This window comes from Ochotona curzoniae, unplaced genomic scaffold, assembly GCF_017591425.1.
Source record: "Ochotona curzoniae isolate NIBS_2020 unplaced genomic scaffold, NIBS_Ocur_1.0 contig_78, whole genome shotgun sequence".
Classification (NCBI taxonomy): Eukaryota; Metazoa; Chordata; class Mammalia; order Lagomorpha; family Ochotonidae; genus Ochotona; species Ochotona curzoniae.
Genome location: NW_024466559.1, coordinates 794,632 through 1,047,564, shown reverse-complemented (window position 1 = coordinate 1,047,564; position 252,933 = coordinate 794,632). Strand labels below are relative to the sequence as shown.

The 252,933-nt window shown below is 48.4% G+C and overlaps 1 protein-coding gene and 1 non-coding gene across 2 annotated transcripts; one reads left to right on the top strand and one right to left on the bottom strand.

The window, feature by feature from the left end:
- Positions 1–51,442: 51,442 nt before the first annotated feature.
- Positions 51,443–234,987, top strand: MPP7 (membrane palmitoylated protein 7). Its single transcript, XM_040992549.1, has 17 exons — positions 51,443–51,504; positions 102,952–103,091; positions 125,330–125,448; positions 165,309–165,386; positions 167,727–167,807; positions 176,682–176,813; positions 182,265–182,346; positions 182,776–182,861; positions 185,796–185,870; positions 186,051–186,247; positions 186,661–186,725; positions 210,460–210,630; positions 226,064–226,144; positions 230,003–230,096; positions 231,132–231,240; positions 232,792–232,935; positions 234,348–234,987. Exons 2-17 carry the CDS (start codon positions 103,055–103,057, stop codon positions 234,525–234,527), a joined length of 1,731 nt encoding a protein of 576 aa, XP_040848483.1. The 5' UTR covers positions 51,443–51,504; positions 102,952–103,054; the 3' UTR covers positions 234,528–234,987.
- A 3,467-nt stretch (positions 234,988–238,454) lies between these two features.
- Positions 238,455–238,575, bottom strand: LOC121164486. Its single transcript, XR_005885105.1, has one exon.
- Positions 238,576–252,933: the final 14,358 nt, after the last annotated feature.

The window sequence follows — 252,933 nt, the reverse complement described above, 5'->3', positions numbered from 1 at the left end:
CGGTTCTAATCCTGACAGCTCCACTTCCCATCCAGCTCCCTGCCTGTGGCCTGAGAAAGCAGTCGAGGATGGCCCAAAGCTTTGGGACCCTGCACCCGTGTGGGAGACCTAGAAGAAGTTCCTGGCTCCTGGCTTCGGATCGGCAGAGCATCGGCCATTGTGCTCACTTGGGGAGTGAATCACCAGACGGAAGATCTTCCTCTCTGTTTCTCCTCCTCTCTGTATATCTGACTTTGTAATAAAAAACAAAATAAACCTTTAAAAAAATGCACAAGTCCTTGAAGCACCAAATCCATGGGCTTCCACTTGGACTATCTCTGTTTCTCCCTCTCTCTGTAACTCTTTCAAATAAAAATGAATCTTAAAAAAACAAACAAACAAACAAAAAATACCTGTCTGGTCCAGAGCAGTAGCCTAGTAGTTAAATTTCTTGCCTTGCACACACCAGGATCCCATATGAGCACCAGTTCATGTCCCAGCAGCCCTGCTTCCCATCTAGCTCCCTCCCATTGGCATACGAAAGCAGCTGGGGACGGCCCAAAACCCTGGGACCCTGCACCCATGTGGGAGACCTGGAAGAAACTCCTGGCTCCTGGGTTCAGATCAGCTCAGTTCTGGCCATTGTGGCCCTTTAGGGAATAAGCTGGTAGATGGAAGATCTTTCTGTCTTTCCTTCTCTCTGTCAATCTACCTTTCCAATAAAAATAAATAATAATAATAAAATGATTTTTTTTAAAGCACAGTGATGCTGACTATGCACACAGCAATGGCTTCTCTCGCCTCCTGCTCCCTCTCTAACCCAAGCGGGACACAAGTAGAATCCCCCTAGCAAATCTACTCATTTTAAGTGGGTAAAGGCCCTGGAACACAATGGCAGACACAATACTAACCCACTGCAACAATGATTGCAAAAAGAATCCTCCAGACAGCCGTGCGAGCCTGGAAGAGAATTGTCTAATCAGCTCGCTTAGGGTCCATGGTTCCAGAGAGGAAGCCCTCACTTCAGACGTGGCCGGTTCCGGTCAGGTGCCTCATATTCAAAAGATCAAACTCGCAGATCGAGGCGGCAAACGGAAGGTGGGATGGTAGACAGCACAGCTGGGTTTGGGGGGGCTGTTGACTGTCTCAAGGGACTTTGCAAGTGCTTTATTTGGGGAACATGCTTTACACCAGTGTGCGTTGAAGGGAGAATTCTACCCATATACCCCTGATTCTGGAGGCATCCCAGTGTTGCCTGGTATAAATCTTGTGAATTTCCTAACCAACTTCCTAGTGGTTGCCTCCTCTCTCCCTGCCGATTTACTTCTGTTCTTCCAGCGTTCAGAGAACATTTTCCCAAGGACACAATGGATTCGCACTCACAGTTGTGTAAGGATTTAGCCACAATTTGAGATTGCTAGAGGCAGATGCAACTGCATTAGATTCTTGGTTTCTTGGTATTCATAATGTATAACTGGCCACCGTGACACAAGTCCCACAGCTGGATCGTTCCAGGGAGGACTAAGCTTTCTTCTTGATCAAATCAATCAATGGCCTTGAGCGTGAGCACGTGCGGGTCATGCCGCACTCACAGCACACAGCTGCGATCACTGCCCCACCCCCCAAATCAAATGCTCTCCGCTTCCCACAGCCCCTCACCGTTGACAAGTGACTTTTGGTGCTGGGGTTGGCAACTAGCCTGAGCGGGCATGTTACAAATACGGGGCAAGCCAAGGTCACCTGCTGACATGTTTTTAAATAAGTATATTTTTTCAAAGTTTTTAATTTCTGTTTTGAAAATCAGGCTTACAGAAAGAGAAGACAAAAATATCTTCCCTTTGCTGGACCACTCCAAAGCCAGGAGCCAGGACTTTCTTCTGAGAGCAGGGGCCCAAGGACTTGAACCATTCTCTGATGCTTAAAAAAATTTTTTTATTTATTATTTTTATTGGAAAGGCAGATTTACAGAGAGAAGGAAAGACAGAAAACTCTTTCATCGGCTGATTCACTATTCAAATGGCCACACCAGCCGGAGCTGAGCTGATCCAAAGTCAGAAGCCATGAGTTTCTTCCAGGTCTCCCATGCGGGTGCAGGGTCCCAGGGCTTTGGGCCATTCTCTACTGCTTTCCCAGGCCACAAGAGGGAGATAGAAGGGAAGTAGAGCAGCCAAGATACGCGACCCGGCACACTTATGAAATTCCAGCATGTGTAAGGCAAGGACTTTAGCCACTAGGCTACCATCCGGGCCCTCTCCACAGCTTTTCCAAGTGCATTTGCAGAGAGCTGGAATGGAAGTGGAGCAGCTGGAACTCAAACTGATGCCCATATGGGATGCAGGCACCACAGGTGCCTCAGCCTACCATCCCATGGCACTGAGTTCAATGTTTGTCCTTTAAAAGATTTATGTATTTATTTGAAAGGCAGAGTTAGAGAGAAAGAAGAGAGATCTCCTATGTGTTGATTCACTCCCCAAATAACTGCAGCATCTGGCACTGGGCTGAGCTGAAGCCAGGAGACTGGAACTCCATCTTGTGCTTCTTTCCCAGGCGCACTTACAGGAAGCTGGATTGGAAGCGGAGCAGCCAGAACTCAAACCGGTGTTCAGATGGGATGATTACCCACTATTAACCCACTGACTGAAGCTCCACTCTGACCCCTCCTGCTGACAGCCTGAACTGGGCAAAGATAGAGGAGATTGTGTGTGTGTGTGTGTGTGCGTGTATGTGTGTGTGTGTGTGTGTACACATCTACATATCTATATAGCTATAGCTAGAAGGGAGGGAAGGGGGAGAAAGAAGCCACAGACCCAGGAGGAAGATAAAGGAGGAGCTGGTTTATTATGTACATGACACCCAGGTCTACCCTACATAAAAGCAAGAGCCAACAGGCCATGTCACATGCCACATGTCACATGCTCCAACGGCTGCAGCCACCCCGTGCATTTTAGAGCCTAAGGAGTTCAGGCTGTAATTAATACTCTGATGGAACCAGAGAGAGAAAGAGAGAACTTGCCTGTTAGGGGAGTGAGCAGAAAGGATGGTTCCTGTCCATTGGTTTCAATACTGCAAAAAGAATGCATCTACAGAGGAGCTGAAAGTACACCAAGACCGGTGTAATGTAGACCCCAACCTCCATCAGAACAATTACCGACAATTACTGATGAAGGGTAAGAAAACTGTCGATAGAAGTGCTTAGAGCAAGCCGCACTGGGACTACCACATCCGGTTTCTGCAAAATGAACTGCTTATTCCACAGATGAGAAGTTAACAGGTTAAAAATCAGAAGGGCTAGGTGGACTGGCATAGGGGATGCGTTGTCGGGGAGGGACGAAATAGAACCTATGCCATGGACTACTCCTCAATACTTCCTGTTTGTCCAATCATCCTGTTTGTCACTAGCACCAAGATCATATTACACATGTTAAGAGATGTTAAGCCATCTCTTCTGCAGGTTAACAATATGATGTGCTAGGGTTTAGCACTAAGCCTCTGCCTGCAGGACCTGCATCCCCTATGGACACTGGTTCAAGTCCTGGCTGCTCCTTTTCCACATCCAGCTCCCTGCTAATGAACCTGGAAAAGCAGTGGAGGGTGGCCCGAGAACTTGGGTCCCTGCATCCATGTGGAAAACCTGGATCGGGTTCCTGGACTCCAGCAATTGCGCCATCTAGGGAGTGAACCATAGGATGGAAGACCCCAACCTCTTCCTCTTTATTTCAAATAAATCCTTTTCTTCTTATTATTAAAACAAACAAGAAATGAGTCATTCAATTCAGCAGGCTGTGATGTCACAATTGCTTCCCTGCTCGTGGGCCCCCGGCCTGGCTCAGCCCTGGGTGAATGCTGTGCTGTCCCCAGCCGTCCCTGCGCACACTCACCCTGCTTGCCGTTTGGGCCTGGGGCGCCCAGCCACCACGGGCTGCCTTGTGTCTCTCGTGGGGCAAGCTCTGTGGTGGGTGAGAAACACAGGCTGCCTCAGGCTGGGAGGCAGACCACCAGTGTCTCTGGGGACCCCCTCCAGCCCCACCCCAGTACCCTGACGTGCTCACAGCCCCAGCCCTAATCCCAGAGGTCCAGCTTCTGGATTGGAGGGGAGGGGTAGGGGGCACAGGACTAGGTCCCCAACCTAGCCTCGTGGGACAGCTGCCTGACCTTGATCCTGACTCATGAACCAAGAACAGCATACATCGTGTCATTGTTGCACCACGGGTTTGGCCACCACCTGTGATACTAGCATCCAGCATACAGGCATGGACCAGGATCCTGGCTGCTTGGCTTTTGGCAGACGAGGGCCCCGCCCCGGCCATGGGAGACCTAGTCCGGAGTCAGGAGCTCTAGTCTTTCTCTCTCTCTGTGACTCTGCTGCCATGCCGGCAGGTACCGGAGATACACAGCAGTCAAGCTTCTATCCCTGACCTGCAATCCCACAACTGGGGCTCACAGAAGTGATGGAACCTGCAGGGGGCTACACAGCCCTGGATGTGGCTGACTTTAAATGCCAAGCTTTGTCTGCCAATACACTGTCGTCCAGGACCGCTGCGCTCAGCTGCTAGCTTATGTGGGTGGTTTTGTTGTTGTTGATTTGTTTTCACTGAGTAAACTACAAGGCCAGAATTTCATTTGAAAATGTTTTAGAGCAGGCTTTAGGCAAAGAGGTGAAGCCTCAGCTTGGGATGCCTGCCTGCCATAGCCCTCTGATCCCAGCTTCCTGCTTACCAGGTGCCTGGGACAGTGGGGGTGATATCGCATCCCACCACCCTGTGAGAGCGAGAGCTCCAGATGGCGCTCCTTTTTCTCAGGGAGAAGCTGGTCAGGTGTGCTGCTCCCCACTGCCTTGTACCCAGAGGGCTCAACCAGGCCATGACCAAGTCCCTAGGGTCAGCTGCCCAGGATCATCTGGGGCTGGAGACCTAAAGGGGCTGTGGAGGGGGTGGTGTCAGACAGGTCTGGAGCTCCTGCCTCCCCGGCTGCTGCAGGAGCAGCTCTGACCTCGGCTCCCCACCCATGTCTCCTGATGTTGACTTTCATATCTCCCTCTTACACTCCAAAGGTCCCCTGCCTTCACGGGGAGCCCACCCTGAGAAGGCACGGTCCACTATGCAGCTCAAGTCCCTCAGCACCTTTAGGACTGGGGTCTCCGTGCAGACCACGGTTGTGCAAGCTACAAGCCTGGGTGAGCCAGGGCAAGTGAAATCTCTCTGACTTCTGATTAAAAATAATTCACAAAAAAAAAAAAGAAGAAGAAGAAGAAGAAGAAAAAAAAAACAGAAAGAAAGAAAAAAAACTTTCCTCGATTTCGCCTATGACATGCTTGTTGCAAAAAGATGTACCCATTTGAATGCCAAATCCCCATCCCAGCCTCCTACTCCTGCACAAGGGAGTTTTGGGGGCCTCATTTTCAACGCACTCACAAACAAATGTGTCAAAGAATGGTTCTGGAAAGAAAGGGTGGGACCATAGGGCTGGGGGTGGGGGGGCGTCGCTTGCAGTGGGGCTCCAGGCAAGCCTCTCACCAACCTTGGAAGGGCGCACCGAGGGTCGCCAAGCCGGTGGCCTAAGCTCTGGCGTCGGGGTCCTTGTGTTGTGACTACGACACCCCAGGGCGCACAGGCAAGTCAGCCCCAGGCGGGCTGTTGCGGCTGCCTTGGCGAGGGGGCTCTGCGAGCGGCCGACCCCTGCTCTTCCCGGATCTCACACCAGCAGCGACCCCAAGCCGACCCCCCGGAGCTCCCCCCGCAATGCCGGCCTCGCCCGGGCCCGGGAAGGGAAGGGGATCCTTGGTAACTTCCTCTGGGGTGCCCTTGGCCGAGCAGCCCCGCGGGAGCGTCCACGGGGAGCTGAGTAAGAAACGGCAGAAGCGGGATGAAATGAACGTCTTATCATCCAGCAAAGACTATGGTTTAGTGAAAATAGACGAAGCAAGCACCGCTTAGTGCAGTGTGATAGGTGATGATGGGGACTTACACAGCGACACAGAAACCATTGGAGCCGTAACTCCAGACACCTGAGCTAAGAAAGTGGCTGCTGCTGCTGAAGGCTCAGGGCTGAAATACCAGGTTTGGGACCAGGGAAGCACTGGAGAGAAAGACAATGACCTCTTCCCGGTGAACAACAACAACAAAAAAACGGCAATTTGAAGTGGAAAGGAGACTTCACTACAATGAAGCACTCAGTACTAAACTACTGCACAATTGATTTCAAAAAACCCTACATGTTCTTTCTCTGCAGCCCACTCCTTCACTTCTGTCCTTTCTGATGCACAGGGAAGGGAATCCGGTGTCCGTGGTTCCTGGAAATAAAGACCAGCTAAATTCTTTACATATATTCGGCTGAGTTATTGTTTCCCTGGTGGCCGGTGAATCTAACATTCTGGCCAGCCACGAATCTAACAGGTTCACTCCACAAGTGATCACAACAGCTGGAGCTGCGCCAATCCGAAACCAGGAGCCAGAATCTCTGCCACCAGGAACCAGGAGCTCTGCCGGGTCTCCCACACGGGTGCAGGGTCCCAAGGCTTTGGGCCATCCTCCATTGTTTTTCCAGGCCACAAGCCAGAGAGCTTGATGGGGAAGCGGGGCTGCCAGGATCAGACACAGCGCCCATATGGGATCCTGGCTCTGGCTTCGGGGGTTGTTAATTTTAAAAGGAACAGGCTAGAAAACCCAGCAGTTACAAAATCCTTCTCAAATAAGCAGACAAATCAAGTCACCTTCCAGACGAATAGAATCTGAAAGGAATCCTTTGTCTCATATGGCATGTAATGCTGCTTGGCCTGAGCCAGTGCCCTGGTGCTATGAGTGCGTCTGTGGGCAAGCCAGGACCCTGGCCCACGCCTTGGCCTTCTACCTGGGACTACTACGAACCCTCTCAGGCCCGTGTGCTACTTCTGCATCCATAGCGAGTTTAGCCTGCTATTCTGTGACTTTGATAACATCACCTGTTTGGGAGCAGTTATAGGTCCTGGAAGGTCAGTGTAGTGGCTATGTTCAAACTGGTTGAAGAGAGTCCGGTGTAAAGACTCACCTGGTTAATCCTCCCCTTGCAATCTCTGGCATCCTGTGTGGACACCAGTTCATGTCCCAGATGCTCCACTTCCCATCCAGCTCCCTGCTTGTGACCTGGGAAAACGGCTGAAGATGGCCCAAGGCCTTTGGAACCCTGTACCCACATGGGAGACCTGGGAGAAGCTACTGGCTCCTGGCTTTGGATCTGCACGGCTTCAGCTGTTGAGTCCATTTAAAGAGTAAACCAGTGGATGGAAGATCTTTCTGTCTCTCCTTCTCTCTGTAAATCTGCCTTTCCAATGAAAATAAATAAATCTTACAATAAATAAATAAAGACCGGTCAAAGAAACCTTGAGCCCAGATTTTCATTCCTGCCAAAGCCCGCGACCTCTGGGTGCTATCCCAGATGTAAAGGAAACTGCTGTCCTACTGTCCTTCCCGTGGTCCTCTTCCCCAGCCACCACCTCGGCCCCTCTCTAACAGACACCAGGGAAGTCTGCCTGTGAGGCTGCGACACTGTGCACAGTGCCAGCACAGGCAGGTGCTTCCGGCACTGCTCTGCCACGTGAAAGATCTCTGGGCAGAGATCTCAGGGCAGTAGGTATTGCTCCTGAGCCTATGCATGACTGGGATAACACATGAACATCTGATCAAAAAATGGGCTAGATCCTCATGATACTGACACTGCTGCAGACAAGTCCTGCGTTGCACGGACACGTGACTCTTGACACATGAGGTTGATAGCTCATCGCCGCAGGAAACTGTTTGTGCCCGGGCCTCCTGCAGACGATGGAGACTTCCTGCAGACGGCGGGCACTGAACTTGAATAGGTAATGCCCTGAGGCACACACCGTGTACCCCAAGCTCAAGGAATGACCCAACAGTGAACGCTGGAAGCTGGATGAGGACGATTCCCAGGCTCCCTACGACCCCAACGGCAAGCCAGAGAGCTTCTACTATAACGTGGAGTCCTGTGGCTCTCTGCGGCCTGAAACCATCTTGCTGTCAGCGCTCTCTGGGCTGAAGAAGAAGCTAAGTGATCTGCAGACTCAGCTGAGCCACGAGATCCAGCGCGACACGCTGACCATCAACTAGCTGTAGCTCGCCTCCTTCGATACCCAGGGTCCCCACCCACAGCTGCAATTCAGGCTCTTCTCCTTCTGAGATCTGGACTGCCATGGCTGGAACTTCTGGGTGGTGAGGTGGTGGCGGGGTGTCAGTACAACTGGGAGTGGTCGCACAGGACCAGAGGTCACTGGGCTTGGCCAGGGCATGGGTTTCCTTTATGTTCACGCCACCCAGGACCCAAACTGTCTGCTCCATCCTGCATCCATACTCGCCTGTCCGTGTGAAGAGCTGGCCCTCTCCCAGCTCTGTGAACTCCCATGTGCACAAGGAGGCACGCTCATGGATGCACCTTGGGCTGTTGGTGTTAGAATTAGGTGCTGGACCAGCCATTGTGCTCACTTGGGGAGTGAACCATCGGATGGAAGATCTTCCTCTCTGTCTCTCCTCCTCTCTGTATATCCACCTTTCCAATAAAAATAAATCAAAATCTTAAAAAAGAAAAAGATTTAGGTGCCGGAATATTTATTCAGGGTGCCTGTCACCCTGGCCTTTTCCCACAGCCAGCCTACTGACCCTGCAAATTCCAGGTGCCCCTAATCGGGGAAGTCACCATTTGGGCATAGCATTAGACCCAGCAAAGAAACAGGCTGTTTCATTGCTTAAAAAAAGAGGTCCATGTTTGTCACATAGTAAGTATTCTCACAAAAACTAGGGAATCCTCACCAACAGGTACAGTCAAATGCCTACACAGGCCCCACGTGCCTACAGAGGGTCAGGTGCACTCTTGTCACCCGATCTATTTCCACCCCCATCCCAGAAGAAAGCTCCAGCACCAGAGTCCCAACACATAAGGACATCTTGGCCACTGCTCCCCCATCGCGCACGTGGGAAGACATGATGAATCAGGACAGTCTCTATTTCCCATGTACCCCTGATTTCAGGGGACAAGGTAAAATTCTAAAGTCTCTCGCTAACTCTTGTACTATATAATACCAGTAGCCACCACCGCTGGGGAGCTGTGTAATGTTCCAGACAGGCTGCAGGTGACAACTGCCTCAGTTTCCCATTTTCTCACGTCCACATAGAAGGCTTGAGAAAGTCCTGATGCACCAAAGTCTGAGCATCCATGTCTGTGTTTGACCAACTCAGTCCAAGGGCCACAGTCCACCATCGCATCATCACACGCCAGAGGGTGCATTTAGCTTTGCCTGAAATTTTTTAAAAATTTATTTACTTATTAACAAGTATACTTAGATCTTTCATCCAACAGTACACTGCCTACATGGCTACAATGCCTGGGGACTGTGTCAGGCACAAGCCAGGAGCCACGAGCGCCATTCCTGTCTCCCACGTGAGAGACCTAGTCCATCTTCGGCTGCTTGCCTGGGCGCATCAGCAGGGAGCTGGATTGGAAGTGGAGCAGCCAGAACATGAACCAGAGCTCATACAGGACTCCGGCAGCATAGACAGCCTGACCCATTTTTGTACCACAACGCCAGCTCCTTACCTGAAATTTTCTAAGCAGAAAACACAGACTTAGGTTTGAAGAGTTCCCAGTTCCCTTTGCCCATTTTCCATACCATGTGCAAACAGACTAAACTGGCCCACCTTCCACTCTCAGCGTAAATGACTGTCGTCAGGAGGCCTTCCCCAGCTGCCCAGCCAGGACAACTTCCCTGTGTTCCCCTGAAGGACTCTGCATGGCGGGTCTGCCTTGTACCTCACTCCAAGATCAGCTCCATGGCGACAGACACCATTCTGTGTCCCTCATGTCTGCACCCCTGGCAATGACAGAACAAAATGGACAAATTGCCCAGCAAAAGATACTCCCTGCCCCTCCTTGGAGTACATCCAGCTGGAGAAAGCAGAATGGCTGTGTTCCTTTAACATGGAGAATGCGCCCAGAAGTTTGACGGCAGCCTGTCCTAGCACTGCTTGTCCCTAGAGCCTGGGCACATGGCCCAGTTCTGTCCAGTGGAACTTCAGAGAAAATTTGTAGGAGCTCCTGCCAAACACTTTGCAGGTTTTCAGCCCAGCTCCATAACTTAGTGTCAGCTAAACATGCAGCCTGTGAAACCGTGCTTCGTGGCTTAGGCAGACCAGCTGGTACAAAGCAGGGCGCAGGTACCAGACAGCAATTCACAAGGGCTGCCGTAACAAGGGACCACAGGCAGGTACTTAAACAATGCAAGTGGATTGCACCACAGTCTTGGAGCCTGAAGTTCAAAATTAGAGGGTTGGGTCTCTCCCCCTTTGAGGGAGGAATCTCTTCCAGCTTTTCTCCTTGGTTTCCAGTGTCTGTTTTCACAGCCACACGATATCCTCCGTGTGCACCAGGGTCCCTGTTTCACTTTCTTGATGGAGTGCTGACCCAAGTGAACCTTAAACTCAAGTACTTTGTGGTCATCCTGTCTCCAGGAAGGTCACATGCCAAGGCATTGGGGCTTAGTACTTAAAGTTAGGAATGCTGACTGGAACACAGTCCGACACAGAGCCTTCTCTACACACCTGAGTCTGTAGCTTCAAGGGCTCACGCCTCTCAAGGGCCAGCCAGCGAGGCAGCCAATGGAAACTTCCACAGGACATAGCCAGCAGAAGAGAATGACGGGCAAGGCTGGTTCAGGTGCCCGAGAGCTCCAGCAGGAAGAGACCAAGGTGAACTTCACGGGGCTTCCAGGGAAGCACAGTCGCTTAGACTAACAACAGAGAGGGCCGGTCTCATTGCAGGGCAGTGTCACCTCTCAGTGGAAGTTCTCAGAGGATTTCAGCCAAAGTTTTGGTGAGAGAGAGGTTCATGAAGTCTCAGGGCATCCTAGAGACCAACTCACCAGATCCCAGCTTCCCTCACACTCTAGACAGCAAGTCAGCAAGTGCAACCTCAGCTGCCTCCCTGTGTCTGAAGCAACTTCTCAATGACACACTGTGGCCCAAGGCCAAGGTCTGCAAACCCACTGACTGCTTCTCCTTGGCCTCTCCCTATGAGACCTTGATTTTACTCAGCAAATGCCTTTTGGGGGTTGGGTTGTGGAATAGCCAGTTAAGCTGCCTGTGACGCCTGCATCCCTGTGAGGAGCAGTTCAAGTCATCCGCTTTGTACGCAGCTCTGCTCATGTCCTTGGGAAAGCAGTAGAAGGTGACACAAGTTCTTGGACCCCTCTGTCCACATGGGAGAACCGGATAGAGTTCAGCCTCTCCCAGCCCTGCCAGTCGCAGCCATCTGGGCAGTGAACATGCTGATGGAAGATTCTCTCTCGCCCTTCCTGTGCCTTTCAGTAATCTTTTACCTAAAGCTTTTTGGCTATAGTACGTATCAGACACTCTGTTAGCAGAAATGTGCTATTCAATTTGAGTCCTGAGCCCCTCCATCCAGTAAATTCTACTTGGAATTCCTGAAACATAAAGAAGGGACATGGACGGGCTGGCACAATGGCTCCACAGGCTAATTCACCACCTGCAACACTGGCATCCTATATAGGTGCTGGTTCATGCCCTGGCTGCCCCACTTCTGATCTAGTTCCCTGCTTAAGGCTTTGGAAAGCAGTGGAGAATGGCTCAAGCCCTTGGGCCCTGCATCCACATGGGAGATACAGAAGCTCCTGGCTTCCAGTCAGCTCAGCTCCAGCCCTTGCAGCCACTTGGCGAGTGAACCAGCTTATGAAGGAGCTCCCCTCAGCCCCTGTATGTGTGCATGTAAATCTGCCTTTCAAATAAAAATAAATAAATCTTAACAGAAGAGAAAGAACATGGAGTACACAAAGCAAGAGAGTGGAGAAAAGCACGTGTGGATGGGTAGTACTGTGTGATAAAGGGCACCTAAGCCACAGTAACGATGGAAATTTTATCTCAAGAGTAAGACTTCAGGTTGCGATCTGTGTTGTAAGAAAGTCTGTACTGTAGAAGCAAACCCAGAGGTGCCAGAACAGACAGAGCAGGAACGGGCACCTTGAGTCAGGTTCCCCAGGGAAGAGACTCCGGGAGCAGACGGGTATAACCCAGGGGCCCAGGAGATTGACTTGGACGCTCTTAGAATCTCTGTGCTTTGCAATAGCTGGGATGTGTGAATCACAGCCTGGCCGGGGTGAGGCGGCTCAGGGCTCAGAGCTTGACGAGGAGCGGTGTGGGTCTTCCCACTGGCAGGCATCCAGGGCCAGCTAAGGATTCGTCAAGAGTCTGGGGACACTCAGAATATGTCAGCAGCCATGCTTTCTAGTCTCTCTTTGCTCTTCCCCTCCTGTGCTTTCCATTGAAGCTTCAGGTGGAAGGAGAAGAGAGAGGAGGCTGGGGAACTTTTGTATTCTGAGCAAGCAAATGGGTCAAGAGGCTGGGCAGTGATAGAGAATTCATTCATCCTCAGTTTCTGCTCTCTCCATTCTTCTGCACTATATATATATTTTATATATATATATATGCAACCATTCAGATTATATATATATATTATATATATATTATATTGAATGTTAGTGTAACATTTTGTTTATTTGTCATCTACTTTCCTACAAGAGTATAAGCTCAGTGAGGTCAAGATGGAGCTCTGCAATGTTTACTGTTGAGTTGCTGCTCCCCAGGCCCTGATATTAGCCTGATTGGGATGGATATGTGAGTGAGTAGTAAGCGGATGGATGGACAGATGTGTGACTGGATGGAAAGTAGGTGGATATGCAAATGGATGAGAAGTAGATGTATAGGTGGATGTGTAGATGCATGGATGGATGGATGGATGTGTGAATGGATGGATGGATGGATGTGTGAATGGATGGATGGATGGATGTGTGAATGGATGGATGGATGGATGGATGTGTGAATGGATGGATGGATGGATAGATGTGTGAATGGATGGATGGATGGATGGATGGATGGATGGATGGATGGATGGATGGATGGATGTGTGGATGGATGGATGGATGGATGGATGGATGGATGGATGGATGGATGGATGGATGTGTGGATGGATGGATGGATGGATGGATGTGTGAATGGATGGATGGATGGATGTGTGAATGGATGGATGGATGGATGTGTGAATGGATGGATGGATGGATGGATGGATGGATGGATGTGTGAATGGATGGATGGATGGATGTGTGAATGGATAGTAAGTATACATGGGTGTGTAGATGGGTTGGTGAGTGGGTGAATGAAAGATAGATTGATAATGACTAGATGGATAAGTACATGAGAGGGAAATGGATAGCTAAATGGATTCATAGCTGTGTTTTCTAAAACCTTGCCTTTGCTTTCTCTGCTGGCACTAGCAAGCTGTTATTTAGCATATGATTTCTTTGGATTCTGCTGTGCTAGACGCTGTTCAATGTTTCATGGCACTTCACACCTAGAGAGCACCAAAACAGCTGAAGACAAAGCAGGAGATGATTCGACTCAGTGGTGACATCATGGTATTCATCCCTGAATAACTACTGCAAAAGCAACAGTTGTTCTGCGGGTTGTTTGGGAATTTGGGACTTTCTCCACAAAGCTCAAAAAGGCCAGAAGCCCGGTTTATTTAAAAAAGAAATTATAAATGACTTTCTATACACACGCACATGTGTTTGTGCACGTGTGGCCTCTGTACACAATCTAACAGAAGGATTCAAGTGTCGCAAAAGGCTCAGCGTGTGCTTTTGTGTAGACAGAATGTTCTTTCTTTTGCAGAAAGCTAAACAATTATTCCAGGCAGATCTGGAAAAATCTGGTTTTCGTCTAAAATCTCTTCGAGCACTTTCTCAAGGATTTATGATGTCTGAGAAACATTACACTTTGAGACACTGAAAGCCAAGAAGGACAAAAATTGTAAGTCGTTGGAAAGAATTCCACTTCTCGATGCCATTCCTCTTCCAAATGTGTCATTTAATACGGGACTAGGAAAGTATGTGGGGCGGGGACACCTCCTCCTACCCAACCATGGCAGTTGTGGCAAGGTGCCCTAAGCAAAGGAAGAGGCCCTGGCCAGAGCGCTAGCAGCGTTTGGGGAAAGACAGCGAGGATGGGACCACTGCAGAGACAAGGATAGGTGAGTCCGGCTGCAAGACTGCCTGTGGTGGGGAAGGGTACCCAGCAGCAAGCACTGGGTTCAAGTCCAGGCACGCTCACTCCCCACCATCAGGCCTTGTTCCCTGCCCGGGACAATGGAAAAGATCACCGTGAACATCTTAAATATTGCTCATGCGGAGAGTAAATGAAAAGCTACTGTGCATAAAGCCCTTAGCGCAGCAAGTCCTCCAGGCAAGTGTTAGTATCCACGAAGTAGACAATAAGAAAGTCACCTCAGCTATGTGCCCAACTGAGCGCCAGACAACAGAGAAATCATATGAGTCATGCATGTAATTTTTTTTTTCCAGGAGCCACTTTAAAAAAATGTAAACAGTTCAAGTCAACTTAAATGAGGTTTTCGGGGCTGGCATTGTGATAAGCTAACATTTGGGACACCATTATTCCTTGTTAGAGTGCCTGTTTGAGTCCCTGGCTACTCTGCTTCTAATCCAGCTTCTTGCCTGCAAAGGTGGCAGCTGGTAGCCCAGGTACTGGGACCCCTGCCACTCCTGTAGGAGCCCAGGATGGGCTCAGCCTAGCCTGTTGCAGGCATCTGGGGAGTGAAGCAAATACTAATCTCTCTCTCTCTCTTTCTATCTCTCTCTTTCTCAACTCCAGATAAATCAATCTTTAAAAACAAATGTTTTCCAGATAAGTTCAACGGTTTCTTGGGGAGGCCATCTCTGGTCTGAAGGTAGAGTCAACAGAGTATCATCCCAATCAATTAAAAGCCCCATCAATTAAAAGCCTCAGTAACAATTTATAACGTAATGGAATTAGTTGACATGGTATTGTGTAACTAGCATGTTAAAAGAGAGAGAGAGAGAGAAAGAGTGCAAGTTCTGAACCACATCCTGGACTCTCTATGCTTTGTAGATGCTTGCAAGGAAAGAATTTCAACTGAATTTGAACTGTGGTATTGCAACAAGGTGGAAGAATCCACGGGGGGGGGGGCGGTTTTGGGGAGGGGAGGGGGGAATCCCAGTGCCTATAAAACTGTGTCACATAATGCAATGTAATCAATAAAAAAAAAAATTACCAACGGAAAAAAATAAATAAATGTTTTCTTTCACTCAAAGGTTCTGCATATTATCACTTGAATAATAATCACTGCAAAACATTTGCCAAGGTATTTTGTATTCTTTTCTTTCATACCAAGCATCTGGGTATTATTTTTACTCTCTGACCAGCCACTTTTGCCTGCAGCCAGGGTGGTTGTTGGTGGGGGGGGGGGGTGCACAGGTGCATAACACCACCCCATAGAAAGACTTCCTCTTCGCCAGGCACGCAGCTCCTCCCTGGAGGCCACAGACCTCCTGCCGCCGGGAGATGTCTCCCTGTCCTACAGTGAATCCGCTCCACCGAAGCGTGGCAGGTGAAACCGAGGGTGCAGCCACTTCCGCTGTTGGACTCATCCTCCCTCCCAGTATCAGGGACCTAGAACCGGACTGGTCCGGTTTCCTAGACAGGTCGAGTCTCACAGGAGGATTTCTCCCAGCTGCCACCGGATCCGAGTGCATTGTCGCTCTGCCCAGAGATCTTTCTAGGATTTAGACGCGAATTACACCTTTCTCCCACCTGGCAAGTTAACACCCGACCCAGAAACAGAGCGCCAGGTCGCCGTCCTGTTTTCCAACCTGCGAACGCGGGTGCGGAGCCAGCAGAGGGCAGCCTGAGACTTGGTCCTTCGCGTTTCGGCTGGGATGTGCTGAGAAAGGCAAGGTTGGGATTCCGTGAGCAGAATCCCAGGGCTGATGCGGCGATTCCTGGGCTTTGCACCTGCTGGTAATTTCTCTTTCAGGAAACAACCTCTTTCCCTCGTCTACTAGACACCCTAAGCTCTCCTATAAACTTTTTTCCAGGATGTTAAATGTGAAAGGCAGAACAAGATAAAGGATACACACCAATAGAGCTCTTTCGTTCATTTGTTCACTTCTCAAATGACCATAATGACAGCCAGGTCTGGGCCAGGCTGAGGCCAGGAGCTAGGAGCTTCATCCAGGTCTCCCGCATGAGTTCAGGGGCCCGAGCACTCGGCCGTCCTCTGCTGCACTCCTAGGACGTCAGCGGAGAGCTGGATTGGAAGAGGAGCAGTCTGGACTTGAATCACTGCTCTGGGGCATCGCAATGGGTGCTTAACCGGCTTCTCCACAAAGCTGCCACTTCTCCAACAAACCTTCAACAAAATGTTTGTTATGTAGTCAGGTGTTACTAAGGAACACTTACTCTTGCAAAACCTCAAACTTTCTTGAATAATATTTACTTTAGGCTGGGTTTGGAATTCCATGTGGCTGATGATTCTCAAAATTAAGAAAGGAAGGAAGGAAGAAAGGAAGAAGGGAGGGAGGAAGAAAAGAAAGAAAGAAAAGAAAGGAAGGAAGGAAGGAAGGAAGAAAGAAAGAAAGAAAGAAAGAAAGAAAGAAAGAAAGAAAGAAAGAAAGAAAGAAAGAAAGAAAGAAAGAAAGAAAGAAAGAGAGAAAGAAAGAAAGAAAAGAAAGGAAGGAAGAAAGGAAGAAAGAAAGAAAGAAAGAAAGAAAGAAAGAAAGAAAGAAAGAAAGAAAGAAAGAAAGAAAGAAAGAAAGAAAGAAAGGAAGGAAGGAAGGAAGGAAGAAAGAAAGAAAGAAAGAAAGAAAGAAAGAAAGAAAGAAAGAAAGAAAGAAAGAAAGAAAGAAGGAACCTGTTATATAAAGTGTAGATTTTTAGTCAGAGGACTAAAATCTGAATCACATTTCTGATGACAATTCAGTGATAGAAATAAATACTCAGATCCATTTAAGAGAGAGAGAGAGAGATCTTGGCTTACTTCAATCTAACAGAAAAGTTAGATAGCATTTAGACTATTGGCTTGTTATAGAGAATTCTGACTTTTTGCTAAACTGATGTAATATTACATACATTTCCTTAAGGAGTTTTTTAAAATGTTAAAATTGTGGAAATTTAAGTGAAAACTCGTTTCTAATCAAAAGGTTGGAAAAGTTTCTGACTTGCGTTTGTTACTGTGCTCACCGGTTGGCTTCTCACGCATGTCTCCCTTGCTAACTATTTGCTGGGACAATGCTTGTCTTGCATGATGGTTGAGTTAGGGGTCAGTGACAGTGTCCCATATCAGAGGCCTTCCTCAAGTGCTAATCCAGCTCCCTGCTAATGCACACCCTGAGGGGCAGTTGCTGGGCCCCTGCTACCCATGTGGGAGACCCAGATGGAGCTCTGGGCTCCTGGCTTTGGCTTAGCCTCAGTCCTGGCTGCTGTAGCCATCTGGAGAGGGTATGGGAAGTTCGTTTCTCTGTATCTCCCTTGCTGCTTTTCAATCTAACCAACTAAATCCTTTTTTAAAAAAATAAGTTTTAAAAAGAAAATATTCTGAGAAAGAATAAAAAGAAAAATATTCTGTCTTTCTGTAACCATAATCTGGCAAAAAGCCGGAAATGAGGAACCAGGATCAGAAGTGGAGCAGTGCCAGCATGATGGCTCACCTCCAAGCACCAGGATCCCATATGGGCACTGGTTCTCATCCCAGCTACTCCACTTCCCATCCAGCTGCCTGCTTGTGGCCTGGGTAGCGGGCAGTGGAGGACGGCCCAAGTCTTTAGGACCCTGCACCCACATGGAAGACCTGGAAGAAGCTTTAGATTGGCGCAGCTCCAGCTGTTGCTGCCACCTGGGTAGTGAACCACTGGATGGAGGATTCTTCTGTCTCTCCTTGTCTGCATAAATCTGATCTGCCTTTCCAATAAAAGTAAATAAATCTTAAAATAAATAAATAAATAAAGTGAGGGCCCAGCACAATAGCGTAATGGTTAAGGTCCTCGCCTTGACCGCACCGGGATCCCATATGGGCGCTGGTTCTAATCCCGGCATCTCCACTTCCCATCCAGCTCCCTGCTTGTGGCCTGGGAAAGCAGTCAAGGATGGCCCAAAGCCTTAGTTCCTGGATCCTGGCTTTGGATCGGCACAGCACCAGCCGTGTGCAGCCACTTGGGGAGTGAATCATCGGACGGGAGATATTTCTCTGTCTCTCCTCCTCTCTGTGCGTCTGCCTTTCCAAATCTTTAAAATAAATAAATAAATCTTAAAAGAAAAAAATAAAGTGGAGCAGCTGGGACACAAGCCGATGCTCACATGGAGTACTAGTGTCACAGGTGACGGCTTTATGTGCTTTGCCCCAATAATGACCCCTCTACCCTATATTTTTATTTTCCAAATTTTCTATGGTGAGTATAATACATAAAATGAAAGATGAATGCGTTTGCATTTCATTGATAAATGACTGCCAGAAATTGAAACACTGCAAAATACACTTGTAGCATACTTCCCTCTTTCCAATAAAAGATAGTTTATACATTTAAAATCCTCCGTCCATTTCTCCAATCTAATTCTGGCTGTTACTATCACTGATATAATTACTAGTTCCTTTTTTAAAATATGGTTTAGTAAATTTTTTGATGCAAATCGAAATTACAAATGGAGAGGAACAAAGAGAGAGAGAGAGAATCTTCCATTTGATTCCATCAGTTGGGGGGCTGGGACTGGGCCGAGCCAAAGCCAGGAGCCAGGAGCTGCCTCCAGGTCTCCCACATGGGAACAGGAGCCCAAGCACTTGGGCCATCTTCCACTGCTTTCCCAGGAGCATTGGCGGGTAGCTGAATCATAAGGGGAACAGCTTGGGACTGAAGCCAGCAGCGCTGTTACGGGATGTTGATGCTGCGGGCAATAGCTTAACCTGCTGTACCACAATGGTTGTCCCTGATTACTGATTCCTAGAAGAGGAGACTTCCGGAAGTTTGTGGGAAATGGAATTTTGAAAAGTAGTTTTCTTGGGCTCCAGAAAAATTGAAATCCACCAAAAGAGGAATTTCCAAGAGGGTTAAGAAAATGGGTGGGCATGTGGCACTGCATGTTAAGGCACCAGGCGGGATGCATTCATGCTGTATTGGAACACCTCATAGAGAATCCTCCTCTGCCTGTGATTCATCTCCCTAATAATGAACACCCTGGGAGGTAGCAGGTGGTGGGTGGCTCAGGTGCTGGAATCTTTTACCACCCATGAGGAAGACAAAATGGAATTCCAGCCTCCTGGCTTGGCCCCGGCCTTACCCTGGCAGTTGCAAGCATTTGAGGAGTGAATCAGTGGGGTCAATCTCTCACTTTCTCCCTCCAGCTCTCTCTGTCTGCCTTTCCAACAAATACTAAACATGTTTTGAAAGTTTCAGGAAAATGCTTATTTGAAAGAACAACGCATGAATTTTAAAGCATTTTTGCACCAAAGTAAAAATCTTCTACTTTCCATGAAATTTTACAAGTATCCTCATAGAACCATAACTACATGCCAGATTAATTTTTAAAGGCAATTTTTTAAAAAAATATATATATATATAACTTTACTAGAAAGGCAGAGAGAAAGAATTCCCATGCAGTGGCTCACTGCCCAGATCTGGCCAAGCCAAAGCCAGAAGCCGGGGACTCAGTCTCCCACTTGAGTGACAGGGACCCGACTGAGCATCCCCAGCTGCCTTGTTGAGAAGCAGCCTCCTTGACCCTTGCTAGCTCTGGCGGGGGCTCCTCAGGTACCAAGCTGATTCTACCATCAATAAATCAGCTCCTGTACCAGGTGGGGCTTTCCCCGTCACTGGGCACCGAAAGCCAGGGTGGCCAGGAAGGAGGCTCCCAAAGCATGGCCACGTCTCTTGGAGCAGATACAGCCTAACCTGTGGGCAGCTCTGCTCTCCTTCCCTCTGCTCTTCCTGTGCCCTCCTACAGAAGCTATGTCCTGGCTCCCTGCCCAGTTATGGGCTGGGTCGACTCTGGGTGCCCTTGCGGTCCTTGGCCTTCTGCCTTGGGCTCACAGCCCATGTTCCCCAGCAGAGCTCTCTGCTCTGTGAATGGCATCTCTGTGTCCCAGCCTGGGTCAGAAACCAGCAGGGCTGGGCTCGCTGCCCACATGCTCTCCTGCCCACTGCTCACACCTGACCTTCCAGATATGCATCATAGCCCCAGCAGCCTCGCGGGACCACAACTGCACATCAGATACCTGGGCATCTGTGTCTGCTCTTTGGTTTGTCCTGTCCCTGTAGCTTTTTTCTCAGGATCTGCCAGTGGACACCTAGGAATGTTCCTGTCTCCAAATACACACAGTGGCTAGGGCTGAGCCAGGTCAAAGTCAGGAGCTGGAAATCCCATATGAGAGAGCTGGAATTGGATGCAGGGTTGGGTATTACACCCTCCCAAGCGGCATCTTCATCACCTCAACCCATGAGTATCCAATGCTCACTTTAACAGCGTAAGTGTTTCACTGGAAGCATGGAGGATCCCCCGAGGTGCCAGAACAGAGCCTGGTCATGAGAATGGCCGTGTTTGAGCAGATAGGGACTGAGTACACACAGAGATGCCAGAAAGTGGGGAGGAGGGTACTGGGGTGGCTCCTGTGAGGTGACTGAGGGCGGAAGTGTGGGCAGACTCCACACACAATACACACACTCATTCATGTAACACACATACACACTTATTCCCATAAACACGCATACACATGCATAACTCACTGACATACATGTGTATGCTCACACACACACACTCACACTCACATGCATTCACTAACACACATCCCATCACACTCATACACAGTCATACACTCAGTCACACACACACATTCACGTGTGCACACACTCACACGGCCACATACCCACTCACACATGTACACACCTTCACATGTTCACAGACATGCATACTGACATACACACACAGCCACACACTTACACGCACACTCAGACACACTTACACATGCACAGTCAACACACACACACTCATACACAACACACTCACATTCATTCACATAAACACATATACACAGCCACACACACACAACTCACTCACACACACGCCATCACACATATACACACTCACACCCAGACACACACATGTGCACACACTCACACAAGTACACTCTTACACGCATGTAGACACACGCTCAGACATGCACACACACATACGCTCGGTCTGAATGCCAGAGCAGCCACCTCCTGGCTGTGAGGCCTTGGATCCCTCCAGTTGTCAGTCTCTGCACCTGTTTCAGACATGTCACCATCACAGGAATGATATTCCACACGACTGTCTTGTTGGAAGAATCAAATGATATTCCTCTGCCTTGTGTGTCCACTATCTTTAGTCTGCATCTCTAGACCCAGGGGGACTGACAGTCTCAAAACAACCAGTGAGAGACAGCAGAGAACCTGCCCAGTGGTTGTGACTGCGGCTGAGGCAGCCAGACACGCAGCTCCAGGGAGACTTGGGCCTACTTCAATATTTGATCAGCTTACCGCCCTCTGTTGATTAGGTGTTAGCACATCATGTGCATTATATATTTATATCTTACGCATACGTAATACTTACCGGCTCTCCTCCTCCAAAAATGTGAGTCATCTGATCCCAGGCATCTGCTTCGTTCATGGTTAGCACAGCAGTGCCCAGAGTCAGTCACTGACTACAAGTGTGTTCTTTGTAGGGAAGTTTGTTCTGGACCAGAGACCGATTCTGCAAGACACAGCATAGCCAGGGAAGGGCAAGTGCAACCAGGGTCTTTCACCAGGAAGGGCCGTGGTTGGTGGGCGTGGGTGGGGGGAAACCAAGAGATGAAAGAACAAAGGAAGCCAAGGGTGAAAGTTCAAGTGGCAGTGACATGATGAGCCACACTCTGTCTCTGGAATGTTCCCCCCAGAGCATCGCACAGGGGCCTGACCAGGGAAATACAGCCATGGGGCTGCTATATTCCCATTGTGAATTTCTTTTCTCTTTCTCTCTCTCTCTTTTCCTTTCTGTGTAACTCTTTCAAATAAATAACGAAATCTTTAAGTCAAAAAATAAGGAAGCAATCTGTGAAAGACAATTGAAGGCCAGTAACACTGACCAGGGGGCCTTCTTAGTGCACTTTTTATCTCTACCAGTGATGGACAGAACAATCAACGGCAGGGACCCAGGTACTTGAGCTTTCACCTGCTGCCCACCTTGGACATGCATTAGCAGGGAGCTAACTCAGAAGTGAAGATGGAGGCCTGGCACGGTGGCCTAGCGGCTAAAGTCCTCGCCTTGAACACGCCAGGGATCCCATGTGGGCACCGGTTTTAATCCTGGCTGCTCCACTTCCCATCCAGCTTCCTGCTTGTGGCCTGGGAAAGCAGTCGAGGATGGCCCAAAGCCTTGGGACCCTGCACCCTTGTGGGAGACCCGGAAGGAAGTTCCACCCTTACATTATATCTGACTTCTACCACGTTACTCTGGGGTGTTCATGTTGTGTGTGTGGGACGGGCATTGGGTAGCGGCGCACAGGTCAGCGTTCCTTTGTATGAACATCATAGAGGAAACGGGGGAGGCGGGAGTAACGAGTGCTCTGCTTCTTTCTTGCAGTGTCATTGTTTACTAGGATGTGGCACAATGTCAATCACAAAATGAAACATTATTCTTAAAATCAAAATATTTAACAGAACCAATCTCCTCCCTCCCTACCCATCTTCATCTGAAAATCTGGCAATCTGTTCTCTTACACACTTTTGCTGATCCATGAAAGGGGTCCTGTACTACCAGACCCCACATGAGTACTAGAGAAAATCCATGACTCCCCTCTGTTCTCAGCTTCTCCCTGATTTCACTTGGCTGGTCTTAGCTTTCCCCGCAGCTGGAGGCAACAAAGTCTCTCCTCTCGGCCCAGCTGTGGGTGTTCAACTACCTCTCAGAGGTGGGCATCTATTCAGGTACCTCCCTATGTGGACACTTGTTCCCGTATTGCCTTTCTGTAGGCACCTGTTCAGGTATCTTCCAGAGGTGGGCACCTGTTGGATATCTCATAGGTGTGGGTACTTGTTGTATACCTCCCAGATGTGGGCACCTGTTGGATACCTTCCAGGTGTGGGCACGTATTCAGGTATCTCTCAGAGGTGGACATCTATTGGATACCTCCCAGATGTGGGCACCTGTTGGATACCTCCCAGGTGTGGGCACGTATTCAGGTATCTCTCAGAGGTGGACATCTATTGGATACCTCCTAGATGTGGGCACTTGCTAGATACCTCCCAGGTGTGGGCACCTGTTCAGATAATTCCCATTTCCTGCTTTTTGTTCTAATCCCTTTGGTCTCATCATTTTTACTTAAGTGTGCCACAAAGCAACAAAATCAGCCATGCCAATCTTTCCTCTTAGGATTTTTCTTTTTCTCTTTGCACCCAGGACTAACTTCTGCCTCTGCTTCTGCACTCCTGGACTGATGGTCCTCAGAGGATGGGCAATCTAGAGAGGATTTTCTGCCATCTGTGTCTCTTGGCCAGTAGCACATCTTCCATGATAATCACTTGCCCAGGACCATGAGTCAGGGTGTAGCCCCTGATGGTGAGATCATGGCACTGAGTGGCTTTTCCTGTGAGATGAGCATCTGTACAACATAAAACAACGGTGTCACAAGGATGACACAACTTTGATCCACAGTCCCCACCCTCAGAGGCCATGTGGCGACTCTGCAAACCACAGGCTCACCTTGGCAATGTCCTGAGAGAATACTGCAAGATTTTCCATCAGTGGAGAGAAGCTTCAGTTCCAATGTCTCCCGGTAAAACAGCAACTCCTCTTTCTTTCAGTCATCCTGAAATATTGTTCCCCACAGGGCTGCCTTGCAGGTCTCTGAAACGCACAAGTTCACCATCTGAACACCACCTCTTGGCTTCATTGTGGGAAGTTCATTAACTTCAAATGGAAAAACACAATCAGTTCAGAAAAGGATGGGTGGGCTTTTTGTCTTCCTCCTTTTCCTGTAAATTAGAGGAACATGGTTTGGGTTGAAAGATGGCTTGGCAGCAACCCTGAAGCCCCACCCTAAGGTGGAACCCCGCTCACAGAAGATGCCCTCAGTGGGAGCCCAGAGCAGGGCACCTGGGGCAGCTGATTGGCAAGGGCTGCCAACTTCACCAGTTGGCATCCACCGGGCAAAGGATCTCTGCCGGGTGTTCTCTGAGATGCAGCAGCCTTGCGACCAGGCACACTTTTCCAGAGGCAGATTGCCCAACTCAAGTTCAGAGTCATGAGTGGGTGAGCAAGGGCTGGGCAGGGAGCATAGGACACTGACAGGAAGGTTTAGCTTTTCCCACAGACAGAAGCACAGCAAAACAGGAAACCCCCTGGAGTGCCGGCCTGGTCTGCACCCAGCCAGCAGACAGAAGCATATACTGTTTAACCAGTACCTGTAGAAGCTGCTCTCTGTATGTGCCTGGCCCTCCCCTTCCTTCTTCCCTCTCTCTTTCCTCGCCATCAGAATTTTGTAAACCACAAATCTATCATATCATTTTTTTTAAAAAAAAAAGGAAAAAAACACAAGATTTATTTGAAAGGCAAAGGGAGATGAACCATCTTCTGGTTAACTCCCCTAAATGGCTGTACCAGCCAGGGATGGGCCAGGCTGAAGCCAGGAGACAGGAGCTCCATCTGGGTCTCCCACCAGTGGCTGGCTCACTGACACATTAGGAGGAAGCTGTATTTTAAGTGGAGCAGTCAGAACCTGAACTGGTGATCTGATAGGGAATGCCAATGTTGCAAGCGACAACTTGTCCTGCTGTACTACGACTCAAGTCCCTCGCATCACTTCCTGGTAAATCCTAAAGAGAGCCCCTTTTCACCTCAGAGAAAACCCCGTCTCGCTTGAATGGTTAAGAAGCCTTGCAACCTCAGATTCATGTACACAGCTCTCATTTTAAATCCACGAGAGCTTGAGGATTCTTGACGTGATAATTCATGCTTCTCACACGCACAAATTAGGAGTTGAGCTTGGCTGCTTGTTACATAAACCTAATGACATAGGCTTAACCTTTTTTTTTTTTTCCTCTCTCTCTCTCTCACTTTATAAGGTGTCTGGGAGTTCGGCAGTCCTGGACTTGTTGAGTTGTTAAGAAAGTTTTAATGGAGCTAGGTTTCTCCCACTCACTATTAAAACTGTAATCACTTACATCATCGTGCATATTAGAGCTGAGAGCTCAGACCACCTGTGTCAACTGCCAGGTTATGGAGAGAATTTGAGGTCCCAGAGTAAATATAGAAATAGCCAATTCAGCATGACTTAACTGGTGATTCCAGGAAGACTTCTGGCCTGGGAAACGATTAACTACCAAGCAGTTTCACCATGGCTTTGAGAAATTTCCCACACAAGTCTATTAAGGCAACAGCCACTTTCAACAACAGTTAGTAAGCCTCACTTCCAAATCGCTACCTGGCCAGGTGCACCTGTCCTGAATTAGTGATTCATAGACTCGGTCCCATCCCTGTCACATTAAATCAATTGTGTCTAAACTCAACATTAAATCATTTGAATCTGAACTCAAATCTAAACTGAATTAAATCATTTAGGTCTAAACCCAAAACGCTATAAGCATTTTTCCTTGCCATTCCTACTTTGGGATATTCCTAAAACTAGGAGCAATGTGGCTGCTACTGTGAGATACATAGAAATTCCAAAGTCAGGGCCCAGTGTAATAGTTCAGTTGGCTAATCCTCTGCTTGCAAGTGCCATCTCCTATATGGACAACGGTTCATGTCCTGGCTGCTCTATTTCCCATCAGCTCCCTGCCTATGGCCTAGGAAAGCAGCAGCAGAAGGCCCAAAGCCTTGGGACCCTACTCCACATGGGAGATTCAGAAGAAGCTCTCAGTTTTCAGCTTTGGGCCATCACCCATAGCTTTCCCAGGCCATCAGAGAGCTGGATGGGAAGTGAAGCAGTCAGGACACGAACCAGCACCCATATGAGATTCTGGTGCTTGCAAGAGGAAGATTAGACAATTGAGTCATCGTGCCAGACTCAGGATGTGGGCATCTTCACCACTAAGTCAAATAATGCTTCTAGGGCTGGCACTGTGGTACAATGGTCTAAATCAAAGCTTGGGATACCTACGTCCCATATCAGGGTACCAGTTCATAATCTCAGCTTCTCTTCTCCAGTCCAGCTCACGGAAAAGCAGTGGGTGATTGCCCAAGTGCTTGGGCCCTCACCACCTACTTGGGCATCCTGGATGCCCTCTGGCTTTGGCCTGGCCCTGCCTCAGCCGTTGTGGTCATTATGGCAAACTGGGGAGCGGGCTAGACTACATGAACTAGCACATGTCCATGCTCTCTCTAGCTCTCTTTCTATTTTTCAAATAAACACATTTTTTAAGAAAGTACAGCTGCTTTAAATCATCATAATGTGGCTACTGAATAATTTAGAATTGTATATTCCGCTTAAACAATGTTTCTATCGGACAGAGGTGGCTTAAATTACATTTTTAAAAATGATTTTTTAAAAGAAGAGAGAGACGTAGAGAGAGAGAGATTGGTTGATCTTCTATCACTAGTTCATACCCCACATGGCCACAGTAGTTGGACCTGGGAAAAAGCCAGGGGCCCAAGAACTTCATCCAGGTCTCCCACTTAGAGGACAGGGTTCCTTGAGCCATCTTCCACCGCCTTATGCACGTTAGCAGGAAACTGGATTGGAAGCAGAGCAGCTAGAACTTGAACTGGCACTCTGAAATAGGGTGCTGTTGTCCCCACATCGCTGATCTCCCTGGTTTAAATTTTAATTGAGTTTATTATCTTTTTGGTACTAACTTACAATATCCCTTGATATCTAGTTAATATGTATCTTTCACAGGAATACATAAGCATATATTTCTTCCCAGTTCTATAGCTGTTCCCTGGAGTCACAGGTCCTCCTGATAGACAAAAGTTGTTGTTTTTAGTTATCTGTTTTGAGAGCCTGGCGGCATGGCCTAGAGGCTAAAGTCCTTGCCTTGAATGCACCGGGATCCCATATGGGCGCCGGTTCTAATCCAGGCTGCTCCACTTCCCATCAAGCTCTCTGCTTGTGGCCTGGGAAAGCAGTCGAGGACGGCCCAAAGCTTTGGGACCCTGCACCCGTGTGGGAGACCTAGAGGAAGTTCCTGGCTCCTGGCTGTGGATCGCTGCAGCACCGGCCGTTGCTCTCACTTGGGAGTGAATCATCGGACAGAAGATCTTTCTCTCTGATCTCCTCCTCTCTATTTATCTGACTTTGTAATAAAAATAAATAAATCTTAAAAAAAAATCTGTTTTGGGTTTTGTATCCCACCAAGGAAATATTTCACCACAACCATGTTACAAAAGCAACTTCCCTTGCTTACTTCAAGTTCTTTTTTTCTTTTACGTAAACCTGTTCAAGGCATCTGAAATTAAGAAGTTTGTTGTAAGACAGAAGTTTTTGTGTGTAAATTTTTGGTTAAGTGATAAGATTTATAAATACAGAAAAGAATCCAGATCAGATGTGACTAGCTGGGCATAGTTTCAATGAATGATGTCTGGGGTTTTTTTGTTTGTTTGTTTGTTTGTTTTTTCCAAAAGAAAACCTACTTTCTCCACATCCTTTTGGGAATCTTCTCTACTGTTCTGAGTTTCCTCCTGATTCTCCTACTATTCTGTCTGTGACAGGTGAAATCCTGTGAGCTCTATTCTATTGCATCCAGCTCCTTGATCCCTCATGGACCAAGATCTCGTGAATTCAAACAGCTGACAGTGTTTTCACATGTCCAAGAACAAGCCTTTCCAAAGCTGTGCACCTCACGTGTCTTCTGTCATGATCCTCAAAGACAACCTCCTGATGCAGCAAACCCTGTCGGGATTTTGATCAAAGTTTGCAAAGACCACCTAAGCTACTTGGGAATAAAACATAGTTTTTCTTGTAGGAGGGGGATATTATTATTAGTAAACTACGCAGGGATACAACATATTACTTCATTTATTCTTTTTTTAAAGATTTATTTATTTTTATTGCAATGTCAGATATACAGAGAAGAGGAGAGATAGAGAGGAAGGTCTTCTGTCCACTGCCTCATAGCTCAAGTGGCTGCAACAGCCGGAGCTGTTGCAACAATCTGAAGCCAGGAGCCAGGAGCTTATTCTGGGTCTCCCATGCAGGTGCAGGGTCCCAAGGCTTTGGGCCATCCTCAAATGCTTTCCCAGGCCACCAGCAGGGAGCTAGATGGGAAGCAGGGCCACCAGGATTAGAACTGGTGCCCATATGAGATTCGGACACACGCAAGGTGAGAACTTTAACCGTTATGCTACTGAGCTGGGCCTTCATTTATTCTTATCTTTTAAAAATATACTCATTCCCTTTTTAAAAAAAGGTAGATTTTGGTGCCATTTTTTCCTATGAACTTTTGCTTTGTATTAGATTTATTCATTTATTTGAAAGAGACATTGCTAGAGAGAGGGGAGAAAGATTGAGAGAAAGGCAGCGAGAATAGATGCTCATAAAGCGAAGATGTTAAATACAGAATCCATCTAAACATCGATGTCTCAACACTAGGTGTGTCTACTAGGGCACAGCATCATGTGAATCCATACAAAGCTGAACGCAATCACTGGGGGAGATGCAACAGGACACGGAGCTGAACATGGTAGTTGACATCAGAAGGAAAAAAAGAGACAAAACAGGTGCTTCAGGCTGGGTCTGGCACTGCCTTCTCCCCCAGGACTGAGTTTCGGTGTGCAGCTGACTGTGAGGGGTCAACTGTGGCTGTTTGCTTTTCCTAAGTCTGGGTTATGTTTTACCTATGGTCAATATTTTTTTTTTTTTGCTGGAATGTCACTGTAATTCTTCTTCTTCAATTACTATATAATTACCTATCCTAAGAATTTTCTTCCTCTTTCATTTCTTTTTTTTACCTCCACCTCACTGATCCCCCTTACTCCAAGCCTCTCCCGGTTCTTACCACCCCACTCCCCACCAAACACAGAATTTCCCTCAGCCCAAATATGAGGTGAGTGTTGTCATGCTTGGGAGAAACCTCTGCATCTCTTTTGTTTCCAGATTCGCTGATGAACCCCAGCCACTTTTTCACCCGTTCTCCCACACAAATCTCTGGTAGAACTCAGTTTCTGCAAAGATGTTCAGGACAAATTACATCCTAAGAGATGAGATGAAAATGGTTCCCACTGCCAGGCTTGAATAGACTTTGGTTGCATTGTTTCCTGTGTTACCGCAGTTTCACAAGTCTACGATGTTGCATCATGGAACATCAGACAACTGCCTGCAAACCTTTTCCTGTTATTTCTTGAGTGTTTCATTTCAGCTGTAATTTATGGTCAGGAATTCCAACAGGGCCTTTCGGGACATTAGAATTTCCGCCCATTTTGTTCAGTCAGGGAGGATTCTCACAGCATTTTAATCAAACACTTGGTACTCTACCACAAACATCTTCAGCCTGGTGTGTCAGCTGTTGGACAGTGACCCTAAGTGCCCAACTGCTCTGCTTCGGTCTCCTCCCCAGGAGAGTAGATGGAATATTGACTTTGCCAATTTCTTTGAAAGTGAAATGTAGCGACAGCTGCAAAAGTGTCCCACATTTTAAAAAAATAAAATGTTGATTTTTGCACACACTCATGCATTCACAACATGACAAAAACCTTTTATCCATAAAAACTTCTAAAAATGTATGTTGGACGGGGGCATGGTGGTTTGCCTCCATTCCCACCCCATTGGCTCCCCGTGGCCCAGGTGGTGGAAAGTCCGTGGGGGCCAGTGGATGCAGGCTGGGGAGGAGGAAGGGCTAAGGGTATTGTGTCTGTGGGGATGCGGGGATCTGGGAGCTCGCCTCTAGGCAGGTGGCACAAACCTGGAGATTTCCCCATATGCTTGGTCCTAGGCCGGGGGAGGGGGGAAGGAAAGAGCCCCAGGTCAGCATGCTACCCTGGTGTGCAGGTGAATCAGGCCTGAAGAACCTCAATGGGACTGGATTTTGAGTGTGTGGAGGGGTGGGGCACCAGGCTAGTACATGTGCCAAGAGCTTGGGACTCTGGTGGGCAGGCAGAGCACCAGATTAGCACACCACCCACTGGGCTTCCGAAGGCTGGGCTGGAGAAGCCATGCATTCCTGGGCATACAGATGTGGACTGATTAGGGAAAGGAGCAAGGGGATATGGAGTAGGGAAGACTGCCATGGGAGTATCTTGAAGGTGAAGAAGGACTCTTGAGGGACTCCCAATGACAAGGTCATTGTACTTGCAGGCAAGTGAGGGGACTGAGATCTAGTGTTTTGCAGGGCAGAGACCAGAAAACCTTTATAGGTCAGACTGATGGACCAACACACATGGGAGACCTGAGCTGGGCTTGTTAGCATGGATCATTGCTGACCACCACATGCCAGCCCACACAAAAGGCTGAGACGGAGGGGGCAGGCTGTGCTGGATAAGGACCTAACACCTGCTGGTATGCATGAGATCTGGGCCTGGGAGTGGGCCTAATAGGGGAACTTGGTAAACTCCCTTAGTGGGTCATAGCTCCCACTGGTGAGCATGTGTTCCAGGCCTGGGTGTTGGGCAGGCTGGCAAGGTGGCTCCAACCACTGGCAAGTGTGTGGGTTGGTTCAGGAAGGAGGCAGACCAAGTGGGACCAAGCAAACCTTAGCCCACTGACAGGTGCAGAAAACAGGCTTGTGTGTAGGTCATGCCACGCTAGGTTATCACACCTACTGCTTTACATGAGCCAGGGACAGGAGCAGACTGAGGTTGCAGGACCAGTTGGGATTGGGGGCAGGCCGGGGCAGGCCACGCTGTAGCATCCGATGGCAAAGGCCAAGACAGGCGAGGAGCTGTGCCAAGCTGGGTCAGAGCAACCGCTGGAATGTGTGAGATCTGTGGCTGGGAATAGGCCTGGTTGGGGAGCGAAGGGGATGCCCTGGCTGGATTGTGGTTCCCACTGGTGAGAATAGGAACCAGACTGGGGGCTGTGGACTGGTCTGGACATGGCTGCAGTCTCCCTTGGTATGGGTGTGGACTGGGTCTGAGATTTGCCAGACTGGACTAGACTCCAGCACCCACTGGTGCTTGTGAGAACCAGGGTAGGTATAGGACAGGCTGGGCTAGGTCTCTGCCCCTGCTGAGCCACCTGTGATTCGTGTCTGGCTGTGGACCATGCTTGGCTGGGCTGTAGCACCTAACAAAAACTGAAACGGGTAGAACCGGTCAGGAAAGGTCACTGTTCCTGCCAGGACAGGAGGTGGACTAAGTAGGGCTGGCCCAGGGACCCATCAGCATGCGCAACATCTGACATTGGGAGAGGTTCTAATGGAGGAGTCCGTGCAGTTGAGCACAAGAACCAAGACAAGGAGCAGCCCAAACCAGGCCAGGATACAGTACCTACTGGCATACACTTGGCACGTGTCGGGGGTTAACCAGGTTGGGCCAGTTATATCACTCACTGATGAATCCAAGCACCAGAATGGAGTGTGGGGCAGGCCTGGTTGGGCCACAATACCAGCCAGTCCACATTAAGGCCGGGACTGGGGGCTGGTAGGGCTGAGCTAGGCTATAGCTTCTACCAGTGTGAACTGAAATTCGGGGTGTACTGGATCTGACCAAGCTACAGCATCCACTGGCAAATGCCAAGGTGAGGCAGGCCATGCCAGGCTGGGCCGCAGCACCCAACAAGCACGCATGAGACTCAGGAGAGAAAATCCAATAGGGCAGCAATGGGGGCCTCCCTGCTGGGCCACTACTCCCACTGGTGAGCATGAAAGTTGAGATCAGGGGCAGGCCAGGCTGGACAGTGATATAACACCTGGTGGCCTACATGTGAGCTGGATTAGGGGAAAGCCAGGCTGGGCTGACTGTACCTTCTGGTGTATGCCTAAACCAGAGTGGGTATGGTTTGGTTGGGCTTTGCTGCAGCATCAGCTGGCAGATGCTGGCGCAGGGTGAGGGTAAAATTTTGTCAGGCCAAACAGCAGAACCACCTGGAGTATACAACATCCAGGAATGGGAGTGGGCCCAGTAGGGAAACAGTGGGTACCTCCCTCTTGGGTTTCCACTCCTGCTTGTGAGCATAAGAACCAGGACTAAGGGCATGCACGGCTAGACAGAGAATGGCACCCGCCGGCACCAATGTGTTGGTTGGAATTAACTAGGCTTCTGTGCCTATTCACATGTGTAAGAGCTGAATGGGATGGGGGACAGACTGGATCAGTCTGCTGTACATACTGGCAAGCATGAGAATCAGGGCAGGGGGTGGGCTGGGTGGGGATTATTGTGGGTCGCTCAGACTAGGCTACAGCTCGCACTGGTTTGTGTGAATGCTGAGTGTGTGGTGGGCAGGACTGGACTGGACTCCAACACCCATTGGTTTGTGTAGAAGACAGAGCTGGAGACAGAACTGACCCAGCAATTACAACCACCAGTGTGTGCACCGGCTGATTTGGGTGACAGGCTGTGCCGGACCCTCTATTTGGCAACCACACACAAGAATCAGGTCTGGGATCACCTCAGATGAGGTTTCTTTGGTAATTCCCCCCCACAACCGAATCACTGGACTCAGAACTCCAACCATGAAGAGAGTTGCAGGTCCCATGGACTGACCATGAGTGCATGTGTCAGAGCTGGGCCTCCTCAGTGGCTCAGACGGAGCAGTGGACAGCATATCCAGGTGCACATGGAGGATATGGCAGTCCATTGGAGCCTTCAGAAGACACCTGGTACCATTACAGAGGACAGAGCAAATCAATCAACCACCCCAGCCTAGCATTGGCAGTGAATATCTGGGCAGAGACCCTAAGGTGGACTATGTCAGCCAGTAGAATCTGGAGCGATTTCATCATGCCTGGAGCGATGGGATAGACAGCCATTCAGAACCATTAAACTGTCAAAACCACTTGAGCAGGACCCTTGGAGCATGCCCCACATCGGGGACCCTGGGATGGTTGGGAGACTGGGTATGGCTTCTCCCTTTATCTCCTCCCTTCCCTCAGAAAAGAGGCAGGAAAAAAGACTGTGGAACTCATGATCTCACCCACTTTCCTCTAGCCTTTAACCCTTCACACCCTAGTAACTATGTAAAAATCATCAAAAAATAAAATTTAAAACAAACAAGCAAAAATGTACCTATCAGGTCCAGTGCAATTGCCTAGTGGCTAAATACTTGCCTTGTATCTGCTGTGATCCCATATGGGTGCTGGTTCATGTCCTGGCTGCTCCATTTTCCGTTCAGCTCCCTGTTGAATGTAGGGGACGGCCCAAAGCCTTGGGACCGTGCACGCATGTGGGAGACCTGGAAGAAGTTTCTGCCTTGGGATCGGCTCAGCTGCAGCCATTGTGGTCACTTGGGGGCGTGGACCAGCAAATAGAAGATCCTTTTGTGTCCTTCTCCCTGTAAAATCTGTCTTTCAAATAAAAAAGTAAATAAGATCTTTTTTTTAAAAAGTATCTTTGTTTAGTTGAAAATCAGAGATAGAGGGAGAGAGATTTCTCATCCACTGATTTTCTCTCTCAAATGCCAGCAGCTGCCAAGACTGAGCCAGCCCAAAGCTAGGAGCTGAAAACTCGATCTGTGTCACCTGTGTGGGTGGCAGACCCCCGCCCCCCCCAATCCCTTGAGCCATCGCCTGCTGCCTCCCAGAGCGTGCAAAGAGCTGCAGCTGGGAGCTGAGCATGAGTCAAACCTGGGCACCTAAGCAGGAGATGTGGGTGTCCCAAATGACAGCTTCATCGCTGCACCAAACAAATACCTCTCTGGCTGATACATTCAAGGTACAAAATGCAATTTCTTATACTAATTGCTAACTATACAATAGCAACTTTACAACTCCCAGGCTCTAGACAGCTGCACATCCCACTTCTGCTTTAATCTGTGTCACTTCTTAGGGAAGTAGAGAGCAGTGAGCACGAAGAGAAACAGGTGGGAAGCAGAAACTCTGCATCCCAGATAAGCCTTTTGGCAATTTCTTCATCATGCACATTCCTGGTGACTGACAGGGCACTTGTCTCAGAGATGACCTAAGTCGCTTAGAACGTGATGCTAGCAAAGTGAAGATTTGCAGTCACTTCGTTTTTGCAAGGATAAAAACTCCCCAGTGCCTTCCCGTGGTTGGAAAGGGGAGTCAGGGAGAGAGGAGGCAGAATAACCCACACGCCCACCACACCTGAATGAACGAAGCCAGAGCCTGGCTCACCAAGCTGTGACTCAGTGTTACGGAACTGCCGGGAACAACACAGGTGGGACTTCGCGCTTCTTTTTTTTTTTTTCTTCTTCTTTTTTAAAGATTTATTTTATTTTTATTGGAAAGGCGGATATACAGAGAGGAGAGACAGAGAGGAAGATTTCCGTCCAATGATTCACTCCCCAGGCGGCCACAACGGCTGGAGCTGAGCCAATCCGAAGCCAGGAGCCTCTTCCGGGTCTCCCACATGGGTGCAGGGTCCCAAAGTTTTGGGCCGTCCTCAACTGCTTTCCCAGGCCACAGGCAGGGAGCTGGATGGGAAGCAGGGCTGCCGGGACTAGAACCGGCGCCCACGTGGGATCCCGGGCGTGCAAGGCGAGGACCTTAACCACTGCGCCACCGCGCCGGGCCCAGAACTATCCTCTTCTGAGTGTCTGAAATTAGAATGTGTGCCTGGGACCTCAACTATACCAAAAGAGGAAGGGTGGGAATATAAATGGGTTCCTAGGTAAAGAGGATATTTTTAGAAAACCCAACAGAGGCAAGTGTTTAGCCTGATGGTTGGGAGAGTACCTAGATTTGAGTCCTGGCTCCACTCTGATGTCAGCTTCCTGTGAAAGCGCATCCGGGGAGGCAGCACGTGATGGGTTGAGTCTAAGTCCCCACCATCCTTATGGGACAGCTAGACTGTGTTCTTGGTTCCTAGCGAGAGACCCAGCAGAAGAAAAGATGTCACTCTCTCTCTCTCTTCACTTTCCAAAAAAGAAAATAAGCTGAAAAGCCTACAAGTTAAAATTATCTAGAGGGCCCGGCAGCATGGCCTAGCGGCTAAAGTCCTTGCCTTGAACGCCCCGGGATCCCATATGGGCGCCGGTTCTAATCCCAGCAGCTCCACTTCCCATCCAGCTCCCTGCCTGTTGCCTGAGAAAGCGGTCGAGCATGGCCCAAAGCCTTGGGACCCTGCACCCGCATGGGAGACCCGGAAGAAGTTCCTGGATCCTGGCTTCGGATCGGCATAGCACTGGCCTTTGCGCTCACTTGGGGAGTGAATCATTGGACAGAAGATCTTCCTCTCTGTCTCTTCTCCTCTCTGTATATCTGACATTCCAATAAATAAAATAAATCTTTAAAAATAAAACAAAATTATCTAGATGTCATTTTTAGTTTGTATTATAATTTCCATTGCAGGCTGACTGCAAAAAAATATGAGTAAATGTGACTGATTTAGGGGATTAAACATTGAACAGTGAGATCAAGTATGCAGTTCGTGCCTCACAATTCATGCTACGATGTTTACTTAAAGTTCCTTAAAATAGTTTCTAAAGTCTTTCCAGCACAGTTTGCACAGTGACCTGATCTTACATCTGTGTGAGGGTACTGCACACAGTTCATGGGAAAGCAGGACTGGGCACTGGTTTGTGGCATAGTGACTTAAGCCATTGCTTGTGGCATCCCTTACCACAAGTTCAAGTCCTGGTTGATCCACTTCTGAAGCAGCTCCCTGCTAATGCACCTAAAGCAATGTAAAATATGCTAAGTCCTTGGACCCTCACAATCCACATAAGAGGCCCAGAGGAAGCTCTAGGCTCCTGGCTTTGAGCTGGCCCAGTCTCAGCCATTTTATCTATTTGGGGAGCGAGCCAGCAAATGGAAGATCTCTCTCTCTCTCCCTCTCCCTCCTTCTCCTCCTTTTCCTTCTTCTTTCTTCCTCTCTCTCTCTCCCTTTCAAATAGATAAACACATCTTTTATTTATTTTTTTTAAAGATTTATTTTTATTATTTTTTTCATTGGAAAGGCGGATATACAGAGAGGAGAGACAGAGAGGAAGATCTTCCGTCCGATGATTCACTCCCCAAGTGAGCGCAACGGGCCGATACTATACCGATCTGAAGCCAGGAGCCTCTTCCGGGTCTCCCACGCGGGTGCAGGTTCCCAAAGCTTTGGGCCGTCCTCGACTGCTTTCCCAGGCCACAGGCAGGGAGCTGGAAGGGAAGCGGGGCTGCCGGGATTAGAACCGGCGCCCATATGGGATCCCGGGCGTGCAAGGCGGGGACCTTTAACCACTTGCGCCACCGCGCCGGGCCCGATAAACACATCTTTTAAAACAAAGCAATCTATGCATGGATTTCAAAACTTTTTGCACTCATACCATAACATTTTCAAATTACTCCCCTTTTAGTAGTATCTAAAACAATATCAGTATATTTTACTTAAAAAAAAAGTACCAGTATTTCCAATTTGATACAATTTCCTAGAAGGTGACCAAAAGAATTTCTTAAAAAATACGCATATTCAGGGCCTGGCACGATAGCTTAACGGCTAAAGTCCTCGCTTTGCACATGCTGGCATCCCGCATGGGCACCTGTTCTAACCCTGGCGGTCCTGCTTCCCATCCAGCTCCCTGCTTGTCACCTGGGATAGCAATCAAGAACGGCCCAAAGCCTTGGGACCCTGCACCTATGTGGAAGACTCGGAAGAGGTTCCTGGCTCCTGGCTTCAGATTGGCACAGCTCTGGCCATTGAGGCCGCTTGGGGAATGAGTTGATGGAAGGAAGATCCTCCTCTCTGCCTCTCCTCCTCTCTGTATATCTGGCTTTCCAAGAAAAATAAAATAATAATCATAAAAATATGCACATTCAACTGGATGACTGTACCTTTAACCTTCTTATGCTGCCCCTGTCTCTTTGTGCACAGATGGCCTGTCTCTTTGTGCACCTGTGCACCTGTGCACCTGGCTGGTTTGCTGGCCTTTATTAGTATCCTTGAACCACCTGGACCTCATCGTTCTCACGAATGGCACAGAGTAGACGTTGTACTTCTGCAGTGCTCTTTGGAGAACATCTACAAGGGATCAGTGGCAAGGTTTTTCATACGGTCTGAAGAGGACACCAAAAACTCTTAAAAATAATAATAAACTGGTTGCTTGTTAGGGAAAAGTCTCCAGGCAGATGCTTTTTTCTTTTGTCTGAACTATGAGCAGAAGGGCTGAGATGTCTACTAAAGTTTATACCTCACGTTTATGAAGTTGGGGCTTATGGTGTTGGCACTGCTAGCCTCCCATATAAGAAGCACCAGTTCAAATCCTGGCTATTCTGGTCCTGGTCCAGCTCCTGCCACTGCAGATGACCCCATTGCTTGGGTACCTGCTGCCCTTGTATGAGACCTGGATGGGCCTGCTGGCTGCCTGTGTCATGCTGGCCCATATCTGACTGTTGGAGAATGAACCAGTGGACAGAAGGTCTCTCTGCGTCTCTATCTATTGCTCTGTCACTCTGCCTTTCAAACAAATAAATCTTAGGAAAGAACTTACAAGCCTAACTAGGGCTTCAAACCTTTAGCTCCAGGAGAGATTTTTCTTATAAGGCTTATATTATTTCATCTATGCTATGTTTAAAACTCACTGCTTCTAAACAGATGGGCTACTAGGATTAATGGTTCAATTTCAAGGGATTCAAAACCCAAAATAGGCCTCCAAGTCAGTTACTCTATAGACGTATATTTGACCCCTGTACCCTTGTGTATAGGTCCAAGTCAGTTCTAAATGGATTCAAAATTCAAAATGACATGGGGACACTGAGATCTCTGTGCCACCAAGTTGCCATGAAACTGACAAAGTACGAGGAACCCAAGTGGCATAAGAGCAGGCTGCATGGTACCCAGGACAGAGCAACTTTGTCCATGAGCACAAAAACCTCTTTGCCGATTGAGTGTGGATTGAAGACGGAATCCATTTCTAAGCATCTTCTTGTTCCTTAGCTCAGGGGATGGAGGAATTCCCCTGCTAAATGCTATTTCTTCCCTTCTCTCTTGTAAGACGTTGTTATCTTGCCTATTTGGGGGAGGGGGGTCCATGAACCCTTCCCGGTCACCCCTGCCCTGTGTAACACCAGCAGTGCACACACACACACACACACACACACACACACACACACACACACACACTAGCACAACATCGGAGCACAAGGGCTGCTAGTATGTCACATCCAAAGAAGTTCACTGGACATCAAAACTTCACTTGAAGATGCATGTTCTAAACACTTCCCTAAATGGTCTGAGCAAAGACATCCAGTGGTGGGGAGGGAAAAAAAAAAAAAGAAGAAAAACAAACGAACAGAACAACTCTGGCTGGAATCAAAGAGAAAGAAGCTAATGAAATCAAGCAAGCAGAGAGCAGGTGTATTTGTGAACATGGGTCCTTAAAAAAATCATCTAGTGAAACCAAAACCAAAACCAAAACAAGTCACAGATTTCCCTTTCTTTCCGTTCAATCCCTTCTTCCGGCCCATGTGTGTAACAAGTCCTATTTATCATGATGCCATGCTGGTCTGCCAGCGTTTCTTGTGGTGGTCTCACAAGAAGGAACCAAAAAGACAAATACTCTTTTCCTCGAGCTACAAAAGATTTTTTTTTTTTTTGGTACCTCTGCGTCAAGTTGAAGTCCAAACAAGAAGCCCAATGACAGTGCCCAGTTTGGACTGTGCTGTTCGAGCAGCTATTTTTACCCCCTTCCCGGCATCCAGCCATCTGGTTTCCCCGCAGGTCCCATTGGTATTTCTCCATGCCTACGGCTGGTCACATGCGTGCCTTGCCCAAGTAAAGGCTGGTGACCCGGGGAGGAATGTGTCCACACTGCCGGCATCTCAAGAGCTCTGCCTTTATGCTGTTGGTGCTGACCGTGTCGGAAAGTGGGCAGCTGGGGTGTTTTCTCCTCCAGGAGAATTAGCCAGAGCCGGAGTCCCAGGGGAGCTGGGAGTCTCAAACCCCAGGCGAACCTGCAGGCACCGATCTGATCCTTGAACACCCCCCTACCCCCTGCATACATTGCTTTTCTGCCTGGCTAGTGGGAACAGTGAGTCAGGGGAAGGTTGTGGAGCAGCAGGCCTGCTCATAGCAATACGGTGCCTCAGAGAGGCAACTTTTTAATCAGTCCTGGGACTGATGTTTTGGCATGGCCAGTTAAACCACTGCCTGCAATGCATGGGACTGGTTCAAGTCCGAATATTCCACTTCTCTGACCCAGCTTTCTGCTAATGTACCTGAAAAAAGAAGTGGAAGATGGCCTGAGTATTTGGGGTCCTGCCACCCACATTTGAGACCCAGATGAAGCTGTTGGCTTGTGCCTGGCCCAGCCCTCTGTTGAGGTCATCTGGGGATGAACCAGCAGATAGAAGATTTCTCTCTCTATCTTGCCTTCTCTGTGTAATTCTGAGTTTTTGAGTGAATGAATAGCCTTTTAAAAAAACCAATTACATAAATAAATCTTTTTAAAAAAAATCCGCTCTGTAATTCTGCCTTTCCAATCAAAATAAATCTTAAACCCTACAATTTCAAGGCTGGGCTTGAAGAAAGAACTCAGCGTTTGACTGCAGCATCACCATGAGGAAGGATGTCTTAAGATTCTGGACTCCTTGGTCTAAGAACTGGACCTGCAGGGCCAGAGCTGTGGTGTCGTAGGCTAAGCTTCTGCCTGTGGCACTGGCATCCCATATGGGCGCCAACTCATATCCTTCGGGTTGCTCCAGTGTCTGGGTTATGGTCTGGGAACGTGGCAGAAGATGGGTCAAGTCCTTGAGTCCCTGCAGCTGCATGGGAGACCCGAAAGAATCTCTTGGCTCCTGTTTTCAGATCAGCTCAGCTCCAGCTGTTGTGGCCATTTAGGGAGTGTACCAGCAAATAAAACATTTCCATCTCTTCTCTCTGAACTCTGCCTTAAAAAAGCTTTTAAAAAAAAAAGGAGCTGCACCGTTGGGTGAAGTGTCAGTTTCTTTGCCTTGTCTGCACCTTTTAATTCCGTGACTATTAATAGAGTGCCTGAAGGAACAGACCTGGCCAAAAGTCAGTGCCCTCTGGCTTGGCAGGTGAACAGATGCGGTCAGGCAGGCAATGGTATTCTCTGTCTTTTTCTTCTGCCACGCTGACATATGTGCTATGGATCTTTGGATGGTAGTACCACTGGAATAAGATTCTGGATAATTAATATGGAGTTAACCAAAGAAAACTGAGCAATATCGTCTAACTTGACAATCTTTCCCTGCTTTCTCACACCTGTGAAGGGGCCTCCGAATTCATCTGTGGGGTCTGTCATCTGTGGGGTCTGTCATCACAGCCCACAGTAACGAGTTTCAGCATGCCTTATGGAGGTAGCAGCGGGTTGAGCCAGGCAGCACCACATGGCACACTTTTCTCTTTGAGGATTCTCTCTCTCTCTCTCTCGTGCATTTATTTATATTTGAAAGGGATAGTGGCAGAAAGGGAGAGAGACAAAGAATGAATCTTCTGCTTGCTATTCCACATACCCAAGTCAAAGCCAGGAACTGGGAGCTCCATGAAGGCTGTAACAGGAAAGGACTCTTTCTGTCTCCCTCAAGGGGGCAGGGCATGAGTGTTTGTCCAAAGATATGTGTTGGTGAATGTCCGGGTCTCAGTTTTGCAAGTGAAGGCATGGGGTAAAATGTGGGCATGTGCTGGGAGTTTTCTAGTCCTGCCGTGCCCCCCACCACGCCACCCAAGTCACCGAACTCAGTCAACGTGGCTCCCTGCCACTTCTTGCTTATTCTTTTTTTGTTGTTTTTAAGATTTATTCATTTACTGGAAAGACAGATACACAGAGAGGAGGAGAGATAGAGAGGAAGATCTTCCTTCCGATGATTCACTCCCCAAGTGAGTGCAGTGGCCAGTACTGCGCCGATCCGAAGCCGGGAACCAGGAACCTCTTCCGGGTCTCCCACATGGGTGCAGGGTCCCAAGGCTTTGGGCTGTCCTCGACTGCTTTCCCAGGCCACAAACAGGGAGCTGGATGGGAAGTGGAGCCACTGGGATTAGAACCGGTGCCCATATGGGATCCTGGCGCGTTCAAGGCGAGGACTTTAACTGCTAGGCCATACCACCAGGCGCCCCCTCCCCTCTTTTTTTAAAGATATGTTTATTTTTATTTATGAAAGTCAGATTTATAGAGGAGAGACACAGAGAAAAATCTGTCTGGTGGTTCACTCCCCAAGTGGCCACAATAGCCGGGGCTGAGCCGATTTGAAACCAGAAGCCCAGAGTCTCTTTCCAGGTCTCTCACGCGGGTGCAGGGTCCCAAGGCTTTGGGCCATCCTTGACTGCTTTCCCAGGCCACAAGCAGGGAGCTGGATGGGAAGTGGAGCTGCCGGGACACGAATGGCTGCAAATATGGGATCCTGATACGTGCAAGGTGAGGACTTTAGCTACTAGGCTACTGTACCAGGCCCCTACGTTTTGCTTTTTGAAGTATGAATCCTTCTATAGAGTGGACCTTGACTTGGGCAGAGGAGGGATGAAGCCTAGTTTGAGCTGGAATTTATTTAAAATTAATATTTATTTTCATTTTATTCAAAAAGTAGAGAGAAAGTGAGAGATAGACATGCAGAGAGATGTTCCACACATTAATTCCGTTTCCATTCTCCAAATCTTCACAGTAGCTACAGCTGGACCAGGCTGAAGCCAGGAGGTGAGAAAACAGCTGCACATCTCTTACATGGGTGGCAGGGGCCCAAGTGCCTGCGGTTTCCCCCCTGCCCTCCCCAGCGTATGCAGAACAGGAAGCTGGCCCGAGACAGCACTGAGATAGGGGACGCAGGCACCCCAGCATTGGCTCGGCAGCTGTGCGCCAGCACCTGTGCCTTGCCCTCCGACTGCTCAGTACAGACCTCACTGTGGCAGGCGGACCTCAAGGACTTGCAGAAGGGAGCCGGAGCCCCCCCCAACCTCAAAGGTATGCTCATCATCCGAGACCAGTAACAGCACATTTACATGTGCGTGTCCAGGTCAGCTAATGGGTACTCTGCCTTCCTTGGCTTTATCCCCAGGCTTTCCTGGTGCAGATTGGGGGTTAGCTAAGCCGGAAAGGTGAAGGAGGAGAGGATGTGCTCCAGAAAGGAGCAGAGTGGAAATAAGAGGAAAGGGTATTGGCAAGGAGAGATGAGACCAATCAGGCTGGGCGTCAGTGAGAGCTGGAGATGATGGTCAGAGGTTGGGCATCAGTGAGAACTGGAGGTGACGGGAATGGGCTGGGCGTCAGGGAGAGATGAAGGTGACGGGCACAGGCTGGGCGTCAGCGAGAGCTGGAGGTGACGGGCACGGGCTGGGCGACAGCGAGAGCTGGAGGTGACGGGCACGGGCTGGGCGTCAGCGAGAGCTGGAGGTGACGGGCACGGGCTGGGCGACAGCGAGAGCTGGAGGTGACGGGCACGGGCTGGGCGACAGCGAGAGCTGGAGGTGACGGGCACGGGCTGGGCGTCAGGGAGAGCTGGAGGTGACGGGAATGGGCTGGGCGACAGTGAGAGCTGGAGGTGACGGGCACGGGCTGGGCGACAGCGAGAGCTGGAGGTGACGGGCTGGGCGACAGCGAGAGCTGGAGGTGACGGGCTGGGCGTCAGCGAGAGCTGGAGGTGACGGGCACGGGCTGGGCGTCAGGGAGAGCTGGAGGTGACGGGCACGGGCTGGGCGTCAGCGAGAGCTGGAGGTGACGGGCACGGGCTGGGCGACAGCGAGAGCTGGAGGTGACGGGCACGGGCTGGGCGTCAGGGAGAGCTGGAGGTGATGGGCACGGGCTGGGCGTCAGGGAGAGCTGGAGGTGACGAGCACGGGCTGGGTGTCAGTGAGAGCTGGAGGTGGTGGGCACGGTCTGCCACATGCACGACAGAGTGGGTGTTACAGTTGGAGTCATGTGCCACATCTGTGACCTAGATTCCTTCAACTTTATCCCATTTTATTTATTTCTTTGAAAAGCAGAGTTACACACACAGAGGAAGAAAGAGAGAGGAGACTCTTCCATCCACTAGTTCACTTCCCATGCTGGGGCCAGGCCAAGCTGCAGCCAGGAGCTCTATTCGGGTCTCTCATTTGGATAGCAAGAATCCAAGGAGTTGAGCCATCCACCACGGCTTCCCCAGGTGCACTGACAGGGAGCTTTATCTGAAAGGGAGCACCGAGGACTCTAACCAGGACTCATAGAGGATGTCAGGATTGCAGACAGTGGCTAAACCCACTGCCCCCCATCACGTTATATTTAGAAATTGGTTTTCTGGGAGCAGGCATTTGATACAGTGGCTAATATGTCCCCGGGAGGCCTGCATGCCATGTCAGAGTGCCCAGGCTTGGGTCCTGGCTCTGCTCAGATCCCAGCTTCCTTAATGCATACCCTACAAGGCAGCAGCAACAGCTCAGGTACTTGGGTTGGGTCCCTGCCACCCATATGGGAGACCCGGATGGATTGCTCAGCCTCCTGGCTTTGCCTTGGCCCAGCCATTGCTACTGAGGGCATCTGGGGAGTAAACCAGCAAATTGAAGATCTATGTCTGTCTCTATGCCTTTTAAAAATATATATATTAGGGGCCCAGTGTGGTAGCCTAGTGGCTGAAGTCCTCACCTTGCATGTCCAGATCCTATATGGGTGCCGGTTCATATCCCAGTTGCTCCACTTCCCTTTCAGCTCCCTGGAAAGACAGTAGACGGCCCAAAGCCTTGGGACCCTGCATCCCATCCCCATGGGTGACCCAGAAAAAGTTTCTGGCTTCCAGCTTTGGATCGGCGCAGCTCTGGTCATTGCGGCCACTTGCGGAGTAAACTAGCAGATGGAAAAGCTTTCTCTCTGTCTCTCCTTCTTTGTGTAAATGTGACTTTTCAATGAAAATAAAAAATAAAAAAATTTAAAAAGCGTATATTAGAGGGCCCAGCATGGTAACCTATCAGCTAAAGTCCTTGCCTTGTACGCCCTGGGATCCCATATGGGCGCTGGTTCTAATCAGGGCAGCCCTACTTCCCATTCAGCTCCCTGCTTGTGGCCTGGGAAAGCAGTCGAGGATGGCCCAAAGCCTTGGGATCCTGCACCCACATGGGAGTCCCAGAAGAGGTTCTAGCCTCATGGCTTTGGATAGGCACAGCGCTGGCCATTGTGGTCACTTGGGGAGTGAATCATTGGACGAAGATTTTCCTCTCTGTCTCTCCTTCTCTCTGTATATCTGACTTTCCAATAAAAATAAAATAAATCTTTAAAAAGCATATATTAGAAATTGACTCTTTAAGAAATACAAGTCATAAATTGCATCTTGCGACATCATAGCATGTCTGTAGGGAAAGGGTTCAGTTGACAGCAAGTGTGCACTGCGTGAATGTGCTATTCTGCAGGGGGTCCTCACTGGGGACGGGGAGCAGGAGCCAGGCCTCAGAGCCTGGTGGGGACAGTGCCGCATACTTTGATGTGTCGCCTCTTTTAGTGACAGCAGGTTTCTACATGCTGTGTGGTGGCCATCACTGTCCCCTTCGTCACACTGGAGGAAGTCACGATGATTAGATCAAATGACCCGTCTCTCTGAGTCCCATGTGAACAAAGCGATGGCTACCCTTGGGAGCTGGAATGCCACACACCTTGCTGGGGCAGTCAAGCACAGTGAGGCAGGCAGGTGAGCCTGAGCCCATGAAAGCTTGAAGTAGACGGCACCTGCTCAGGACAGGAGATGACACCCAGAGGGACAGTGTATGGCTTTGGGTGGGCACATAGCCACAGCGTTGTTAGTTTTTATGATGTCAAATTCCCGGCATAGGACAGCAGAGGAGTGTTTTATTCTAGCAAAGGTAGCGTTACTGTGACAACTGCCAATCAACTTCAAAAAGGTTTTTGTTGTTTCTATAAGGTCACCCAGGACTCTTACCCACTGCAAGGGCTGGCAGGATACTGCATGATTAACCACCTGATAGCTCTTCTCAGTGGTCTGCACCTGACTCATGTCTGGCACTGCATCTGTGTGGTGAAACATACGTGGTTTTCTCAACCTTGAATACATCCAACTTTTCCTTTAGTGCATCTGTATTTTCAATAAAAGGAATTGTGGCTACAAGTCAGAGAGGTGACATTGAGTATTGTGGTGGGGAAGGAGAGCTAAACTAAAGTTCACAATAGGCAAGGTTCATATGTCTCAATTTCATCAAATCTCATGAAATGTGGAGGCTACTCCTTCAGCTCCCTGCTGGTGCACCGGGGAAGGCAGTGGTGGATATACCAGAGTGCTTTGTCCCATGCCACCCACAGGGGGCCCAGATGGAGGCTGGTGTGGTGTAGCCTGTGGAGCCACTGCTTGTGGCATCCTATATTGGAACTCTGGTTTAGCTCCTGCTTCTCAAATCCACACATTCCCCTCATTCGCAAAAGTGGCGCTTGGGCCGCCTTTATTGCATGCTGCAGTGTCTGGGGCTGGGATCCAGATTCCTTTTGCAATCCTAGCCCCCTGTTCATGTGCACACCGCGAGGAAACAGGTGATGGCTCTGGTGGTTACGTCACTGCCATCCATGTGGGAGACCAGGATGGAGTTCCCGTCTTCCGGCTAGCACCTGCCTTGGTCCCAGCAGCTGTGTGTATATTGGAAGCAAATCAGAGGATAGAAGACCTCTCTGTCCCTGTCCATCAAATAAATTTTAAAACTTAAAATAACGATAAGAAAATAGAAGCCCTTTTCCCCCCAAGGAGCTCCAGCTTGTAGCATAGAGTGTTTTCTGGAAGTACAACTGGACACACTTGCAAACCCCTCCTCTGGGATCCCATGGTGTCTGTTACACTGCAGCCTCTCCTTACAGGTGTCCGGGTGCGCTGGGAGGAGCTGGGCACTTCTCAGATTTCAAGTGAGGGACCTAAGAGAACATCCGCTTTTCAGGTCAACACCAATTAATTAACCATGCTGTTAGCAGAGTATCTGGGGTAACCTAAGTAGGGTAAAGGTAACCCTTCTGGCGATGCTCCCTGGGGAGCGCCACAAAATGACCAGGCTTAATTAAATGTGAATTCTCAACTGCTCATCTCAAATTTCCTATCAGTGTGTTCTCTGAATGCAAAATGCTTATCCCAACATACATATTTTAAGATTATATACCTTAAGTCTGTTCCTGCACATAAATATGGCAAAAAGAGATGGTGAAAGTGCTGGTTTTTTCCCCCCAATTATTCATTTAAAAGGCAGAATATGATGGAGTGAGGTCTTCCGTCCACTGGGTTCACGCCCCAAAGAGCCCAGCAGTCAGGGGTTCGGTCAGGCCAAAGTCAGAAACCCAAAACTCCACTCGGATTTCCCACGTAAGTGGCAGGAACCAGGTGTTTGGGGGTCGCCACAGGCTGCCTCCAAGGCTTGTGGGCAGAAAGCTGCATTGGAAACACGGGGTAGATGGGACTTAAACAGCTGTGAGGTATGGGATCCAGATGTCCCAAATGATGACTCCACCTGCTGTGTCACACAGGAGTCCTCAAAAGTTCACCAGAAAAGTGTTACCAGGAGAGAAGCAAGCAAGAGGCGAGGGGACTTGAACATCAGGGCTCCTCACGGCAGGGGCCGCACGGGCTCCCAGGTGGGTCCATTTTCAGGGATGTTCAAACAGCCACGTGCCTGACCATACAAGGTCAGGGACTGAGCTACCATTGTACCACATCCTTGGTGTTCATTGAGAAGAGCAGTTTTCACAGGTTCATAGTGGCACGGCTGGGATGTACGAGTAAAACATTGGCAGAGGCAGCGAGAAGTGACAGAGGTTATAGATTTATTTATTGGAAAAGCAGATATACAGAAAGAGCGAGCTACAAAGAGAAAGATTTTCCGTTGGTTCATTCCCCAAGTGGCTGCAGTGGCTGGAGCTGAGCCAATCTGAAGCCAGGAATCAGGAGCTTCTTTTGGGTCTCCCACGCAGGTTCAGGGTCCCAAGGCTTTGGGCCATAGAGGTGATGTTCTAATGGCAGTTCAAGGGGCAAGTGTGGGGCTACAAGATAGCTAATCTCCAAAGGAAATTCACTTAGTGACTTTAGAAAAAAAAAATCACGTGTATTTATTTCAAAGCAGGGGGACAGAGACTTTCCATCTGCTAGTTCTCTGTCCAAATGTCCTCACTAGCCAGCACTGGCCCCGGCTGAAGCCAGGCGCCAGGACCTCATCTTTGGTCTCCCACATGGACGGCAGGGACCAAAGCAACTGAGTCATCACAGCCTCCTATCAACAGGAAGCAGGAGGCAGGACTCAAACCAGGCCCTCTACTGTGGGATATGGGCATTCCAAGAGGCTTCTTAACGACTGTGCCCCCAAATCCACCCCCTACTCAGTGACTTTTTAAAATCCTTCACTGAGAATGCGATCATAGAAGGGCTGAGGAAGCCAGGTTCAGGAAAGGTTGATCTCAGTCCCAAGCGCCCCTTCAAGGTCATCCCCTTGTGAAGAATATCCCCTGGGTACTGGGAAAGTGCTCTTAACCCAGGGCAGTGCAGGCTGCTCGGCCCCACCCAGAAATGCAAATCAGCCAATGGGACAGCCTATTGGATCATGGGAATAATCATCCTCAGTAAGAAAAGAGGACGTTAGGACTACTATTATCTACATTGTAGTTTTTAGCAATCCTGCCTGTCCACTGCATTGTCATAGTGTGTTCAATAACTTTAACTCTACCCACTCTGACTTGCTCCCATGAATTTTTCCTGCAGCCATGATGCTGGCCTCAGTGGGTCATTTCCATGGGACCAATCTTGTTAATCTCATGAACTCTGGCACTAGGGTGGAGGGTCTGAACTTGAATGGACACAGAGTTGAGAGGCTGCAGACACCGGTTTGGGTAGGGGGTGGCGGGTGGAGAAAGAGGGTATCTTAAGACACTGAGTCAGTTGTACTTCTGCATATGGCGTCAAGTGAGGCCAGATGTTTCTAGAGGACTAGATGAGATACGCTGGTTAGCTGTGCTGGCTGCTGATGTGGAGGTCCTGCTCAGAACACATACACAGTGGAATCTACACAAAGTGATTCACGGGGAAGGACAATGGCCACCACGGGGGAAGTGGTGGCTGGGGTAAAGGACATTGTTCAGATCCTGAGAGGGACAGTCAGGTGTGCTGAGTGCACGTCTTCAGGGACAACAGCAAACACCCAGGGAGTGTGCAGTGCAAGCTTTAGTCACTGGCCAGGCTCAGAGAGCAGACAGTGCTGGCCGCAGCCCCAGGTTGTGCAAACATACTATGCCTGGACTCCTTCCTCTTGCAAATGAACTTGAAAGACATCTTTTGGAGACAGAGAAGAGGAACCCTTTTCCTCTTTATGGTCTGAGAAGAAGAGGAAGGGCCTTTGTTGCTTCAAGTGTCGATCAGACCTTTGAGTTGAAACCAATGAACTTCAAACAGCCAAAGCATCTTGACCGTGTAAGTGCCCCAACAGAGTTAAGTGAGGATCCGAGTTCTCACCCAGGAGCAGGTCAGCCCTCACTGGGTCAATGCCTTGGGCACACTCTCTTTCCTCACCCACTGATCTTGTCTGTCCTATATTCCGATTTCCATTCGAGCCGGGGACGCTTCTCAGTGAGCCCAGTGTCTGCTCTTTGAAAAGTAGAGGTCAAGAGGTACACTTCAGAACTTCAGATAGGGACAGGCAGTCCGTGGAAGATCTGCAGGACAATGCCAATTTGGAAGCCAGGAGAGACAAGGGTGATAGGCATCTGGAGGTCAAGTGAAGTCATGAGGTTGCTGGGAGGAGTCACAATAATCCCTGCGTCTCACTTTACTGTAAGGAGAGAGAGAGAAGGCTTCCACAGAAGCATTTTTTTTTTTTTTTGCTATGTTCTCCACAGCCTTGCAGGCTTTTCTCTGGCAGGTGTTTGAAGCTTTTTACTGTTGTTCTTCACAGATTTACTTACTTATTTTATTGGTAATGCAGATTTGCAGAGAGAAGAAGAGACAGAAAGATCTTCCATTCACTAGTTCACTCTCCAGATGGCCACAACTGCTGGCTCTCAGCTAATCTGAAGTCAGGAGCCAGCAGCTTCTTCCGGGTCTTCTGCGCAGGAGCAGGGTCCCAAGACTTTGGGCCACCCTCCTCTGCTTTCCAGGCTACAAGCAGGGAGCTGGATGGGAAGTTGAGCAGCCGGGGCATGAACCTGCACCCTGGCGCATGCAAGGCAAGGATTTAGCCACTGAGCCATGGTGCCAGGACTTTTTGTTCTTTGGGGCCTCTTTTATAGAATGGACTCTTACTCATTCTTCAGTTTCCCGTTTATTTCCTTGCTCATCTGCTTGGTAACTGTTCGTCTCTACATCTGTCAGGTCTGTGTCTTGTCTGTTCCTACATCTCTTGGTAGTTGCTTCACCGATCTGTGCCTTGTGATGTGGCTCAGTAAATGAATATTCCTTTCTCTGGTGATCCTGAGAAAGGAAACAAAAAAATGAGCTGGCACCAACATCAATAGTTTTATGCTAGTCCCGGAACAGGAGTCGGATGTAGTGGCTCAGATGTTGCCTGGGTGGCCCACATCTACATACTGGAGTACCCGGTCCAAGTCTCAGCTTCCGCTTCCATGTCAGCTTCCTGCTAACATGTAGGTGACTGAGCCCCTGCCACCTATGCGGAAGACCAGGATGGACATCCTGGCTCCTGGATTCAATCTGACCCAGCCCTTTTATAGTGGATGTCTGGGGAGCAATCAGGCAGATGGAAGATTCTCTGGCTTTGCCTAATAAAATATATTAAAATAACTAAGCGTGTGAGTGAGTGAGAGAGATAGACAGAGAGACAGAGAAACTGCGTAAGGAAAATTAGAAAATTTTCTGCAATGCTGATCACTCACACCCACAGATGCCAGCCCTGCTGAGAATCCTGGCAGTGGGCAGGTGTCCTTTTTGTGGTGCCTCCTCCCTACCCTCAGGCATGTCAGCTCTCTATCTCCTCTCAGTTTCCTCCGCCTTGCAGCTTTGTCAAGCTGGGGTTCCCCACAATTTAGGGGCGGCAAGTCACATCAGGAGCTTTCTTCCCCAACCATCCACCCCTGTCTTTCCAATCACCCTTTTCTTTGCTTCTTTGTCCTTAACTGCCCTGGGAGTTTATCTGTTTCCTGGTTCCTCCTGACAAGAACAGCTGCAAGCCTGTCTTATCTGACAGCTAAGGTGCATCACATGTTTGAAGACTAAATGAATAATCTCGGAGTCCAATGATCTAACCCCTAGGAAAGATGTTAGCAGCGGTGGAACTTCAGACACCACTGTTGGATGTAGTTCTTCCCAATTTGCTCTTCCTAAATTCCTCTCCCCTCCCCTTTCATACATTTAGAAATACTTGAACATCTATCCTGATTTATCTGTTCCCAGGACACATCTCCAGATTCTTACTTAATGTTGCATTTATTACGAGGAATTTAAAATTATCAATCTCTTTCTCTTCTCCGCACCATTATCTAATTCACAGATTTGGAGGAGGAAGTGTTTAACCTCACAATGCCTAAGACTTTGCTGGGACCCAGGAGAAGGACACACAGAACAGAATGTGGCTGGGGAGAGGTAAGGGAGTGATCCCTCCCTCACCAGCAGGGCCAGCTGGGCAAGCACAGCTGGAGGGCTCAGACCACATGAACTATTATGGTTCGTTAATTCCTTTGCTTTTCAAAGTCTAAGTCACACCTGTGCTTTTTTTTTTAAATTATCCCTCCTGTTCATAATAGTATTCAGAAAATAAGTGTCTTCTGGTCATTTTATTTATTTGAAAGGCAAAAAGAGAGAGAGAATATCTCCCATCCACCAGTTCACTCCCGGAATGTTCACAACAGCCAGGGCTGCACCGCACTGGTTGGCAGCCAGGAGCCTGGAGCCACATTGGGGTTTCCCGGATGAGTGCAGGGACCACACACCTGGGCGGTCAGCTGCTGCTTTCCAAAGTGTATTCACAGGAAGCTGAAAAGCCACGAGAGGAACTGGAAAATGCGGTCACATTTTATTCTTCCATACAATTTCCTCCAAGGGGGCTCAAATTCCCAATTTACATCATCGGATGTTTTTTTTTTTTCCTGGATATGCTGTTTGCTCTCACCTCCTCATGACTGCCCGCTCATGGTCCTTGGCGTCCTCCACCAAGACCTTTTACTATCCGGATTTACAACCCATCCCCCGGAGACCTTCAGAGGCTTTTTTTTTTTTCTTTTTAAGTCATTTCCCTCCCTAATTCCGAATGAAATGCATGCTCCCTAACGGTACGCAGAAGGTCGAACAGCGGCCCCCGCCAGCTGCCCGGCCCCGCGAGGCAGGCCGCGGGCTCCTCAGGCGGGCTCCCCGGGGAGACGCGGGGCGCACGGCCCGCACCTCGCTCCCTCAGCCGCCGCAGCCGGGCCCGCAGGAGGAGGAGCCGCGCCGCCGCCGCCAGTCAGCGCTCGGCTTTGTTTGCTCCCTCCGGCCAATGAGGGGAGCCCGTGCCGGGGAGGCGGTCCTCGAGGGTGAGAGGCAGCCTATCAGCAGGCGCCGCCGGGGATTTCCCCCCCCCGAGGCCGCTGCGGCCCCGCCCCCGGGAGGGGCGCCGCCGGCGGTTACTCCGGGCTGCGCCGTCGTGCGCCCGCCGCGTCCGCCGGCTCCTCAGTGCCCTTCTCGGCCCGTGGGAGCGGCGCGCCGGGGCCAGCGGGGCCGAGGGCCGGAGCCGGAGCGCCTCCCGCGAGCCGCGGCTGCCGGGCCAGGTACCGGGGCTCGGGGCTGGGGGCCGGCGTCCCTCGGCCGAGCCCGGGGCGGCACCTTGCGCCGAGGTGGGGGCGGGGCGGCGGGCGTGGGCGGCGCGGGCGCGAGCTCGGGGATCCCGCGCGGGGGCGGCGGGCGCGCGCGTGCAGGTGCGGGGCCGGGATCCAGGTGCGGCTTATTTGTTTTGGGGGGTGTTTTCTCTCCGCTTCAGTGGGATCGGGCTCAGCAGACGGTTTTGCTTGATTTTCCCGAAAGGGGCGCGTGGCGCGTGGCGGCACGGTGGGCGCCCTGACAGTTTCTCACTTGTGGCTTGTGGGGTTTCGCCCGCGTGCACCCGACGGGCTGGCTCACCCTTGTCTCCCTGGAGGCGTCGGGGTGGGACTGAACCTGTGTGCGCTCTGGGAAACATCTGTGCCCTGAGGGAGACAGGTGCAGAGTGGAAGGGGATGGTGGGGAAGAGGAGTGTCATTCTGAGTCTTACTCTTAAAAAAAAAAAAACCACAAAAAAACCCCCAGCTCTCACTAATAAGCTCATCAGCGCCCCACGGATAATCCTAGGCTTGATGCACCTGCCACTTGTGCCCTAATACTTTGCATCAGGGCGGAGGGCGTGTCCTGCTGTGGTGCAGGTAGGAAGCAGCAGCCCCGGGGGGCGGTGGCTCAAGTCGTGACGGCCTCTGGTGTGAGCGAGGGTGGCCCTGGGCTGGGGTCTACCCCCGAGGAGCTCCTGGCGCTCCCTTCTCATCTTCCTGTGCACGGTCATTTAACAGGCTCGTAAACTGGTAAACTGACAGCTCCGCAGATGAAAGGAGATCCGCCCCAGTGATTTGCCTCCAACCCTCTTCCTTACCTGAGCCAGTTTCATCCCGGGATCCAGGCGGCCAGTCAGCTTAGCTCCCATGCCACCGTCATGGTGACCGCAGGTCCAGGGGCCAGCATTTCAAGTGAAGACATTTCGGTGCTTAGTTGGGTTAACTCCCAGTTTGCTAAGGTAGCTTGGATTTTACCAGCAAGGTGATCCCCGCCCCCTCACTGGCAGACACAGAACAACAAAACTTAGCAGTGATAATATAGAAATGTGCGTTTTTAATCTTGGGAGGTCTGGTTTAGCTGGTGGACTTCAACACTGTTTTTTTTTTTTTTTTCCCGAACTTGAAGTAGGCAGTCGACATGAGGTCAGGGCTAAATGGAGTATGATGTGTCTCAGTCATGACTTACGGCTTTGTTTTGGGAAATTTGGGTACGTTTTTAAAGCGGTGGAAAAATGATTTCCTACTTGGGGTAACTCGGTGTGGGGCGGGCTTAGGTAGCTGGTAGTCACCCCTGGAGCCTTTTCAAGGGTGAGGAAACCCTCGGGCACCGTGAGGTTCTGTGCACACCAGGAAGGTGAGCCGGGTGAAACTCCAGCCCCTGAGAGGAAGGCAGGCACGGCTTGGGACGCACCCAGTGGCACGGTCCCGCTGGGGAAAGAGCCCCTCGCTGCCAGCTCACCTATTCCACGGTCCACGGCACAGCTGACTCATGCCCACCTGCCAGCCCGGTCCTGCATTCCTTCACCTCTTGGCTTAGCTGATGCATGATTGTCTTTCTTAACCTTCTGTCAAATGAAAATCTCTGGCACCCAAACAAAAATGATTTCCATGAAGGAAAGAGGTTCTTGGGCTTGGCACGGTAGGTAGCCTAGTGGGTAAAGTCCTTGCCTTGAATGCATTGAGATCCCATATAGGTGCCTGTTTGTGTCCCAGCTGTTCCACTTCCCATCCAGCTCCTTGCTTGTATCCTGGGAAAGCAGTTAAGGATGGCCAAAGATCTTGGGACCCTGCACCCACATGGGAGGTCCAGAAGAAGCTCCTGGCTCCTGGCTTCAGATTGACTTAGCTCCAGCCATTGTGACCGCTTGGGGAGTGCATCAGTGAACTGAAGATCTTTCTCTCTGTAAATCTTTCTAATAAAAAGAAATAAATCTTAAAAAAAAAAAAAAGGAAAAGAAAAGAAAAAAGAGGTTCTTCGTTCTGGCAAGTCCAGCCCTCTTACAGTGTGGAAACTTTGTAAGATGCTATATCTGAAAGTTTTGCCCTTACGATCTCATGTTTTGTTTGTCTTTTTTTTCTTTTCCTTTCTCTTTCTCCTTCCTTCCTTTTTCCCTCCCTTCCTTCCTCTCCCTCCCCCCTTCTCTCCTACCCTACACCTCCCTCCCCTCCCCTCCCCTCCGCTCCCCTCCCCTCCGCTCCCCTCCCCTCCCTTCCCTCCCTCCTCTTTCCTCTCCTTCCCTCTCCCTCTCTCCTTCCTTTGACTGGCTTCCACCAGAGGGTGCATTGAGGACTGCTGATTGGCGGTTTCAGGTCTTCCTTTTTCCTCCCCTCCCCACCCCCCCATAGCCCAGGATTTATTTATCTGAAAGTCAGTTGCTTCTGTCTGCTTGCTGCTTCACTCTCCAAAAGGCTTCAGGACTGAATCAGGCCGAAGCGAGGAACTGTGCAGGTGCAAGGACCCCAAGCGCTTGGGCCATCCTACACTGCATTCCCAGGCCACAAGCAGGGCGCTGGGTGGGAAGTACAGCAGCGGGACATGAGCCAGCAGCCATAGGAGATGCTGGCGTCAGAGGTGGCTGTGTCACTCGGTATGCCCCAAGGCTAGACAGCTCCCTCCCCACCCTCTTTATTTTTCTAAAGAAGGTTGTGTACACATGCCCTGGTCAGAGACAAGCATACTGCACCTGCTCCTGCCGCAGCCACTGATAATTGCGGGGAGCACTTCAGAGTGTTTTCTGAAATGAGATGGTTTGTAAGGGAAGACCAGTTTAAACAGAATTGTAAGTATTTTTACTTTTTAAAGTTTTTTTTTAGATTTATCTTATTTTTACTGGAAAGTCAGATATACAGAGGACAGAGAGAGAGGAAGATTTTCTGTCCACTGATTCACTCAACAAGTGGCCGCAACAGCTGGAACTGAGCAGATCCAAAGCCAGGAGCCAGGAGCTTCTTTGGGGTCTCCCACATGGGTGCAGGGTCTCAAGGCTTTGGGCCATCCTCGACTGCTTTCCCAGGCCACAGGCAGGGAGCTGAGTGGGAAGCAGGGCTGCTGGGAAACGAACTGGCGCCCATATGGGATCCTGGCACATTCAAGGCGAGGACTTTAGCTGGTAGGCTACTGCGCTGGGCCTAAATTGTTAGTGATTTTAGGACAAAAAAAAAAAAAAAAGGAAGAAACTTCTGCTGGAATATTGTTTGGTTCTCCCTGTGGTTTAGGAACCCATATCAGATGTTTTTCCTTGTTATGTAGACTTGGATTTTTTTTTAAATGAAAGCAATGACTGGTGTTTCATTTAGGTTTATGTTTTTAAGGATGCATTAATTTGAGGGGCAGAATGATAGAGAAAGAAGGGGCAATAGGATGAGATAGATATTGCATGTGCCGGTTCCTATCTCAGGTGGCAGCAATGGTGGAGACCAGGCCAGAGGGAAGCAAGGAATCTAGCACTGCATCTGGGTCTCCCACATAAATGCAGGGGGCCCAAGCAATTGTGCCATCCCCCTGCCTTCCCAGGTGCGTGAGCAGAGATCTGGAGTAGAAGCAAAGAATCTGTGGACTGATGCTCTAGTGGGATGCTGGCATCGCAGGCGGCGGCCTAACGCGTTCTGCCACAGTGCCGTCTCTATTGTAATCATACTAATAACCGGCTTGCTCTCCTTACTGACAGGGAGGGGAAGCGTGCTCCCTCCCACCCCCCCAGCTGCTGACAGGAGCCGGTCAGGCCGGGATTACGGAGGGCGACGGGGAAACAGCTGTTGCTTTGATAAGAAGCTACCTTCCTTTTCTGTGCTGCGCTGGCAGTGCTGGTGCACAAGGAAGGCAATGCAGTCACCGAGGTGAGCATTTTGGGAAGCCCTGCATGGAACGTGCTGGGTAAGGATGGAAGCGTGGAGCTGTTGCGGTGGCTGCTGAGCATTCATTTCCTTGGCGTGAACTTGGCATGGGCATGAGAGTGTCTCTTGGTTCCCAGGGGCTGGTGTACGCCAGGGGGAATTGTGAGCAGGCTGCATCTGCCAGGAAGGTGGTCGTTGCTTGCCCCGCCAGCCCATGTAGGCATGGAGAGGCTAGCAGCTGGAAGTAGCCAGGCAGGTCTGACACCGCTCTCGCGCCAGCCTCTCTCTGATGACCTTGTTCAGATCTAGAAGCATTTGAAGTCAGGATTCTTTGTTTGTAGATCTGTTTTATGGACTTGGAAGTCAGAGGTAGGGGCCAAGGTGTGGGTATAACAGGCTAATCCCCCACCTGCCAGCACTGGCATCCCATATGGACGCTGGTTTGGGCCTCAGCTGCTCCAATTCCTGATCCAACTTCCTGCTGATATCATGGAAAAGCAGCAGAGGATGACTCAAGTTCTTATCCCCTGTATCCACGTGGGAGACTCAGAAGAAACTCTTGACTCTCAGCTTTGGGCTCGTCCACCTCTGGCTGCTGTAGCCATTTGAAAAGTGAACCACCTGGTAGAGGATCTCTCTCTGTGTCTTTACCCCTCTCTCTCTAACTCTGACTTTCCAAATAAAATAAATGATTTTTTTTTTAGAAACCAAAGAGGTTCAAGATGAGAGAGAGAGCTTCCATCTGCTAGTTGACTCTGCTACAGCCAGGAACTCCCTCTGGATCTCCCACGCTGATGCAGGGCTCATGCACTTGGACCATCTTCTGCTGTTTTCCCGAGGGCAGCAGCAGCGGGCTGGATCAGAAGTGGAGCAGCCATGACGGGCAGGTGCTGAATTAACCCTCCCTGCTGCTCCACGCTGCCAGGCCCCCTAAGTCAGAGCTGGCCAGGGATTGTGTACTCTGCAATCTTGGGTTTATGTTTTCATCTTTGAAAGAAAGTAGAGTTCCCAAACTCTATAAAATCAATGAGTATACAAGTGAATTCTAACTTTGAGGCACCCCTTTGGGCTTCTGGCATGTTTTCAGATTGTGGCTTGTGCTCGAGTACACTTATTTCTCATCATTTTCTACATTCTCTGGAAGAAGCTCCAATTAGAAATGGACCAGCGGGAATCCACAGAGGACTTGGGCTTCCGGGTCTAGAGACTGAAGCCCCAAAGCTCAGAGAGGAGGCTGGAGAACACAGGTGTCCGTGAGGGTGGCGGGATGCTGGCACCCTTCCCTGTAGCTGAGCAGGTCAGCCCTCCACCTCTGTGGCGTCCGCAGCCTCAAATCCAAGCACAGCGTGGGTTGCTTCTGCCCTGAAGGTGTGCACATTTTCCCCTGCAGGCTTTAGTGTAACAGACTGCTGCAGATCGATTCTGTACGAATCCTGCACCATTGTATATGAGAGAAGTGAGTGTCCGCAGATGTTGGTGTGGAAGATTCTAGATCCAGTCTCCCATGGACACCGTGGTGCTGGATAGTGTTACTCATGATTAAACGCTCGCTCCACCTCTGCGTGTGCAGTTCCAATTCTGAGGCTTAAATACTCCCCAGTGCTCCAACTTCTTTTTTGGCTGTGAAAGTTTGTTGAAGTGACGTGAATGGCTGGCGTTGTGCCTGACTGAAAAAAGATGACAGTTACTGCCTGGGATTCATCAAGCTCCTCTTGCGAGATTCAGTATCTATGTATGTGGGGTTTTTTTTTTTTTTTTTTTTTTTTTGGCCCTGGCTGATAGAGCTGCATTTGCACTTCTAGGAGTCGGCTCTCAGCCCGGTGCTCCTTACCACTTTGGAGTTGTAGCTCAGTGCCCAGTTAAGGGCCCGTGAGGGTACACTGTCAGGGTACAGGTCAGGCACTTGGGCAGGGTGGGGCACAAGGTGCTGGGCTGTGGCTGATGCACAAGTGAGTTTGTGAACTTCGGGCTTGGATAACAAACTCCGTGCAAATAGGATGGCAGTTTTTTGAATCTTTGGAATTTTGAAGCCGGAGTCCTCTGGCCTTTACCCTGAGCCTGGCTGAAGAGTGGAGGTCCACGGTTCCAGAACTTGAGGACTGAGGGCTTGCACAAGGTGCACTGCTGGGGACTTCTGACATCACAGGTCTGACAGTTAGCCTGTCACATGACTTCCAAGGTCACAGTGGTGCTTGTAAGAGCAGGGACAATGCTTGGAAAACCCTGAGTATAACGGGGGGCATCTTTAGGAAGTTCATGGAAAAAAAAAAAAACTACGCGTGGTGCTGAGGGTGGGGTGTGGGATGTGGGAGAATGTGACATGGCTCAATAGGTTAATCCTCCACCGTCACTGACCAGTGCCCTGTATGGGTTCCTGTTCATGTCCCGGCTGCTCCACTTCCCATCCAGCTCCCTGCTTGTGACCTGGGAAAGCAGTCGAGGACGACCCAAAGCCTTGGGACCCTGCACCCGCGTGGGAGACCCGGAGGAGGCTCCTGGCTCCTGGCTTTGGATCAGTTCAGCTCTGGCTGTTGCAGCCATTGCGGGAGTTAACAAGCTGATGGAAGATATTTTTCTCTGTTTTCTCCTTTTCTCTGTAAATCTGCCCTTCCAATGAAAATAAATCTTGGATTTCAAAAGACTTTTTGACACCAATATACACGTAGCATCCTTTAATTCAATTTTCAGTGAATGTTGTGAAGTCTCTGAGTCTGAGTGAGTGGTTCACGTAAGATTTGAGCTTGAAAGATCAGGGTTTGCATCTCTGATCTACCACTAACCAGTTGTTTGACTTTAGGTAGGGGTGTGTGTGGGTGTGTGTGTTTAACCTGTGTTTAACCTGTGTTTTCATTTCAAAGGCAAAACTCACCTCATGTTATTTTGTGAATGTTAAATGAGCTCCAAGGGGCATGTCGCTGTGGCACATTGGGTTAAGCCATCACTTGCAATGTCATTGGCATCACATTTTAGCATCTGTTCAAGTCTTGGGAAAGCAGTGGAGGATGGCCCAAATGCTTGGACCCCTGCACCCCCACAGGAGACCCCAAAGCAGTTCTGGACTTCTGGCTTTGGCTTGGCCCAGTCCCAGCCATTGTGGTGTAAAGTATCAGCTGGAAGATTCTGTCTCTGTCTTCGTTCTTTCTAACTCTTCCTTTTTTTTTTCTTTAAAGATTTATTTTATTTTTATTACAAAGTCAGATATACAGAGAGGAGGAGAGACAGAGAGGAAGATCTTCCATCTGATGATTCATTTCCCAAGTGAGCGCAACGGCCGGTACTGTGCTGATCTGAAGCAGTGGACCAGGAACCTCTTCCGGGTCTCCCACATGGGTGCAGGGTCTCAAGGCTTTAGGGCCGTCCTCGACTGCTTTCCCAGGCCACAAGCAGGGAGCTGGATGGGAAGTGGAGCTGTCAGGATTAGAACCGGCGCCCATATGAGATCCCGGTGCGTTCAAGGTGAGGACTTTAGGTGCTAGGCCATGCTGCTGGGCCCTGACTCTTCCTTTCAAATAACTCTTCAAGAAAGTAAATAAACTTGAGGTGAGATCCTTAAAGACAGGGAATTTTATACTCTCAATTTGTAGCATTGTGCTGGGGTCGAAATACAAATACTTAATTACTATTTAATGGGTGAAGGAGAAGTTTGTGAATTGTAGTGATTTTCCATGAAAAGTATTTTAAAGATTTATTTATTTTTATTACAAAGTCATGTACAGAGGTGAAGAGAGACAGTGAGGAAGATCTTCCATCCAATGATTCACTCCCCAAGTGACCGCAATGGCCGGTGCTCCACTGATCTGAAGCCAGGAGCCAGGAACTTCTTCCAGGTCTCCCAGATGGGTGCAGGGTCCCAAGGCTTTGGGCCGTCCTTCACTGCTTTTCTAGGTCACAGGCAGAGAACTGGATGGGAAATTGAGCTGCTGGGATTAGAACCGGGGCCCATATGGGATCCTATCACATTCAAGGCGAGGACTTTAGCTGCTAGGCCACCGCGCTGGGCCCTGTATTTTTGTGTTTCTGTTATGTAAAGAATTTTTACTTTATGAATTTCAAAAAAATTGTTTTAAAGGCAAAGAGGGGGGAGAGAGAACAAGTAAAAAATTGGAGCTAGATGGGGATATTCCTTCTGCTGGTTTATTCTCAAGTGGCTGAAAGAGGCAGCTCTCGACCAGGCTGAAGTCAGGAAGCTGGAACTCCATCTGGGTCTCCCGCATGTGCAGCAGGGTCCCAAGGAGCGCAGCCATCAGCTACTGCCGCCCCAGGCACATTATTGGCAAGCGGGATCCATGAGGAGTAGATGGGACTCGAACCAGGTACCTGGATGATGGTTTGCCAGGCCCTGGTCTGAACCTTTTGCATTACGATCTTAGCACAGTTTCATCTGTCCTGCGGGCTAACCGTGTCCTTCGCTGGAATGACAGCTCTGTGAGGGTGGGGCCTGAGTTAGGCCAGTGGGTGCACAGCAGGAGACACAGCTTAGGGTTAAGCTGGGCTCAGCAGAGAGAGAGGTGAGGTGAGAGAGCACCCAGAGGCTGGTTCAGGAAGCACCACTCTGGTTGTTTTGGTTCCCAGTGTCTATGCCCCACCTCTCTGTCCCCATTCCTGTGCGTGATTGCATTAGTCCTGCCAGGTGGCAACCGGCACGTCTACGCTGGGTCGGACTCCTTCCAGCTGCTGTTGCTGCAGCCTGGCTGGCATTGGCAATAGTTTTTTTTTTTTTTTTCCCTGATCTGATGCAACAGGTGGAGCAGTCGTGGCACTGAGGGAGCCAGCTATTCTGTTCCTGTTTGCAGGTCTGATCCCTGAGGCCAATACCTCTGAGCCCTGTGGCTTCCCTCGTATGGGGACTGAGCACCAATATGCTTTGGGCATCAGAGCTTCCCCCCCCCCCCCACTTTTGCCCTAACTTACAGGAACTTTTTTGGTATCTTCTAGATGTTAGAATGGTACAAGTATCTTTTTTAAGAAGATGTGTTTATTCTGGAAGATTTGTTTGAATAGCAGAGTTAGAGAGAGACAGAAGGAGACACCTGCTGGTTTTCTCTGCCAGTGAATCTGCTGGTTCACTCCCCATTTGGCTATAATGGCCGGAGCTGAACCAATCTGAAGCGGCAACGTTCTCTGGGTCTCCCACATGGGTGCAGGGGCTGGAGAACTTAAGCCATCCTCTGCTGCTTTCCCAGGCCACGGGCAGGGAGCTGGATCTGGAAATGGAGCAGCTGGGACAGGAACCACATGTGGGATGCTGGTGCTTATCCTGCTTAGCCCTCTACCTGCCGATGTTTAAAAATTAAAATCCATTACTGAACAGCATCACAGTCCTTTAATTTTGTTATGATTTTTTTTTTTTTTTTTAGCCTTCAGGGTCTTATTTTAGGAAATGCTTTTCCACCCTTGGTTAATGAAAAGATGTGTTTACATTTTCTTCTGGGTCAAGTTCGTTATTCCCAAATGCATTTACTACATAGCGCATTTACTACATAGTGGTTCAAGCTGCTGCCCCTGTTATATAACAAGGTATGACCCCCCCACCCCCGTCCCTGCTTGATTCTGATCTGTTTATCTGTTCCCGCTCTAAGCCCATAGCACTTTGTTTTTCATTTTTATGGATTGCTTTTTAATTTATATGAATGGCAGAACCATACAGTGGTAGGGCACGGTGGGAGAGACAGAGAGGTCTTCCATCTGCTGGTTCACACCCCAGATGGGTGCAACAGCCGGGGCAAGGCTGGGCTAAAGCCAAAAGCCAGGAATTTTGTCCAAGTCTCCTGTGTTGATGGTGAGAATCCGGGTAAGAGTGGAATGGCCAGGACTGTGCACCCCAAGCCTGGGCCACCCCTCACCTCCCACCTTGCTGTTTTGTAAGCTGGTTTTTACTTTGGGTCACGTGTACAGATGCTTTTGTAACAGCCATTTATCTTTGCCTGCCATTCTTAGGACATTCTGTCTTGCATTTCTTTTTTGCCTTGTTTGAGATGAGCAGAGATGGCGGCCAGTTCAGAGGGAGCTCACCTTTCCGTTTCTCTGCTAATTGGGAGCGCTCATCTGTTGTATTCTGGTTACTTAGATCGGAAGAAGTCAGCACCGCTTTCTTGCCTTGATTTGGCAAGGTCCAAGACTGTCAGCCCTGACATGTTGTAGGCGTGTATATCAAAGTCCTAGAACAAGATGTTTGGCTTTTCAGCAGACTTTTCCTTAGGAATGCCTGGTCCCTGCAAGCCACTCCCCTCCCGCTCAGAGTCCGAGGGCAACTTCTGCTTTGGAAAGCCTAGGGGATTTATGGAGCTGGCTGGGTGAAGCGGCTGGTGGGAACCAGTTTCTCCTTGGCGTGCTTAATCTGACTGTGGAGACAGATTCAGTACAGCCATTTTGGAGATGCAGGCTCTCCAGGGATATCTAACCTGGGAGAAAGCAGTGCCGAAGCACTCCCGCCCCACGTGTCTGCCCTTCCAGCTGTGGCTCAGTGCAAAATACTGTCATCGCCAGGCGCCTTCTCACGGTGGTGCCAGCCTGGGCTCTGGCCATGTCATTGGGCCCAGCTCCTGGTGAGCTGTTTCAAACAGAAGTCACAGGATAAGAGTATCCCAGAGTTCATCTGTATAAGCATGTCCTTGGAGCCACAGCTTTCATTTTTTTCTTTTTTAAATAAAGATTTATCGCTTATTTGAAAGGCAAAGTAACAAAGAGATGGGCGCGCACACACACACACACACATTTATCCACTGGTTCACTCCCCAAATGGCTACAGCAGCGAGGGCTGGGCTGTGCTGAAGCCGGGAGCGCCGTCTGGGTCTCTCACTTGGGTGGTAGGGACTCAATCACTGGGGACATCACCTGCTGCCCCCAACGTGCATTAGCAGGAAGCTGGACTGGAGTGGAGCAGCTGGGACTCAAACTGGCCCACTCATAGGGGATGCAGGTATTGAGAGTGGCGGTTTATCCCACTGACCTACAAGGTTGGCTCCCCTCCCCAGACATTACTCACTTCTGATCCAGCTCCCTGCTGATGTTCCTGGGAAGCCAGTGGAAGATGGCCCGAGGCCTGTGTGTTTGGGCTCCTGCCCCTGATGTGGGAGATCCAGTTCATGGCTTCAATACAAGATATCTCTCTCTCTCTCTCCCTCCCCGAGTGTCTGTCCATCTCTATGTTGCTCTACCTTCCAGATAATTAAATAAGTGTGGTCTCTTAAATATATATATATATATATATATATATATATATATGCAAACATTAGGTCTGTTAATGACATCAGAATTTTTGTGAACTAAAGCTTTTGTGTGTCTTTAGAATAATATATGTATGGTCCTGGTGTGATAGCCTAGTGGCTAAAGTACTGGCCTTGCATATACCAGGATCCCATATGGGCACCGGTTTTTCTCCCAGCTGCTCCACTTCCCATCCAGCTCCCTGCTAGTGGCCTGAGAAAGCAGTAGAGGATGGCCCAAAGCCTTGGGACCCTGCACCCGCGTGGGAGACCCAGAGGAGGCTCCTGGCTCCTGGCTTTGGATTGGCTTAAATCTAGCTGTTGTGGCCACTTGAGTGAATCAATGGACAGAAGATCTTTGTCTCTGTCTCTCCTCTCTGTATATCTAACTTTCCAATAAAAATAAATAATATCTCTTAATATATATGTGTGTGTATGTATATATATACATATGGCATGCATTATCCTTTTGTGGGTCTTGACTTCCAAGAGCAGATGTGAAAAGGCCGTCATTGCCTTCAGGGTGCTTCTGGGAAAAAGAAGTAGGCGAGAAATTGACATTTATTATTTTGTCAATTTGAAACTGACGCGTGGGTAAAAATGACTAGCAAATAAAAGTTGTGTTGGTGGTAATACTTTCTCCTCCTTCCGAGTTCAGTGTGGATACAAGTGTGTTGGAAAATGGAGAGCTTTGGCTCCAGTTCGGGTACGGGTGACGTGGCTCCTTGGTAGAGAAAGTCAGGCGTGACCCAGGAGGTTCTGCTGGCCGTGTGAGAGGAGCTGGCCAGGCCTGGAGCCTTGCCCAGCAGGCCCTCCCATTCTGCACACAGCTCCACGGGCTGCAGGCCAAACCTGCTCGACCTGCTCCTCCCGCCCCAAGTTCCTTTTGCTGGTTTGAGTGATGGCTGCCGCTGGGACCGCGGCAGGTAATGTCAGTGTCAGTGTGCACCTGTGAGTCCCCCCTGGAGACTGCCTAGCTGCTTTCGGCTCAGTGTCCTGCACCCTCATTTATTTTAAAGATTTAGTCGAAAGGGAGAGCAACAGAAAGGGAGAGATACAGAGAGATCTTCCATCCTCTGATTCAGTTCCTGATTGACCCCGATAGCCAGGGCTGGGCCAGGCTGAACCCTGGAGCCAGAAACTCAATCTAGGTCTCCTACAGGCTTGGATGGGGGTCCAGGCACTGGATGCATTGCTGCTGCTGTCCAGCACATCGAGAGGGAGCTGGATTGGAAGTGCAGCAGCCAGGATTCTAACCAGCACGGCCAGTTGGGCTGCTGGTGTCACAAATGCCTGCTTATGCTCTTAGAGCACAGCGTCTGCCCCTGTGTCCTGCACTTTATGAAATACCTGTAGTGATTTTGACTGAGCTATGGGTCTAGATGAGTCTAAAACCGGGGCTTGATGGGGATATTGTAGCCGGAGCTGAAAGTGTCTCCCGTGGCATGAGTCTTGTGGCAAGACTCCCCTTCAAAATGGACTTACTGCCGCCTAGTAATCAGTTTGAACCTAATAAAGGCTTTGGGGTGTTGCAGCAGGAAAGGTTGTGATTGCAGTTTGCAAATAACAGCTGCCCTGCCTCAATCCCTGTATTCCACAACAGGCCCTGGGAGTTCTCCACGGGATGGCACACTGAAGTTAGCAGTGGCCCCTGGGCATTGCCGCTTCCATTCTGCAGATGGAAGAACATTGAGCTGTATAGCCAGGAGGCAGCAAGACCAGGATTCAGACCCAGGCCAGGCCCGTGGGAGCTGAGGAGTTTGCTGTCACTTTGGACTTTTGCTCTCCCTGTGTGTATTTTTTCCTCTCTGTCTTGCCATTTTAATCTGGTCAAGCACAAGCCTCAAATCCATTGATCTGAACCAATGCATGCCCTTTATGTCAAAGGTTTGCAAAGAAGCCAAGAGTCCCTTCCAAACACAGCTCGCCGTAGGCATGGCATTGTTGTAGCATTTTTTTTAAAGATTTATTTTTATTATTTTTTTATTGGAAAGGCGGATATACAGAGAGGAGAGACAGAGGAAGATCTTCCGTCCCATGATTCACTCCCCAAGTGAGCGCAATAGTCGATGCTATGCCGATCCAAAGCCAGGAGCCTCTTCCGGGTCTCCCAAGCGGGTGCAAGGTCCCAAAGCTTTGGGCCGTCCTCGACTGCTTTCTCAGGCCACAGGCAGGGAGCTGGAAGGGAAGCGGGGCTGCCGGAATAGAACCTGCGCCCATATGGGATCCCGGGCGTGCAAGGCGAGGACCTTAACCACTGTGCCACCGCGCTGGGCCCCTAGCATTTTTTTTTTTTTTTTTACATTTGGTGGAATGGCACATGATGGACATATCTGGGAGATGTGTAATTTTTTATTCCTTTCCCTGACTCATAACTACCTTGGGTCAGTTTTTTGTTACTGTGTTGAAATTTCTGAGTCAGTCTGCTTGGGAGGGAAGGAGGTCCCTCGAACTCACAGTTTTGGAGCTTAAACTTTTGGTGGTGTGATGCAGGCTGCAGCAGAAGCTGTGTGGTAGAGATGGGATATGGGGTGGGGAGGGAGGAGAAAGAGAGTGAATAGAAGCCTCTGTCTTCCCCTGAAGTAGCCTGACCCTCATGTCTACCATGAGCTGTAATCCTGCTGTTATGTCCAGTGACACACACAAAGCTCTTGGTGGGGTTCCTGGCATACACCAAGTCAAGAAAAGGAGACCTTTTAGCAGTGTGGCTGTGGAACATGCTGAACAGCCTGTTGCTTCGTCCCCCACCACGTCGTTGACCAGCGGTTGGCACCTCCTTCTGCCTCTCGGGGTGTCCTGCTCTGATTCTGCCTGTGCCGCCTAGCCCTTCTTGAGCCCAGACCCCATGGCGGGGTGGTGGTCACATTTCTGTGCTCCTGGGCCTGGATCCTGTGATGAGGTGGCGGTCACATTCCTGTGTCTGCTCCTGGATCCCGTGATGAGGTGGCGGTCACATTCCTGTGTCTGCTCCTGGGCCTGGATCCTGTGATGAGGTGGCCATCACATTCCTGTCTCCTTCTGGGCCCAAATGGTCACTGTGCCTTATTGGCCTTGGTGATTCCACTGCTTTCTGTCCTGTTCCAGAAGTCATCATCTCTTTTATTTATGTATTAATTAAAGCCTTATTTATTTATTTATTTATTTATTTATTTATTTATTTATTTGAAAGGCAGAGTTTAGAGAGCTGAAGAGTGAGAAATATCCATCTTCCACCCAGCCTGCCAACAGCCTCAGTACCCGGGGGTGGGGGGCTGCCACCCGATGTCATTCCAAGGTTCCCCGGTGTGGAGCATGCTCTGAGGGTTCTGCTCAAGTGGTTTTGATAGCTCTGAAATACAGTTTATCTCGTCACTCCAAGAATGAGGAAATCCTTCCAAGGTCCATTGGCTGACTTAGTCCACCTTAGAGTCTCCATTTACCCAGATATTTTGCTGCCAGCTCTTGGCTGGGGTAGTTGATCTGTTTCTTCTGTCTTCTATCCTCTGTTACGGTACCAGATGTTCTGTACAGACTCCAGTGGACTGCCACATCCTCCATGTGCACCTGGATATGCTGTCCATTGCTCTAAGCCACTGAGGAGGCCCAGTTCTGGACGCATGCACTCCACGGTCAGACCACAGATCCTAGAATTCTCCCCATGGTTGGAGTTCTGAGTCCAGTGGTTCAGTTGGAGGAATCCCCAAAGAATCCTCATCTGAGGTGATCCCAGACCTGATTCTTACGTGTGCTTGCCAATACAGTGTCCAACATAGTCTGTCACCTACAACAGCCTGTGTACACACTGGTGGTTGCAATTGCTGGGTCTGTTCTGTCTCCAGCCTCGTCTCCTACACAAACCAGTGGGTACTGTAGCCTAGTCCAACCCTGCCTGCCTTTAAGTATACCAGTGGGAGCTGCAACCTAGTTGGAGCAACCTCCACTAACTTCTACCAGGTCCACCCCAGCTTTGGTTCCTGTGCTTGTCAGTATGTGCAGTGAACTGGTCCAGACTGTCCCACATCCCATTCAGTTCTTGTACACGTCAGTGGGCGTTGAAGCCTAGCTCTACCTAGCCATCCCCACTGTGCAGTCCACACTTGTGCAGGTGGGTGGTACCACCTGTCCAGCCAGGCCTGCTCTCAGCCCTGGTTCTCATGGTCACCAGTGAGAGTTGTAGCTCATCAAAGAGGCACCTACAGTATCCCTTACTGGGCCCACTCCCACTCTTGGATCTTGGACTCTCCAGGTTGTTCTGCATCTAGCTTGACAGGATTTGTTTCCAATCCCAGCACTTGCTAGCCAATGCTATTGCAAAGCCCATCCGGCCTGCACCCAGTCTAGTTTATGCATGAACCATTGGGTACAGCCAGTTAGCCCAGCCTGGCTCTATCTCTAACCAAGTTCACATGCAGGCCAACAGGTATTGTAGCCTTGCCTGGCCTCGTCTTCTCTCAATACTAGCTCTCATGCTTACCAGTGAGAGCAGTGGCTTAGCAGGGGAGTCCCCTGCAACTCCCCTATTGGGCTTGCAACCGCCCCTGCCCCACCACCACCTCAGTCTCATTTGTGCAGGTGGGTGCTGCGGACCAGTCTAGCATGGCTTGCCTCATGTTGGCATTTGTTGACAGGTGCTGTAGCCTGGTCTGGCCTGGTGTGCTCCCAGTTCCAGTTCATAATGATGGGTGCTACAGCCTAGCCCAGACCAGTCAACCCCTGGTCTTGGCCCTAATGTGAACTGGCTGGTGTTGTGGCTCACCCCAGCCCATTCTGTACATGTTCTGGTTTTCAAATCTGCCAGTGGGTGCAATGGACTGGCCCAGCTTCGTCTGCCCCAGACCTGACTCACATGTATGCTGGTGGGTACTGTACCATAGCCTGGTCTGGGCTGCTTCCAGCCTTGGTTCCTGCACTCACCTGCAGGGACTGGGTCCTGACAGAGGAATCATCCAAGCTCCTCCTCCATCAGGTCTCCCAATAGAGGTCTCCCAGTAGCAGGTCTCATGTACACTGGTGGATTCTTGGCCCATCATGACAGTCTGTTTCCTGTCTTGGCAGAAACAGTAGCCTTGCTCAACTGGCCCACACCCACTCTGGTTCTTACTATTGGATGTTATAGCCCAGCCACACCTGGTCCATAACCAGATACAGCTCTTGTGTGGTTCAATGGGTGCCAAGTCCTAGCCCAGCCCATCCTGTACCCACCCTGGCTCTCATGAGTACCAGTGAGTGCCAAAATCTAGCCCAGTCTGATGCACCCCAGACCCAGTCCACACTCTTGCTGAGGGATACTGCAGTCATGTCTAGCTGAGATTGCTGCCCCCATTCCAGCTTTTGCACTCACCAGTGGGAACCACAAACCAACCAGGCCAGTTCCCAGCCATAGATCTTGCGTGTGTTAGTGGTTGCTGTGACCCAGCATGGCATAGGCCATCACTCGTCTTGGCCTTTGCTGTCAGGTGCTGCAACCTGACCTGTCCCGACCTGCCCCAATCCCAACTCTTGCTGGTGGGTGCTGCAACTTGGTCCTGCTCATTCTGCTCCCATCCCTAGCTAATGCAAAGCAGTAGGTGTTATAATCTAGCCTGGCATGACCTGACTCCAGCCTGGCTTCAGTACCTGCCAGTGGACTAAGGTTGGCCTGGCCCTGCTGAATCCACCCCCCTCCAGAACCAACCCACACCGTTGCCAGTGGGTGGAGCAATCTTGCCTGCCCTGACCAACACCCAGGCCTGAACCACATGTTCTCTAGTGGGGGCTACAGTCTTATCAGGGGAATTTCCCAAGTTCTCCCACCAGGCATGCTTTCACACCCAGATCTTACATGTGCCAGCAGGTGTTAGGCCGTTACCCAGCATGACCTGCACCCTCTGTCTTGGCCTTTGTATGAGCTGGTGGATGTTGTGGCCTGGCCCACCCCACACCCTATTCTTGGGTGTGTTTATGGGTGCTGCAGCCTGGACCTGCACAGCCTGTTCTCAACCCCAGTACCCATAAGTGTTGGAGGCTTCCTTGATCAGGCCTAGCTCAACCCATCACTACCCCTAGCTTTTAAGCTAACTGGCAGAAATTGCAGTACCATAGGGGTGAGTCCACATATACCCCACAGAATCTGACCCTGGACCTGGTTCTCTCGCATGCTGGTTAGTGTCATGATTCAACCTAAAATTACCAATCCTCTGTTCCAACTCACTGGTGGGTGCTGTGATCTAGCGTTGCCAGGTAGGCCCTCAGCCCTAGCTCTAGTGTGCACCAGTGGGTGCTGGTCAGCTGTGAGCCGTGCTAACTAGGCCAGCTGAGATCTCCCACATAGGCTGGTGCATCTGTCTGACCCACAGAAGTTCTGCAACTTCTACCCTCTGAACCACTTGGTCTCAGCCCCCTCTTTACCCGCAAGTACAGTGGCTTTATCAATAGGAGTCCCTCAGAAGTCAGTCCTCACCTGCGACATATTCCCTCCGTGGTCCTCCCTCCCACACATCTCCTTACCCGCTACCTGATCAATCCACAGACCATGCATGTGGGGAGATCCCCAGGCTCGCTCAGTGTACCTGTACCCAGGTCTCCCCAGGCCCCTGCCAGCACCATCTCCCCACCCCTCACAAGCCCACACCCCCAGGCTTCCAGGAGCATGGAGCTGGGCTCTTTGCACCCCATGGGCAGCCATCCTGCATGTTGGCTGTTTGCTGTGGAGTGTGGACACAGGGGTCTCCTTATTCTTACTATCTCTGCTACTGCGTATAAATGACTAGTAAGTAAATGGCATGAATTCCTTCCTCCCTCTCTTCCTCATTCCCTCCCTCCCTTCCATCCTTTCTCTTTCTTTCTCTCGCCCCCTTCCTTCCCTCTCTTTTAAAAATGTATTTGATAGGAGAGACTGAAACTGTGTGTGAGTTCTCCATTTTCTGATTTACTTCCCCAAATGCTTTGAGCCGCTGTGCACTGGAGCTGCAGCTGGGAGATCTCCTATGTGGGTGGTGGAAACCCAGTGATTTGAGCAGGAAGCTGGAGGCATTCCCTGTAGTCAAGACTTGACTGAGGCACTCCTGTACAGGAGGTAGCCTTCTCTGTCACTAGATGCATGGCGGGTGTTTGGGGCTGTGTTCCATCATGGGTTGCCTGAGTTTGAGTTCCAACTCTTCTGATGTTTAGCTTCCTGCTAGTGAACTCTGGGGAGGCAGAGATGATGCCTCAAGTACTTGGGTCACTGCCACTCATGTACCTGGTTGACCTGGATTGAGTTCCTGTCTGCTGGCTTCAGCCCGGCTTGGGCTGGCCCCAGGCTGGCCGTTGCAGGCATTTGGGGAATGAGCCATCAGACAGGAGCTTTGTCTGTCTGTCTCTCCCTCTCTGTCCCTTTCACCTTCTCTGTGTTTTGAATGGAATAGCTCATTTTATACAAAAACTTACAGAAATCAATCCTGTGCATTTCAGTTGTGAGCAGCTGACAAACTCACAAAAGATCAAGTGTGAAGTTCAACTCTGAGCCAGGCCGAGTGAGTCATCGGCAGAGTGTGTAGCTGATGCTGGCTTTGAAGGAAGGCCTTAAAAGAGGGAAGAGGTATGCTTGGGGCAGAGGTGACACTGTTTGTCAGGGGAGTTGTCTGCGTGCTCTCATCATTGCCTCAGGAGACGCTGAAGATTTAGTAGAGAATTTGCTCTACTCAGGCCCAGCTGAGAGGTGGACGTAGAGCCATCACGCCAGACTTCAGATCCACAGGTTATGCCATTCTATTTAGAGACATATTGGAGGAGCCCAAAATAGATGCTAGCAGCTGGCTGGAGTGAACCTGACCCTGGCTGCCCTAGCATTCCTCACAAGAGGTATGCCAGGTGTTTCCTGTGGTGGTGGTAGGATGTCAGGGGCCGAGTCCTATTAAACCAGTGTTTAGAGCGGGGTGCTCTGTATGGCTCAGTGTGTAGGCACTGCTTGGGATTCCCGCACTCCAGGTCAGGGTGCTGGTGTGAGTCTTGAGGACTCTGCACTTCTCATCCAGCTCCCTGCTAATGCGCCCGGGAAGCCCCAGGCGATGGCTCAAGTGTTTGGGCCCCTGACGCCCACATGGAGTTCTTGGCTCTTGGCTGCAGTCTGCTTATTTGGGAAGTAAAACAGTGGATGGAAGATCTCTTTGTCTCTGTGTCACTTACCCTTTACATAGATAAATAAATTTCTTGAAAAAAGTGGGTCAAGTTACAGAAATATTGGTCAGCACAGTAAGTATACATATGACCCAAGAGCAATAATAGCTCTTGATGTTTTTGTTTCAAATTGTTATTTAGTGAAAGCCATGAAACGTTGCAGATAGCGGTGAAATAGACTTTGTTTTCCTTCCCAATTATGTTCCTTTTTTTCCCTCCAGAAGTGATTGCAAACATGAATTTGCATATACCCTTTCATCATTTAAAGATTGAGTTATTTGAAAGCGTGACAGAGACAGACAGAAAGACAGAGAGATCTGGTATCTGTTGGATGCAACAGGCAGGTCTGGGCCAGGCTGAGGCCAGGAGTTCCATCGGGTCTCCCACACGGATGGCCGGGCCTTGGGTTGTCACTGCATTTCCCCTGCACGTTAGCAGGGAGCTGGATTGAAGATGCAGCGGCTGAGACTCAAGCTGCAGCTCTGGCCTGGGATGGCAGCATTGCAAGCGTTAACGCACTGTGCTGCAACTCCTGCTCTCCCTTCTTCTGGATGTGCTTCTACTGTATGCGGGTGTTTGTTTCATTTTTAAGACCACAGAGTGCAGTATTCGGTAACATAAACCATACACTGCATATTTTATTCTGCTTCTTGAATTTTTATTTTGTCTGCTTTGGTAGTGTGTAGCCACATTGAATTCTAGACCAGATGGCATTTTTGATCCCCCTTTTTCCACCCTTGTTTATAGATGTTGTCTTCACGTACCTGGCTGCTCTTATAAACCCATTGTGGATTCCTTGGCACTGGCTAAGAATCCTGATTTGCTTGTGCACCTTAAGCTGATGAGAATGCTCAGCATAGAGTCTGCCACCACTCTACCAGCTTGTGTGGCCCAGCTCGGTACCTGCATTGCATCAGCAGTCCCAGTATCTTGGGCCGCTGCCTTGCTGTCTCAGTGGGCATGGATGAGTTGGCCAGGGACTGGGATAGGTAGCAGGGGGTCTCTGGCTTGAACTAACATATGTGGAAGGGCTGCTGCCGGGGCTGCATAGGGAACTTGTTACTATTTGGGGATGCTATGGTATTGAAAACAATTTTTTTCTTTTTTGATAAGTTTTCTCTATTTGGAGTTAAGTATATAAAAATAGAATGTGTACTCCTTTTCTTAAGAATTTTATTTTTGGGGCCCAGCGCGATGGCGCAGTGGTTAAGGTCCTCGCCTTGAATGCCCGGGATCCCATATGGGCGCCGGTTCCTATCCTGGTGGCCCCGCTTTCCATCCAGCTCCCTGCCTGTGGCCTGGGAAAGCAGTCAAGGACGGCCCAAAGCTTTGGGACCCTGCACCCGTGTGGGAGACCCGGAAGAGGCTCCTGGCTTCGGATCGGCATAGCATCGGCTGTTGCGGCCGCCTGGGGAGTGAATCATCAGATGGAAGATCTTCCTCTCTGTCTCTCCTCTCTGTATATCTGCCTTTCCAATAAAGGCCTTGTAACCAGACTTCCGTCTCCTGCTGTCCAATGGCCGTTGTCACCTGCTTCCTGCACAGCACGCAAAGCACGCGAGGTAGAAAGCAGGCCTGCCTTAGTCGGGCAGTCTGTGTGAGTGGGGCCAGCCCGTTTCCACGTCTGAGGTGAGGAGCTGTGGCTTGTTCTCGCCTAAGGCTGACAGCTCTTTAATGGTTCACTCAGACGTGATTTTCCTGCCCATCCTCCTGCCCCTGCCCTCCTGTATCTCTGGCCTGCCGTCCCCCTGCCTGCTGCTTTGCTGAGCAGGTTGCCCTCTGTCCTGGGTCCCTGTGATGAGGCTTGAGAAGATCCCTCGCGTGACATGTTTCCCCAGAAGACTTCCTCCCCATCGGTGTCTAAGGGCTGTGGTCTGGCTGTAGTCTCAACCCTGGTTCTGTCACCTACCAGCCAGATGGCCTTGGGGCGATGGCCAAGTCTGGCATATGCCATCGAGGTGGGAAGAATCTCATTTGGGTCCGTGGTTGGAGCAGGCAGCCAGTTAGAGAATTCACTGCCAGAGCTGTGGCTGGCACAGTCAGACGGGAAGACTGCTATTTCTAATCATATTATGTGTTAATCCCATTATCCAGCTTTCCTTGATTTTCCCTTTTCGCTAAGTATTCAACTTTTCACCGTTAGAAACATGAACATGTTGTGTCATCAGATCTGTCCCTGGGGTCTTTTATCTCCTCTTCAAATCAGATCTGGGCAGGTAGGTCATGTGTCCCTGTATGGGACGTAGCTATCTGATGGCCTCCTTCCACCATTTTCCATCTGCAGATTCTTCTCTTTTGACTACACTATTCATTCTATAGTAATTGCTCACGTAATCTCTTTTTTGGACACAAACATCATTGTTTTTCTTGTGCTAGCCTGTTTGCTTCCTGCCTAAATGGAAGATCGCTTCTTTATCTCAGGATTTCCATCCGGGGTGTAGGTCCTGTTTCAGCTGAGTTTTTTTTTTTTAAAGATTTATTTTTATTATTTTTTATTGGAAAGGCGGATATACAGAGAGGAGATACAGAGAGGAAGATCTTCCATCCGATGACTCACTCCCCAAGTGAGCCACAACGGCCGATACTATTGATCCGAAGCCAGGAGCCTCTTCCGGGTCTCCCAAGCGGGTGCAGGGTCCCAAAGCTTTGGGCCGTCCTCGACTGCTTTCCCGGGCCACAGGCAGGGAGCTGGAAGGGAAGCGGGGCTGCCAGGATTAGAACCGGCGCCCATATGGGAACCCCGGGCATTCAAGGCGAGGACTTAACCACTTGCGCCACCGCGCCGGGCCCTCAGCTGAGCTTTTTAACCTTCACCCTTGCTGAGTATCTGTTCAGGCCTGGGAACAGCTGCAGGGCTGCTTGGTGGCGTTCATGGCGGGGTGGAAAGCATCAAACAGGAGTATTTTTAACTGAAGATTGATTGTGGAACTTCTAGGCATCAGTGTGTGTGTATTCTGCGGGGAATGAGAGATGACAGGCCAACTTTGTGTATGTACAAAATGTTTCCCAGCTTTGTTTTCTTTTTAAAATTAAAAATGTTACCCTGAGTCTTTGACACATAGAGCTGTACTTACTTAGGGATACAGGGTGGGGTTTTTCCAGATTAGGGTGAAAGTGTAAGCATCACGCCAGGGACGTTGGACCATCTGTCACTCTGACTTGCACCTTCCTTCCAGGCACATGATCTTTCATCCGAAGGTTGCTCCGCAGGCGCAGGATTGCTGCGTAGCTGGTGGGCCGGGATACCTCCTCCCGGGTAGGCACAGCGCTTGGGCAGCTGTCTGACTGCTGCAGCAGGTGCCTCAGACTAGCCTGCTGTTGGCCATGCAGACTGCTGGTGGTGCAAAGGAGAGGCAATAGGCACTCTGTGGTTGGTTGACTGTCAGAGAGGAGGGTGAAGTGGGACTCTGCAGGGGTCCCGGAGACCTAAGGCCCATATCCTGCCATTGAGAGCACATTTGGGGAGGCGGTAAAAAGAATCTGGTAGTTTAAGTGAAGCTGACACTTGGTTATACTTCAAAAAGGCCATAGAAGAATGGAGTGGAAAGTTAAGTTTATTTTGATACAAGGTATTTTTAAGTTTCTGATGCCTACAAGTTAGGCAAAGACTTCATGGAAACTGTGTATCGTGAAAAAAAATTTTTGCCTGGGCGGGGCTCCATAGCCTAGTAGCTAAAGGCCTTGCCTTGCATGCTCTGGGATCCCATATGGGTGCTGATTCAAATTCCGGCCGCTCCATTTCCCTTCCAGCTCTCTGCTTGTGGCCTGGGAACGCAGTGGAGGACAGTCCAAAGCCTTGGGACCCGGCACCTGCATGGGAGACCAGTAAGATGCTCCTGGCTTCTGGCTTCAGACTGGCTCATCTGCAGTCATTGCAGCCACTTGGGGAGTGAACCAGCAGATGAAAGGTCTTTTCCTCTGTTTCCTTCTCTCTGTATATCAGCCTTTCCTATAAAAATAAATACATCTTTTTTTAAAAAAAAAAGGAAAATAAGACTGGATTTTTGAAATGTAAATGTTTCATTCCAATTTTTTCTATGACTTTGTTGGTTAAGTTGCCGTTTGAAAGACAGAGCACTCCCAGCCCCTGCTTTGTTCCCGCGACCTGGGAACTCGAGTCTCCCGTGTGTGTCAGAAACCCAGCCACTTGAAGCATGGCTGTGCCCTTCCGCGGTCTGCATCGGCAGTCCGTCGGAGTTAGGATGCAGAGCTGTATCCAGCCCAGGGCACACAGGCATCTTCACTGGAATCTAAATGTCTGAGCTGAATACGATCCCTTAGTCTTTTTTTTTTTTCTTTAATTAAGATTTGGTTACTGTTTGAAAAGCAGTGAGGGAGATGGGAACTGAGATAGGAGAGGGAGGGAGAGAGAATGTTTCATCTGCTGTCCGATTCCCCAGATGCCCTCCACAGCAGGAGTTCGGCCAGGCTGAAGCCCGGAGCCATGAATGGCAGAAAGGCAAGACCTTGGGCCGTGACCCCTGGCACCCCAGGCCCGTGTGCAAGGACCTGGATTGGAAGTGCAGGATAGCCAGACTGCCAGACCTCAAAGTCCAATAAGAGTGGTCAGTACCCCAAGCAGCAGTCGTGGCTTAACCCACTGCGCCCCAACACCTGACCCCCAGGCCGTACCACCCCCACGCCAGCCCAGGCATTGCTGTTCTATTTCTCAGAGTACTTCTCTCTGAGGCATTCAGGTGTGTGCAGCTGAGTGGGCTGGAGTGTGAGGGTGAGGAGAGGCCACACAGCTGAGTCACTGCTAAGGCAGCCCTCCCGTTACCTGGCAACCACACCATTGAGGAGGTCACCTAGGCGTCGCAGCTTATTACCAGTGCATTCAGTGCTGGAGGCTTGCGTTCTCATCTTTTTTCTACATGGAATTCTGCTACTACACTGTATGACACCCAAGGGGCTTATGTTGCGTGCACCCGGTAAAGCTATTGCTTGTGAAACCTGCATCCCGTACCTGGGTGCCTGCTTGAATCCTGGCTGGTCTGCTTTTTTTGTTTGTTTAAAGATTATCTATTGTCATTAGAAAGATAGGTTTACAGAGAAGGAGATAGAGAAAGAGCTTCGTCTGCTGGTTCACTTCTCAAGTGGCTGCCACAGCCAGTGTTGAGCTGATCCAAAGCCAGGAGTCAGGAGCTGCTTCTGGGTCTCTCACTCTGGTGCTGGCCCCAAAGCTTTAGACCATCCTCCACTGCCTCCCCAGGCCACAAGCAGGTGGCCAGATGGAAGTGGAGCTTCCGGAACATGAACTGACGTCCTTATGGGATCTTGGCATGTGCAAGGTGTGGATTTAGTGACTGAGCCATTGCTCCAGGCCCGTTGCTCTGCTTCTGATCCAGCTTCCTCCCAGCTCCTGTGCCTGGGAAGACAGTGGAAGATGGCCCCAGTAAGCCCAAGTGTGTCTACTCTCCTGTGGAAGGCACAGGTGAGTTCCTGTCTGTTGCAGCCATCTTGGGTCCATCTGTCTCTCCCTCTCTGTCTCTGTTACTCTTTCAAAGAAACACTTCTTTATTTAAAATGTCACAGAAAAATAGTTCCTGGTGATTTGGGGGCACCTGGACTTACACGGTGTTCTTTGGGGTACCCGCTGCTTTTGGCATTGTTGGACGGTGTTTAGCTTTGTTCGTGCCATTAAGTGATATTTTGGGCTGTCTCACTAGACCTGTAATAAAGATTGTTAGGTTTTCTTAGGAAGTGGCAACAGATGAGTAAGATTTAATAATTAGATGCATCAGATTGCAAAGAAGAAACTAGGTCAACTTCCCTACGCACCAGGTTGACCCCGTATATCCTTTTCCTTTTCTGCCCTGTCCCTCTTTCTAAAATGATTTTTTATAAGTTGTTTTATTTGACACATGTGTTACAGAGAAAGAGGTCTTTCATCTGTTGATTTACTCTCCATATATGTGTAAGGGCCAACGCTGAGCTGCTCCAAAGCTGGAAGCCAGGAGCTTCTTCTGGGTCTCTCACTTGGGTGCAGGGGCCCAAGGGTGAGCCGTCCTCTGCTGCTTTCCCAGGCCGTAAGCAGGAAGCTGGATGGGAAGTGGAGCACCCGGGACAAGAACCCATGCCCACATGGGATGCCATGGCTACCAGGTGAAGGATTAGCTTGATGTGCCACCATGCTGGCACCTCCGCCCCTCTTTGTGAAAGTGTGTTTACGTGTGGTTGAAAGATTGTCTGTGGAATTATAATCCAAGCACATCTTAGGACAGCACGGTGAAGGAAGAGGTGACCCTGCTACTAGAATGATGAAATAATCTTGTAAAAGAAATTGCATGCCTTTAGATGTTGTAACAAATTATCCCATGAAAAAAAAAGTGTATAAGTCTTTTCGCTATTAGAGGGTCTTTGAATGACTTTGTTCATAGTTCATAGACAGCACATGTTTATTCACACATGTACTTACTATATGTACAGAGGCAAATAAAACTTTAAAAATTATTCAATTTTGCAAATTTTAAAAAGTTTTTCACGTTGCATTTATTTGAAATGCATAATGACATAGAGTGAGCCACATGGAAAAAGGGAGAGAAAGAGCAAGCGAACCAGCTATTCCACAGTGGCCAGGGCTGGGCCCGGAGCCAGAAACCCCATGTGGATTTCCATGGAGGAGTTAGGGACTCAGGCGACTTGGGCTATCATTTGTTGTCTCCCAAGCACATGAGCAGGGAACTGGAGCCAAAGTACAGGCAGGACTCAATCCCGGCACTCCAGCATAGGATGTAGGCATACCACAATACACATCTTGTAAACAACTTTTAAAAGCTTTGGGCCCGGTGCTGTAGCCTAGCAGCCAAAATCCGCATCTTGCACTGGGATCCCATGTGGGTGCCCATTCTGATCCCAGTGACCCCGCTTTGCAACCAGCTCCCGGGGAAAGCAGTCAGGGATGGCCCAAAGCCTTGGGACCCTGTGCCTGTGTGGGAGACCTGGAAGAGGCTCCGGGTTCCTGGCTTTGGTTTGGCGCAGCTCCGGCCATTGTGGCTGCTTAGGGAGTGAATCATGGGATGGAAGATCTTCCTCTCTGTCTCTCCTCCTGTCTGTATGTCTGACTTTTCAATGACAATGAATAAATCTTAAAAAAAAAAAACAACCTTTGAAAAACCTTTGAAAAATAGAATGCGTACAGAACAGTGCTTTAAGTGTACAGAGTAGTGGATTTTCACAGATTGGCCATACGTTTGTACATGGCGTCAGACACATCCATCCGAGTCATGTGTTTATAGAGAACATCTTGTACTTCTGCTGCTTCATAGGGTTAGGTGCTCAGATTCAAGTTACTTGGACTATAACCAGCCACACACACACTCACATATATGCACACAGTCAGTCACAGGCACGCACGCACACACACACACACACACACACACACACACACACACACACACACACACACACACAGAGCTTTCACCCACGAGTTTATTGCCCAAATGGCTGCAGTGGCTGCATTTGGGCCATTCTGCATCCAGAAACCAGGAGCTCAATCCGGGCCTCCTGGGGGACTGGGTCACTGCTAAGGCAGGCCTCCTGACACCCTGAGGTCACCTACGAGGTCTCGGCCTCATACCGGTGTCTTCAGTTCTGGGGGCTTTCTCGTCTTTCTGGGGTGGTCATCTTTTCCTATGTGGAATTCTGCTGCTACGCTGTAAGACCCCGAGAGACTAGGCCTTAGCAGCCATCACCTGCCACCTCCTGGCATGCATTAGAGCAGGCAGCGTGAGTTGAGAGCGGAGCTGGGAGTGAAAGCCAGGCACGCTGGCATGAGAGGCCGGTGTCTTCGCGGGCAGCTCGACTGTGTGTCAGGTAGCACCCGCTGGGCACTTTGGGCCCTGGGTCAGTGTACCTGATTTTCCGAGACCTGACCTTGCTCCCTTCAGCTGCCAGGTGGGCTGCCTTCCAGTGAGCAGCTTGCACAGAAGGATCCATGGCCAGCCTGAGGGCTCTCGGGGAGGCTGGGGCCGTGGAGGCTGGGGCTGTGGAGGCTGGGGCCGGGGAGGCCCACAGCGGTGCTCCCCAGATGCATCCTGGGGCCAGCAGACACCACTGAGTGGTTCTTTCTCGTGGCCTTGAGAACAGCAGTGTTTAGCAGAGAGTGCTGGGCGGGGGAGTGTGTGCATCATTCCAGTACGCTCCTGGATCCAGCTGGCTCAGTGAGAGAGTGGTACCCTGGCATCCCAGGAGGATGGTCCTCTCCCCGCCTCTGTAGCCCAGGCAGCCAGAACAGTGTGTGTGGGAGTGAATGTAGCGGACCCAGCTGTGATCCAGTGCACCTGCCTTCTGAGGCACAGGTGTGGGCCTTGGCTTCAGGCTCCTGAGCTCTGAGCTTGTTCCTGAAGCAGCTTGTCTTGGGGCGTGGTTTGATGTGATACCCGTTAGAATTGTGTGGATGGACCTAACATCGAAGGTTGTATTTTAAAAAATTATGCATATATAAATACAGATGTATTTTTAGATGACTTATATGAATGTATTTTAATAATTTATATACTTATATAAACAAAAATTATTTTTATTTTATTTGAAAGGTTAGAAAAACCCCTAATGCCCCTGATAGCCAGGCTGGGCCTGGCTCAGACTGGGGCTCCCACATGGGCCTCAGGGACGCGTCTGTTGAAGCATCACATGCGGCTCTCAGGAAGCTGGGTTGGAGGCAGAGGAGCCGGGACCAAGCATCCAAGCAGCAACTTCCACATGGAGCACTGTGAATTCCTGAGTCAGCCAGTGTTGCCACACAGAGCCGCAGGTTCAGGTGGTGGTCGGCCTGCTGTCCCAGAGCGGTGCAGGAGGCGGTGTAGCCGTCTGGGCTTTTAAGGAAGTGATTGGGAAAGCAGCGCAGAAGGCCAGCACTTGCTGAGTCTGTCTCTAAGTAGTATGTTATCCACGTTCTGCTGTCTTCCATCTCTCACATTTTAAAAAGAGAGGTTTATTTGAAAGACAGACACACACACACACACACACACACACACACACACGTCCACACACACACATACGTTGGGCGGAGGGAGAGAGTGCAAGCAATCACTTTCATTGGCTGGTTCAGTGCCCAGATGGCGGCAGCATGTGAGGTTTGGCCAGTCCGAAGCTTCGTTCTGGGCTACCATGTGGATAATTGTCTCCTGCTGCTTTCCCAGGCCACACGAGCAGGGAGCAGGGAACTGGATCAGAAGTAGAGCAGCCACAGGCCATCAGGGCCACCAGCAGTGGCTCCCAGCACCAAGGTTGACATCTCATGTCCGCTCAGCACTGAGCCTCGGGCCTCTGAGCCTGCAAGCAGTGGCTGTACTCGTATGAGTGGCAGCAAGCTTCAGAGCCAGTGATTCTGATTTTCTCTTGCTGGCTGATTTTCTCTGGCAGTTAACACCCCCCCCCTTTTTTTTTTAATTGAAAAAAAAAATACAGATTGTGTCAAAATGCACAGCGGGGGATGTTTGGCCTACGTGACAGCATCTGAACCGGTCCCCAGGTCCAACTCCTGGCTCTGGTGGCCTGTCGTTCAGCTGCTGCCTAGGATATGTGCACCCCATATTCCTGCTGTGTACCCCATATTCTCAGACCCTGGGAGGCAGCAGGTAAAGACACCTGCGCAAGAGACCTGATGGAGGTCTCTGGGCTCTTGGCTTTGGTTTCTCAGGGAGCGAGCCCGGCGATTTTGCACTTACAAACCATCCCTTAGGGAAAGACATTCAAAGAGGAACTGTAGCTTTTGTAGACATGCAGGCACGGAAGGAGAGCTTGTCATCCCCCCAGCATCCTCTCCCACAGCATCATTTGCCATGTTTTAACGCCTCCTATCGTGGCAGCGAAGCCGAGCCTGTGCTGGGAGCCCTTGTCTGCCATCCCCTGAGTGGGTTGTGTGTGCCCACCGCCTCTGTCCCCAGTATACGGGCACCCTAGTCATTTTCTGTCCTAGTCTGTCCTCACCTTTCCTGTCACCCCTACCCCCCGCGCATGCTGGGTTCTGCCCTTGACCCTTGCTGTCTACTCTGATTGAAACCTGCCCAGAGGGCGCCTGCTTCCGAAGCTCCCTCTCCCTTGGCAGATCCACCTTCGAGACCTTCCCTGGCAGCTGCTCCACGCCGTATTCACTGTTCAGTCTGGCATTCGAGATGGTTCTTTTCTGATCATTCCTCCCGCTGGCACTCCAAACGTTGGCCATGCGTTTCTCCCACCTGTCATAAACGGTTTCCTCAGCATCTTGTGTGCGTCCCACTCCCATATGCCACCCAAGCTGTTGGGGAACAACGGAGATGAATGCATAAATGCTTGGCCTTGCTGCATTTCTTGGGAATTTGGAGTGCCTTTTTTTTTTTTAAAGGCAGAGTTGTAGAGATGGAGATCCCCCCACAGAGAAGACCTTTCGTCCACTGGTTCATTCCCCAAATGGCTGCAGCAGCCAGGACCGGGCCAGGCTGAAGTCAGGAGCCCGGAACGCCATCAGTGTCGTCCATGTGGGTGTCAGGCCAAGGAGCCAAGTGCTTGCTGCCTTCCAAGCTGAATGAGCGGCAAGCTTGAGGCGGATGTGGAGCAGCTGGGACTCCAGCTGGTGCCTGAGTGACATGCCAGTATCTCCAGAAGTGTACTGAGGCAGGTGCACCTAGAAGACAGAATTGAGAATGCTGTGGCAAGTGTGTGTGTGTGTGTGTGTGTGTGTGTGTGTGTGTGTGTGTGTGTGTCTGTGGTCACCACAGTCCCATTCCTGGGGTCTGGAGGTTCGGGGTTGAGCCGGTGTCTTCCTTCTCGTGGCTGGGTTTTTCCCACTGTGTGCCCCTCATCCCAGCTGCGAGGCTTGCCTGCTCTGTGCCCTCCGGATACTAACAGGAGTCAGGCCTAATGAGTCACGAGGGCAGTGGAAAGAGGTGTGATGGTCCTGGACAGGCAAGTTGCTGTTCTCTGAGCTGCTGTAGGTGCCAGCCAGAAAGAAAAGATGCCTCCTGGGATGCCTCACATCTCCTAGCAACAAGACCAGCAGGGTAGTGGGCAAAGGGTCCACTGTCCAAGGTCACGGACACCGGGGAGCGCAGCATGACTTGTTCCCACCGCAGGCAGCAGCCTTGTCCATCCGTGGGCGGGAGGGAGCTGCAGGAAGCCAGGAGAGCTCTTTGGAGTGGCCAGAAGTTTCTGGAGCAGTTGGCGCTGCTGAGGCACACAAGAGGTCTCGCCGGGGTTTGAGGTAAGGCTTTGCTAAATGCCCCCTAGGGAGGTGAGCCAAGCCGGCTGAACTCCAACACTGGTGTGCCGCAGAAGGCCGTGGAATATGACCGGCTGCAGGAACCCCTACCACCCACGTGGGAGGCGTGGGAGAGCTGTAAGTTGGGCCCTTCTGGGGAGCTGGGTTGTGCCTTCTTCTCTCGGCCAACCTTGAACTCAGGACTTTCTGCTGACAGTCTGTGGTTCCCATCCGGTGCGCGCTGCCTGGTGACAGGCGATGTTGAGGATGATGTCGTTGGGGCAATAAGGCTTCTGAAGCCAGGGCTGACCCTCTCTCTCTCTCTCTTTTTTTTTTTAATTGGAAAGTCAGACAGAGAGGAGGAGAGACAGAGAGGAAGATCTTCCGTCCGAAGATTCATTCCCCAAGTGAGCACAATGGCCGATGCTATGCCGATCCGAAGCCAGGATTCAGGAACTTCTCCCACGCGGGTGCAGGGTCCCAAAGCTTTGGGCCGTCCTCGACTGCTTTCCTAGGCCACAGCAGGGCGCTGGATGGGAAGTGGAGCTGCCGGGATTAGAACCGGCGCCCATATGGGATCCCGGTGCGTTCAAGGCGAGGACTTTAGCTGCTAGGCCATGGTGCCAGGCCCAACCTTCTTCTGTTCTCCTGTGCCTCTGGGTCACAGGGCTGCAGGACACGTCCTGAAAACCTCCAGGGCATTTGTGTCATTGTCACACTGCAGTCTGCACCTTGGCTCCTGACCTGATACCTTTTGTACTTCCCAGTACCTTTCCTCCTCATTGCAAAGCCAAACCCCAGTCCCCTTGTTAATTTGCATCCTTGTAAGTTCTCTTCGATTTTCTTGACAGGAAGGGATACAGGTTATATGCCTACAAATACTTTTTTTTTTTCTATTTATAAAGTACTTTGTTTCTGTAAAGCTTTAGCAGTTTCAGAGTATACTGTGGGTGACCAAAGCCGAACCCCACAAAGAGGCTGGGTGTGTTGTGACTTGGGGGTGTGTTGGAAAGGTGGTGCACTGTGGGATGATTTTGGCCATTCTCATCTTGCTTTGGGAATGTGGAAGTGAGATTTATTGTGCTTATTGTAAAGTCGCATTTAGCGTTAGAGAGAGAGAATATCTTCCCAACTGCTGGTTCCACTGCCCAAATGGCTGCAATGGCCAAGGCTAGGCCTGGCCCAAATCAGGAGTTTCCTCCAGGGCTCCCGTGTGGATGCTGAGGCCTAAGCACTTGAGCCATCATCTTTGCTTTCCCAGGTATGTTTGAAGGGAGCTTTTCAGGGGTGGGTGGAGCAGCCAGGACTTGAACTGGCAACCATATGGTATACTGACATCAGCAGGTGATGCCACACCACAGCACCCAGCCCCAAGCAGATTTTTAAATAAAATGTATTCAGCTTTTGTAAATTTTTTACTTTCACCACCACAATCATCATTTCCAGTGTTATGATGTAACTAGAGCATATGCCAGCTCTGTGTGTGGCTTTTGAAGGTAGCAGTTACAGTGGCTTTTAAAAATAAATTTTAAATTTATTTCTAGAAATATGAAACTGAACCTGATTAGATCTCATTTAATTAAATTTCTTTAGATTTAAAATTCACTTTAAGTGTAAGACAATTTTCCCAGATCTCCTTGAATGAGATTTCCTAATTTATCACCTTTTTTTGTATCTTCCTGTTTTGCCTACTGATTAATATATTGTAAAAGATTTATGTATTTTTTTATTTGGAAGGCAGATTTTATAGAGAAAGAAGGAAAGAGAGAGAGACAGAGAGAGAGAAGAGAGAAAGATCTTCCATCCACTGGATCACTCCCCAAGTGGCCACATTGGCCAGAGCTGAGCTAATCTGAAGCCAGGAGCCCGGAGCTTCTTCCAGGTCTCCCACATGGGTGCAGGATCCCAAGGTTTTGGCCGTCCTCTACTGCTTTCCCAGGCCACAAGCAGGGAGCTGGATGGGAAGTAAAACAGCTGGATCATGAACTGGTGTCCGTATGGCATGCTAGTGCTAGCAGGCGGAAGATTAGCTTGCTATGCCATTGACCCTTAACATTTTTTCATGGAATGATTTTAAGCTTGTTAAAATGAAAGTGACTTGAAAATAATCTGAAAAAAAAAAACCTCTGCTTTGATGCTCTACATACCTGCAACCTTTAATGCTTCTTATTTTAAGCGATTTCAGTCAAAGGTCCTTATTTTCTTATTGTGACTGGAAGCTTTCAAATCAAAGCTTGCCCATAATAAGTTAATAAGATAAATATCGAAGCTGGCAATCGAGAGTATCTCGAGAGTTAATTACTAAACCTGACCCTTGAACCTGTCCGCCTCATTTTCAGGGAGCATGGTCCCTTGAAGAGGGGTGGCCAAGCACGCTAACCTAAAATGCCCATCTTAGACCTCACACAGTTTTAAAATTTGGAGCTGGTGTTGTTTTACGGTGGACTAAGCCTCCACCTGCAATGCTGGTATTCTGTATGAGTGCCATTGGAGTCCTGGCTGCTCCACCTCTGATCCAGCTTCCTGCTAATGGGCCGGGAAAGCAGCGGAAGATGGCCTGAGCTCTTGGGCCCCTGCACGCGTGTGGGAGGCTCCTGTTCTGGCCTGTGACCATTTGGGGAGTGAGTCAGCAGGTAGAGGATGGAAGATAGTGTCTTCCCCCACCTCCTTCTCTCACTCTTCAAATAAGTAAAATAGAACTTTTGAAATTTAAAAAAAAATTTTTTAAAGACTCACTTCATTGGCCAAGGCTGGGCCAGGCTGAAGGCAGGATCCTGGACCTCCATCTGGGTCTCCCACGTGGACACAGGATCCAAGCACTTGAGCCATCTCCTGTTATTTTCCTAGGTGGATTAGCAGCAAGCTTGATTGGAAGTGCAGCGGCCAGGTCTCTAGCTGCCAGCATCATAGGTGGACGGTAACTTCCTATGCCACAGTGCCAGCCCCAGGTAAAAAGTTAACGATCTACAAGGACAAAAGAAGCAGTGGAATTCCTCGGTGAGTTCAGTTGTCAGTGACGCTGAGTCATCCAGCTGTTTTAGGTCGTACAGCTAGCTGTGAAGTCAGTCACCGAGCCTGCCAGCCGGCCTGGAGACTCTGAACTCCGCGGTAGCCCAGTGGGGAAACGGCAGTTTAGGCCATCCTTCCCTGTCCGTGGCCAGTCAACTGGCGGGACATGACTGAGGTTGACCAGGCCTCATCTCAGAGCAAGTCCACGTACTGGATAATGCTCTTCAGGCCCCTGGAATTTGTGTATTTGTAAATAATCCTGAACTTACAGATTTGCGCAGAGGGTGGTCGAGTTGATGGTTTGCTGAGGGAAGGTGGTATGGTCAGAGAGACACAGTGGAACAGCCTAAGAAGCTTAGCACACCACCAGGACTGCGTACGTGTGTGTTACTTTTTCAATGTGTTATTAATTCATAGCAGAAGTTCAACTTGGAAAAAACCCAGTTAAAAGTGGTTGCAGGGCTGAGTGGGTAAGATTTGTGAAGACCAATGGGAGCTCTGTTAGAAGGAAGACATTGAAGGACCTGACAGGAAAGGAGTCTGGGTTTCAGGCCTGACTGCATGATCACAAACTGTGTGTATTAAGGAAAGGAGAGCCTATTGAATTTTTCGATGATTATAAAAAGTATCTCTGGTTTTATTTTACCCTGTTTCCCCATAGCTCAACCCTATCATTCTGCCTTTGAGAATTAATATATCATTACAAAATTAGTCCCCTAAGGGTTGGTACTGTGGCACCAGGTTGGTGTGAGTCCTGGCCACTCTGCTTCTGACGATCTCCCTGCCAGTGTGACTAAGAAGGCGACAGAAGCGGCGGGCCCATGTGCTTGGCCCCTGCCACCCTCCAAGGGACACCAGCACAAAGCTCCAGGCTCTCGGCTTTGGCCTGGTCCCATCCCAGCTACCACAGCCAGCTGGGGGAGTGAACCAGTGGGTAGATGTCTCTTGCTGGTTGTTTCTCTGTAGCTCTGCCTTTCCAAGTCAGTAACTAAAATCTTGACACGTTTTCTCACCTTGGGTGAACAGCTTTTGCTGTTGATCAGGTCCGTGAGGTGTGAGGCGCTTAGTGACCCGGGACCCAATTATACAAGTCACGTTCAGGCCGCAGACTTCGGTCCTCATGCAGCTCTCCAAGCAGACTGTCACCTGGACGTGTGTTTGTCTGCTCCCCATCACTGCAGCGGGACAGTGGAGCTGTGTCCTTTGTGGGGAGCAAAGAGGCACCCTTAGCTGGCTGTTGCAGGGTTCCTGAGGGCGCAGGGCCAGACCCGCTATCCCTGTGGTGGGGTGATCCCATGGCCAGGAGGGGAAGGCGGAGTGCAGGGGAGAGTGAGCAGAGAGCCCCACTGGGCCCTCCCTGCCTCTTGCCCGATCCCACTGTCTGCTTTCATCCTGTGCTGAAGAACACATGCTGGGGGTGCTCAGAGCCCCTGCAAGCCTGCAGCAGCTTCAACGTCTCAGCTCTCCGCCATGCCCTGTCTCCCCGTGTTGTCACCATGGACAAGGATTTGCTCCCCGTCCCAGAGGAGCAGCACGATATGGCTGATGTGAGCCATGACATGAGACCCTGACCTATATAGGCCCCTTTTGCCGAGCTCTCACCTCCTGTGGCCTTGGTGAGGGACAAGTTTGACCTCAGTGACCTGGAACCTTCTAGGGGCTTGTAGAATGCTCTGAAACTCACAGAGCTCCTGACAAGTCTGTGTTGGTATGAGCTGATTGTGGCCACAGTGGACTAGGAGGAAGGAGGTGACGGTTGGCTCACTATTTTGGGGATTCCCAGTCTACGATGCTGTGATTCTGGGGCAGCGGCAGGGAGGTGCTGGGGGCGGGGCTCACGCACAGAGCAGAGGAACTTGGGTGGTGCTGGGCTCAACAGGGCTTGCAGACCAGGTCCTCTGTGGCGCTTGGGACCATGCGCTCGGCCTGGGTGCTCCTGTCTCAGAGCCTAAGCACAGCTCTGTCCTGCAGGCATAGCTCAGAGGACTGCCTTTTCTGTCTTGTCTTGTGTCTTGTCTTGTCTTGTCTTGTCTTGTCTTGTCTTGTCTTGTCTTGTCTTGTCTTTTCTTTTCTTTTCTTTTCTTTTCTTTTCTTTTCTTTTCTTTTCTTTTCCTTTCTCTTCTTTATTTTTCTTTTCTTTTCCTTTTCTCTTCTCTTCTCTTCTCTTCTCTTCTCTTCTCCTCTCCTCTCCTCTCTTCTCTTCTCTTCTCTTCTCTTCTCTTCTCTTCTCTTCCTCCTCTCCTCTCTCCTCTCCTCTCTTCTCTTCTCTTCTCTTCTCTTCTCTTCTCTTCTCTTCTCCTTTCTGTTCTGTTCTCCCCTCCCCTCCTTTCCCCTCCTCTCCTCTCCTCTCCCCTCTCCCATGCCCGTACAGGGGCCCAAGCACTTGGGCCATCCTCTCCTGCTTTCTCAGGTGCATTAACTGGGTAAGAGGTGGAGCAGCTGGGACTTGAACCAGTGTCCATATGGGATGCTCGCACTGCAGGTGGAGCCTTCGCATGCTGCACTACAATGCCAGCCCCAAAAGTGGATTCCCATAGAGTCATATTTTACTAGTCCTGAAACTAGTAAGGTAGGATTCTGTAGGACACAACCAGTGACTCCCAGAACTATCCACAGGTTGTTCCTTCCTTGAATATGGAAGCCCCCTTAAATTCATGAAAATACTTTATCAGACTCTGTGATGAGTTTTCTAAGTTTGTTGAAATAGATCAGGAAGAATAGTTCAGCAATAAATCTGTAGAATTAAGAAAATAATCCTTTTTTCATAGCTTTTCCCCCCCAAAATTCCTTCGCACATTTAAGAGTGAGCACATGGACCCAGCATGATAGCCTATTGGCTAAATTCTGCTAGCTTGCCTAAGATTCTGGCTGCTCCACTTCCCATCCAACTCCCTGCTTGTGGCCTGGGAAAGCAGTAGAGGACAACCCAAGGCCTTGGGACACTGCATCCACATGGGAGACCCAGGAGAAGCTCCTGGCTCCTGACTTCGGATCGGTGCAGCTCTGGCCATTGTGATCACTTGGGGAATGAATCAGCAGGCAGAAGACCTTCCTGTTTGTCTCTCCTGCTCTCTGTATATCTGACTTTCCAATAAAATAAGTAAAGAAATATTCAGAGGAAAAGAGTGAACACACACATATAGTTTCACACACCTTGGGGGAACTGGGGCGGGCATTGTTGCATAGCAGCTCAAGCTGCTGCTTGGGGCACCCACATCCCATGTTGAGTACAAGGTTTGAGGTCCTGGCTCCTCCAGGTGCTTGGGTCCCAGCTACCCACAGGGGAGACCTGGGTGGAGCAGCCCGGCCCAGCTCAGGGTGTTGTTGGCATTTGGGGATGAATGGTCAGTGAAAGAGCTCTGTCTTTTCTGTCTCTGCCTTTTCCATAGGCCAGTAAATCGATGAACCTTTTAAGAATTCAGGGCCCCCAAAGGGAGAACCCGCTGAACAATGAGTAATTTCTAGTTTCCATTTGACAACAATTATGTTTTTCTTATTTGATGACAACTTCCTATTCAAATGCCCTGTGTCTACCTTCCTGAGACTGTGGTTTGCACAGCCCTGATACAGAACAGTTCCACGGTGGCCTGCGTACCAGCCTCTGCCCTTCAGTTTGTACAGGCGTCCCTGTTGCGTGAGTGTGGGAGTTCTCCACAAGTCATGGGTTTGGTGTGTGTGTGTGTGTGTGTGTGGCGTGTTGGGGCACAGCCTGTCCCCTTTTGAAATGAGTGTATGTGATGTGTGTGTGTGTGTGTGCACGCATGCGCACGCACCATGTTCGGGCTCAGCTTGGCAACCAGCCCATTCTGAGCTTTGGTGAATCAGGTGGCAAGTTTGGCCTTGTCTCTGCCCTCGGCCTTCCTGGTGATTGTAAGACACACCCTCCTGTGTAGCTAGTAAGCCAAACTAAGATTGATTCTGTCCAAGCTTTTCTGTTTTTCAGCTAGATCTGCTGTCTGGTTATCTATGCCATCCATGTTATTTACACTTGGAGTAATTCCAAGTGTAGGTAGGTTTAAGTAATTTGTCTCTTTTCGTTCATTATATACGGAGTAAATTTTGGAATGCTTGAGAAATAAACAAAACAAAAGCAAAGATAAGATCAGGTGTTAGTCCAGGGTGACTCAGTTGCGGTTCATTAGCTGCATTTGCAATGGTGTTGCAAAATTACTCCTTCCGAGCCAGAAGCCCAGGGGTTGTGCACACGCCCTCTCTGCCAAAACCTTTGTTAGTGTGGAGTCCTTCCTGAACTAGCTTTTAGTTTCTGGGTCTCTTTCTTCCCTCTTCACCACAGCAGTTTGCCCCTGTGGGATTAGGGCAGAGCCAACACAGTCCTCCGGCTTTACAGCACCGCCCAGGTAGCCAGCTCTTCCAAACTTAAACCCCTGTAATCTTAGCTGGCTTGTGAAATTAATAGTCTGAGAAATGTCTCCCACCATGGAGACACGGCCACATTTTCTTAAGCAAAAAGATTGTAGGGCAGTTGAAGCGAGGGGCTTCTCTCCGCTGCTCTTCCTGGGTGATGAGCCCTGTCCTGTGTCTGAGGGTCTCCTCCCCTGAGGGGCTTCTCTCTGCTGCTCTTCCTGGGTGATGGGGCCTGTCCTGTGTCTGAGGGTCTCCTCCCCCGAGGGGCTTCTCTCTGCTGCTCTTCCTGGGTGATGGGCCCTGTCCTGTGTCTGAGGGTCTCCTCCCCTGAGGGGCTTCTCTCTGCTGCTCTTCCTGGGTGATGGGGCCCTGTCCTGTGTCTGAGGGTCTCCTCCGCCGAGGGGCTTCTCTCTGCTGCTCTTCCTGGATGATGGGGCCTGTCCTGTGTCTGAGGGTCTCCTCCCCCAAGGGACTTCTCTCTGCTGCTCTTCCTGGGTGATGAGCCCTGTCCCGTGGCTGAGGATCTCCTCCGCCGGGGGGCTTCTCTATGCTGCTCTCTGGCTCTCTCCCTGCTGCCTTTCACCCTGCAGCATCCTGTCCCTTTGAGGAAACAGCTCTTGGTTGGTGCAGTCCCTTCCCCTGGCTGCCTTACCCATCCACCCCTGGTCATCAAAGCAAGGCAGATGAGCAGAACTCCTTTCTAGGGAACAGCACCTGCCAGCGAGTGGGATGCCTTCCCTTCGAAGTGGAGGCTTCAGCTGGTTGATTCAGCCCTAGTAGGTTCCATGTTTGAATAGCCCTATGAGTTCCTGGCGTTTTTATTTAAGCGTTTATTTTCACTTCATTGAGAAAAAAAAAATTCTCCTCTAGTTGCCATCAGTGCCTCTGGATTTACAATGGGCTTGTTTCTCGCCCTCTTCTCCCCGTGCTGTATAGCGGACCGCCTCTGGAGTGACCCAGCTAGCTGGGAAGCCATGAGCCTGGAGCCGCATACCTTTTAGAAAGCTAGTTTGTTGCACTTTCAGAAAGTATCTAACTGTATTTAATTTTTATGTATGTGAAAGGCCTGAAAGGAGAGTTTTTGCTCCTTTCCTGTTCTTCACTCCCCACATGCCCACAGCCAGCCAGCCAGGCCTGGGCCAGGCTGCAGTGTCATCTGGGTGGCCCGGGCCCCAGTATTTTGAGCTGAGCCTGCCGGCACCCAGGTGAGCAGGAAGCAGGAAGCCTGGAGCCAGGTCTCCGTAGGGGTGTGCCCGTCCTGGGCAGTGGCTTCCCTGCTGCCAGCACTTCTCTCCTTCAGTTCCTCTCTCATTGTTCTCACGCCAGGAAGGCACCTGGTAGTGACTACAGCAAGGACAGTGGGATGCCTGATGTTCGAATGCTAAGTCTGGAGCTCACAGAATCCCAGCCTTGCACATGGTCCGTCCACAGGTGGCGAGTTTAGAGGGAGGGTTGGTTTTCGGATAAGGACATCAGGGTATGGTTGCCACTCAGCATTCATGAAATAGCACTGTGGCGATCCTGAGGAGTCTTGGCAGCCAGAAGCAGTGTGCTGGTCACTGATCCCTTGTCGTGTCTGCGGTCGGCGGGATGCTACTGTTAGTTTATAAAGAGACAAAACTAGAAACGGACCATGGACTGACTTAGGCATGTATAGGCTAAAAGTGAAGCCAATCACTGCAGTTTGAGTACAGTGGTGCTGGGGAGGCAGGAGGGGCCTCAGCTGCTTGGTGCCGGGGTGCTGAGACCCCAGGAAGTACATGTGTCCGACGAGGCTCGGTTCCCTGTTGACGCTGTGTTGCTGCAGCGGCTCTGCCACCCACAGTCCATCCTTGACAGTGCAAATTGACGAATACGTCGTTGCTTCTGTGTTTGATCGTTTGTCAGGGTAAATTTCTACCAGTGAAATGGGTGGTTCCCAGAGTCCAGTTACATCTAGGAACTGTGACATAGTAAGTAGCAGATGGTTTCTTTTTGGAATGCAGAAGCCATCTGTTCTGAGGAAGCCCACATTCAACCTTTGTTTTCATTGTCAAATGAAGTATTTATGAACACTGTGTGTGTATGTAGAGAGGGGCAGGGGAGGGGGGAGAGAGAGCTTTTAGATGTTTTTCTGAAACTAGGGATTTCTTTTAAGGTGATCTGACTCTTCCTTTTGATAAATAAAATTAAAATGATGGCGCCCTCTGCTGATCTTGGAGTGAATTGCTGGACGCCAAAGAACTGATCCCACCCAGAGGTCCCTGGGACCGACTGTGTGGCTGGAACCCACGCTGCCCACCCCAGGTGTTCTGAGAGCACATGAAGAAACCCACCCTAGGAAGCAGGTGGAGGAACCAGAGCAGACCAGCCAGGGCAGTGACAGGCACCTGTGCTCAGGCAGGGTATCGGCATGGATCAGGCAAAGGAAGACATGAGACGGGTAAGGGGGTATCCTCACACGCGTCAAAGCAGGCAAGCCACCGCCGGCTGAGGGGGGTGTCATTGCACGGGTCATCGTGGGGGCTGCTGAGTCCCCACCGGCTGAGGGGGGTGTCATTGCACAGGTCATCATGGGGGCTGCTGAGTCCCCACCGGCTGAGGGGGGTGTCATTGCACGGGTCATCGTGGGGGCTGCCCAGCCACTGCCGGCTGTGTTTAGAGGGCTGTATGAATGGCTGGGCACGGGTGTCGCCCGTCTGAGGTCCCTGCCTTGCCCAGTGAGTAAGCCAGCATCCCCAGGAGATTGAGAGATCCCTGCGGCCTGAGAGACTGGGAGGGGCAAGCAGTCTTCTCTTTCAAACTTTTTTTTTTTTTAAATCCTAAAATGTTAAGATACACAGAAAGATAGTGTCATGCATACTAATATCTCCTCCCTCTTTGTGGAAGTTTTGTTTTGAATAGATAAATGCATATTCTTAAATATGTTAGGTAACGTCTCTCTGCGGTCAGGGTATTGGGGCGAGGTGTGTGTTGAGATGAGGGCATGCTTCCAGTTTATGACAAGGGCTGCGCTTAGCGTGACGAATTAGTGGCTGTGTGATATCTTCCCTTCTGATCCTTCGAGACGTTGAGGATACGGAGATAGCATGGATGGTGTTCAGATATGTACACACACACATACACACACATACACACATAGGTGTATCTGTATTTATAAATATTTGTTTATTTTTATTTAAAAGTCACAGTTCCACAGAGAGAGATCTTTGATCGTCTGGTTCACTTACCAAATGGCTGCAGTGGCCAGAGTCGGGCCATCTGAAGCCAGGAGCTTCTTCCAGATCTCCCATGTGGATGCAGGGGCCTAAGCACTTGACCCCACCCTCCTGCTGCTTTCCTGGGTCATAAGCAGGGAACTGGATCCGAAGTGGAGCTGCTGGGGGCTTGGATGGGTGCCCATAGGGGTTTGCCACAGTGCAGGTGGAGGCTTAACTTGCTGTGCCAAGGCGCTGGCTCCAAACTATTCATCTTTGAATCTGAGCTTCTTGGGAGGGCGGGAGCGTTTCTGCCGGCCCGTGTTTGCGGTGTAGCAGGTGAAGACGGGAAGCCTGAGCAGTGGGGAAGGGTGTCCTGGGTCCGTGCCGAGACTGGTCCTCCTGCAGGGGGCTGGCTTGAGGTGGAGCAGAGCTGTGGGATCATGCGCTTTCTTCTCTTGCTCTCCCTAATCACTCCAAGGCACGCATCTGCAGGTGCGCAGCCACTGTGTGCCGCAGTGACTTCAGCGCCCAAACGCTGTCCTTGACGTGAGGCTTCAGTTTGTTAATATGACACCACGCTTTACAAACAGGATGTGACGCTTGGGAAGCCTGTTTCTTTCCTTTCCTCCTTTAAAAAATGTTTCTTTGACAGAGAGGCCGGGAGGAAGGGAGAGAGAAATTCGTTTATCTGCTGTCCCACGCCCGCTCCTGGAAGGAGTCAGGAGCGTTGCCCTGTTCTTCCCTGTGGGGGAGAGGGGCTCACGCAGTCAGGCTGTCTGCCACTGCTTTCCTTGGCACTGGCAAGGAAACTGGATCAGAATTGGAGCAGCTGGGACTCGAACTGGCGCTCCGTGGGCTGCTGACATCACCAGCGGTGGGTGAGCTTGCCGCGCCACAGTGCCAGCCCTGACAGCTGATGCCGTGGCTCCGTTGGAGGGCCTAGGAAGCCGAGAGGAGCGGACGGTCTGCGTGATTCTGTTGCCTTGTCAGTGAAAGTACGAGCCCCTGTTTGTTGGTGCCCAGGTGGCTTGCAGGTGATGCCAGCAAAGGAAGACCAGATGCATTAGAACATACACTACGCACCAGTACCCAGGAAGGAGTGAAAACCCCTGGCGTGGGTTCCCCTGGCGTGGGTTCCCCCGGCGTGGGTTCCCCGTGCGACCCAAGGCTCGTGCACGCCGGCTTTTGTTGGTTTTGTTGTAAATGGGCAGTCGGTGAGTGGTTAAGCATCAGGCCTTCGAACATTTGTTGCTCACGCTGTTATGCCCGTCACGTGCTGCCGGGGCCATCACCTGCGCAGACGTCAGCTGGGACACACGGACAGTTCCTCGCTGGCTTTTGGCTGCCCCTCCTGCACAAGCTCTGAGCGACCCCTGTCATTCCACCAGCCGGAGACCCTCAGGTGGGCGGCAAGAAGCTTTCCTTCCCGAGCTGGAGGGAGAAGTCACAGAAAAATTGCTGAGAGCCAGTGTTTTCCTTTGGAAGTCACAGGTGTGAAAATGGACAGATAGGGCCACCTTTGTTACCGTGGCGGCGTGGCTCTGCAGTGGGCCTGGTGCCTGTGGCTGGAGGAGACCCCGTGAGCTGCCTGCAAGTTCTCTGGCTCTTGTTCCACTTGTTGTTTTTGCTTGTTGACGCGTTCAGTGCATTCTCTGCGTCACTAAGCCAGGGCTTTTGTGGGTAACTCTGTGGCGTTCCGTTCATTTTCTACCTGAGTGCGTTATCTTTTTCTGTGCTCATCAAGCTTTTTTTTTTAAGATTTATTTTTATTATTTTTGTATTGGAAAGGCGGATATACAGAGAGGAGAGACAGAGAGGAAGATCTTCCGTCCCCTGATTCACTCCCCAAGTGAGCGCAACGGCTGATGCTATGCCGATCCGAAGCCAGGAGCCTCTTCCAGGTCTCCCACGCGGGTGCAGGGTCCCAAAGCTTTGGGCCGTCCTCGACTGCTTTCCCAGGCCACAGGCAGGGAGCTGGAAGGGAAGCGGGGCTGCCGGGATAGAACCGGCACCCATATGGGATCCCGGGCGTGCAAGGCGAGGACCTTAACCACTGTGCCATTGCGCTGGGCCCTTTTTTTTTTTTTTTAAAGATTTATTTGTTTGAGAAGTAGAGTTACGGATTGAGAGACACTGTGCTTCATTCCCCACGTGGCCGTAAGAGCCAGGGCTGGCCAGGCTGAAGCGACGAGCCCGGAACTCCCTCCAGGTCTCCTGCGCCGGCGGCAGGACCTAAACACAGGGCTGTCTTCTGCTGTTTTCCCAAGTGCATCGGCAGGGAGCTGGTTGGGAAGTGAAAGAGCTAGGACTTGAACGAATGCCTATAGGGGAGGCTGGCATCACAGCTGGTGCCTTAGGATGCTATGCCACAGAACTGGCCCCATCACTGACCATCTTTCTGGTTTTTTTTGTTTTTTTTTTTTTTTAAGATTCACGCATTTTTATTGGACAGTCAGATATACAGAGAGGAAGATTTTCCATCCCATGACTGACTCCCCAAGTGACCGCAATGGCCAGAGCTGAGCCGATCCGAAGCCAGGATCCAGGAACTTCTTCCAGGTCTCCCACGCGGGTTCAGGGCCCCAAAGCTTTGGGCCGTCCTCCACTGCTTTCCCAGGCCACAAGCAGGGAGCTGGATGGGAAGCGGAGCCACCAGGATTAGAACCTGGCGCGTTCAAGGTTCTAGGCTACCTTGCCAGGCCCCATGTTTCTGCTTTTTAAAAATGTGTTTATTGAAGAGATAGGCAGAGAGAGGCCCTGCCTGCTGGCTCACTCTAAAGATACCCCAACAGCTGAGTGTGCACTGAGCTGAAGCTTGGGGATCAGTCCTGGCCCCCTCCGTCATTTGAGTGGCGGGAATCAGGCCCTCAGGCCGTCCTGCTGCCCCTTGGGGTGGGACCTGGTGTCCTGGCCAGCTGTCCTACTGCCAGCCGCATGCCCTCCCCTGGGCAGTGTGAAGAGGGTGGCATAGGATCAGTTTTCAGATAATGAATAGATTGCTTAAAAAAAAATCATTTTATTTGACATGAGTAAGAAACAGAGCGCATAGATCTGCCATGTAGTGGTTTACCTGCAAATGCCACAACAGCTGGACATGGGCCAGGCTGGGGCCAGGAGCTTGGAACGCCAGCCATGTCTCATGTGAGGGGAGGCATTCGACTACTTGAGCTGTGCTGATCCCTGTCTGCTACAGTGTAGTGAGCAGAGAGCTGGGTCAGGAGTGGGGTGGGGGGACCCGCACAGGCAGGGGGCTGGGTCAGGAGTGGGGTGGGGGGACCCGCACAGGCAGGGAGCTGGGTCAGGAGTGGGGTGGGGTGCCTGCACAGGCAGGGAGCTGGGTCAGGAGTGGGGTGGGGGACCCGCACAGGCAGGGAGCTGGGTCAGGAGTGGGGTGGGGTGCCCGCACAGGCAGGGAGCTGGGTCAGGAGTGGGCTGGGACCCGCACAGGCAGGGAGCTGGGTCAGGAGTGGGCTGGGACCCGCACAGGCAGGGAGCTGGGTCAGGAGTGGGGTGGGGGGACCCGCACAGGCAGGGGGCTGGGTCAGGAGTGGGCTGGGACCCGCACAGGCAGGGAGCTGGGCCAGCAGTAGGGTGGCAGGCTGCAGCAGGCTCTCCAGTGTGGGATGCGACATCTCTGACTGTGTCTCAGCACCTGGCCCAGTGTAGCCCTCCTGTTGTGCAGGATGTCCCCTGGCTGTTCCTTAGGTGTCTGAGTTCTCCTGTTCTGCTGCAGAGCTGAGGTTACTGGGCAGAGGCACATCTTGGGGGTCTCTGTGCACTCTCTTGGGGGATGTGTCTCGGGGCTTGCCTAACTGATCCCAGTCCACGCGGGTCCGTGGGGCCTGCCTCTGTTTTGCTGCCTTCCATCTGCATAGGCGCAGTGTCCCACGTGCTCCCGTCACACCCTCCCATCAAAGCATCTTCCTACCTGGCCCTGCCAGCCAGCTCCTCCCTTGGCATCTGGGCAGGAGCCGGGAGTTGGGGCGCTTCCTTCCCGTGGATCCAGGTTGCCCTGCTGTGGGCGAAGGCTGGGACCCCTGCCCTCCCCTTGCTTTCGCTTGCTGGGTGCCACAGCATCCTGGTTTGTGGGGGAGGGGTGTGGAGTGAGGGCCGGGACTTGCTGAGTCACCGCAGTCAGCTTGGCAGTCTGTAGGGAGGGTGTACCAGGTGCACCCTGTGATGGTCACAGCCGTGGCACAGCCAGGCGCTTTATGGAGGAAGGACCGGTTTTTTGTGTGTGTGTGTGTGTGTGTGTGACTCTGAACATTTAATGAGAAGTGAGGCTGAATAATGTAGTGTATTTCATGTATGCTAAATCAAATGGGAAGCAGTAAATGATTGTAGTAAAATCTTGCTGGCTGATTTTTAAAGTCAGGGTGGGGGAGGGGATTTTCTGTGCACTGGTTCACTCCCCAAATGCCCACGATTAACCAGGGCAGAGCTAGGTCAAAGCCAGGAGCCTGGAACTTCGCCTGGGTCCCCCCCCCCCACGTGGGTGACAGGAAGCCAGGACCTTGTCCCTCATCCACTGCCTCCCCGGCGCCTCAGCAGGAAGGTGGGCTGGAAGCACAGACTAGCCAGCACTCCGGCCAGGCACTCTGAGACGGGGAACCAGCCTCCCAAGCGGCAGCTTAGTGGTTCGGAAATGGCTAAGCTCAAGTTGTGGTTGACGCTGTGGTTCAGTGGAGTCTGCCCGCTCAATAAGGCCTGTGATGTCACCTGGGCTGTGAAATCATGGAGGTGTACTGGCTCAAGTCACCCCCTATCGTGCCGGGTGCTGGTTCGAGTCCCAGCTGCTGCTCTTTCCTCCAGCTCCCTGCTCCTGCACCTGGGAGAGCAGCAGAGGATGCTCAGTTGCCTCTGCACTCAGGTGGGAGACCTGGAAGGAGCTCCTGGCTCCTGGCTTCTGCCTGGCCCAGCCCCCACCGTTGCAGCTGTTTGACAGCGGACCAGTGGATGGGAGATCTTTCTGTTTCTCTGTCTCTTTTATCTGTAACGCTGCCTTCCAAATAAATAGATCTTTTTTAAAAAAGAGTTGAACACTCTGAAGAATGTTGATCCTGTGGGCTATATTGACCAACACTTAATATATCGGAGTGGAAATGGAGAGAGTGAAAACTGTGTTAATTCACCTAAAAATAACTGGTTGAAAACTTGTTATGAACTAACAAATATAATTCTTATGAAAAACACACTCCCCTCATCCCCCCCCCAATCTTGGTGGTTCCTCATTTCTTTGGATGCTGGCTCGGCGGCGCGGCTGCTCCCTCTGCCTGCTGGCCGTCGGGTGCCACGTTTTCATTGGAAGCCTGCAAGCATGAGCTGACCTCCCACACCTCTGTGCTTGGGACAGAGCATCGCAATAGTGTGTGCAGCTCGTGGTAGACTTTGTTTTTTTTTTGTGTGTGTGTGTGTGGGGGGGTTGTGGGTTTTTTTTTTGTTTTTGTTTTTGTTTTTTGCTTGAAAGGCAAAGTAATACTGTAAGGCTACACCTCTGTCTAGGTCAGGTGGCTTCAACAGCCAGGACTGGGGCCAGGTCAGAGGCAGGCGTTCCGTCCTGGCCTCACTCGGGCCAGCCTCTGCTGCTTCCCCAGGTGCGTCAACAGAGCCACAGCACCGGCCAGCCCCACTGTGGATCTTGTGTGCTTGTGTGTGGGGGGGGGGGAGAGGAAGAGAGAGAGAGAGAATTAAGGCAAACATTGACATATGGCAAAGAGGAGTGGCAGCGTGCGATCTGAGAAATGATTCCTTGCACTGGCACTGTGAATGAATGTCTTCTTGCGAATGGAGTGCTTGTCACTCCTGCATCATGCATGGCTGCAATCTGGCCCGCTGAGTCAGCTCCTGCCCCAGCTGCCGTCGCACACCGTGCACGGTGGGGCACTGCCAGGAGCAGCCCCGATTATCAGTCCCTCCGCCACTTTGTCAGGGTACCCCGAGTGTGTGGGAAGCGATGAAGCCGTGGCTGCCTGGGGGCTTGGTCCCGGGGTGCCTGTATCTCTATGCTTGCTGGGCCGAAGTGAGGGCCACCCAGCCACAGCAGGTTTTATTCACCATTCCGAAAGCTCCTGGGCTCGAGTTGGAGACCCCTTCTCTTGATCATCTCCCTTGAAGTCTCAGACTCCATTCGTTTTTCAGGAAAACGTCTTCCCAGTAGTCAAGACTGAATCGCCACTGAGATTTGGTTTTTGGTTTGTTACAAAACCACTTCGGTTAAGATGGCACTCTGAAAAAAAATGCCAAAGCAACCAATCCGTAACTGTAATCACCATAGAAGTGATGAGGTACACAGGTGATGTCTGCCTCCCTGTGAGTCCGTGCCACTCCTCGTTACAGCCCAGCTCCCCACCGCCCTGTCTCGGGAGGCAGCAGGTGGCAGCACGCGAGCGTGGCTCCCCGTCACTCGCAGGGGCACCGGGATGGAGTTGCAGGTGTTGGCTTTGGCCTTTGCTCTTGTGGGCAGCTCGGGGAGTGGATCAGTGGATAGAGCTTGCAGTCACAGGAGCTGCTGTCTTTATTGCACTGTTCGAATCCTCACGTGTAACTGTGGAGTCCTTGTCATTGCCGGGATTAGAAGCCACAGTTGGATTCCTAAGCAAATTACCATCTCCCGATGGCGGGCATAGGCTGTTTATGCACTTAATAGTTTATCTATGACAATTAACAAAGTTTTCATGTTCTGGAACACTCACCAGAGTAAAGAGGCAGAAGTGTGTTTCTGGAGTTACTTGGTTCCTTTTTCGTATGCATTGAGCGCCTCCGCTGGTGTTGAGACATGCTACAGGTAACAGCCTGGCTGGGTAGAGCTTGTATTGGAAAACGCCGCGCTTTGTCGCATAAACGCCTGCAGTCCTGTGGCTGGCCACCAGGTGTCATCAGTGCCCTAGGAGTTCTGCCATCACCCCACTGGGTAGAAACTGGACATGACCGGGCTGCTAGATCCTCTCAGGTCTGCTTGTTTCCACGTGATCAATGCCAGGAGAACCTGATACAGTGTGATATATAGAAGCAAGGTATGACTGGAATAATGAAATTTCAAAAATAAGCCCTCTTAGCGCAGGGCCATAATGGTTCCCCTGGGGCTTGTGACTGCATCAGCTGCACTGGGTACTGCTGTTGGCATTGCTGGCGTCCCAGCTCTTTCCCTCTTTTATGGGAAGACGGATTGAACTTGGACTTGAGAGTACTTGGTAATCCCTCCTAGGACATACTGTAACAGCTGGTGTTTTGTATTGTAGCAAATTAATTCCATACAGCAGTTGGTGGGTCATAATTATGGCTGAGGTTTGACAGGTTCCAAAGCCTTTTCAAGAAATTAAGCCAAAGGACATAGCATCATTGCTTCAAAAAGTTAGCTTGAAAGTTCAAGTCAGCACGCCACCTAGTTTTATAAAATGCTAAGTATTTTGGTTAGGATTCCATTGGATCATTTTTTTTTTTAAAAAATACGTTCTTGTATTTGAATGGGGCAGGTGAGGGTTCCCATGCACATCACAGCACGTGGGCTAGGGTCCCCGCCCGTGCCGTTCCAGCTGCCTGCCTCTGTGCCGCCCACAGGGGGAGACCCAGGCGGGCTCCAGCTCCTGGCTTCATCCTGGCCCGCGGCAGCTGCTGTGGGCACTTCAGGATTTCGGGGTACAACCTGCCCATTACAGTCAGTCTCATTCATTCATTCATATCCTCTCCGGCCCCGCCCCCGTACACCATGAGTAGAGTCTTTATTCCTGGAAGGTGATCTCACCACAGGATGAGGTGTAGCTTTGGAAAAACGTAGCCTTGGGTGTTCCTTGCGAAATGAGGAATGAGATGCTCAGGGCTGTCGGGGATGGCCAGGACAGCGCGGAGGGGCCGTTTTCATCTTCAGTTTGAATGGAATGTGAATATACCAAATTTTAATTGTGTCTGCCGTCAGCATAAATGAGCTTGATATATGGCATACGTGGCATATCAAGGTATGGCAACTAGATTCTTCAAGCATTCTTTCATGGTATGGATTCTTTTTTTTTTTTTAAGATTTATTTTATTTTTATTGGAAAGGCAGATATACAGAGGAGAGACAGAGAGGAAGATCTTCCGTCCGATGATTCACTCCCCAAGTGACCGCAACCGCCGATGCTATGCCGATCCAAAGCCAGGAGCCTCTTCCGGGTCTCCCACATGGGTGCAGGGTCCCAACGCCTTGGACCGTCCTCAACTGCTTTCCCGGGCCACAGGCAGGGAGTTGGAAGGGAAGCGGGGGTGCCGGGATTAGAACCGGCGCCCATATGGGATCCTGGGCATGCAAGGCAAGGACCTTAACCACTGCGCCACCGCGCCAGGCGCATGGTATGGATTCTATAGTACATCGTATAGATTGTAGAGTGTGCGTGTTTCCATACACACAGGGACAATGTGCACCACTCACACAAGGGCTTCTCTGACGACATCCAGAGCTTCAGTTGCACACACACACATACACACACACAGCACACCCCAGCTGTGTATGTGCTTTGCCCTGTATGTATGTACATGTGTACGCGTGAACGCGTGTATGTGCAAGTTCTACAAGTTTGTGGAAGTTTCGCTGTTCTTGCCCGGCGGGCGTGTGTCTTAGAGCTCAGCACAGTTGCATGGCTTTTCCTGTTGGCTCTTCCCATCCGCAGAGCCGGCGGCTAGCTCAGTGGGCTCTTCCAGCCACCCGGCGGTGCCTCTGACTTTGCTGGAGAGTGGATGGCTTTGTCCCCCCTGAGCTTCACCCAAAGGACCCTTGGTTAGAGCTGTTGAAGGCAGCAGCTGCTGGGGAGAGCAGCAGCGCACCCTCGCCTGAGCCCGCACCTCCGCCTCCACCTCCACACTGGTTTCGTGTTTTTACCCCGGGAGTTTGTATTTACACTTGGCTTTGAACGGCCACCCTCTCGCGGGCCTCCTCTGTGCTGCGTCTGCCTGTACGGCGTTGGGCAGACTGGGAAAGCTGGGGCGCCACAGCGCAGTGCCTGGGCCAGGATAGGCCATTCCCGCGGCCCCCTGAGCAGTCAGAAAGCTAACTCAGAGGGCCTCCGTAGGATCTGAGTCTGGCGTGTATTTATTTATTTGTTTGTTTGTTTTTGCCCAAGCCCGAGTTGGCCCGCTCACTTTTCTTTCCTCTGCGTTGGGAAACCGGCGCCTTGCAGGCTGGGGGACTGCAGCAAGCCAGCGTGCCCGTGTGGCTGCGTCTGCTTTCCTGCTAATGTGTGTTTCGGGGCGCCTCCAGACTCCTGCTTCCACTGCGCTCAGAGCTGGGGGCAGACCCGTTAGAAAGTGAACTTAAAGACTTTGTGTGGTTCTTGGGAATTTTTTTTTTTTTTTTTGGAAAAATGGAGTGTATTTTCCGTTATTAGGCAGCAGAAAACCAAATTTAAAACACATGACCGCCTTCGAGGTGTTAGGCCAATGTAAATTTTCATCTTGCTCCTTTCTCTTCTGTTTTTGTTTCATAATCTCATTACCCGTATTTCAAAAATCCCAGGCGTCAAGCGAGGAGTTAGGGGTGCTTCGCAGTTTTGTTCTTTCGCGGGCTGTTGGTCACGAGCGAGCTCCGAATGCAGAGAGCTCGTCTCTCCATATCCCTACGTGCGCGTCTTTGGGTTGTTCAAGCAGACTCCTTTTGTTAAAATCCTGGTCCTGACAGCCAGCGGTTATTGTTCAGTTGCTGAGTGCTGCCCAGTCTGCCGTGTGCCTCACTTGTTGTTATGAAGCAGTGTGAGTTCCTGGGCCCGCTGCTTGGCGGCAAGGACCTCGAGTGTTTAATGGTTGTGTAACACGCCAGCGCTAACAGCATCAGAGCTGGGCCAGGCCCTCACTGCCTGTAGCTGATGGCTTTGGGATAAGCATTCATCAGCATAGTTACTAATTTTTTATGTAGTAAATATATGTAGTATATAGTAGTTACTATATATTTCTATAAAGAAATATGCATATAATTGAAACTCTCCGAGACACAGCAAAGGTTTGTTTTCTTTTCTGGCAAGACTAGACTTTGGAGTATCAGCTTGCATTGTCGGGTGTCATTTGGACGACTAGGACACGTGTGAATCTGGGATTCCGTCCTGCTGCTTCTGCAGGTTCCTCCGTGAGAGACCTCTGCCGGGTCCCAGAAACACGCGCAGTGCGTCCTGCGTGGCTGCTGGCCGACGGCCGTGAGGGGCCTCGCTCTGCAGTGAGGAGTGTGGCTCAGCAACGGGATGCTAATGGCAGGGGAAGGACTCTGAGACAGCACGGACTGTGCAGAAGCTCCTTAGCGTTCCCCGGTGCAGTCAGCAGTCCCCAGCCTTGCAGGAGGCCTGGGTGCCCAGCGCAAGGTGCGGTTAGGGTTTCTTCTAGAAGTGCACATGTCAATAGCGGAAGATCTTCCACTCATTGAACTCTCAGCCTATAGCCTATACAGGAAAGAAAAGAGAAAGAGGAGAGACGGTGAGGGCCCAGGTGGTGTGTTGAAACTGGAATGATGAATTTGTTACACAATGACCTGTTAGCCATAACAGTTTTTAATGCAAATCTTTCTTTGCTTTTCTAGCACCAGCTTCCAAGATCCGTGAGTCTTGGCAGCCGGCGTGGCTGCGGGCCGTGCATCGGACCCCGCGCGGCTCACTGAGGCCGGTGGGTGGAGCGGTGGCATCATGCCAGCCTTGGCCATGGGATCTGGCAGTGACACAGGTATGCAAGCCCCTCGACTGAGATTTCCTTCCCAGTGGAACGAGTGCCGTGTTGAGCACGTGTAGCCAGGGGTCCAGATTGTCTCGGAGTGGCTAATGGGAGGGCTGGGAGCTCAGCTGGACCTGCCCGTGGATACTCCCTGCCCCCGGCACGCCCCCAGTGCTCTGGGGCACCTGCTGTCCCACCAAGCTGGGACGGTGGTGTGTGTTTGAAGGGCAACACTTCAGTGTCTGCTCATGCAGGGCAGTGTGGCAGTTACTGTAGCATGCACAGAGACCCCCTCCCTGCACAGGTGACAGTTACTGTAGCATGCACACGAGCCGCTCCCTGCACAGGTGGCAGTTACTGTAGCATGCACAGAGACCCCTCCCTGCAGAGGTGGCAGTTACTGTAGCATGCACATGACCCCTCCCTGCACAGGTGGCAGTTACTGTGGCATGCACAGGAGAGCCGCTCCCTGCACAGGTGGCAGTTACCTTGGCATGCACACTAGAGAGCCGCTCCCTGCACAGGTGGCAGTTACTGTAGCATGCACAAGGAGACCCCACCCTGCAGAGGTGGCAGTTACTTGTAACACACGAGCTGTCACATGTAGCAACAGATAGGCACTTTTTTGTGTGCTTGTACCACATTTGTGACAGACCTCACATTGAAAGCAGAAGACGTTGCCTCTACCCCTTTCTTCTCTCTCTCTTTCTCTCCCTCCTTCGCTCCCTCCCTCCCTCCCCCTGTATCTCCAGGCCTGAACACTCTGCAGAAACAAATGTGGGCCATGAAGGGGGTCAGTTACAGCTGAGCACCAGACTAGGAGATGCTGACTGAATATTTCCAGAAGGGAGCGTTGTCCCGCACTTGCACACTTGTGTGTGCATGGAGTCTCCTGCTGGGGCGGAGCTGCCTGGCAGGTCCTGCGGTGCGGGTCTCCTGGGAGGACCCAGGACTAGGAGAGCGGGGGCGCCTGTGCAGGTGGCACTGACTGTGCTAAGTCAGGCTTCCTGCTCACTGTGCCCTCACTGGCGGTCACAGCTGCTGACCCCCTTCCTTTCAGAATGGCTGGTTGCCTGTTCGTTTCTGCACGGCCTCCATGTGGGATCCCGGCACATGCAAGGCAAGAACTCTAGCCATTAGGCTACCGTGCCAGGCCCCAAATCCTGTTTTTTGTTTGTCTATTTTGTTTCTCCTTTTTTATAAACAGCTGTGTGTGCATTTAAGGATACTTAAACTCTAGCGATTTCCACACAATATACTGAAGATTCTCTGTCCCACATTTTAAATTTTAACAGTGGTTTATTTTTATTAGAAAGCCATTTCACAGAGAGAAGTAGAGACAAGAGAAAAGATCTTCCATCCGCTGGTTCACGGCCCAAATGGCTTCAATGGCTGGAGCTGAGCTGATCAGAAGCCAGGAACCAGGAGCTCTTTCTGGGTCCCCCACACAGCTGCAGGCTCCCAAGGCTTTGGGCCATCCTCTTCCGTTTTCCCAGGCCACAAGCAGGGAGCTGGATGGGAAGTGGAGCAGCCAGGACATCAAACAGTGGCCATGTGGGACCCCAGCACTTGCAAAGGGAGGGTAAATCGGTTGAACCATTGCACCGTCTATACCCTGACCCCGCCCAGTCCCCCTTGCTGATGCTCAATGTTCTCTGTCTTTGTCGACTGACACTTGGGTGGGAAACACGCGCCCCTGCGTGATGAAATGTGTGTGCTGCTGGCCCGCCGGCCCTCCCTCTTGGGGGTTAGCCGCTTGCAGCTGGTTGTGATGCCATGGGTTTGCCCTTTCCCCGTGTTCAGGTGGGATTTCTGCACTGGGGTTTTGTGTAGTAGTCCTTGGGTCCCATGGTTGGGCGCCCTCCGGCTGGCCCGGCGTGTGCCCCTCAGTGGCCCTCAGCTGCCATTGCTTCTCACAGGGAAGTTGGCTACCTCGCTTAATGACGTGTTCCTACCCGAAGATCGCGAACTTTCTCTTGGAAGGTTTGCAGATAATTCTACAAGTTTGCACACCGTGTATTGTAATCCGGCTGTGGTTTGTAGGTGGAGAAAAGCAGTGGGCTCGGTTTATTTCCCCACGTGGACTGCCAGTCAGTCCTTCCAGCATCACTTAGTAATGCGTTTGTCCCCACACGGACTTGTAACGCCCCCTCTCATCACGTGCTAGCGTCACACATTTAGGGGTCTCTGCCGTGGCTGTGACGGTGTTGGTTGCTTACTTCATAAGAATGTGTAATAGATAATGTGAAAATTAACAGCAAAGTTAAGAAGATAGTACAGAGTTCCAGGACACTTCTTATCTGAATGTCTTGCATTGGCTTGGTTTCCATAGGTGACCCCAGATTGATGCCTTGTTACGGATGCAAAGTGACAGCTTTGTTTACATGTGTATCCTTTTTCTGGCTGCAGACTCTCCTTTGGGTCTCCGGCCTCATTTGGCTGTTGTGTCATATTGAGTTCCTCGTGGCTGTGATGGTTTCTCAAGACAGGCTGTGATTTTTGGTGACACTAATCATTTTGTTGAGCGCTGGCTAAGGACCTTGGAGGAACCCCTCTCTCAGAAGATTTTCTCTCCAGGAGACTGGGGCCATGTGTTTTGAGGGCATGCTCATAGAAGTGCCATCAGTACCCTGTTGATGGTATGCACCATCAGCGTGACGGGCAGTGGCATGAGCTGACAGCTCCACAGTGAGGGTCTTGTCCTTTCCCACGCTGCACACTCTATCAGAGGTGTGTGGGCGTATGTCTTTCAGGGTAGCCCCATCCATGGTTAGGAAGTCCTTGGTCTTTCCTCCCTAGGGATTCTGATCAGTGGAGACCCCCGGCTAGAATATGGATCACAGCATGGGCTGTGTGTGTCTGGGGGTTCAGGTGATTGCCGTGTTGACTGTTGGGGCCCCCTTTTGCCTCCTTCGCTGACTCCTGTCACGTGGCCTCATGTGCGGGATGTGAGCCTGTCCTCACGCCAGTACTGTGGATGTGGCAGGCTCGCCTTGAGTGTTTCCTGTCCCTGGCCTCAGGTTAGCCACATCCTTGTGGTGTCTGTCACGGGGAGTGGGATTGGAAGCCAAGATCTGGCTCAGGGGCTGCTCCTCAGGCTGCCATCTGTTATGTGGCCCTGAGCTGACCAAGCGTGGACCTGTGTGTGACTTCACTACCCCTGCATGAGCACACACGTGCGTCTGTGTCAGCACACGTGTTCAGATGTGTGTGGGAACACATGTACAGATGTGTCGGCACACCCATGCGGATGTGTCCATGAGCACGTATGCAAGTGTGTCGGTGAGCACACATGTGCAGGCATGTCAGTGAACACAGTACAGGTGTGTCAGTGAGCACAGTAAAGGTGTGTCAGTGAGCACAGCCATGTGCAGGTATGTCAGTGAGCACACAGGTGCAGGCCCCAGTGAGCACGCACGTGCAGGTGTGTCAGTGAACACACGTGCAGGTGTGTCAGTGAGCACAGCCATGTGCAGGCATGTCAGCACACACACGTGCAGGTGTGTCAGTGAGCACTCCATGTGCAGGCATGTCAGCACACACACGTGCAGGTGTGTCAGTGAGCACAGCCATGTGCAGGCATGTCAGCACACACACGTGCAGGTGTCAGCACACACACCTATAGGTATGTCAGTGTTTTGGGGTCTACTTTCTGGTCCTTTCATGGTGCTAATTGAGTCCTCATTGATGTCTCCAGCTCTCATCCATGAGCAAATTATCCATCTAGACTTTTCCCCTTGCTCCTCTGGGAATTCCTCCCGCTGTGAAAACCCACCTCTGTGCTCACCACTCTGTTGTTGAACTTGACCAGGACTAGTCCCCATGTAGATGAGATCTTGAGAACATTCATGGGAAAAGCATCTTATGCAGAAACAACACAGTTGGATTTAAATTTTCTGTTATAAGATCCATAGTCAGAGGGTGGGGAGAGATGGGTTGACTGGCTGTGTGGCCGGAGTTGGGCCAGGCAGAAGCCAGAAGCCGGAAGCTTCATCTGGGTTTCCTATATGGGTTCAGGGTCCAGGCAATTGGACCATCATCCACTGCCCACCTAGGTACATTAGCAGGCAGCTGGATCGGAAGTGGAGCAGCCAGAACTGGAACCCACAGCCACATGGAAGGCTGGCTCGTAGCAATGGCTTTACCCACTATGCCCAGCAAACATCACATAATGTGAAACATAATACTTGTGCAGAAATGCCTGTCAAATTTTTGTAAGCACAGTTTTGAAAGTGGTTGTAACACCCATGTCCAAGTGACCACCGCCTGGCCGAAGAATCAAACACCCTGAAAGCCACCCCGTTTTCCTTCTCAGTTGCTACCTCTGCACCCCTTAGAGGGGTAGCTAGGACAGAAGAAGCGATTCTGGGGCCAATGCTGTGGCACAGTGGCTTAAGCCTCCACCTGCAGCACAGCTATCCTGTGTGGAAGCTTTGGTTTGACACCCAGCTGCTGAGCTTCCAATTCAGCTCCCTGATAATGCACTTGGGACGGCTGCAGAAGGTGGTCCAGCTGCCTGGGTTCTGCTGGGGACCCAGGAGGAGCTCCTCCTGGCTCTTGGCTTCAGCCTGTTCCTGCTTCAGCTATTATGAACATTTGGGGAGTGAGCCAGCAGATGGAAGACCTCCCTCTGTCGCTGTGTCTTTTTGTTTGTCTCTCTCAGCCTTTAATGTCAATAACATGACCATACAGTGACATAGTTAGCATTTTGTAAGCATTGTTATTTTTAAAGATCTGTTTATTTATTGTTTTATTGCAAAGTCAGATATATAGAGAGACAGAGAGAAGTATCTTTCATCTGCTGATTTACTCCCCAAGCAACTGCAACAGCCAGAGTTCTGAAGCCAGGAGTCAGGAACTTCTTCTGGGTCTTCCACATGGGTGCAGGGTCCCAAGGCTTTGGGCCATCCTCTACTGCTTTCCCAGGCCACAAGCAGGGAGCTGGATGGGAGGTGGGGCCACTGGGATTAGAAGTGGCGCCCACATGGGATCCTAGTGCATGCAAGATGAGGACTTTAGCCGCTGAGCTAGTTAGTGCGTTAAGCCCAAATCTTGTAAGCATTTTTAAGCAGAATACTTTAGCTTTGTTTATTGTTGTAATTTATAAATAGAAATCCACCCAACTTTTTAATGTTTAAGTTGAATGGTTACTCTTTTTGTTTTGTTTGTTTTGTACTTTTCATTTGTTTCTTCAGGAGAGAGCAAGAATGCTAAGTCTTGTGTGTGCTGGTTCAGTCTCCAGATGCTCCGGGGAGTTAGGGTTGGTGTGAGCACTGAGAACTCACTGAGAACTCAGTTCTGTAGTGTGGTCTAGAGTGTGGACCCGCTGACGCAGCAGTGGCATTTGACGAGGTGTGAGGGGAGAGCCCTCTGCCTGTGGATTCATAGCTCTCAGGGAACAGTGCATGTTGGTTACCCCACGTCTGCCTGGTTCTGTGCTGGGTGCAGACCCTGGACAACTGCTTGGGCTGATGTAGGGCTGCTGTAGTGGACTGGAAACTTCCCACAAGATGGCTAGTAGCAATTTAAACACACAGCACTCAGCATCTCTCTGACTCTAAGCCTCAAATCACATTTACCTTCAAGGCAGCCTGTCCTTAGTTGGGCTCGCTGCTCACTGCCAGCAGCCGCTGGTATTCTCAGCATGGTCCTTTGCAACTTTCCCCACCCACAAGTTGCTGTTCCCTGTCCCCCCAGTACCATCTTCCTTTGGGATTAGAGAGTTGGGCATTTTGTTCCTGAAACATTTCCTTAGCTTATGCTCGTGAAGGTCTTCCGTTTTGCCTTTTCTGTATCCTTTTTTTTTTTTTTCCTCCTTAAAATATTCTCCGGTAGGTTTTGTGTGAGATGTGGGCCAGGGTTCCACATTCATGTTTTCCCATGCCAACATCTGGTTGCTCCCCGTGGCTTCGGGTAATGCCAGGCAGTTCCATGGCTTGTGCCCTCTCCCGGGGCCTGAATGCCATGGGAGGCAGTGGGCACCCTTGGTTTGGATCTCAAAGTCATTGTTTCAGCATTTCCTTCTTGTCCTGTTTGCTCTGGTTTTCCCGGTTTATCTTCTTTATGAAGAAGGGTTCCCTGGAGACTTTGTTGGCTGGTTCCCCCACACACACACACCCTTTATGCTAAGCGCTTAGCCTTTAGCCTGTAAGTCTTAATCAAGGGGCCATCCCCTTGGCTTCCCAGCAAATGGCAGTGATGTGTGTAGCTAAACCGACTCGCCCCGTTGGGTTGTAGTCCTGCACCATTCTTTGTAGACTGCTGTGTTGTGTTGGGGATCGGCAGCTGTGTTCATCAGTGGCTCAGTTTCCCGCTCTGGTGCTCAATTTTTTGCAAAGTCCCGTGAGCCTCTTCCCCCTGTGTCGGGGAGAGGTCTTTTTTCCTCCTTGGGCTACCTGGGCCTGGGAGTTTTCCTTTTTGGCAAGATTTTTGGCAACCGGTTCGTTTAGTTTAAATATTCTTCTAAGATCACACTCTGTTTCTTCCGGAAGTCAGTCTTGATGATGTGTGTTTTTCAAAGACTCAGTTCATTTCATCCAAAATTGTAACTTTGTGGTGAAATAATAGCTTCTAGAATTTGTTATGTCCCTAGTTCCCACACTGTTTCTTTTTGGTTGGGGGTCAGTGTGGGTGGTTTTGCCTTCTCCTCTCGATCAGTTTTGTTACAGGTTAGTCTTTATGTGTACAACTTTTAGTTTATCAATTTCTCTATTGTGCATGTGCTTTTAAGTCATTAATTTTTTACCATTCTGTAATTCTTTGAAATACTGTTTTTCATAAATATGCAATTTGTTTCCCCTTTTCCAAATATTCACATTTAGGTATTTCAAAATTTTATGTTATGTCAATTCATAATGTTTCTTCTTTGTTTAGTTTTTGTTCTATTTCATAGTTAATTAGCAACTGGGTATTTGGAATTTTTTAAAACATCCAAATAAGGCTTGGAAGAATTTTGTTTGTTACTGATTTGAGCTACAATGGCTTTATGTTCAGAAACCGGATTGGTATGATTTTAGTTCTTTGAAATTTTTGTGGACAGATTTGTTTTGCTAAGATTCCTGTATGTGCTTACTAATAGGTCTATGAGAGTGTTTCAGGAAGTTCACAGAAAACGTAAATAGGATTACTTTGTTGCAATTTAAAAAAAATATTTATTTATTTGAAGGTGAGAGTGAGCGATGAAGCAAGAGCAGCAGTGAAATTGGAGCCAGGAGCCAGGCGCTCCTTCTTGGCATCCGAGCTCTTGGCCTATCTTCACCGCCCTCCCAGGCACATGCGAAAGGGGCTGGATTGCGAGTGGAGCAGCCGGGACTTGAACTGGCACTCTGATATATGAAGATACCTTGTGTGCATGGATTTCACTTTTTTTTTTTTTTGGTACCAAAATAATATTAGCCCTTTATTTCACTTTTTCACAGTTTTGCAACTTTGTAATGTTCTTGAGTTGGTCAGTGTCATTTCTGTCTGTATCTGGGTGGTTCTGTTTGATTGGATCATCTAAGAACATGTTTTTATTGTTTGTTGGTGTTGTTTTGGCCTATTCTTTAGATTACCAAGAGAAGCATTAACCCGAAACAAACAAACAAACAAACCCCAAGAACAAAAACCTTGGTAATTGCGGATCTGTCTGGTGATTTTGTCCACTTTTGATTTATGGGTTTCCATTTGTGATTTGCTGTGGAATTAGCTTTTTTTTATTTTAGTACGTTTTATGTGTGAGCGCCATCTGTCATGTGTGTCTTCCTAATGTGCTGGTTGTAGCTGTTGGGAGTCACTTGCTCCAGGGTACTTGCTCCAGGGCACTGTGTGACCAGTCTCTTAGCCTAGTGGACCCCTTCTCTCTGTGCTGACTGGTCTCTCTCCCTAGCCCCTCCTGTCTGTGTTGTGTGTATTTACTGTGGTTCCTCCACAGCTTGCTCTTCCTCCCTGGGGTTTTCCTCCCGCACGTTCTCTTGTTCTCTTGGCATTACGGTAGTGGTTGTCTGAGGCAAGGCGGTGAAGAGTCTTCGTTGAGGCCCATTATTAACCATTTCCTTCCTGCCCGCTCTCCAGGAACTAGAGCAGGCTTGCATCCCTCCCGCCCCCAGCCCACATGCGGCTGTGTGAGCTCTGACCGCTCTGTGCCAGTCTGGGAAGACATCCTGGTGCAGCTTTCTGTAGGCCGAGTGTCTGGTTCTGTATTTGTTTCCAGTTTCTTTGTGCTCGTTTCTCATTCCGTTTTTGTAGGTCAGCATTTTTATCACAATTTTTTCCCCCTCTGTCTTGAGTAAAAAGATCCTTTGCTATCAGACTGTCCCTGATGTTGGATATCTGAAAATGCGATCTGCTTTCCTTTCCGCATTTTGCTTCTGCTCTGTGTCTAGCGCATCAGAAGCCAGAGGCAGTGTAGTTCTATATTCGAAGCTGCTCAGTGACGTTCCGTACCCAGGACTGCTGCTTCAAAGTCAGCTGTCCTTTCTCTAGATATGTAAGTTTTGTTTTGTGTGTTTTGCTTATCTATATTTATTTACTTTTGTGTTTCTGCAGTTACACTTTGATGAACTGGTGCCCATATGGGTTGCTGGTCTTGAGAAGGCGGAGGGTTAGCCAGTTGAACCATCGCTTCAGTCCTTTGCTGAGAACTTTCATTCAGTGTACAGTGTCTGCACTGCATTTTGACGTCCATTTTATTGGTTTTTTTGCAAATTTCATGACTTCCGGTTTTGCTGTAACCAATGCAACCTTTATTGATATTTATGTAGTTTACCTTCCAATTAAGTTTTAAACATTGCCTTCTCGCTCTCTTTCTCTCTCTCTTTCTCTCTCTCTATATTATCCAGTTTGCCATTTTAACCATTTCTGAGCATACAACTCAGGAGCATTGCTCATGCTTGTGCCAATGTCACCACTCTCTTTTCCAGAAGCTCTCGCTGTCCCAGTACAAGCACCGCATCTGTCAGGAGTCCCTCCTGCCTTCCCTCCGCCCCTGGCAGGCACTGCTGAGCTGTCTGCAGATGTGGCTGCTGCAGGCAGCTGGTTGAAGGGCAGTCTTGTGACTCCTGTCCCTCGTGTGGGCCGACTTGCACCGCTTTGTGTGTTTGGGGGGTTTGCCCAGGTGGTGTGTAGGCTGTGTGAGGAAGTGGGTCCTGCTTCTGCTTAGAGCGTGTCCAGTGCTCTGTCCCATCCTGCTTTTAGTGTGTCCGTGTTTCTGCCACAGACGTGTGGGCCACTGTGGATGGCCCTGCAGTGGACCTGGCTGCGCGAGTACCCGATCGAGTCCTTGATACCGCTTGTTTGGGCCGTGAACCTGGGGCTGCAGCTTCTTGGCCATGTGGGCATTCTGGGGTTAGCTTTTCAGAGAACTGGCATACTCTAAAACTTGGCATTTCTACAAGCAGAAGGGCTCCAGTGTCTGCATTCTCGCAAACATTCTTGTATTTCCCATTTCTATTCAGTGGTGTCCATTCTGGTGGGTACAACACAGGCCTGCATTTCCTTGGTGACCAACGACAGTCTACTTTCTTTGCTTTCTCTGGAGAAATGTCTGTTTGAATCCTTTGTGCATTTTTAAAATAGAGTTGTCTTCTTGGTATTGAGTTTTAGGAATTGTGTGTCTAATATAGATATTAAAAGCCACATTTATGATTTGCTAACATTTTCTCCCCTTCTGTAGGCTTTTACTTTCTTGTTGTCCTTTGATGCGCAAAAGCTTTGAATTTAATGAAGCTTTGCTTGTTATTTTCATATATTGCTTCTTGTCTCATCTCTCAGGACCCATCACCCAAGGCCCTACATACTGTCCGCTGTGTTTTCCTCTGTTTCTTGGTTCTTACTCTCAGATGTTTAGGTTGTTGACTCAGTTTGAATTCCTGTTTGTGTGCAGTGTGAAGAAGGGGTCCGGCTTTTCAACCCCTGGGCGTCCTGTGCTCCAGTGCCCCTCTGGAGTGCTCGTCTCTGTTCAGTGACAACTCAGAGGGCATTTACTGGTGTTTTACCTGAGGCTGTTTGCAGAGCCTTCAGGATCCTTTGTTTAGAATCACTAGAAAAGTTTTTGTGGGCTTATGCCACCGTTGGTCAGCGAGTTTTCACTGGCAGAGCTCTGGAGGCAGTGGGAAACTGGTGGTCAGGTTAAATGAAACCTTATGCTCGCTGGTGTGGTTTCTGTTTTGATTGCTTTGGTAGTCTTTCAGTACAGGTAGATCCGTACTGTGTTTTAAGGTTAGTGTCTTTGGCGGGTGTTTAGGTAGTGGCTGAGAGACCCTGTCTTGGAGGCCAGCGCAGTGGCACAGCAGGCTAATCCTCCACCCTGTCTGTGGCACTGAATCCCATGTAGGTACCAGTTTGCGTCCCAGATGCTCCACTTGTTTTTTTTTTCCTTCTTTTCTTCTTTCTCTCTCTCTTTGATAAAGATTTATTTATTTTTATTTGAAAGATTTACATTGCGGAAAGACAGAAAGATTTGCTATCTACTGGTTCACTGCTCCACAACACCCAGAGCTGAGCTGCTCTGATCCAGCTGCCCACTTGTGGCCTGGGAAAGCAGCGGAGGATGGCCCTACTCCTTGGACCCTGCACCCACAAGGGGGACCCAGCAGAAGTTCCTGGCTCCTAGTCTGGGATCAGCTTAGCTCTGGCTGTTTCAGCCATGTGGGAAGCGAACCAGCAGATGGAAGATATTTATATTTCTGTCTTTCCTCTCTTTGTAAAATCTGCCTTTCACATAAAAATAGATGAATCTTTTTTTTTTTTTTTTTAAGACATTGTGCTTTGTATCCAAGCGCCTGGGCTCAATACCCAGCCTAGTTCCCATTCTTGCTTCCTGCTCGTGTGGACCCATGGGGGTAGCAGTGATGGCTCACGTGCTTGAATTCCTGCCGTCCACACGGACACCTGAGGTTAGTTCCTGGCTCCTAGCTTTGGCCTGGCCCACCTCCAGCCTGGTGGTCATTTGGAGAGTGGACCAGTGGATGGCAGGTTCTCTCTACCTGCCTCCTAAGTGAATTATGAAGTTCATTACAAAAGCAGTGTCAACTTCAGTAGTTCTAATCTCATTTTCTCCTTTCATGGTGTTGTTAGTTGGAGGCCCATGTGGTCTAATAAATTTGGATAACAGGAAGGATATATTGAGGGCTAAAGCACATGAAACAGGTTAAGTGGAGCCTAGAAAATGAGGGGAGAACCATCAGCACTTTATCCAGATAAAGGAAGCCAAAATGTGATTGCGTTTCTCATTTAAATGGGATAGTTCTAGGTTATGGTTTCAACTCTGTGCCAAGAAGATACAGAGTGGATGAAGAATGGTAAACTTTGTAAGATGCCGCCAGCATTTATGTCCTCCTTTCCTCCCTTCCTCCTGCTTTCCTTTCTTTCTTTCTTGGTTTGTCTATTTTTGTTGGAAAGGCAGACTTAAAGAGAAAGGAGAGACAGAGGGAAAGATTTTATATCCCTTAGTTCACCCCACAAATGACCACAGTGGCTGCAGCTGAGCGGATCTGAAGCCAGGAAGCTGGGAGATTGATCTCGTGGGTGCAGGGTCCCTAGGCTTTGGCCCATCCTCAACTGCTTTTCCAGGCCACAGGCAGGAAGCTGGATGGGAAGTGAAGTAGCTGGGATACGAACCAGCACCCACATGAGGTCCCGTGCTTGAAGGGGTGGGATTAGAGCCAGCTGGAGCCATCGCACAGGGCCCCAACATTTTCTAGTTGCACTTTGGTTGGCTTCTCTGGCAATAATGGAATTTGTCTTTTAACGAAATCCTTCAGGGCCCTTGGTTTCTCTAGTTGTGTTAGCTTTGGTATTCACATTATTCCTCTTTCGAAGAGCAGTATGTTGTAAAGCCAGGTAGTTTTTTTCCTTGCTTAGTTAACTGGCCAAGCACTTTCACAGACTAATTCATCACCTTTGTTTTTCTTGTGTTTGGAAATTTTTCAGCAGGGTTTTTTTCTTTTTTTTAAAGATTGATTTATTTTTATTTGAAAGGCATGTTTATGTAGAGAGGAGAGACTGAGAGAGGGCAGTCTTCCATCTGCTAGTTCACTCCCCAGGTGGCTACAATGGCCAGAGCAAGACTGGTCTGAAGCCAGGAGCTTCTTTCAGATCCCATGTGGCACATGGGTCATCCTGTGCTGCTTTCCTAGGCACGTTAGCAGGGAACTGGATTACGAGTGGAGCAGCCGGGACTTGAGCCAGCACTGCAAGCAAAGGCTTAACCTGTTGTGTCGTCGCGCTGGCCACTTCAGCTTTGTGTGTGGCTTCCCAGATAAGACTATGATGTTAGTGTAGTGGACCAGACTTCCATGGAACAAAATGATTGAGAGAGACCACATTTGGGCTGCACGGGAAGTGAAGCAGCTAGGACTTGAACTAGAGCTCGTATGGGATGCCAGAGTTGTAGATGGTGGCTTAACCCACTGTGGCACAACACCAGCTGCTGTAATATGAATTTTTTTTTTCAGTAGATTGTCCTTTGTCATTGAAAAGACATGACTATTTCTCCTTCTAGACAACTTTAGGGCCACAGCAGGAGCTGTTCCAGTGACACTGGAGATCAGGGCTCCAGAGTGATTTAGTTCAGTAGCTGTTGTTTAGCTGGCAACAGTCTGGTGACAGATTAAAGTATCATACTTGAGAACATTCGCATTAAGGGTTCGCGTGAATGCTCTAGAATCTGTAAGAGTTTTTAAAAATCAGTTTACGTACTTGGGACTCAGGAGCAGAGGGGGAGGTGGAGGAGGAGAAGAGAGAGAGAGAGAGAGAGAGAGAGAGAGAAATAGAGGAATATAGAGACTGACTGACTGACTGACCTTCCTTCCTTTCACGTGGCCTGAGTGCTAGTTTACTGCCCAGATGTTAACAGCTGGGGCTGGGGCAAGCCAGAGCTAGGAGCTCTGTCCACATGGGTGGCAGGACTGCAGCCATTGGAGCCTTCATCTTGTGCCTCCCAGCCGTGTGCATGGGCAGGAAGCCGGCTCAGAAGCAGAGCTGTGGGCTCTCCCCACTCCCGTCTGAGATCCCAGTGCTGGCTACACTCGTCATTCTTTGTGTTGATTGTTGTTGCAGTCCTGGGGGGAAGCTCTGTTCCCCTGTGGCCTTGTGTGCCGCCGGAAGACCGCTGCGTGCTTCTGTGCCTTCTCTTTGGTGACGTGGTTGCCGCTAATGTGTTACTTCCCACGTGACCCACCCTGAGCTCTAGGTTGCTGCCTGCAGTGTCACAGCAGATCTAGATTCACTTTTCATCTGGTCCAGCTGCAAGGTGTGCTAGATTTTTTTTTTTTTTTTAAAAGATTTATTTTTATTATTTTTTCATTGGAAAGGCGGATATACAGAGAGGAGAGACAGAGAGGAAGATCTTCCGTCCGATGATTCACTCCCCAAGTGAGCGCAACGGGCCGATACTATGCCGATCCGAAGCCAGGAGCCTCTTCCGGGTCTCCCACGCGGGCGCAGGTTCCCAAAGCTTTGGGCCGTCCTGGACTGCTTTCCCAGGCCACAGGCAGGGAGCTGGAAGGGAAGCGGGGCTGCCGGGATTAGAACCTGCGCCCATATGGGATCCCGGGCGTGCAAGGCGAGGACCTTTAACCACTTGCGCCACCGCGCCGGGCCCAGTGTGCTAGATTTTAAACATGCAATGAACATGGAGGAAAATGGAAATAAGTCTCAACCTACTGCTTACTGCCATAAGGCAAGTACAGTGGGGTTTTTATTTGTTTGCTTTTTTCTAGCCAAATACTCAAGTCTAGTTAGTTCTAGAATTGATTTAATGTAGCATAAATGGAATCAGCTTTTGAGAAAGACAGCTCTAGGCCATCATTTATTTGTAAGGATTTTAGGAATACTTTTCTTTTTGCTGTGACTTTATCTTTTGGGTGAGGACTGCTGAAGACTAATATTCTGTCATACATTTGGTCATTGCTTTTTGCCCCCACGCCCCCAAAAAAGCAAGCTAGACTGGTTGATTACAAACTGGAACTGATGTTTAAAAGTCAGAGATGAAAATGAAAGTCACACCCAGGTATATCCGCTTGCCTTCTCTTAACTCATTCTGATTTTATAGACTTTAAGGCACTTGTATAATGTGTCATTAAGCCAACTGCACTATTTATTTCAGTGGTTTTGCACATTTCCCAGCCCCACTTGCAAAGTGCTTTCACGAGCCGTTTGCTGTGGAGGGATGGTGTGAGACAAAGGGTGCTTCTGTCGGGAATATAGCTGCATTTGGAAGCCAGTCGGGCTGTAAATGAGAAAAAGCAAAGCTTGCTAGGAATGGCACTGAAGACTGCTGATTATTTTACCTTTGACAAAGTGGAAAATTGAAAGCTTGCTGTATCCCGTTTTATTAATATAATAAAGTTTTATAGTGTTGTTCTGGGCTTCAATATATGTTCTGTAGTGTTTATTAGCCCTAGGTTACAGTAAAGTGTTTGGGTCCTAGGGCTGTCTGCATTGTACAGAGTGTGAATAATAGTAACAAAAAATCAGAAAAAGCTTCAGTAAATACCTCTTGATTTTTCAGCTTCTGGAGCCTCTTCCTCCATCGTCTCTAAGTATTCGGTCGCTTGTGCTAACGTGATTGAATGCAGACAGCGTCTTGTTTTATCATTGAGCACAGGTTTATGGCTTCCCCAGACTTGCCCTAATAACGAAGCTATGAGGGTTATGACAAGAATGGTGGTATTCAGTTTCTCTAGACTTGCGGTAAGTTTTTCCATTCTGCTGTCAGGAATGTGGGGCATCCGGGATCTGCAGGCTGAGCAGTGTGCCTCCCTGTGGGGACACAGGCTTTCCCAGGAGCGGCTCCTCTCTTCCTACCCAGTAACCCTGGGCTTTTGGCTTTTGTTTTAGAAGCCGTTTTCTAAAACTGGAAAACTTTCTTCACTCTTTTTGTGCTTCTGTATCTTTTTTGTTTGTTTGTTTACTAAAGTACAAAAGCACTAGCTTTTGTAGGCTGGGAGGAATGAATATCATAGGCATTGTTTTCATTTCCATAGATTCGATACCAATTTCCGTTTGCTCAGATACAGTAATAAAATAGAGAAAAGTAAGTTTTCTTATCAGAAGTGTCTTGTAACACGTATAAGTGGATGTGCAGTCTTTGCTGACCATCTTCTCCCTGGGGGTTTTTGGAGGGGGTGCAGTTGATGTGTGCGCAAGGACGGGTTTCTTTGGAAAGGACAGTGAGGGTAAAGAGAGGGGAGGGGGTGTCATTCCATGTTGTCCGTTAGTTTTGGTTAAAATATCCTTGGACTCTCATACTGCCTCATGTGAGTTTAAGTATAAGCTGGCATCTGTATCTTTGTCCTTTGACCCGAGTCTAGGCACCTAACTCTGGGGCTGAGGAGGGTTTTCCAGCACCCCCATGGGCGCTGCCTCATGTCCTCACTGCTCCCCTCTGGGTATGGCTGTCCCTGGCTTGGGCAAGCTGTCTCTGCGGTCCTCCAGAGCCCAGCGACCTGGGCACTTTCCTGGCACCCCCCACTCCCCTCCCGCCCCACCTCGGGTGCTTTTCAGAGTTCTGCCTTCACAGTTCTGCTTGCGCTTCCTAATGCCTGTGCTGTCCCCTCCTCTCAACACTGGCCCCCCAGTCTCTCATGGTGCCTGGCACAGGGCCGGTACTGCAAGCAGGAACAAGGCTGGCTGGGAAGCATGGAGGTCAGGGGTGCCAGCTTCCTGTGTGCGCTGTGTGGTGTGCTATCAGGTGTGCTCAGCCTCGTGTAGGACTTGGAGGCAAGTCTGTCAGTTGTCTTTGGGGTCATCCCATGGGGTCCCAAAGGAGCAGGCTGTGGCAGCTGAGGGGAAGCTGGTTGATGCCTCAGGGTGAGGATGCCTGGATGGGAAGGCTCTGAGTTGTCCTGCTGGAAAAGGGTTTATACCTAATTAGGACTCTCCCTGCCAGAGTCATGTTAAAGTGATCAAAATATTGTTTTAAATTGTATAGAGGGCCCGGCGCGGTGGCGCAAGTGGTTAAAGGTCCTCGCCTTGCACCCCCGGGATCCCATATGGGCGCAGGTTCTAATCCCGGCAGCCCCGCTTCCCTTCCAGCTCCCTGCTTGTGGCCTGGGAAAGCAGTCGAGGACGGCCCAAAGCTTTGGGAACCTGCACCCGCGTGGGAGACCCGGAAGAGGCTCCTGGCTTCGGATCGGCATAGTATCGGCCCGTTGCGCTCACTTGGGGAGTGAATCATCGGACGGAAGATCTTCCTCTCTGTCTCTCCTCTCTGTATATCCGCCTTTCCAATGAAAAAATAATAAAAATAAATCTTTAAAAAAAAAAATTGTATAGAAACATGTGCAACAAGGTTGTGTTCTGTCGCGTTGGGCTTCTGGATAAAACATACCTAAGTCTTGGGTGTTGCGCCTGCGGTGGGAGCAGGTGTTGGCACACAGTACTGAAGCCTCGTCCTGAGGCTGAGCTCCAGCTCTGCCCCTGACAGTTTCCAGCGTCCTGCTGCTGGCTGATGCGTACCTTGGGAGGCAGCAGACAGGGCGCAGGCACTCCAGTCGCTCCTCTCTATGTGGCTGGCCTGTGCTTTCTTCCTGGCCCGGCTCTCTTCAGGTGTTTCCTGCTAGACTGGCACGCTCCCTCCTGATCTGCTGCCTCCCTGCCTGGCACCCAGGTGAGCGGCTGTGCTTTTGTCTTGGTTGCACCTGCTCCCACCCTCCTGCCTGCTGAGGGGCAGCTCTCCAGATCCACCCTCTGCCCCACACACTCAGAGTTGCTCCTTGTGGTGTATCCTTGTGTTTGCATACTGATTTCTTGTTGTATTCAGGAAGTGGCTTTCCCTGACTCCCTAGAGAAGTTTGCTTTCACACCAGAACTGCTGTGAGAGTTGGCTGTATTCTCCATCTCTCTTTGTGTGTGTCTCTTCCATGTATTCTTCTGTACCTCTCCCTCTTCGCAAGTTAAATATACCCATTGTGTTTTCTCGGGACTTGGGGTACTTGCCTCACTTACCGTGTGGCATCATTGCCGTAGACCCATCACTCTTCCCTAACACCCCTGGTATCTAGGGCATCCGCATCACCTCCAAGAGGGCAGTGGTCCCTCCTCCAGTACTTAGCTGGGTCAAAGCTAGGAGGCAGGAGCTTCATCCAGGTCTCCCACATGGGTGAAGGGGCCCAAACACTTGGTCCATTTTCCGTTGCTTTCCCAGGTGGATTAACAGAGTTGGGTTAAATATGCTGCAGCCAGGACTTGAACTGACACCTATATAGGATGCCAGTGCATCAAGCAGTGGCTTAACTCATTGTGCCACAGAATCAATCCCTACTCTATTTTTTTTTAAGATTTATTTATTTTTATTACAAAGTCAGATATACAGAGAGGAGGAGGAGAGACAGAGAGGAAGATCCTCCGTCTGATGATTCACTCCCCAAGTGAGTGCAACGGCTGATGCTATGCTGATCTGAAGCCAGGATCCAGGAACTTCTTCTGGGTCTCCCACACGGGTGCAGGATCCCAAGGTTTTGGGCCATCCTTGACTGCTTTCCCAGGCCACAAGCAGGGATCTGGATGGGAAGTGGGGCTGGCGGGATTAGACCTGGCACCCATATGGAATCCTGTCGCGCTCAAGGTGAGGACTTTAACTGCTAGGCCACGCCGCTGCCAGGCCCATCCCTAATCTATTCTTAAGGATGGAACCCTCAGGCCAGTTACCTCTCCACGGCCCCCACCTGCCTGCACCGCTGTGTTAAGGTGAACTTTGGGGGTATGCACTCCGACCCTCATACAGCCTTAAGCCATCTGCTCCAAGTTTTTCAAAGCCTTTCCCGAGCACGCTGTTCTTTGCAGCACTTCTCCCCAGCCTCGCCTGAGTGTGCCGTGTGCACCTGCATGCGCTGGCCTTGTTAAGAGTGTGCTCTTGTGGACAGGCACCAGGGCTGCTGTGTCTTACTGAGTCCCGAGATTGACTAGCACTCAGTCATCACTGTCGCTTTCGCCAGCTTGAAGGACTGACAGGACAGTGGTGAGCTAGGTAAATTAGGGCAAAACTCTAAAAATTTCCCTGGTTATCTAAGCTCCCATTATTTGCATTTGGAATTTGGATTTTCTCGTCCAGTTCACTGTTGGAAATGGAGAAATGGAATCTCAAAGAGTTTGAAAGCGCACGTCCCATTTTCTTGACTGGACTGTGGAGGCTTTCACAGCCTCTCTGATCGTGGTGTGGAAGTGGCTGCCCTTGGGGTCCCTGCGCTGTGGCTGTATGCCCCTCTGGCCTGATGGCCCTTGTAAACCATGTTGGTCATCACCAGTGGGCACAGTCCTCTGGTGACCTCAGAGCACCAGATGTGGCAGCTGAAGGGCAGGACCGCTACTGTCCCTAGAAGGCTAATCTGTAGTGGCAGATAAGTTAGGACTGTTTCAGAGTACTGCAAACTTAGGTTTATGAGTGGCCAGCGACAGAAAAATCATTTTAGAAAGTTTAAAACCTACGAGGCTGCTTTGAGATCTTTCTGGAAAAGTCGAATTTTTAAAAGGCTTATTTTGTTACAAAGCTCTTGAAATGCGTGCGTACTTTTTCACTTTCCTGTAAGCGTTTAGAAGACCCTTATATGCAGGTTGCCCTTGCAGTATGGTTTATTCTCAGCAAGTGTTTATTCTCAAGCAGCACTTGGGGGAAGTTACCGCTTTCCGTATGTCAAGACGAGGGAGGGTAGCGTGGGTTATTTCACAGTGCGGTGTTGAATCCACCAAGATGAGGGTGGCGTGGGTTACTCCGCAGTGCGGTGTTGGATCCAGTGGTGACGCATAGCTGTGCTACTGCATTGATATTGAGTCCTTGCATTGAAGCGCTCTATTTGTCACAGCAGAAGTGGTATTAAGCAAAGGACAGCATAGCAGGACTTCTCGCTCCTGCTCAGGGCCGGCCTGGCTTGGCGCCCTGTGGATATCCCGTCGGACTCAGAAACAGCCGGATTCCTCTCAGATCCTGCTTTTACATCAGGACTTCTTCCCAGATCCCGGTGAGGCCCACACTGTGTGCGACCCTGCACAGAGAGGGGCAGTGCTGGGGCTGTGGGCTGATCCTGCACCTCCCAGCTGGTATCCCATATGGGCGCTGGTTCTAGCTGCTCCACTCCCCATGCAGCTCCCTGTCTGTGGCCTGGGAAAGCAGCAGTTTATGTCCCAAAACCCTGCTCCCGTGTGATCTGGCTCCTGGTTTTGGATCAGCTAAGCTCCAGCCTTTTCGACTATTTGACAAGTGAACCAGCAAAAGGGAGACCTTACTCCAGGCTTCTCCTTCTCTATAAGATCTGCCTTTCCAGTAAAACAACTAAATATTAAAAAACAATAATACAGAAAAACCTTGCATGGCCTTTCCTGTCTCCTGTGACAGGGACTTCTCAGGTGGCTGTCATGTAGAGTCACAACTGGGGAGCTGTCGGCAGTGCCGATCCCTGGGGTTCAAGGTGGCCTCCTGGACATTCACCTGCTGCAGCCGCTAGCATCGCAGAGTGTCAGCAGGTGGATCCCGTGAATGATGACTGGCTGACAGGGCTCCCCACCGCCTGCCTCAATGAGGTCACAGTGTTGGCACAGCGGTGGGCTCTCCGGCGGCAGAGTCAGCTCTGCCTGTGCCTTCTCTTGCTGGCTTCCCTATGCTCCTGCTCCCTGCCATGGGATGGTACAGGACACGGCCCTCACAGGTGTGCCCTTCATGTGGGACTTCTCACCGTGGAGACCCATGAGCCACCTAGGCTTTATTGTTAGTAAGGGATCTGTTCTGTGGCACTCTGCTGTAGCTACTTAGTACGTACTGCATGTGGTCCTCGTTCAGGTTCACCAGCTTTCTGTGTACTCATTGTGTGCATGCTTGTGTGTGTGCACGTGAAGTTCTTTCGTTAAAAAGATGTATTTTATCTATTTGAAAGTCAGAGAAGGATGGAGTGGGGAGAGAGAGAGAATTGAGAGATTGATTGATTGATTGAGAAATCTTCCATCTGCTAGTTTGTTAGCTACATATATGGCCACAACAGCCATAGCCTGGCCAGACCAAGGCCAGGAATTTCCTCTAGGTCTCTTAAATATGTGCCAGACTCCAAGCTCTTGGGCCATCTCCCACTGCTTTCCGAGGTGCAGGGAGCTGCTCAGAAGCAGAGCAGCCAGGACTCGAACCTGCACCCATGTGGCTTGCTGACATCGTAGGTAATGGCTTTACCTGCAGTGTCACAGCACTGGCCCCTGTATTTAAAATTCAGTGCAGTTTGACCATAAGTGTATGTAACCACTTCTCTTTCTTAAAAATAATATTTATTTTTATTGGAAAGTCAGATATACAGAGAGGAGAGACAGAGGAAGATCTTCCGTCTGCTGATTCACTCCCCAAGTGGCCACAATGGTTGGAGTTGAGCTGATCTGAAGCCAGGAGCCGAGAGCTTCTTCCAGGTCTCCCACATAAGCGCAGGATTCCAATGCCTTGGACCATCCTCAGTTGCTTTCCCAGGCTACAATCAGGGCGCTGGCTGGGAAGTGGAGCTGCTGGGATATGAACCGGCGCCTATATGGGATCCTGGGGTGTGCAGGGCAAAGACGTTAGCCACTAGGCTACTGTGCCAGGCCCTACCACTTCTTTTTTAAATACGTGAGAGAAGCAAGGCTTGGTTAAGTTTTATGCAGTGCTCTTTGTGTAGCTCTGACCCAAGTTTTTGACTTTTTAGTAAAAACATGATTAATAGCAATACTAATTAAAAACAGCATCTGTAACTCACCAAGTTACATATATCAAGAACTTACCCTGTGGCTGGTACCACAGTAATTTATCGATTCATTTAAGTCCATCCAATATGTATTCCATGTAAATTATATCGCAATTGAATTAGTCTCTTTAATTAAGCTCACCTATTGCCAAGAAATAAGTCATTATCGTTACAACTCCTGGAGTCAGCTATAAAATGCTGAACTTCCCGGCTCTTTGTGCACAATTTCACGTTTTGAACCTTTGACCTGAACCACTGATCTTGGCAGTTGTTGATAACTTTTGTTTATATAAAAGTATAATGCATGATTATAGATGGAGTTAGGTAGAGATCACTTTAAAATAGCTTTATGAAGTTATACATGGGAGTGGACGTGGGCAGACGGCCAGGAGGCTGGAGCCTGTGACTGGGAGAAGTCTGCGTGTTGGTGGTGGTGGGGAGCTCAGTGCAGTGCCCAGGACTGTGGGCACTTAGTCGAATCTCCCAAGCTGTGTGTCTCCCTTTGATTGTGGCACCTAACATGTTTGGTGGTAAGTAGGGATTAGCAGAGTAGTGGAATTTCCTCATGGGGAAGATCGCTGTGCAGCCAGCAGCCGGTAATATGCCCTTCTCTGCTTGCGAAACCTCTTGTGAGTCTGTCCCTTGGGTGGACAGCAGCGTCATTCCAACAGGACCCTCAGCACCCCAGAGTCCTGATGTTTTCCTTGATGGCAGGCTGAAAACAGAAGGAATCCTGTTCTCAATACCTCACGTGATCCCGCTGGAAAATGAAACACGTGCTCAGAGTGGATAGGACTCCCTGCAAGCCACCTGCCCTGAGAGTCTCCGGTAGCACGCTGGCCGGGAGGGTGGTGGCATCGATGGACACAGCTGGCTTAGGTGGCTGCTGCTGTGTGCCGGTGCAGCCCTGTGGACCCCAGGGCACTTTGGCAGAGTAGAGGAGGAGCCCTGCCAGGGCCTCACAGCTGTCCTTCGACTCTTATAGGAATACGCTGTTCAGCCCCGTCCAGCCTCACGGTGCGTGCCGTGTGTTAACCACTGCATGCCGATGGCTCGCTATGTGTGTGGCTGACTTCAGCCAGCCATCCCATCGCATGGATGTTTTGGGAGCTGCGTGTTCTGGGGAACTCTCTGGAAGCTGCTCAGCGCTTTCCTGGACTACTCTATTGCATCTCTATTCTTCTGAGGAAGATTTTTCCTATTTATGACTCATTTTACTCCTTGGCTAATGCGGAGGGACATGTAATAACAATCAGGGGGAAGGAATGTCCACGCTTCTCTTGTTTTGAAAACCTGTGCACCACTTTGTCTGTCTTGGGTTATGTAAACTTGGACGACCGCAGCATGTTGACAACTGTGAAAGGTTAAAAAAAAAAAAAACCCATGAATGCACAGTTCTCTGGAATTTGCAAATCGAAAAGGCTTCCTTGGCGCTTCGGAGAAGGGTTGCATGTGGTGGCTTCCAGGTGCGAGTCCAGGAAAAAACGGGGGGGCTCCTGCCGTCGTGGCCACACACCTCCTGCGAGTTGAATGGGGTCCCTCTGAGATGACGCTCTGTGTTTTGTTTTCATTTTATAGGTCTGTATGAGCTGCTGGCTGGACTGCCAGCGCAGCTGCAGCCACATGTGGACAGCCAGGAAGACCTGACCTTCCTCTGGGCCGTGTTTGGTGAAAAGAGCCTGCATTCACTGGTCAAGGTAAAGCCCTGCCCATGTCAGATGCTGTTTATGCTAGCAAGCAATGTGGAAAAACACTGTGAGCGCCATCAAGTCAACCCGAGGTGGAACTGTCACTCTGCACACAGCACAGCCTTGTTGCTCTCCCACGGGCAGGACACCGTTCAGGAATCTTCCCGAAAAGACCGAGAGGAGCCCACTTAGTGTCGGGGTGAGGGTCTGGCTGCACAGCAAGCCTGGATCGCTTTGGTTTTAGGGAAAGCCGCTGAAGGAGTCGAGCCCCTGGTGGGTCCGTGTTCACGAGCTGGGATTCAGCTTCCATAAATAAATGTTCACGGCACCAATGAGAAGGAATATATTTTTTGAGGTCAAGAATGGCAGCAGTTCAGGAGCCACATTCATTTAAAATAATTTCCTTTAACAAAGTCAACTGAAATCCTAGCATGCTGCTCCTTTCCCGGCACAACTTCCCCGAAATGGTGTTTTGTAGATAAATGACACCAAAGTGAAGGCTGAAGAAGAAAAACTTTTTTTTTTTTTTCGAGACAGTGGTAAGAAAGCCTCATGCTTGAGTATGATCAGCCACCAGGAACCAGATCTGGGAGTCATCAGGCCTGTTATAGTAAAACGAGAAGCAGCAGCTCCTCTTGCTTCTGGAAATAGGACCGTGTGGCTTTTCTTTCACTCAGGCTGCTTCCTGGGGCCCCTGACAGGCACATGCTTCGGCCTCAGGAATCCTTGGGTTTGGGCTGAATTCAGCTCAGTTTGCGGTGGCTCAGGGCCTGCCCTTGCTTGAGCTATAGCTATAGCGTTGGAGAGTGAGCCAGTTCCAAGTCAGCAGAATAAGGGAATTCTTCTTTTTTTTTTTTTCCCTCCTTTTTTCCTTGTTGTCACGCTTTCTGAACTTCACGTGTCATGACATTGATCTGCAGGTGAAAGTGTCCAGCCCAGGGGGCTTTGCTAGTGTAACACATCAAACGGCAGCGCGGCTGCCACCTGGCCAGTTGCTCGTTTTGCCGTGATGGTGGAGTTGCCAGGGTGCTCTGTGCCTTGAGTGCTTTTAAACCACTGAGTTGCTGTCTGGGGGTTGGCGTTGTCTGTGATGATACTGGTGACCAGTGAGGTCAGCCCCGAAGGCAATCCCGGGGAAGAATGTTGAGAAGGTCCACAGCCGTGGACTTATTTATCGCGATTTGAGGTTTTGATAAGAGGAATGAAGTTATGTGAAGGGCAATGTCATCCTCCAGCCGCTCCCTTCCGCCTACAGCACGGCTGCTGCCTCAGTTTTCTTACTTGGAAAGTGGGAACTTATAAAACCCGTCAGCCACGTTGCTGGTGAGTTTAACAGAGAGTAAGATAAGATCTCAATTCTTTCCCCGTTATATGAGTTCAGAAAAGCTTAAGCCTCATTAAGTGTTGAAAATGGCTTGAAAATGCAGAAATGGTTGTTCTTATTCTGCGAATTCATTCCCCAGCTACACTGGCTGATTCTCTCAGTGTGTCGGTGATAGGTGGGCGGGACGTGAGTTGGAGAGTGTTGCTGTCTAGCGTCTTACAAGCTACAAAGCACATCAGTCGATGTTTCCAGGACTTAGAGAATACGCTGGTATCCACCTGAATGTTTCCGTGTAGCTACCAACAAGTGTACTTGGAACGCTAGTTTTATTACAGGCCGCTAGTGCAGCTTTGGCTTTGATCAGAGATGCATGTCAAGTGCATCTTGACTGACCCGTCTGTTAGTTTCAAATACGTGGACTCTGAATGTGTCTAGGAAGCAGGATTGCATTGCAGCGTGAAATAGCTGGAACAAGCCACTTAGCAGTAGTCCAAATGTGTCTACTTAAGGCTGAAGGATGGAAACCTCCAGGCTTCTGCGCATAAACCTTGTTGTAGAACAAAATGACTTTGTTGGAGAAGACTTGAGTTAGAAACACGCTTCAGTTCTAGGCCCTCCTGCCTGTGCCGGAAGCTGGGATTAAGAACTGCGTGTGCAGATGCAGCCCTGGGTTTTATTCTAGCACACGTTTTCCATAGCCATCATATGGCTTCATTTGTATTTATGAAAAAGCAAATCATGAATTATCACTCAGTCTTAAGAAGTACTCTTCATGTAGCACGAGATATGCTCAAAAGAGGCATTTGTGTGTGATGGTCAGGGTAACGGAGACAGGTGCCATGGAATGCTTCCACTCAGGGCAACTCTCTGTCAAGGAATTGTGTGGCGTACAAGGCTGCCAGTGGAAAGAAAAGAGAAATGGGATTATCTTATAGGGTATTATTTGAGGATATTTTTTAAAAGGAAAAATTTCAAATTAAAAAGCTGAAGCCTTTGAGAAGATTTTGGAAGTGTCAGTGCTGAGAAAAGATTTTAAAAGTACATACTAGCGCATCTTTTGTGAACCTACAGTTCCATAACACATAGATTTGTGTCAATCCAGCCTCTACTTGTACTTTTCCCTGCTGAGATTGCCTGATTTACATTTTATTTTGCTTGGTTGTGGGATAAATCTAGTGCATGGATTTCAAAATTTTTCATAGCAAAAATAAACTTACTGTTAGTTTTATTTTTCCCATGGCTTTTAAAAAAAGATTTATTTATTTTTCATTACAAAGTCAGATATACAGAGAGGAGAAGAGACAGAGAGAAAGATCTTCCGTCCGATGATTCACTCCCCAAGTGAGTGCAATGGCCGGTGCTGTGCCAATCCAAAGCCAGGAGCCAGGAACCTCTTCTGGGTCTCCCACACGGATGCAGGGTCCCAAGGCTTTCCCAGGCCACAAATAGGGAGCTGGATGGGAAGTGGAGCTGCTGGGATTAGAACTGGTGCCCATGTGGGATCCCGGTGCATTCAATGTGAGGACTTTAGCCGCTGGGCCCTTCCCATGACTTTTTAAAGTCTGCTTGTGTTTCCTTTTTTGTAACCTGGTTTAAACTTGTTTAAGAATTAGATGTGGCATACTGACTTGCTTAGATAATGAGGAGATAGCTCTGATAGTGCAAGAAGCTTTTGTTGTGAACTCGCCGTTGTGTTGGATTCCCAGCATAGGACTATGAAACTGTTAGTAGGTACTGAGTAGTTGTATCTGTTTTCCTCCTTTTACATAATTTTACCTGTGTCTGAGGACAGGAAAAGAAAAATAGTAAGCTGGTTTTTTTATTTTCTGAATTTTCAAAGTATTTGCACAAACAAAAGTGATATTTTTGAGAGAATTTTTCTCTTACGATTGAATTATTGTTTGCTTTGTGAGGTCTTAAAGCAGTAAATATTAATTGATTTGTGTGGCATTTGTTGCTGCCTGTACTGTTACTGACTGGAACCCTACAGCTAAAATGTGCAACGTGGCAGGTGCATTTCTGTGCCCTGTATGGTCTCCAGTTCCCCGGATGGAGGGAGCTCAGACATATTTAGAGCTGTTTGTGAGAGGCATGCACTGCCCCATCCGGGGTCTGTGATTTTGGTATCTGGCTAGAACCTGAATGTGTCATGGATGGGGCTGGGGGACATACATAGGAGTGAGCACAGTGTCTTACTGGCAAAGGCAGACAGATTCTGGGGGCTACTGTGTGCAGTGGGGAGGGCTGTGGGCAGCAGAGTCTAGCAGGGAAGGCGAGCAAACAGCAGCTCTTCAATGACGCACAAGCTGCATTACAGGCACAGACCTAATCCTAAGAGAGAGGATGGCATTGTAGCGGAGGGCGTAAAGCGAGGGAGCGAAGAGAGCAGTTTTCCTTGTAGAAGTCAGGTGGCTTGCTGTCTCCTATGGTTTGGTCAGAGTGTTGGGGCAGGGGAGTTGATTTGAGCTTGAGAGAGGGGGTTCCGATCTTCAACCCGGGCTCATCGGTGTGTGTGTGTGTGTGATGATAATGAACATGTTGGACCACCTTGTGCTGGGAGAACCAGCTGCTGGTTGTGGGAAGCTGCTGGTAGTGAAGAGGGGGCTCCGCAGAGACCCTAGAAGTCCCAGGGTTCCAGCTTCCCTGTGCTGACTCTGAGCAGAGGAGAGGACAGGAGACTTGAGATTTACTTATGTGTGTTGGTGATCTGGAGCGTGAGTGAGTAGCCTGCTATGTAGTTGGATAAATCAGTCCTGAACTGAGTGTGATTACGTCCTAGGTTAGAGATAATGAACTCAGAAATAGGACTGCCAGGGGAAATATGGAGCATCCACTTGAATTGGAATTTCAGACACATGAGGTTTTTTATGTGTACGTATGAACTGCAAAATTATTATTATATTTTCAATTTCAGATTTCAACTGTTCATTACTGGAAGATAGGGAGTCAATTGACTACTTTTTGAAAAGATTTTATTTTTATTGGAAACTCAGATATGCAGAGAGGAGAGTCGGAGAAAAAGAACTTCCACCCCTCTAAATGGCTGCTACGGCTAAAGCTGAGCCGATCTGAAGCCAGGAGCCTGGAGCCTCTTCCAGGTCTCCCACAGGGTACAGGATCCCAAGGCCTTGGGCTGTCCTTGACTGCTTCCCCAGGCCACAAGCAAGTAGCTGGATGGAAAGCGGGGCCACTGGGATTAGGACTGGCGCCTATATGGGATCCTGGCATGTGCAAGGTGAGGAGTTTAGCTACTAGGCTGCCATGCTGGACCCAACTGACTTTTTAAAACAGATTCCATTCATTCTATAGGCATGATTCCAAAAAAATAGTCCTGCTTCCCTTGTTCTCCAGCTTATTCCCCATGGCCTCCACCCTTCTTTCTCTTCAGTATTTATGCAGTCACCATTTTCTTAAAAAGTGATTAATTGATTTATTTTATGGTATAGATCCATAACTCTAGCATTTCTCCTCCCTCATCCATAGACCTGCTCCCCACCACTGATTTTCCCTATTTTATTGCAATAGTGTTGTTCTTCATAAACAGTCATAAGCCCATCGTTATGGGTATGGACAGTGACAATGAGTCCAGCATCCTATTTTCAAAATATATTTTTAACAGTTTCAATGGGAGTCCACCTTTGATTCAGAAGTAGAGATGCCTAACGCATTGTATCTTAACATCTGGACATGATAGTCCCTGTTACAGAGTATTGTACATCCTATTAAACAACAGGAAGAAAAGGAAAATTTACAGCATGAAGTTAAATGGCATGCCACTGTGTGACCAATGTGTCACTGAATAAATGAAAAATAAAAAACCCTCCTAACGATCAAAGGATCCATCTGGCAAGAAAAGATCACCATAATAAATGTATATACGCCAAATGCCAAGGCATGTAACTATGTAACGGGAAAGTAAACTCCAGTACAATCATAGTGGGGGACTTTAATACCGCTTTAACATCAGTGGACAGATGGACGAGACAGAAACTCAGCAAAGAAACAACAAAACTCACCTAGACACTCGGGCAAGTTGACTTAGTTGATATCTACTGAAGCTTTCATCCTGCACGTAGAGAATATACTTTTTTTTTTTTCATCAGTACATGGAACCTTCTCCAGAAGGTTCTTAGGCCACAAAATAAGCCTCAGAAGTTTTTTTTTTTTAATCGTAATTATAACATGCATCTTCTCAGACCATCATAGAGTATAACTAGAGACCAAGAAGTCAGTCAAAAACACCCAGGAACACAGGCAAGCACATGGAGACCTAGTAACACATTAGTAAATGAGCAACTTGGCTGGAGCTGGCCTCCGGTGCCAATGCCAACATCATACTAAATGGCGAAAGATTGGAAGCTTTTCCACTAAAATCTGGAACTAGACTGGATGTCCACTGTCACCATTACTCTTCAGTATAGGATTGGAAGTCCTTGCCAAAGCTATTAGGCAAGAAAAAGGAATTAAAGGAATTCAAATTGGAAACGAGGAACTGAAATTGTCTCTATTTGTAGATGACATGATTCTCTACATAGGAGAACCAAAAGACTCAGTCAAGAGACTATTGGCGTTCATAAGAGACTTTGGCAGGGTAGCAGGATACAAATTAATGAACACAAATCGATGGCACTAAATATAAATACATAAATATTTCCATGGCTGAGAAAGAAATTTTAAGTACAGTCCCCTTTAAAATAGTGGAGAGGAATCTTACATACCTAGAAAATAAGCTAACTAAATATGTGGAAGACTTCTATCAAAAAAAAACTATAAAGCATAAAAAAAGAAATAGAAGAAGATACTGAAAAATGGAAAAACTTATCACGTTCCTGGATTAGCAGGATCAACATTACCAAAATGTCAGTATTATCAAAAGTAATATACAGATTCAGTGCAATTCCAATCATAATCCCAACAACATTCTCAGAACTAGAAAAGAAGATAGACCACAAATAGCCAAAGCTATCCTGAAGAATAAAGAACCAAGCTGGAGGAATCACAATTCCAGACCTCAAGACATACTACAAAGCAGTGATCGTCAGAATGCCCTGGAAACAGAGAACAAGTTCGGTGGAACAGAATAGAAACACCAGAAGGGAGCCCACACATGTATAGACAACTAATCTTTGACAAGAAAACTGAAAACAATCCAGGGAAAAGGCCTGGTCTCTTCAACAAATGCTGTCGGAACAACTGGATAGCAGCGTGCACAATAAAGAAGCAAGACCCGCACCTGTCACGTTATACAAAAATCAGCTCTAAATGGTTCAAGGCCCTAAATCTAAACCCAGAAACCATCAAACTATTAAAGGAAAACAATAGGAAGCACACTCCAAGATATAGGAACAGGGAAAGACTTCTTAGATGCCAAAAGCACAGGCAGGCAAAGACAGAATGAACAAATGAGACTGCATCAAAGTAAAAAGCTTTTGTGCAGCAAAGGAAGCGTTTAACAAAGTGAAGAAGAAACCAGTGGTGACAAGGAGTGATAAAAATCACAGCAAAAGAAAATGGAATTGAAAGTATAAAACTAAAAATCCTGACAAAAAAGAGCCATTTTTTTAAGAAGATGAGCAAAACAAGATTTTTGCCAAAGAAAAGCAAGAGGAAAAAAAAAAACATTGTAAGAAACTAGTGTGGCGATCTCTTCTTGCTGAATGGATCCTTTGATCATTGTGTGGTGTCCTTCTTCATCTCTTTAAAAATTTTCCATATCAGAGTGATGTAAGAATGGCTACAACAACTTGTTTTTCTTTTCCATTAGCCTGGGATATTTTTTCCATCATTTGACTTTCAGCTTCTGCATATCTCTTTTGGTGTGGTGTGTCTCCTGTTGGTAACACATCAGTGGGTTTTGTTTTTTGATCCAGTCAGCGAATCTGTGATGCTTCATTGATGAGTTTAAACCATTTACATTCAGGGTTAATATTGATAAGTAGTAATTTGACCTGTGATTTTAGCAATGGGTTGTTCATTGTTTGAATTAGTCTTTTTTTTTTTTTTTTAAATTGGGGTGTTCGCCCTGTTTGCCTTTGGTTTTGGTGTGTACTATTCAATTTCTCTATCAATAGAATAGTTTTTTTTTTTTTTAAGTATCATTTGTAGGGCAGGTCAGGAAGAGGCAAATTATTTGAGCTTTTATTCATTGTGGAAGAATTTTGTTTTACTTTTGAAGACAAAGGAAAGCTTTGCTGGTAATTTATTCTGGGCTGACAATATTTTTTTCTTTTGGAATCTGGAATATATCACTCCATTCTCTTCTGGCCTGTAGAGTTTCCTGAGAGGGCTGCAGTGAGTCTGTTTGCCGTTCCTCTATATGTTAATTGATTTTTTTTTACATGCTTTTAAGGTTATATTCCTGTGTTCAGCTGAAGAGAGCTTGATTATCATGTGTTATGTGCAATGATTGCTTTTGGTCAGTCCTTTTGGGAGGTCTGTGTGCCTCCCATATTTTGTTTCCCAATGAAGTTTTCCTTTATTATGAAAATGAATACATTTTTTTTAAAGATTTATTTATTTTTTATTACGAAGTCTGATATACAGAGAGGAGGAGAGACAGAGGGGAAGATCTTCCGTCTGATGATTCATTCCCCAAATGAGCCGCAACGGCCGGTACTGCGTCAGTCCAAAACCAGGATCCAGGAGCTTCTTCCTGGTATCCCACACGGGTGCAGGGTCCCAAAGCCTTGGGCCGTCCTCAACTGCTTTCCCAGGCCACAAGCAGGGAGCTGGATGGGAAGTGGAACTGCCGGGATTAGAACCGGTGCCCATATGGATTCCAGCGCATTCAAGGAGAGGACTTTAGGTGCTAGGCCATGCTGCTGCCACCGGGCCCTCATTGAATACATTTTAAACCCAGCTTCTCTTTCTGTGCCTCTGAAACTCCCCTAACGCTTATATTAGGCCTTTTTATAGCGTCCCTTAGTTCTTGAATGCTTTTTTTTAGCTTGACTCAGTTCCTATGCCAGCCTTTAGATTTCTCCCCGCATTGTTGAAGGAAATGTCTTCCAGTACTGAGATTCTTTGTTCTACCTTGTTCATTCTATTTTTGAATTTTTCATTGGCTGTATTTGGCTTGATTTTGTTTCACTGTTGCTATTTCCTGTGTGACATATTCATGAAATTCCTTGAACTCCTGTGTGTTCTTCTTATTTATTTATTTATCTGTTTGTTTACGATGATCTTTACATAGTTGATTAGGGCGCAAAAGATCAAGGGCTAGAGGAAAGCAGGTAAGACCGTTATTTCCAGATTCTCTTTGTGAGGGAAGAGAGGAGATAAAGGGAGAAGCCACACCCAGCCTTCCAGCCATCCCAGGGTCCCCCATGCTCCAAGGGCACTGATTAAGTGGTTTTGATAGTTCAACCGTTGTGAAATGCTGCCTGACTTGCCACTCCAATCACAATGAAATCTCCAGAATCCACTGGCTCACATAATCTACCGTAGAGTCTCCACTTGTCCAGATTTTCATTGCCAACGCTTGGCTGGGGTAGTTGATCAGTTTGCTCTGTCCTTCATTCTCTGTTATGGTACCAGGTGTCCTCTGTAGGTTCTAATGTACTGTTGTGTCCTAATGTGCAACTGGATATGCTGTCCACTGTTTTGTCTAAGCCACTGAGGAGGCCCCCAGCTCTGACAAAAAACACTCCATAGTCAAACTATGGAACCTGCAGTTTGCTCCAGTGTTGGAGTTCTGAGTCAGTTGGAGGATCCCCAAAGGAACCTCATCTGAGTTGATCCCAGACCTGATTCTTGTGTGTGCTTGCCAATACAGGGTCTGGCACGGTGTATCACCCAAATCAGCTTACACACACACTGGTGGTTGCAATTGCTGGGTCAGTTTTGTCTCCAGCCCTGTCCTCAATGCAAACAAATGGGTGTTGCAGCCCAGCCAGGTTCCACCCACCACATACCTGGCCACATAAACGAGTGGCAGCTGCAGCCTAACTGGGGCTATCCTTAAAACCCCTACCAGGCCTGGCACTGCTGTGGTTCCCATGATTGCCAACATGTACAGCAGACTGGTCCAGTCTGTCACACATCCCATTCAGCTCTTATACATGTGAATGGGCTTTTGAAGTCTAGTTCAACCCAACCAGCCCCTTTCACCAGCTCACACATGTGCCAGTGGGTGATACTCTCTATCTAACCATGCCTGTCCCAGTCCTGGATCTCATGCTTACCAGCACGAGTGGAAACCCAAGAGGGAAGTGCCCACTGTTTCCCTACTGGGTCCACTCCCACTTCTGGATCTTGCACTGTCCAGGTGGTTCTGCAGTTTAACTTGACGTAATTTGTACCCCATGCCAGCATCTGCCAGCTGATGCTGTAGCAAAGCCCAACAAACCCACATCCACTCTGGCTTATGCATGTACCAGAACAGTCAACCCAGCCTGGCTTTCTCCTGATTCAGTTCACATGTGGGCCACCATGTGTTGTATCCCTGCCCAGACTGGCCTGCCCCCAATCCCAGTTCTTATGTTCACCGGTGGGCGTAGTATTCCAGCAAGGGAGCCCCATGTAGCCATCCTGCTGTGTTCACTCCCTACCCCCTGGGTTTTATGTGTGCTGGTTGGGCACTGTGGCAGAGTCTGGCATGGTCCACCTCACCTTGACGTTTCCCAGTGGTGTTGTAGCCTTGCCTGACCCAGCACTGCCCACAGTTCCAACTCTCTGTTGGGGGCTACATCCTAGCCCAGCCCAGCCTAGCCCAGGCAGACCCCAATCCCAATCATAATGTAAACTGGTTGGTATTGTGGCCTAACCTGGCCTGACCCGTACACCAGTCTGGCTCTCGGATTTGCCAACAGGTGATATGAACTAGCCTGGCTTGCCCCAGACCTTAGCCAAATGTATGACAGTGGGTACTGTATCTTGAGCCTGGTCTGGGCTGTTCTGTCTTGGTTCTTGTGCTCACCTGCAGGGACTGTGTCCCAACAGAGGAGTTGCTAAGCTCCTCCATCAGAACCTGTCCCAATGCCAGATCTTGTGTACACTGCTGGGTTCATGGACCAGCCCTACTTAGTCCACCTCCTGTCCAAGAAGAGCAGTGACCTTTCCTGACCAGCTTGCATCCATTCTGGTTCTTGTTGGGTGCTACAGCCTAGCCAAGCTTGATCCACACCCAAACACAGTGAAAGCATGGCTCTGCAGGGGCAGAGACCTAGCCCAGCCTGTGCTATACCTGCCCTGGTTCTCATGAACACCAGTGGGTGCTGGAGTCTAGTCCAGTCTGGCACATTTCAGACCCAGTCCACACCCATGCCAAGGGAGACTGCAGCAATGTCCAGACCAGACTGTGGCCCCCACTCCCGCCCCCACAACCCAGTGGAAACCACAATTCAGCCAGGGCATCCCCTTAGCTCTCCAACCAGGCCTGGTGCCAGCCACAAATCTCGTGCATGCCAGTGGTTGCTGTGACCCAGCTTGGCATAGATTCCCACCTGCGTTGGCCTTTGGCTTTGGATGCTGCAGCCGGGCCTGCCACTCCCAGTCGCAACTCTCACTGGTGGATGTTGCAGCCTGGCCCTGCTCAGTCTGTTCCCATCCCTGTTTCTTGTGAACCAGAAGGTATGGTTACCTAACCCAAAATGATCTGTGCTCCAACCTGGTTTCTGCACTTGTAAGTGGGCTAAGATCTGCTTGGCCTTGCCAGTCCACCCCGTTCCAACACCAGCCCACACACTTGCCAACAGATAGAGCTTCTTTGCCCAGCCTGCCCAACACCTGGGTCTGGACCATGTGCTTGCCAACGAGAGCTATGACACAGTGGGGGGATTTCCCAAGTTCCTCCACTTGCCTCACTCCCAAGCCCAGATCTCAAGCATGCCAGCAAGTGCCAGGCTCCCACCCTACACAGTCTGCCCCTTTCGACCCAGTCTTTTTATGAGCTGGTAGATGATACGACTTGAGTGTGCCCATGCGGGTGATGCAGGCTGGACCTGCCCAGCCTGTTCACAGCCCCAGTACCCATGAGTGTTGGCAGATTCCATGTCACGCCTAGTTCAGTCCCTCACCACCCCAATTCTTAAGCTAATCAGAGGGACTTGTATTTCTTTCCACAGGGTCAGGCTCACATATCCTCTACAGAATCTACCTCGAGACCTGGTTCTGTTGTGTGGTGGTGCATGTTATGGCCCAGCAGATTGTAACCTGGTCACTGTTCTGACACTCACTGTCATATACTTGAATCTGGCCCTGCCAGACAGGCCCCCTAGCCCTAGCATTCATGTGGGCTGGCATGTGGTGGTCAGCAAACCCAGCTCAGAACTCCCATGTGGACTGGAGCATTGGTTTGACCCGTAAAAGCCTTCCAGTCTCTCCCCTTCAAGCCACCAGGTCTCAGTTTCTCGCTTACCTGCAAGCACAGTGGACTTGTCGTTGGGAGTCCTGGGGTCATTCCTCACCTACTTTTACGGTGGCTTTTTCCAGGGATGTTCCTCAGTGGTAATTCCTCACCTGAGCGTGAATATATACAGCATCACTCTCCCTCATCTGTGCTATTCCCCAGTCTCACTGTAAATCCTCCACCCCAGGTTCCCAGAGTGCACCAATGGGCTGCCCAAGGGTTGCACCCAGTGCCATTGGCCCCCCAGGCCGCCCAGCCCAGAGCCACCTCTGCTGCCATGCTGGCTGGGCCGGTGCAAAAGAATCCCTTCGCAGGGCCTCTGAGTCTGCCTGCGCTCCACGGTGCACGGGTTCCAGGTGGCCCCAGGCAGGCCCAGCCCAGAGTCACCCCTGCTGCTGCCAGCTGAGTGGGGGCAAAAGGACCCCTGTATATTCTCATTGTTAAGAAGTTTTATAACACATTTTTAAAATTATTCCCCATTTCTTTGATTTTTTTCATCAGTTGACTCTGAGGCTGACAAAGGCTTTTGTTCCTTTGTCGGGGAGGCAACAGTAATAATCATTTTACTTCTGTCTCTTCTTTTGCTCTTGGTCATTGCACAGATTCTTCTCCTTAGGGGCAGTTTTCTCAGCTGTCTTGCTTGCTGGTCTACAGATCGATTTTACTGATTGTGTTCAGTACCTGATTCTTTGCGTTCACTGGTGTCACTTTCTTTCATGAGTTTCAGTCCCAGGCTCTTCTGGGCTTCCGTGCACAGTATCCATAGCCCGATCTCCTAGCTCCCGTGCTGTGGCTGCACCATTGCATGCACAGCCTTTCTCCCACTCTCGATTCAAGCAGTGCCCAGGATTAGAGACACTAGCTGTCGCAAGTCACTGGATTGTGACTGGTGCTTGTATTGCCAGATGCTGCTGACCATCTGGAGGCCACACACCTGTTTTAGGTGGAACTTGCAGGATGCCAAGTCGGTACTACTTTCCTCTGTGAGACTAGTGCAATGCATTGAGCTGAAAGTGGGTTCTCTCAGCTTAGTGCATGTGCAGCTTACTGTTGTCCCACCAGCTCCACCCCACCCTCAGTACACAAAATGGCACCTGACATGGCACTGGTGAGGGTCTGGGCCTGCTGGCTGTTAGGTCTGGGGGCCACCTGGACCTGTTTTGACTGGAGCCTATAGAATGCCAAGTCGGTACTGTTTTCGCTGTGGGACCAGTGCAATGTTTTGAGTTGGAAGTGAGCTTGCTCCTGGCTTAGCGTGTGTGCAGCTTACTGTCGTCCCTCCAGCTCCACAGTCTTTTCCTCAGTACACAAAAGAGCACCCAGTGTGGCACTGGTGGGGGTCTGAGCCATGAAATCCACCCTGTTCTTACACCTGACAGCTTGGGCTCTGCCACTCTGCTTCTGCTCATGAATGAATCAAGCCCATCAGCAGGACAGGCAGTTCTAGGCCTGGGTTCCCTCCTTCAGCTCCGGTGACCTCCCCTTCCACCTGGATGCCGGTAGATCTGTCGCAAACCATAGCTGGGGTGTGTGGTCACCGCAACACCACTCTGCTCCCTGCTGCATCCCCGTGTCCTCAGGTCTCCAGGTATCCCTCCGCTGTCAGCCTGTCCTCTCCTAGTTCCCAGAATCACAGCCTTGCCGCGTTACCCTGGCTCTGTTTAAATGTGTCACTACCCTGTTCTGCCACCTTGTTTCTCAGAGTCATCATTTTAATCCACTTGTATTCACAGGTGTAATTTGCCACTTATCATAATATTTAATAAATGAAAAGTAAAAAGACAACAGGACCACATTTCCACTGGCATGTAAACAACAGCCTGGTCCCAAAGAGACCATTCCATTCCTGTATTTTTTGTGTTTTATATTAGCTGTCACATATCAGAGAAGATATGATATTTGTATCTTTGAGATTCACTTATTGCTCTAAGCATAATGGCTTCCACTTGCATACATTTTGTTCTTTATTTATGGCCGAGTAGTATTCCACAGTGTTTGTATACTACACTCTCTTAGTCAGTCAGCTGTCAACGGGCATCTGGGTTGATCCCAGTAGGTTAGCTATTGTGAGCTGTGCTAGACACGATTGTACCAAGAACTCTTTCATATGCTGACATCATTTCGTTTGAGTGAATTCCCAGGAGTAGGGTAGCTGAGTCATATGGTAGATCTCTTATCAGTTCTCTGAGAAATCTGCATGCTGTTTTCCAAAGCTGTTGTACTGGCTTACATTCCTACCAACAGTGAATTAGGGTACTTTCCCCCCCATAGCCTTTCCTGCCCTTATTTTCTGGTTTCTGTAGGATAGCCATTCTAAATGGGTGACATAAAACCTTATTGTGATTTTTGTTTTTAATTCCCCCTTGGCTAGAGATCTTGAGCATTTTTTTTAACGTGCTAATTGGCCATCTTTATCTCATCTTTTGAAAATTGCCTGTTCTTGTCCTTTGCCACATCCTTAACTAGATTGTATATTTTATCGTTGAGTTTCTTGAGCTCTTTATAGATCCTGGATATTAATCCTCTAGCAGTTGCATTATGTGCAAATAATAATGTTCTCTTGGCTGCCTCTTCACTTTATTCACAGTTTCCTTTGCAATGCAGACATTTATAGCCTGATTGAATCCATTTATTTACTTTTCTTTCATCGCTTGTGGTTCTGGGGTCTTAGCCTATGCCTGTGTCTTGTGGAGTGTCCCGGTGTTGTCCACTAGTAATTTGATGTAGACCCTGGATCCATTTTGAGTTGATTTTTGTATGCAGTGTACAGTAGGGGGTCCAGTTTCATGCTTTTGTACACCTACATTCAATTTTGCCATCATCATCTGTTGAACACACTGTCTTTTCTCCCTGGATTCCTTTCAGTTAGTTTGTCAAAAGTTAGTTGACTGTGGATGTGTGAGCTAATTTCTGGGAGAGACAGAGAGATCTTCCATCTGCTGCTTATTCCCCAAATGGCTATAGTGGCTGTTGCCGAGCTGATCCCAAGCCCAGACCTACGGGTGTTTTTTTTTTTTTTTTTTTTTTTTATTGCTAAGTCAAATATACAGAGAGGAGGAGAGACATTCCATCCGATAATTCTACTCCTCAAGTGGCCACAATGGCTGGTGCTACGCCAGTCGAAAGCCAGGAGCCAGGAATTTCCTCCAGCTCTTCTACGCAGGGTCCCAAGGCTTTGGGTCGTCCTCGACTGCTTTCCAAGGCCACATGCAGGGAGCTGGATGGGCAGTGGAGCTGTCAGGATTAGAACCAACGCCTATATGGGATCCCAGCGCATTCAAGGCGAGGACTTTAGCCACTAGCCCATCACACCAGGCCCTAGGGGTGTTCTTTTAAGGCTTCTATGTCATTTGCTTTTGACCGTCCTCCACTGCTTTTCCAGGCTGTAAGAGCAGGGAGCAGAATGGGACGCGGGGCCGCCGGGACACAAGCTAGTGCCCATGTGGCTGGGAAGCGGGGCCGCCGGGACACAAGCTAGTGCCCATGTGGCTGGGATGCGGGGCCGCCGGGATACAAGCTAGTGCCCTGTGGCTGGGATGCGGGGCCGCCGGGATACAAGCTAGTGCCCATGTGGCTGGGAAGCGGGGCCGCCGGGACACAAGCTAGTGCCCATGTGGCTGATAATTGCAGGTTGCCCGTGTGCTACCGCTCCGATCCTGGCAGCTGATTTTTGTATACTACATTTATGTTATTCTCATGATCCTCTTTCTCTTTTCTACTTTTAGTTGAAAACTTTTGATTCCATTCATCCTCCTCTCATAGCATCTCAGTTTACTTCAGCTTACCCACTGGTTCGTTTCCCAGGTGCCCAGCGTGCGTAGCCCCCAGCTTGTCTCCCATGTGAATGCCAGGGCTCAGTTGCATGAACCATCCCCACTGCCTCTCTGGTGCGTGTCCGCAGAACCCAGGTGTCAGCAGCAGGGTTGGGGTTCGGCCTTTGGCCCTTCAGTGTGAGCCGCAGGCCTGACAGCTGGCATTTTAACTGCTGGACCAAACATATCCCTCAATACACTTTTTACATTAAAGGTTCGGTGTTTGTTGTGTGTCAAGCACATGCCCTGGGTGCCCTTTCAAACCACAGTCCACTGTCTCACAGCTCTTGTGTAACAAAGAATTCTCCCATGCCTTGTGCCATTGATGTCATTCTTTTACTCCTCTATACTGTAGAAGCTCGGTATTTTGAACAAACAGCTCTCTATTAGCTCAATTAAAATAAAAACCAAAGAGTTTGTTTTATCTTCATTTATTCTTTTTTTTTTTTTTATCTTCCATTCTATGTGTACCTAAGTGTTTGGCTTACGATCTTGTCTTTCCTCTCTGGGGGAAAAAAAAAAACCTCCTTTTAACATCTATTGAAAGATAGGTCTACTGGCAGTAAAATTCCTTGAAATTTTATTTGTGTAAATGAGTTTATTGGGACTGGCATTATGGTGTAGCAGGTAATGTCACACCTGCTCCCTCACACTGGTTGGTGTCATTAGGTCCCAGCAGCGCTCCTGCTGACCCAGCTCCTGGGAAAAGCAGCAGGTGCCAGCCCATGCCACCCATGAGGGAGACCTGGCGAAGCTCCTAGCTCTTGACTTGGGCCTGGTCCTGCTGTGGCTGTTGCAGCCACCTGGGAACAACCCAGTGGATGGAAGATTTACCTCTCTTGCTACGTAACCCTTTCAAAACCCATAAATCAATGTTTCAGAAAAAACATTTTTATTGCTCCTTCATTTTCAAAGTAGAATTTTACTGGACGAAGAGTTTCAGGGGAGTGCGTTTCTTCAACACTGCAGGTATTGCAGTCATTCTGACTGTTACTTTCTGAAGAGACATCTAGGATGACTGTCACCTTTTCAGAGGTCTCCCATCAGCTTCTGTTGAAACTGTGTCTTTCTGTGATTTGTTTCTTGCAGTGTGGCGTCTCTGGCGTTTACTCTGCTCGGCGTTCTTTGAGCTTCCTGGGTCTGTGACTTGATATTAGTTGTTAACGTCGGAGCGTCCTCAGCCATTCTTAGCTGAGATATTTCTTCTGCTTTTGTCTCTCTTTCTGATGTTCCCATTCTGTATGTGTCACACCTTTTGTGATTGTCCCATAGTTGTTGGGTGTTATCTTTCCTCTTTGTATGACAGGGAAGCTTCTCTTAGCGCATCTTCAAGCCTCTCCAGGCTCCTGATTGCACATCCCCAACAGTCTTCATTTCCGTCACAGTGTTTTTTATTTCTTATACTTCACATTGCTCCTTTCTGGGAGTTTCCATCTGTCTGTGTTACTCCTCCTTTCTGCCTGTTGTCTGTGTTTTCCATTAGAGCGTCCAGCATCCCAGGCCTACTTGTTTTCAACTCCCTGTTTCATGGTTTTAAAACATGTGTCCTATTGGCATCAGTTTCTAGGTTGTCTCTTCAGACTGTATTTTCCTTGCTTTTTATCAAAGCTTAGGTTTTTCTCCTGTCTTCACCTGCAAGAACTTGGTCACCTGGAAGAAAATGGACAGGGGCCCTTCGTGGATGGCCCCCATCTTCTCCTTCAAATCTGTGTTCAATGCTCCTGCTTCTGCTCCTGCTGAACTGTCCTTGGTCATGCCCCAAGCATGCCCTCTTCCCCCCCGTTTCTCTGGGTTTCAGGATGTGGGTTAACCCTGTATGTGTTGTTCCCTTTCAGGCTGGGAGAAGTTTTTTTCAGTCTGTTGGGTCCATTTTGTTCCGAGGACCAGCGTGCTGACTTGAGCTGACTTCAGACGTCTGCCTGAGCCAGCTTTCCTGTTTGGTTGTTTTTTCCTCTGACTGACTTGTATGAGCTTCAAGGCCAGGTGCTGGACATAAGGTCTTCATCAGGTGGACGATTGCCAAAGATCCCTTCCCATTGTGCAGGCTATTGTGTTTCTTTTATGGTGGGTTTCTTTCTGAACTTGAAAACCTTGCTGGTTAAACTACAAGAAAGTTCATTGGCTTACTGTTTTGTTCTGCTTGGCTCAAAGAGAACAAGGAGGCTGCTCAGAGAGCTCCACTCACCTTCGTAGAAGAAATCATGGTCATGTCATGATTCATCTTTCTTTCCCTTGGATGTGGGTAAGTTCTGTCGTGTGCTTCCTAGCTTACTCTAAAGCACAGGACTACACATAGCCACGTCCAGATGACACTTGCAGGTGGCATGATGTTGTCTTGGCACCAAGATGAATGCTTCTGGGGAAGGGGGTTTAAGACAGATTCCTGGTTTTATTTGTAAGATAAATGGAGTTCTCACTAATTAATATCAGCGAGTGATTGTGTTTGTGATCCAGGATAGCCAGTTCTTCTGAAGCATGCCGTGAACTTTTCTGATGTTTCTTTGTTGATTTTTATTTATTTGAAAGACAGGTTGACAGAGAAAGAGAGAGAGCTCTCATCCGCTGATTCTCTTCCAACTGCCTACAAAAAATTAAGCCTGGGGCAGCTCTAGGGCAGGAGCCAAGCATGCTATCCTGGTCTTCCACATGGGTGGCAGGGCCTAAGCATTTGAGCCATTTCTGCTACATTTCCAGGTATGTTTCTGGTACATTTCCATTAACAGGAAGCTGAATTGGAAGCAGAGCAGCCGACTCTATAACCAGTACTTCAATGTGGGATACCGGTGACTTAACCTATAGCATCGCAACACCAGCAGTGTGCAAGATACAGAAAGCTGCACTGTCTGATGTGTAGGAGGTGATGGGAAGAAAGCCCCAGATGGGACAGATTGGGATATGGCCTAGAGGGCCTGAGTGTTGGTTCTTTCTCGCCTCTCACAGTCATGCAGGAGTACACAAGATGCAGGTTGTGTTCAAGGACAACTCAAGGTTGGATGTGGCACAGCAGGTAAAGCTGCTACTTGGAATGTCTGTATTCTGTATCTTGAGTGCCTAGGATGGAATCCTCTCTCTGCTTTCCATCTACATCCTGGTCATGCATGCCATAGGAGGCAGCAGATGATGAATCAAATGCTTGGGTTCCTGCCACCTGATCTGAGGGACCCAGATGGAGTTCCACCTCCAGGATTCAGCCTGGCTGAGCCCTAGCAGTTGTGGGCAGCCAGGGCTGGGCAAAGCCCAAGCCAGGAACCCAGAACTCAGATAAGGGTCTCCCACCTAAGACTTAAGCACTTGAGTTGTCATCTTCTGCCTCTCCTGGTGCACACTAGCAGGAAGCTGGGTTGAAACTGGAGGCAAACCTTGATCCTAGCTTCTCTGTGGTGGAATATGGGCAATCCCAAGCAGTGGCTGAGTCTGCTGCACTACAAGACCAATCTCTGTGGTATTATCTTACTGTTTTTCACTTTCTCACTTGTTTTATATACACAATGGGGGATATTAGTAGTGTTGACCTGTGTGATTGTTATGGGTGTAAGTAGTTCATGCATGAAATGTGCTTAATGCCATCATCCTCCTCCTCCTGTTCATTGTCATCATCCTGGACTTCTGACTTCCATTTTGTTAGACCGGACATGCCAGGGACTGCACCATTCCTCTACATTTGCTTGGAGTTCCATGTTTTTCCAGGACAGGATTTTCTGCCTGAATACATTTGTGTCTTTGCCTTTTAATATCCTTTAATCACAGTGAAAATCTATGCAGTTTATTATGAGAAATTCTTGAGCAAATTCTCGAGTTGGCTAACTCCACTGTTAAGATGTATGGAATATTAGTAGCATTCAAGATGAGCAAGAGAGAAAGTAGTGCAGGTTAGCTTCAATTCAGAATGTGACTGTTGCTTTGCTTCCCCTGCCAGAGGCAGCCCTCCACCTGGAGCTGGTATCCACAGAGACAGTATGAGATGTTGTCTTGTGATTTAAACTTGCTCTAAGAGGACTCACACTTACTAAATGCACATCTTCTTGCAGCACCTACCTCCTCCCTTAATATTGGCTTGTGCATTTTTCTTTTCTGCTGATGGAAAACAGCTCTTGCTCAGACATGGCCACTGTCATGTGCAGCGTTATGTGACTTAATCATTAATGATCTCTCCCCTGGAGCCAGCATCATCGTGGGTTAAACCACTGCCACCTGCATCTCAGATGGACTCCAGTTTGAATCCCAGCTGCTATACATCAAATCCAACTCCCTGCTAAGGCATCTGGGAAAGCAGCAGTGGATTCCTCAAAGTGGTTAAATCCCTGTTCCCCAAGTGGGAGACATGGGGGATCTGGACAGAGTTTAAAGTCTCTGGCATGGCCTGGCCCAACTCGATCTGTTGTGGCCATTTGGGAGATTGAGCCGGTGAATGGAAGATCTCTTTTTGTTTCTTTCTCTCCTGCTGGGGAATGGTCTTTTCAGTGAAAGCTGGTCTGTGCATTCATGAGTCCCATATCCTAAGACCATCTTTTTAATTTTTAAAAAAATTTCAAATAAGTTTTATTTGCTTGGAAGAGTGAGGAGGAGGAGGAGAGATATCTTCCATTTATTGCTGTGCTCCCTAGAAGTTTGCACTATCAGGACCAAAAACCAGGGCCCCTGAGCTTCATGCAGGTCTCCCCATGGTTAGCAGCAGCCCAAGCACTTAGCTATCATACATCGCTTTCCCAGATGCATTAGCAGCAGAGCTGGATTGGAAGTGGAGCAGGACGTAAATGGGTGCCTGTGTGGGATGTCTGTATCAAATGCAGCCACTTTACTTGCTACATCGTGACATCTTCTCCACTGTCAATATGTCACTGTTAGAGGCGGTGTGGTGATTGGCGCCTATGAACCTCCCTGGGACACCCCACACCTCATATATAATCCAGCAGGGTTCAGGTGGAGCACTCTGCTGGCTTGCCAGCCATGTCAGCACTTGAAGCAGGCTGATTTTGGTTTGGGCTGGTGGGATCTGTGTGCAGTAGTGTCTCCTGGTTTCTGTTTGTGTTTTCTCCAAAATCAGAGGCTGAGCATGTGTTTTGGGGCCAGTCTCCTTTCTATACCCTTGGCCTGTTTGCCTTACCCATATGGGGTATCTGCCTCATTCCAGTTGATTTGTAGGAATTCCTTTCTATGTTCGGATCCCACGTCTCTGTTTATATATCATGAATGCCTGCAGGTGTGCGCTCACACTTCCTCATTCTGATCATTTGCCGTAAGTGTGAAAATGTACATCCACACGGAAAGTCTGCTTTCTGTCTGGAGGCAGAAGGAAAGGCATGTGTGTGGCGAGACCCCGTCCAGCATGGGCTCCTTGGCTCGCTGGGCCTCCGCGAGAGCCTGTCTGAGAGGCTGAGGACGGGTAGCCCCAAGCCAAGTCTGAGGTCTGGTTTATTTTTATACGCTGCCCCCCCCCCGGGGGGGCTCCTGGGGCCCGTGCCCTGTTCTAATGTTCCCCTTTGGTGGGAAGTATCTATAGAACCTGCTTTTAGCACCTGGTCTGATTATGTGTGCGGTGGTTTGAAGAGTGAAGTTCTTCTGGCTAGGATGTGTTTGTGTGTGTGTGTCTGTGAGTCCAAGTGTGAGTAGTATGAGAGTGTGTGTGGTGTTCTGCGCAGGATGTGAACATATGTGTTACTGTGATCTTTGAGGAAGGGCATGTTTGTATGAATGTGTGTATGTGTGAGTGTGTGTCCTGGGCAGGGTGTGAGTGTAACCGATTGTGTGTTCTGCTTGGGATGTGAATTTAAGCGTGTGAGAGTATATGTTCTGGACATGGTATGAGTGTTTGACACTGTGTATTCTGGACAGAGAGTGTGTGTGTGTGTGTGTGTGTGTGTGTGTGTGTGTGTGTGTGAGAGTGAGTGTGTGTGTGATTCCTCCCTGCATGCCTTCATCATCTGTACGTGTGTGTATGATTTGTGTGTGTGTGTGTGATTTCTCCCTGCACGCTCACGTTGCTTCTATACGTGCTGGTTGTTGGAGAGAGATTGCTTGATTAGCAGGAGATGGGAAACCTTGGCTTGCAGACTCTTGGGTTGCCCAAAGTGCATGTTTTCCACTCATTTCACAAAAGCCTGAGTGGCTGCCGTGTGGCCTGCTGTTCATGCTCATACCCTGTTGGGTTTGTTTATTGAAGCATCATGATTATACATGGATAATGGATGGCTGTAGGCTGGTTTTTCAGCTTACTCAGGTTCAGACATCTTTATGACATACATAGATGACAAAAAAAAAGTGGCCTTTTTAAAAAACCCAACTTATTTGAAGTGGAAAGACACTGTTAGTTTATCAGTTAGTGCTATGTCCTATAATTGACAGGCCAGGGGTGAGGGGCGTTGTGTGGTGATTATGGTTAGAAGTGATCACATAATGCAACAAAGGAATTGAATTACATTGGTTTTTATATTTCTTTCCATTTTCACATAATATATTCAAGAGATCTTTAACATTTTCGAAAGTTTCAAAATGGTATTTAAATATTACATAATATAAAATTTTAGTGTAATTTCTATTAATTATGAAAAGCAAAGTGAAATTATAGGCTTTTGTGTAAGTAAAAGAAGTTCCAAGTGGTCCACTGTGAATCATAAGAACCCACATCCCTGAGCCATCCATCCTCTACTGTCTTGCAGGCACATTAGCTGAAGTCTCCGGCAAAGCAGAGGAGTTGGGCTCCAGCACTGGATGTGGGATGCTGGCTTACCTCACTGCACCACAACACCCATTTTAAGGATAGTTGTGTTTAGGGAGTTATTGTTGATCTGCCAGGTGCCCTGTAAAAAGTTAGCATCCATTTTCTTATTAAAACTTCCTACCTTCTTTGTTTCCTTTCTTGATGGGCATACATCACCTACCTAGTTGCTGGTAAGGCTGAAGAAAGGGTGATGTGTATTACAAGGTGTTGCTGTTGGGCTGTGCTGGCAGCGACATGCTAGCACACAGGTGTGTTGTGCTGGGTTACACCTCCTTTGGTTCCTGTTCTCTCTCATTGACAGTCAAATGAAAGGGATGGGCATTATGGCCACAGGGGCCAAACCAGTGCTGGAGAGGCCTGCATCCGTAGTGGAGTGCCTGGTCCAAGTCCTGGCTGCCCTGTGTTTCCTGTTCAACTTCCTGCTAACGTACCTGGGAGGCAGCAGATGGTAGACGAACACTGTATCTGAAAGTATTCTTAGTCTCCCTTGCTTTGTAACTGAATTTCACATGATGGGTTTTTAAGCCCTGGTTTTTGGAATCAAAATATTATACACACACTCCTAATAAAGAGTATGCCTATGCTGTCCGCCCTGCCAAATGACTTTTCACTATCCAAAAATACGCATTTGTCATATGCAATTCATATTTTAATTATGACCTCATTTTCTTTTGTGCTTTGGCTTAGTCTTTCTGAAAGTAATTTTCAGAATTAAGTGGTGGTAACTGCTAACTTGAAAAACTTTGCTTGTGAATTTGTCCTTTTAAATTGGTATGTTTTAAATGATGCAGATGGCAAGGGTTTGAGCCTTTCGTGCAGTTGACATGTGTCTTTGGCCATCCCTTTGAGTAAGTCTGGAGCTGGTCACCCTTGGGTGCTTGATGAATTGGGGTTGTATCTCCAAGTACCTTCTAGTCTCAGGTGCTTCCACTAGGTGGTGCCCATTGCTTTAGGAAAGCCCAGTTCTGCCCCCAGATGGGTTAAAAAGAAAAGGACAAAACTCAAGCCACAGCAGTATGAAAAGCACTTGTGAAATCTTATGTCCCATAAAGAGCTTTGCAGCAGAAGTATTTATGATTAATAATTTATTCTACTTCCAGGGGATCACAGATGTTATTATAGGACCCATCCATGTAGAATACATTAAATCACATTATATATTATCTTGGATGGTGGAGCTACAGCAGTGAAAGTAAGCATATGGTTGACATTGTGACATTGTGATGCGTTGAGTTAATGCCTGTCACACTGGCATTACATGTGGGCACCTGCTCAGTCCCTGCTGCTCCCTTCCAACCCCACCCAGCTCCCTGCAAATGGCTTGGGAAAGCAGTGGATGATAGTCCAGGTGCTTAGGCTCTTGTACTTACATGGGAAACCCAGCTGGAGTTCCAGGCTTCTGGCTTTGGCCTGTCTCAAGTGCAGCTATTGTAGCCCTTGGGAAGTGAACCAACAGATGGAAGAGTCTGTTTCTCTCTTTCTCTGTAAGGCTGCCTTGCAAATAAATAATAACAATCAAAAAAAACTTGCATGGTATTCTCTCACTATTGGTTCTCAAATCATTGGTTGCAGAAGTGCAAAGTTATAACTGAGATTCATACAGGTAGATGTTTGTTGCTGGAACAGGTGGTGGCCTTTGCTCAGGTCTGGGTGACATGCCATCTCAAGGCTGCTTGAGCATTCACCCATGGTGCTAGTAACTGCACCCATGGAAGTGATGGGGTGCTTTGGGGCTCCTGGTCTGCACCCCAGCCCTTGTAGCCACTGGATCCCAGCGTCTTTGAGCCCCTCCTGCCTTAGTGTCTCCTCTCACTCTCCCCTGCTGCTGTGGGTACCCCCTGAGTCACATCTTCTGTCTGTGCAACAGGAGTCTGTTTTTCATCTTCTCCGTTTGTCTGCTGACAGCTCCCTTAGCTGTCACTTCTCAGCTGCTAGTTTAGTGCTTAAAAACCTACCGTCAAAATGTGAATTCTCATCAGTCTGGGTGGGGTGCCTCTGTTCTTTTTTCATAACACTCTGCTAGTGTCCTGCACAAGCTTTCTGAGAACAGTTCAAATGAGCCCCTTGAGTACTGATGGATCTCCAAATGCCTTGTTGAGTGCCGCCAGCAGCTCTCAGAGATAGACACCTGTATTTTCTTTTTATTTCTTTCTTTGTTTGAAAGTGTGGGGGGGGGGTGGAGAGAAAGAGAGAGAGAAATGAGGGGATCTTTCATCTACTGGTTTGCTCCCCAAATGACTGTAACAGCTGCGATTGGACCAGCCTGTAGGAGATTGCCACTGGATTTCTGCCTGCTTAGCCATGTGAGAGTCGATAGGGACAGAGCACACTATGTCCCCCAGGGGAAACCCTGACAGGAGTCTCCACTGAGACCCCAACCTGGTCTGTTCATTGGGTATGGAGCAAGAGCAGTGGGCTGCACACCAGTCTCTCTTCTCTGTCTCTTGAAAGGAGCTGTGATAAGACTTCCTTGGTAAACAACTCTAGGAAGCCAAGTGTTATACTCAGCCTGTTTTTCAGCTCTATGTAATGAGTTTGCCTTGAGGCACAGCTTCCTGTACTGCATGCAGAAACATGATCTGTAACTCCATTGGAGGGTCTAGAAATATACACATGCTCACTAGTCAGTCACAACTTGTTAGGTGGGAGTATTATCAGTCCATCCTTCTGCCTGCCCTCTTTTCCTACTCTCTGTGAGCTTGTAACTTCCCTCAAATAGACAGACATCCCTCACCAGTATTGTCTTCCAGGATTCTGCTGCCGAGGAATGCGTTGCCTTACCCCTCGTTGGTCTTGGGGCCTGCTGGACAGAAGACCCCCGAGACAAGGCAGGAGCCAAGAGCTCCATTCAGTTTCCCTACATGATTGGCAAGGACCCAAGCACCTGGATCATTTTCTGCTGCTTTTCCTAGGTGCATCAGCAGGGAGCTGAATCAGAAGTAGAGTAGCCAAGACTTAAACTCAGGCCCATATAGGATGCCGGCATTGTAGACAGCAGCTTATCTCATTGTACCACAACACCAGCCCCAACATATTTCGCTTTATTGCTACTATAAAGTTAGAAGCACGCTTTGGCTGAATGAGTGATCAACTCATTTGTGGAGGCTTCCTGCAAATGTATTCTTATTCTTGGTCCTCTGGATTGAATCAAATGATGGAAAGACCGAGTTACAGGAAGAAAGACTGAGGGAGGTATTCCATCTGCGGGTTCACTGGTCGCAGTGCTTGAAACTGAGATTATTCAAAGACAGGAGATAGAACCTTCTTCCAGGTCTCCCATGTGGGTGCAGGGTCCCGAGCCTTTGGTCCTTAGCTGGGAGCTGGATGGGAAGTGGAGTAGCCTGGACTCGAACCAGTGCCTGTATGGGATGCAATGTCACATGTGGCAGCTTCACTTGCTATGCCATAGTGCTGGCCTCATTCTATTGGTTTTCATTTGTGGTGTGAGGCAGGGCAAGGAAAAGAGTGCCTTTTTTTTTGCATGTGAGTTTTCAGTTGCCCCAGCACCATTTGAGGCAAGGTCATCCTTAGCCACACCTGGTAGTATACACATTCTCACCTGCCTCGTATTCTGCCTGCCTATGTGTTGTCCTTTTGACCTTATGGCTCAGTCTGGAATCTCTAGTGCAAGTGTGGGGTGCCGTTATGATGGGGGATCTCCTTGTCTCTTTCCCTATGGTTTCTTTTGGTCTTGTCATTATCCCTCACCTCTAGGCTTAGAGCCTTCTCTCTCCAAGGAGTCCAGAGCTGTGGCCTCAGACTGGTCCCTCCATCTGGTGACTCCTCTTGATATCCCTTTGCTTCTGTTTTAGTTATTTACTGTTAAAAGCACATCAAAACATTTTATTGTGGGGCTGCCACTGTGGTGTAGTAGGTACCTGTAGTACTAGATTCCATATGTGTAGCAGTTGGAGTCCCAACTGCTGCACTTCTGATCCAGGTACCCACCCAGGAGACCCAGAAAATCTCCTGGCTCCTGGCATTGGCCTGGTTCAGTTCCTGCAGTTGCAGCCATGTGGAGGGTGAGCCAGCAGATGGAAGATTCTCTCTCCTCTTTCTTTCTGTAACCCTGCTTCTTAAACATATAGATAAAATGTTTTTTAAAATCAAAAAGAAACCATTTATTTATTTCATTTCAACGAAACCTGTGATGCGTGGTGTGGAAATCATTGTAGTCACAGGGTTACTGAGAAGGTGAAAGGGGTTGACATGGTATGGGGCACACAGTCAATCGTTGCTAATTTCATAATTACTAGTAACTGGAATGTTCCATGTTCATTCCACTCAACACCAGAAGTCATTATCTGCATAAAGTATTAGAATTGGCAGTGGTTAAAAGGAAAATATGGCGAACAAGTTAATTTATCACCGTTGACTCAGGATTTGGCACACACAAGTAATTAGATATCCGAGAAGCAGTCAGCAGCGTAGCTGGTGTGATTTCTATAGCTCAGAAAGCCTTATTTAAAAAAAAATAATAAGTTCTGTGTTTCATTATATTTGTTTTTCTCCTTTAGAACTTGATGTAAAGTATTATTTCATCTTCATTAGGAAGTGGGCTTTCTGCCACTGCTTCTTGACAAGTCTGTCAGGCCTGCGGAGTCTTGGTTCAGATGGTAGAGTCCGAGTTGTCTGTTGGAACTGCCGCGCAGGAGGAGAGACCCGGCACATGGGTATCCTGGGCTAGCATGTGTGCATGCGAGCTGAGGCTTGGTGCGTGTGCTCCCGGTGTCCCGTGCTGAGCAGGTGTGTGTGCGAGCTGAGGCTTGGTGTGTGTGCTCCCAGTGTCCCGGGCTGAGCAGGTGTGTGTGCTCCCGGTGTCCCAGGCTGAGCAGGCGTGTGTGCTGCCGGTGTCCCGGGCTGAGCAGGCGCGTGTGCTCCTGGTGTCCCAGGCTGAGCAGGTGCGTGTGCTCCCGGTGTCTCAGGCTGAGCAGGTGTGTGTGCTCCCGGTGTCTCAGGCTGAGCAGGTGTGTGTGCTCCCGGTGTCCCGGGCTGAGCAGGTGCGTGTGCTCCCGGTGTCCCAGGCTGAGCAGGCGTGTGTGCTCCCTGTGTCCCGAGCTGAGGCTTGGTGCATGTGCTCCTGGTGTCCCGTGCTGAGCAGGTGCGTGTGCTCCCGGTGTCCCAGCTGAGCAGGTGTGTGTGCGAGCTGAGGCTTGGTGCATGTGCTCCTTGCAGCTGCTCAGTCTCCACAGAAGCCAACAGTGGAGAAGCCTGAATAACCTTCAGTGCTGTCTACCTTCTTTCCAGGTTGCTTGTTTATTTTGTGATTCCAACGGTGCTTATTTCTAAATCACACATTACCGCCTTAATGTGTTGATTTCTGCCATATTTGAAAAATCCATAGTATGTCAGGTCCCCGGTTGACATTGGTGAAAGTCCTGAAACTCCACAGGGCAGTTTGGCTTGGCCTCTTGCAGCTTCACGCCAGTGCAGTGGCAGAAGCTGCGACATCATTGCTTTCTGCAGGCCACCGCAAGGCCATTGCATCGCCTGGGATCCGGTGGTGTGTGAGGCTGCCACGCCCTCCACCCTCGCTGGGGTGCAGCTGGCGCAGAGGGGTGAAGGAACCGACTGCATCCAGCAGTGTGCCGAGCCTCGGGGTACACAGAGCCACCGACCTAGAGCTGTCTGGTGTGGGGGTCATTGCAGGCACTCACAGAGCACACACCCTCCCCATCCTCCTTTTACCCAAGATCCACTGTCTGAAACACACAGGCAGAAAGTCAGACAAAACATAGCAAAGCGTTAGAGTCTGCCGGATAGAAAGTGTGAATAAAGCCGTGGGTGCAGCCCGCTCAAGCGTTTGACATCCTCACTCAGGTTTACACGGAGACGTGCCTGGCACACTTAGAGTTTGTTTATCCCTTGACCCCACACAATTCTAAGTTTACTCCGCGTTTAAAATTGGTATGTTGGCATTGTGCTCCATTGGGTTAAGCCACTGTCTGCAATGCCCACACCCGTGTGGGGGCTGGCTGAAGTCCTGGCTGCCCCACTTCTGATCCAGCCGCCTGATAATGCACCTGGGAAAGCAGCAGAGGCGGCCCAAGGGCTTGAGGCCCTGCCACCACATGACAGACTCCGAGGAGGTGCTTGACTCCCTGGCTTTGGCCTGGCCCGGCCCCAGCTGTTCTGGCCGGAACCACAGATGGGAGACACACTCTATCTCTCTCACTGTGTCTTTCGAATAAATGATAATAGATGAAATAAAATATAGTATGCTTTAAAAGTTTGCTCCCACTCATAAATTTTAACAACATGCACATTACAAGTGTCAGTATGAGAAGACCTAGCTCAATTATATTGCCCTATTGGTGTGACAGTGCATTTTTTTACTTTTTAAAATCTCTGCTCATTTGTAGTATACACAATACCACAGGCTGGCCTCATTCACTTATTAATGTTAGATTTGCCACTCACCAAAATGTTAGATTCGCCGACAACCAGGGAAAGAATAACTCAGCCGAATGTATGAAAACAATTTAGATGGCCTTTGTTTCAGGGAACCACGGTCACGGGCCGCCCTTCCCCAGGCAGCAGAAAGGACAGACGTGAAGGAGTGGGCTGCAGAGGAAGAAGAACATGGAAGAGAGGGGGAAGGGTTTTTTAAACTCTCCTTGACACGGAATCCGTGACTGGGGTCACCTTGGCCCTTATTGATGGGGGAATATGGGTCTGTGCCCCTCATTGGTGCAACGGTGGTCTCACAGCCTGAGGGGCCCGCCAGAATCCCGCCATCCATTCAAGGTTTGGCCAGAGGCAGACTCCACCCTCCTCTGGCCACCATTGTAGCCATCAGTTACCACCAAGCATAACTAGCAGGGGTTTTTTTTTTTCCTTCGGCCATTAAGATATGAAATTGTAGGGAAAATAGGGCCCAGTGCAGTAGCTGGTGGCTAAAGTCCTCGTCTTGCATACACCAGGATCCCTTATGGGCGCCGGTTCTAATCCCATTGACCCTGCTTTGCATCCAGCTCCCTGTTTGTGGCCTGGGAAAGCAGTAGAGGATGGCCCAAAGCCTTGGGACTCTGAACCCATATGGGAGATCAGGAAAACGTTTCTGGCTCTTGGTTTCTGCTCCGTGCAGCTCCAGCCATTGAGGCCACACAGGAGATGAAGTAGCAGATGGAGGATCCTCCTCTATTACTCTTCCTCCTCTCTGTATATCTGACTTTCCAATAAAAATAAATAAATCTTAAAAAAAGATTGTAGGGAAAATAGACTTTTTCTGCAGCATAGAATTTTGAGGTTAAAAATATACACAAAAATTTTCTGTTTTTTCTTTGCTTTTCTTTTTCTTTTCTCACAGACTTCCATTTCTTTTCTTTTCTTTCTTTCTTCTTTTTTGAGAAAATCAGTTAGAAAGCAAAGTAGAAGGCCACCCAGGGCACTAGAATTCCACACCCCCCATGTCACAGTGCTTGGGTTTCAATCCCAGCTCCACTCCTAATTCCAGCTTCCCGCTGATGAACCCCCTTGGGAGACAGCACCCTGCCTCTCGGGTGGGAGACGAGCACTGTCTGCTCCTGGCCCCGCCCTGGCCGTCGTAGACACTCGGAGAGTGAAGCAGCAGATGGGGGATCTCCTCAACTCCCCCATTCCTCCCTCTCCGTCTCTCTCTCCCCACACTCTCTCTCTGGACTTTTAAAATAAAGTTTGAAAGTAATATTTTAAAAAGCAAGTTAAAACAAAGCAGTTACTAAATGAAAATCTCCTCACCCTATACCCTGTGAACTTTGAGAAAATAGGGCAGTTTGTTTTACGTCCTTTGCGGTTGATACTGGCAGTGCATGTTTTTTATGACCTACGTAGTAACTTGTGTTTATCTATCTATCTAACATTTCCAGGAGTTCTGTAATTTGATGTACTTTTTGGAGGCACATGGATTGCCGGGAGTATGTGAGTGTAATGTCCGCTAACTCGGTATGTGATACACCTGTTACCAAGTGGGGAGGAAGAGGACCTTATAGCCTTGAGCTACGGACCAGAGATGGTTGGGAATGAATGGGCGGACACAGTCAGAAATGGAACTTTTAAAGACATACTTGTTAAGATAGAGATCTCAGTTAACCGATCAGATATCACTGAAGAGAATTCATGAACATGAAATTTTGTCAGTGTGTCCGAAGGAGACAGTCAGGGAGAAGGCATCTGTATATTACAGTTGCAGAATGGTGAAAGTTGATCAGGAGAAGAAAGGTGAGCTGACAGGTGAAAGGCTCAGGGTGAGAACATCTGACATAGGCAGCTGGATACCCAGAGAACAGAGAGAGAGAGAGAGAGAGAGACGGGACATGTGAGGCAGAGTGACAACAAGCTCCTAAAACTGCAGAGAAGCCAGCACCATGGAGTCAAGAAGCTCACCACCCCCAGTGGAATTAACATACACATGTGCACACACACGCACACAGCACAACATACCACCAGAATTAGCATGTGCACACATGCAGCAGCACAGCCTGCCTCCAGTACTAACACAGATAAACACACAGGCATGAGGTACAACATGGCTGACACAGCTGTGCACATTGCGTGCAAACAAAGCAGAGACACACGGCACAGCACACCCCCAGAATAAACACACACTCACGGAAAGCACAAATGTCACCAACAGAATCAACGTGTTATGCACGAGCACACCAAGAGATACAGAAAGTTTGTAAAAATGGAATTAACGTGTGATATATGTTTTATATGAGCATTTTGAAGATCCCCGTGAAGTGTATGTTAGAGTGTGAGCGTCATATTTGGACACAGTAAGAAGTGAGTTGAGATGTAAGATGTTGTGAAAGCCATGTGATATTTGGGAAGACGGACAGGAATGGAAGGGAACGTTTAATTCCAGAACTCAAGTTAAATAGGCATGGAAAAGCTCAAGGTAGTCAATCTTTGTCCCTTGAGTGTGTTAGTCTTAGTCCACTGGGAGATGAGACACAGAGTAAAAGAAACAAAATAATTAATCAGTAGCACTCCCAGTGAGGTAGTCCATACAAAGACAGCAGGGAAAATAAAGATTGCGGTAGATGCAAACTGACTAAACTCTCAAGTTAGGAAGCACCACAGATTGCTAAAAGGAAAGACCAAATTTAGATAGGAGAAAAGATAAACGTTAACGAGCCAAGCTTTCAGTTCAAGTGTGCGAGCCACCGTTTGGAGGGCCTTTGGGTCAGCAGCTGTCACCTGAGGTGCTGTGCTCCACGTCGGAGTGCCTGGGTCAAGGCCGGTGCCATCCTGACTCCAGCTTCCCACTGGTTCACATGCTAGTGCCTACAGTAGCACAAGTCACGAGTCAGCCTAGGTGTGTGTGGCACACAGAGTGGCCTGGGCTTGTGCTGCAGCTGTGGAGACTGGGGTCCCCCACAAGTGCAGAGCGAGTGATGCTCCTGAGCCTGAGTCGGGGTACAGCAGCTCTTGTCAAAGTGCGGCCCTGTGGACCCCTGAGGCTGTATACCAGGTCACAGCTGTTTCCATGGTAAGCTGCGATGACACTGCAGTTTCACTGGGTTAGTGGGTTACAGCTGTTGACGCCACCACTGTGTAGATCCACACCAGGGCACCAGCACTGCTAGTTCAAGAGTCTTTCAAGTTCTTCACCACCATGCTGTCAAAGTGTAGTCACACACACACACACACACACACACACACACACACACACACACACACATCCCAGTGTTGTAATGCGCTTTTTTTTGAAGCAGGAAAAGTCATTCATTTCCTGAAATCTTTTTTTTTAAAAAAAGATTTACTTTATTTTTATTGGAAAGACGGATCTACCGAGGAGAGAGACAGAGAGGAAGATCTTCCGTCTGATGATTCACTCCCCAAGTGAGCGCAACGGCCGATGCTGTGCCAATCCGAAGCCAGGAGCCTCTTCCGGGTCTCCCACACGGGTGCAGGGTCCCAAAGCTTTGGGCTGTCCTCGACTGCTTTCCCGGGCCACAGGCAGGGAGCTGGAAGGGAAGCTGGGCTGCCGGGATTAGAACCGGTGCCCATATGGGATCCCGGGCGTGCAAGGCGAGGACCTTAACCACTGCGCCACCGCGCTGGGCCCATTTCCTGAAATCTTAACCATTGAGGATACATCTTTATACTTTTGGCAAAGCAAAATTCTGATTACCAAGGGAAAACCATGATCCTGGCCTTCATTTGTGAACTCAGCTGCCTGCATTTTTCCTTGGACACCTATGGGAGTCATGTTGATTTAGGTTGAAACTCTCAGGTGATTGAAATGAGCCTATCATTTCAAGGACAACTGCAAATAATGTTTTTCAATGATAAAACTCGGGATTCCAAACAGATGCTAGAATTTTACAAAATTTACGTCTGCGACCTTGAGGTTGCTAGCTTCCCAATCCTTATTTTTTTTTCCCCGTAATTTAGTTGAGAGGCAGAGAGAGATAACACTCTCATGTGCTGATTCAGTCTCCTGATGGCCACCGTGCTGGAGCCTCCGGGCCAGGAGAGTGCCCACCTGTCCCCGGTCACAGGGGCGGGCTGAGGGTCTGCACTGCCTTGCCGGGAAGCCGGAGTCGAACCCAGGCTGGATGCACTGCAGGCATGTCTCACTGCCGGGCAAAGCACTTGTTCCCTGCAGGCTTAGCTGCTTTGTTGGTGAGGTCAGCAGATGTGACTGCTGTGGTTATACTGTGAGAAGTATAAGCGATTGGGGGACCCGCCTGCACCAGTTTCCAAATGTGCAGCAGTGCAAAAGTCTACCGGGGCAGAAGAGGTGAAGTTCAGGGAGAGGGGATGACTGGTGGGTGGCCAGCGGATGGCTCGTGGGTGTGACTGCAGTGTTCATGTGGCGTCTCACCTTTAAGGAACTGCCATGTGTGAATGCTTGGTTTGGGTGTCAAGGGACAGCTACAGTGATCTGAGAAGTCTTCTCGCTTTGCTTCTTCTGAATGCAAGCCTGCGTGAGGCTGATTCTCTCCCTGTGCTTTAGCCAGTGTCGCACATTGACAGATTGAAGACAGAGGCACAGGGGGTACCAGCTGTTTTCTCTCAAGCAGGAATGAGAGACATTGCAAATTTATAAGCTAGAAATTTACAGTTTTCTAAAATGTTTATCTTCATGACTTAATTTCCAGGATGTTGGTTTTTTTTTAAACATACCTATTATGTTAAATAAATATATGTAGTTATTTAAATACATTTAAATTGTCTAAATAAATTTATTGTTTTGAATGAATCATTTTAAACAAGTCAACTTTTTAATTCCTGCTTTAATTTTTCAATACTATATATATCAATACTGGTTACGCATCCCTGACCCAAAATGCTTAGAACCCAGCACAGTAGGCTAGTAGCTAACATCCTCATCTTGTATGCGTCAGGATCTCACATGGGCGCTGGTTTGGGTCCCGGCTGCTCTGCTTCCCATCCTGTTCCCTGCTTGTGGCCTAGGAAAGCAGTCCAGGATGGCCCAAAGCCTTGGGACCCTTCACCCATGTGGGAGACCTGGAAGAAGCTCCTGTCTCCTGGCTTCTGATTGGCTCATTTCCAGCCACTGCGACCACTTGGGGAGTGAATCAGTGGACACAACATCTTTTTCTCTGTATCTCTTTTTCTCTACATATGTCTCCCTTTCCAATGAAAATAAATAGTTTTTTAAAGACTTCGGATTGGTTTTTAGGTTTGGGCGCTCAACCTTTACATGAAAGCCATTTAAGGGCTGTTTGGGACAGTCCTCTAGCCAATGAACTGAACGACTCAGTTCAGCTAAGAGGCAGTCTCACATTTCCCCAGTTACAGGCACCAAAATGCGTTTGACCAAAGCTGACTTTCCTGTCATTCCTAGCCTTGTCTCTCACTCCCCAAACTTTTTGGTTGTTAGAAGATGAGTTCAGACTGGTTGGCACATCTGACTTAGAGCTCCCTTTCTCATCGCTCATGCCAGCTGGGGCAGTAGAGGAGTTGACATGCAGGACGTCTCTTCTGGCTTGCTGTCTGCAACTCCCGTTCTCTGAGACAGGCTTGGAGACTCTCTTCTGTCCTAATTTCTTATTTTGATAAATCTGTTTTCTTTTCTTTTTTTTTTAAAGATTTATTTTTATTATGTTTTTATTGGAAAGGTGGATATACAGAGAGGAGAGACAGAGAGGAAGATCTTCCTTCCGATGATTCACTCCCCAGGTGAGCGCAACGGCCGATGCTATGCCGATCCGAAGCCAGGAGCCTCTTCCGGGTCTCCCACGTGGGTGCAGGGTCCCAAAGCTTTGGGCCGTCCTCGACTGCTTTCCGGGGCCACAGGCAGGGAGCTGGAAGGGAAGCGGGGCTGCTGGGATAGAACCGGTGCCCATATGGGATCCCGGGCGTGCAAGGCGAGGACCTTAACCACTGCGCCACCGCGCTGGGCCCAAGTCTGTTTTCTTTAAGAGGTGTCTTCAGAACATTTGTGTAAATGGTGTTGTGTAAAAACTGCAAGGATTTAGAAAAAAAAATTGTAACTAAGTAAATTTTGTTTGTCTAGGAACCCTTGGAAATCACGAAACATGTACTCACACAGGGTAATGGCAGTTGAGACAATGGGAATGGTTGGTGATTAGGCTGCAGAGAGGTGTGTATCTTCAATTATTAGGTATTTCCCTTAGAGTGTGGCACTTAACTCTTTTTCCTCAAGGCTGGGCACTTCTCATCATTTGGAGAGGCAAAGGAGAAAACATCACACACGTCCTGTCACGCTGTGACCTTAAGGCCCTGCACACTTCATTCATTCAGTAACAGTTGTAACTTTGGAGCCTCTGTTTTATGGAGGGGTTAGCGTGTAAGCTCTTGGGAGACAGTGGTGAACTCGAGGGACATTGTCCCTAATTAGGAAGTTTCATCACCTGTGGGAACAGGTGAAGGAAATGCAGAGTAGACCTACAGATGCCAAATCTGAGATGGAAATGAGTCAAAAGTACTGGGGCCCGCCATGCCAGAACCTGGAGGAGCATTGATTTGGTTGCATGGGGACCTGGGGAAGAGTGTGTGTCACTGACCCACAAGTGAGCCTGTGAGCAAGGCAGGGCCACTGACAGAAGATTCTGGTGGTGGGGACTTGGGGTAGTGATTTGAGATAGAAACCAGCAGGTGCTGGGTTAGGCTGGGCACCAGAGCAAGCTTGGGTTTCTAAGCCATCCACACGTACACCTTTACTCTTCAGTACTACAGTAGCGAGCTGTGGGAGGGCTGGTGTGAGGCAGTGATGGCTGATTTAGGTTTGCTAGGTGTCTCTGTGGTCAGTCCTGTTTTGCTGTCTGTTGTGTTGGGGCACACACTGTGCTGTGTACCCAGATCCCAGCTCACCTGAAAACCAGACCGGTTTCCTCAGCCGTGTCATGTGGTGAGAGCTGGTGGGCACAGGATCTCTAAATCCCCTTCTGGAGGAGAGAGTGGGCCGTGAGAACTGTCAGTGATGTCCTCTCTGAACCAATTCTGGCACTTGTTTTTCTCCAAGATCCCTTCTGTGGAGCTGTTAGTGTGTTTCTCTGGGTGACGGATTTTGTCTTTATTCTCAGCAACAGCGCGTTCCCCCTCAGGAGCCTGGCGGCGAGAGCTGTGCTGACCAGCAGCAGGTTCTCCTCCCTGCTGTTTAATAAACATGTGGATCGGGTTGTTTTCTCAGGCTTTCTCCTACCTGGACATGTCCATGTGATTTCCTCTGTTTCCTCCTGCGTGCGCATCCTCACGTGCCACCTGCTGCGGTCAGAATGAAGTGTTTCCTGCACCTACCCAGCTTGCTTCGTTGAGACCCTCGCCTCCATTTGCCGTGACCATTTTTAAGGCGACATTAGGGAGTTGGCATTGAGTGTTAGTGTCCCTCAGGAATGCGTCTTGTGCATGTGAGCACAGAGGCCGCCGGCTGTTGTGCTTTGCCTCCTGTGTGTCCTGTGTGTGGGCACCATGATGTCATCCCAGGAGCAAGTGACAGGCAGAGACAGGCCATGCCCCTGCAGTGATGCTCTTCTAACACTGTGACAATGTTACAGAATCCCCTGAAACATAGTGGGGCCCTGAGAGGCGCTGGGGCCACCAGAGAAAGCAAGAACTGGCAGGGCAACCTCTGCCTGCATGGAGTCAGCCCTCAGGAATGTCCCCTGGAAAACTGGCAGTAGGAAGGGGAGGGAAGAGAGCCTTCAGCTCTCATGGGCACTCAACAGTGAAAAGCCCTTCTTGCCCCAAAGCCATCTCCTCTTCTTTGACTTCCAGTTTCCAGCCCCCATGTGGGCAAGCGAGCACACCTGGGGCCATGTCCCTTCTCTTCTTCCAAAGCCTGTTATTTTTCTCCTGGGTACAGTCCAAGCCTGTGGACTTGTGTGTGATAGACTCCTTGGCTGTGGACACATGGGTGCTATAGCCTGCGTTTGTGGACATGTTACATCACACGTGTCCATCACACATATCCTCAGCCACAGAGCCCCTCCTCGTAGCTCCTGTTGAGTATTTTCTTTTCTATACTCAACATTGCTCTAGTACTACCCCTAGGCTTTCTGTGTAGAAGGTGAGTGGTCAGTGTGTGTGTGTGTGTGTGTGTGTTTGTGTGCGCGTGCATGCTAATTTTAGATTGGGTGCTGTTATTACCATACAAGCAATTTAAACAACTGAGCCATTATGGGCAGGACTGTTTTACCCTTGGAAGCCAGGGCTCGCGTTGTGGCCTTAGTTTTTTTCATGTGGTTTGGACAGCTGTGGCAGAGCTGTCCAGTCTCATACCTGTCCGTGTCCTCTAGGCTTGGAAGCAAATGCATGCCCTGGGACTGGCTCCTCTGAAAAGCTAGCTCATCCTCTGGTGAGTGAAGCTCCATTCTGACAAGTCCTACCATTCTTGTAGGTGTCAGAGTCGAGTGTAGGCGCCAGTACCCTCCGTGAAATGCAACATTTATTTTCGGGAAGTAACTCTAGTTTGCTGTTAAGAACCAGTTGTAAATAGAAATGATTTTTATTTTAGCTGATGTTTTCTCATTACATGTATTAGGAATATTTAATGGCACAACCTGTGCATAGAGATTGAGGTGTGCTTTGTGAATCTTAACTATTTATTCTAGCATGTTCTTGTGAGTAGGCACTTACTTTTGAGTGACTATGGTCTTTCTATCATATGAAATGAATTTAGCAGGGTCTCTTCTCCTCAGCACACATCTGTATCCGTGATTGCTTTTCCTTCAGCTGCCTCCTCCTTCCTCCTTGGGTTACTGGTGGGAGTGGCTGAATCTACATAGGGAAATGTTTAATTAAAATAAATGAGCTTTTGAAGGTTTGGCTGTGTTTGGTGTCTAATCTGAGTCACTGGTTGATTATTGATATTTCAACCACATCATTGGTTTAGTTTTTATCTCCTGGCTCTCAAAATATTCCCACACTGAGACAGGTGCCAGAGTGCATCACAGTGGATTCTTCTGCAGTAGGTAAATTCTAGAATTTAATATGAAACTAAGTCATATTTTATAACATGAAAGTGACTAGCCATGTGTGGACATCCGGTCTGATCTGACTGAGGTTAAATGAAAGAAATGCAGTGTGACAGCTAACAGTTCCTGTGCCCAGTGTGGCTAGTGGATACCATACCGGCTGGTGGCTACCATACCGGCTAGCCGCTGTAGAACGTGGTGGACGTCACTGAACATTCTCTTGGGCAGCCTTGGGGTCATGTCCATCCGTGTTCCTGTTAATTAGGATTTTAAAAACATTTTCTCTGGGTATTATGGGTGCTACTGCAAAACGCAGCTCTCCGTGTTTCTGGAAATAGTAAACAGCTCCAAATGAAGAGCGTTTTTACTTTCCTACCTCTGTTCGCTTTTGTGGTGAAGTGAAACATGTAGCAGCATAGGGTTGCCAGCACTTTGAAATCTTCAGAGGAAATTATAAAACTAGTTGAACGCAGTACAAAGTCCAGGGTGAGCACTGTAGCGTGGGCCAGCGCACCCACCTCCTGGGTGATGAGGAAGGAGGGGCAGTGGAAGCCAGCTCTGGGAACCGGGCCCCACTCACAGGCGCTGTATGTTGGTAGGACAGCGAGGAAGCCAGGGCACTATCTGCTGAGCAGGCCGAGTGGGACCTAAGGAGCTCTGGCATCAGCTGGAGGCTCCAGGGAGTGTGACCCCAGCTGTGCCACTGCCTGTGTGGGTGTCTCCCAGGGGACTCAGGCCCTGTGTGGCAGAGCAAGATGCTCGCCCATCCACCTGTTCCTAGGAGGGCTCAGGGGTGAGAGTACTAAGCCCGTCAGGATTCCGTCCCCAGTATTCCTAACAGCTGTTTTGCAGGTGATAGACACGCATGTGTGTTTAGTAGGTGCTGGCCTGTGTGTTTGTTAAAGTGACGAGGCAAGTTGTGTAGTCAAGTTAGACGAGGTTGTGAGAGGCTGAGTTTTGTGAGTATGTGTGGAGAAAGCCCTCATTCTAGGTAGTTATTTAAACAAAGATAATATAGCTTAGGAGTATTGGTTTTTAAAATTCTGCTTCTCTAGTTTCTCAAATGAAACCTTAATTCTTTCCCCCTTTTTAAAAAGTTTGTTCCCTTGATATGATAAGGGTTTACAGATTCCAAGATATGAAGTAAAAAGTTTGGCCTCATTTTTCTGGTAATGTCTTAAATATCTAGATCCTTCCCCTGATGCTAGACGTTAAATCCCTGGTTGCCTAGAAGGTAATAGAATCCTCTCTCAGCCATCACATCTGGCTCATCAGAGTAAAATCTATCTTCCAGACTTTTACAAGGGAGTTTGGTTAGCTTTGAGTATAATTGAGGAGTATACTACTTGGTACCTATTAAGAACAGGAAATTGAGACATGCAACTGTTTTTCACATATACTGGGGAACGCTTTTCTTCATCTCTTCGGAAACTGGAGTTTGCAAGTATTAGATGTTAAGGACACCTGTGTTAGAGCTGAAACAGGTGAAACTTACAGGCTGACAGGTATGCTTCCGCTGCAGCGTCTCCTGGGGCTTCATGGGACAATGGCATGTGGCTTAAGGAACTTGGTTTTTCTCATGTTGCGTTAAAATAGCTGCTTGCTCTTGTATTTCTCAAGGCATAGAGATGGTGTGTGAATTTAACAGAATTGTTTTTACAGCAGGAGAAAGGATATTATTTAAGCTAAACAGTTGTAAGAGTTCCTTTTTTTTTTTTTCGTAATTTCAACTTGGAGGAAAATGAACAATTTGAAGAAAACAGTTAGGCAGGAGGAGGAGTTGTAAGTTTGTTGGGAGCTGTTGGACTTGGTACCAGTGTGTGCCCCTCCTGGCAGCTCTTCTGTGCCAGTCTGTCACTATGTGTCTGCCAATTTATGTTGCACTCTAATCATAATTTAAGTCTGGAGCAGAAATATAAGCTACCGCTGTCACTTGAGGGAATGAAGCAGTGGAGCTGAAAAATTTCATGTTAGGAAACAGACATGTTTACCCAGCGGGAGAGCAAAGGTTGTGTTCTTGTGTGAGTTGTATACAGTGACTCTGTGTTGGACACACCGGGCCAGGGTAACAAATGAATTTTGTGCACACATACGCACATATGTGGCATGTACACACACAGGTGTACTTGCATGTGTTGTCCTCAGGTTCATGCAAGTGCATTGCCTTCATTAAGAATATTCTGGGGAACTGAGCTGAACATGTGATCTTGACAGTGTTTTAATATCTGCAATCACTTACCACAGGCAAACTGACAGTCCTTTGCTTCTCTTCCAGATTCATGAGAAGCTGCACTGCTACGAGAAGCAGAGCCCCAGGCCCATTCTGCACAGCGCTGCAGCCTTGGCCGGAGACGTAAGTGGACAGACGCTTGCAGTCTTGTGACTGCAGACCAGGAACCACCAACGTGCCCAAAGCTTGGTTGTCCCTCAGCTTGCCGCCCTCCCACTGGTTCCCATTCACTTTCCTGGTCTGAAGATTCTTGCACCTGGTAACATTCCTTGTCCTGCCATGGTAACCACGTCATAGAAAGTGCCTGGCTTCATGCTCGGCTGGGGAGAAGTTCTTGACTCCTGCTGTGCAAGGAGGAAAGTCACAGCCAGGTGGAATGCTGTGGAAAATACACAAATGAGATCTCTGGTGGCTGACAGATGCTGGGATAGGAGTGAGGCGCAAAGACACGAGAAAGACAGGACTGTTTTTAAATGGATTATATAAAGCACCATAATGATTTATGGATATTAGACCTTTCCAAATTACCCTCATAACCAAAAATTAAAAATAAATTTTAGAGGCAGTTGGCATTGATGGAGTAGTTAATTTCCTGTAGCTATAATTTTATTTTAAGTCTGGTTGCGGGTGGGGGAGGAGGGAAGAGGGTTTCTGACGTGCTGATCCTTGCTGTTCGCTCTGCGACTCGGATGAATTGTGAGCACACCTGGGCAAACTGCAAGGCCACGGGGCTGGCTGAGAAGGATGCTGAGTGTGAAAGCGGGTTTTAGGGAGACCACGCAGCTGATTTATAGCATTTCCATGTTGTCTTTCATTAGGGATAAAACAAAATTTAATCAGCTTAGTAACATACGAGGGCGATCATATAATTTGTAAAAGGACCACCTTCAGAAAGCTGATTTTCTTTGATATGTGTTTTCTGTAAAACGTAAAACAGCCTAATCAACCATCCATGTGGTGCACCCTATGCTTAGCCCACAAATAGTTTTCTTCCATTTTTTTTTCTAGAAATGATGCATCTGTGCAGCCTGTGTGGCGGCAGCTTTCCCACTGGGCGAGTGTTTCCGCAGCACAGTCTTTGTTCCCAGGTTGCTGTGTGTGCTACACTTACTGCTTAAGTCACCACAGGGGTTTTATGCTAGGAGGATGGGACATAGTGGATTAGCAAGGAAGCTGACTTTTTGTTTGAGAACCAAAGCTTTTGAAATGTGGGTGTCCAGTTGCCTAAATAAGGGTGCGTGGCAGCACAAGAAAAGCAGCTTTAAAAGGTAGAAGGCTAAGGGTTTTTAAAAAGTTGTGTAAAAAATATCTGTGACGTGGACACCCAATCAGATTACAGCAACATTACTGTTAGAAAAATTAGAACCCACCATACAATACGCTGAAGAATTTTATAATTCATCTAAGGACCACATTGAAATGTTAAAATGTATTATGATGCATTATGCGGCAGGAGAGCGTTTTCTGTAAGCTAAAAATTCCTGGCACATAGTCTCTTGAAATGGGAAAAGCAGTCTTTGAAATCTAATGAGTTACTTATCACGACTATATTAAGTTTGGTGCAGAATTTATATTATGACCTGCTCTTAGAAGAAGAGTTTGTTCTCAGAGATAACAACTACTATCTGCAGCCTGCCAGGAGTAGCAGAGGCAAGTGGACATTTCATGCAGCATTTTGAGAAGCTTATTTTTCAAAACGGAAATGTATTTCTGTATTTTCAGTCATGTCTTCCACAATAAAATGTAAGCACTTCTCAGAATCTTGCATTTTTGCTTTAAAAACTGTGTGATGCTTCTTGTAGCCTAAAATCGGGTAGAAAGGCCTTTTTTTGATGAAAGCATAGGGTAGGTTCTACACTCCAGGCCTTTCTTTAGATAGACGCAGCGAGTGGGAAATCTAGCCGTCAGGTCAAGTGCAGTCAGCTTTTTTTTGTACGTAAGTAGCTGTCAGTCTGTTACAGGTCACTCTGGTTAATTCATTAACATTGAACAGACTGCTCCAGGTGTGTAGGTAAACATAATAAAAGTTTCAGACCATTTGCTCCATTAGCATCCCTCTGGTTCTTTTCTACCTGGCTCTAAACACTGTGGCTCCCATGGGGTTTGGAAGCCCTGTGGATTTCACCAGCTCATTCAGAAGCCCCTTTCCTTGTATATGTGTGTGCAGTGTCAAAGCTTGATCCAGTTTCTTTGCACAAGGGCTCTTTGTCCGTGGGCAGAAGACCATCTGTGTAGATGGAGCGCAGGGTTTGCCCCGTTGTGATAAATCAGAAGGTGATCTGGCTGGCAGGACGGCTGGAGCTGAGCCTCAGCAGAGAGCCTGGCCCCAGAAGAGGAGCAGGGATGCATGGGTCTGTTGCATCCTCCCTGACTTCTCACACAGCAGGGAGCCTCGGCCTTGAGCACAATGGGACCTCGCGGAGATCACTTGAGGGGAACTGACCTATGTAATCTCCGTTGCAGCTGGCTGACGAGCTCCAGGGCAAGCCATGCAGCCATGATGTCAGAGAGCTATTGAAACTGCTGTCCAAACCCAGCGTGAAGGTGAGGACACGTCGCACCCGGGATGAATAGCCCTGACCAGGGTCGCCTTCTGAGGCTGCAGAGCGATTTTGTTTCAGGCGTCAGTTTTCAAGCCAGTGTGTTTTCAATAGCACGCAGTATTTTAATAGCCTGGATCCCATTGAGATAAAAGAGTGGCGCTTTTGACTATGTTGTGAGAAACTCAAGAAAATACGCTCGGTGGGAAGCTCAGGATCGAATTTGGCAAACAGCATGTCACTCCAAGGTCATTTTCTTTTAGCCAGACTAGAGTATAGAATGCAGAGCCCTCTCGTCATTTTATTGAGGTTTGTTTTCCTGGACCCCTTCATGTATTCCAACATGTTTGACACGTAAGTCTGTCTGTACGACTGAGTGTTCCTCTTCTTCCTCATCTCTGGTCCTTCTGCTAACTGATGAGCAGGCTAAGGGAGCAGTGTGAGCAGGTGTGTGTGCACTTGTGGAGATGCCACATGAAGCTGCTGCGTCCTGGAGCGGAGTGCCTGGGCAGAGTCCTGCTTGTCATGCCGCTTCCTGGTACTGTGTGCCTGGGAAGCATCTGGCGATGGCCCATGTGCTTAGGCTCCTGCCACCCACACTCATGGTTTGGGCCAGGCCTTGTTCTAACTGTTGCAAACACTGAAGTTCAACTAAACCAGTGGCTGAAATCTCTTTCTGCCTGTCTAGCTCTGTCTCTGCTTTCAAATATATATATATATATTAATTTATATAAGTACCAATTCATATATTTGTATGCACATAGCAGTTAGTGTTAGTGGGCATGGCTTCTATTCTCTATCCGTTTCCTCCAGAATGTTTTACTTATTTTTCTTCCAAATGTAGTTAGTCCAGAAAAGGCATTTGAAGATGTGCTCTCTTTTATTCTCATGTCATGAGTGCCTTGATTGCTTTAAAAATATACATTTTGTACTTCAATATAAGAACTATGCATTGTTTTAGGATGTTAAATTTGCATCTGAGATAATCATACAATTAAAGTGCTATTTGATTATACTAATCCATAGTGGGAATGATTATACTAATCAAAAAGTAATTAAAATTAGGTCATTTGAATGATGCCTGTGGTAAGTATTCAAGAGGTATTGAGAGAAACTTCATGACCCACTGGAAAAGCTGATTTTATTCTTTGAGAGGTATCCTTTGAAATATGCTAAAATTGGTGTGGAATTAATGCTTTGAAAATAAGATGGTGTCAAATGAAAAGCACACATAAATGACAGTGTCTAAATCCCCTTGTGTAAGCAGAAGGTAGCATGGGGAATGTGTTACTGTGAGAAGTGAAGGCGTGGTTAAACGTGAATTAGAATGATCAGTTCAGAAGTTGATCCATCTGTTCTGAAGGAGCAGGATCAGGTGAGAGTAGAAAGTTGCAGGAGAGTCGACAGGAGTGTGTGCAGGGGCTGAGAGTCTCGGGCATGGAGCACTCAGAGAGCCCTGCCTTGGGTCTCGGAGTTCACATGAGAGCCCTGGCTTGGGACTCGGAGTTCACGTGAGAGCCCTGCCTTGGGTCTTCAACTTTATCTGAGATTTCACATGATAGCATCTACTGTCTGCCAGAGCGTGGTATGCATGATAACTTTGGTTTGAGAATATTGGAAGTTAAAGAGATGTTTCAAGAAAAAGCAGAATTGATTTTAATACGTGTTCACTTGTGTTTGAAATCAAAGTGGCTAATAACACAGAGATTATAACTGGATGAAAATAGGCACTTAACTCCTGAGTGAGGTGTGACTAAATGGTTCAAGGAGATGGAGTAGATAAAATTGTATCATGGTTGAATAATTGCATCATGTGGGAAATGTGTTAATGGATGATGTGGTTACATAGCAGTGTGAGCGTTGGCGTGAAGTTCGTGTGTGCAGGAACTCTGGTAGGCGGTGGTTGAGGACACACACACCCCACTGCAGCTGGCCATGGTAGCTCACAGCGAGCTAGGCTCTGGTGAATGTGTCTGTCTTCTCTTTTTGACATCACAGTTAACTTTGCTCTGCTTGAAAAGGATTTATGCAAACTGTTAACACCTTGAATCTTACTTCTGTGGAAGTTCAGTTCAACATGCATTCTAGACTGTTTGACAAGAGAATCCACTTCTTATCCTAGAAAGGAGGTAAAATATTTGCTGCTTTCATGATTCTTACTTCAAACAGAAATGTGGTTTGGCGGAATATGACATCTACCTATTGGGCTGATCATTAAAATATGAAAAGTGCTATGTTGATGTGTTTATATGAATATTGTTCATTTTTAAGGGATAGTGGAATTATTTGTAAAGATTGCTACTTTAAATTTTCAGTTCACCTTACTAGAAACCAAAGTGTATCTTCAGTGTAACAGCACTTTTTAAAAAGGATCTGTAACTGTCCTTTGAAACAGACCTTCATCTGTTCTTAGATACTTATTCATACTTACTGCATGCCAGGTCGTCTAGATACAACATTCAAAGAGAAAAACTTGTTGATTAATGCAGTCAAAAGGAGACATAATTGGGCAAAGAAGGGCGTATGAGGCGGGCTGGTGTTGTGGAATAGTTAGCCTACTACCTGCCACACCAGTACGCCATATGTGCTCTGGTTCGTGTCCCGGCTGCATCACTTCCCATGAGCTCTGTGTTAACGGCCTGGGAAAAGTAGCAGAAAATTGCCAAGTATTTGGGAGTGTTTTACTGACATGGGAGATATGGAAGATGCTCCTGGCACTTGGCTTTGGCCTTGCCCAGCACTGGCCTTTCTGGCCATCTGGGACGTAAACTAGTGAAGCTCTCTTCCACACCCACCCCTGCCCCCCGCCCCAGGTCTCCCTGCCTGCCTCCCTCCCTCCCTCCCTTCCTCTGTAAGCATTTCAAAGAAAGTAAATACACCTTTGAAGAAAATAAAAGGCAGGGGTAGAATATCTGGAAATACTGAGGAACACACAGGAAGCGTGCCAGCTGCCAACCTGAGAGCTGCTGGCTGTGCGATGGAACAGATGGCATACCAACCTAGAGTGAGCTGGAGGTGGCCAGAGGGAGCAGGGGACTGTGTCAGCATCTGCAGTAGGCAGAATCCCACCCGGCAAGAGAAGGGGTGAAGTCTGAGGCCGGAAAGTGGTCCCCGTGTGAGGGAAAGGGGCTCCCCTGCCAAGCAGGGCCAGCCCCAGGACTCTGCACTGTACTTCTGGTACCGGTGTAGCTCTCTGTGCCAGTCTTTTCCTGTTTCTGTGATAAACCACATGCTTCCCCACCCCCAGCTGTGGTGGACATATCTAAGCACAGGGCAAAGCAATTGAAGGGGCCTAGGTAGGGAAGTGGTACCCCCACTCCACCTTACCCACACAGGAGATTCTGTGGTGGAGGTGCTGTGCGACGGGAGGAGAGTCCTGAATGCAGGAATGCCAGCAAGAAGGAAGCTTCTAGAAAGAACTCAGGTGAACCATGACCTGACCCTAATGGAGGAAAATGGAATGTGGGTGGGTTTGTGTGTTGACTGGTTAATCATTTTGGGAAAAAGTAACGAAGTTTCTGCTAGAATGAAATCTAAAAAGGTTTTGAGATAAAGTGTAACTATATTGAACTGTGGAGTGTCAGCAAGAAAATTTGATATGTATGTGATAATGGATTAGAGGAAAAATATTCACACTAGAGACTAAAGATATAGACACAGCCATTCAAGAAAAGCTTAAAAAAAAAAAGCTAAATGAAGCGGGAAGCAATCTATTTATAGAAATGATCTGTGATTTGTCTTTAATAAGATGTGACCATTTGTCATTTTCATCTACATTTTTCCTCTACATGATTAAGACCTAAACCAAAATAACACTTTTTGATAATAGATGATTGTGTTTAAAGATCTGTTTGTTTGTGTGAAACACACGCGAACAAACAGAAGGAATGGAGAGAGATCTTTCCTTTGTCAGTTTACTCCACAACAGCCAGGGCTGGGCCAGACTGGAACCAGGAACCCATAACTCCAGCCGGATCTCCCTCCACTGGGGTGACCGGGACCCAAGCACTGCCATTGTCTGCTGCCTCCAGGACTCGTGAGAATCAAGGCTGGTTCCATTCCAAACACTTTGACATGCCAGTGTCCCAACCAGTGGCTTAACCCGCTGTGTCACAATGCCTGCCCCCATAGTTTTATTTCTTAAGATTGATTTGTTCTTTTAAACAGAGTGACAGAGAAAAGGAGGGAGGGAAAGATGAAGAGCAATCTTGTATCTGATATTTGGCTTTTCTATACCTGGCCCATCTCCCTCTATATAATGATCTCTGGGAATCCAGAAGTCAGGAACTGCATCTGGATTTTCCACAAGGGTGACAGATACTTGGGCCATCATTTACTGCTTCCTGGGCACAGTAGCAGGAGGCTGGATGGGAAAGATTTGAACCAGGCACTCCGAAATAAGATGCAGGTGTCCCAAGAACCAACTTAATCCACTGCATTGCATCACCTGGCTCGTGTGTCTCTTTCTTGATGAGTGGGGCAACCGTATTTGTCTCTAGACTATAGCTCTGTGTTTGTACCATGATGCAGCTAGTACATTGAGTTCAGTGTAAATTATCAAATTTTGGAACTTTCCCCCCATTTTAGTCTTTCATATCTCGGCAGCCTCTTCAATCGTGTTCTCTGACTCACAGGCATATGAAGTAGAGATCCTGTTTCACTCCTAGGAGCCTCTTGCTGCTGAGGAGTTCTGAGATTTTCCCTGTGCCATTTGTGGCCTTCAGGTCTTTAACAGTTAGGAAATAGATTGTCAATCTGGAATAAGTCTCCCCTGACAACTATCAAAGTCATAAAAATTTTTGTCCAGTTTGAACGAATTTGTCTGTTGCCATGTTAAAAAATTAAATTTACTCAAGTCAGTAATGTCTATGAAATCTAATCTTACTATTTAAATCTGTTTTTGAAAGATCTATTTATTTCAAGGTCAGAGCTACACAGAGAAAGGGAGGAACAGAGAAAGATCATGCACCTTCCGATAATCCATTGCCCAGAGGGCTGCAGTGACCATGACTTGGCCAGACCAAAGCCAGAAGCCAGGAGCTTCTTCCATGTCTCCCATGTGGGTGCGGGGACCAAGCACCGTAACAATCTTGTACTGCTTTCCCAGGCCATTGCCAGGGAGCAGGATGGGAAGCAGAGCAGCTGGGACAAAGCAGCGCCTACTTGGATGCTTGCATCACAGGTGACAGCCTACCTGCCATGCCATGATCTTAAAGTCTAGAAAAGCAATGAAGGATAAAAGAAACTGCAGGTTGTGACCAGAGGGAAGAGACAATGAGCATTCAAAGGCCCAGGCAGGTGGAAGAGCGTGTGCCCGCTTCTTCTGGTGTGGACATGAACAGCAGCCTGGGTGCTGTCCAGAGGCCTTGACTGGGGATGTGGGCTTGAGTTGAGGCTGTTCCTGGGGGAAGGAAGCAAGGCAGGTTTGACCTGTCTGCATCACCATCCCCGGGCTACCAGAACATGATGTGTTAGGACATCAGGAGGGATTTGTAGATTCCCAGAAAGATAATGAAGTGAAAGAGATGTGTTATGCTTTTTCATCTTCCTTTCCCAGCAATTACTGCAGGATCCTTCAGAGTGAACAAGGCTGCATTAACCCTAAGGCCCAGCATCAGGCATCCTGGAGGGATAAGTCGGGGTCACTTGTGCTTGGAGTTCTGTGGCCCCGACAGATCCCCAGACCCTGGAGTTAAACAGGGGGTCCCAAGGAGGGGGCTGAGCCTGACGATTTCAAGGCCTAGTTTCACTTAGAAGCAACAGGTAAATGCATCAGTTATGATTGGTGGTTATGGCATGTAGAAACACATTTTTTATCTCAGTACAGCGCTTTGAAAGGAAAGTGTTGTGTTGAAGAATAAGCTTGTTGCATGTAGAACAGGAAGATAGAATTTATATTTGCAGCTGTCCCAAATATAAACATGTTGCTAGCCAGAAATATTTATAAAGCATAGCTAATAACAAAGTCATCTTGATAGGTGTAAGCTTGTTTGAAAATCCAGACATGGAACTGGCTCCAGTGCTAAGAAGAAGACATGTGGCTGCAGTTTGTGAACCTGCAGCCATAATAACTGCATTATTTAAAATATATTTATTTACCTTTTATCTCTGTTGTTTCTACTGTGTGCGTGACAGATGGTGGGTGTTTCTGTGCTTTACATTGCTCTATGTGGACCCGTGTTCCCATATGCTGTCATTTTTCTGTTGTCCAAAAGACTTTTCAATATTTCCTAGAGTGCGTTTGTTGCTAGTGATGTATTTCCCCCCACCTTTGTAAACCTTCAGAAATTTCTCAATGTTCCTTCATTTCTAAAAGAAACTTTGCTAGCTATAGAATTCTAGATGGACACTACGTATGATTTGAAAAAATTTTTTAAAGACATTTTATTGGAAAGACAGTGACAAGAAAGGAGAAAGAGAGCTCTTCCATCTCTGGTCTACTCCCCAGCTGGCTGCAGCAGCCGGGCTAGGCAGGCCGAAGCCCATTCTGGAGCTCCATTGAGTCTCCCTAGGGTGACGGGCCGTCTCCTGCTGCCTTGCCGGTGCGTGAGCAGGGAGTTGGACGCCAACAGTGCTCTGATGAAGGATGCTGGTGTCACAGGAGGCAGCGTTACTTGCTTCCCCACAGCACCGGCCCCAGGACTTATTTTCGTCTTGGGGTATTTTAAAAATACTCTTCTGTTGTCTTGTGGCTCAGGTGTTTTTGTTTGTTTTGTTTTGTTTTTTGATGAAAATGGTGCCGTTCTAAGTAACATGTTATTTTCCTATAGGTGATTTCAACGGTTTCTAATTTCAGGCAATTTGCTCTTATTTATGTTTTTTATGCTTCTGTACTTTGAAACTTTGGAACATATAGACTTATTTAGATGTATTTTTAAAGCAATCATGGAGTATTTTCACATTTTCTTTTCCTTTATTTAAGTTGTGTTAATCTCATTGAGGGTATGGTTTCATTTCTTACATTGTGTTTTTTTTTTCCATTCTAGAATATTGATTTAAATGTTTTTCTGTTTTTCTTATTTCATGTTCCCCTAGCCATTTCTTTCAAGCTTTTGAATATAGTTATAAAAAATCACTTTTAGATTTTTTTGTCTACCTTCTGCGTAATATCAGGGTTTTATTTTTATTGCTTTTTTCTTTATTGTAATATTCTCTGCTTTGTTTGCAGACTTGTGTTTGCAGTTACGAATTTTAGCCTGTTTGAGGCAGGAAGAATTTGTGTTTCTATCCATAATATTTTTGAAAGTTTTTTCAGCTACATAGTTAAGTCACTTGAAAACATTTTGACCCTGCTTTGCTTTTGGAAGATTTATTTATTTATTTATTCAAAATTTAGAGTTAAAGAGCAAAAGGGAGAGACAGGGAGAATGATCCTGTCCTTTGTTCACTCCCCAGTGACTGTGATGGCCAATACAAAACCAAAAGTTTCTTCCTGGTCTCCCACGTGGGGGCAGAGTCCCAGGGACGTGAGCCATCCTCTGCTGTTTTCCCTTGCACATTAGTAGGGAGCTGGATTGAAAGTGGAGCATCTGGGACTTGAACCAGTGCCCATGCGGGACACTGGCATTGCAGATGGCAGCTTAATCTGAAATGCCACACTGCTGATCCTGATAGATTTATTGATAAATTTTTTTACTTGATTGTTTGCTATTAAACTTTATTTGGTAAGACTAATACATTTGCTCTTGGGCTGATTTTTTCCCCTTTATTGAGGCCGCACCAGTTCAGTTACTCTCCACCATGCCATGGGAGTGCTAAGGCTTTCCCCTCTCGCAGGTGAGAATGGGGCCGATTCCTGCGCCTTGTGAGCCTCAGGGGTTGTTCTCCTGCAGGATTCCTCAGTCTGGAGACTGATGCTATTGGGGGATTGAGTCCTTGGGTGGAAACAAGGACCATCCTGTGTTCAGGCACATGCTTGGCCTCCGTGTACCATGTGGGAATAGCACCATCTCCCCCCACCACCCTGCCAATCATGACAGCCAAAGTTGGCTGCAGATGTGGCCAGATGAGATGACTTTTGGGTGCCCCTTATCCCTGGGCTGAGGAGCCCTGCTCTGGACCTGGGTGGCCATCCCCACCTGCATGCCATGGCTTCACAGCACTTTGCATAGATTGCCACAGCTCAGCAGGGTCAGCAGGGTGGTGTTTCACTTGATCTCATCCCATCATCCTCCCTCTACTCTGCTCCTCTACTTCTCGGATTTCCTGCTTGGTTCCTCCCCTCTGGGAGCCCGCTGAGTCACACCTGGGTCCTCTCTGCAGCCTGAGCACTTAGCTTTGTGGGGACCAACATGGGCTGCCATCTTTTAGCTTCTCTCTGGAAGCTCAGTGTCCTTTATCTCCTGTGTCCCTCTTTGCTGTTGTTTTTTTTTTTCCGGGGGGGGGTGTCCCTGTTAATTTCATCCCGGCCTTCATTCTCATTATTATCATTATTAGTATTTATTTGTTTATATGAATGGTAGAGTTAGAGAGACAGAGAGCAAGTTTCTGTCTACTGGTTCACTCCCCAAATAGCCACCTTGGTCAGGGTTGGGCCAGGCTAAAGCCAGGAGCCTAGAGTTCCATCCAGATCTCCCAAGCACTTGGGCTATCTCCTCCCTGTGTTTTCTTCTGGTGGAGAAAAATTTAGGAAAGAAAACATCTATAGGATTCTCATGTTCCTACTGCCAGTTCTCGTTGGCAGTACACGCATAGCCCCGTCTCTCTCTTCGCCAACCTGTCCCCACCTGCTGCAGGCTGCAGTCTGCCGGCCCTCCCTCAAACTCCCTCCTATCAGTCATCTTGGCAGGTCCTGCCTTACTGCCACTGTCAGGTCACACTGGGGACACTGTTTGGGGTCTGGAATTTCCTTTTCTTGACCAGCCTGTGACTTCCGCAGGCCTTACTGTCTGTACACGACACTGTGGCTCAGAAGAGTTATGACCCTGTGTTGCCGCCCATGCCTGACGACCTTGATGAGGAGGAGGACTCCGTAAAAATCATCCGCCTGGTCAAAAACCGAGAACCACTGGTAAGTGCATCGGCGGGGGGAGGAAGGGTCTCCATTTCCAGCTGGGCTCTGAGAAGACAGCCTAATCAAGCCAGATCTGACAGCTGCGTGTGCCATGCAACCTCCCTTTAAAATAGGTGACTTCAAACTCTGCTGTCACAAGGGGATCATTCACCCTCACAGGATACGAGGTCGAGAAACGAAAGCCAAGCCCCATAAAATGGCAGACATGCTCCTGGTTGTAAGTAGCAATCGTTTTGATGATGTCCCCAGCTGACAGACAGAAACGAAAGCTCCCTATGCAGCAAAGGTGGCTGATTTGAGCTGAAGCAGCACGGCTAACAAAAAAGATTACCTTGGGCTCTCCTGGCAAGCTAACTTACTCTCAGGCACTGGAGAGAGATGGACTAGGTGTCTGATGTTACAGACTGTAAACAGAACTAGCTACTCATGCAGCGGAATTTATCCCATATTGAAAAGGAGTCTCTGGTAGATTGGACCATGCCACTCTGCCCCCAACAGGAGTCTGTGAATTATACTCCTGGTCTTCAAAGGGAAAGGCCATTGTGGGTCGACCTGTGACCCGATGTAGTTGACAGTGTTGTTATGGCAGTGCAAGGGAAGCAGAGGGGGCAGGGCTCCTGGAAAGAGTCTGGAAGTGAAGGGTGAGATGGTGATGACACCCAGAGTGCACAGGTCTCTGGAGGGCGGGCATGGCCCAGGCAGTTTTGCTTGGAAGCAGCAGCTGTGTGTTGCATGAGACACCAAGGCCCAGTAATGCCGGCCTGTGCTGCCTCCTGTGCCCCCTGATGCAGTAGACAGTGAACAAGACTCGGTGAAAAATGAGCCAATTATTGGTAGTACAATAGTTGTCTGCACCATGTTCATATGTTACACACATGATATTTAGTCCTTCTGCTGGGTCTCATTTCTCTGTATTTGTAGACTGTGGATAGCTGACGCTCAAAGAGGCAAGGCAGCTCGCCCCTAGTATCACCATTAATGGGTGAGCAAAGTAGCACACCAAACTCTTGAGCTTTCACTGCCAGTCTTTCTTCCTTCCTGTGTCTTTGTACTTTGTCCCTTTTGATTTTTTTGATTTACTTGTGTGTGATACATTGATAAGTGCATTTGTAGTTCTGCTCAGGATAAGATAAAGGGGTCAGCTGAACCCCTGATGTCCACTCGTGGGCATTGTAAGACTCCTCAGTATTCCAGGTTAGCATGGATTCCTCTTAGATTATAAGGCTTGTGCTCCCCATCCATGTTTGTGGCACTCAGAAGAGTAACCTAAATATTTGTGTGTTTTCATTGTGGAGGTGGCATGGCACATGGGCTGCAGAGAAAGCTGTCTCCAGGATTCAGCCATCATGAATGGCTCGTGCTTGGTGGATTCTGCACATCTTTTACTAAGAAATAGTTCACCTAGTTAGGAAGGCAATTGAAAGACTGGGCTATATTGAAGAGTTAGATAATGCATTAGTAATACGTTCTATTTTTTAATGAAAGATTTATCACATTCATTTGAAAGACAGAGTAACAGGAAGAGACAGAGAAAGCAAGGGAGAATGATTTACTCCCCAAATGGCCACAGTGACCAGGTCTGGGCCAGACTGAAGCCAGAAGCTCCATTCAGGTCTCACATGGCTGCAGGGGCCCATGTGCTCGGGGTGGTCTGCAGCTGCTTTTCCAAGTGCATCGACAGGGAGCTGGATGGCAAATGGAGCTCTCAAGGCTCACACCGTGATGTTTGGTACAGTGGTGAGGATGCCAATTGGGGTGCCTGGTTTCTACATTGTAGCACCCGGGTTCACTCCAGGCTCTGCTCTGACTCTAGCTTCTTGCATAAGATGCATCCTTGACACCCATGTGGGAGACTGACATGGAATTACTGGTTCCTGGCTCAGGGGAATGAACCAGCTGATGGGAATCCACTTTCTGTCTGTCTGTCCGTCTTTCTGCTCCTGTCTCCCTCTATGTCCTTCAAATAAATAAGATCTTAAAAGAAGTTCCTGCAGCTCTCGTTATAAGACCCAGGGATAAAGTGGTGACATGAACTCCCAGCTGGAACTGGGTGATCTCTGTAGGAATGACGAGGATTCGGTACTTGTTTGCCCCCTGTTCCATGGTGGAAAGTCGCTTGCTGCTGCTGAGCTGTAGGTTCCTGACAGCAAACCAGAAGAGACCTCCTCAAGTGCATTCTGAACTTGAGCTGTGATGCAGCAAATTTGAATGGTATTAGGAATTCCAAAGCGTTCTCTGGATGTTGCCAAGAGCAGGACAGGCTGAGGCCAGGTTCCTGATGATGTTAACAATGCATAAATTACAAAATGCTAGATTCAATCCTCATTCAAAATACTCTCTCTTGGATCTCAGGGTATTTTTTTTTTTAAATATATATATTTATTTGGAAGCAGAGTAATAGGACAATAGAGAAAAGGAGGGAAATAGGTCAGGTCTAGGCCAAGCCACAGCTAGGAAGCCTGGAACTCCATGTGGGTCTCCCATGTGGGTGGCAGTGGCTCAAGCCCTTGGCCACCATCCCCTGCTCTCCCCAGTGCATTATCAGTGAGCCAGTCAGTAGCAGATGTGCCAAACCTCAAACCGGAAGTCGTATATGGGATGCTGGCATCCCAGGCACACCTTCATGTGCTTTGCCACAGTGCTGACCCCAGGTCACTTTACACAGGTCACCTGTAACATGCCTGTGTTATTGAGTGTGAATGTTACTATCACACACTCTGTTATGCTAACCACCCATCAGGGAGTGGTGATAATGGAGGTTTGGAAAGCAGCATGGAAATAGGAGTCTTCTTGAATGCAGGGTACACAGAGGAGTGTGTCAAGAGGCAGGATCTTGGAGGCAGGAGGGCTGTTTCTCAGTCTACCTTTACCCCCTGGGGCAACAGAATCGACAGATGAAGCACCAGCATCCCCTCTGTCACGGGACAGCCCTTCCATATTGGAGAGCTCCTATTCATCCAAACCTTCTGGAAGTGTTTTTAATCCTTCATGGCTTAAAAAAAAAAAAAGTCTGTATGCCAGCAACTTCTGGGACTGTTTCTTTTCCAGCCCTTCCTTCTGATCTTTAAATTTGTGTATCCATCTGTCTGCTTGATTTTTACATTTGGATGACTAATAGATATTTCAGTCTTCATATATCCAGAAATAAACTGTTGATCTTTGTCCCCAAGTCTGTTCCATCCAGTGTCTTTCTGGCTTTCAGTTGATGGTAATTCCACCTTGCAGTTGCTCAGCCAAAACACACCCAGTTGATCTTTGTGTCTTCTCTTTTGTATCCCGTGGCCACCCCATGGGGAAATCCTTTTGGCTGTGCTAGTAGCACTTGTATTTCCAGACCACTTTTCATCACCTGTACTCCTGCAAGTCAACTCCAAACCCCACCATCTTTCCCTTGGATTAGCGCAACAGTCTCTGACGTGTTTCATTGCTTTCATCCTTGCCTTTTGCATTAGTCGGAATATGCTTTGGCCCTTAAACCATGCAGACGTGTCAGCCCCACAGTCTTAAGTTCATTAAACTAAGAGGGTGGAAACTAGGAGACAGTCTAGGAGGTAGACCTGGTGGGACAGCCTTATGTCCCTGAGGCGTGCCCACAGGAAGGAGTTCTCGCAAGGAAGTTGTAAAAGCATGAGGTGAGCCCAGCTACTCGCTCTGCATCCTGGCTCACCGGGTGGTTCTCCGCACACACTCCCCCCACGCTTCTGTCAGCTACCCTTGCTGGGTGCCAAGCAGTGGGGCTGCGCTGTGGTGGACTTGAGCCTCCCAAACTATGTTCTAAGTGAAGCCTTCTCCTTGTAGAGTTAGTTGCAAAGCCAAGTTACACTGCTTCCCTCCTTCAGTGTGGACACAGCTGGTGGACTCATCCTTCTGGAGTTCACCTTCTGCTCTTAGTCCGCAAGATTTCCATTTCCTTCAGAGGGAAACTGAATTAACTCACAGTGACCTCCTCAGCCTTCATAATCTGCACTTTGACCTCCACATCTATTGGGCTTTCTCTATCCAACCTGGCTGTCCTTCACCTCTTCCAGTTTTTCCTTCTTCAGATGTTGTCATCACGTTTTTGTGCCTCCTGGCCTGCCAATCCTTACCCCTGTCCATGCTGTCTGTTGTGAGGGCGCATCATAAAGCTCATGGAAAAATGAATTTTGAAGTCCATGGATAGTTTATATTGGAAAAATTTTCCATGAGATGTTTGCAGTTCCTTCATGTGCATAGATCTTTTTTTTGGGAGGGGGGGCATGGAAAGTCACATATACAGAGAAGAGAAGAGGCAGAGAGGAAGATCTGTCTGATGGGTCACTCCCCAAGCGGCCACAATGGCCACAGCTGAGCCAGTACAAAGCCAGGAGCCAGGAACTTCCGCTGGGTCTCCCACACAGGTCCCAAGGCTTTGGGCCATCCTTGACTGCTTTTCTAGGCCACAAGCAGGAAGCTGGATTGGAACTGGGGCTGCTGGGATTAGAACCGGCAACCATATGGGATCGCGGCACGTTCAAAGCCAGGACTTTAACCACTAGGCTATCATGCCAGGCCCAAGCATGGGTTTTAAAACTATGTTGCATCAAAACAAACTTATAAATGCGACTTGCTGCAAACTTTTTGAAGTACCTATGTGCATTGCATTGCACCAAGGATAGTGGAAGTTCATTAAGAACCTGGAGGAACACATCTGGTTTCTGGTGATTTACCTTAGCCTTTGCTAACAAGATTGCCTGAGGGCTGGGTTTTACTTGGTTTTCTCTGTTCACACACCCATCACTCTCCCACCTTCTTCATGGGGTATGGTCACGGTGAAAGGTAACAAGAAACATTCAGATATAAGGCATGTGTCCAAAGGAAAGAGGATATGGGGCCCAGCTCAATGACTCAGTGGTTCATCTTCTCCTTGTAAGTGCTGGGATCCCACATGGGTACTGGTTGTCTCCCGGCTGATCCACTTCTTAATCAGCTACCTGTTTGTGGCCCGGAAAATCGGTGGTGGATGGCCCCAAGCCTTGGGACCCTGCAGCCATGTGGGAGACCCAGAAGAGATTCCTGGCTCTGGCTGTGGATTGGCTCGGCTCCAACTGTGTGGCCATTTGATCAATGAACCAGCAGGTGGAAAATGTTTCTCTCTGTCTCTCCTTCTCTCTGTAAATCTACCTTTCCAGTAAAAATAAATAAAATAAAGAAAGATATGGACATTTTACATTTTCTGTACCTTTGAAAAAGTTAAAGATTTCAAACTCTTTCAGTTATGTTGAGGCCTTCACATGATACATGGAGTGGATTCCTTTGTCCCTGGTCGGATTGGTGAGGCAGAGGGCGTGTTTTCTAGCCCTCCTATCTCATGCCTTCAAATTCTTTGAGTTCACTTTTTCTCAAGGGATATTCTATTTCCAGCTCCCTATTCATTCTACCCGGGACTCAACTTCATCCACAAAGCTAATTTTTTTTTTTCTTTTCCAGGGGGCTACCATCAAGAAGGATGAGCAGACTGGCGCCATCGTGGTGGCTCGGATCATGAGAGGCGGTGCTGCAGATCGCAGTGGTAGGAATCCAAGTGATGAGAGCCATAGGCGAGCGGTGGGTGTGCTTCAGGAGTGGGTGCTGCACGGTGGGGTGCAGAGCAGCTCCGTGCTCTGGGAGAGCACATTGACGCAAGTGCTGGAAACTTAAAAGAATGGTGAGAAATTCTCACTCCTGGCTTCTGGTGTTGCTGATGGGAACTGTGCTCCTTAGAACACGCAGCTTATTTTGTAAGACATTGGGGACCTACATTACCGGGCCAAGACTGGGGCACTAGATTTGCTTGGCCAGCACCATCCATCCCCTGGTAACTGGCCCGGCATCAGGAACCTCAGAAGAATAAGGGCCTACTTTCTGCTCCTTCCCTGGAAGATGGGAGCCCAGCCTTGCGCACATGGTGGACTCAGGTACAGATGACACCTTTTCATGTCCCAAATTGTCTGCATCACAGGGTTGATTCACGTTGGTGATGAGCTCCGAGAAGTGAACGGGATCCCAGTGGAAGACAAAAGACCCGAGGAAATCATACAGATCCTGGTGAGCTGCACATTTATTCTGAAGTTAAAAGGATTAAAGGCCTATAGTTCAGATGCTGCAAGTCTGCTTGTAGGAGCAGGAGGAATGCCGGAAGGGTCAGACTTTTATAATGTGCATTTGATGTTTTTGTCCAAAGTGTGTCCTTTTCCTTTTAGCTTTGCTCTATTGCCCCATGTTCTCTGTCTTCCCTAAAAGCATTAAATGGTAATCACTACTTGTGTGGATAAATTATTCCCCTATGTTGGACATAATACCTTTATGATTCACAGATTACCATCTGCACTGTTTCACAGCCAGATTTTGTACCACTCAGCTTAGAAGAGACCCAAGAAAATCCGCTGGGGGGAGGGAATCTGGGGGCGAGGGGTAAGAGAAATTCCAGAGCCTATGGAATTGCATCATAAAATGAAAAATACAGTAGAAAAAGAAAAAAAATCACAGAGACCCAAGAAATCAGAGCAAACAGCAGTGAAATTCACATGAATGAATGTTGCAGGCTCAGGGACTATTAAGAACTAATTCAGTGACATTTAACTATGTACAGGCTTAAAACTTCTGTTTATCGATGCTATTACTAGCGCAGTAATAGAAATCTACAGTGATAAAGCAACTCAGGAATACAGTCATTACGTATAACCAAGTGTATTTTATTTATTTTTAAATTTTACTTCTTTTTATTATCATTATATGATACAGTTCCATAGACCCTGGGATTTTAAATGTAAATGCCACATATTTTCTGATTGGAGTCAAGGAAATGTCCACACTTGCTGTCCTGAATTCTGTTCTCAGAGAAGGAGGTCAGAGACAGTCACAAAGAAGATGCCTCGTATTATGACATCAATTTGTTTTTTGTTTGCTTGAAGACTGGCTTGTTATATAGAGGCAACAGAGGGAAAGACACAGAGCTCTTCCATGTGCTTGCTCACTCCCTCGATGGCTGCAACAGCTAGCACTGGGCTTGGCTGAAGCCAGGAGCTGAGAACTACAACTGGGTGGCAGGGTCCCAAACACGCAGACCACCTTTTTCTCCCTTCCCAGGAATAGTAATACGCAGCTGGACCAGAAGTGAGCAGCTGGGACTCAAACTGGTGGCCATATGGGTTGCTGGCATCACTGTACCACAGCCCAGGTTCCTACCAAGTCCACTTTTAAAACAACAGATTCTGGGCCTGGCACTGTAGCTTAGCGGCTGAAGTCCTGGCCTTTCACGTACCGGGATCCCATACGGACGCCAGTTCAAGTCCCAGAAGTCCCGCTTCTTATTCAGCTCCCTGCTTGTGGCCTGGGAAAGCTGTGAGGACGGCTCAAAGCCTTGGAACCCTGCACCTGCAGGGGAGACCCAGAGGAGCCTCCTGGCTCCTGGCTTTGAATTGGCTAAGCTCTGACCATTGTGGCAACTTGTGGGGTGAATCGGTGGATGGAAGATTTTCCTCTCTGTCTCTCCTCCTCTCAGTATATCTGACTTTGCAATAAAAAAAAAAAATCTTAAAAAAAAAAAAAACAAAAAACAAACCAAAACAAAAACAGATTCTTTGGGAAGCAGCACTTCACACTTCAGTTGGACTTGTCTTTTATTGTGTGGAATTTCCAGCCTGGATTTTCAGCTGAATTTGGAATCCCAGCCCTTGTATACTAAGAAAATGCTATAATCTGTTTATGCCTCCTTAATGTTTTAAATGACAAAATGAGAAGAGACAACTATCTTGCAGTAACATTTTGAGGATAGTATGAGATGAGGTATATAAAAGGTCAAGCAGTAGGGCACAGCTGGTTCCAAATAGGTGCTCAGTCAGTGGCATCTGCTAGTGACACACCTGTCAGCATCCTCTCTCATCGGCCTGGCTGTGTTGCAAGCTGAAAATCCTAAGCATGCGAAACAGTGAAGCTACTTCAGGTGTCCTAGGAAATCTGAAACTTGCATGGAGTTACTGTAGGCCTGGACGATACTAATTTTTAAGTTCATTTACAAGGATACAATGAACAGTCTTCATTTTGTATCTGCAAATCGACTGTAAACCTTACTGCAATAAGGGACTCCCTTAGCTCTCTTGAATACGTGCCAGGTATTCAGTGTTTTAGTGGAGATTACAAGTTAGCAGGGAGTAACAGGCAATCAGAAATCATTTCAAATGCTGAAACAAGAAATATACATAGAGATTTGTTTAATAGTACGTTTAAGGCCACACTCATCCTGTGTGAGAAAGCATAGATTTGTGGCTGATGTTGTTTGCTTTAATCAGCATAGACGGTGTACGTTACCCAGAATCCAATAGTTAGGACTGTCTTTGTTCTTAAGGTCTATTCAAATGTTTTTGAAGTTAGAGGTACAAAGAAGTTTGGTGGGGGGAGAGAGAATCTATACCCAGGGGCTTCATCCAGGTATCCTAAATAGATAGCAAGCACCCAAACACTTGGGCTGTCTTCCCCTGCTTTTCGCAGGCCATTGGTAGGGAGCAAGGTCAGAAGTGGAGCATATGGGACCCAGTCAGCATCCCTGCTCCACCCTGATGCTGGCCTCCATAGGGCTGTCGTTTCTAGTTTTCTCTGCTAGGCACTGCCACTGATAGAATCCTGAGTTTCTTTCTGGCCATTCACTTGTTGCCTTGTTTCAGTAAAGTCACACTGTGATTACGTGAGACCCTGTTTTTCCCTCCTGGTCCTCTGTTGATGTAGTGTGGCCAAGAGTAGAATGTGCTCATTGACATTATTCAGTCCACGGGAAGCAAAGGTAGACTGTGAGTGGGTCACTTTTTCTTAATGTCCTTGAAGAGCTTTAGTGCTGTCTTAGGCTCCAGGAATTGCCATCTATGACTTGCTGCGTTTGGACTGTCTGACTCAGGCTAGGAACCCTGAGGTTGTCTGTTCCTGGTGTGGTCTCAGCTGTCTTCAGTCCTAGCTTTCTTAGAGTGATCTGTGTTGGTCTGTCTTCAGGCACAGTCTCAGGGAGCCATCACATTTAAGATTATACCCAGCATCAAAGAGGAGACACCCTCCAAAGAAGGCAAGGTAATCAGTGCGTGAAAGCCTTATGGGGCGGGGGAGGAGTAGTGCTTGCCCATTTCGTGTGTGTGTGTGTGTGTGTGTGTGTGTCTCACACCCACGCATTGCCTAACTCGGAGGGTGTGCAGTCTGCGTCACCTCCATTTTCTGTGCTGTTTCTTCTCCTTCGACAATGCTTCTTCCCAGATGTTCCTCAAGGCCCTGTTTGACTATGAGCCCAGTGAGGACAAGGCGATCCCGTGTAAGGAGGCCGGACTTGCATTCCGGAAGGGCGACATCCTTCAGATCATGAGCCAGGACGACCCCACATGGTGGCAGGCGAGGCACGAGGGCGACGCCAACCCCCGGGCAGGCCTGATTCCCTCCAAGCATTTCCAGGAGAGGTGAGCCACAGGTGCATAACAGTGGCCTTTCTTCAGCCGACCTTCTGTTTTCCATTGCTCGCAAGAGAGAATATGATGTGTCTCAATCCTTGCCTGAGAAGGCTTCATCCCTCAGGTTTGGATCTGCTTCATCCAAGTTAGCATGAATGATGTCCAAATATAATAGGGCAGCCCCCGGTCACCCCACGTTTTCTGCTGCTGCAGTGAGTAAAGAACAGTACATCACCATCTGCAGCCGGAAGGCTGCAGATAGAAAGGCTGATTTGACAGTAGAAGATTTGGTTCTGAACTTGAATGGGCTGAATTGTGTTCATTTTCACTGCCCCCCTGAAATTTTCAGCAGCGTTTTGGTGCTATATGTACCTGTGCCCCATGCTGGAAACTGATCAGCATCATGATCTTCTTTCTTGCAGGAGATTGGCCCTGAGACGAACAGAGGTATTAGTTCAGCCCCTGAAAGTCTCCAACAGGAAATCATGTAAGTATGCTCCTAAGAATGCAGAGGAAGCTGATTGTTTTTTTGACTATTAAGGCAGGTGCGGGAGGGTGGGGAGGGAGGAAGGGAGGCGGTGGAGACTAAGGGGTCCTGTTACCTTGCTGCTACCTTGCAGTAGCTTTCACTGAGCCCAGCCAGTGGGAAAGTCCTACGAGGACCGTTAACATCGGTTTGCAGCTTCCAAGAGGCGACCAGGGTCGTTTGTAAGGAGCTATATATAACTCACTCTAAGAAAGTCACAAGTAACCGCTGCTCTCTCTGACTTCCATACTTGGGTAGTTGTGTAAAGACTCCCAAGACCTTAAGGACTAGGCTTACTTCTCCAAAGCCAAGAGGCTTGGCCAAGATATTCCTTTCTTATCCACAAATCAAAACTCTGACCTTTTGCCCATCTGTTTGGAGTTATTGCTAGACTAGATTAAAAGAGACTGAGTAAGAGAAAAGGTAGTGTGAGACTCCCAAAAAACCAGAGCCAGAATAGCGATGAGTTTTCTTTCCTGTGGACACCCTCTCGGCCTTTCTTACTTCCCACCTCAGCCTTTCCCAAATGTCTCACTGTCCTAGGCATTTTAAGAGGGGTGTGTGTGTGTGTATGTGTTCAAGGCCTCGTGTTTTCAGCATGGAAATTGTACCTGCAAAAGTGAAATGAGCCAATAAACGGTCCTGGAATTTTACACCCACGTCTGTTTTTGGTATCACTGCATTTTTCACATCTCCTGTTATATTCCTGTCAGTCGGTAGGCACTTATAGCCCAGGAATCGCATCTGAAGAGAGCCAAACTGCAGCCGAGAATAAATCTCACAGCAAGCAGGCACTTATGACATTAACACTGATGCAAAAGCCTGCTGGTCCTCTGGTGTCCCGTCTGGGCAGAAGGGAAAAGCACTTGTTGCGAGCCCTATATGGGAGTTGCGGGGACATGAGCAGCCTGTGCTGTGAGCCCTGCATGGTCTGCCAGGGGTTGACTCCACTGCAGCCCCTGCAGCTGGACAGAGCCTCAAGCTGTTCACCTGCCTATTGCTTTGAGCCTCCATTACACTGGGGAAGAGGGTGGTAGGGGACTGGTGTGTTCATCCCAGCATGCTGGGTACACCTGGCCTCCAGCTTGCAAAAACTCAGAAAGTAGAGTGACTGTGATTGTCTTTGAACCTGCCGCTGAGGAGTCTGTGAAGTGGTACAAGGTTGAATTGTCATTTATGTCAAGTTTTGGACCAGTGCAAATGTGTTCCCTGAAAGAATTCAAGTAGATTGTGTGTGTGTGTGTGTGTGTGTGTGTGTGTGTGTGTGTGAGAGAGAGAGAGAGAGAGAGAGAGAGAGATAGAAGCAGTGGTTGTGAAGGATCTGGTATCTGCTTTATTTGCATATTCTCTTTGTTGTGTCAACATCTCAGTGTTTGCACCTGAGAATGTTTATTCCAGGATTGCCACCAGAGTGTCCTCATTGCGCTAGCTTCTTTGTTTCTGGCTCTTCAGTACCACTCAGTAGTAATTCTCATCTCGCCCCCCCTTCCTGTCTCCTTCCCTTCTTTTCCATTTCCCTGTCTTGTCTTGATGATATTTAAACTCACCAAGAGACATATTATTTGTTCTCCTACATAGATCTTATTTATTGTCAAATAAATCTGATCGAGTTTATCCAAGTGAACCCCGAGCACATAGTAAATTTGGCTTCCCTCAGAGAGATTGGAGTTGTGTAAAAGTTACAGAAAATTGGTGTCTTTCACTTTCAGAGCTGAAATTCCACTTTAAGTTTCTCTGCCTCAAAAACATCAGATACACAAAAGACAATGGAATGAATTTCAGACGTATCAGTGGCATTCAAAGCACCTTCGCCTGTGTTTTGACAGTGATTCTTTATATATAACCAATCCTTCCAATACACCACCTGCTGCACAGCTCTCTGGATTTCAAATTTGGCACTTGGAATCTTGGAATAGGAGGTTCACATTATCATATGCTTTGCTAAATAGAGAATAATGCTCTAAAACAAAACAGGAAATTGGTATACAGTCATTTACTTTTTTGTGAATAAGTATGAATCCACAGCATGCATTGTTAGAAAAGTTTTAGACATGATGTGAAGTTTCTCAAAATACTATCATAACTGTTTGAAAATATGTAGTCAAAATTTTTGTAAGTTTATACTTATGAAGATACAGTACAGGTGGATTCAGAAGCAAGAATTTAGCATATTATAAGTAAGGTATAGTGTAATAGAGCTAACTGTAATGTGTATCAAGCCAAGAATTTTCTGCACTAAGTGATTGTATTACTGTGAGTTGACTGTTGACTTTATGATGTGTTATCATAAGTGGAGGTTGCATGGAGAGAACAATTTCATGGAATGTGGTTTCAGAACTATAGGATTTGGTTTTGTGTCTGTGTATGGCTTCTCGTTCCTGGCCCCTGAGATCAGCTCAGAAGCCGCGCTGAGCCGTGGCCCCTTCAGGCTGCAGAGTGAGCACTGTGGCACTCCAGGAATGGGTGGGACTACTGCCGATGCCAGCTTCTTTCATCCCACAGAATCTGAGTACGTTTACTATATGCCCAGAAGAGAGATTTTTTTGAACCAAATGGTCTGCTGTGTAAAAGTCCAACTCAACTGAACACTAAAGTGCAAACTCTCAAAGTGGAAATTCTCTGAAGTGTGTGCAGCCCTCTTTCTCATATTCGTTGGAACTGCTGTTTAGCCAGCAGTGGGGTGTGCAGCACAGTGCTGTTCTGCCTCTCTCCCCCTTTCACCCTGGGACAGGTTCCCGTGGGGGAATCAGTAGGAGGCGGCAGGCAGGACGACAGGCCCATGTCTCTAAGGTTTTCTTCAGGACAGTCAGCTTCCAGAAAATTCTGGGAAGGATGCGGCTGAGGCGTGCTGGAAATGAGAGGGGGCAGGTCCCTGATCTCAGGCCACGTGTGCAAGGAGTTTCTCTTGGCAGTTTATGCTTTTCCACTCGAAAAATATGTAAATGTTTCTGTTTCGCTTTGTTTTAGCATTTAGAAGCATATATAAGAGCAATTTAATACCACCTTGTCTCTAAGAAGTGTGAATTTTTTATTTAAAATCTTGTTTGCTCACTTTTTATTGAAATCTGAATGTGCAGATAAATATCTAATGACATAAACATTAGGTTTTAGGCTATCATGGATGTTTAAATTCGGTATCTTTAACTTTAGAAAAGATAAAGAAAAGGCTGTTGTATATGTAGCGTGTTTTACAGTGTGGTTTTTATTGATAGTGCATAATTGTCTACTCAAAAGATTTATATTTTGAAAATTTCTAGTAGGTTGGGTGATATTAATTGAAAACTTTTCTCGTATAAAATATCTCCTACAAAATTCTTGTCATAAAAGAAGAACACGAGCAGAGTTTGTACAAACTGTTTTACTGTAGAGTTTGCTTTAACCAGTCGTGGTTGCCATCATGTGGGTAAAAGGGAGACTGTTTAACCATAGCCGAAGGTATCATTTCAGATCACCAGAGTCATTCAGAGACAGGGCACTGTGGATCCAAGGCCTCACCATCAGTTTAAACACTGGCCAGAGAATGGATTCACTGTGCACAGTCCCAGTATTTTAGAAGGCGAAAACTTGAGCAGAGACAATCTCACACAGTGAGTGCTGCAGGTTGTTGCCATGAAGCTTTCAAGTTGAGCACGCTGCTTCCTTCTGACACCTCAAGCACGGTTTTTGCCATACCCCACACTAATTCTGGCACTAACAGAAGATGTGTATTGTGAAATCAGTGTAGAAAACTGGCTGCAGCATCGTAATAGTGGAACAGCTTTGTGTGTACAGGAACACATGGGCTCTGGCAAAACACCTCTAGCACCTGCTGGCCCTGCTGATGATGCCAGGGCTCCGAGTTTCTGCACAGAGGTTTCTGCACCCAATTGTCAGTCTCCCATCCCTGCAGCTGTGGGTAGTTGTGGGGAAGACCCTTCTGGCTGTTGGCACTGGCCATTGCTCTCAGTGAAGTGGGTTCTCTCTGCTTCTCTTGGGGTGGGGGGCTGCTCCCATGTCACCCCAGTCAGGGCTCTGACACATACTGTCCCTTAAGTTTTGTCCTGGCACTCAAAGCCATGCATGCTCTAAGAATGAGTTGATTGTCAGTGCTGAGGTCTGTGGGACAGATTTGTGTAGCCTTTTAGGGGAGCTGTCAGTGGGACAGTGGGGGTCATTTACCTCATGGTGGACAGGGGGTCTCCAGTGGCAGAACATCCGCTGTGTCTGGCTCAGAGTGCTTTTGAGAAGCATGCTTCCAGTCCATTGTCTGGAGATGGCAAACTATGTCTGTCTGTTCCTGCCTTTTTTTTTTTTTGTCCTTCTCCGGTACTCATGGACAGTGGACTCCTGAAGGCGCTGTGGGAGGAGCTGTGTGAGGGTCACACTTGGGAGGCTGAGGCTGCAGACAGTGGAGGAGGTGGGTGGTGAGGGGAAGTAGGCAGGAAGCAACTTGGAAGAAAGTTTAGTGCCCTCAGCCTCCACGCAAAGCTTCAGTCATCACCAGGTGAGGGATTGCAGTGTGCCTTGTCCCTGACCACCAGGACTTCAGAACCGGATTGCATGGAGCCAGATCCTGGACCTAAGTGGATGCTAAGTGGGTCTGCCATTGAATGAGTGCTTTCCCATCTGTAAAACGGGATGATACCCCCTCAATTGGGGGAGTCAAATGAGCTTCTGCAGTTTAGAACGGAGTCCTTCCTATTCAGAAATCATGTAATCATCACAGTTCTTTTCTGAAGCTAATCTCTCAGAGTGTTTCCTCTTTTTTTTTTTTTTAACTTGTGGTGAGAATCTGTTCCTTTGATTTTCCTACGCAATCTCTGTTAAGCCTGATGCTTGCTGTTGACTATAAGCATGCAAGTTTATCATGTAAAAAATAAACAAACTAAAGTCTGCTTCCTATCTAAAAATTGTTGCGTGGAGCAGTATTATCTCTCCCTGAAACTCAGACAACATATTCATGACCTCTTATCAGACTATGAAATGCGCCATGTGTAATATAAATTAAGAAATGTGTATTTTTAAGTGACTGCTGGAGTTTTGATAGTTTTTTTTTTTATCACGACAGTTTTCATCATCTGATTTCCATCCCACTGAGTTACGGAGGTTTAGTCCTGTCTTGTTCTTATCAGCCAGCAGACGGGCACTATATGCAGCAGTCTGCCCCCTCTCTGGCACCTGCTGCTAGTGTTGTCCCTCGGGAACCTGGGCTGGCTCACCCTGTGTTGCTGAGTGGCTGTGTTAGCTTACACTCGTTTGTTTCAGGTGCTCATAGCATTAAGATTATCAAGAACGTGCATAAATGAACTTCCAACACGGTTGGCTCAGAGCATGAGCCTGGTGGATAATGATGATTCGTCATAGGTGCTCGCCAACCATGGTTGTGTGGATCTGGCCCAGCTGGAGGACCCATGAGCATGTGGGACGTGAACACACAAGTAGAATCCACTTTTCCCTGCAGAACCTGTGGCCGCGATTTCTTGCCCAAGGAGTGAGGCAGCAGAGGAACCCCTAGTCTGTCCTGCCCATGCTGCAGGCCTGTAGTAAAACCGGCTCTGCCTTGGCTTATGGGCATATTTTTCTCCTTAAATTTCCAGGATTTTATCCGCCCTTCCTGAAAGTGAGGCACTTAAGTCAAATGGAAATTTTAAATCGCTGAAATTGCTATCTTCTTAGTAATTTAAGAAGTGCGTAGGATTACTTGTTCAGGTTCCTTTCCTCTTGGGGCTCTGCCTGGCTCCTTGGCCATGCATACTCCATTGATAATCATCAGGATGCTGTGACTTTTAAGGAAGCTTCAGGTTGTTTTTGTTTTTTTTTTTAAGATTTTTTTTTTTAATTGGACAGTCAAATATACGAAGAGGAGGAGAGACAGAGAGGAAAATCTTCCATCCGATGATTCATTCCCAAAGTGGCCACAATAGCCGGTGTTGTGCTGATCTGAAGCCGATCCGAAGCCAGGAACTTCTTCCAGGTCTCCCACCTGGGTGCAGGGGCCCAAAGCTTTGGGCCGTCCTCAACTGCTTTGTCAGGCCACAAGCAGGGAGCTGGATGGGAAGTGAAACTGCCGGGATTAGAACCAGCACCCATATGGGATCCTGGTGCGTTCAAGGCGAGGACTTTAACCACTACACTATCATGCCTGGCCCAAAGCTTCAGGGGTTTTAATGATAATAGTTGCTGCATCTAAAATCCTTCCTTTTCACTTTTTTTTTTTAATCATAAGCTTCTTCAAAGTCTTGAACAGAATGATTTAAAAATGAAATTGTCCCATGAAAGCAAGTGTCTCTTTATTGAAGATAAAATACTCAAGGTTTTTTGTTGTTGTTGTTGTTGTTGTTTTATTTGGTCTATTTTCCCTAGTTGTTTAAGGTCTTTGAACATTTTGGATGTTTACAAAACCATTTGCCTTCTTTTTAGACCAAGTCTGCAGTGAGGTTTATCACGTAGTTCACAAATTATTATTAACTAATAATCTTGAAATTCATTTTTTTTCCTCTCCTCTTTGGCTTTTCTAAGATGAGGAAACTGTTGAGTATGGTAGGTGGCTTTTGCTTTTCTTTGCCCTCTTGGTTATAGCATCTTTTTACTTTAACTGTATTTTCTGTACATTTAATCATTTCTTTTCTTGTTTTCTTTGTGCATCTCAGAGGAAATCAAAGGTACATGTATAAAAATTTCTCTGCATAGTCTAGTGATTTTGCTTAGTGCACATGTGTGTAGGATTACATTGAAGCTAGTAAGAAATCTGCAAAACAAAACAACACTCTTGCACATCCACCTTCCATCCCGACATTTCGGCACCGGAGATGGTGATTGGATTTTGTCCGGGAAAGAAATGCACGCTTCCCTTTCAGCCTTCATGCAGCAAAACTAGAGAATATAATCTAAACTAGCACACTGTGTTTGATCTCTCTCAATAGTTTCAAATAAAGGTGAGTGAACAAAGCAGTGCTATTCAGATACACCGTCCCACTGATTAGTGCAATAAAGGTACAGGAAGTGGATTTTGTACCCCCCCCCCCACTATTTAATTTCCGCTCCGTCTGCATTTTGTAGCAGAAGTGTACATGGATAAGAAGACTTGGAGGTCAAAACAAAGCACTGTGCCCTGAGGTCTGTAAGCTGTGACTAGCCTGAGAGTCGTTTAATGCTCAGAGGCCATAGCGTGGCTTCTCCTTTCAGCATGGCTTTTATCTGCTCTTTTCACATGTGATTCAAACAGAAACCTCCGGCCCCATTCCCTGCCCAGCACAGGTAACCTGCAGCCCACAAGAAGGATACCTGTGTCTGTCCCATTGGGCTCGAGTCGTGCAGCGTTTTCTGGGTCACTAGGTAGCCTGATGGCCAGCAGTCCAGTTACTTTGGGGCCTCAAGGCACCGTCAGTGCTGTTAAATGCCAGAGGAGAAACATCTCAGATGAACCTGCTGCAATGTAGGCACCACATCACGGACACTGAAAGCAAAGCAGCCTTGCATGATGCCTCCACATCTGCAGACTAAGTGGGCAACGGGAAGTCTTACATTTCAGAAGGATGCTGTGGCCGGCTGTGAGTGGCGCGGTTGCTGTGGCTGAGGTGTGTGATATTACCACCAAGGTGTAGGCTCCTAACTGTCCTGTGTTTTATTTCCTGGCTTCCGCTGTGTGCTTGACACCCCCTCTGGAAGATGCCGCATTCGCTGGGCACAGCGGCGGAACCTACCTAGGTGAGCACTTGGCCTTGGGGATTGCTTTCTCCCTGTGGCCTTCTTCAAAGCCGTAGTGTGATTGTGTCTTTAGTGAGCATGTGTTGGCACAAACATGCTTTGTGGTAAGCTCCCTGTCCCCTTGTGGGAGACCTGAAAGAGACTCCGGGCTCCTGGCTTCGGATTGGTTCAGCTACAGCTGTCGTGGCCACTTGGGAAGGGAAGATCTTCTTCTCTGTCTCTCCTCCTCTGTATATCTGACTGTCCAATAAAAATAAATCTTAAAAAAAAAAAGAGAACAAAATAACCAAGTGGAGATGACAGTAAAATGTCTCTGTCCTTACAGAGTACCATTCTGTGTCACATACATGAGTACTATTTCTGATCCAAGTTCCCTCTAAAAAAATGCTTCAGCCAATGACCAGAGATTAGAAGTGGCTTCTTTTGTAAAATGAATTTGATCATAAAACACACTAAAACACTTGGGCCTAGCATGGTAGCCTAGTGGCTAAAGTTCTCGCCTTGCATGGTCCAGGATCCCATATGGGTGACAGTTTGTGTCCCAGCAGCCTCGCTTTCCACCCATCTCCCTGCCTGTGGCCTGGGAGAAGGACCCTCCACCCACGTGAGAGATACGAAATAGGTTCCGGGCTCCTGGCTTCAGTCGGCTCAGCTCTGGCCATTGCAGCCACTTGGGGAATGAATCAGTGGACAAAAGATCTTCCTCTCTGTCTCTCCTCCTCTCTGTATACCTGACTTTTCAATAAAAATAAATAGATCTTTAAAAAAAAAACATTAAAACAGTTAAAACACTTAAAGAATTGCTTCATTACACATCGATTGCACAGACTTCTCCCAACTCCCCACCCCCCCCCCCAAAACAATCTTGAAAATACCTGCACATCTTAGCAAATATTAGAAGTCTCATAGATACAACGGAACTGGTGAAATTGTTTTTATGATAAAAGAGTATATTCATCAAATATCTTAAAATGGAGTGGGCTTCAAAAGATTTATAGTAAAAATATATTTTGGCTCGGAGTGTGCCCCACATCAGGGACCTGGGGTGGGTAGGAGACTGGGTGGGGCTTCTCCCTTGATATCCCCCTTTACCTCAGATACATGAAAGAAACAATGTGGAAATGATAGTCTTACCCACTTTACTGTAAAAAAAAAAAAAAGAATATATCAGAAAAATATATATATTTTGTAACAACTACATGATTTCCACTTTTTTCCCCACCAAACCCAAACAACTGTATTTTCCCATGAACTTTTTTAAAGGTCTATTTATTTTTATTGGAAAGTCAGATTTGCAGAGAGAAGGAAAGACTGAGAGGAAGATCTTCTGTCCATTGATTCACTCCCCAGTGACTGCAATGGCCAGAGCTGAGCCGACCAGCAGCCAGGAACCCGGAGCCTCTTCTGGATCTCCCACACAGGTGCGGTGTCCCAAGGCTTTGGGCTGTCCACAACTGCTTTCTCAGACCACAAGCAGGGAGCTGGATGGGAAGTGGAGCAACCAAGATACAAACTGGCACCCATATGGGATTCTGGCCCATGCAAGGCGAGGACTTTAGCCACTAGACCCTCCATGAACTTTTTGAAAAGATACTTACCTGAGTGACAGGCCTAAGTGTCCAGCAGCCAGGGCTGGGCCATACTGATACCAGAAGGAACTCCATCTGGCCTTCCACACATCGGTAGCAGGTGCCCCAGCCATTTTACAAGTGCAAGTAGCAGGGAGATGGGTTGGAAACAGAGTAGCTGGAGCTGAAATGGCATTGCAAGAGGGTTTGGGGATGCTGGCTTTGCCCACGCATCCCAACCTGCTGCAACACGGTGCCACGCCCCTTCACATACTTTTTTGAAGAATCCTCATATTTTGTAAATCAGAACATTCTGTGAAGGTTTAGCAAATGAACTGTTTGAAAATTTTCAGGTAAGCATGCCATGCCTAACGAACATCCAGTCAACGGCTGATCATGTGTGTGAGTGAGAGAGAGAGAGACAGAGACGCTGAACCCCACGAGACTAGACTTCCTTGTAGTGAGGTGGGAACCATCTTAGCTTGCTTGAGGATGCTGTCCCGTGAGGGCACAGGGACAGAATCTCTGAGCGACACCTTGTCAAAGCAAGTGCTCATCCTTATCCAGCCCAACGTGGCTCCCCAAGGCAGGAGTCCTCTTCGCTCAGGGGACAACGAGAGTGGTAGAGTGGCCCTGGGTGGGCAGTCTTCACTGGTATTCACGCGTGTGCACACGGACAGACACACACACATGCATGTTTACTAAGTGCCTGTTGTATGCGTTTAACGACCAAAAGCAACACCCTTCTTTCCAAGCATTTTTTAAAGATTTATTTTTATTGAAAAGTCATATTTATAGAAAACGGGGGAGACAGAGAAAAAGATCCATCCCCTGGTTCACTCCCAAAATGGCCACAGCATCTGGGGCAGGGGCCCAAGGACTTGAGCCACCACCCTCCACTGCCTTGCCCAGTCATAAGCAGAGAGCTGGACAGGAATTGTAGCAGGCCAGACTAGAAACAGGTGCCCTGTGGGGGTGCCGGTACGGTAGATGATGTGTCAGCCAGCTAGACCACCGCTCTGGCCCCTTTCCTGGCATCTGTGTTGAAAGGGATGACCTTGGGTAAGTAAGCGTGTTGCCCTGTGCCTCTGGTGGTGGTAATGTAAGAGTGACAGTAAGGCAGGAGCGCAGTGATGAGGGAGTCGGGAGCAGGCGTCCCGATTTCAGAAGGCTGGTGAGCAAAGGCCTCCCCGAGACCACGAGTGAATCGAGTCCTCAAGGGAACGGCTGGGTGCTGAGCAGTCCAGGCCATGGGAGAAGCACACACAAGTGCCCTGAGAAAGGTTTGGAGGGGAGAAGCAGCGGGGAGCAGGGTGGTGAGCGACAGTGGGAGTGAGAGCAAGCCTGGTGTCAGGGTCACAGGATGGTTCTGGTGGGAGGGGTGGGACTCTGACCGTGTGTGAGAATGGAGCTCACGGATGCATCGAAGCCCCAGCCTGGCCCGTTTTGACTCATCTGTTGAAGGTGGTTCATAAGGTAGCAAGGGCAGCTGCAAAAGCTCCTACAGCCCCTCGCTGTCCCCAGTGAAGGTCCAGAGAAGGAATCAGTTGCCCGCTGTGTTTTGAAGGTAGCACCAGCAGGATTTTCAGGCAGATTGGAGGATCGGGGCAGTGTTTAGGCTGTAGTTACCACAGGCCTGGAGCTCCTGCTTACTGAGCGAGCACAGACCTTGGGTTGGGGGTTGGAGGATGCTCAGACCTTCCATTCCAGACACTGGAGAAGCTAAGCAGCGATGTTGGCTCGGCAGCTCTGGAGTTGAGGCAGTCTGTGTGGGGCCTGCCCACACTGGAGCGTCTTCAAAGCCCAAAGGCTGCATGTGCCCAGCAGGGGGAGTGAGCGTCCCAAGTGAGCAGGGAGGAAAACCTCCCTGATGTGTGGGGTCGTCCTGGGAGCCAAGCCCATGGGAAGTGTCAAGGAGGAAGGCGTGATTAGCTGTGACAGATGAGATGGGGAGGAAGAAGTGGCTGCGCATGTGGCAGTGCGGGAGTTACTGGAGATCCCGAGGAGCAGGTGACATAGCTTGGTTGGGTTGAGCAGCTTTGGGCAAAACTCCAGCCCCCTTTCCGGGGTGGAAACAGAGAGTGGAAGGGGCCTCAGCAGAACGGCTTGGTGGCCAGGGGAGATCCACTGTGGTTAAGTCCCTTTCGCGATCAGATGGGGCACGTCAGGGAGGAAGCTCTGCTTTTCCTGGATTCTGCCAGTTTTCATACTGTTCTCATGTAAAACATAGAAACATCTAGAATAACCTTTGACCAAATGTCTGGGCACCACAGTCAGACTTGCCACTTTGTCCTCTCATAGATACGTGGTAGTGCATTGAGGCCAAATCCACCTTTACCCCCCGGACGTTCTGTGGGTCTTCTGCATCATGTTTCTCCCATGAAAAGAATTCATCTCAGTGGAACAAATACAGAATGGCTTATAACAGCCTGTGCATGTCATAGAAACGGTCACAGGAGTCAGAGGCCCAGCAGGAACTGAGATGGAGAGGCACCTTCCCAGATACGGCACAGCGCCACCCAGTGTTGGTTTCAAGGGATCCTCATGGAGCCAGGATTGGTCCTTCTGTCTCTGGCACACAGTTTATGCTTTTGGTTCTAGGACGGCTCTGGAAAACTGCCAAAGGAGTTCCCAGAAATTGGACTTTCTCATGAGAGTTTTCCCCTGGAATGAGCTCCAAAAGTCCCTGAGATCCTGGCTTAGTTTAGGGCCTTACTGTTTAAATGAGAAGATTGATTTATTTTTATTGGAAAGTCAGATTTAGAGAGGAGAGACAGAAAGAGCTTTTGTTCACTGATTCACTTCTCAAGTGACCCAGGTGGCTGGAGCTGATCTCGGAGCTGCTTCTGGGTCTCTTATGTGGATACAGGGTCTAAGGCTTTTGTCGCGCCCACGTGTCTTACCGCCCAGCAGTAAGAGGCAGACGCGAGTGAAGCCTTCTGCAGTAAAGTTTATTGCGCGCACAAAGATGAGGAAGAGGAAGGGGGCGGACCCCGGCAGTCTTTCTGCTCTTATGTGCTGACTGGCCCCGCCTCCGCCGATGATAGGTCGGCGTCATGATCACGCAGGGTCCTGGGCGACTGGATTCGTCAGTCCCCAGTGTTCACGTGCCGGCCACGCTGCAGCTCACTGCGCATGCGCTAGGCTACGTGACACGCACGAAGGTGTGGCTTCTCCGGCCGGCGCCATTTTAGGCACAGCATGTGGCCAGTGCATACAGATGCGGCTTGCAACATCTCTCCCCTTCTTACACAATAGAAAAAATAAGCTGGTATGGGCCTGTCTTAGGTTGTAGACTCAAGGCGCACGATCCGTCATAGGGAGGCTGCGTAGCTTGACGTAGTCCCTGTCTTAGACCGATAATTGTCTGGGTCTATCTTACCCGTCATGGGCTACAACCGCGGTGGTTGTAAAGAGCAATGTCTCGACAAGGCAGTTATAAGAGTGACTACCCTCTCGCGTGCAATGGATAAGTCCTGCGAGGTGCAAGGGCTAGTCAGGTGCATCATGCTCGAACTCAGTGCAATGCCATAATGGCCTGAGGTGCAGGAGCCATGATGTCCATGCTCTTAACTAAACCCGTTGAAGCATGCTCAACCATACCATGGGGGAGTCACCATACTGCATGGCTAGTAGGGCTTGATGTATTACCACACGATCTCGCTGAGCGCGGTGTCTCAGATGACACAGGCAAAAAAGGCATAAGGCACAGCCTGCACACAAGAGCAGAATCAGCACAACCACTCCCACCCATTCCTTAATATGGGAAGTGATGTTCCAAATCCAAGTGGCCAGGGTTTCAGCAACAACAGGATCCACCCGTGTAGAATTAATCTGGACAATGGCAATTCTCAACTCCGACTGTAAAATATCAAATTCTCTCGTCCAATTTCCTAAAAGATAAGAAGAAAGCTGGCAAGAAAGATTAGCAGCCGTTGAAACATTCTGAAAAGGAATGGAAGTAACACATAAACCTTGACACTAAAATTCTCAGGAAATGCTTGAAAACAAAGCGCGTCCTGTAGGGGGAATAAAAAATTACTCACATTCTCCTTAATATCATCATAAGGGAGAAAAGGCAAATCCAAAGAAGAAAAAATCAAGGAAACACTCGGGCTGAGTGGGCGACCGGTAAGGGTCGTGGAAAAACACTCAAAACTCCTCATCGTGGCTCAGCAATCACGGTCCTCACAAGCGCCATACAGACCATTAGTTGCACCATCAGCTGTGTTTGCACTGGGCGGGGCACCATTGTCCTGTGGGATTGTAGGAGGAGTTTCTGATTGCGGGGTTGCATGAATCTTCCCCAAGTCAGATCCTCGTGCAAGCGCTCCAGCGGTTGCAGAAACGTCAGAAGGCGGTGATGGACAGGAACGAGTCAATCGAGCTGGAACCCAAACCGGAACTGGGGCGTCCTGTGGAAACACACAAATGGCTCCTCGAGCCTGCCTAATAACTGGGTCTGGGCCCTTCCATTTGGACTCCAGAACATCCTTCCACTTGACCCAAGATTGCTCTTGCGCCGTGTTAAGGGAATGACGATCTGCAGCACTAAGGCCTTGCTCATCCAGCTGTAAAAAATTGATGGTGAAGAGAGCCAGGGCTAGGGTGGCCCAAGGGCTCTGACTGGCGAGGCCAAGCGATTCCCAGGTGGTTTTTTGTTTTTGTAACAATTCCTTAATAGAGCGATGAGCACGTTCGATTATCCCCTGACCTTGTGGATTATAAGGGATGCCAGTCACTAATTTGACGCCCATCTTCATGCAAAAATCACGAAATTTGGCTGAAGTATAGGCGGGACCATTATCAGTCTTAATACATTCAGGTTTACCCCACTCGGCCCATGCCTCCAAGCAGTGTTGGATTACCTGCGGGGCAGATGGCTTCACAGCAGGAGGAGCCATTAGTGTAATGGCTCCAGAGCCCTGAGGCCATGGGCCGAGCGTGGCCGGCGCAGTAGCACCGCCATTCTCTTTCTTCTCCTTTTCTGATCCTCCTCTGTCTCCTGCGGGTTTGCGTTCTAAGCGCCTATGCCGCCTATCCCGCTTGTACCCTTCCTCCGCGTCGGACGTCTCCGAACTTGATGAGGAAGATACTGCTTTCAATTTCACCTCTATTTTTTGCTTCAAACCGGTTCTCCTCTCCCGCTCTGTTTCTGAGAGACTATCCTGGGCAGACTGAAGGGCTTTGTCACTCTCTCTGACCGCTCCCTTACGGAGGGCATAAACCCTCTGCAAAAATTTCACCAGAGAGAACCGTGCGCCCATGTCTATAACCAGAAGCGGTGGTTCCTATACCTCCGATTTATGCTCCTAGTCACCCGAAAGTTCTCCCTCTCAGAGCTCCTTACCTGTCTTTTGGCCGCAGTTCTGACTTCCACCCGTTCGAAACGGGAGGCCCCCTCCAGGTCCCGGGTTCCCGGCACCAGTTGTCGCGCCCACGTGTCTTACCGCCCAGCAGTAAGAGGCAGACGCGAGTGAAGCCTTCTGCAGTAAAGTTTATTGCGCGCACAAAGATGAGGAAGAGGAAGGGGGCGGACCCCGGCAGTCTTTCTGCTCTTATGTGCTGACTGGCCCCGCCTCCGCCGATGATAGGTCGGCGTCATGATCACGCAGGGTCCTGGGCGACTGGATTCGTCAGTCCCCAGTGTTCACGTGCCGGCCACGCTGCAGCTCACTGCGCATGCGCTAGGCTACGTGACACGCACGAAGGTGTGGCTTCTCCGGCCGGCGCCATTTTAGGCACAGCATGTGGCCAGTGCATACAGATGCGGCTTGCAACAGGCTTTGAGCCGTCCTTGACTGCTTTTCCCAGGTCACAAGTAGGGAGCTGGATGGGAAGTGGAGCGTCTGGGACATGAACCGGTGCCCGTCTGGGATCCTGGTGCATGCAAGGTGAAAGCTTTAGTCACTAGGCTACCACGCCAGCCCCTCCATGAACTTTTTACAAAGATTTATCTGTTTAGTTTGTTTGTTAGTTACTTGGCAGAGGGAGGGAGCCAACACTGTGACAATAGCGGGTTAGACTGTCACCTGTGGTGCTGGTATCCCATTTGGGTTCCAGTTTGAGTCCCGACTGCTCCACTTGCTGTCTAACTCCCTGCTGATGTGCCTGGAAGGCAGCAGAGAATGATCTAGGAGCCCTGGCACCCACGTGGGAGAGCAAAATGAAGCTGTTGTCTCCTGGCTTGAGCCTGGCTCAGCCACAGCAGGTACAGCCATCTGAGGTGGGGGATTGAACCAGCAGGTGGGAAATCTCTCTCCCTTGGCTCTCCTCCTCTCTTTAGCTCTGATTTTCAAATAAATAAACAAATGCACAGAGAGAGAGAGAGAGAGAGAGACTATAAATAACATTTAACACAATGGCAGGATACATTTTTTAAAAAATCTATTCTGCCCCAAGATAGTCTTAAGCGGAGACTCTGAAAGAACAATCCTATATCAGTCCAAGATGTGGATGTTAGTGTTTGTAAAGTGAAACTGTGAGGTGGAACTTGGCCATCCATCTCTTAACAGCAACGCTGCAACATGGAGCGGTCACCCTGACTGGGACATAGCCCAGCAGGGAGGGCAGCATGCTACCAGTGAACACAAGATCTGCCCGTTACCCCTGGGCAAGAGGAAGATGCCTCGGGGATCGGGCCGTTTCTGCAGTGCAGAGCTTGCAAGAAATATTATAATAACAACATTAGGGTAAACTGATACCCTCCCATAAATATGCATTATGGAAAATTATATCTTTACGGTTGAATCCATATGACTCAAGGGCTGTCTGTATGAAATGGTTACGGAACCATTTCTTTTGCACACACACATAATTAGGAATAATTTATTTCCTCCTGTAGGCTCGTGGAAATGGCATTTCACGGTGGTGGGTGGTGTGGCGGGCAGTGTGCTTTCGGTCGTTTTTCTGCCGTTGCTTCTGAGGCAGAACAGGCAGCTTTAAAGATGTGCCTTAACTCCTGCGGCAGTGCGGAATCGTCCCTGTGAAAAAATGGTTTGTTTGGTTTTTTTTCTGACATGGCTAGAAATTAGAGTATTTTCTTCTGGGAAATTCATTTTTGCAGATTTGCTCTAATCAGTTCACCAAGCACTGCTTATCTAACCTACTTTCTCCTTGCAAATGGTTTCCTGAAAAATCCATTTTTCTCCCTCACTGGAGTACTTCATGCATTCTTTTAAAACAACATCAGTTTGGGAACTTCGTGGAAGTGAAGACTTTTTTTCTATCTAACTCAAGAAGTGCTTATCATAAAATTCAATACAAAATTGCCCATTTGCTGTTGTTTCTTTTAAATGTTGAAACATAACCATCTTGTGCTATGCCGTGTTTTGATTTTTTTCTCCCTTAATCTTGTACCTTGTTTCTCCCCATTTTCTTCCTTTTAAGAACTGTTTGACCCTCAGCATGCTTCACTGCCTATTTTAGAAATCTGCTAAAACCTTGCCATTTGTCCCGATATTTGGTCATCTCATGCAAGAATCACATGTATGTAAGTACAGTCAGGTGTACATTTTTTTTTCCTGTAGTATTTGTCAAAAACTTCAGACACAGAGAACTTTGAGAAGCATTCTTTCGAAGAGGTTCAGGTTCCTTGCGGAGCAAGGGGGAACTGCGTAATCTCAACTCGTCTGGAATACTACTTGGAAATATTTTTTTCTGACAGAAGAAAAAAAAAATTCCTGCTTTGGAGACTTGTAGGTTGCACGGATGGCCTCAGCTTAAAAAAATAGATTAAAAATTCAAATCCAATTTTCCCTCCGTTTCAGAGCTGTTTTTATATGCGATTTTATGTGTGCTTGCTGTGTTTTCTCATAATTTTGGAAGTGTAAGTAAGAATTCATTTCTTTATTAACTGCTTGGCAGAAAATTGGATTCTAATATGGTTTCTTTTTCTCTTTCTTAATAGCAGTGCTATGTTTGTATTTTTAAAAAAAACCTTTGGAGTGATAGCAGGAAAACTCTGACGGCCTAATAATTGTTTGCATTGGAAATTGCAGGTTATGTCCCCCCTGGTGTCATTAACCACTCAGTTTTCTTTCTTCCTTTTTCTTTTTGCTTGGAAAGTTTTTAGCGGGTTGATGGCACTGCACACTTCTTTGTGTTGTGCTGAGAGCAGCGCTTCCACTCCGCAGGTGACTTCTCTGTGGATTTGCACGGGAGCCGTCTCCCCTTGCATGTCATGTTAATGTGAGCCAGGGTGATGCCCACACTTGTTGCTTGTTTGTGTTTGCTTTCCCTGCGATGCTCCCTAGGATGGTTCTGTTCAGGGGAGTAAGGGGTTTTTGCTCGTTTGTCACTTGACCGTGTCCTCAGTTGTCCTCTTGTGGACTCAGGGGTCATTTGATGACCTGGGCATCACTGGTGTTTTGCGTTCAGTAATGATAATTTTACGTTACGAGCATGTGGCAAGGTGGTTGTAATCGGCCACGATTTGTGCTGTTGTAACAACACCGGCATTCTATACAAAAGGCTTCTCTGAATGCAAGTTTTTGCTGTCTTGTTGTCAGGAACCTAACATTGTCTAATAATTTCCAGCTGCTTCGTTTTTATTAATGTCTGTGCGGGTTTTTTTTTTTTAATGTTCTTTGAGAAGTTACTTCATAGTTAAAATTCCTTGTAACAAGTAAGGAGCCTGTTGATCTGGTTAAGTATTTGCTTGGTCAAATTGTTCCATGTTTTTAGAAGCAAAAAATAATTTACATGCAGTGTTTTTTGGCAGTTTTTCCAGCCCCAAGAAAATGAAATCCATATTATGATATATTTAAAGTGGGAAGAAAGGAGCTTAAGTGTTTGTTGCTAACTGCTTTTAAGAAACAAGCAGTCATCTTGACTCTTTACATCAAATCAGTGGATTTCATTTAGAAGCAGGGAATTCGAATAAACATCTGCGACCAGTGCAGCTCTGTTACAGTTCAAGGCGATTTCACCACACCACCCCGTGCCTGTGCCGTGTTCATGTCAGTTAAGCGCAGTGAACATGTATTTATACATGCGAAATGCATAAAGCCTGACATCATTGCTCCAGTTGACCTGAAAGAAATGTAATCAAGAATGGAAACTGTGTGATTAGGAAACTTGCAGGTCGCATTGCCGTAATAATCTCTGTCTCTAAGTGGACAGGAGGCCAGCCTGTCCTCTGCTGACGACGTGGCCGGCTGTGGGGCTTCTAGTGTGAGTGAGATAGCTGGGCTGCCCGAGGGTCTCCTGTGAATGGCTGTGTGTGAGCTGATGGTCAAGTGCTTTTACAAAATGCCTTCTTATTGTCAGAATTTTACGGAAACGTGAGAACATTAAACATGTACGTTGAAATTGAAATTAACATTATTCATGACAGCTAAAGCAGTTGGCGATCTGAGATTTTTCCAAAAGATTTCACATCAGCAGTGTTAATTTGGTTATCAGATTTCCGTACTCTGATGACTTTTTTTTTTTTTTAAAGCCTTCCTTCTTTGGTGGAAATCCTGGATCTCTCTTCCTTGGGCTTGATCTGTGTCATTCTCATCCTGTCATCTCTCTCCCTCTCTTTAAATCTTTTTCCATGGTTTTGCTCTCATGTCTTTCTTCCTGTCTGAATTCATCAACTACGTGTACAAACTAGCTGGTTGTCTCATCGCTTCAGAACAGTTACAAGTGCAGAACTGGTCAGTGAGATGTAGCCTGTTTCGTGGGGAATGTCACTGTAACCTCACTGCCTCACTGGCCTGTGCTGGCCACGGTTGCATAGCTCATTGATTATGGACTCCAAGTTTGTCAGTTTACAAAATAATGGAGAGGTACAGAAAGTGTGAGAAAGTACACAATGATTGTCCTCAGCCCTGCCTAATAGAGCCGTTATGTATTTTTAAATAGGCTTCTGTACTTTTGTATTCATACCAATTTTCACATTAGGAAAAACATAAAACCCATAATACAAACATGCTTGCTGTATTCCGTCTAGTTTTTCCCATTATTATATCCAGTGCATTTCTTTGGTGAGGTCTCCTCTTGACTTTGTTTCATCATTTACTGCTCGGCCCAAGCAGAACATCATCAGCCATTTCTTTATGCAACCAAAAAAGGCTCCTTGATAAGTACGGACTGTGGCTTGCCACCTTATTGTATGGCTGTGAACACTAAGTTGTCTGTATGAAGCACCTCGGGGGGTGCCTGTCACCTAGCAAGTTCTCAGTGAATACCGATCACCACCACCACCCTGCTGTTGTTCTGGCATTGATATTACAGGCAAATGAGCAATTGATCTCTCATCAGATCATAACGAGCATTCTGATGCTGAGTGCGTGTGCGTGTGCGTAGCCCACACAGAGTAGTAAAAGGAACTGTTCTTGGACTATTCCTTGGACCCTGGGTTAATTATTTAGAAAAATATCAGTTTCCAGCCACACTTAACAAGCTGGGACCCATGATGGCATGTGAGTAATTCCAGATGGGGTGAAAAAAAAAGGGGGGGAGTGCAAAGCCATGCAACCCCTTTCCAAAAAATTTAAGAATTAACGTAGGTGAACACTTAGCACAGATCGGGCTGGGAAGACCAAGTGGTGGGAGCATCGCAAAGGAACACGATTTACAGATTCAAACATTCAACAGTGAATGGCAAAAAGTAACAGGAAAATTGAAAGCTTTAAAGTTTTTACAAGACAAAGACCTCATGGTGATCATATTAAAAGGTGTGTGTGTGTGTGTGTGTGTCTATAAAGACCCTATTGTAAAAGTGATCAAAATATGTTAACAATTTGCAAAAGAAATATGAAATAAATGAGTAGCCAGCATTGGAAAAATAAAATGTTTAACCCTACTAACATTGAAAAATAACATCGTATTGTACAACTTCACACAATTTTGTGCTTGTCAAATCAATAACGTCTTTAAAGAAGTGTTGAGAAACCCTTTTATGAGACACTTATGAGATGAGCAGTTGCACCTGCCCTGGGTGAAAGTGGACCTTATCATTAGCCAATCGGAAAAGCACTTGGACAAGCAGCTTGCCCTAGTGAAGAAAACCATAGCCTCAAGAAACCTACAGGGATGTTTATCGATGCCTTATTGAAACAGGGAGCAAAATAACAAGCAACTTACACTTCCTTCTTTATACTTAAAACACGTTTCCCTTCAAAGCATCCAATTCAGTGATGCCTGCGGAAGAATGCCCTCACCTGTGTCTGTTGGCAGGTGTCAGCGAGGTGGGTCCCTGGTGATTGAGACCAGCCTTCAGCTCCAGGCCCGACTCTGGAGGGACTTTGCTATTGCCGTAAAGGCAATGGGATATTCCTTTCGAAAACACAAATCTCTAGCAGTTGTGGGTAAGCTCCCTGGAAAAAACACTGCCTGCAAGATAAAAACAAGGTTGAGCCAATTATCAATTACAAAAAGTTGAAATATCAGGAAAATGTGTGTTTGGTGTAAAACCCAAGCCCCTGCCACACGTTCCTTTTCTCCCCCCTGGACTTTTGCACCACGACGACACAGGGCCAGAAGAATGCTCATTTACTTTCAGTTTGGGATCACCTTTTTTTTTTTTCTCTCCCCTCTAAAAACAGAACCAAATGTTACAATCTGAAGGCAGCAAGCTGTTAGCCCCCCTTTTTCTAGACGTAGGACTTAGGGTTGAAGTTCACCCCTAGCCAAGGCGTCCAGATGCATCCTCCATCGTTTGACTGAGGTGTGAGTGTTGCAGTCTGTGGCCTGCCTGGAAGGACAGGCCAAGGGCAGTCGCCTTTGAGTATTCAGGGAGGCCAGAGCCTTGGGAAATATCGTAAGAAAGAATCCCGTGCAGCTCTCAGCTTTTCCTGCCTTTTGGTATAACCTTTGTTCCGGCTGTTTTCTTACTTGTTCTAGCCTGAGAATGTCCCTTTCCTGTTCTCTGTCACCCTTTCTCCCTGCTCCACTTCTTCTTCCCTCCCTCTCCCTCTTTCTGTGCATGTGTGATACATATGGGTATGCATATATTTATAATATGTAGATATGTATATATGCAACTGAGTGTAAGGTGTATGTATGCAAATGCAGAACGTACATGGAGTAGAGGACTAAGTGGCAGAAAACGAGCGCTTTGGGGTCTGCCATGTTGGGTCAGGCCCAAGCACATGGACCATCCTCCACTGCTTTCTCAGGTACATTATGGGGAGCTGGATCAGAAGCAGAGCAGCCAGGGCTGGAGCCAGCACCAATACGGGGTGCAGTTACCTGCTGTGCTATAGCGCCAGCTCACTGCTGTCTGTGTGTGTTTAATTCCATACTACTTAATGATTGTTAAGGCATTTCATATGTGCGTAGCATATATTAAGTTAGGCTTTAATCTTAGTATCTTGCTGTTTTATAATACTGACCAATTAAAGTTTATATCTGCCACTTTGTTGCTAGACTTGGTGCTGGGGGGGGGCGGGGAGGGATGCAGGGGGCCTGCCCTCAGGGTGCTTTGGGTTGGTTGGAGTGTCATCAGGCACTGACCAGTTGCCAGGTGGTGTGTTTGGCCTGGGGCAGAGCTGAGTACTTCCTGTGCATTATTCACTCTATGAAGCTGACAGCTGCACTTTGATGCCCTACACCACAACACTGGCCCTGTGACTCAGGTTAGTCACAGGTAATCTTTCCCCTCAGATACTTTGTGTCCCCTCCTAGTTAGAGTCCCTCTTGGAAGGCTGCAGAACTGCGTGATCACAGGAGGCTGGTTGCTCCATCCTTAACATCTTGACTGATTTAATTTTATATCCACAAAGTCAGTTAACTCTGTGTTTAGCCACTGATAGTCATTTAAAACATACTTGCCTTTAAGTCTTACTAATTTCTCAAATCAATGCTAATATTCACTGTCTTTGTTTTCCAAAAAGCTCATACGTTTCAGTTCTGGTGGTTCCTTTTTTTTTTTTTATTATGAGGTTTGTCTTTTTTTTTTTAAATATTTATTTATTTTATTACAAAGTCAGATATACAGAGAGGAGGAGAGACAGAGAGGAAGATCTTCTGTCCGATGATTCACTCCCCACGTGACCGCAACGGCCGGTGCTACGCCAATCCGAAGCCAGGAGCTGGGAACCAGAAACTTCTTCCAGGTCTCCCACATGGGTGCAGGGTCCCAAGGCCTTGGGTCGTCCTCAGCTGCTTTCGCAGGCCACAAGCAGGGAGCTGGATGGGAAGTGGAACTGCCAGGATTAGAACCGGGGCCCATATGGGATCCTGGCATGTTCAAGGTGAGGACTTTAGCGGCTTGGCCACGCTGCTGGCCCCTCAAGTTTGTCTCTTTTTTAATGTGTCTTACTTGATAGACAAAGTAACAGGCAGAAGGAAGGAGATCTTCATTTGCTGGTTGACTCTCCAGGTGGTCTGCTGCCAAAACCAGGATCCTGGAGTTCCATCAAACTCTGCCATGTGGGTTGAGGGACCTAGGCACGTGGACCATCTTCTGCCCTTTCCCAGAAGCGTTAGCAGGGAGCTGGACTGGAAGTAGAGCAGCCGGGACTTGAACCAGCACTCCCTTATGGGACACTGGTGTTGCAAGTGGCTGCCAAGACCAGCCCAGAATATTTGACTATTTTTTTTTTTTAAGAAAAGGAAGCTTTATACCTATCAAATGTCTACACTCTTAAACAAGAATGTATACTTCCGTAACATGTGTGCTTAGGCTACTATATGCTGTGTTTCAGTAAACAGACTGCTTTCAAAGGCTGGATTTTGGGGAGTGTGAGGGTTAGGTGGAGAACTGATTGCATGTCTTCCTGAATTCTTGGTTGGCAGGTGTGATGATCTCCACTCTTCTAGAAAGGAAATGAAACCAGAACAAGGCATCAGTTAGCAAAGCAGCAGAGTGGGCAGACAATTCTTCGCACAGACAGAAAATGAATTGAAGGCTTTAAACCACTGCTTTTGTAAAGTGTAATATAATCAGACGAGCACCCTGAGGAGACCATGAAGCTGAGTTCTTCATTTGCAAATGCTTCCACAATGAAAACAGGATTTGAGTTGAATGATGTCAGGGTTACTCGCTGAACTTGGCTCACCCGGCCCTGGCTGTGCGTGGGCATACTTAACACCAGTGGCCCTCATTTACTTTTCTTTTTATTAAACAATAGTTGGTGCCTGTGCCACTGGGATGGTGCTTAGAATACTTATGCATGGGTATTTTTACTGTTTTTTTTTCTTAAGCAAGTGTGTTCATCTGTCCATAGTGAATTACATTCATGACTTAGGATTCTGCTTTAAGTTCCTTTATAATTTTTGAAAAGAACTCTTGATTTATATGTATGTCTACTACTCCAGGTACAGAAATTGAGTGTTAGGTGCTTACAAATGTGTACTTTTTTTTTTCCTCGTGCTCGATGCAGTTGTTTCAGTGCTATGGTGAATACAATCCCAGTCCAACTCAGACTGTCTTTATTTTTGCTTTTTGGAGTTTTTTGGGGGTGGGGTGGTTATGACTCAAAATATTGTATTTCCTGTATCCGCAGCTGGCTTTAGAAGAAGTTTCCGGCTAAGTAGAAAAGATAAGAAAACAAATAAATCCATGTATGAATGCAAGAAGAGCGACCAGTATGATACAGCTGACGTGCCCACCTATGAGGAGGTGATGCCATATCGGCGACAGACGCACGAGAAGTACAGGCTGGTCGTCTTGGTTGGTGAGTGCTGGCTCTTGCGAGTCCTTCTGAGGAAATCAGGGAAGGAGTTAGCAGTGGCTTCCGGGTGCAGTGTGCTTGGAGCTGGCGAGCCAGAGGGCCCACATCTGGATGGGCACTGTCCGTCCTGTGTATGATGCCATCTTTTGCTTTGCTGTGTGCCTGTGTGCGTGGGTGCCTTCCGAGCCACCCAGGAGGCACAGAGGCTGGCGGTGTGCTCTTGGAAGCAGTGTGGAGAGGGGGCAGCCAGATCTGTGGTTCTCATGCCCATCAGTGAATCACGTCATAGATGAGCTTTCCTCAACACAGCACCTGTTCCTGTGCACTCGCTTCTAGGCAGCAGCATGGTGCAGGGTGAACCGACCTAAGCCAGAAACCCAAAGCATCCCAAATCTGGAACTCTAGGACTCTGCTAGGACACAAATGGGAAATTCTACCCGACCCCTGTGACAGGGCACATTCAGCAAAACCTCCTTGGAAATACTGTTTTATGTTTCCTCCGGGCTGTGTATAAATGCATATGGGGAAAATAAACGGAGTCCATGCTGGGATGTGGTCTCCTCCTCAAGGCATCTGATTATATACTTACAGATCATTAAAGAATCCGAAGTCCTAAGTGTCTCCGGCCCTAAGCAGCCTGGACAAGAGAGACTGCACCTATCCCAGCTCCCGGTGGCATCCAGGCTGTTGGCACAGTGAACTGTCAGGGTTGAAGTCTAAGTTATTTCAGGCTAGGGAGTCACTTTATAGAAGCAGATGTAAGTAGGAATAGACACTGTCCCACTGGGTAGCACAGTGTGTCCTCGTTAGCAGCCTGAGTTTGGCTCCAGCTTCCTGCCGATGCAGGCCTCAGGAGGTCGTGGGGATTGACAGCTCAGGCAATTGGGTTTCTGCCATCTGTCTGCATGGGAGACCTGGCTTCTGCTCAGGACGGAGGTGGCTGCAGGTGTTTGTGGAGCGCTCCAGCAGAGTGAAGCAAGACTGCTTCTTCTCTCTGTCCCTCCGACAAATACATAGAGGGTGGCAGTTGATTGAACATGTGTTAACGTCCCAGCAGGTTCTGCCTGGTCCCACCTTTACACAGGTGGGCAACACAGGCTTGCTTGTGACTCCATCCTACCCCTGGTGCTCCTATAAAAATATGGAGAGAATGGAATTCCCAGGATCAAGGCTAGTGCTTGGAAATGAAGGCCCATGATGTCTCTGGTCCACTCTTGCTTTGACAGGGTGAGCAAGATCTGGCCTGAGGGCTGTAAAAGGCACCCCAAATCCCTGGGCCTGGGCCAGCCAAGGCAGCTGACTCAGAGTTGACTAAAGGATGCAGTTGGCTCACTTTTCAAGTTGAAAAGTTTGTAGAACCCATGAACGACATTAGGAATAACTGGAGAATAGTGCCCCAACTTTATAAACTCAAGATGAGGGTTCCAACAATGGAGTCTTTGGAACGGCCACGCCCGTGGTTCTCATTCAAGCAGACGGTTGAGAGTCCTCCGTCTGACAGCGCTGGAGGTGATGGCTAGCACCTGCTGCTGCTGGCATCGCTCAAGTGCAGTCCTACATCTGTCAGTGGAGTTCAGCATTTGCTACCACAGCAGTGTCACTTGCTGAGTCTATCCTTAGAGGCCAGTAGAGCTGCCTAGGACTTGTGGGGTCCAGCTGGTCCATGTAGAGTGGCACTGATGGTCCGCCCAACCCCCAAACAGGTTCTCACACAGCGCAGATAAATGGCCTGGTCTGCACTGGGGCTGCTTGAGACCTCCTTCCCTTTGGGCACCCACTGTCCCTGCCATGCCTCGTCTGTTACCAGTGCCCCTGTTGGCTGCATCTCCTTTTGCCCATTGTGTCTTCTTACCCTTGGCGGAAGAGACGGAGCTAAAGTAGTAGAGGCAGTGTGCCTGGCTGCTTTCCCTCCCACCAGGCTGGCTGTGTCACTAATCATGACTCTACCACTGGGCTGTTAGTAGGCTATCTGAGCAAGAGGGTGGAGGGACAGCCTTTGGTTGCTTCTTTCCTTTCCCAAGGATGAGGCTGACCATGTCTGAGCAGTGACTGAGGGAAGGAGTGAAAGAAACAATGACAGATAGTTCCCAGGGGTGGGCCTTGTGGTGCAGCCTGGGATGCCCTCATCTTGTATAGGAGTGCCTGGGGTCAGGTCCCACCTCTGCCTCTGACACAGCTTCCTGCTCATGTGCATCTGGGACACTCGGACCAAGTGTTATGCTGATGCCAGTCACATGGGAAACCTTGAGAGCGCCTGTGCAGTCCAGCTGCTGCAAATGGAATAAACTAATGTCTAGGTTTCTCTCTTTCTCTGTCACTCAGCCTTTCAAATAAGTAATTAAAAAAAATACAAAAACAGAAAAACATTCTCCAGAAGTGTGTCCAGGTTGGTGCTGCCTCGTGTATCTTGAGCATGACCTTGGAGCTGGGGACGGGCCTGACTGCTAACACACTGTGCCTATGTTTAAGATCCAGCTCTGACTCAGGGCTTCAGCCTCCCACTCATCCCCAGTCTGGAGGCAGCGGATGATGGCTCAGGCCATTGGCTCCCTGCCACCCTCTGGCTGTAGACTTCAGCTTCCACTCACCCCCATCTGCCCTCCAGTGTCTGTGTCACTGCCTATTGAATGGGAATGGTGGCTCATCTTAAAGTTATGGTGCAATCTACAGGTGCCCATTGGCTCTGCCTGCAATTCCCTGAAGGTACCTGGGAGGGAGGACAGGGATGCCCAGATAGAAGAGGGCAGTACCCCAGGCTGTCCAGGTCCCTGAGAGGACTCGGTGACATAGGGCCTGAGATCCCCAACCCAGAGTGGGCTGGGCCCTCTAACTGTGTGCTTTCCAGGACCGCATATATCCTTTGGCACTAGTAATTAACAAATGTCTTAGGCTTTGAAAGCATTTGGGAAGGCCCTGAAGCTCTGGATTTTTTTTTTTAGTAGCATTTTCCTCATTTTTAAAGATTTACTTTTATTGAAAAGTCAGATTTACAAAGAGAAGGAGAGACAGAAACATTTTCCATCTGCTGATTCACTCTCCAAGTGGCTGCAGTGGCCACAGCTGAGCCAATCCGAAGCCAGGAGCCTGGAGCCTCTTCCAGGTCTCCCATGCAGGTGCAGGGTCCCAAGGCTTTGGGCCGTCCTTGATGGCTTTCCAAGGCCACAAGCAGGGAGATGGATGGGAAGTGGGGCTGCAGGGATTAGAACCAGTGCCCATATGGGATCCTGGCGCATGCAACATGAGGAACTTAGACATCAGTCTATCACGCCAGGCCCCTTTTTCCTCATTTTTAAAAGATTTGTTTTTATTAGAATGACAGATTGGACAGAGAACAGGAAAGTAAGAAAGATCTCCCATCAACAGTTCACTCCCTAAATGGCTTCATTACCCAAAGCTGAGCTGATCTGAAGCCAGGATCCAGGAGCTTCCTTCAGGTCTCTCACCTGAATGCCAAGACCCAAGGGCTTGGACCATCCTCTACTGCTTCTCCAGGCTTTAAGCGGAGAGCTTAGTGTGAAGTGGAGCAGCCAGGACAGAAACCAACCCCCTTTTGGGATGCCGGTGCCACAGCGTGAAGGATTAGTTTGTGGTACCACCACAACAGCCCCAAGTTCTCCCTGTTTTTCAAATTTGATCATGTCTATTGATTTAGTTTCAAGATCCCTAACTCCTCTCGTATTGTTTGGCTGTTTAGTTAGTCCCCTGAGTTAACTTTTTCCCTTTATATTTTTTTGGTGTTGATTAGGAAGATATCCCCTCATTCCTTCTATCGTGTTTTCTGTTCATCAGTCAGGAGGGTTATGTTCCTGTGAGTTTCCCCAGGGTTCCTCTTGCGGAGGCCAGCTGTTGACGCTGCCGGCTGCACGAAAGGCTCTGTATTTGGGATTTGTCCATCATACTCATCTTGGGACTGCCAGGTGTCTGTTGATTGTGTTCCTCCTGATGACCCCATCACTTCTGTCTTGTTATTTATAGGCCGCCTACGTTTGCTGCCTGTCCTGAATACCCTGAGCATAGTCTCATACAGTTTTGGGGTGGTGTTATGGTTTTCTGGGGAAGAAAAAGCTAACCTGCCAGGTAGATCTAGACCTGGGGGGCACGGAAGCTGTGCACCCCAGTTTGGTTTTCCATTGTTGGTCTGCCTTCTCACGTTTTCCAACAATGTGAGAATTGGGTGAACCAGGTACTTTGTTTCATTATGTCCTAAAATATTTTTTTATTTTTCTTATTTGAAAGCCAGAGTTTGGGAGAGAGTACTCCATCCTGTTTCACTGCACAAATGGCCTGAATGGCTGCAGCTGAACCAGCCTGAAGCTGGGAGCTTCGTCTGGGTCTCCTACGTGGGGGCGGGGGCCCAAGCACTTTGGCCATCTTCCTCTGCTTTCCCAGGTACATTAGCAGGGAGCTGGGATAGAAGTGGCACAGCTGAGACTCATACCCACACCTTTACAGGATGTCAGCTCCATAGACAAGGCCTTTGCCTACTATTTTACAGTGCCAACACCTGATGCCAACATTTAAATCACAGTTCACGGACTTGCCAGTGCTGCTGTGAGCTCTTCATGCTCACACACCGCTGCGTAGAGCTGAACCCCAGGCCTTCATGGAGCTTGAGCTGTTCTGACCACTGCTGCCCTGTGCAGCCTTGGCATGAGCCCCACCCCTGGGGGAATACCAGAATGAGGGTGAAAGCCACATGGGAACTGCATTGCCCTGCGTGCCCTCTTGGAGCTCCTGACTCTGCTCTGGCTGCTCCACTTGCTTTACAGAGTGCCAACTACTGCTCTCTAGTGTGTTGCTGGGTGGAACTGGACCTCACCACAGCTGAATCCTCTCTCTCTCAGAAATAGCATGACATCATGACAGAGTCTCAAAAGGTCATAGGGACACACAGGACTGTCAGGGCATCATCCTGGTTACCTTTGCAGATCAACTCATGCCCCACAATGCTCCATGGTCCATTATGTGACACAGTTTCATAGGCTCTGGGATTCCCCCAACCCCACCCTGTACACTTCCCCCATGGTGGATTCCTCCACCTTGTTGCTGTATTACATTTCAAATTCAGTCAAGATTCTTTCATTACAAGAGTATACCAAGCATAGAGTCCAGCATCTTATTGTCTAGGTAAATTCAACATTTTCTTGGGTAGACTATCCCTGGTCTGAAGGCAGAACTGGCAGAATATCATCCCAATCAATTGAAAGCCACAGCATAACATCAACAACAATTTACAACATTATGGAATTAATTGGCATGGTATTGAGTAACCAATATGTTAACAAAAATGCAAGTTCTTAACACATCCTGTGACTACTTCATTGACATTTCAATTTCAGTTTATACACAGAACCGGCTGCTCTACACCTTAAAATCAGCCAGAATTCTAGAGCAGTCTGACGCATGTGGGCTCTCTGCACAGGTGGCTGTTGGCAGTTGGACCTGGTGACTGCCAGGCTGTTTTCAAAACTGTCCTTCAACAGGATTCATCATAGCCTGCGTTCCTATGCTTGTCTCGTCTCTCTGTGGAGGGAGCAAGACAAAGCAGGAATGAAGTCCCGGCCCCTGGGGCAGGCTGGATGGTGCTGAATCCTGCTGTCAGCCCTAGGAGTCCCATGACTCTTGGGGCACTCTCAGGCTCCCCAAGCTGTTATTCCTGCTCCTCCTGCTCCTTCTGCTCCTCCCTCACCTGCAGGCAGTAGACCCTGAGAACACACACTCACCAAGGAGTCTTGAGGAATAAGCAAAAAAAAAAAAGCCTTCACAGAGACTTAGACCAACTGTTGACACTTCATCAGATGTTATAAGAAGCCATGCTTCCATATTCGCCAAAAAATACTCTTCACACACACATGAAATGACCAGAAGTTGTCCATCTCCTCTTTATCTTTTATCTGTATTCTTCCCAGGCCACATTTTAGCCACTGAAACAGCTCAGTGAAAACTTCCATTCATTTCTCTTGTACATTTTAAAGTGTTTTCTAAAATGTATGTTAAAACCAAACACCAGGCACTCAGCGCCTTTTGCTACATGGCAGATCTTATCTTCAGCATCAGGCAATGTTCAGAGTTGGGAAAGGGGAGAAGTAGGGAGAAATCTTTGGTGTTCAAAAGCTCCAAAAACATTTCTCGTGAGAGGGCAGCGATTCATCTCGTGGCTCTTCAGACAATTGGTGACTCGTTCTGTCTGGTTACGAGGCATTAAGAGGAAACCACTAATAAATCTTTCTGGCTGTTACACATCTCCAGCACGAGCAGCAGGTGGTGGTGTCCTCTTCCTCGTGCTGGTTCTCCCCTGCTGTCCGAAGACTATTGTAGATGTACTTGGGATGGATAGGCATTCATTAGACTCTCCTCATTCTTCCAGGAAACTACAGCATATCACAGAGTGCCCCGGAAAGCAGGGAGGAAGGCAAACGCTAAGAACCAAATGTGCATTTTTCAGTTTATCTATCTTAATTTTGTGTATTCATTTGAAAGGCAGAGTTACAGAAAGAAAGAAAGAGAACTCTTTTGTCTGCTGGTTCACATCATAAATGAACATAGGGCCAGGACGGGGCAAGCTGAAGCCAGGAGCCAGAAAGTTCATCTGGGTCTGCCACGTGCCTTTCCAGGTGCATTAACAAGGAGCTGGAGTAGAACCGGCAAAGTGGGATGTGACGTTGCAGGCGGTGGTTTGACCTGCCATGTGACAGTGTTAGCCATAAATGCGGATGTTTAGTGATACGTTTCCCATTTTCGGGCTGGCATCTTCAACTGATGGCTTATGGGAGTCGGTCTCCCCCGCAAGCCATCATCACAGGTGTGGGAGTGCATGGGGTGTTTCCAGGTAGAGAAGAGGGAGAAGCACAGTGGGCATTCTGTGCCCCTGATCACTCTCCAGTGTTTACACTGGACCTGATTTCTGAGCATGAATCCAGTTCTGCCCCTTCCGCTGTTGGGTGCTGTTGGAAGCACGTGCTTGCTCAGGCTGTTCACAGTCCCATGGGAAAAGGCAGACCCAGAATGCAGGCATAAGAGTTGAGCACAGATGATGCAGCCATAGGCATAAACTGGCCGAAGGGCACAGGACCTGCAGGAGAGAAAGGGTGGGTGGGCTCAAGAGAACCAGTGGTTTCGGGTGAAGTCGCTGTAGATGTGGAGGCGGGGCATGGTGGTGGCCTTTTTTTGAAGGGCTACGTTCTGAGCCAGGTCTGCCAGAAGGATACTGCCGAGGCCCTGTGCTCCTTAGCCAAGGAGAGCTGGACTCCAGGGCAGATTCGCCTCCGATCTGATCGCACACTCTGCTTGTAGCTGTGAGACAGAGGTGAGATGGGTATGTAACCAGACAGTGTAATAACGGCCACGGGGGAAAAAAATCCTGCTTTCAATAAGCCGCTCACTCCATTTTTGGTTTTTCTTTTTGTTTCCTTCCTTTCCACCTTAGCATAACTGGTGCTTCATAAGACTGTTCTCTTATCATGAAAGCAGCCAGGGCCAGTGTTGGCACAGGAAGTTGAAACTGCTCCCTACCACACTGGAGTCCCACATTGGAGCACTGGTTTCAGTCCTGCCCTCTTGAACTGTGGTCTGGCTCCCTGCTACCATTCCTGGAAGGCAAGAGATGAGGCCCACATGCTCAGGTGCTTGTCACCCCCAGAGGAAGCCACATGGAGCTCCAGGCTGCTGGCTTCCACCTGGCTCCACCCTGGCCATTGTGGCCACTTGGAGAGTGAACCAGTAAATGGAATATCTCTTTGTCTCTATCTCTGTTACTCTACCATTCAAATAAAATGGAATAAATCATCAAAAAGAGACGCAACAAAGAACAGTTAAGCTTCTGCTGGGACCTGCTGTGAGTCACGTAGTTACTGTACGTTTTGTATAGCTTGGTTGCAAGAGAATGTCACATTTAGTTTTATAAACTCATTCATCATTCTCAAACCTAAAGCCCCAGCTGTCTCCTAATATGATTGTGGGTCCAACTGGCTCACATTTGTGTGAGTGTGTACCCCCTAGGGCCACAAAATAGCTCTTCAATATGATCAGTAGACTTTTTACAACAGATGTCTGATCCCAGGCATATGCAGGGAGCTCCCTGGATTCATGGTTTGCAGTAAATCAGATGAATGAGGGTTTTTTTTTTTCAGGTACCAGAGGCTGTTTGGATGTGTATTGCAGACACCAGGAATTGTGATAGTTTTTCCTCTGAGTAGTGAAAGTAACTAGTCTGGCCAATGCCATGAGAAAGGCCTGCAGGGAAATGCGAAAGCATTTCCATCTTAAGCAGAACAGATACAGTTGGAGGTGGACGCATGGGAAAAGCCACACCCGTGGCAGGAACTGTCCACATCGTTTGCATGTTTGCACCGAAAGTACTGAGCTCAGCTGCAGGGTCTCTGCCACAGAACCCTCTCCCATGCGCAGTGTGGCATTGGCTATACATCCAAATAAGAACAGCTATTATCATTAATGCGTTGCAGCTGCTGCCTGCATTTGTAGTGTGATAAACCTGAGTGGGCTCTCCAGCTGCCTGCAGCTCTCCTTACTTGGAGGGTCTTTGTGATCATCCTCTCCTGGGCAAGGCCCCACCATCCGTATTTAAATAGTGAAATGAAATCTGACTCTCATCACCCTGAGCAACAGCCAGACCTGCCTCTTGTACCAGATGCGTAAAAATGAAAGTTGCCGGAAGCTGGTTGTTTGTATACATCATGAATGTCATTTAGGAACACACATGCCACTTTTCAGGGCTGGCACTGTGGTTTGGCGCGGTAAGCTGCCACTTACAGCATTCTATAGCAGAGTGCTAATTTGAATCCCAGCTGCTCTGCTTCTGCTCCAACTCCTTGCCGATTGCGCCTGGGAAAGCAGCCAATGAAAGCCCAAGTAACTGGCTACAGTAACTGCCTCCTGATTTTTTCCTGGACCACGTTCCAACTATTACAGTCTTCTGGAGACTGAACCCGCAGGTAGAAGATTCTCTTTTTGTTTCTACCTTTCAAATGCATATGTATACATATACGCACCACCTTCCATTGATTCCACTACAGTCACTGCACAACAGGCATAGTTGTTTTTCTCCTAGGCATGTATGCGTTCTGCCCTGCACTAACTGTGACTCAGCAGCTGGTTGAAGTTGTAGTCTAGTGTGCTGCAGTGTGCTGCAGCAGCAGAGCCGCCACCCCTGTGTCTGGTGGGAGAGCGACACACTGGTCTTTACGGCAGTCCCACCATGCACTTGGTCTGGAACAATTACTTGGAGCCCTGGCTTTTGTCACTTCAATCTTTTGCCCACCTGTCCTGCACTTTCTGTTTTTCAGTTGTAAATGCCTGTTCCAGATTCAGAAAGTTCGGTACAGGATGAGAGGGGGGAAAAAAAAAGGATTTGGGGGGGCATCGTCTTTCAATTAATTTTAAAAACAAACTGGACTCGTGTTCTAGCTAATCATATTTCTGATTTTCCATGCATAAGCATTTGTTCGAAATCACAAATGCTTACATGTATTTGTGGCATAGAAAAGAAGATCTGAAACAGAAGAGTGAAAACGCTCCAGTTCATGCCGTAGCATGCATTAGGAAGCAGTGATGTCACCCAGCTGAGAGGTCGCTTGGGTAGAGGTGTCATACTCCTGTCTGCCTAAATTCTGTGTGCATGTGAGAAGGAGATTTGCATATTTATACATTTCCCTTTTAGGATACAAAGAAAATCTGTGTGTACCTAGCAGTGACTTTTCTGAAATGTAAAATTCTACATGGAAACTCTACTGACATAAGGGCTTTTAGTTTTTTAAATTTATTTTACTTATTTGAGAGTCAGAGATCTCCCATGGCAAAGTCAGCCCCAAACTGGAAACTGGGAAATCAGTGCAGGTCTGCCGTGTGGGTGGCAGGGACGCTGGTGCCCAGGCCATCCCCTGCTCCTGGCACGGTGTGCGTTAGCAGGAGCTGGGATTGGTAGTGGAGCCAGACTGAGAGCCTGGGGCTCTAGTAGGGTAGGGGATGCCCCATGTGCCTCAGCCCTTAAACCAAACATCTGCCCACGTCACTAAACACCTTCACCGGGCTGTGTTTCTTTGGTTAAAATGAATGAACCTTTTTGTAAAATCACACCCAACATATTTGCCCGCTCTCAGTAAAGCATTACTTATTAATACGTAAAGCAACTTAAAATAGCATGGCTTTTTAAATCCCTTTAATTAGCCAATTGACAAGTTTTTCCAAAGACCATCAACTCATGGACTTGCTAATGCACATGGGTTCTTCCTTTCTAATGCAGGTCTGCGAGGTCGTCTTATAGGTTTTTTGTTTGTTTTCTTTTATTTTTTAAGATTTATTTATTGATTTGAAAGACAGGGTTAGAGAGAGGAGGGGTGAGAGATCTTCTGTTGGCTGTGCCTGCGGGGGCGAGCAAGGATGAGGGACGTGCTGTGCCAGCACCAACGCACACCCCTGGTTCACAGTCCTCATCCACAGTCGCCACTGAGTACCATCACAATTTAAGAAAATCATGCTGCGAGTCACTTGCTTTTTCCTACTAAGTCAAAAACATGTCATTTTTCTCCAGAGTAAAAGTAAATTATCTTTTTTTAACCAAAGAAACACAGCCTGGTGAAGGTGTATATATTTTTTGTTTGCCACGATATTTTTGTAGGTATAAAAATTCAACCCTTCCCTTCCATTTCTGCTTTCCCATTCTCCCCTCCTGCCATTTCCCCCATATTAGCACAGTAATATAGTTCCTTAGTGCAAGTTGCACGTTTAACTTTCTGGTGTTTAAATGACATGATAAGTACAGTCAAAGGTGGAAAACCTAGTCTCATTATGTAGAGGTATATTTATAAGTCTCATTGGGAGCTTTTGATTCAGAAGTAATGACATACACAGCATAGTACCTTTACTTTCTGGTATGCTAGTCTCCCTTGAATGTACATGGATGTGTGTGTATGTGTGTGTGTAGTGAAGAACTACATATATGTGTGTGTAACATATATGTGTGTAATGTTTCCTTTGCCATCCAGAAGCTTCTTAGTTTAATGTAGTCCCATTTGTTTATTTTGGCTTTAACTGCCTGTGCTTTTGGTGTCTTTTCTAGGAAGTCTTTGCCTACACCTATTTATGTTACTTACTTTAAAGGCAGAATTATCAGGGGGTTGGAGGAGGAAGAGCAAGACAGAAGAGATCTCCTATCTGTTGGTTCACTCTCCAAATGGCAGCAACAGCCAAGGATGGGCCGGGACAAAGCTAGGAGCAAGGAGCTTTCTCCAGGTCCCCGACGTGGGTGCAGGGACCCAAGTGCTTGGGCCAATATCCTTTGCTCTCCCAGGCACATTAGCAGGGAGCTGGATGAGAAGTGGAGCAGCCAGGACTCCCAACATGTCCCCAAATGAGATGCCAGCAGTTTCACCTGCTGTGCCACAATGCCAGGTCCCATTTTCTGCTTATGTTAAAAAGCAAGTTCTAAAAACTACTTATATGTTTTGTGTGCCTCTGGAGTGCCAGCCCTGCCTGGTACCTGACATCTCAAAGCTGGTAAAGAACGGTATTCCATTCATCCCCCTTGGAGAGGACGGCTCTTCCTGAAGTCTCAGCTGTCCCTTCAGCAGAGCCTGGCCCCATGTGCATTCTAGGACATGGCCATTCCTGTCAGAGTTCAGGGAACTAGACTTCCTTCCCTTAAGCCCCCATTTCTACAGTGGACTCAGTTCCTTCCCTAGTGATTCCTTGTGAAAAAATGCACACAATTCAAATGTGAGCTCTGCCAATTTCCACTGGTGACCTTGAGCATGGCACCTACCCACCATGTCCAGGCATTGCAGGTGCGTCGCCTCACTGTCCTTTGCTTCATACAATAATGAGTTTGACTTTGACGATAGCAGAATTTACTGCATGTGATTCCTTTGTTTAAGATTTATTTATTTTTAGTAGGAAGGCAGATTTACAGATAAAAGGAGAGACAGAGAAACTTTCCATCCTGGTTCTGGAAGTGCTGACTCATGGCACAGGAAGAGTATGTTTACAGTATTCTCAGTGACAGTGCTCAGACCATGTGTGTGGAGTCCTGCCGTGTTCCCTCATTGCAGTTAAAGCTGTTTCCAGACCGTGTCCACGCAGGTCTGCTGCATGGTCTGCATCTGAGCACGGGCTTTGTTTCAACTCATCTGAGCTTCTCTCTGCTCTTTCGCTATTCTTGCACCAAATGGGCCCCTGCTCTTACAAATACAAATGTATTTTTTTAAAGATTTATTTATTTATTGGAAAGTCAGATATAAAGAGAGGAGCAGAGATAGAGAGGAAGATCTTCTGTCCGATGATTCACTCCCCAAGTGAGCGCAATGGCCGATTCTGCGCCGATCCGAAGCCAGGATCCAGGAACTTCTTCCGGGTCTCCCACACAGGTGCAGCGTCCCAAGGCTTTAGGGCCATCCTCGACTGCTTTCCCAGGCCACAAGCAGGGAGCTGGATGGGAAGCGGGGCTGCCAGGATTAGAACCGGCGCCCATATGGGATCCGGGGGCTTTCAAGGTGAGGACCTTAGCCACTAGGCCATGCCGCCGGGCCCTACAAACATATTTCTAATAAGCAGATGCAGACGTCTGATTTCATTTGAGCTTCTGCCCTAAGTGTACCAAGCCTTTCCAATTAAAATCCATAATTTTATTATAAATTACATTTTTGTCTTTCCTCTGTCGCATTTTGGCTAATACATTAGTTTGTTTGGTGGCGGGAACCACTATGTGTTAGTAAACTCCAGTAGCTGTTAATTCCATCTCAGGAAACAAAGGGAATAATATGAAACATTCATTGTAAAGGAGAGGGCTGAGAGGCATTGGCTTAGAGAGCCAGGGAAAGCTGCCAAGACCCCGTGTGGGGAGAGATGGGTGGGGGCGGGTGAGAGTGGAAGGGCGAGCTCCACAGCAGCAGGTGGTTAGCACAGGGGCAAGTGCCCGATTCCCACCCCTTCTTGTGCACCCTGACCCCTCTCGGTGCAGCATTCCCACCCTCCGCTTTTACGTCTGCCGGACCTGTGTCTTCATTCTCAGAGAGAACCATAGCGTTTCCAAAGATCACTCTGACTCGCACCTGGTGGAGGAAGAGGGCCTGGGTTCCATGCCCATCCCCGAGTCCTCCGTCCATTTACTCAAGAAAGGGAGCATCCTGCTTTCAGGATTAGAAAGGAATATCTTCAAGCTCAGGGACCCCCGGGTGACCCTCTGGCCAGGGGAGGGAGCAAGGATGGCGCCAGACTGGAGCACAGTTCAGGGCCTCTTGGTCTGAGGCTTCCTTCCTGGTCACCGCACCCTCCATCTTTTAAGAGATCCCGTGGTAAGAAGCTTGCAGGTGGAAAGGGAGTGCGAGCCATTGGCGACTTATGCCTTTCAAACTTTTCAGCTCAAGTTTGTCTTTGAAAGATGCCTTCTCTTGTTGGTTTCTTTGGCCCATTGTGTGGTCTCAGTCTCCTAACCAAGTTCGTTGGTCACCATGGGTCACCCACAGTGCTGACTTGGCACTTTCTGTACAAGCTGCCAAAGCAAAGCTCAGTGTAGCCAGGGTCCTAGGCATTTAATATGCACAATTGAAATTGCATCCAGGGCCAGGCATAATGATCTACCAGCTAAAGTCCTCACCTTGAATGTGCTGGGATCCTATATAGGCGCCAGTTCTAATCCCGGCAGATCCACATCCCATCCAGCTCCCTGCTTGTGCCTGGGAAAGCAGTTGAGGAGAGCCCAATGGCTTGGGACCCTGCACCCGTGTGAAAGACCCAGAGGAAATCCCCTGGCTCCTGGCTTCGGATCAGCGCAGCACTGATCCGTATCAGTCACTTGGGGTGAGAATCATAAGATGGAAGATCTTCCTCTCTGTCTCTCCTCTTCTCTGTATATCTGACTTTGCAATAAAAATCTTTTAAAAAAAAAAAAAAAAGAAATTGCATCCAAAATAAAGTGAGGATCAAAGGTATTCCTTTAGTAAAATTAAAAAATTTTAAAACGTAGGTTATTTTTTTTTTCTGTTTAGGCTGTACAAGCCAGGTTTTTGCTTGCTTGTTTTAAAATGTATTTATTTGTATTGAAAAGGCAAATCAGATTTGCAGAGAGAAATATCTTCCATCCGCTAGTTCACTCCCCAAACAGCCACAGCGGCCAGAGCTGAGCTGATTCAAAGCCCGGAGCCTGGAGCTTCTTTTAGGTCTCCCACATGGGTGTAAGCCAACTTCCGTTCCCAGGCCTTAAGTAGGAAGCTGGATGGGGAGTGGAGCAGCTGGGACATGAACCAGAGTCTGTATGGGATCCAGGCACTTGCAAGGTGAGGATTTGCCATTGATCCGAGTTCCAGCCAGTTTTTCTCTCAGGCTCTTGCTGGTATCATTACTTGGTAATAAACTCAAATACTCGTTTTTTTTTTTTAAGATTAATTTATTTATTGGAAAGTCAGATATACAGAGAGGAGGAGAGACAGAGAGGAAGATCTTCTGTCTGATGATTCCTCCCCAAGTGAGCACAACGGCCCATGCTATGCCAGTCCAAAGCCAGGAGCCAGGAACCTCCTCCAGCTCTCCCACACGGGTGCAGGGTCTCAAAGCTTTGGGCCATCCTCGACTGCTTTCCCAGGCCACAAGCAGGGAGCTGGATGGGAAGTGGAGCTGCTGGGATTAGAACCAGCGCCCATATGGGATCCCGGGGTGTTCAAGGCGAGACCTTTAGCTGCTAAGCCACTTCGCCGGGCCCTAACTCAAGTACTCCTAACTATGTTTTGTTTAAAACAGTAACTTTTCTGTTTTCATTCTAATGATACATCGGGGTGATGATTCCATACATGTACACAACATAAAAAATCAGATCCGTTTAATTAGCATTCCTTCTCCTTAAACATTTTTCTTTAATTTGGGGTAGCTTAATTCTGAAAAATTGTGCAGACTTACAAAAAAAAAATGTTTCCAGCTTTTGGGGAGAAATAGGGACTTAAATGTAAAAGTAAACAAAAAGCAAAGGAAGTGTGAGAGGTAAACATTTGGCGTGGCAGTGAAGACCCCCCGGAGACCCTCATGTCCCACAGGGGAGTGTCTGGAGTTCTGGCTGCCGTGGTCCCAGGCAGTGTCCTGCCCATGCGTACCCACATAGCAGCAGGTGATGGCTCCAGCACCAGGGTCCCTGCCACCCACAACAGAGGCTCTGATTGAGTTCCCAAAAAAATGCTCTCGGGTTTGGCCTGACCCAGCCCTGGCCATGGCAGGCACTCAGGGAGTGAATCAGTAGACAGAAGATGCGTTCTGTCTCTCAAAACAACACCACCAGCAAGGGTCCTCACTGTCATGCGCAAGTGGAGATGACTGCTCTACTTGGACGGCAAGGATGGATAGCCATTTGTGGGCAGTCCTACCTGTACAGGTCACTCATAGAAACGTGTCTGTGCTGTACTTCTGTTCCATGATGAACGTCCCTGGTTCTGTCTTTCAGGCCCCGTGGGAGTTGGGCTGAATGAACTGAAACGGAAGCTGCTCATCAGCGACACCCAGCACTACGGCGTGACCGTCCCCCGTGAGTTGGTTCCTCCTTAACCTGTTGCTCTCTGCCTTGGCTAAGGATGGGTGCTGAGTGCTCACAGAGCCCGCAGGGCCCCAGCCCTGGGCAGCATGCCTGAGGAGGGCCCTGCTGCACAGAGAGGCGCCGGGGCTTGCTGCAGACCGCAGAGATGCTGGGCAGCACGGCTGCTCTCTCAGTTCCCCCGCCTCCCCGTGTGTGGTGTGTCCTAACACACGGATGACTTCAAGTTGCCGTTGACATGTTTTCTTGGTGCTGTAAGTCGTGCCGCCCTGTTTCCTGCAATCCATGCTGGTGTTTTCCAGGCTTTTTCACCAGCTTCAGGATCCGAGCAGCTAGACCGCTGAGAGCTGAAGGAGACTGCTTGTAGTAGACGCGTTTTCTCAATGACTTAGTATAGCTTCCAGCCGGCAGAAAGCGCTCAGCGGCCCTCTGCTTCAAATACGGCCGGCTCCTTTTCAGGACGCAGTTAAATCTGCATGAAAGCGGTTTCCTCAGGCATTCTTACAGATGAAATGTGATACTGGAAGCATTTTGATCTCCAGAAAGAAATGCCATTTGACTACTTAATATGTTGATGTTAGGAAAGCTGTCTGAAAGGCTAAATTGAAATGTTGGCTTTCATCAAGTGGTTTTAGTAGGTTTTTTTCTTAAATCATTTGTATATTGCCCTTAGGAATGTTCTCTCATTTGGGAAGAGTTCAACTTTATTTTTAAATTACAGTTTTCTGTTACCTCCAGTTACTTCTTGTTACTACATTTTCCAAAATTGTTATTCATAATCATTTTCAGCCATAAGTTATACAACTGCTGGTTTCCACCAGTAGAGATGAAAGTCCAGGAAAATGTGGAATTAGACAGTTTCCTTCCCTCCTTTAATTATTCATGTCTCTTACAAAAACTGTACTTGGCAATTAGAACGTTTTTACAAACCAGTTGTTACACTTACAGGTGAACTAGTTAGAAGAAACTTAGGAGTGCAAAAACAGGTTACAAAGGGGAAAAGGAATTTTGTCCTTTCCAACAGGGTACTCACTCCTCTGCTTGGGTTGTCTTAGCTTCCGCAGCTGTCCCACAGAGAGGTGGCCCTGGGGGCTACTTGTCCCCGGGGCAGAGAAAGGCTTCTTGGGCACTGCAGTGGCCCCACAGGTGCCCCTTGTGCTTGGAGTGAAGCCAGGCTCAGGGAAACCCATCTCAGGCTCCTCCTCCTGCCTACACCAGCAGCCCTTGCAAGGGACAGGCCATCTTTTGGGTCCCTTGATTAGGCATAAAAGCTCATTTCTTTGGAAGATTATAAATACCAAAAAGTTCAAAATGCAGCAGTGACCTGCCAGGATAGCCTTGCTGTTCCTGAAAGACGCTGGCCTCAATTTCTCCAGCTACTGAAATGATACTTGCCTTGTTAGTTAGTCTGGAAGGTGGCAAGTTCCAGAAAGAGTGTGGGGTTGGGATTTTCCAAGAAACCCACAGGGTTAATTCTTTTCCACCCTGCTTGCAGTTTGTCATATATTTGTTTGTTTAAGATGAATTACTTTGAAGGACAGAGTGATATGACAGAAGGGAAAGGAGAGGTGGAGGGAAAGAGATCTTCCATCTGCTGGTTCACTCCCCACGTGCCGTCAGCAGCCAAGGCTGGACCAGCAGAAGCCAGAAGCACTGTCTGGGACTTTCACAGGGGAAACGTGTGCCCAGTACTTGGGTTACCTTCTAGTACTTTCCCAGGCACATCAGCAAGGAGCTAGATCCAAAACAAAGCAACCAGAACCTGGATGGGCATTCTGAAATAAGGTTTCAGCGTCATAGGCAGTGGCTTAACCTACCGTGCACTCCACTTTTCCATTCTCTTAATTGTGCCTTTAAAAAAATTTCTTAATTGTAATGACATTTTCATCCATCCTTTTCGTGTTTGTGGTTGTATCTTTTGTACGTTCTCTGTACAACTCCTTAGCTTGCTCAAGGCCATGAAAACACTCTCTATTTGCCTTCAGAAGCTGCATAATTTCAGCTTTTACATTTATGTTGTGACCCATTTGAAGCTGCCTATTTTCTTATTAGCAGACAAGCCTTGCCCCTTGCCTCAGGGGATACATTCTGATGACTTACTGTTCATGCAGAGGTCAGAGTGGGTGATCTCTCAGAGAGCCTGGCTCCACTGGCCATCCATCTGCCTTCTGCTGTGCTCCAGGGCGGCAGCAGTGATCTCTCAGGGCTTGGGAAACCAGATGGAAGCCCAGGCTCTTGGCCTCCCCCGATTGTGGCAGGCCTCTGAAAAAGAGCCAACAGGTGGAAGAGCTAATTGAGTCTCTCCAAGAAAATTAAAATAAAGATAAAAAGTGTTTTTTTTTTAAATAGATAAGTTTATTTGGGTGCCAAAAATATTTGAAGCCCAAGCATAGTTGGGTTTTTTTCTTCATCATACCCACTTTCCAGGAATGTTTTAAAGACCCCTGTTGTGACTTGTGGAAGTTCTCTCAGAATGTTCTGTAGAATGCTGGCATTTCTCTCAGTGGGTCACCGACAGCTGATGCCGCACCATCAGTTCTGTGTCCGGTACCTCTGCTGTGTTGCTTGGGATCCACCTGGTCAACTCTGAGCCTTGAGGGCATGATTCAAACCTCCGCTCTGGTCTAAGGCTTGCCCTTCCTTCCTGCCTGTCTTCCTTGCTTCTGTCCTTTACTGCTTCCCAGGCCACAAGCAGGGAGCAGGAATGGGAACTGGAGCAGCAAGGACACAAATAGGCACCCTTGTGGATCCTGGTGCTTGCAGGGGGGGGGATTAGCCAATTGAGCCGTAGCACCAGACCCAGCTCAGTTGACATCTAACAGTCTCTGGATGCTAAATGCCATCTGAATCTCCCCAGTATCAGGTAGGGTTGATTCTTTGGTGATGGCAGAGAACATGACAGCACTTCCTTCTCCAGTTTCCTCCCTGCCATGCTCTAACCCACAAGGTCTTCCTCACCTTCCCTCACAGTTTTTTCACAAAGTAAGTGAGCATTTCTTGGGGAACATAGCTGAAGTTGCTCCCAGCAGGTCCTTGTGCCCATGTCCCCATTTGGGGCAGTGCCTTCCCATGCAGGTGGCTGCCCACCACAGTCCCACAGTCCACCTGCTTAGAGGTGGACTGTAGCAGATATGTTGCGTAGGCCCACTCAGCAGGAAAGGGCGGCTGCCAGCTGTCGTCAGTACAGACACTCCTGAGCTGGTTTGCAGCTTGGTTTTTATTCTGCTTCAGTCTTCTTCTCGGAGACGTAATCAGCCCCACTGCAGAAAGATTTGCAGATCCACAGGGGTCTAGGAAGATAGCGCTAGCACCTTTGCAAGGGAGGAGTGGACATGACGTGTGCACACGTGTGTGTCTCAGGAGAAAGGGCAGCAGATCTAGACCTGACCTTCAGCCTGCAGCTTCTGGTCCTGGCTACCCTGCTTCCAGTCCAGCTGCCTGCCTGTGTGCCTGGACAGGCAGCAGAAGTGGCCCGAGTGCTTAGCCTCTGCTGCTCACATAGAAGACCTGGGCTGTGTTTCTGACCCCTGACTTAAGCCTGCCCTAACCCGGGGGACTGTGGCCATTTGGGGGACTATCCAGGGATAGAAGGGTATGTGTGTCTGTCTGTCTTTCCCTTTTTGTCTGTAATTCTGCCTTTCAAAATGATAGCCTACAAAGCCAATGGAATTGTTAATCCATTTTCACAACCATGTCATTTTAGTATAACTTACAACAGCATAGTATATTTTCTTTGTGAATTTGCTTTTTAAAGGTTTAAAAATCCCGCTTAAAAAACTTATGTACCTATAATGTTTAGTTTTTCAGTATTTGCCTTAGGGATTTTCTAAACTCCTTTCCGATCAACCACAGATACTACAAGAGCAAAACGAAGCCAGGAGAGTGATGGCGTTGAGTACATTTTCATTTCCAAGCATTTGTTTGAGACAGACGTACAGAATAACAAGTACGTGGAATTTTCTAGAACTCTTGAACTTCTTTGTAAATACATGCCTGTGTACCCCGTTTTAGCCAACCGTGGGTTCCCCTTCACTTGAAATGCATTTTCCTTCTCACGGTATTCGAGAGTTACGTAAGAAATAAGGGTGAGTCCGCGAGCCATCGTGATCGCCTTCACTTGTACTTTTTTTTAATACCCTCGAGCTGCCATGTTGGAAGTGTCAGGATTCTCTCCCGACAGGAAGGCGTGCTAGCATCTGACAGTGACCTCTTTTCCAGGCCACTGATTGAGTCCTACTGTATAATTTAGACAGAATTCTATTTTAAAAGCTAACGAAGTACCAAGTGCTGTGTGCCTGGTGCCCCTGGCCCCGCCGCCCTCCCTCTCACACTGGTTCTTCCAAACCCGGGAGGCACAGTTCCATTCTCATTACTCGCCTGTGCCACTGCCTCTAGCTAGCTCGTAAGGCCTCCCCACTCCCCCATTTGGGTTTTCCATTTGCTGAAGCATGAATATTTTTGGGTATCAGACTCAAATGTGTGTTTTAGTGCACGATTGTGGGATTTTATTGAGACATCGAAATGCTTTTCTCGCCGTTGGCACAGTGGTTGTGTTTTTATAGCACATAATCGGCTGCCCTGGTTCCATTAGCCACCCCCAGCTCCCGCCACGCACTCCGGGGCCAGCGTGGCTCCTCGGCAGTGTGCAGTGAAACTTCAGGAGCCTCTGTGTGTGCCCAGTTCCCCGTTTTACTGAAGCAGGGGTGGATGGAAAACATTAGAATGCCTGAGACGAAAGTGCTTTTCTTCTGCGTTAAGTGTAATTCAAGCAAGTGTTACTGATTTGGAAATATGAAATTGAAGATTTTTTTTTAATAGACATTCTGGAGTACTTGGCTCTTTTTTGTTGTTGTTGTTGTTAAACAGTAAAAAAAAAATTACATGGTCAGCAAAAATATTCTTAACCTATGAATGATGTCTTGCCATCTACATTGTTATTTAAATTCACAAATGACTCCAAGGCATCTGTTGTTTCCTGCAGGTTCATTGAATATGGAGAATACAAAAACAACTACTATGGCACCAGTATAGATTCGGTGAGGTCTGTGCTTGCCAAGAACAAAGTTTGTTTGCTGGACGTTCAGCCCCATGTAAGTGGCCGCTGGCCTTATCCCTCGCCCCGACCTGCGTGCCCCGTGTGCCACAGGTGTTTGCTCTGTGTGTGCTCTGGGCTATCTGTGGCGTTTCCGGATCACAGAAGCCTGGAAATGTAGCTGGAAACATTTTGATGGCCAGAAACCCTATAACATCGCTAGAAAAGAGGAGTGAGGAGACCCAAGAATTGCATTTATAACTCTTGTTTGCATTCAGCTTTTACCAAGGGTGATGACTGTGATATTCCTGCCTGTCAATCTTATTTCTTTTGAAAGGTGTAACAACAGAGGGAGAGAATGAGAAAGGGGAGCCCCCATCCCCACTGGGGAAGTGGGGTTCACTGCCCCAGATGGGAGCAGCAGTCCGGGCTGACCCAGGCGGAAGCCAGCAATCAGAAGCTCCATCCCAGTCTCCCACAGAGGGGACAGGGATCCACCCCAGATGTCACGTCAGCCAGAAGCTGGATCAGAAGTGAAGCAGCAGGGCCCGGCGCAGTGGCGCAGTGGCGCAGTGGTTAAGGTCCTCGCCTCGCATGCCAGGGATCCCATATGGGCGCCGGTTCTAATCCTGGCAGCCCCGCTTCCCATCCAGCTCCCCGCCTGTGGCCCGGGAAGGCAGTCGAGGATGGCCCAAGGCCTTGGGACCCTGCACCCGCGTGGGAGACCTGGAAGAGGCTCCTGGCTTCGGATCGGCATAGCATCGGCCATTCTCTGTCTCTCCTCTCTGTATATCCGCCTTTTCAATAAAAAAATAATAAAATAAATCTTAAAAAAAAAAAAGAAATGAAGAGGCCGGGACTCCCAAGAAGGTGGCCTTTGTGGCACTCAGTGTCCCAGCTTGCTGAGCTACGGTGTGGGCCCTGCCGGGATATTTCCAAATCCAAGTTCAGTTGTCGAGCCTTTTTCTCCTGAGGAGGTTTTTGTTAAATGTAAAATGATCAAGGACCATCTGGATAATGATAATACCGAAGCCCTGGCTGAGCTTACCTGGAGAAGGAGTTTAAGGAATTCCCTGCTGAGAACAGGTAGACAGAAGGAAGCACTTGCAGTGCAGGTTCATGGTCACCTAGGAATGTAGGTGCTGAACACCTAGGAGGGGGGACCTGAGGGCTCCCAGCGGGAGGGAGTGCGGAGGACCGTGTGCCGATTAGTGCATCCTGTGCATTTCCTGAAATGTCCTACCGCGCCCTCTGTCTCTAGGGTAATGAAAAGGTGAGTTCATTTTTAGTTTTCTGACTGCTAGCTACCACAACATTTTGCTTAATGTTGAAGGAAGCAGAAATGCTGACGATGGAAAACCCCAGTCAGCTCCTGTTGCCTGTCATCCTCTTTCTGGTGCTCATCTCTGCAGTGAGCCTCCAGTCGGTTAGGGCCCTGTTTCCCAACTCTGCAAACGTGTCAGCAGCGTCATCTTCCTTCCTGAGTTAGTGTTCCCCCTTGCTCAGTGCCAGACTTTGTCACATAGGGAGTGAAGGAATTTTCTGCTTCGCGAGGAGAACCAGTAAAGCCTGACGTTCTAAGAAAAAGTACATTGTTCCTTCCCTGCAGACGGTGAAGCATTTAAGGACACTCGAATTCAAGCCGTATGTGATCTTTATAAAGCCCCCGTCTATAGAGCGACTCAGAGTGACAAGGAAAAATGCCAAGATCATTTCTAGCAGGGATGACCAAGCAGCTGCGAAGCCCTTCACGGTGAGGAGGGTCACGCCTTGTGGTCGGTGACTAGCTAGAGGAGAGGGGCCCCTGGCTGCTGTGCGAGGCAGTCCAGTGCTGCTGGGGGTGGCCAGAAGTGATGCTGTGGTCTGAACATCTATGCAGGATGCAGTGAACTCTTAACTGGGTCTGCCACATTAGTGACAGGCATCCCAAATGCTTGAACCATTACCTGCTGCTTCCCAGGAGGTTGGAGTCAGAAGTAGAGCTGAGGTCTGGCACCATGGCCTGGCAGGCCAAGCCTCTGCCTGCAGCACAAGCATCACATGCAGGCACCGGTTGAGGTCCTGGCTCTGATCCAGCTCCCTGTTAATGGCCTGGGAAGACAGCAGAGGAGGGTCCAAGTCTTTGGGGCCCTGCATCCATGTGGGAGACCAAGAAGCTCCTGTCTCCCATCTTCAGCCTGGCTCAGATCCAGCCATCCTAACCATTTGGGAAGTGAACTAGCAGGTGGAGGTTCTCTTTGTAACTCTTTAAAAAAGAACTGAAGTGGCACTGGGACTGAAACCCAGGCTCTGAGGTGTGGGACGAGTATGGACACAGCCCAGGCAATGTCTCAGACGGCTGTGCCTACCACCCACCCTGAGCTCTCCATAGTCAGTTGGCTCAACCATACATACGGATTCGATTTCCGTAGACCCAACATTTATGTGGAAGTCGGGCTAATTATTTTCAGACCAGACGTATTTTTAATGCTAAAAATAACAACTTCAGTTACTTTTAACTCACTTATAATCTAAATGAAAATTGTCATCACTTGTCTTTTTGTTTAATAACTTGTGTCAATAATCCTGTTTGGCACAGTAACAGAAAAGGCACCATTTGGGCTATAGGATGAATTAACTAATACTGCTAGTCCACAGTGACAGTTGCATTTCCTGGGAGTGTCCCTGGGAACAGAGACTGAGCTGTGTTAGTGACCAGCAGGGCTTTCCAGCGCAGGTAGGAGGACTCCTGCTACGCCCTGAGGAGGTGGAGGACATGCAGCAGCCACCCCCATGATGGCATCTAACTGGGCAAAGCAGCTGATGGTACCAGTTCCCTCCTGTGAATAGGCATCAGTGATATGGCTGGGAACTGCCTCAGCAGCCACAGTCCTCCCCTTGGTAGCTATTTTAAAACTGACAGATCCCTGTAATGTGCAATGAATTAGCAACTGCTACTCTTAAGTTACCAAGGGAGTTTTGACTTAGGAGCATTGGGGTTGCAAGCCCATCAGAGAGAGAGGAGTTGTGGTTGCAGAGGGCAGTGCCTACTTCTGGCTGAGATCGCACACTGGGCACTGACCACAGCTGCAAGTGGGCAAACCGGTTAGAGAGGGTCTGTGGAGGCCAGATGATGTCAGGACCTGGGTAACCAATTTCTTTTTCCCCTAATACTTCTTTTTGTAGGAAGAAGACTTTCAAGAAATGATTAAATCAGCACAGATAATGGAAAGTCAATATGGCCATCTTTTTGACAAAATTATAGTAAATGATGATCTCACCACGGCATTTAATGAGCTGAAAACAACTTTTGACAAATTAGAGACAGATACCCATTGGGTCCCAGTGAGCTGGCTGCATTCATAACTAGGAGGAAACTCCAGCATCATCTTGTCTTTTTGATTGAGTGCATGATTACATTAGTTGCCGTTTTGGTGGTGGGGTTTTTTTTTTCCGTCGGTGTCACTGTCACAGCTGGTTTTTTGTGTATGTCTCTTACAGCCTTATTTGAAACACAATGAGTGAATTTAGGATCCAGAATCAAAATTTGCACAGTACTGTTTTTCACGCACAATGTGGAGCCTCCTTGTCATCCTTAGTAGAAAAATCCAGTGGGAGGCTGGATTTTTTTTTTCCCTAAAGAACTGCAGCTGGAGACTTGGGGTACGCTGGTGTCCGGCGCGTCTTCCCATCCCCAAGGTGGGCCCGACCATCCAAGCCTGCCTGTTAGCCACAGACGCCTTAACGAGTGGCCTTGGCACTGCTCCACCCAGCCGGGAGCACTCGGCTGCTTCCCATGTGGCACAAAATAGATGGGTAGAGCTGACCACGAGGCAGATGGCACACCTGGCCCTGGCGTTTACAGGGCTGCGTTTTAAAGATCCTTCTTGAAGGATCCTTCTTGAACGTTGACCTTAAGTAACTGCCAAGTGACAGCTTGAGAAGTCCTTAGGGGCACATGGCTGCAAATATTTAATAAGGGAAAATGCGTTTTGTTTTTTTTTTTTAATCATGAGATGTGCAACTAGCAACCCTCCCTTCAGGCATTCATTGTAAGAAGAACAATAATACGTTGGGGCAGTAGATGATGACAGTTTTTATCTCTAACTCCTCACGGAGACCCCTTCTGGGGCCACCCAAACCGTCAGTTGTGTTTGAAGTGGCTTTAGACTTTCCCAGTGTATCTGACAGCCTGATCCCCACCCCGAAGCCCGTGTCGTGACTCAAGAGGATGCCATCATTGTGTAGGTCTGTGCGATGAGTGATGCCCCAAACATGTCAATTTCATTAGGATGTGCTTTAGAAAATTGTTGACGTTTGTGTTAACTTTTTTTTTTATCAGCAAAACAGCTGTTCATGCCAGCCAGAGCTATTGTTAGAGATCCAGGAGAGACGCTTAATGAGCTGAACATTGGGTGGGGTCGTTCCTTTCCCTTCACTACTGCTGAGCTGCAAGTGAATGGTACCATTCAGCCTGTTGGAAATCCGCACATTCTAACGACAGGTTAGAATGTGTGTTGCATCTGTGAGTTTCATACAGAAAGAAATTATTTTTTGTTGATCTATAAAGAGAGTTTAAATGTCATGTTTAAAGAAAAATAGAATGTAGCTAAATTTTATATATTTATGAACTGTTTGAAAGGCATATTTTTTTAATGATCAGATGAGGCTATTCATAAAATAAATTGATTATATGTAAAGATGTCATAATTTAAGATAGTTTTCTAATTGGAGGTCAACATTCCATGTAAATACTGACATAGCCACAAGTGCACTCTACTTGGTCGAATCAGCCACTGGGCATCTTCAGGGAGAAGAAGCACATTTGGAGACGTGAGACGCAGTCACCAATCACCCAGTGTCATTTCACATCAGCCGAGTTGTGAGTTCTGAGTTTCTCAGTGGCCAGATCTGATTTTTGAAAACCTGTCGTCCTGTGGCTGGTCTGAGAAGAGTACCAGTCTCGGTTCGGGTAGAGCGTTGGATTTGTGAAACACTAACGAGGATGTCCTCTAGTGGAAGACCTCTGCTACAAAGAATGAAGGCAATGTCAGCAGTCCTCTGAGGCACGCAGGCACAGGAGGGCTGAGTCTGCCCTCTGCAGCTGCGCTGAGGTCCTTTGTGAGTCCGTGTGCCCTGGCTCTTTGTTTCAAACCAGTTTCAGACTGGAAGCCCTGCCCTTCTCGAGAAAGCGGGTAGAGATGGTGACGGCGATGAGGCAGTGGCAATCGGGTGTTATAAAAATGTAACTGTCCTCAACTTTCTCCCTTCTTAGACCAGATCTAAAGTGGTATTTTCTTAAGTAATAGAAAGAAAGCACTTTGGAGAAATCAGGTAGTGTAATAGACACTGCTTCCTAAATGGTTTCCTGTGGCCATCTTCCCGGCTACACAGATTTCATTCCAATCTAATGGACAGGGCTAGCTCAGAGGGCGGGCCAGGAACCACTCATACACAAAGGCCTCCGATTCTGTGCCTTCCTCCTCCACAAATACACACTGAGATGAGCAGCGTCCCCTTGTCCTGGCAGCCTCGCCAGCCACCATCGGAGGAAAGAGGTATATTGACTTGGGCAAGCCCTGCATCGAACATTCAAACCAAGAAGGAAATTCTGTGCTCCCATGAATGCTAAACCAGAGTTGGTGAGAAACAAATGGAAAAGGTGACGTTGGCATTCTGTTTTTCAACCTGGATTTGCCTGATCACGATGGCAGCTCTCCCTGAGAGTTTCCGAGGCCGACGTTCCAGGGACCAGATGATGACAGAGTGTCTAAAAGCGGAATCGTTCACAATGGACAACGACGATAAGCCTGTTGGGGTTACAGGCATGCCATCCAAGTCTTCCCAAAGACCTTAGTACTTCCTTTCTTTCTGAGAAGCAAGAATGTATAATTCAATGTAATGGAAAACCTTACATCTTAATAAAATTGTGTCTTCAATGGATGTACATACTTGATTGGTTTTACACTTGTCACCGCATTCCATCATGCTGTGAATTTGTGCTAGCACACCATTCACCCCGGAGAGATCAAATCACTGCTCTCCCACTCCTAGACAAAGTGACCTATCGAAGTCACCACGATGAACACTGAATTCGCCTTTTTGTTTGTAGTTGCTAGAGACGCGGAGCTTTTACTCTCCCCACCACAGTGCAGCAATGGGGCACGGGGAAAACACACTGGGATGCGTGCTCCAGGACCAGCCCTGAGGGGGACACCCTTCCACCTTCTGTTCCTGCAGGGCTCAGTGCCTAGTGCAGCAGGTGATGGCCCAAGTCCGTGGGTCCCTGTCTTGCACATGGGAGACTCAGATGACGTCCCTGCCTCCTGGTTCAGATTTACACCTGCTCCAGCTGCTCTGGGCATTTGATGAGTGAACCCGTGGGTGGAATGTCTCTGTCTGTGTCTGGCTCTGTTTTCAGATATAAACCCTGGGATAGAAGGAGTTGGCCCTTGTGAACCCCTGTGTTATGACTATCACAACCATTTTATCACATCATGTAAAGTTAGCTGTGTACATATTCCTCAGCACCCTTCAGAAACAATTGCCCTGCTGGTAAGTTTATGGCAGATTTCCTAGTAAAGAGTTTCTTTTCTACAAAACAAATCCTAGGGCCAGTGCTCTGGCATAGCAGATAGAGCTGCCATCTCAACACCAGCATCCCTTATGGGCATTGGTTTGATACCTGGCTGCTCCATTTCCAGTCTGCCTACCTACTAAAGTGTCTGGGAAAGCAGTGGGAGAGAGCCTGAGTGCTTGCACCCTACACCCACATGGGAGGTCTGGAAGAAGCTCCTGACCCCTGGCCCAACCTGGGTCATTACAACCATTTGAGGAGTGAACCTGCGGATGGAAGATTCTCCCTCTCGTCTCCCTCCCTCTCTCTTCCTCCGTTCCTCCATCTCCTCTTCCTCTCTTCTCTCTTCTTCTCTCCCCATCTCTTCTATCTGTGTGTCACTGAGACTTTCAGGTAGTTGAGATTAAATACTCTTTTTTTTTTTTTTAATTTTTTCTTTTGCTGCAAGAGAAGGGGCAGCTGGGCCGAGCTGGGGCGCACAGTGCTGGCCCTCCCTGCAAGGGGCCTTCTGGGGCAAACTAGCAGGTCAGGGGTCTCTCTCTTACTCCGTCTTTCAAGGATAAAAGCCAAACTCGGGGCACACTACCACTGCATGTTACGCAGCACAGTCTGCTACAGAGCCCGTGGGTACACCTCACTCGGTCTGCCTGCGCCTTTGGAGGCTTGCACAGGTGAAGTTTGGGGACGCACCCTGGCAGGCCTGTGATGCACCTGTTTGTCCTACTGGGAACCAGGGTGATGTGCATCCACTCGAACAGGACAGTCCCAAACCAGTCCTGCTTCTCTTGCTCACAACCGGTCGGGACCACAAGGAGAGGACCAAGCCCCAGTGAGTGCTTAAATATACATTTAAAGAGAGAAAGTCCTTAAGATAGGAAGACCAGATCTGTCGCCTACAAACCTAGATAATATACATTCATGCATTAAGGGATTTCAGGGGCCCGGCACCGTGGCCTAACAGCTAAAGTCCTTGCCTTGAACGTGTCACGATCCCATATGGGTGCAGCCCCAATTCTTGTCTAGATCCCTGCTTGTGGCCTGGGGAAGTAGTCGAAAACGGCCCAAAGCCTTGGGACCCTGCACCCACATGGGAGACCTAGAGGAAATTCCTGGCTCTTGGCTTCAGATCGGTGCAGCACCGGCTGTCGTGATCATTTGGGAAATGAGTAAATCATCGGACGGAAGATCTTCCTCTCTGTCTCTCCTCTCTCTATATCTCTGACTTTGCAATAAAAAAAAAAAATAAATCTTACAAAAAGATTTCAGAAACATAAAAAATTAAACCAATAGCTTCCAAGAACCAAAGTGTTTCAATAATAAGATTGGTAACAAAATAGGAGGCAGATTCATTCCAGCAAACAAAGCAGAGGGCATACTAGTAATTCCAAGAAGGAATTTAGTGTCCATTAATTGGGCCAGAAAGTCACTGTTTTTGCAATCAGTGGTGCGATCCATGAAAGAGCACCGAAGACAGAAAGGAAAAATTGGGGAACATAATCGGCAAAGCCACATTATTTGGTAATCTGTAAAACTCTTAGACTGTCAAGAAAATGGATGCAAAGGGTCTGCAAAACGTAGTTCCTCAGGATGATGACCTTACGGATTGAGAAGAATCATTTGTCCTGAAAGCTCAAATTATACCCTACTGAGCATTTCGATTTTTTAAATTTTCATCCCCACGCATCTGAAAAGCAGAGAGCTTCTAGCCACTAATTCATGACCCCCCAATTCTTGCAACAGCCAGGGCTGGGTCAAGGTGAAGCCAGGGACTGGAACTCCACCCGGTTCTACCACACATGTGACAGGACCCCGAGTACTTGGGCATTCACCCCCTGCCTCCCTGAGGGGTGCAAGAGCAGGAAGCTGGAGCCTGGAGCAGAGCAGGAAGCCGGAGCCTGGAGCAGAGCAGGAAGCTGGAGCCTGGAGCAGAGCTGGGACTCAAAGCCAGGCACTCTGATATGGGATGTGGCTGATCCAAACTCCTGGCCCCAGGGAGCATTTCAAGGCACAGCCCTAAATAAAGTAGGTTACAGCCAGAACCTCATAAAATTCCAAAATACTTTAAATACTTTATACTTGATAGTCACAGTCTGAGGACCAGAAAGGATAACGAATAACTGCCCCGCCCCCAGATTAAAACCTAAATCTTTTGGTGTTAAAACAGCCTGATGATTGAAGAGATTAAAATGGAATTGTAAACTAACCAGAAATGACAATGACATTATTAGAAGTTTCAGAGCAGGAATAAAATTGAGTTCAGGAATGTTTGTCTCTCTGATTTTTTTTTTCCTGAGAAATCAATAAATGAAAAAATTGCTCCAGCGACTTGGGAGGAACAGTAACCTGAGTGGTACTTTGGCAAGACTAACCTATACACTGAATTTTCCAGAAATGCATTAACATGTAAATCAAAGGACAACTGCCCTTCATTTTTTTTCAGAACTTCACCAAGAAGGCCTTACCATTTTGAAACTATAGGCTTTGCACAGGCCTTCAGTTGGGCTACGGAGGGAACCTCGGGTGAAGTAGGGCAGGGCTAAATAATTGGCATTAATATAGAGCTGAATTAAATTTTTTCTAAGATGTATTTATTTTTATTGGAAAGTCAGATTTACAGAGAGAAGGATCTCCATCTGTTGATTCACTCCCCAAGTTGCCACAGCGGCTGGAACTGAGCTGATATGAAGCCAGAAGCTTCTCCCTGGTCTCCAACATAGCTTCAGGGGCACAACGCTTTGCACTGTCCTCCTCCGCTTTCCCAGGCCACAAACAGGGAGCTGGAAGAAAAGTGGAGCAGCCGAGATACGAAGCAGCACCCCTATGAGATCCTGGTGCATGCAAGGCAAGGAGTTTAGCCACTAGGCCCCAATATAGTTCTGAATTATATGAAAAGCTCGAGCTGGGACAGAAGTTTGGGCCCACATTGGATTGCCTTAGGTTTGATGTCAGGGTCTGGCTTCTGTCCCACTTTCCTGCTAAGGCCTTTTCTTGGACATGGCAGTGATGGCTCAAGTGGCCATGTCTGCGCTCCACAGGCAGGCCTGGATTGAGCTAACAGTTCCTGGCCTAGTCCCAGTCCAGTTCCAATCATTGCAGACACTGGGGGCAGGGTAAACCAACACACAGAGCATTTCTCTGCCTCTGCTTCTGTCTGCAATCTGAATAATTTGTGGAAAGATGATTTTCTTAACTAGATCAGGGTCTAGCCCTGCCAAGGTAACTGCAGGATGTGGAATTCAATAAACCTATAACAGGCTAATTTAATTTTTTTAATTTGTTTATTTTTTATTGGAAAGGCGGATATACAGAGAGGAGGAGAGGCAGAGAGGAAGATCTTCTGTCTGAAGGTTCACTCCCCAAGTGGCCGCAGTGGCTGGAGCTGAGCCACTCCGAAGCCAGGAACCAGGAACCTCTTCCAGGTCTCCCACATGGGTGCAGGGTCCCAAAGCCTTGGGCCATCCTTGACTACATTCCCAGGCCAGAGGCAGGGAACTGGAAGGGAAGTGGAGCTGCCGGGATTAGAATTGGCGCCCATATGGGATCCCGGTGCGTTCAAGGTGAGGACTTTAATCACTATGGTATTGCACTGGGCCCAACAGGCTAATTTCTGTATTGATAGTTTGGTATGAGCTGTCAGTGATGTCAATATCCATATGCCCCTTTGCTGAAATAAATAAATAAATAGGTAGGTAGATAGATAAATAGATAAACAAACGATAAAATGGTTCTGCCCCTGAGGATAATGCAAGCCTGTTTGTGTTGAGGTGTGGTGGGTAGAGCTGTTGCCCGTGATGCCAACATTCCTGTGGTGGCACCGGTTCAAGTCCCAGTTGCTCCACTCTTAAATCAGCTCCCTACTAATGCACTTAGGAAAGCAACTGCAGGCTGCCCAGTGCTTGGGCCTTTGTACCACACAGTGGAGACCCAGATGGAGTTCCATGCTCCTGACTGTAGCTTGATGCATCCCTGGCAATTGCAGCCTTTTGAGAAATTAACCAGCAGATGGAAAGATGGAAGACTCATATTAATTCTCTCTCTGCGTGTATGTGTACCTACCTCCCCCCACCCCTGTTTAACTCTGCCTTTAAAACAAATAATCTAAAAAAGAAGAGCTTGGTGCCAGGATCTCTTAAGGATCAGAGAAGGGGCTGGTGTTGTGGTGCAGTACCACTGCCTGAAATACCTGTTGGAGTGACTTGTAATCCAGCTTCCTGCCAATGCACCTGGGAAAGGAGCAGGTGATGGCTGAGACTTGGGCCCCTTCCACCCATGTGGGAGACTCAAGTGACATCAGTCCGGTTTAGTTGCAGCTGTTGACGGCATCTGGAGAGAGATGTGAGAAAAGGGAGGTTCGTTGGCACTGTGGCGGGGTAAGCCACAGTGGTGGAGGGAAGAAGAGTGTTCAAGTGGTCTTCATTTTGTCCATAGGTTAGGAATAATGAGTTCTCAGTTGTCTAATTTTTACACAGTGGCTTTTGTATGTGTGTCTCATATTCCCTAACTGGCATAGAATAGCATTTGCGTATTGCATTGCCTGGAATTCCTTGAGTCTTTATAGACAAGACACACACGCACACCTCCCTTGAGTTCATCCGAGGGGCAGAGAGATCTTCCAGGTGCTGAATAGTCCCCATATGCCAGGAATGACCTAGGGAGGGGCCAGGCTAAAGCCGGGAGCTGGGAACTCAGTCAAGGTGTTCCGTGTCATTGGTAGAGACCCAAGTACTTGCACCACCCATTACTCCCTCCCATGGTGTGCATTGCTAGGAAGCTGGGATCAGGAGCAGGGTCAGGATTCAGACCCAGGCACTCGGACATAACGTGGTAACTTAGCTGCAACATCAGACACCCAGTCCTCCTTCAGGCTTCAGTGTCAACTCAAGATGCTCAAACCAACCTGGCCTCAGTCAAAAGGCAGTTCGCTTTTGTATGTGGGTAGCACAGAGCAGCACTGGCTGGAGATGATGTTTGGTGTCGGGACTCCGGCAACATTCTTGAGATTTGGCTCTGTGTGTCTCGAGGCATAGGTCTTGGACTGACTCCCTGGCTTCTTTCCATGGGCTAACTTCACTCTGAGACAGGGTCTCAAATTGGGGTATAAGCTAGCTATGCTAGGAACTCAGTTAGGTAACCAGAGCAACTCGTCACAGAGTCCCGACATGGATTCCTGCTGCTGGCTGGATCTGCGTAGTGCTGTGCTCCCTCCCTGGGCCCAGCCACCTCCAGGGCAGCAAACACAGGCATTTCTGAGAAACCTTGTTAAAACCTCTACTCTGGGTCCCACCTCAGAGTGTCTGCATTATGGGACGAGGCCTTGCTTGCTAGCCACATTCCCACCAGGGCTGGGGTCACGCACCAAGGGGCACAGCCTTGAAGGAATGCCTGCTACACCACTCACTGCTCTCCAGGTCCAGTCTCAGAGACAACCATTGGCTACCTGACAACATGAGGCTGGACAAGCGTGAAGTTCCCCACACCAAGTGGCAGCCCTGTCCAGGTAGATAGAAGTGAACCAAGTGAGAAGTATGGATGAACAGAGCACGGAAGTCAGGACTCGGGATGTGCCAAGGTGGTTCCCGTACCAATTTCAGCTTTGGAAGGATGCTGGCAGCATAGGGAGGAGAGAGGTTGGAGAGCAAGTTTCTGCTCTCCTGTCTGGATATTAAATTTGGACATTCCTATCAACGATCTTCCATGTTGTCATTGTATTTTGCCTTTACACTCATCAAATTAATGTACCTGCTTGAAATAAAACAGACTAGTTAGAAGAGCTTCTGGAAGTTCTCACAGCCTTCTGCACACACACATAGCCCTCTGCTTGGTTATCACTACATTTATCCAAGATCTTTCTTAATTATTTTTGGACAGATTTTATTCCATCTTCTCAATAATTTTGCTATCTCATCTATTATTACCCAACCTGACATTCTCTCTAGAGAGTAACACCACCAGCAGCAGCTGATGCTGCCTTGTCCATGGGTAGCCCGCGTCATGTTCATAGGGTTGGGGTTGGTGGCTGCTCAAGTTATGGTTGTCCAATGGGTTCTGTTGGGAGCACTGGGTCTTTTGTGGAAGGCGAGAGCTGGGACTAAGGGGATCATCATTTCAGGTGCAAGACTAAAGTGACTTCACTGTTGGATCTGGTAGTAGGGACAAATCTGAACATGGACTCCTTGGTTTATTTTAGTTGCATTTGAGAGGAACTTCCATCTATCGGTGTACTCCCCAAATGTATACCCCTTGAAGGGTCAGGCACCGGGGTCTCACAGTCTGATTCTCCCACGTTGGGTAGCAGGGATACAACTGCCTCCTGCCTTCCATCAGGTGCAAAGGGCACTCTGCTAGGGGTAGAGGTGTGCCAGTGGTATATTAAGTGCTGCACTGAGTGTCTGCCCCTGATCTTGATATGAACATGGAGGCCAGATCCTTGTGAGCACCTGCAAAGTTTCCTTGCCTCAAGCTTTCACGTTCAAAGTCAAGGACATAGAGCTTTGTGATACCAATCAGTTCTCTGAGTGTTTTTCCCAGACCCTTGTTCTGGGGCTCTGACTCTTTCACGATCCTGAGTCTGAAGCCTCTGTTCCATGTTCTGAGAAAAGGGACCCAGCTCTACCTCAACTGATGTTGATACCACATGGTCTGAAGGCTCAGGGTCTGGACTTCTTCCTTTGGCTTTGTCCTAACCTACTCCCATTATGTCTCCATTCCACATAACACACCCCTTCACCACAGTTCAAATCTGCTGCATGGAGCCCCTTTGGGAATAGGATGGCACTGGGGTGTGGGGCATTGAGGAAGGTTTCCTAGGAAGGCAAGTAAGCAAAGCCTGTGAATCTGTGGGGTTGGAAGACAAGAAGGCTTGGGGCATGCGAAGATAGAGGAAGACTGGCAAGACCCCAGGTGTCAAAGGGTGGAGCGCAAGATGAAGCTTGATGAGATAAACAGGAGTCTGGACACAACGGGCTTCCTACAGACTGCAAAGGGGAGAGAGAAATCATGCCGATGAAGAGATAGTGGCCATGGCAATTAGACTTTCTAAACACTTCAACCAGCAGTTACAAATATTTCAAAGGACTGGGCCTGGCACAGTGGCCTAGTGGCTAAAGTCCTCACCTTGAACGTGTCGCGATCCCATATGGGCGCCAGTTCTAATCCCAGCAGCTCCACTTCCCATCCAGCTCCCTGCTTGTGGCCTGGGAAAGCAGTCGAGGACGGCCCTAAAGCCTTGGGACCCTGCACCCATGTGGGAGAGCTGGAGGAGGTTCCTGGCTCCTGGCTTTGGATTGGCACAACACCAGCTGTTGCAGTCACTTGGAGATTGAGTAAATCATTGGACAGAAGATCTTCCCCTCTCTTCTCCTCTTGGTATATCTGACTCTGCAATAAAAATAAATTTTAAAACATTTCAAAGGACTAAAGAAAATTCTCCAAAAAAATGAAAGAAAATTACAGCAATGTCTCAAAGTAGAAAATTCCAGTAAAAAGGAATATAAAGAAGACCCAAACAAAAATTCTAAAAGGACCACAATTAAAAACTCACCAGAGGGAGAATACTAAGAAAAGATTTCAACTAAAAGAAAAGAGGAATTGGTCAGCCTTGAAGGTCAATTGATATTATACAGTCTGAGGAGAAGACATAACAAAAGCAGAATGAACTCGGGGGCAGGCAAGTGGCCTAGCAGGCGCATCCTATTTGGGACACCCACATTCCATCTATAAGTGGAAGGGTTCAAGTCCCAGTTCGGCTCCCAGCTCCCAGCTAATGCACAGCGTGGAGAGGAGAAGGTGATGGCTCACTGGGTGCTTCCCGCTACATGGGAAACCTGGAGTGAGGTCCTGGCTTCCAGCGCTGATCTCGGTGAGTATTTGGGGAGTGAACCAACAGAGATCTCTCTCTGTCTCTCTCTCTCTCTCTCTCATTACTACATTTATAATAAAAGAAATAGGGCATCAGACACTTGTGGAATATTGTCAAGCATACGAACACAAGTGAATCAGGAATGCAATGGTGATAGAAAAAAGTAAAGGAGGCAGAAAGAATATTTGCAAGTTGCAACATCTCAGCACTAGAGATTGATGTGGTGCCGCATGTTAAACTGATGCTTGCAATGCCAACCTCTTTTATTATGGTAGTGGTTCGTGGTTCAAGTCCCACCTGTTCCAACTACTGAACCAACTCCCTGTAAATATATCTGGGAAGGCAGCAGAAGATGGCCAAAAGCCTCAGTTTTCAGCTTGGTGCAGCTCAGCCATCGTGGCCAGGTGAAGGAGCGCTAGTGGATGGTAGAGACCTGCCAGCCCCATCTTAAATAAATATTTCTTTCAAAATCTCAGCAGTGGACACTGGAACTGTGCAATAAGTAAATCAATAGCTATGATCTTCTGCTCTGTAAAAGATGCTGATCAAAAAACAAGAAGACAATCCACAGCCTGGGGAAAAAATACTTGCAAAAGACACATGTAACCAACCACACTGTTGCCTCCAAATTTTCAAGGAACTCTTACAATCCAAGATACAGAAAATGAGCAATCCAATTAAAAAGTGAACAAAAGGCCCAAGTAAGTACCTCACTCATGAAGTAAGAGCTGGCACATAAGTCATGAAAAGTTGCCCCATGTCATATTACAGTTCAGATGAAAACAGCATCACACAGCTCTTAAAATGACCGGAATCAAGAACACTGATAATACCACATGCCAGTCAGCATGCAGAACACCAGGGTCTCTCATTCCCAGCTGCTGGGAATGCAACAGTGTGACAGTTAGCTGTATAACTAGACACACTTTCTAACATGTAATCCAGAAGTCACGTACCTTAGTGTTAGCTAAAATGAATCAAAACTATGTCCGCATGAAATTCTACCCTCTTTTTAAAAAAGATTTTGCAAATTTAAAAACCAGAATTACACAGAGAGGAAGAGGCCGAGAGATAGATCCTTCATTTTCTGGTTTACCTGCCCTCATTGCAAGCCCACTGCAATGGTCAGGGCTTGGCCAGGCTGCAGCCAGGAGCCAGAAGCTTCTTTTCAGTCTCCATGGGGCAGCAGGGGTCATCCATGGAGCACTTGGGCCATCTTCCACTCCTTTTCTAAGTACAATAGCAGGGAGCTGATCACAAATGGAGTAACTGGGACTCAAACCAGTGCCAATGGGGAATGCCAGCATCCCAGGAGGTGGCTTAACCCACTGTGCCACATTGCCAACCCCTTCAAATGTACAAAATTCCCAAAAACCTGAAAGTACCCAAAGATGCCTAATGTGTGGTCCTTTCAACTCTAAAAGAAAGTGAAGTATCAGGGAGAGCCCTGGTCCGACTGATAGCTCTGTTAAAGGATGGTGATGTTGGCGTATTTTAGGGTGGAACTTGCTACGGCGAATACATTGTTCCTTGTGAAGTCCATGTCCTGTGTCAGAGTGCCTGGCCCAAATCCTGGCTGCTTTGTTCTGGTTCCAGCCTCCTGCTCATGTGCCCCTGTGGCTACCAAACATTGCCTTTGCTCTCAAACTTACCTATGTCAGTTATGTCTATTATAAATTGCATAGTTTAATCAAACATAGTATAATTTACTGAAACCAAGGAAGTACGATGATAAAAATGGAACATTTGGGGGTGGACATTGGGGTGCAGTAGGTTAAGTCACCACTTGGGATGCCCATTTCCCATATCTCTGTGCTTCTGAAGCAGCCTCTTGCTAACATGCACCCTGGGACGTAGCAAGGATGGCTCAAGTACTTGGGCCCCTGCTACCCAATATGTGGGAGACTGGAGTTCTGGAATCCTGGCTTCAGCCTGGCACAGCCTCAGCTAGCAAAGCCATTTGGAAGTGTACCAATGGGTGGAGGATTTCTCTCTCTCTCTCTCTTTATCTCTCTCTGTTTCTCTGCCATTCTGACCATCAAATAACTAAGCAGATCTTTTAAAAAGTAGCTCTCAAGCTATAAAAATTGTTGTGAATTACAAGAATCTAGGTGGATTCTTAGAGTCTTCACAGGAGCTTTGAATTCTTGCTCCATCTTTAAAAAGCTTATAAAAGAAAGCTAATGGATATCTTAGAGCAGTGGAGGCACTACAGCTGAAGTTTATGTGAAAAAAGAAAAGAAAAAGACCCATGCAGATAAAGTGGGTGATTTCCTCAGCAGACCTTCAAGGAAAGCAGGACTTTTCAATGTTATGCATCTTTTTTGATAATTAATCTTCCCATGTACATTGTGACACTCTCTTGTACTGGTCCCGTGCGACATCTGAATGTAAGAGTTGAGCGCCCCACGGAGCTGCACACTGATGGCCTCAGCAGGCTGGGATGGGGCACCCTGGGGTGGTAGCCTCAGAGCTCCCTCTGTCCACATCTGTGGTGGAATTTTTCACTTCTCTCCCTAGGGTGACCTGTTGCCTGCATGGACCCTGAGGGGTGCAGCAACGGCTTCAGCAGCTAGTGTCCAAGAGACGGGCGCGAACCCCACTGCCAGGGCACAGGGTTTGTCAGCTCTCTCTCCTCGCTGCTTCCTGCCAGCCTGGGCTGCGGCTCCTGTGGTTCCCCCTGCCAGCCTGGGCTGCTGCTCCTGTGGTTCCCCCTCACGGTCCTGATGGTGATTCTATTTACAACTTGAAGCCCCACTTCAACTTCTAAATGCACTTTCTTGTTTTCTAGTTATTGCATTTCGGCATAATATTTTCCAAACACTGTTTTATTATGTTCCGTGCTTGAAAAGCCACCTGGCTGTTCTCCTTTTCTAGTCTTTTCTGTTAAACTATCTTTAAGCCCCCTTGCGTGTTTTTGTAATGTGTAACACAGACTCTGTTACGACAGAACCATTTCAAAAGACTTGTGCAGCTGGGAACTTTTTGATGATTTCATTTTATAAGTCCTTTGGAATGAATGCGGGCATTACGAGACACAATGACTACAACATTGCTTTAACAAGATCTGAGTGGCCTGATTTTTACAGAGAAGCTAACATTTCTAGACACGACAATTTCACCAGTGGCTGGCTCTGGAAGGTTTTAAAAACTGGAGTTTAGCAGATGCATAACGTGGAAAAAACTAGAAAAGTTGTCATAAATCTTGTGGACTAAAGTAGTTTTTGATTGCTTCAGAAAGAAACACGACAGGAAGGACCAGGTGCTGTTTGTTAAGGCGCAGGGGTTGATGTTGCGACATCTCAAAGGGATCCAGTTAAAGAAACCCAAGAGCAGGGGTCACTTGTTGGGCGGGGACTCCTGAGACAAAGGAGGCCCATCTGGCCTCCCAGCAGGACATCGGAAGGTTGCAGGCTCTGCAGGGCACTGGAAACCACACTGCGTGGCAGGAGCAACCAGACCAGAGCCTCCCTCTGGGGCAGGCGCCAGCCGACTTCTGTGCTAGCCTCGTGGCCTCCTGGGATTGCCACACGTGCCAGTCACATCACTAGTGCCCACTGCAGTGCTGCGGATCCTGGTGGGACTACGCCAGGGACCCCACCCTCCCTGGAGGGCAGCGGAATCAGGTGTGAGCCACCGCTCCCCTGGACGCCTGAAGGGTCTTTGTCTTAGTAGGTAGTCAGCATGTCACCCTCTGAGAAATACTTGAAAGGCTATTGAATATCTTGACTTCTCAAAAATATGCATATTCTGGAAGGTTCCCATATTTTTACTGTGTTATTTCTCTATTTTTGAATTGTTAGAAACAATTTAACAAATTTAGTAAATTTAGTAATTTAGCAAAATGTTTTATTAGATAGTTTTTGTTTCCGAAAGAGCAGAGAAACAGAGAAAAGCATCTTCCATCCACTGATTAATTCCTCAAATGCTAGCAATAGCTTGGGGCTGGGCCAGGCCAATGCCCAGAGCCCAGAACCCAACCGCTTGAGCCACCACCTGCTGACACCCAGGGTCTATGTAAGCAGGAAGCTGACTTCGAGCAAGGAGCCAGGATTCAAATCCAGGCAATGTGCTTTGAGATGCAATATCTCAAGTGGCAGTTTAACCGCTGTGTCATCATTGTCTACGATTTGTCTCAACATTTTCTAAAAAAGAGTTTGTTGGGCCCGGTGCGGTGGCGCAAGTGGTTGAGTCCTCGCCTTGCACGCCCAGGATCCCATATGGGCGCCGGTTCTAATCCCGGCAACCCCGCTTCCCTTCCAGCTCCCTGCCTGTGGCCCAGGAAAGCAGTGGAGGACGGCCCAAAGCTTTGGGATCCTGCACCCACGTGGGAGACCCGGAAGAGGCTCCTGGCTTCGGATCAGCATAGCATCGGCCGTTGCGCTCACTTGGGGAGTGAATCAACAGATAAAAGATCTTCCTCTCTGTCTCTCCTCTCTGTATATCCGCCTTTCCAATAAAAAAATAATAAAAATAAATCTTTAAAAAAAAAGAGTTTGTTTATTTTTATTGGAAAGTCATAAGCAGAGAGGTGGAGAGAAAGAGAGGAAGATCCTCCATCTGCTGATTCACTCCCCAAGTGGCTGGAGCTGAGCTGATCCAAAGGCAGGAGCCTGGAGCTTCTTCTAGATCTACAGAATGGTTTTGTTTTGTGTCTGTGAGGGCAGGGATGGGTTTGGCAAGCCAGTCTGGAAGCAGAAGCTAAAGCACAAGCTTTCCTGAATCATTTCCAGAGAGATAAAGCTGAGAGACAGGGCGTGGCACTTCAGAGACAAGAGGAGTGAGTCCAGTGGCTTCGGTGGGATGGGGTTGGGCAGGAGAGGAGGATGCATAACCACATTTCATGTCATTTTGCTCATATGTGCTTTTCATCAATATGTGTTCATAATCTTGCAGCTTGTGTTGTGTATTTGTATTAACATGTATTTGCCTACCTATAGACAAAATCGCAAGATGAAGAAACAAGCCTGTTGTTTGCTTCTGATTTTTTTACTTCTATTTGCAAATGCCCAGGGGTAGTCATTGACAAACAGTGGCAGTAAATGTTTAGGATTCCATTCTAAAGGTGGCAAGTTCCATGTACTGTCACACAGGTGAGTTTTGAAACAAAAATATTTGACAAAAAATAAGTTTGTTGAGGGTGGTTGATGTCATGTTTTAGTTCTAAGTAGAGAAAGTGGTATTGAATGAAGCATCAATGCCTTCCGACTTGTGCAGATAGAAGCACTGTGTTAACTTTTGATTCTTGATCAGATGGAATTAATTTTTCATGGTAACCGAAAGCTAGAAATTCAATCTCATTATATATGACAGCTTGGGAAAGAAAGATGACGGCATTTACTCTGCGAGGCATTTCTTCTTGAGAATGCGCTTTTGCTAATTGAATACGATGCTTTATTGAACTTTGCAATATTTGAGTTATGTTAAATATCTGACCAGACCCTTTATCACATACTGCCAAGTAACGCACACATCGTGTTTAATGTTCGGATTGCAAATAGTTATCAAAGTTGATTCTAATAAACGTTTAGCATAGATGATAAAGATTTTAGAAATCCACATATGATGAGATATTATTGTCTGTCTCACACACAGTACTTCATGTGACCTAAGCACTTCTTCGTAGGGAGCGTCAGGTCCGTTACGGAGTTCAACTTTCAGGTTATATGGACATAGGTTTTCGGGTGTGTCAGGGAAGCTGAACTCTGCCCGGCTGGAGCAGGCCGCGAACGAAGGCTCTCTTGTGTCTTTCTTCCCTTGTTTGGGGTCGCCCTGGTGTTTTAGTGTTCTGAGGCGAATCTGTACCTCCTCCCTCTGAGGTTGGTGTTCTGACTCCGGGGACCAAGTTCATACCACTGCGCAGCTGTTCCTGGATGCATTCTCCGCTGGCCATGCTGCCTGCCCTTCTGATTCCCATCTCTTCTCCTACCTGGCGCATACCCCACCCCGCAGATCCAGCAGGTTTTAGAGTTTGCGGGACAGCTAAGGCAGGTAATGGTAACTCTCTCGCAGCACATTTCAACTTATCTAATGATCACAATTGAATAATTGTGGAGTAATATTTGTCCTGAACTCTAGTTAAACAGGATTCTACTTGCTGATGTCCGAGCCTTATCTTGCTTGTCAGGAGAAAGCCACTATGTCTGGCCATTTATTCCTTCGGTGATGACGTTTGAATTGAATAGGATTGTGCTACTTCCTCTGTTTGGCTTTGTTCGTTTTGAATGATCAAGTAGATCTGAGTTTTTAAAATTACAATTTGATTGTTGTAAATTAATGATACATTAAAGGTATTTAAAGGAATAAGTAAGAGAGAAAACTCGATACATAAGTACCAAACAGTGTTGAAAATGGCTTATTCAGATCTTCAGTAAAATATGAAGCCAAGAGTATGTGATGTTGCTTTAACTTCTGGATCCACTAGGAGCTGGATGGTGTATACGTTTGTCAGCATGTTTATCAGTAGTTTGAAACATTTATAAATCCCAATGTTTCTTTTTAAAAAATACATATTTTATTTGAGTGTCTGAGTAAGAGAGAGAGAGAGCGAGAGGGTAGATTATCTATCCATTGGTTCATTCTCCAAATGTGTTTCACACCAGAGCTGGATCGGACTGCAGCTGGGGTCCCGAGAGCTCAGCCTGGGTCTTCCCTGGGGGGCAGAGATCCTGCTGCCGGAGCCATCATCTGCTGCCTGCTGTGGTGTGTATCAGCAGGAAGAGGCAAGAGTGAGAGCGGAGCTGCCCTCTGACACACCATGCGAACTTCTCCAAGTGTGTCTTCACTGCTGTGCCAGCTCACCACCGATTCTCAGTTCTTTGAGGACTACGTGGTCTCGTGTGTTAGAATATGCATTTGATTTTTAAGACAGTTCCACATTCCTCCTCTAAGAGCTGATCCGACTTGAACTGGTGAAGGACGGGATGTTGCCGGGTTAAATGAAGTATTGAAATTCTGCGAGATCAAAGCAGTTTTGAAAATCATCCTTCCTGTTGTGTCATTTTTTATGTTTTCTACTAAGAAAAGTGTTCCTATGTGAGAAAAAGAAATGTTCCCGTTGCTTAGTGCATTTCAAGGTGACAAGTCAACTCAATCTGCTCAAGTGTAAGGGCCTGTAAAGTCATTAGCAATCACCGGTGATGGTCGTGTGTCACTCACACATCTCACCCGGGCTCATGCTCTCATATACCGGAAGAATTATTTGAGGAAGCCAAGTATGATTTTAATAAGAAGCAGATATCTAAATATCCATTTGAAATTTTAAAATGTCCTAAATAGTAAAAAGTAATGCTGGAGTCTAACATTGGTAAAATATCCCTCCCAAAATCATTTTTATA

What these genes read in the sequence shown, in the direction of transcription:
- MPP7 (XM_040992549.1), top strand. Translation starts at nt 103,055, where the DNA reads ATGCCAGCCTTGGCCATGGGATCTGGCAGTGACACAG. An exon ending in CACCCTCCAAAGAAGGCAAG is followed by an intron (nt 185,871 to 186,050) that starts GTAATCAGTGCG and finishes GCTTCTTCCCAG; the next exon opens with ATGTTCCTCAAGGCCCTGTT. An exon ending in TCCAAGCATTTCCAGGAGAG is followed by an intron (nt 186,248 to 186,660) that starts GTGAGCCACAGG and finishes TCTTTCTTGCAG; the next exon opens with GAGATTGGCCCTGAGACGAA.